Here is a 270,667-nt window from a genome sequence, read left to right as displayed (position 1 = left end):
CCTCCCAGCCATATGACAACCCTATGAAGTCTAGGGACCACTGTTATCCTCTGTGTACAGGTGAGTAAACTGAGGCACAGAGGCTTAGGTTGCTTGCTAGAGGCACACAAGCAGTGAATGGTGGAGCCAGGCTTTGAGCCAAGGTAGTCTGCAGCCAGAGCTTCGGCTCTCAACTACTGACTTTCCATTTTCCTCTGCTGGAGTGGACTGCTTCCACTGAGCCTGCTAGAGGTTGGACCTGTCCTGCCTTCCTACAGCCTCCTCAGTCTGGAGCTAGTGGGTTCCTGAAGTGGTGGGCTTCCGTGCTTCCTGCAGTGAGTGCAGCTGGGCAGTGGCACCCTAGGAGTAGTCATTTCTCTGCAGAGGGTCGGCCTGTATGGCCCAGGGCTCACCCAGCCAGCGAGGCCTCACATCAAGCCTCTTGGGCAGCCTTGGATGCTGGAATGCATCCCCTTCTAGGGAAATCCTTATAAGGGAAGTTGACATTGGCAGAGATTCAATGTTGCCCCATGGTAAGTAGGAATATAGAGGAGGTTCTGCCTTTTTCACTTCTTCCTCTCCCTCCTGCCTCCCCTCAGGTATGCAGGGAAAAATGATGACTGACATGGGATTTAGAAGAGAAACCAGGAACATTCAGGATGTTATAATGAGCTGATTAGAAGTGAGTTCTGACTTGTAACAGCTTATGTCCATAATAACCAGATGGCACAATGTGTCCAGAGTAGGCTGTGATCTTTTTCCTACCTTTGTCCTAGACTGTATTCTCTGGACGGGGGCCAGTGTCGCCTACACTGAGCCGGGCAGCTGGAGGTCAGGCCCATCAACCTAATTCTGCTATCACTGGGCAGCTTGTTTCGGTTTCTGAGCCTCTGCTTCCCCTGCTATGAAATGGAGTGGTTGTCCATAGGTTGCCCTTTCTTGGAGGACTGTGATGAATGTGAATAGATAGTGCCAGTGAAAGCGACAGGGAAGAGCAACGCTAAGAAACTAACAGAGACATAGCGTGCAAGTGAACAGTTTATCTACCCAGCATCCCTTGCAGCTTTAACAGAACTCCCTTCTCCTGTAGCAACACCCATTCCTGCGAGTATGCTGATCCAGTGTCTCCCACACGCCATGGGGGTAGACAGATGGCCATCTCTCTGGCCACAGACATTGGTTCCAGCATGGGCTCATGACCCCAAGGGCATTCCTGTGACTTTCAGCAAAGACTATGGAGGATGACTGTCTTTCCACTGGTTCCTAAGTTCCAGTGGCTATCTTGCCTGCCTCTCTTTTGAACTCCTAGATCCAGCCATTCCTGCAGGCCAGATCCACCTTGGTTTTTCAATTACATGAGCCAATAAATCTGCCTCTCCCTTTTCTGTGTGTTACTTTAAATTGGGTATTTGCGTTTTAACCCAAAGTGCCCTTATCATTGCAGCTATTATCTTTAAGGGCCCTGGACCCACGTTTGGAAGATGTGGAGAACCCAGAGGAAGTCTAGAGGAGAATAATAGACATGTCTACAGGGATAGAAAATAAAGAGACGATTATAGACTGGACACTCTCCAGAGAGCTGAGCAAGAGAAAACAGAGTTAAATTACAGTAAGGTCTTATTGTTACTGCTGTTGTTGAGACGATGAGAGTGAGGGCTGCTGATTGGTTACCTTATATGTTATTTTCTGGTCAAAACCAACACAAAGGCCATGCCATTCTGGCTGGATACCAGTTGTATGGACACGCTTTCTATAATAGCCATGGCTATTTTCTGATGATCCATAGGGTATTTAGAAACTGGCTTTTTGGCTGAAATAGGGTTAATTTCTCTTATTGATTCTCGTAGTTGCTGTCCACCCAGGTTACCACCAGAGAGCTGGCAGGAGCTCTTTCTTTAATCACAGTGTTAGTTTGAAAGAGACATCCTGGGAGCATTTAAGGTAAAGACAGCCTCCCATAGGTGCTCCCCATTGGCCTGAGAGCTGAGCTGGCCAGTTCACAGAGCCCATGTTTAACCAAGGATGAGTTTGGGAACTGGACTGTGTGTGTGGAAGCTTCTCTTTCTTCTGCTTTTCCTACTTCACACGTCCCGTTGAGTGAGATGAGAGCTCCTGTGAGGGTTGTCACCTCTCTCTGCCTGTCTGGGTTGTGAGATTCCTAAACAGGCTGATCTTGATGTTTTATAGACATCTCCATGGTCACCCCATCTCCACGGTCTTGCTCTGGGTGTTCACTCTGCCTCTCTCTGCTTTTCCTTACATCCAAGCCCTCTGCTTTCTATGTTCATGACAGCTCTCAAGTCCTGCCTTCTGTAGGGAACTTCCCAAGATCACTGCCCTTGTTGAGCTCCTCTCCTCCCCCTCTCAGTTCTCTTGATACGTCTGTCTACCCCCACCATCCACACTCAACTCTCTGCGTGCCCTGTGCAGTCCTTGGAGGGCAAGGGCCACCTCTTTGTCTCTTGCATGCTCTTTGACACCAGGACAGTGGAGGCCATGGTAAGCCTTTCACTGGGCATCCCGTGGCCACTTACACATGCCTCGATTCATGTATGTCACATGCATCCCTTCAATGCCCTTTTATTGCGGAGGGGAGTGGAGAGACAAGATGAATCAGACATGACGCCTGCCTTTAAGGAACTGGGGTATATTTCACAAGAGCAGCTGGCTTTGGGTAAGGAGAGAGCCTCCTGCCGGTGGGGGCAGAGGTGAGCCAGGAGGTCTGTGGTCTGGGAGGAGAGAAAAGGATTTAAACAACTCTTGGGGACCAGTGATGCCAGTCAGCAGCTCTACCTGGAAGCAAGATTTGTTGAGACCATCTCTCTCTCTCTTCGGGGCCAGTATTTCCCCAAATTTCATTTTTACCAAGGGACCTGCATTCACTGTCTTAGTGGTTGGTGCCACCCGCAGTCACCCAGGTACAAAAGCCAGGAGTCAGCCTTTGAAGTGAGGGTCTTGACCTTCATAGAAATGCCCCATAAACTATATCACCTTGTATGTCCTGTATCCTCTCCTCTCCCACTCTACCACCAGCATCCTGGTTCAGATCTGATCCCCTCATTGGCCTCCTTGCCTCCCAATATGTCCCACCAAACTGGCTCTTGTTCAGTTCACCTAAAGCCAACTTGCCTACGGTCATATGGCCCAAAACCCATTCTCCCAAAGCCCAGTTTACCTCAAGTTAAGTATTCTTGAATGTTTTCAGATCCATTTAACCTTCCTGTTATTTCTTGCCTTTTTTTTCTTTTCACTTTAAAGATTTTTAAAACCAATTCATGCAAGAGTATTTGACTTAATTTTGTATTTCTAATAAGTATTTATTAAACAGGCAGCTCTTTGAATGATTATTTTGTATTCCTATGGATGTCTTTTTCTAGATTACCTATTTTCATTAACTTTAAAGATAGCCAATATTTAGCCATTTTTTCTAAAGACACTTTCCTTAAAATATGGCTGTCCTAGCAAAAAAGAAAAAATTATTCAAGGCATTAATTATAATCAATTGCTATGCACTGTGTCATCTTTTTTTTTTTTAACATCTTTTTGGAGTATAACTGCCTTACAGCATTGTGTTAGTTTCTGCTGTATAACAAAGTGAATCAGCTATATGTATACATATATCCCCATATCCCCTCCCTCTTGTGTCTCCCTCCCACCCTCCTTATCCCACCCCTCTAGGTGGTCGCAAAGCACCGAGCTGATCTCGCTGTGCCATGCAGCTGCTTCCCACTAGCTATCTGTTTTACATTTGGTAGTGTATATATGCCAATGTTACTTTCTTACTTTGTCCCAGCTTACCCTTCCCCCTCCCCGTGTCCTCATGTCCATTCTCTATGTCTGTGTCTTTATTCCCGTACTGCCCCTAGGTTCATGAGAACCTGTTTTTGGTTTTGTTTTTTTTTAGATTCCATATGTATGTGTTAGCATACGGTGCTTGTTTTTTTCTTTCTGACTTACTTCACTCTGTATGACAGACTCTAGGTCCATCCACCTCACTACAAATAACTCAATTTCGTTTCTTTTTATGGCTGTGTAGTATTCCACTGTATATATGTGCCACATCTTCTTTATCCATTCATCTGTCGATGGACACTTAGGTTCCTTCCCTGTCCTGGCTATGGTAATAGTGCTGCAGTGGACATTGTGGTACATGGCTCTTTTTGAATTATGGTTTGCTCAGGGTATATTGTGCACTGGGTCATCTTGATCCCTTAACTAAGGGTATATCAATTTCAGATGAAAAATGGTGGGTATTAATGCTGAGTTTTGGTGTGGTGCGTACTATTTTATGAATTAGAGACCTTAGAAAAGGATGATTCTTACATGCAATATGACAGGTTTGCTACATCTCCCCACTGCCAATGACTGATGCACAGTGTATGCTCAACTCACAGGTCCTGAGTGAATGAGTGAGATTCTGAGATGAGAGTCTAGTACTGCCATTTGTAGCAAAGCAATTTATCTCATGATTGAACTGTGTTAACCATCAGGAAGGATGGTTGCCTCAAGTTTTAAACAGAGAAGCCAGTGGTATAAAATAGACTGTCACTGGCAAAGCTTTTGACCTAGGAAAATAGATTGGATTTGTCTAGGGTTCTAAGACAGACGTAACAAACAACTGGCCCCTACCATGGCCCATGCAAACTCCACAAGTTGGTCATTGTATCCTCTCAAGTTGAACTGGGATATGGCTCCAGAATCCTTCTTAACACAGCACACACGTCAACTGCTCCTGATTGAGCAGTGTTGGCATGTAATGCCTAAGTGCTGTTTTGGGCCTCAAAGTAGGATCCTTTCTTTACCTGGGAGAGTTTCAGAGCTCTCATAAATGAAGACAGGAAGACGATCAAGTTAGCTTTCTGATGGTGGGGAGGAGATCATCTTGGGCTCATTTGGGCAGATTAATTGAAAGGCGTTGAGATGTCATTCCCTAGCTTAGAGGACTTTATTCGACACTGTTTGGCTGTGTTTTCCTTTGGAGGGACTTTGGTCTTCTGGGGGTGTGGGGAGCAATAATGAATCTGAGCATGGGAACCAAAGGAGTTCCGGCCAAAAGCCTGATCTCCTCCCGCAGTGTTCAGCTTGGAAGCTGCAGTGTGGAGCTAGGAGGGATCCTGGAATGGGAGTCCAGAGACTGGTGGGTGCTGACCAGCTGGTCACTTAGCGCAAGCCTTCTCCTCCCTAATCCTCTGATTTCTTACCTGCAAATTAAGGAGACTGGGCTAAATGAGCGGTTCTCCATGGGGGTGCTACTACCTCCAGGCACTTTCTGGAAATGTGTGAGGACATTTTTGGTTATCATAATGACTAGGGATTGCTACTGGCACCGATCGGGTGGGGTCAGGGACGCTAGACATCTTCCTATGGACAGGGCAGCTTTACCCCGCGAAGAACTGTCCTGTGACCAGTGTGGTGTCCAGGATATTCATGTGGTAAAAATCCCGACTGAACTGAATCTACAGCCTAACTCTGTTTTACATATAAAGGCAAACCTTTTTTTTTTTTCATGGTATTAATACCTGTTGAATTTTACAGGAATGAAATTACCATGAGAGTTGAGGGGTGATTTGTTTCTTTAGGAATTATTGGTCACTCTTCTGGGAAAACACATAACCAATGACAATGCAGAGCCTGCATTTGAATGGCCAGTGTCCCTGCATCAGTCTGACTTTTAAAAATTATGCAAGTAGATTAATTTTATATATACATAGATTATAGTTTCTATGGATTTTGTTTCAGGATGGTCGGGGGCATTGCAAAATATTTGTTGTGAAAAGGGTGCATGAGGTCTGATTGGGCTAAAAAGCACTGGTCTAAAGATCTCCAAAGAGCCTTTTTAGCTCTGACATCCTCTGAGTGTGAGCAGAGAGGAGACTCACTTGGCGTGAGTAATGGAAAACATGCAGCAGTGGAAATGGATCAAGGCAAGGATTAATATCCCCAAATTGAGCAGAGTCTGCTGCTGACAGTGCCCACTGCCGCACAACCCTGGTACTGAGGTGAAGTCCTTGATTTTGGACTCTGTGTCCAAATGGGATTCAGGACCAGAATGTCCTAGTTACATACACAGCCGGCAGGAGGTCTGACTCCATGGGCAACTGTTGTACGTGGAAGCTTACCTCCCCTCCTTCTCTCTGTAATCCTTCCTCATGCCCCTTTCTCATGATGTAATTTTAGTAGAAGTAAACTTGAACAGCCCAAAATTATATAATTAATTACATTCAGCTTCAATTACAATCACTAATTGATCCAAGCCTGCTAGCACAACGCTTTCATTACTTGGCACACAATTATTGAGTGCCTACCTTGTGCTGGGAATAACGTAGGAAATGGTCAATTTTTCCTGAGGAGAGAGGTTAGAGGGGGGTTAGGATTGTCAAGACAGACCTGCTACGGACAAGGGTTAGTGGCCAAGGCTTTGCTGGGGACGTGGCAGGTGGGTACATCCCACTGGCCTTCTAGTTCAGTCGTGAATGTTCATAGGCTAAAAATCTCACAATGGCCATGCTGGGATCAGGCAGGCTGGTTTGGGCATCGGATGTCACACGTTGTGCTCTAGGTCTCTTTGGTTTTCTTTTGACTGTTGAATAGTAATTAGTTGCATCACCTCACTGGTCTCCCCACTCCTAACCGTTTCTCTGTAATCAAAGGCCTCGCTACTCAAACCTGAATCCGTATTCTTGTTAAATGCAAACTCTGGTTCAGCAGGTCTGGGTGGGGCCTGAGGTCCTGCATTTCCAACAAGCCCCCAGGTGATGCTGATGCTGCCAGTCCAGGGACCACACTTTGAGTCGCAAGGTGCCAGGATCACCAGATTACCCTCCTTTCAGGTGCTGACATTCCTTGAGGGAGAAGCCAAAGCAAAGTTATGACACCTAACTGCAGTCAGGGGTCTCCCAGAGCGGGACAATTACTCTCCAGTTGCACTGGGGTTACTTCCTCCTTGTCCGCTGTGTTTCTTTATGGGGCATGTGTTCTTACTTCTCCTGGTAGTGGCTGTATTAAGTAGCTCACTAGGTGAGTTCAGAGGTGGTAACAAAGGTGACACGTCCCAGAGGTTGTTAGGCATTTGTGAAGTGATTTATTCACCGAATACTTCCTGTCCACCTTGGAGGAGCTGGGTCCTATAGAAAAAGGAGAGACAGAGGTAAAAAGGAAGATATCCTTTGGGGTGGGAAAGGCCGGCAGGCAAACAAACACATGGTCTTAAAATGTGATCAGTACCCCGTGTGGAGCAAGCTGTGTGGCGCTCTGTTCCAGGGGACGCTAAGGACCAGCTGTGCCCTGGCGCCAGGGCGATGGTACGTCCCCTTTACCAGGGATGCGAGCAGCCCAGCCCACTTGGGAACCTGAGTCGGAGGGTCATCTGGGAACCAGCTGGTCAAATGGAAGGCCTCCACTCCCAGAGTTCTTTACCTCACCCTCCTTCCACTCGCCTCTGCATTTCTCCTTGTACTGCACCCCTCCTCCTCAGTTTCCAGTAACACCCCGTTACTGGGCAATCAAAAAGGGAAAGGGGTGTTGGCCACTGGCTGTTTCTCAAAGAGGAAGAGCTGTAATCATGTCTGTTGTCGTTGCAGCAGGTCTGATGATGTCTCATCAGCCTGAGAATCCCCGAGCTGTGGGACCGCCTTCTCCTCCTGCCTCAGCTCCCCAAACAATGCTCCACAGCCATGTTCTACCTCTCTCACAAAGGAAGCGGGGGTCAGGAAGGCCACTGGGTCTCTGCAATTCAGCCTGAAGCCCATTCATCCAGGAGGGAGAGGTTTCATTATAGTCAGTTCTCCCCCGTTTCTGAGTTCTGAGGGTTTCCATGGGACCAAAGCATCCGCAGGGGCCAACGTGCCCCTGATGCTGTCTGACCATGCGGGCACTCGCTGGGCTGGACCAGTCCTCGGCTACTGCTTACCTTTCCTGGACACATTTCCCTTGTGAGCCTCTAACACCACGTTTGCCCGAATGACCCTCATTCCTCTCTTCTCCACCCTCTCAGGGCAACTTCGTCGTGACTTCTGGGTACAGCAGTCACCAGACAGACCACTGTCCTGAGCCACACGGGGGCACAGGGAAGCGCTGAGACCGTAAGAGTAGAGACACTAGGTGACCACTCTCCAGTCCAGAGGCAGCTCTACCTAGGAAATGCTCACAGCTGTGCTCTGACCACACACCCCTCTGGACTCCTGAGACCTAAAATAGGAGCGAGGCAGAGGATGTAGGGCTCCTTCTCGGGGACCCAGTGATGCCTCAGCTCTCATCAAGTTCCTCTATCTCCCCTCTTACCACCTCTGGGGAAAAATTTTTTTTGTGGCTGGGGTCGGACTGGGGGAAGTGTTGGAGGGTGCAGGGGGAGGAGAGAATCTTGCTCTTTACTCCTAATGTTTTTCTCCCAAATCCTTTGCTTAAATTTTGAGCCTATTCCATCCCCTAAAGAAAAATCCAGATAGCTAGCTTTCTGAATCAAAAGCTAGTAAACGCCGCCCCCCCCCCCACTGCCATTTTGCAGTCTTATCTCTTCCCAGCCAATAAAAGGGAGAAGCCTGGTTGCTGCTTAATGGTGGGGATGGGGAAAGGGCAGTGAACAGGAAATGGGGAGGGGAGGATCCCAGCGCTGAAGAGGGCAAAAATCTTAATCTGTCACAATATACCGAGTCTTCCATTTGGTAAAGGATGTATAATGAGATATTTCTGATCTTTTAGTTCTCTTTTGGCTTGCGGGACCAGCCCGCTGCCAAAGGACGCCTCTCCCTTCCTTTGGCCCTGTTTCTACCCCAGAATACATGCCTGCAGGTTTCCCTGAGCTCACTGGAGCTCTGGTGGTGAAGCAGGAATGTGAAAGTTCACTCAGTGGGAATTTTCTTTTCTTTTCTTTTATTTATTTAAAAAAATTTATTTTTGGCTGTGTTGGGTCTTTGTTGCTGCACGTGGGCTTTCTTTAGTTGCGGTGAGCAGGGGCTACTCTTCGTTGCGGTGTGTGGGCTTCTCATCGCGGTGGCTTCTCTTATTGTGGAGCACGGGCTCTAGGCGTGCGAGCTTCAGTAGTTGCGGTGCGTGGGCTCAGTAGTTGTGGCTCGCGGGCTCTAGAGCGCAGGCTCAGTAGTTGTGGCGCACGGGCTTAGTTGTTCTGCGGCACGTGGGATCTTCCCAGACCAGGGTGCAAACCCATGTCCCCTGCATTGGCAGGTGGATTCTTAACCACTGAGCCACTAGGGAAGTTCTTTCTTTTTTGACTTACAGTGATTTTGAAGTTTAGGCATTCTCTGTCTTTCAGCCATGCTGAGGGTGTGGTTTTTGTGTAGCTTTAATTTTTCTTCTTGTTCTCTATTGTTTCTGGAGGAAATCTGGGGAGACAGACATGGGTAGCCACCACTGTCTCAGTAAAATGGAAGGGAGAGGCATCCTCTGGAAGGTGGGTGGCAAAGGGGGTAAGAAGCAAAAAGAACCATTTAAGATCCCACAAGATAGTAGGTGATCAACAAAAGTTTGTTTGCATGGAATTTGCCAGACAGAGCTGGGTTAGTTCTGGCTTTGCTTTCTACCAGCTGTGTGAGTCCTTGGACAAGTCATTTACCTTTCTATTCTTCCGTATCTTCCTCTATGATACAAAAATAATAAAGATACCAACTTCCTACCTCTTAGTGTTATGAGGATTGAATGGGAAGAGGCTTGGGGCATACTAGGCACTTAATAACATTAGCTATTATTATCATTACTACTACTACTACTATTATTATTATTCATTCACTATCTCAAAGAAACTCATCCGTGACAAGCATAAGCTCTGATAACAGTGGTTTAAGAAGACATGTTTCAACCTTAAACATTCTCCCTTTAATTCTCTTAGGAAGCAGCAGTAACAAGTTTCCAGTTTTGGTTTCTGATCCTGTTTAAGTTCCTAGTCCATTGCCTTGCATATAGTAAGTATGTACTCAGTAAATACTTGTTGAATGAATGATACTCCATATTTTCAACTATAACAAAAATAATGGGGCCATGTTTTTTTGTTTTTGTTTGTTTTTTATTTTATTTATTTATTATTTTTGGCTGCGTTGGGTCTTCGTTGCTGCGCGCAGGCTTTCTCTAGTTGCGGTGAGCAGGGCCTACTCTTCGTTGCGGTGCGCGCGCTTCTCATTGCAGTGGCTTCTTTTGTTGCGGAGCATGGGTTCTAGGCACACGGGCTTCAGTAGTTGTGGCACGCGGTCTCAGTAGTTGTGACTCACAGGCTCTAGAGCGCAGGCTCAGTAGTTGTGACACATGGGCTGCGGCATGTGGGATCTTCCCGGACCAGGGCCCGAACCCGTGTTCCCTGCATTAGCAGGCGGATTCTTAACCACTGTGCCACCAGGGAAGTCCCTGGGGCCATGTTTTAAATCATTTCTCTCTCTCTTCCTCTCTCTCTCTCTCACACACACACACACACACACACACACACACACACACTCAGGCACACCCCGTTTTAAAACAGAGTTCAACAAGGCTTTAAGCAGACATAGAATATATATTAGTTTTCTATTGCTGTGTAACAATATCACAGACTTAGTCACTTCCAACAGCACACATTTCTCTCAGTTTCTGTAGGTCAGGAGTCCCACATCTTAGCTGGGTCCTCTGCCCAGGGTCTCACAAGGTTGTGATCAAGGCTGAACACAGAGTCAGCCTGGTTGTGTTCTTTTCTGAGGCTTGAGACCCTCTTTCAAGTTCAATGAGGTTGTTGGCAGAATTCAGGTCCTTGTGGTTGTAGCATAGAGGCCCTCAGCTCTCAAAGGCTGCCCCTCTCCACAGGCAGTTCACAACATGGCTTTGCTTCTTCAAGGCCAGCAGGAGAGTGTGACTCTAACCTCAGGAAGGACCTAGTCCCTCTTTTAAGGGATCACCTGATTAAGCCAGGCCCACCCAGGATAAGCTCCATTTTGGTTATCTCCAACTCAAGGACGCTGCAAAGTCCTTCCACCTTTGCCAAGTAACATGACCAAATCACGGAGTGGCATCCCATCATATTCAGTCTCACCCACATTTAAAGGGAGGGGATTATACAAGATGTATAGGGTTGTGTGTGGGAGTTGAGGGGGTGGGAGTCTCGGGGGCCCTCTTAGAATTCCGACTATCACAGAACATCTCTTTCAGCTCAGTAGATATCATTACAAGTAGAAACTCCAAACTGGGTTTCTACGTTCGAGTTGACATAAACTCAAAGAAGGTGGGGTAGTTTCTGTATGCCAGGTGCTCTTCAGTACTTTAACATCCTTTATTCTAATTCTCACAACTACTGCATTTTACAGAGGGGGCTGGGATATGAACTGGTGTGTTTTGACTCTGGGGCCTGCTCTAACTCCTGTCCTACATTAAATTTAGAAAAATATGCAGTGACAAACAAATGCATGATAAGTGATTTAAAATGGTGATAGTGACGGCAAGTTATATGCATGTGCTGCACGTTCTCTCTCTCTCTTCTGCTCTCTGACATTAAAGGCTTGGTTACTCAAGGCCACAGTTATAGGATGTTTAAGTAAACAGTCCCCCCTTCTCCACTCTTTTTTTTCAAGACAAGAAAATGGAACAGAACATCAGGGAAGGAGGCTTCACGGCATCTCAGAGCAGCTGACTGGCCTGTGCAGAGACTGTGCGGCCACCTGGCCCGGCCCCCTCCCGCTGTCATGGCCGGGGGACCCTCTGTGCTGCTGTAACCACGAGCGGCTCCTCCCTGGGCGCCAGGACGTCCCTGCCCGGTGCGTGTCTGGAATAGGCACTTAGATCAACGCTGACTCTGGAGCCCGTCCCTGGGTCCTGCAGAAGGGGCCAGAAGGTCAGCCAGACGGGGCTTGTCTGTCTCCCTCCCCTTCCCATGCCACCGTCTCCCCACAAACCAAAGCTCAGCTTTTGGTCTCCCACAACCCCTCGTGACCCCACCCGAATTGGCTTTCCTGCCTTCTGCTTTGCGGAGTATAACTGTAGTGCTTGTACCTGCTCACCAGGGGTCGCAAAGTCCTGGCTCGCTTACCCCAGCTGGCTGGGTACCATTTCTGAGTCCAGGGGCCAAGGGAATTTACACACATACACCTGGTGTTTGTATATTTATCTAATAGGAATCTTTTTTTTTTTTTGCTTCTGTCAAGAAATAACTAGCTCTCCTATTGTTTTTTCTAGACACATGCAGCTGTGTCTTTTATGTATTTCTTCCGAGTATATAGAAGAAATAGGCAACACTTTTCCACTCAGAAAGTCATTCCACAGGGTTTGGATAGGGCTAAACACCCTCCACCCGCTCCCCGCTCCCATAAGCTCAGGCGTGGGAACAACTTAGGCATCGCCAATCAGATCATTTCATTATTCTGGCCACAGCCACTGGATAAGGGATGGTTTCATGGGTGGTGCTGGACCAATCAGAGTGTTCCCTGAGACTTTCCTATTCCTGATTTCTGGGAGGAGAGCTCTTCTTTCTGAGGCTAAGCTGGACTCTGGGTGCTGGCAGCTGTTCTTACCCTAGAAAAGCTCTAGAGAAAGTTTGTATGAGAAATGGAAATACAGGCAGAACCCTAGTGATATTGATTGAGCTCCTGGGTCCCCCTATGCCAGAAGCCTTCATACTGCTTCACTTTGGGGTTATATATACACACCAACCACACACACACCTTTTTTTTTTTTTTTTTTCTTTCTTAAGTTGGGATCATCTGGGATTCTGTCACATTTGACTGGAGAGTCCTTATACAAGAACCAACATTCCGGAAATTTCTACCATGTGCCAGGCACTGTGCTATGCATTTTAAATACATTATCTGTTTTAATCTTCTGTTTAAGGGCCTTGCATGGTAGGCACGATTACCTCAGTCTTACAAACTGGAAAAGGGAGTCTCAGAATAGGTAAGTAAATGTCTCATGAGCATACAGCAAGTGGCAGAGCAGAAATCTGTGCTTTCTGTCCTGAACTTCTACACTGCTTACCATCTTTGCTGTTCATTGGCATTTGGGCTCATATCACTTATAGCATTATTTCATTTCTCCATGGCCTTACATCTGACTAAACCATTTCGATTGTAAGATCTTGATGGCAGGGACTGTGATATGTTTGCTGGCTCCACTGTCATCACCACTACGCAGGCCCACAGCACCCAGCATCGGGTGAGGCATGTCATAAACCTTGAACAAACCCTTGCTGAACTCATGACGTGCCCATGGCACTTCACAAAAGGCTAGTCAGAGCCCGAATCGCGGGAGACAAGACACGGGGCAGAGTGTGCAGTCACGTCTGCTGAGCTAAACATGCTTTTTGCAATCAGTACAACCAGTTCTCCCCAGGAGCTGACCCTGATGAGTCTCCATCTTTCATTCATTCAATATCCATCCATTCCTACATTCGACAAACATTTTCTGAACATTTATCGTATACCAAACATGTTGTACATTTATCATATACCAGACATGTTGTACATTTGTCATGTACCAGACATGTTGTAAGACTCAGGATACTAAGTGAATAAGACATGGCTCCTGCCCTCAGAGATCTTATTTGTAACTGCCTTTTAATTACCCTGCAGCAAATTTTCCAAACCATTAGCAAGTTGCTGTTAGAATTGTTGACCAGCTCTCTGGATTGTTCATCACTGGGGCTCAAGCATTGTCCAGGAGGGGAACATCAGCCCCCATATTGGTCTTTGTCAACCAACTTAGCCCCACTTCCACCAACAAGGCTGCCACAATGTACAACTCCAGGGGGCACCATTCACATAAACTAATGACATTCTCAGAAGTTGAGCAATGCACAGCCTGTACAGCTATACACAGCAGCCTTGATAACGCAAACAGGACCCATTAATGATAGCCCTTCCCATTCACAGTCACATTTGTGAAGCACTTTACAGTTTACAAGGAATTTCACCTCCATTATGTCAGTTGAACCGAGAAATTCTGTTTTGGTTCCCATAATGCATTCTCTCTCCTCTGACCTTCACCCATGGGATTCTCTGTTTGTTCCATGAGCTCCGCATAGCCACGCCCTCTCAGATGGTGACAGTCCAACTGAACTGGTGACAATTACCAAGCACCAAGTCACATTACCGGCCCCAGGCTTTCTTCCACCCAACAGCACCTACCTGGAATTAGCAGTGGCCACAGCTTGGCAGAGGTGACTGTGCTGGTGATTACGAATGCATTTCTTATTTGTCTTTTCAGCCCTGAAATCCTGTCAGTGAGGAGAAGCGATAATAACGTGTTATTAAGCTCTTTCTGGGTAATGTAATTCAGGAGTCAGGAGGCATTTTGGTCATTTATGTCTTTGAAAAGCTTAGAATAATTTTCAGTGTCATTATCCCCCATTTTAAGCCAGGCTCTAATATATAAATATAGATCTGGCCACTCCTGTGGGTGTATGTAGATACACATGTACTCTTAGATGTGCACATATGATGTGTATATACACATGTACACAAAACACAGGATGTGGGCAGGTATGTGTAGAGTCAACAGAAACTTCCAGTTATTTATAGATCTATGTATATGCATAATAACTCCTCCTTTTGGATCATGGCTGCTATAAGGTTCTATCCAGGTTTTCAGGAATTAAATTTTATTCCTAGCTTCTGCCTTGACATGTTGCAGAGTTTCCATTTTTGCTCATCATTATAGTAATGAAAGGAAGAACTTCGTTTACAAATACACCTCCAAGTTGTGCAGTGCCAACATATAGGGACATTTCAGTTGCCCAGTCCTCTCCATCACACCGCCTTTCCAAGTTATGGTTCCCAGTAAGCTTCTTAGAGCTTTTGATTCCATCAGAAAATGTCTTTCTACTAACTGCCGATTATTTGCTGATTTTCCCCTAACACCTTGTACCTGGTGTTACAGGAAAGGTGCATCTATGGTATGTGCTAATCGTACTTGCTAATGGAGTTGGTGCTTGTTTATAGACTGGAATTTCCAAACTGGAAGGAATGTGAGATTGTATGAGTTGGCTCCCTCTTTGCACAATGAGGAAGGGGATGGTCAGAGCGGGCAGTAACTAGTCCCCGGTTCCTGAGAGTCAGTGGCAAAGCCAGGATGAGTACGCATGTCTCCTGGTCCTCCAGCCAAAGCTCTTTCTGGTAATGTGTTTCAGCCCTTATGGACCACTTAGCCCCACTCTAAGTGTGCTCTTCCTACATTTCTTGTTGAGCACAGTGATGGGGACTGTAGATGGGGTCCTCCACAGTCTCGGTGCAGTCCTAATAAGCTCTTATCAAGGCAGTCACAGTGCAGTGGGAAAAACACGAAGACTAAAAGCTCAGTTTCTAACTGCAGCTTTGCCAAATGGCCTTGGCCAAGTCTCAAATGCTCTGTGCTCATTTAGTTACCAGTAAATTGGAAATAGTAATAGTATTGAACCCTTACAGTTGTCGTAAATTAATACACATATAAAGTGTCTGACATATCTTATGTGTTGGCTCTTACTGTTGACCCTCACCTGCCTACAGCATTTTCATCTTGTCCTCACTAAACTCTTCATCTGCAGTTTAGACACTGAACTTCTTTCAATTGAAATATAGTTGACTAAACACTTAACTCTTAACAAGACTTGTGACCTAGTATTTCCCATCTACAGCTTTACCTCCTTTAAGATAGTTTCATCCACTCCCATTGCTCCCCAAATTTACGTCTTCTGGTCCCGTTTACATGAAAGTCCCACAGGTCTTATATTAGCTTCATTCATTGATTTAGTCATATAGATATTTACCGAGTGCCTGTTATGTGCCAATAACTTTCTAGGTGCTAGGGATTTAGCAATAAATAAAATAGCTTCAAATCCTTGTCTTCACGGAGCTTATAATCCTAGTGGGGGTGGTGGTGGACAGTATCTCAAGTCATGATACGTGCTGTGACAAGAGGGCAGGAAAAGGGGACAGGGAGTTCTGGAGAGAGGGCAGACGTTACTATTTAAATAAGAAACGCCTCCTTGATGAGATGGCGTTTGAACACCAAGGAGATAAGGGACCAGCAGCTTGGCTATCTAGGAGACTATTCCAGGCTGAGGGACCAGCAAGTACCAAAATCCCTGAGGCTGGAATGTGCTTGGTCTGTTTGAGGTACAGGAAGCCTGTACGGCTGGAGCAGAGTATATGAAAGGGTAGTAGTAGAGATAAGATTGGAGAAGTACTTCCATCTAAAAGAAAGCATAGTTACATAAAATAATGCAAATGAGAAGATAGCCACCCCCTCCCCCAAGAGGAAAGACCCAAAGTCTCATCAGTCATTGTGTCCATCTCTGACTGATGTTTTTCTCCCTTCTACTTCTCTCGTCATCTCATTTGATATTCTAAAGACTAATTTAGAAGATTAGCTGCCACTAACGCTCCTTGTGTAAAATAATAGGGGAAAGAAAGAGGAAGAAAAGACCTAACAAAACAAGGAAGAATATATGCATATTTACTACATTTTTGCAACCGACCTCTGTTGATTATTGTAACTTCCTTCTTCTGCCATCTATCCCTTGTTCCTTTTGTTCTCAGCCAGCATTCAGCTGTTCAGGGTTCTCTATCTGGTAGAATGACCCAAGCCTTCCTTCCTGAAGGCTGCGCTCTCTTGGTGGTTCTTCTCGTATTGCTGTAGTTTTCCATTAACTTTTACTAAAGGACATAGATATACAGAAAGCTATAGGAACCCAATGTTCAAAATTAGTACAATTAATTGTGGGACAACTAGACATCATTTGCCTGCAGATGTGATATATAAGTTCAATAGGAAATTCAAAGCATCCTTTTAAAGTATTTTGACTTTATGTGTTAAATCTGAATCAAACCAAGCTTTTAGATTACGACTATTTGCATTTGTCAAAACACATAGAACTGTAAAGTAAAAAAGATGATGTTTTACAGATATAAGTTATACCTCAATAAATATGGCTTTAAGAAACCCAAGCCTTGGACTTGAGAAGAAGCAAAGATGGCGGAGTGAGGTGCCAAGGCTATCTGGCCTTTGGGCCAAGGGGAGGGCCGGCCCCCTGGCGCTCAAGTGCTTCTGCTGGCCCGTACGAGGAAGAACATTTTCCTTGACTTGTAGGTGCTTTTATATTCATCTCGGAAAGAAAACAAAATTCTGAACTCAGGATTTGGCAAGTTTTGAATCAGAACTGTCTCGTCTTCAAGCAGAAAAGGTTATTCAAGCTCAGTTTGGAGTTGAGATATAACAAAAAATAAAAAATTACCCAGATAAAATGCAAAAGAAAGAAAATAAATTGTATTATCCTAACAAGCTATTTTATTTTCCTTTATCCTTTGAAAGATTACTGGATGAGGAATCAGGAAACGTGGATTTTAGTTCTAGTTACACCACGTGGGAATTAATTATATCAGACAAACCATAGTACCTATAGACAAATGTCTGTAGAAACTAATAAATGGCACAGAGCTGGGACTTCGCTGGTGGTGCAGTGGTTAAGAATCTGCCTGCAAATGCAGGGGACATGAGTTCGAGCCCTGGTCCGGGACGATCCCATATGCTGTGGAGCAACTAAGTCTGTGTGCCACAACTACTGAGCCTGAGCTCTAGAGCCTGCGAGCCACAACTACTGAGCCCGTGTGCCACAACTACTGAAGCCTGTGTGCCTAGAGTCCATGCTTCACAACAAAGAGAAGCCACCACAATGAGAAGCCCGTGTACCGCAACAAAAAGTAGCCCCTGCTCGCCACAGCTAGAGAAAGCCCGCGCGCAGCAGCGAAGACCCAGTGCAGACAATAAATAATTTTTTTTAAAAGTGTCTTTAAAAAAATAAATAGAGGGCCAGAGCAAAATGTAAAGAGATCCCAAAGTTATGCATAGCGTGTAATATATAACAAATATTTCATTGAATATTAGTCTGCTAATGGCCCAGGAATGAAGGTTTGCATCACAACAGGTAAAGAACTGTGATCATCTGAGTGCTTGCTGAAGGCAAAAGGAATACAGAATGGGTAGTGGAAGAGGGTAGTTATAAATACCAGCTATGACCATGTGACCAGTTACAGGAAAGTAATTGTCATGAATATCTCCTCCTTATTTTGTTATGCATATGTTTACGTGTATATGCGTGTTTATGTTTTCTTCCCTTTCTTTTCCCATATCATGTAACATAAGATGTACTGAGTTTTTATTATAGTATTTAAGTATTAATTTTACATCATAGTATTTAAGCTATGAGATATCAAGGAGAAAAGTATCACTTAAGGACTTTACCTCCTTTCCTGGAGGAGGGTTTAGTGCGTATTTAGTTGTATGCAAGATAGCTATGACACGTTAGGAAGATTTACAACCTTGTTATTGTCTTTATTTGGAGATTAAGTGTGGGTTTAGGAGATGCACGTGGATGCCAAGTTAACACGTAATGATTAAATTTATGTGTCAGCTTGAGTGAGCCAAAAAAAAAAGAAACCCAAGCCTTTAGATCTACCGCATTTCGTGGGAAATTCTAGGGATTAAGTGACAGCATAAGGAGATAGACATATTTAGAATTTGGGACATTCTATATGACAGCTGGCCTGACCTCTTCAAAGGGTCAACGTCATGAGGGGGAATTGTCACAGATGAGACAACACTTAAGAGCCATAATAAATTTATTGTGTGAAACTTAACTGGATCCTTGTTTCAAAGAAACAGGTATAAATTTTTTTTAGGACAGTTATAGAAATTTGAATATGAAGTGAGTTTTAGGTGGTATTAAGGAATTACTGCTATTTTTGTTACATATAATATTGGTATTGTTAATTGGAGAAGTATCCCTACTCTTTGGAGATACATGTTAAATATTTAGGAATTAAGTGTCATGATGTTTTTAATTTACTAAGAAATGATCCAGTTATGAGGCAGAAAAGGCAAAATATTAATAACGGTTAAAAGTAGGTGGATGGTATATGGGCGTTTATTGTATTCTTTTCTTTCCTGCGTGTATGAAATTAGAATTAAAATTACATTGAAACAGACAAACAAAAAACAAGAGAAGGCTGCTGCCGGATCCATATAGCTGCCCTACGCAGCCTGTGGACCCAAAGTGGTGATAGACCATAGGATCTAGAGCCTACTGGCCACAGCAAAAACTCATACCTGCTGAAACTGGCGCTTCAGCAACTGCCACTGGCAAAGGAAGAAGGGCTTCTGCCTCCCTTCCACGAATCATGGGTATGTGATTGACCAGATGAATCTAGAACCCTGCTGGCCAGGGGCATCCTACCACGCAGGTAATGGAGCTTAAGCCTCAGAGCCCCTCAGTTGCACAGGCATCTTCCAAGACCCCAGAAGGGCCTTAGCAATGTGTTCATGGGGTCATATGCTTTTGCAACCATCTTTGCAGAAGTAAGATATGTCAACTGAAAATAGTTAAGATTGCTATTTCGACTCTGATTTTCCTTGTGTCATGGTATTGGATGACCATGTGTTGTGTCGGATGGTATTGGAACGGCCATGGGAATTTTGGGGATCCAGCTAAGAGGAAGTTGAACTGTAGGTACATGTAGTTGGTGTTTGACTGTATCTGCTTCTGTGGTTTGCGGTCAATTCCAAGTTGTCCTGTTGTAGGAATGGCTTCCATGAAGACGCTTACTGCTCACTGTGCCATCTCCCTGGACTTTATGATATCAAGATGCAGGGCCAGAGGTCATATCATGATGTGAATGTGTCCTATGCCCATCATCAGAAGTATTTAGCAGTGGTGGAGGAGAAAAAAAGGCTGAAATGTACAAAGCCAGAAGCTAGTCTGTGTAATATTCTTCCACTTACCAGATGTATAAAATTGTAAGTGGAGAATTTGGTCCTCACTGGTGTCTAGTAAAATGGAAGATTTCTCCTATCAGGAACATGCTCAGTAACTTAGCTTACACGTTTACAAACACCAAGTAGTTTTTGATGGGCGTTATGAATCGTAGAGTTTATCAGAATTCCTATATTTGTAGGGCAGAACCTGCAGTAGTACTACAAATAGTATGTTTCATATGTTTTATGCGTATCAACAATAAAAATAAATTTTAATGAACCATGCTGAAAGAAAAATTCAATTATCTTTTTATTTATTTTCCATTAGATATTACAAAATCTTATCTTATGGAAAAGTGATCAAAGATCATGTAGCACAAAAAAAGTAGAAAAAAAAACCTGTTATAAAGGTATGTTGGGAAGGTGAATAATTATTTTTCCTGGGTGTAGTGATGTTTGTGTTATTTCAGCTTTTAAAAATTTATAATGCATTATGATTTTTTCCCTTATTCTAAATAATTATTTGTAATTTTGTGTTCTTTTACTTGAAGAAGGCCTGCACAATTGTATAAGCTTTAGACAGGAGATGTCAGAGAAAAAGATAGAATTCTAGTCTCTAGGACACTTAGAAGCCCATGGCAGCTCTGGATGGCCCATCTCCAGACTCTTTTTATTTAAGGGAGAAATAAATATCTTTCTTGTTTAAATGACTGTGTTTTTGGCTTTTCTGTTATGAGCAACCAAACAGAATCTTAACTGATATGCCCTTTGACTCAGCAGTTCCACTTCCAGGAATTTGTCCTGCAGATACACTGGCACATTTGCAAAATGTTGTATGGTCAAGGTCATTCATTGCAGCAAAATATGAGAAACAATCTTTATGCTCATCAATGGAGACTGGTTGAATAAATTATGTACATCCATGCAGTGAAATAGTAAGCACTGTATATTAGGAGGAAGCTTGTCATATTGACATGGAATTATCTCTAAGGTATATTGTTAAGAGAAAAAAGTAAGTGCAGAAGAGTGTGACTACCATGCTATTATTTGTGTTAAAGAAGAAAAATATGCCATTGGTTGCCTCTGGGGGCGACTGAATGGCTGAGGACAGAATGAGAGGGAGACTTTTTACTGTGTTCCTTCTGAATAATTGTGAACTTTTAATCTATTAAAAATAAAATTAAAATAAAAACTAGAAAACATTCTTATAATTAATACTTGTATAACAAAACATATTGTTTGCTAAAAAAAAAACTCTTTTCAGATAAAAAAATAAATAAAAATCCCCTACGTCACCCATAAATAGAGATGCCATATGCCTGGCTTGCCCAGACAGTCCCAATTTATGCCTCTTTCTCTGGAATAATTGTCAATATCACCTCACTTCACTCTCAGCGGTGTCCTGGTTTGGATGATAAATTGTCTGGTTAACCCACCCACAAATTACATCAGACCCTTTAAGAAGTCCAGCCCAGCCCGTGATGAAAGTGATCCCACCTCTTTGACTGATGACCAGATGAAGTAGTTGGCTTTAGTTTAGGGACCTTGAGTGAAGAAGAACGTGTTTTTAATGATAAATGAATGTCAGTGAGGTGGGCAATGATCACACCAAGAAAGGCAATAGGGAGTGGAACAAACCGAAGGTCTGATGGCTTCTCTTTATCATCTTGTGCTGATGCTGGGGCATTGCTTAGTGGGAGGAATGGTGGGTGAACCACTGTTTTATTTCTCTGATTATTTTCTCTCTCTTTTTGCTGTATGATTACATGAACAAATGTTACATGCACATATGTCATGACTCAACTCTGTAGAACTTACCATGTTGTATTTGCAATCTGCCTACACCTCCAGGATTATGAGCCTTGTGAGGGCAGTGACTGTGATTTCTCCCTGTGTCCTGGCACACAGTCAAACTCACCAAATGTTTGTTGAATGAATGACTGAACTCTGCAGAGACCTGCACTGACATCTGGTGCTCTCTTCCCCACAGCCTCTGGTTGTCATATCTTGAAGACTGTAATATTTATGAAGGCAGGAGCTAAATTTACTTGAATCAACACTGGAACCTCAGCGCAGAGTACTGGTACATAGTAAGTACTAATAAATGTCAGTTTAATGGATGAATGAATGATGCAGTTTTAAAAAAGTTTTATTGACGTATAGTTGATTTACAATGTTATGTTAATTTCTGCTATACAGCAAAGTGATTCAGTTATACATATATATATTCTTTTCCATGTTCTTTTCCATTATGGTTTATCACAGGATATTGAATATAGTTCCCTGTGCTATACGGTAGGACCTTGTTGTTTATCCATTCTATACATAATAGTCTGCATCTGCTGACCCCAAACTCCGAGTCCTCCCCTCCCCCACCCCCACCGCCTCCCCCTTGGCAACCACAAGTCTGTTCTCTTATATCTGTGAGTCTGTTTGTTTTGTAGATATGTTCATTTGTGTCATATTTTAGATTCCACATATAAGTGATATCATATGGTATTTGTCTCTCTTTTTTACTTACTTCACTTAGTCTGATAATCTCTAGGTCCATCCATGTTGCTGAAAATGGCTGAGTAATATTCCATTGTATATATTGTATATACCACATTTTCTTTTTCTGTTCATTTGTTGATGGACATCTATTGTAGGCTGTTTCCATGTCTTGGCTCTTGTAAATGGTGCTGCTATGAGCATAGGGGTGCATGTATCTTTTCAAATTTTGTTTTGTCCGGATATATGCCCAGGAGTGGGATTGCTGGTTCATATGGCAACTCTATTTTTAGTTTTTTGAGGAACCTCCATACTGTTTTCCACAGTGGCTGCACCAATTTACATTCCCACCAACAGAGTAGGAGGGTTCCCTTTTCTCCACACTCCCTCCGGCATTTGGCATTTGTAGACTTTTTTTTTTTTAATTGGAGTATAGTTGATTAACAATGCTGTGTTAGTTTCATGTGTACAGCAAAGTGATTCAGTTATACATATACATGTATCTATTCTTTTTCAAATTCTTTTCCCATTTAGGTTATCACAGGATATTGAGCAGAGTTCCCTGTGCTATACAGTGGGTCTTTGTTGGTTATCTATTTTAAATATAGTAGTGTGTGCATGTCAATCCCAAACTCCTAGTCTATCCCTACCCCCTACCCTTCCCCCCTGGTAACCATAAGTTCCTTCTCTAAGTCTATGAGTCTGTTTCTGTGTTGTAAATAAGTTCATTTGTATCAATTTTTTCAGATTCTGCATATAAGTGATATCATATGATATTTGTCTTTCTCTGTCTGACTTACTTCACTTAGTATGATAATCTCCAGGTCCATCCATGTTGCTGCAAATGGCATTATTTCATTCTTTTTAATGGCTGAGTAATATTCCATTGTATATATGTACCACATTTTCTTTATCCATTTGTCTGTCGATGGACATTTACGTTGCTTCCATGTCTTGGCTGTTGTAAACAGCACTGCAATGAACATTGGGGTGCATATATCCTTTCAAACCATGTTTTTCTCTGGACATATGCCCGGGAGTGGGATTGCTGAATCATATGGCAGCTCTATTTTTAGTTTCTTAACTAACATCCATACTCTTCTCCATAGTGTCTGTACCAATTTACATTCCCACCAACAGTGTAGGAGGGTTCCTTTTTCTGCACACTCCCTCCAGCATTTGTCATTTGTAGACATGTTTTTAATTGGAGTATAGTTGTTTAGCAATGCTGTGTTAGTTTCTTGTGTACAGCAAAGTGATTCAGTTATACATTTACATGTATCTATTCTTTTTCAGATTCTTTTCCCATTTAGGTTATTACAAGATACTGAGCAGAGTTTCCTGTGCTATACAGTAGGTCCTTGTTGGTTATCTATTTTAAATATAGTAGTATTTTGGATGATGGCCATTCTGACTGGTGTGAGGTGATATCTCATTGTAGTTTTGATTTACATTTCTCTAATAATTAGTGATGTTGAGAGCCTTTTCATGTGCCTCTTGGCCATCTGTATGTCTTCTTTGGAGAAATGTCTATTTAAGTCTTCTGCCCATCTTTCAGATTGTGTTGTTCATTTTTTTGTTATTGACTTGTATGAGCTGTTTGTATATTTTACAAATTAAGACCTTGTCAGTCACATCATTTGCAAATATTTTTCTCCCAGTCTGTAGGTTGTCTTTTAGTTTTGTTTATGGTTTCCTTTTGCTGTGCAAAAGCTTATAAGTTTGATTAGGTCCCATTTGTTTAATTTTGTTTTTATTTCTATTGCCTTGGGAGACTGAGCTAAGAAAACATTGGTACGATTTATGTCAGAGAATGTTTTGCTTACGTTCTTTTCTAGGAGTTTTATGGTATCATGTCTTATATTTCAGTCTTCAAGCCCAAATGATTCAGTTTTTGCCTCAGTCATCTGAGGACCAATCTCTTACCTGATCATTCTCATCACTGGCGTTATGGACTCAATATCTGTGTCCTCCTCAGATTCATATGTTGAAGCCTCTAGCTCACAATGGGGTGGTATTTGAAGATGGGACCTTTGGGGGATAATTAGAGTCATGATGGGAATGGTGGCCTTATAAGAAGAAGAAGCTTGCACACACTGAGGAAAGACCATATGAGGACGTAGAGGAAGTAAGCTCTCCCCAGGAAGCCAATCTGCTGGCACCTTGATCTTGGATTCCCCAAGCCTCTAGAACTGTGAGAGATAAAATTCTGTTGTTTAAGCCACACAGTCTATAGTATTTCGTATGACAACCAAGCAGACTAAGACAGGTGGTGCACCTGGCCCTGGAGTAGGGCAGGGGAGCTCTCTCACCCTGGTGGAGGAAGACTGCATGGAGAAGGCAGGGTTTGGAGACCTTCCTGAATGAACACAGGCCATGCGTTACAAGCTGAGACTTAAATGGTAAATAGGAGTGAGGCAAGAGAAGCAAGAATCTGGTGAGGAGGGACTTGGGGAGGAGTGGAGGATTTTTGACTTTGCTTTGCCGTGTACCCCAATGTCTGAAGCAGTAGGCACTCAACAAAGAGTTGCTGAAGGAAATAGTAGACTGAGGCACACAGCGAAGTCCCTGTGGCCTGGAGGAGCCTGGAAGGCTGGTTCTCTGCAGTGCTGTCTTTAGAAGCTCAAAGCAGCAAGAGCGGAAGCCCAGGTCAGTCAGGAGGCTCGCCCAGTTTGGATTCCCCCCAGAGCAGGTACTGAGACAAGGATTTAGGTGCTGCTAGTTTTTACTTGGGAAGCACAAGTGAGGGAATGGGGGGAACTGAGAAGAAGAGTTGGGGTAGTGAATGGAGGGGCTGAATCCCATTGGGGGCCTCTGAGGAATCTTGTGGAATATGCCTCCCGAGGAGTGGGGTTGGGTGGTCATCTGTGGTTCTTGCGGAGTGTCCCTGGGGGGCCGTCAGATCCCTAGCACTCCGGGCTGCCCTGCTCTGGGCCGAGCAAGCTGCTGTGCTGTGTCAGAAAGCCCTGGGAGAAAGCAGGGGAGCTGCTTGAGGAGGGAAGCTGCCGGCCTCTTGGCAACCCTCCACCACGGCTGCAGCTGTGTTCAGGGGATGCTAGATAGAGGGTCTGGGGTGGGCCTCACAGCGTCCGTTCCAGAGGAGATACAGGGCTCCAAACAAGAGAGAGTGGTGGCTTTAATTATGGTGGTGGCATTGGACGGGGAGAGAAATAGGCAGATTTGAGGTACTTTGGGGATATGGATGGTGAACAACAGTAGAAAGTCAAAGCTCTTTCTTTTTTCCTCTCTCTCTGTCCGTTTTCATTCCAGAGATGTGTACTGCTGTGCTCTGGCTCCCTGGGAAGTGGGCACTGAGGCTGAGTTTATTGAGCACGATGGTGAGGAGTGTCCTTGCACCAACACCTGTGGAAAGGAGGGAACAGACACGGGAGTGGGCAAAGGGGAACCACACAGCCGCAGTCAACCCCAAAGGGCGCTCTGGAGCTAGACCTGACCTACAGAGTTGTCCTAGGTCGGGCCTAGATGCTGGACCTCCATCAGTCCAGGGATGTGGGCCAACCTGGGAAGGGCAGCTCTCTTCAGCTGAGGCTATTGCTGTCATGGCGTCCGTCACAATTATTGTCTTTTGCAGGCCAGGTACCGTTGTAGGTGCTGAGTATGTAGCAGTGAATGGGGTCAGGTGAGGGAGAGACAACAAACAAATATATAACATTGGGCAGTGAGAAGTGCAAAGCAGAAAACCACACAGGGTTATAGCTGGATGATGGCTGGACAGGGTGGGTGAAGGTTGGGATGGAGGTGATGGAAACTTGAAGGTAAAATCAACCTGACTGTGACAGTTTAGGGGCTGGGCAGCCTCTCCCTGCACTGCACACCCCTGGAACCCACTCCGGAGCTGAGAGCTGCCCCATCTCTTGGCCACAATTCCCAGCCTCTTTGTAGGAGGTAGGGGCAGCCCCACTCCCATAAGAAATTTGCCATGGGACCCTCTGCTTTCTTGTTGGCCAGCAGCCTGGGGTTTTCGGAGTTGGGGAGTGGCATGAGGGGCGGTAGCTGGAGGTTGGCAAGTCTTCCCGCTGCCTCCAACCTGGGGAGGGGGGTGGATTGGCAGGACGGGTGGCTGGGCCCAAGTCATGGCCGAGACTCTGTGTGTGTGTGTGTGTCCGTGTGTCCGTCCTTTCCCACATGCGATCCTGCTGCCCGCTTCCTTGGCCCGCCTCACCTGGGCAGATGCCTGCGGGGGGCAGCACTGCTGGGGTCCCTGCTGGGGGCCAGGGTTGGGGGAGGCTCCCCCAGCCAGGCCCAGGCTCCGCCTGCTTCCCTCCCCCTCTCTCCCCAGGCCCTTGTGTTTGCAAAGGAAGGTCGAGCGTCCCAGGAGTCTGGATGCAGTCACGGATCATTACGGCCGGGAGAGCTGGTGCAGCCTCGGCCAGGACAAGGGCACGGCGGCTGGTAGACTGGCGGGCGAGGTCCCGTGGAGTGAGGCCGTCCTCGGATGCAGCAGCCCTGCCAGTGTCGCCACTCCCGCGGAAGCTGGGGCCCGGAGAGTGGTGCTGTGGACTGGTTCCGGCCAGTGGCGCATTTAGCATCAAAACAAACCCAATACTGAGTTAGTTGGCGACCAGTCCCTCTGTTTCTGACAGCTTGGGTCAGTTTCCTGGTGACTGACAGAAATGAAAACCTGAATTTAGTTTGTGGCTCTGCCAGTCTTTGCCTGAGTGTTCTCAGACAAGTTACTCAGTTACTGTGAGCCTCAGTGTTCTCATCTGTAAAATGGAGGGATTCAACACGATCTCTGAACGTTTTTTCTATCTCTAAAACACTGTCTGTTCTGTGGCCCTCTTCCTGTTCTGGTCCTGGAGGTCAGGAGAGATGTAGGAAGTTGGAGTTTTAAGGACTTCCTTGGCTTCTGTTCACCCAGTTGTGAGCATCTGACTGGAGAGACTCTATAAGGGACAGATTGCTGAGGAATAGGGAGGCCCTTCCCATTTGTGAAGAGCAGAGAAGAGTCATGGTGGGTGAGAGCCAACAGCAAGAGAAGGGGAGGTGGCAGAGAACATCCGAAGAGCTTCTGGCACGTGACTGTGGTGCTCATGGGGGACATCAGCTCCTTTGTGGTTTGCTCTCCATCCCTCCCTTGGGAAACTGTCATTCCCCAATACCTGTGTTTCAGGTGAGGCTATTAACTATGGAGCTCTGCCCGTCCCTGTCCAGCAGTGGGGATTATGAGTCATATTCAGGGGCCAGTGTGGATGGTGAAGGAGACAGTGGCACGCTCTTTTCTCTGGCTTTGCCAACTGTGTGGGTGAGGTCAGTCTGGAACTGTTTGGAACATCTTTGATGCCGCATGGAGAGAGCCTGACTGAAAATGGAGCACACTAAAGGGAAAGCAAAAATATTTTACATTTTTTTTAAATTTTATTTATTTATTTTTGGCTGCACTGGGTCTTCGTTGCCGAGCGCAGGCTTTCTCTAGTTGCAGCGAGCAGGGGCTACTCTTCATTGCGGTGCGCGGGCTTCTCATGCGGTGGCTTCTCTTGTTGTGGAGCACGGGCTCTAGGCACACGGGCTTCAGTAGTTGTGGCTCGTGCGTTCTAGAGCACAGCCTCAGTAGTTGTGGCACACGGGCTTAGTTGCTCCGCGTCCTGTGTGTTGGCAGGCAGACTCTTAACCACTGCACCACCAGGGAAACCTGGGAAAGCAAAAATAGAAACAGAAGGTCCTAGTGACATAATTTGAGCTCCTGGATATATCCATGCCTAAAGCCAGCCCCACCCTTGGATTTCCCCACTTATTTGTACCAATGAATTCCTCCTTTCAATTATTCCAGTTTGAGTTGGATTTCTACTGATTGTGGTTGACTGAGTTCTGTCAAATATAGTGTCTAATAAATATAATAGCACTTCAGGATGATATGCTAGATCGTTTCTAGTCAACGTGGTCCAAGGACCAGCAGCATGGGAGCTTGCTGGAAATGTAGAATCTCAGGTCTATCCAAGACCTATTGAATCAGAACCTTCATTTTAACGAGAGCCCAAGCTATCCATATATACATTGAAGTTTGAGAAGCAGTACACTAGACCAGTAGCTCTCAGCTCTAGAAGCACACTTAAAAGTCCCAACACCCAAGCCATACTCCAGACCAATTAAATCAACATCTCTGAGGGTGGACCCTGGCATCCTCATTTTTTTTAAACTCCCTGGGAGATAACAATGTACAACCAAGCTTGAGGACCACTGCTCTGGTGTGATTTGCTTAATGGTAGCTAAAACGTCAGATGCTTTGTGATTTAGAATACAGCCAAAGCCTACTTCTGTTGTGGGCACAGCAAAGAGACCTTGGTAGTGGTGGGGTCCCTTAGAAATGAAGTGGGAGCTGCCTTGCCCGGTAGAGGAGCCAGACTGGGCTGTATCCCACAAACAGAACTCACAGGCACCCCAAGAGGGATTTTACCAAATCCTGGAATACTTTCTTTTCTTACTACAGCAACATATCTTCTCCTCCTTTGAATTCATAATCCAGGACTACATAAATATCTCGTAAGCTTTAAAAATTCAAGTCCCTCTGACACAGGATCTTGACCATAAGCACAACCTGAATCCCAAACTGAACCCAAATATTATTTTTTTATTGAACCATGAACTACCTCCAAAATATGTTGTGAGTTTTTATTTTCCTTCTAAAAATCACTATTGTGGTGAATCAATTCACTCTGGAGCTAATCCAGATGCTTTCTAAAATCAGTCAACTAGAAGAAAATGGGGATATCGGAATATTCTCTGAATTGAACGCAAGCAAAATTCTTTGCATTGGAGAATTGGCTCTGACTGGTTGCTGTGGGAATTTGGCCTGTGGCCTCATGTTTCCAGTGGCTAGTCAGATGCAGCGTTCTCCTGCATTTCTATTTCTTTCTGAGTGAGGACCTTGCCAGGACCCGTGGGGCACCTGTGACCAATTATGTATGGTCCAGGTGGCATCGTTAGGGTGTTAGCAGGTGGCAGCGGTCCGTATGCATGGAAAAATGAATAAGATGGAGGTATATCCTCCTAGGGAGAGGGAGAAGAGAGATGGAAAGGGAGTTTCTGGGGCTGCTTTGTGTTTGTTCTTTATGGTTTTAACTGCTGGCAAAGAACCCTTTCCTGCCTGGAGCGCCGCTTGGGAGCAGGGAGAGGTGTGGGAGGGGATGGGGAGAGAGCTAGAAGCTGGCCTTTCTCTGCTCACCGTTGTCAGCAGCTCATTAGGGATTCTAATCAGGCAGAAATATTTTCCCATTACCTCATTACCAACTCTAACAAGGTCCCAGCTCCAGGTCGCGGCTGCTTTTCTCCTGCTGGGGTTAACGATGAGCAGCTTGTTGGAGCCTTCGGTAACTCATTTGTTATAACATGCGATTCACAGCAGCAAGAAGGCTCTGGGGTGGAGGAGGCAGAGCAGAGAGCAGGGGAAGAGGTGGAGGGAGAGCCCTCTTCGCAGAGGACAGGAAGGCAGAAACGCCCAGTGCTTCGGGGAAACCAAGCTCAGACCCTAATGGGCACCTTGAATCTTCTGGGAATCCGGGCCCAGCTCTGTGTGAGGTGCAGACCAGCTCCAACTGTGTGTGGAAACAGGTGACATCATGACCAGTTGTTGGCTGGGGATTAAAGGGCGAGCTTTTAATCCTGTAGCGACAGTCTGCAGGACCTCTGCTTCGTGTGCTTGTATGGCCCTAGACGCCAATCCTTGAACTTAGTGATTTGAAAAATATTTGCATGCCATCATTTACCAGGTCAAAACCTATCCACGGCTTCCTAATTCCCATCGTCTTACACCAAAACTTCTTTACTTGCCTCTCTAGGCTCTCCATAAAATACCTCTACTCAAACTAGTTGTGTTTCAAGTATTTCCCCCATACAAAATCCTCTATTCGAAACCCTTAAGGACTTGGTCTCTTCAGTATCCCATAAAGATTGTTAATTTTACCTTCTTCTTGATTGTTCTTCCTTCACATTCAAGTCCTATCCATTCACCAAAGCTTAACCAAAGCATTATATCTTCCATAAATCCTTTCATGATGATGCTACTTGATGCCTACAGCATGGCTTAAAATGGGGAGCTGCCAGATTTGGCCCATCTCTTTTTATAAATAAAGTTTCATTGGAACCCAGCCATGCTCACATGCTTTCTTAGCTGCTTTTGCACTACATCAGAAGAGTTAAGTGGTTGCAACAGAGACCATATGACTGGCAAAGCCTGAAATATTTACTGTTTGCCCCTTTGCAGAAAAAGTTTGTCTACCCCAGCTTAAACCATAAAGTTTATAACTTTAATTTATATTGTGCGTCCTTAAATTCTTTCAGAATGCCCTCCCAGCTTATTCTTTTTCTCCTCTTCTTCCTATCCACTCTGCACTCTTCCCATCTTCTTTTGCTCCGAACTTTCATCACATTTTATCTGTTTATTTCTTGTGATGCTTTTCTCTTTCTAAAAATTGTAACCGTCATTTATTTAAATGCCTGTTCTGTATAATCTCTAGTCTGTAAGCCCTTTGCGGGCAGAATCTCTTCAGATCCATCTCTGCAACCCCTCAACTATTAGCACAGGGTTAGTAAGTGGGGAAAGAACCTCGTTGGTTTCAGAGTCTGCCATGGCTCCTGAATGGCCTTTCTGGAATTGCCATGAGAGGTGTCAACAGTTTTCTGGCAGTTCTGTTCAGGGTTGTGACATCCTGAAGAGCTGTGTTCCTTGTAGAATAAAGCTATCTAACCCTGCCCTTGAATTACTGCTTCCTCAGTAGTGAGATCACCATTTCATGGAGGGTAGGGTGCCCTGCAACTTTGTGGATGAATTAGGGGATACTATTGATCCTGGTTCATTTCCATCTCTCCCTTCTTTTCTAACATGATCCCATTTTATAGAATTCCAGGTGTAGGCCCCTCAGTTCTATGGAGATGTCTGAGAAAAACAAAAGCTTCCTGTCTTTCCATCTTTATTATACAAAATCACAGTGAAATTGTGGGAGGCAGAATAATGGCCCCCAAAGATGTCTATGTCCTAATCCCTGGAAACTGTAACTACATTACTTTATAATGCAAACGGGAGTTTGAAGATATGATTAAGGGTAAGATTTTGAGATGGTGATATTATCTTGGATTATTGGATTGTCCAATTTAATAACCTGAGTCCTTAAAGGTAGAATAGTGAGGCAGGAGAGTAGGTCAGAGAGATGTGACATAAGAAGGACTCAATCCATTGTTGCTGACTTTGAAGATGGGGAAAGGGCCATGAGCTAAGGAATGAGGGCAACCTCTAGAAGCTGGAAAGATAAGGTACAGATTCTCCCCTAGAGCTTCCAGAAGGGAAGGCAGCCCTGACACCACATTGATTTTAGCTCACTGAGACCCATGTCCGACTTTGACCTCTAGAACAAGCAGATAATGTATTTATATTGTTGAAGACACTAAATTTGTGGTAATTTATTACAGGAGCAGTAGAAATTTTACCATTTTACAGAAAATATTTCACTGACTTAGGGAGGCTGTGTGGGGAGGTGGGAGCTAGCTGGTATTTGTCTATCCATTCCAGAAAAAAGAAGTGTTGTTCAGAGTCCTGGAGCTAGATCTGGCCTGGTTGTCTTGGAGATCATTACATTTACTCCTAAGATTAAGTTAAATTGGGGAAATGTGTATGGCCTTTTGCTGTCAGTATTTTTGGGGGAAGGCATGGACTGGCTTTGTGGAGTTTTTGTTGCATGTACATAGTGTATACAGACTTCAGGTTATTAGACCAGTTTGTAGAACTCTGGTCCTCAGAGAGTCAGGAACCCTGAAGTTCACGGCCTGGGGTGATTTCTCCTGGGCATTGCTTTGGTTACTAAAACAATTGGATGAACCATGTATCAATTATCTATTGACATAATAATGCTACATAAAAAAAATCCCCCACCAAAAAAACCCAAAAAAACAAAAAAAAATCCCCCAAACCGCACTGACTTGAAACAATAACCATTTATCATTGCTCACAGGCTTATGGCTCTGCTGATCTGGGCTGGGCTCAGCTGGGCTCAGCATCTGTGGTCAGGTTGGCTGGAGGCTGATTGGTTCAGAATGACCTCAGCTGGGGAGACTTGGCTCTTCTCCACATGCTCTCTCCCCTCCAGAAGGCTAGCTGATGGTGTTCTCATGACAGGGGAGGGAGAAAGGGGGGTTGTGGAGAGTGGGAGAGGGAGAGGGAGAAGGAGAGGGAGAGGGAGAGGGGAGTAGGTGAGGCCTCCAGAGGCCTAGTTTGGAGCTGATATGTTGCTGCCCACATTCTGTTGGTCAGAGGAACTTACAAGGAAGCCTAGATTTAAAGAACAGGGAAATAGTTTCAACTTCTTGATGAGAAGAACTACCAGGTCACATTGCAAGTGGTGTGGGAAGGATGGAGAATTAGGGCCATTTTTGCAGTCAGTCTGCCACAGACTCTCCAGGAAGGGAAAAATGCCCTTAGACCCAAACAGCTCCTGAGAGCTGGCTCCTTTCCTAGCGTGGGAGTCATCAGAGCCTCCGGATCCCACCCCCTTTTCACTACATGTCCTCTCTCAAAGAAAGCCACAATTCTCCCTATGAACTGCCAGCCATCAGCGGCCCTGTCTCTCGGCTCCAAGCCTGAGGGATGTCGTGGACGACCAGCCAGCTTGATGAATGCCGCCTCTGTAAACCCTCCCCTGGCCTCTGTCACAGCATCAGTGTGAAATGAACTTGCTAATACTCTGAGAGCCACAAACCTTTTCCTCTTCCCCAGCACGACGCATCAAATCGATCTGGCTGGGTGAGCCGCGACAAACCAAACCCCACAGAAAAAGGCATCAGCAAATTTAAAGCCTCGTTCAAGGTCTTGATTCACCATAAACTAAGTTGCCGGCAGCAGGTGTTGACACTTCTTCCACGGCGGTTGATACCGGGATTTATCGACTTGCCATAGATGTTGATATTGACCAAGACTGAGTTCCAAATGAAAAGTCCTATGGCAGTATATCTTTATTGCTCAGATAATCTGCAGACTTGCTAATCCTTCCTTGTCCCACTCAATAATGTTGCAGAAATTCTTTTGGAACGGAGAGACCATTACTTAAACACAACAAGATGCTCTTTCCCTACAAGACCTCCTGAAACAGGGATGGAGGTACCAGCAGTGTGTTGAGAACATAACCAGTGTTGGAAAATCTATTTGTGCCTGTGCCCGAAACCATAATGCCTTTAAGTTTTTAAAAACCCAGCTCTCTCCTCTTGGGAAACAGCCCAGAAAAAAACACAGTAGGATTTGACATGGAACCTGTTCATGAATAGTGTCCACTTCCCTTTCCCCACTGGTCCACTTCAGGGCCACAGGTGCGCCTACCTCCCACCCAGACTAGTGAACAGTATGATGTCACCCTTAGTGCTGGTCCCTGACAGTGAAATTAATGTGACAGTTGGTTCTTGCTAATTGTGGGGCCCACTAGGAACACAGAAAAAGAGGGACAATTTATTACCTGCTACTCTGTTTTCTCATTGAAATAACTACAGTCTGCAGCCCTCCTAAGGGAGGATATGTACGCATTAGAGTCACCTATGGTGACTTTTGAGTTATTTTGGATATCAGGGTCCCTAGGAAAATCAGCAGGGAGAAGATGAGCCAACTGAACAGGGCCAAGGAAGCAGCCCAGAGTGGCTGGGTCAGGGAGCAAGCCAGAGGGGCAGAATTTCCAACCCAGCTCCCTTACCCAGCTCTGTTCCCCTGGATGGTTTCTAAGGGCCTCTTCAAAGAGGAAGATGGAGGCCAGTGGGGAGAGGCCAAGGAAGACAGAGCCACAGGAAGATGGAGGTTTCACAGACATGCTCTCCCCTGCCATCAGGTAAGCAGGTGCAGGATGACCCAGATGCTGACCCACAGTGGGACTCTTGCTCTGTTCTCTCTTCTAAGACTTGCATAGTCATTAGCAGTGCAATCTCTACTAGCCCTCCTGGCTTGCGGCCTCAGGGAGGGAAGGAATTGATCACAACGTCAACTGCATTCCAAAGAGGTACTAACAGAGGTTGAGAGCACAGGCTTGGCCGCCAGACAGTTTGGGGTTTGCAATCTGGCTTCTGTACTTATCAGCTGGGTGACCTTGGGCAAGTCTCTTATCTTTTCTAAGCCACAGTTTTCTCATCTGTAAAAAGGAGGAAATAGTAACTGTACCATGGCAGGCAATGTTTATGGCCTCCTTTTCTTCCTTGCCAACAGAATATCAACTTTGTTCAGGTGTCACTTCCCATGATTTCTGGGGAGGTGGGCCTAGGTCCTGATCCTAGAGTGAACATGTGATCAGTTCTGGCCAATGAGTTGAAAAGGGAACATTTTGGGAGTAGTTCTGGCATTTTCCCTCCCTGATATGAGAAGGCAGACAAAGAGCATCTCTGTATTCTGTCTGCCACCTGCTTCCTTCTTGACGTGAAGTTGGTTGGTGGGAGGAACCCCCCCTGCTCATGCTGCCCCCTGCTTCCTACAGTGGAAATTTCTTGACTAATGCTATGGCTGTGGCAGCAATTTTATTCCCAAGAGACCAGGAGAATGTGGAGACACCTATTCAGGGTCCTCCATCATGGAGCAGCTAAGACAAAGCCTAACCACCCAAGTTTCATGTGAGAAAAATGAACCCTTGTTTGTTAATGTTGCTGTGAATTGATTATTCTGTTCCTTGCAACCAAAAGCATTCGTAAACAATATAAGTACCTATTTCATGGTTTGATGGGAGAATTAAATAAGATAGTCAGAGGGTCTTCTGGACAGAGGCCTGAAAGCTTCTCCAATTTCTCTGCAGAGTCTTGACAGTAGGTTTGTGATATTTCCTCCTTGAGAATAATGATGAAAGAGAGAGGCTGGGAAAAGGAGCAGAGAAGTGAGATAACTCCACTTTTCTCTTTCTGTTTTGGGGAGAAGGCAATTCAGACTTTAGATGATGATTCTCCAACCACTGTGCCTGTAATTCATTGCATGCTGGGTCAAGCGACTATTGAATACATCTTGCAGACAATGGCTGGATTTAAAATTTTTTGTGTACCTCAAACATTGGTAAATTTCATTCAATTTTCTCATTGCTTTACCTACTAAGTTTAGGATTGTGTAGGGCATCACTTCAGTTCAATAAGCAGTGGTTTCCATTGTTTTAGGTTTTTTATTTCTTTGCCATTAGGTCTGCAATCTGTACAGACTGAAGGGGACTAGACAGTTCTCGTTGCAAAGGAACCTTTTGGTAAGTGAAGAATCATTATTTAATGCTAAGAATCATCTTCCAATTAATTTATTTGCTAAAATTCTTGAGAACCCAATAGTTGGATGCTCAAATAGGGTAGCAATCTGCCCCAGGTTGGCTTCTGAACCCTGAAGCTCAACGTACTGTGGTAGCTCACAGCCTGAGAGAATCTTGCAAACTATTTGCAAGGATCAGGGGAGGGACTGCAAAACAATGTATTCTTAGCTTTGAGTTGGTATAGCTTGTCTGTCTCATAGGTTAGTATTTATTTTTAAAATTTTATTTAAAAATTATTATATAGTAAAATTAATGTTTTGTGTGTATACGATTCTATTAATTTTGACACATATATGGATTTATGTAACCACCACCATAATTAAAACAGTGGTCCCTCATGCTAGCTCTTTCTAGTCACATTGTTTTCTCACCTCCAACCTCTGCCACTGACTTGTCTGTTTGCCATCACTATAGTTTTGTGTTTTCGAGAATGTCATATAAAGGGAATCGTATAGTAGATCACCCTTTGAAACTGGCTTTTTCATTCAGCAGAATATCTTAGAGGTTCATTCAAGTTGTTGTGTGCATTAAAATCTGTTCATTTTTATTGCTGAGTGGTTGATATTCCACTATATGGTTGTTCCACAGTTTGTTTATCCATTCACCTTTTGAAGGATAGTTAGGTTGCCTCCAGTTTGGGACAATAATGAATAAAGCCACTATAAACATTTGTGTTCAGGTTTTTGTGTGAACTTGGGTTTTCATTTCTTAGGGTAAATAATTAGAAGTTGGATTGCTGGGTCATATGGTAAGTGTACGTTTAACTTTGTAAGAAGTTGCCAAGCTGCTTTCTGGAGTGGCCACACCATTTTGCATTCCTGTCAGCAAGGTGGGAGAGTTCTAGTTAGTCCATATTTTAATCAGTACTTGGCATTTTGGGTATTTAAAATTTTATTTTAGCCATTTAATGTGTGTAGCGGTATGTCACTATGATTTTAATTTGCATTTTCCTAACGGTTAATAATGTTGAACATTTTTTTGACATCCATATATCCTCTTTGATGAAGTGTTTATTTCAGTCCTTTGCCCATTTTTAAATTGTGCTACTTGTTTTCCTGTTGTTGAGTTTTGAGGATTCTTTATATATTCTGGATACAAGCCCTTTGTTGAACACGTGATTTGAAAATATTTTCTTCCAGTCTGTAGCTTGTCTTTTCACTCTCTTAACAGTGTCTTCTGCAGACCAAAGTCTCTAGTTTTGAAGAAATCTGAATTTCAGTTTTTTTCTTTTATGCGTTATACTTTGTGTCTTATCTAAGAATGTTTTGCCTAACTTTAGATCTCAAAGATTTTGCCCATGTCTTCCACAAGTTTTGTAGTTTTATATTTAGATATATGATCCAGTTGAGTTAATTTTTGTATATGGTGTGAAATTTAAGTTGAAGTTCAGTTTTTTTTATTTTAGCATATGGATGTCCAGTTGTTCCAGTACCATTTGCTGAAAAGACTGTCCTTTCCCCATTGAATGGCTTTTGCACTTTTGTAAAAAAAAAAAAAAAAAAATGAGTTGGTCATGTTTGTATGGGGCTATTTTTGGACTCTGTTCTGTTTCATTGATACGTGCATGTCTATTTCTTTGCTAATTCCATGTCTTGACTACTGTAGCTTTATAAAGAGTATTAAAATTCGGGTAGTGTGACTTCTCCAACCTTACTCTTCATTTTCCAAGATTGGTTTAGCTATTTGTCTTCATCAGTTTGGGCTGCTAAAACAGAATGACACAGAATGAGTGACTTAAACAACAAACATTTATTTTTCAGTTCTGGAGGTAGGAAGTTTGAGATCAGGGTGTCAACACGGCTGGTGAGAGCCCTCCTCTTAGTTCATAGCTGGCTGCCTTGCTGTATTCTTCACATGGAAGAAAGAGAGAGGAAGTAAACTCTCTCTTGCCTGTTCTTCTAAGGGCAGTAATTCCATTATGAGGGCTCCACTCTCATGACCTCCCCAAAGCTCCATCTGCAAATACCATCACACTGAGGATTAGGGTTTCAGCATATGAATTTTAGGGGTACACGAACATTCAGTCCGTAGCACTATTCTAGTTTCTTTGCTTTTCCATATAAATTTTAGAACTAGTTTGCCCAATTCTATAAAAAAAAATCCTGCTGGAACTTTGACTGAAATTGTATGAATCTATAGATTAGTCTGGGAAAAATAAATATCTTTACTATACTGAGTTTTCCAGTCTGTGAGCAGAGTATGTTTTGTCATTTATTTAGGCCAAATTTGAATTCTTTCATCAGCATTTTGTAGTTTTTTCAACTCACAGGTCCCATGCATATTTTGTTAGGTTTATACATAAGTATTTTATTTTTCTTGAATATGAAATATGAACATGGTATGTATTTTTACTAGTGTCTAAAACTATGATTGGGGCTTCCCTGGTGGCGCAGTGGTTAAGAATCTGCCTGCCAATGCAGGGGAAATGGGTTTGAGCCCTGGTTGGGAAAATCCCACATGCCGTGGAGCAACAAAGCCCATGCGCCACAACTACTGAGCCTGCGCTCTAGAGCCTGTGAGCCACAACTACTGACCTTGCTAGCCACAACTGCTGAAGCCCGCATGCCTACAGCCTGTGCTCCGCAACAAGAGAAGCCACCACAATGAGAAGCCCTCACACCACAATGAAGAATAGCCCCGCTCTTCACAAGTGGAGGAAGCCCGCGCACAGCAATGAAGACCCAATGCAGCCAAAAAAAACCAAACAAACTACGATTGATTTTTGTGTGTTGAACATTGAACTGGTGGCCTGTGACCTTGTTAAACTCACTTACCGTTTCTATGAATTTTGCTGTTGTTGTTATTGTTGATTTCTCAGGACTGTATATTTAGAAAACTATGTTTGTGAATAAAGACATTTTTATTTCTTCCTTTCCAATCTGTAGGTATTTTATTTCTTTTTCTTGCCTAGTTACATTAACTACAATTTCCAGTATGATGTTGATTGGACTGGTGAGAGTATGTCTTCTTCCTTTTTTTTTTTTTAACATCTTTATTGGAGTATAATTGCTTTACAATGTTGTATTAGTTTCTGCTGTATAAAAAAGTGAATCAGTTATATGTATACCTATATCCCCATATCCCCTTCCTCTTGCGCCTCCCTTCCACCCTCCCTATCCCACCTCTCTAGGTCATCGCAAAGCACCGAGCTGATCTCCCTGTGCTATGCAGCTGCTTCCCACTAGCAATCTATTTTACATTTGGTAGTGTATATATGTCCGTGCCACTCTCTCACTTCGTCCCAGCTTACCCTTCCCCCTCCCCATGTCCTCAAGTCCATTCTCTACATCTGAATCTTTACTCCTGTCCTGCCCCCAGGTTCTTCAGAACCATTTTTTTTTAGATTCCATATATATGTGTTAGCATATGGTATTTGTTTTTCTCTTTCTGACTTACTTCACTCTGTATGACAGACTCTAGGTCCATCCACCTCACTACAAATAACTAATTTCACTTTTTTTACGGCCGAGTAATATTCCATTGTATACATGTGCCACAACTTCTTTATCCATTCATCTGTTAATGGACACTTAGGTTGCTTCCATGTCCTGGCTATTGTAAATAATGCTGCAGTGAACATTGTGGTACATGTCTCTTTTTGAATTATGGTCTTCTCAGGTTATATGCCCAGTAGTGGGATTACTGGGTCATATGGTACTTCTATTTTTAGTTCTTTTAAGGAACCTCCATACTGTTCTCCATAGTGGCTGTATCAATTTACATTCGCACCAACAGTGCAACAAGGTTCCCTTTACTCCACACCCTCTCTAGCATTTATTGTTTGTAGAGATTTTGCTGATGGCTATTCTGACCCATGTGAGGTGATACCTCACTGTGGTTTTGATTTGCATTTCTCTAGTGATTAGTGATGTTGAGCATCCTTTCATGTGTTTGTTGGCAATCTGTATATCTTCTTTGGAGAAATGTCTATTTAGGTGTTCTGCCCACTTTTGGATTCGGTTTTTTTTTTTTTTTATATTGAGCTGCATGAGCTGCTTGTTTATTTTGGAGATTAAGCCTTTGTCAGTTGCTTCATTTGCAAATATTTTCTCCCATTCTGAGGGTTGTCTTTTAATCTTGTTTATGGCTTCCTTTGCTGTGCAAAAGCTTTGAAGTTTCATTTAGGTCCCATTTGTTTATTTTTGTTTTTATTTCCATTTCTCTAGGAGGTGCAAAAAGGATCTTGCTGTGATTTATGTCATAGAGTGTTCTGCCTATGTTTTCCTCTAAGAGTTTGATAGTTTCTGGCCTTAAATTTAGGTCTTTAATCCATTTTGAGCTTATTTTTGTGTATGGTGTTAGGGAGTGTTCTAATTTCATGCTTTTACATGTAGCTGTCCAGTTTTCCCAGCACCACTTATTGAAGAGGCTGTCTTTTCTCCATTGTATATTCTTGCCTCCTTTATCAAAAATAAGGTGACCATATGTGCATGGGTTCATCTCTGGGCTTTCTATCCTGTTCCTTTGATCTTTCTGTTTTTGTGCCAGTACCATACTGTCTTGATGACTGTAGCTTTGTAATATAGTCTGAAGCCAGGGAGCCTGATTATTCCAACTCCATTTTCTTTCTCAAGATTGCTTTGGGTGTTCAAGGTCTTTTGTGTTTCTATACAAATTGTAAAAATTTTTGTTCTAGTTCTGTGAAAAATGCCTTTGGTAGCTTGATAGGGATTGCATTGAATCTGTAGATTGCTTTGTGTAGTATAGTCATTTTCACAATGTTGATTCTTCCAATCCAAGAACATGGTATGTCTCTCCATCTGTTTGTATCATCTTTAATTTCTTTCATCAGTGTCTTATAGTTTTCTGCATAAAGGTCTTTTGTCTCCTTAGGTAGGTTTATTCCTAGGTATGTTATTCTTTTTGTTGCAATTGTAAATGGGATTGTTTCCTTAATTTTTCTTTCAGATTTTTTGTCGTTAGTATATAGGAATGCAAGAGATTTCTATGCATTAATTTTGTATCCTGCCACTTTACCAAATTCATTGATTAGCTCTAGTAGTTTTCTGGTAACATCTTTAGGATTCTCTATGTATAGTGTCATGTCATCTGCAAACAGTGACAGCTTTACTTCTTCTTTTCCCATTTGGATTCCTTTTATTTCTTTTTCTTCTCTGATTGCTGTGGCTAAAACTTCCAAAACTATGTTGAATAATAGCGGTGAGAGTGGGAAACCTTGTCTTTTTCCTGATCTTAGAGGAAATGGTTTCAGTTTTTCACCATTGAGAACAATGTTGGCTGTGGGTTTGTCATATATGGCCTTTATTATATTGAGGTAGGTTCTTTCTATGCCCACTTTCTGGAGAGTTTTTATCATAAATGGGTGTTTGAATTTTGTCAAAAGCTTTTTCTGCATCTATTGAGATGATCATATGATTTTTATCATTTGTTAATATGGTGTATCACATTGATTGATTTGCATATATTGAAGAATCCTTGCAATCCTGGGATAAACCCCACTTGATCATGGTGTATGATCCTTTAATGTGCTGTTGGATTCTGTTTGCTAGTATTTTGTTGAGGATTTTTGCATCTATGTTCACCAGTGATATTGGTCTGTAATTTTTTTTGTGACATCTCTGTCTGGTTTTGGTATCAGGGTGATGGTAGTTTCATAGACTGAGTTTGGGAGCATTCCTCCCTCTGCTATATTTTGTAAGAGTTTGAGAAGGATAGGGGTTAGCTCTTCTCTAAATGATAGAATTCGTCTGTGAAGCCATCTGGTCCTGGGCTTTTGTTTGTTGGAAGATTTTTAATTAGTTTCAGTTTCCATGCTTGTGATTGGTCGGCTTATATTTTCTATTTCTTCCTGGTTCAGTCTCAGAAGGCTGTGCTTTTCTAAGAATTTGTCCATTTCTTCCAGGTTGTCCATTTTATTGGCATAGAGTCGTTTGCAGTTGTCTCTTAGGATGCTTTGTATTTCTGCGATGTCTGTTGTAACTTCTTTTTCATTTCTAATTTTATTGATTTGAGTCCTCTCCCTCTTTTTCTCGATGAGTCTGGCTAATGGCTTATCAGTTTTGTTTATCTTCTCAAAGAACCAGCTTTCAGTTTTATTGATCTTTGTTATTGCTTTCTTAATTTCTTTTTCATTTATTTCTGATCTGATTTTTATGATTTCTTTCCTTCTGCTAGCTTTGGGGTTTTTTTTTCTTCTTTCTCTAATTGCTTTAGGTGTAAATTTAGGTTGTTTATTTGAGATGTTTCTTGTTTCTTGAAGTAGGATTGTATTGCTATAAACTTCCCTCTTAGAACTGCTTTTGCTGCATCCCATAGGTTTTGGGTCATTGTGTTTTCATTGTCATTTGTTTCTAGGTATTTTTTGATTTCCTCTGTTATTTCTTCAGTGATCTCTTGGTTATTAAGTAGTGTATTGTTAACCTCCGTGTGTTTGTATTTTTTCCAGGTTTTTTCCTGTAATTGATATCTAGTCTCATAGCATTGTGGTTGGAAATGATACTTGATACAATTTCAATTTTCTTAAATTTACTGAGGCTTGATTTGTGACCCAAGATATGATCTATCCTGGAGACTGTTCCATGAGCACTTGAGAAGAAAGTGTATTCTGTTGTTTTTGGGTAGAATGTCCTATAGATATCAATTAAGTCTATCTGGTCTACTGTGTCTTCTAAGCTTGTGTTTCTTTATTTATTTTCATTTTGGATGATCTCTCCATTAGTGAAAGGGGGGTGTTAAAGTCCCCTACTATTATTGTGTCACTGTCGATTTTCCATTTTATGGCTGTTAGCATTTGCCTTATGTATTGAGGTACTCCTATGTTGGGTGCATAAATAGTTTCAATTGTTATATCTTCTTCTTGTATTCATCCCTTGATCATTATGTAGTGTCTTTGTCTCTTATAAGAATCTTTTTTTAAAGTCTATTTTGTCTGATATGAGTATTGCTACTCCAGCTCTCTTTTGATTCCCATTTGCATGGAATATCTTTTTCCATACCCTCACTTTCAGTCTGTATGTGTACCTAGGTCTGAAGTGGGCCTTTTGTAGACAGCATATATATGGGACTTGTTTTTGTGTCCATTCAGCCAGTCTGTGTCTTTTGGTTGGAACATTTAATCCATTTACGTTTAAGGTAATTATTGATATTTATGCTCCTATTACCATTTCCTTAATGGTTTGGGGTTTGTTATTGTAGGTCTTTTCCTTCTCTTGTGTTTCTTGCCTAGAGAAGTTCTTTTAGCATTTGTTGTAAAGCTCGTTTGGTGGTGCTGAGTTCTCTTAACTTTTGCTTGTCTGTAAAAGTTTTAAATTCTCCATCAAATCTGACTGAGATCCTTGCTGGGTAGAGTAATCTTGGTTGTAGGTTTTTCCCTTTCATCACTTTCAATATGTCCTGCCACTCCCTTCTGGCTTGCAGAGTTTCTGCTGAATGATCAGCTGTTAACTTTATGGGTTTTCCCTTGTATGTTATTTGTTGCTTTTCCCTTGCTGCTTTTAATCATTTTTCTTTTAATTTAATTTTTGATAGCTTTATTAATATGTGTCAGTGTGTTTCTCCTTGGATTTATCCTGTATGGGACTCTGTGTGCTTCCTAGACTTGATTGACTATTTCCTTTCCCATGTTAGGGAAGTTTTCAACTATAATCTGTTCAAATATTTTCTCAGACCCTTTCTTATTCTCTTCTTCTTCTGGGACCCCTATAATTCGAATGTTGGTGCATTTAATGTTGTCCCAGAGGTCTCTGAGACTGTCCTCAATTCTTTTCATTCTTTTTTCTTTATTCTGCTCTGTGGCAGTTATTTCTACTATTTTACCTTCCAGGTCACTTATCCATTTTTCTGCCTCAGTTATTCTGCTATTGATTCCTTCTAGAGAATTTTTAATTTCATTTATTGTGTTGTTCATCATTGTTTGTTTGTTCTTTAGTTCTTCTAGGTCCTTGTTAAACGTTTCTTGTATTTTCTCTATTCTACTTCCAAGATTTTGGATCATTTTTACTATCATTACTCTGAATTCTTTTTCAGGTAGACTGCCTATTTCCTCTTCATTTGTTTGGTCTGGTGGATTTTCATCTTGCTCCTTCATCTGCTGCATATTTCTCTGTCTTCTCCTTTTGTTTAACTTACTTTGTTTAGGGTCTCCTTTTTGCAGGCTGCAGGTTCGTAGTTCCCATTGTTTTTGGTGTCTGCCCCCAGTGGGTGAGGTTGTTTCAGTGGCTTGTGTAGACTTCCTGGTGGAGGGGACTGGTGCCTGTGTTCTGGTGGGTGGGGCTGTATCTTTTCCTTCTGGTGGGCATGGCTGCGTCCAGTGGTGTGTTTTGGAGTGTCTTGAACTTAGTATGACTTTAGGCAGCCTCTCTGCTAATGGGTGGGGTTGTGCTCCTGTCTTGCTAGTTGTTTGGCATGGGGTGTCCAGCACTGGAGCTTGCTGGTCATTGGGTGGAGCTGGGTCTTAGTGTTGAGACGCAGATCTCTGGGAGAGCTCTTGCTGACTGATACTATCAGTGGGGCTGGGAGGTTTCTTGTGGGCCAATGTCCTGGACTCAGCCCTCCCACCTTGGAGGCTCAGGCCCGACATGCAGCCAGAGCACCAAGACCCTGACAGCCACACAGCTCAGAAGAAAAATAAGAAAGAAACAAACAAACAAACAAAAAAGAACAGCCAGAACCCTATGACAAAGGGTAAAAGCAAAGCTATACAGACAAAATCACACAAAGAAGCATACACATACACACTCACAAAAAGAGAAAAAAAATTATATAAAAAGAAAAAAGGAAGAGAGCAACCAAACCCTAAACAAAGCCACCAATGATAATAAGCACTAAATAGTAAACTAAGGTAAGCATAAAAGCATAAACAAGTTAGACACAGAAAGCAAGCCCCAAGTCTACAGTTGCTCCCAAAGTCCACCACCTCAATTTTGGGAACATTCATTGTCTATTCAGCTATTCTTCAGATGCAGGGTTTATCAAGTTGATTGTGGGGATTTAATCTGCTGCTCCTGAGGCTGCATGGAGAAATTCCCCTTCTCTTCTTTGTTTGCACAGCTCCTGGGGTTCAGCTTTGGTTTTGGCCCTGCCTCTGCCTGTAGGCCACCCTCAGGAGTCCGTTACCCACCCAGACAGGAGGGGGTTAAAGCAGCAGCTGATTCGGGCTCTCTTGCTCACTCACGCCAGGGGGAGGGAGGGTTACAGTAATCATAATTGGAATGTGGGGCGAGCCTGAGGTGGCAGAGGCTGGCTTGACATTGCAACAGCCTGAGGCACACCCTGTGTTTTCCTGGGAAAGTTGTCCCTGGATGACGGGACCCCGGCAGTGGCGGGCTGCACAGGCTCCCGGGAGGGGAGGTGTGGATAGTGACCTGTGCTTTCACACAGGCTTCTTGGTGGCTGCAGCAGCAGCCTTAGCATTTCATGCCCATCTCTGGTGTCCGCGCTGATAGCCGCAGTTCACGCCCGTCTCTGGAGCTCATTTAGGCGGTGCTCTGCCTTCTGTGGGCACACAGGGAAGGAATCCCCTCTCTTTGCACACCCAGTAACAATGGTCTCTTGCCTCTCTGGCAGGCCCAGACTTTTTCCCAGACTCCCTCCCGGCTAGCTGAGGCTCACGAGCCCCCTTCAGGCTGTGTTCACGGAGCCAACCCCAGTCCTCTCCTTGGGGTCTGACTTCCAAAGCCCAAGCCTCAGCTCCCAGGCCCCACCCATCCCAGTGGGTAAGCAGAGAAGCCTCTCAGGCTGGTGAGTGCTGGTCGGCACCAATCCTCTGTGTTGGAATCTCTCCACTTTGCCCTCCGCACCCCTGTTGCTGCGCTCTCCTTCGTGGCTCCAAAGCTCTGCCCCTGCCCACACCCCATCCCCACCAATGAAGGGGCTCCCTAGTATGTGGAAACTTTTCCTCCTTCACAGGTCCTTCCCAGAGGTGCAGATCCTGTCCCTATTCTTTTGTCTCTGTTTTTTCTTTTGCCCTACCCAGGTACGTGGGGAGTTCCTTGCCTTTTGGGAGGTCTGAGGTCTTCTGCCAGCGTTCCTTGCCTTTGGGAGGTCTGAGGTCTTCTGCCAGGTCTTCTGCCAGCGTTCTGTAGGAGTTGTTTCACATGGAGACGTATTTTTGATGTATTTGTTGGGAGGAGGGTGATCTCCACATCTCACTCCTCCACCATCTTGAAATTAGTTCTCCTTCTTCCTAACCTTAGGGGAAAATAATTCAATCTTTCACCATTAAGTATGATGCTAGCTGTAGGGTTTTTATAGATGTTTTTTGTTAGGTTGAGGAAGTTCCCTTGTATTCCTAGTTTGGTGGGATTTTAAAAAGTGATTATATGTTGCATTTTGTCCAATGTTTTCCTGTATCAACTGATATGAGGTTTTTCTTTTTAGATTGTTGATATAGTGGTTTGCATAGATTGATTTTCCAATATCAATCCATCCTTGAATTTCCAGAATAAACTTCACTTGTTTGTAGTATATTATTCTTTCTATGTTCTCCTGGACTTAATTTGCTAATATATTTTGAAGATTTTGCATCTATTTTCATTAGGGATATTGGTCTCCAGTTTTCTTTTCTTCTTTCTTCTCACTTCTTTCTTTCTTTTCTCTTTTTTTTGGGGGGGGTAGGGAGTACTGTCTTTGATTTTTGGCATTAGGGTAATGCTAAGTTCATAAATTGAGACAAAGTGTTCCCTCCTATTTTCTGGAAGAGATTGTCTAGAATTGTATTATTTCTTCTTTAAATAGTAGAATTTGCCAGTAAAATCCTGGGGATTATTTTGGGGGGAAGATTTTTAAACTATAATTTAATAGTTATAGCACTATTTGGGTTACCTATTTCATCTTGGGAGAGTTTGAGTAGTTTGTGGTTTTTGAAGAAGTGGTCATTTTATCTAAGTTGTCAAATTTACGTGTGTAGAATTGGTTATAGTATTCTCTTACTATCATTTTAATGTATGTGGGGTTTATAGTGATAGCTCCTCTTTCAATCCTGGTGTTGAAACTTTGTATTTCTTCTTCTTTTTCCTTCTAGAAAATTTTCAATTTTATTTATCTTTTCATAACTAGCTTTTGGTTGTACTGATTTCCTTTTTTTTTTCTGCTTTCAATTTCATTGATTTCTTCAATATTTATTATTTCTTTCCTTTTGCTTGCTCTCTGTTTACTTTGTTCTTCTCTTCTGCTTTCTTACAGTGGAAACTTGGATTATTGACTTGAAACCTTCATTGTGTTCTAACATAATCACTTAATGCTATAGATTTCTCTAGAATTATGGCCTTAGCTACATCTCACAAATTTTGATGTGTTGTGTTTTCATTTTTGTTTAGTTAAAAATATTTCCTAATTTCCCTTGAGACTCTTCTTTGGCCTGTGAATTATGTAGAAGTTTATTGTTTCATTTCCAAGCATTTGGAGATTTTTCTGTTATTTTTCTGTTACTGATCTAGTTTAATTCCATTATGGTCAGAGAACATTCTTTGCATGGTTTCAGTTCTTTAAAACTTGTTGGTTTAGTTTTTCACCCACTATTTGATCTATCTTTGTGAATGTTCCAAGAACATGTATTCTGCTATTCTTGAGTGGAGTGCAGTATTGAGAATGATGTGTATTCTTCTGTTGTTGGGTGAAGTGCTGTGTAAATGTCAATCAGATCCAGTTGTTTGATGATGTTGTTTAGTTCTTCTATATTCTTGCTGATTTTGTTTACTAGTTCTAATTATTAAGAGTGTCAAAGTCTCCAGCTATAATTATAGAGTTGCCTGCTTCTCCTTTCAGTTCTTATCAGTTTTTGCTTCATGTATTTTGAAGCTCTGTTGTTAGGTACACAGTTAGGATTGCTATTTCTTCTGGTGAATGACTCAGTAATTTTCTCATTTCTGAAATCTTTTTGGTCTGATATTAATATAGCCACTGTGACTTTATTTTTAGTGTTTGCATTGTATGCCTTCCCCCTCTTTTTATTTTTAATAAGTTTCTTGTAAACAGCACATAGTTGTGTCAGGGGTTTAAAAAAATGTATTCTGACAACATTTGTCTTTTAATTGGTGTGTTTAGATCATTTTTACTTAATGTAATTATTAATAAGTTTTGATTTAGGTCTACCATTTTATTATTTGCTTTCTGGATTGTACTCTCTTTTTGTCCCTCTGATTCCCCTTTCCATTTTATTTAGTATTTTTTTTGTAGTTTTATTTTGTATCTAGTTTACAGCAATTTGATTATGATGCATTTGGGCATGGGTTTCTTTGGGTTTATTCTTTTTTGGATTTGCTGAGCTTCTTCAATGTGTATGTTTATTTCTTTGTCTATTTAGACTATTTAAATCATTTTTAGTGTTTCACTCACGTTTCTTTATTTTTTGAGTCTATCTCTTTGTACATTTTTATTTAGTGGTTGCTATAGGGATTACAATATACATCTTAACTTTTCACAAACTACTTAGAGTCAATATTTTCCCACTTCAGGTGGAATGGAGAAATCTCACCACATCAATCTCTCTATTCTCCCATTTGAGGTTGTAATTATCTTACATAGTGTACCTGCACACATTGAAAAGTTCACCAGGTGATGTTACAATTCTGCTTTTAATCATCGAACACATTTTAAATAACTTAAGAGATGAGAGTAGTTTATTATACCTAACCAGATATTTACCCTTTCTGATGCTCTTCCTTCGTTCTGATGTTACAGATTTTCTTCTGGTATTATTTCCCTTCTGTCTGAAGAATTTCCTTTAACAATTCTTTTAGAGCAGGTCTGCTGGCATCTTAGTTTTTCTTCATCTGAGGAGATCTTTATTTTGTCTTAAATTCTGAAGGATATTTTTGACAAGTATGAAATCTTGGTTGATAGTGCTTTATTTTCAGCACCTTAAAAATGGTGTGCCACTTCCTCTGGTCTCCATGGTTTCTCATAACAAATCCATAGTCATCTGAATCACTGTTCTCCTATAGCTAATGTGTTGTTTTTCTCTGGTTGCTTTCATGACTTTTATTTTGTATTTAGTTTACAGCAATTTGATTATGGTGCATTTGGGCATGGGTTTCTTTGGGTTTATCCTTTTTTTGGATTTGCTGAGCTTCTTGAATTCGTATGTTTATTTCTTTTTCCAGATTTGGAGGGTTTTCAGCTATTATTTCTTCAAAAAATTTTCAGCAAGGTACTATTTTTTCTCTCTGGGACTCTATTTTTTTTTTTAAATAAATTTATTTACTTATTTATGGCTGCATTGGGTGTTGGTTGCTGCATGCAGGCTTTCTCTAGTAGTGGCCAGCAGGGGCTACTCTTTGTTGGGGTGCTGGCTTCTTATTGCAGTGGCTTCTGTTGTTGTGGAGCATGGACTCTAGGTGCACGGGCTTCAGTAGTTGTGGCACACAGGCTCGGTAGTTGTGGCTCGTGAGCTCTAGAGCTCAGGCTCAGTAGTTGTGGCCATGGGCTTAGTTGCACTGCAGCATGTGGGATATTCCCGGACCAGGGCTTGAACCCATGTCCCCTGCATTGACAGGCTGACTCTTAACCACTGTGCCAGGGAAACCCCTCTCTGGGACTCTATTAACACAAATATTAGACCTTCAATTAGTGTCCCACAGGTAAGGCTCTGTTCTTCTTTTTTTTTTCCCTCTCATTTTCTTTATCTTTGTTATTCATTTTGGATAATTTTATTCTCTACCAGTTGGTTGACTCTTTCCTATGTAATCTCTATTCTGCCATTGAACTCATACTGTATTCTTCAGTTCTAAACTTTCCTTTTGGTTCTTCTTGACGTTTTCCATTTCTTTGCTCAGAGTTTCTATATTTACATTAATTTCCAGAGTGTTAGGAATTATTTATTGGAGCATTTTAATAGTAGCTGCTTTAAATACTTTACCAGCTAATTCCAACTTTTGTGTTGTCTAGGTGTTGACACCTGTTGACTGTCTTTTCCCAAGTGAGCTGAAAATTTTCTGATTCTTCACATGTCAAGTAATTTTGAGTTGTACCCTGAATGTTTTTCATATTTTGTTATGAGATTCAGGGTCTTTTTAAAGGCTTATGGATAATGGTAATATTTTTATTTAAGTAGGCAGCTGATCTGGTCAGGTTTAGGCTGCAAGTTCGAATTCACTCTCTGTGGGCTGTTTCCATATCGATTTGGTTTCTAAATCCTTTATATATGCTACTTGAATCTCTCCCATGTGTGTGCCACCCAGTGGCTACTCTGGGACCTGGGGGGTGATCTGTATGTTAGTTCATGGTTCATAGTCTTTGGTTTGCTGTTTGGGATCAGGTCCGTGCAGGCACAGCTTGGAGGCAACCCCACAATCAGTTAGCTGGGGTCACTTCCCTAAGCTGCTTCCTCTCCCTGATCTCCCTATTATTTTCTGGGTCCTTGGGTTTTTCTGTTCTTCAGTCAGAAATCTAAGATTTTATTTATACAATTTTGCCACCCACTTTCACAAATGTGCCCATGTCAGGGTCCAAGGAGTAGAAAGACAAAGGGAAAAAAAGCAATGGAGGTTCACTCCATTCTTTTGGGACCATAGCTCCTCCAATCATAGAGGAAGTTTCCCCTCTTTCTGAGTTTTTGTTCCTGTGGGATTCATTGCTACCAGAGCATTGTTTGGGAGATAGAGTGTGAGAGAATTGAGGAAAAGAAGAAAAAAAATCTAGGAGATTTTTGCACTCTCTCTGAGCTTTAGGAGTTCCCCAAGCCAGAGCTAGAGGCTTCTCCTGGAACTTACTCTCTGTGCCCCAGTGCCCCTTCTGGGTTTTGGGCTGCATTGAGTTCAGACTGGTGGATACCAGATGGGAAAAATGGTAAACACACTATTTAATTTTGAGAGTTCTCAGATAGCTGCTCCATGCATTCTGCCCAAGATTTACAGCTGCCTTCAATGGGAGAAACAGGGTTAAGGGCACTTACTCCATCTTACCTGGAACTGGAACCCCAGTATTCTCTTTCAGATTTAATAATAATTACCATTTCTACACACCATGCTAAATACCTCACATCACTTGTTTTGCATTTTAATAATCTGGCTAACAGATGGCCTCCTTTTAAAGGAAAAATACTCTTTCATGGGCTCCTAGAGTTAATAAGCTATTTTTATCATTTTGCTCCATAAATATGTATTGACACACAACTAGGTCTCAGATTCTTATGCTTACGGTGTTTAAGCAACTATAAAACAAAATGAAATTTATAAATTAAATGCAAACAAAAGTACAACACAAAAATTTAAATCAACATCATTTATTTAACGTGACAGATGACGATGTTTGTTGAAACTAAATAGCTGTTCATACTGTAAATTGTAGTGGATGACTTTGGTGCAGGTTCTTTAGTCACATCACTGTTCCCTCGTGCTGAGTGATGACTCAGTTCTCCCACGAATTTCTCTATTTAACCAATGCACCACCCTGAAGCTTCCACATGTGCAATGTGATGTGACATCATTTGGCCCATCTTTAACTCAAAGCAGCATTTACGTATTAAGTGTCTCTGTGTCTGTCTGTCTCTCTCTGTGTCTCTCTCTCTTTCTTTACCAGCCTAAACTCGTTACAAAAGTTGTCACTGGTGCCAACACTTGTGCAAATGGCATCAAAAACTTGGACACTGAGCTTTCCCAGCAGGACTTAATTATGAGGTAGTCAACCAGATAATCTGGAATATGTTAATATTATAATTTTCTGCTTACTATCCAACTGAGAACTACAAAATATAGTTTTAGAAAACTCTCTAGACTCAGAAAGTGTATTTGTGGATCCCCATTTGAGAAGCATTGCAATATGACTTAATTTAATCCTTATCTCCACTTCACAATGAGGAAACTGAGGCTTAGAGAAAGAGGTTAAGTAACTTGGCCACAGTCTCATAGCTGATAAATGGCAGGGTCTGGGTACACCAAGAGCAGCTAAGTCTGTCTGTCTCCAGAGCCTCCACTCGTAACTGTGACTAAGTTAAAGCTACTGTTTCCTCCATAAAAGCTCGTGCCTTGATCTGTTTTTTCAAAGTGGGCAGAGGCTACCATCTATGAGACAGAGCAAACACCAAACTGCCTTACACCATCTCCCTTCACTCCTTGATCTAAGTCCTTTATGTTCCCCTAACTGGAAGAAAGACTTGTTTTATTATACCCTCAAGACAAGAAAGAATACAAGGAACATAGAAATGTATTCTTTTTATTACTTTGAATTCTTTTTATGTCCTTGTTCCTGCACAGAAATGCATTTTCCTATAGGTGTGATCAGGGCACATGTTGATGTCGCCTCTGAGGAGCCTCTCTGTCTTCTCAGACACAATTAATCACTCCCTTTCCTCTTCAACATATAGCTCTCTGCTCACAGGCCAGATGTATACACTGTGTACATTGTATTGTGCTTGTCTTTCCTCCCCCAAGCTTTGAGCACCCTGGGGACGCTTGAGCACCTTTGAGCACTTTGACTCATCTTCCTCATGTTTGTAGCGTTGGAAGAGCACCAACACAGTTTAATATGTGCTTGCTGAGTGGAATTATGTCATGAGCTCATATATTAATTGGCCATATGTTAAAAGAAAACTGATCTCGTGATTTTCTCCCTGAACGTTTTCCTCTCTTAGTTTTCTCCATCACAGAAGAGGACACTGCATCCATGCTACTTTAAGCTACCATCATCTCTTGCCTGAACAACACCCATTGCCTCTAACTGGTCTCCCCACATCCACTCCAATCCATGGGGATCTCTGACTACCAAGTTTCCCTCTGTCATTTCTCCTTCTCTGTGTGTGTCTGCTTCATTCTCCTCTTTCTTCAGTCTGGCTTTCCTTTCTTCTTCTCCTCACACCATGTATTACATTGCTGTGTAACAAATTACCCCAAAACTTAATGACCTAAAACATCCTTTATTATATCACAGTTTCAGGTCAGGCATCCTGGTGCATCTTAGCTGGGCCTTCTTCTTCTCATAGGATACAATCAAAGATGTCAGCCAGAGCTGCAGTCACCTCAAGGCTCAACTGGGAAAGGATATTTTTCTAAACTCAGCACATGGTTGTTGGCAGGATTCAGTTCCTGGCAGGACAGTTCCAGGTGTTGGACCACAGTTCCTTGCTAGCTCTTGGTGGGAAGCCATCCTTAGCTCCTGGCCATGTGTGCTGCACCATAGGGCAGCTCACAATCTGTGGCAGTTTGCTTCATCCGAGCAAGCAAGTGTGAAGAGCTAGAGTGAAAGGAAGCAAAACGGAAACCACAGCTTTTTATAACCTAATCTCAGAAGTGACATCACGTTTTCCATATTCTATTTGTTAGAAGCAAGTCACTAGTTCCAGCCCACAGTCAAGGGAGGGGGTGGTGCATTATATATGGGCATGACTACCAGGAGGTGTAGACCACTGGGAACCATTTTAGGAGTAGCTGACCGCAGACCAGATCACAGGCCGGGAAACACCACTGTCCCTCTGTTCTCACATTGATACATACGTCTGCAGCTTCGTGGAGTGATCCAGTTCTTTCTCATGGCCCCGGTTCTATATTTCTCACGGAAAGGTCTCTGATGGACTAGCTTAAGTCATGTGCTCACTCTTGGTTCAATCAACTGTGGCCAGGGTAGTTTAAGTTGAACGAAGTTGGCGATTGGGAGTCCACTACTGTCATGTGGACTGAGGGTGGGGGAGAAAAAAGGAGCCTGGTGGTTCAACTGTGGACAAACTACAAGTATCCACTGTAGATGTCCCGGCCTCTAGGGTCTGTAATCATTCTTCCCGCTTTTCCCAACTCTCTAGCTTAAATGGCATCTAAATAGGAGAAGACCTTGACTTATATTGGACTCTCGGGGACACAGTGTTACCAGCCCTCCCAGGTAGGTTCCCAACAAGGGTCCTTTTGCTTGGTGTCATTCAAGCTGATAGAATGAGACCAAGTTCAGTTTGGAAGCAAAGGAAAGCTTTATTCTTTCTGTGCTCTAGAGCACAAGCTCTCCCCCTTCCCTACAGACCATGAGCGGGGCTGCTGCATAGGGATTTCTGCAGCGGGGAGTGGGGCAGAGTTCTCGCCGGTGGGCACAGCTGTGCTGCCCGTGGCTCCAGATCACCGCGCCGGGCTCGGCGTCTCTGCACACGGCCTGCAGCCACCATCTTGAATTGCAGTGTCGTGTGCAGCGCTTCTGCACACGGCCCTCCTGAGCTGAGGTTTGAATTGCAGTGTCGTGTGCAGCGCTTCTGCACACGGCCCTCCTGAGCTGACGTGTTGGGGCAGGTGTTTCTCACGGGGAACTCTGGTCTGAAACGCCGGATTGGAGGTCTCTGCACGCCGCATCTTACAAGTAAGTGAAACTAGACTAAGCACCAAGGGGAAAAAAAGGTTAGACTTTATTTTATTACCCAGATTCTATTTTTATTTCCTGTGAATTGTTAACAGGCTTTGCCAGTGACAACAGATCATTCTGGAAGGTTCTCAGAGAAATCAAGACCACTGTCTTTAAGTTGCAATATAAGCTCCTGGCTTTGGAGAAGTTGGCATGTCCCCACTGGGCTGGGGTCTCTCGGGTCAGAGGAGTGAAGAAAGGAAGGCAGGACAGATTCAGAGAAGTGCATCTTTTTGAAATATCTTGGGTGGAATCCTTTCTCCTTTCTGGTGTGTTAGGCCCATAGGAATGTGTCTTGTCCCAGGAGCCTGATCCTTCACAAGCTAAGTGACAGCTGTATTGATTTTAAGATTCTTGAGCAAAGTCTGTATTAAGCTAGGGCACTTAGAATGCTTTGTCCCTGGCCCCGTTCTTCCCACACATAATGTTTCTACTCAGCTGTGGTGATCATATCCCAGATGGGAGTCCTTGAAAATGCCTTTCGGAGGGTCTCTGAACCTATCTCTTGGGCATAGGTAGATTGTGGGCTAGCAAACTGCAGACTTGCCCTGTCTCTCCTGTGCCAGTGTTGTGCTGTGTTGTCTCTTACCCCAGACACTGTGGCTGTGATGAGGCGCAGGGTGGGCTCTCTGCACTCAACAGCTGACCATCATATGGACAACCTCCTCAGGGTGGGTCTAGAGATAATTTGTTTCTTTTTTTTTTTTTAATGATGATAGTGGCTCTTTTTTTAAAAAAAATTAATTATTTTTGGCTGCATTGGGTCTTGGTTGCTGGGCACGGGCTTTTTCTAGTTGCAGTGAGCCGGGGCTACTCTTCGTTGCAGTGTGCGGGCTTCTCATTGCAGTGGCTTCTCTTGTTGCGGAGCACGGGCTCCAGTAGTTGCAGAACGCGTGCTCAGTAGTTGCGGCATGCAGGCCCTAGAGCGGGCAGGCTTCAGTAGTTGTGGCTCACGGACTCTAGAGCACAGGCTCAGTAGCTGTGGCGCACGGGCTTAGTAGCTCCACAGCATGTGGGATCTTCCCGGACCAGGGCGCGAACCCGTGTCCCCTGCATCGGCAGGCGGATTCTTAACCACTGTGCCACCAGGGAAGTCCCTATTTCTTTTATTTTTTAAAAATTGAGGTGAAATTCATATAACATACAATTAACCACTTTGAAGTGTACGATTCAGAGGCATTTTGTGCATTCACCATGTTCTTTCTCTGGTTTCAAAACTTTTTCGTACCCCTTAAGTAATCATTCCTCATTCCCCACCCCCACCTCCAGCCTCGAGAAACCACTAATCTTCTTTGTGTCTCTATGGATTTGCTTATTCTGGATATTTCATATAAAAGGAATCATACAGTGTCTGGCTTCTGTCACCTTTTTGGAGCACAGTTTTGAGGTTCATCCATGTTACAGCATGTAACGGTACTTCACTCCTTTTCATATCTGGTTTCTTTTAAAATGAAGTATCTGAACTCACATTTGACACATTGTAACATACCTCTCCCACATTTCTCCTCCTTTTCCTTTAACCTTTCTCTCTTCTTGAGGAGCTGGGGGGAGAGGTACACTTTTAATCTGGTGAGGAGCACAGAGAGATTTGATGGTTGATCTCAATCAAGATTTGTTTATAAAATATTGGACTGGATGATACAGCAAAATTACCATCAACACAGTGTTTCTGAAGTCCCTTCACTAGGGACCCTGGAGGAAAAAGTTCTCATTTGATCATGCAACAACGTTTCTTGAGCACTTACTGTGTGCTGCTAGAGCAAGGAGAGCATGTTGGCTGGATCACTGGGTGAGGTGAGACACTGGCCCCATCCTCATGGAACATGCATCTCAGAGGGATGACAGAGACATCCTCCAAGCATGACAATGCTGTGCAATAGATGCTTCTGTTAGATATTTGTTCAGGGTGTTGGGAAAGCACAGAGTCAGGGTGTTTAATTGGGAAAGGCTTTCAGAAGAGACTGATGTTTGAGCTAAATCCTGAAGCCTTGAAGGAATTTCCCAGAAGGAGCAGGCCAGGAAGGGAACAGCTTATGGAAGGTCCAGACGTTATAGTGAGCCCTGCAGGCTCACACATCATAAAAAACAAGAAAAATGCCAACCAGTCCTGACTTCTCTGTAGCGAGACCATATGACCTGTCCATTGGCTGGTGAGCTTGTTTCCACCAAACGGTCCATGGGATAGGAGTACGGGGTGTATATCCACATGACTGTGAAAACACAGGTTGCTGGTATATTCTACTAGAGGTAGTGGTGTGGCAGTTCAGAGCTGGATTTTGGAGCCAGGTGACCTGAATTTGAATCCTGATTCCATTGCTTATTAGCTGTGTAACCTTGAGCAAAATATGTTAAAATCGTGGTGCCTTGGTTTGGTCATCTATAAAATGGAAGGCATAATATTTTTAAGATTATTATGAGGATTACATGAGTTAATACAGTGTACGTATAGCATCTGAACAGTGCCTGGCACAGGTCAATCCTGTTGATAATGCAGGCTCTGGGCTCAGCTTTTATTGTTCCTCTGGACTGATCACAAAAACCATTCATTGGGGACAGGAGCCATAATGGCTACTACAAAAGGCACTGGGTGATTTATATGTCATATCTACCACTCCTGGTGAGGGAGCTAAAAAGAGAGAGACCTGACAGATGAGTAATCAGGCTGGGAGAAATCCTCTCCCAAGACCCACAGCTATTAAGGGACGGAGTCAGCATTTGGACCTGGGTTTGCCTGATTCCAGAGAACTGCTCTTAACCACTCCTCTATACTGCCTCTCTTGGCTGGAGATTCCAGAACACCAGTGGTGCACATGCCTTGGGGCTGGGGATTGTGTGTTGGAGGTCATTTCAATGCAAATTTGGGTCATTTAAGCATTTATCCCCTTCTGTTACAACTCCAGCAAAAACCTTCCCGTTTGAACACACTCCACTAATATGCTCCCTGCTCTCTGTGTGTATCAGATTAATTTCATGTTTGTCCCATAAACCAAAATGCAGCGGAGTTTCTTTCTTGGGACAAAATCTAGCTGAGCATAGGGGACATATTTTGATTCTGGAGAAGGAGGTGGGGCGTGCCAAGTAGATTCAAACACCCCCTTGGGTTCTAATTATAGTGTAAGTGGAAAACTGATCCTCAACCTGTGGTCCTGGAATTGGCCTAAGGAGGAGTGGCTTTAGAAGGAACGCCAGAGGTAGTGACCTAACTGAACGTGCACAGCTCTTCTGTGAGGGTTGTGGGAGCATCCTCTGGGGTGGGGATATCAGCACCTTTCAGGACCCTGGGGTTTTCCAGCTATTAGAGATCTGGGTCAGAGTCTGTGGGCTCCCAAGAGTTAACTCTGCAGGCCATGTGCAACAGAAGTGGCCTCTTTCTGTCTTCATCATGATGGAGAGGTAATTCTTCTTAAGAGCTGTTAGAGTGCCCGAGCCAGGAATTGGCTGGAGAGAGTGGCCATAATCACGTTTCCTGCTTCTGTCAGGACCTTGGATCCTTCAAAACACCAAAGCATCCTGCTGGAGGCCTCCGCAAGTGGGAGCTATCAGGAAAAGCCCAGAAACATGGCTATGCCCATCCTCCATTGGTCTACAGGGTATGGGCTGAGAAGGCAAAGTTCTATAGAAATTTGGAGATTGAATTCTGTCCATTTTGTCATTGCTGATTTTGGAATTAGAGGAGGCAGAGGAGTAGGGGATCCATGAAGGAAGTTTACTTATGCTTAGAGACTGTCCACCTTGATGGAGCATGGGCTGGGTGGGCAGTGGGTTCTTTGAGATGCTTGATGTGAGCAGTGAGGGATAAAATGCTTCTGGGCTCTCTGGGGACACAGATATTGTCTTGGGACTCTCTCTGAAGTTAGAAGGGAGAGGATAAAAGCGTCCTTTCCTCCCTCTATCTCTCCCTCCCTTCCTCCCTCCTTCACTCCTTCCCTTCCTTTCTCATTTTTCCTTCAAGAATTTATTGAGCTGTGTGCTAAGTTGGCTGATATTCCTGTGGAGAAAACACACCAAGGTGTTCTCAGTTTAGCAGTGGAGACAGCCAACAATTACAACATACAGTGATAATGAGGTCTGTGCAAGGAGCCAGGTGAGCAGAGGAGGGAGCAAACGACTGCTTAGAATGGGAGGTGGGGGACAAGGATGAGAGAATTCACTGAGGGCCCTGGAGGGGTTCATAAGGGAGCTAGCATTTAAGGTGAACACTGGAGGAGTCTGCCAAGTGGTGAAGTGGGGAAGGGCCCCCAAAAAGAGGAAACAATGCAAGAAAAGGCTTGGAGGCATTAAAGAAAATCAGATAGGTGTTCACGAAAATGGGGATATGTAGTGTTCCAATAAAATGTATGCATTTGCAACACAAAATAAATGCTGTTCTGTTGGAGACCATTGTTAGCAATACATTGGTGTTGGTTGTAGACATTTTGGCTATTTGTGAGTTTAAGGAAACCAAAATCAATATTAGTTAACGTCTGATAACATATGTGTTAATGAATTGTGAGTATATTTTATTAGATAACCAAGGGTTTTGGTGTATCTGGAACATAACGTGTCATGAGGGTGACAGGAAGAAGAAAGAAGTGAAGATACATAGGGCCAACTTAATGCTTAACTTGCTACATGTTTTAAGGTTTTCTCTTTTCTTCTTTTTACTTTTTATAATGGAAAAGTCTCACACATAGTAGTAGAGATGAGTATGAGGGAGTCTTACATATCCATAACCCAGCTTTAATAACCACCGACTTTTTCTATTGATTACTTCCCGATTCTTTTTAATTGCTGGAGTATCTGAAGCAAATCCAGTACCCATGGATACTTCAGTATAATTTCTTTAAAAGAGTATATAAGCTGGGATGAAGTGAGAGAGTGGCATGGACATATATACACTACCAAATGTAAAATAGATAGCTAGTGGGAAGCAGCCGCATAGCACAGGGAGATCAGCTCGGTGCTTTGCGATGACCTAGAGAGGTGGGATAGGGAGGGTAGGAGTGAGATGCAAGAGGGAGGGGATATGGGGATATATGTGTATGTATAGCTGATTTACTTTGTTATAAAGCAGAAACTAACACACCCTTGTAAAACAATTATACTCCAATAAAGATGTTAAAAAAAAAGAAAGAAATCTGCTTATTCATTGAAAAAATAAATAAATAAAGGAATATATAATCACAAAAGTATACCAGATAGTTTCTTTCAAAAATAAAACTACAATATAATTTTCATGCCCAACAAAATAAACAAAAATCCCTTACTGTCATTTAAAATCTGGTCCATTTTCAATTTTCGCTTGTTTTCTCAAAAATGTCTTTTTACAGTCGGTTTGTTTAAGTCAGAATCCAAACAGAGTCCACCTGCAGCATACGGATGATTTGTCTCTTAAGCCTTTCTCACTCTGTATTAGCTCTCTACCTATCCACCTCTTGATTAAAAAAACCTTTTTTAATTAAAAAACTGTTAGGAAACAGTTGTTTGTCCTGTGGGACCCCCAAAGCTTGGATTGGCCGATTGTACCTCGTGGTGCCTTTTAGCAAGCTCCCCTAACCCCAGCATTGCCTATGAACTGGTAGTTGAAGCTAGAGACTTGACCAGATCCAGGTTCTCTTTCTTTTGGAGGAAGACTTCGTGGGTAGTTTTGTGTGTTTCCCGTTGAGTCATTAGTTAGTGAGGTTAGTGAAGTAAACTTTGGTTACTGGGTTCAAGTGATGTCAGACTAATCCATTCATTATAGAGTTTGTATTCAGGCTTTAAAGCAGGAGTGGCAAAGCCAGATTTGTTTGACAAAGATCCCCCTGGTAACTATGTGAAGAATGACCTAATGAAGTGATCTTAGAGGTAGTTAAGACCAGTTGAGAGCAATTGCAGTGGTCTAGGTGAAACAGGAAGACTTTTGACTAAGAGGGTGGACAGGGGGGTCCACATTTGAGAGATACCAAACAGGAAGTGGGTGTCTACTGGGTGTGGATGTAATCGAGGAGAATACAGTCAATCAGTTAGCCTGTTGTCCTCTTTCCTCTAGATCCATCCTACCTTCGGAGACCTTGTCCATTTCCAAGGCTTTACTACCCTTATATGCAGTTGTAACTCTGGCCTTAAACTTTCATCCTGAACTTCACACTCATATCCAATTGCCTGCTGAACGTTTCCACTGGGAGCTTATACTTCCATGTCCAAAACTGTACTCTTGTCTTGTCCCCAGCAACCTGCTTCTCCCCAAGTTTTCCCTGTCTTAGTAATGACACTCCTACTTGTTCAGACAAAAACCCTAAGAGGCTCTTTGTTTCTTACCTGTCCTTACACACTATCATCAAGTTCTGTCAGCTTACCATCAAAACATACCTGAATCTGAACAATTCTCACCAGTTTTGGCGTAAGCCAAAATATAGTCATCTTTCAGCTCACCCTAAGTCTCACTCTATTTGTACACCCATGTTCATCACAGCATTTTTCACAATAGCCAAAAGGTATAAGAAATCCAAGTGTCCATTGATGGAGGAATGGATAAACAAAATGTATATTGTATACATACAATATAGTATTATTCAACTTTAAAAAGGAATGAAATTCTGACACATGCTGCAACATAGATGAACCCTGAAGACGTTATGCTAAGTGAAATAAGACAGTCACAAAAGGACAAATACTGTATGATCCCACTTCTGTGTGGAGTAGTTACATTTATAGAGATAAAAAGTAGAATGTTGGTTGACAGGGGCTGGGGGAGGGGAAAATGAGGAGTAAGTGTTTAATGGGTACAAAGTGTCAGTTTTGGAAGATGAATAAAATTCTGGAGCTGGATGATGTAATGGTTGCAGAACAATGTCACTGTTCTTAGCGCCACTGAACTGTACACTTAAAAATGGTTAAAACGGTATATTTTACGTTACGTATAGTCAGTCTCAACTTTTAAAAATGGCATGGAAAAAATTTCCTCAGGCATTTAAGATACATTTTAATATATTTTTTGAGCAAATCAACAATATAGCAAAAAAAAAAAATTCAGGCATAATAAACGATTGGCCTTTTTTTTTTGGTTTATTGTAAGGAAGTATATCTATTTTCAGACTATTATTCTGTATCTAGACTCTATTTTATATTCAGGATACATTATAGCTCTGTAGCTCCCATCTTACGTCTAAATTATTTTCCCTTCATATGATGACTGATGACAAAATGTGCTTCATGACTAATTAGTTATCTCATTTTGTATATTTTGAGCACAATCAAACTTAGATTAACTTTAAAATTATTTAATATTTAACAAGTACAATAAAACATGCACTATACATATAACATATGAATATTTATAATATAGGAATATATATGTAAGTTATATAAAAATATCCATTCTATTTAAAAATATAAATGTCAGATCATTTCGCTTTCTCATCAAAAAGACTTCAAAGACTTCCCTTCTTAGTCCTTCCCATGGCCCTCAAGTGCTATAGAACCCTACCTGGTCTGTCTTTCCAACCTCATCTTTTAGTACCTTTGTCTTAGCTCATTTTGTCCTTGGCCTTCTTGTCTGGACTCCAATTCCAAGTTTGGACGTGCCTCAGGGCCTTTGTATTTGGCATTCCCTCTGCCTGGAAAACTTTCTTTCCAGATATCTGCATGTCTCATGCCCTCGCTTCAATCTGATCTGGGCTCTAATGTCAGTTTTTCAGAGAGGCCTATCCTGACCATTCTAAAACAGACCCTCCCCTTCATCGCTCAGGATGCGCTGCCTCCTGTCCTGCTTAACTTTCTTGTTAGTACTAATTTCTGCATAAGGTTTCATCACATACTTACCCTTCATCTATCCTTGCCTTTCACCTATTTGTTCACTGTAGTATCCCCAGCTCCTGACACATTGATGATGCTCAATCAATGTTTGTTCAATGCATGAACTCTACAAATGTTCATTGAGTCCCTACTGTGTGCCAGACACCATGGATTTAGTTCTGTCATCTGTGTGGAAGATTATACTGTTGAGTGACACAAGGTTTTGAGATTGGGAGGACTGGGGACAGTTAGGTTACCTTAGGACTAACAGGTTGAAATGGAGAAAGGCAGCTGTAGCCCTAGTATGGAATTCAAGGCATCTGAGAGATTGGAATGCATAATAGAACATACAGAACTCTACCCTGGGACTCACTACCAGTCCATCCAATCTGGCATTCTGTCTCTGATGGGGACAAAGGGGACACTGAGGAAAGAATAGTCATGATGGTCCATAATATCAACAGTAAGGTCCATCCTAGACAGAGCCTTAGATGATGTGGCTTCAGGAATTATGAAGACATGTCCACTCCCAGAACCATAGCTCCCTGTTGGAAATTCCCTTAGAGGGATGCTGTCACTTGGCCACTAGAGAGAAGCTAAAAAAGCAGGCACTCCCATGAGAAGGCCCCTCCACTTCAAGCCTGTCCACAGATACGTGTAGATGACTCATATTGGAACTTTCCAGAAGACAGGTTTTGGGAGTTGAGTAGAGAGAGAATCTGAGGTCTGGGGCAAAGAGCAAGGGAAGTAGGAAGATGAATATATACTGAATGTTCCTAACTTCTCACTTCTAAGTCATTGTCCGCAAATTTCCTAGATAAAAACTGCTCTTACATTTGTCTAGTGCTTCATAGTTTATAGAATATTGCATTGAAAAGTCAGGTGCTCCTAAATTTGAATTCCACCTACCACTTATAACCTGTGTGACCTTTGGAAAATTTAGGTAACCTCTACAAATGTCCTAATTTGTAAAGTGCAGGTAATAATATATTTATCATGGGGTTAAATGAGATAAGGTATGTAAGGTACTTAGCCCATTGCAGCACATGCACATGCGCATTAAACATTAGTTTCCTTCCCTATTGCTTTTACTTTACTGCATTTGAGCCTTACATCATCTCTGGGAGGTAGGTTTGGCAAGAACTGTTATCATCCCATTTTACAAACGGAAAACTGAGACCAGGGAGATTTATTCTGACTTTCCTAAAGCCACAGAGCTTTCAAATAAGAGAGTTGGGATTTGGATTCATGTCTTGGTCCCCATATTGTCTCCACACACCATGTTGCCACTAACTCCTTTCTGGTCATGCTGTATTGATATTGTCACATGGTGCTGACACTGGGGAAAACAGGGTGTAAACATTTACCACATGGTCTGTTCCATAGGCCAGGAGGACACTGCTGCCTTTGCTTTTGTTATAATATACTTTTGCACACAGGTAGAAGCAAAATGTCTGAAAGCCAGAATAGATTTACATGTTATCAAAGATATTCTGATCAAATTATATAATCTCTAATTGCATCTTGCCTTTTAGACATAACCTTTGTTGCTCTATTTCAAGCCCGTCATAATGCCTTTCATTTCACTTTTTTTCCTCCATGATTAGACACAGACTTGGCTGGCTGGAGGATGCTGGGTGGCCAATCAAGGCTAATAATTCACCTTTGCCTCCATTGTCCAAAGTTTATGAGAATTTTACCTTCTTACTAGTATCAACTCGTTCCCCATTTCCTTTCCCAGTTATTAAAAAAAAATAATGGCAAATTCAAGACGACATTTAGATAGTTGCCAGCTAAACATGGCCATACAGACAAGGGTAGTGATCTTGCGGACCCTAATTGTTGAAGAGGCAGCATCCTTATGCTATAGCTCAACAGAGTCTGCTAATTTCCAAAGCCTAGAAGGGGTCATGGGTGACTGTTGTGTAAGGCACTGAAGACTGTGCTAATGTTGCCCTTCAGAAGGTATGACTTGGTTGTCAGCTGCCTCTATTGGTCCTAAACTTGTGTCTGACCAGGAGGTGGCGCCCTTTCCCTGCCCAGTTGGTGGCGCCCTTTCCCTGCCCAGTTGGTAGTAGTTGGTCATTACTGTGGGGAGGGAAAAACACAAGCTTTGTAGTTTGGACTGCCATTTCAGAGGCTCTGAGATGCAGTGGCCCGTTTCCCTCTTCTAAACGGACACCAATCCCTTGAAGCAGGATACCGTATGGGGCTTCTCTTCTGCAGCTGCCAGAGTCACCTCTCTGCCCAGGGTATGGCCCCCTTCTCTCTTCCCTTTAGAGGTGCCACTATCACCTCATTTCTTTGGGTTTTCTTCTCTTAGAATGAGCATTGGTTTCCCTGAGAATGATGAGAACAGAGGATTGTAAAGAGGGTAGAATGGAAATGGAAAAGAGGACAGGGCGGCTGAGGGGCTGCTTTTTGCAGTGGTTTCTTCTCTCTCTCCCTATTATGATGAGCCCTTCTACTCTTATTTTTGGAGTAACAAATTTGTCCTGCATTCTGCACCCAGAACCTAGTCCCCAGTCAGGCTTGTTACCTGGGCTGCTGTTTGCCCTAAGTCCTTTCTTTGGTTTTGGATGGATTGTGGGGAATCTAAGATCTGAACTGGGAAGGAAGAAGAAAGGGATCGGAGAAATGAAAATCAGAGAAGAAATCAGGGGGAAAGAGACGGTCAGACATCAGAGAGAAAAAAACCAGAGAGACAGTGACACATATACAAGGGTGGGGACATTGATTTGGAGGCAGAAAAATGGATTTGCATCCCAGCTTATCTACTTCAAGCTCTGTGAAGTTGGGAAAGTCACTTGACTGCTCTGAGCCTCAGTTTTCTCATCTGAAAATGGGAATAATTGCACTTCATCTGCACCACTGTGGTGAGGACTGTACAGAATGCACGGAGGAGGTCCATTTGTAAGTGATAAAGCTCTACTTAAAATGCATGATACCTGATGTCAACCAGACCTTGAGAGAGAGGATGTGGTCCTGGCCCACGCTGAACCAGGTGTGGGGCATAGGTATTCATAGGAGCCCAGGGAGGAAAACTTAGCCCCCTGCCCCCAAATTTTATTTTCTCAGAGGACTTCGTAAGAGGGGAAGATTGCTTGCTTCCAGCTCCTGGGCAGAGAAGCCTCCTTGCCCAGGATGGCACTGGTCTCTCTATGTGTGTATAAACACTTCAAGGTCACTCGTGCCCAGAATTACTACTCATAGCTAATACTGAGTTTACAATATGCCAGGTGCTTTTCTAAGTACACTACGTGGATTAACATTTAATCCCCATAACTGCCTTATGAAGTAGGTACTATAGTTAGCCTCATTTTCGATGGGGAAACTGAAGCACAGATTAAAGAAAATTGCAGAGTTGCACAGGAAGTTGCGGAGGGGATTAAAACTCAGGCCATCTGGTGCCAGGTCCGCATCCTAACCACTCTGCTACGCTGCCTCTCCAGTTAGGTTCCTGCCCCTCACGCTCTCATCTGTCAGTGAGCGCGAGATTGCCTCAGAGGAGAAGTTAGCTGGCATGTGCATGCCCTGTCATTCTAGGGGCACACTCTGGGGACTTGTCCCTGCACTCATGGTATTGGGGGGTTTCTTAGCTTGCAATGCCTCTCTGTGGGACCAAATGTGCTGTAATTCTTTTTCTTGCAGTGAGCTGTCAATTTCAGCACTTCAAGAGACAGATGGGGAAAAGAACATCACATGCCCTTTGTTCCTGATCAAAGGCCGCACCCAGACATTGTCTAGACACTGACAGCCCCCCTGCTTCCAGCCTTGTTTCTAGAGTTGTCTGAAAGGTTCTGGACTTCAGAGCTGGGTTTGGTTATGCAGTGGCTGGGAACAGACAGCAGGGTTTGCAGTGAAGTTGTCCCCACGAAATGAAGGGTCATCCATGATTTTAGTTACTTTCCTTAGGGCAGAAATCGTGGGCCCAGAGTGAAATCCAATGATAGCTTCATTTTGCCTTGTTGCGTATCAGGAAGTGATATGGACGTGACCAGGTGAGCAAGATTCCAAACAAAGGGGCATCAATTACAGGCTTTGCAGATATTCTCATTTTGCTGCTGTGCAGATGCACTTGAAACCCAGGGCCTGAAAATAAAGGTCAGGTCTATTGGTCTCATTTTTTTCCCCCAGAGAAGGGAAAATCTCCACAGGGGCCCTGCGACCAGAGATCTAAGTCTCCTTTTATAGGGTATTTTCCTGAGGGTTTCTTCTAACACATTCACTGCCCTAGTTTTTTTTATTTCATTGAGTAGTTTTAAAAAGAAGGTGCTGGGTTGCTCTGCTGTCTTTGTTCTATCGAGTTTGGGCACATCTGACTGTAACTTTACGTTCGCACAACAATCTGTTGTAATTTGCAGTTATGTCAAAGTTGCTTTCCCTCAGACCTTTGTGGACATCATCCTTCTGTCTTCTGGTATTGAGTGTTGCTGTGAGAAGTCTGAAACCAGTCTGATAGCTTCCTTCTTGCTTATTCTGTTTATTCTTTCTTATCTCTGAGGTCCAATAATTCAACTAGGATGCGTCTTCTTGATATCTATCATGACTTATTTATTTTCATTATTATTTTCTTTGATGTTCATTAACTTAAGCAGGCTATATCATGATGCCTATTATTCTGGAATAATTATTCTTGATCTGTATGATGTATCATTTTGAATTGCTGATTCTTCCTTCATTTCAATGAAATTTTCCTGAATTATATTTCAGAATATTTCTTGATTTCTATTTTTTAAAACTTAGGGGTACCAATTATTCTTACATTTGACAAGCTTTGTCCTCTACACCTGTAATTCCTTATCTAATTGCTTTAATCTATTTTCTCCTCATTCACTGTGATTACATCAGCTCTTCCCCCAAACCTGTTTATTCTGTATTTCAGCTGTGTCTATTTCATTTCATTCAGCTATTTCTAATTTATTGATTAGATTTGTAATAAATTTATCTTGGTTCACAATTTGGTTCCTTAGCTCTGTGAAATCCCTTGTAGTTTCATTTTATTGTTCTATCATCTCCTATTTATGGATTTTATATGTTTAAAGTTCTACAAAAGAAAACTCTCGTGGAGAACCTAGTTCTGTTCCTTGGATTACTTTTTTTTTTTCTTGACTGTTAGATTGGATCTATAATGTTTCTTTTTCCTGTTGTCTCTCTCCCTAGAAAGATGGTAAGCCCCAGGGATCCTGCCTGCCTCCACAGAGGCCCCATGGTGGGATGGAGGGGTTTCTATTCACTGGAATTTTCCCACGGCTTTTCCTAGATCTGCCTACTTACTCTCTCAGTTCACATCTCCTCAAATTGTACAGTATTGGTGAGAATTCTCAGGAATCTTTGGGCTCAATTACTTTCCTATGTTCTACTCTTGTCAAAAATGATGTAAACAGTCATTCTGATCACACCAGAATATTCTGTTTCTTTTCTTGGTTACCATTTGGAATTCTGTAGTATAAGGTTTTACTGCTTTTCTTCATTGGTTGCTGCTCATGACTTCTTGCTGGTTTGTTTCACTTTTTTTTGCTTTATTTCATTGAGTACTTAAAGAAAGAGATTCTGTGTGCTTGCTCTACTCAGATGGTTCTACCCGGAAGTCTGCACTATTTCTATAATCAGAAAAAATTCTAAAAAGACTATTAAAATAAAGCAAAGAGATCTCAGTTCTCTCTAGAGTTTTGACCAACTGTTCTAGAATGCTTTTGAGTGTATTAATATCTGCCTTATGAATAAGTTTAATATGACCACCGTTTTAAGCTTGACTGCTTGTTTGAACACAGATTGGGACAAAAATATAGAGAGCAAAGTTGTACCACATTTTCTCTCATTACTTGAGCTTCACCTTTACAGACAATTCTGAACTTGACCTCACAGAGGGCTTCAAACAATGTTTAGATTTGCTTATTTGATTTTGCTTTTCATTGTATTGATCCTAGCTAACATTTCTCTTCTCGTGGTGTAGAAACTTTGGAGATTTTCTTTCCAAGTTTGCTTTTTGTTTTGAATGTTGCTGCAAGAGAGAGGGTTACATGCAATCATCGCCCAGGGGTTTCTCACACAAGGAATATTGAAGTTTAGATTCATTTCGTATTGTGTTTCCACAGCAATAAAACCCACATGATGAACCTATATGATGAACCCATATGATGAACCTAAGTAAATCTTTTTTTTTAAATAAATTTACTTATTTTATTTATTTTTTGGTGCATTGGGTCTTTGTTGCTACACGCGGGCTTTCTCTAGTTGCGCTGAGCGGGGGCTACTCTTTGTTGCGGTGTGCGGGTTTCTCATTGCGGTGGCTTCTCTTGTTGCGGAGCACGGGCTCTAGGTGCGTGGGCTTCAGTAGTTGCAGCATGCGGGCTCAGTAGTTGTGGCTCACGGGCTTTAGAGTGCAGGCTCAGTAGTTGTGGTGCACGGGCTTAGTTGCTTCGCGGCACGTGGGATCTTCCCGGACCAGGGCTCAAACCCGTGTCCCCTGCATTGGCAGGTGGATTCTTAATCACTGCGCCACCAGGGGTAGCCCCATACCTAAGTAAATCTTACACTCTTAAGACTGACTGCTGGTTATGATTTACTGTCACTGTCAAGGTCATTAATGGCAACCTAAAGGACAATAGCATGCCTGTCACCACCTTGGATGATTTTTGGAATGTTCTGAATATTTGACTTTCAAGTTAATGTTTCAAACTTTTGGATTTTTGTCTATCTATCCAAGTTCTTAGTTTCAATTCAAATTTCATAATATTACACTTGGAAGAGATACATACAAAATTCCAGAATTCTTGGAACTTTGTATTATTAAGAAATTTGCCCCAACAGTATACGTGGGAGTTAGCTTTGGCTTACTCTGGTAAACAAAAGTAGCTGGTGTGGCTCAGATGGCTTATTTGATGGTAGGCAAGTCCAACATTTACAGATTTATAAATGCTGAGCAGACCAGTAGGCTCAAAAGCTCTTGGACAGGAGCTGCTGCTGCAGTCTATGGGCTGAGTTTCCTCTTCCTCAGGGAAACTTCAGTTTTGCTCTCAGGGCCTTTCTGCTGGTTGGATGAGGCCTAGCTACATTACCATGGATAATCTTTCCTTAAAGTCATCTGATTGTAGATGTTAACGACATCTACAGAATACCTTGAACATCGCACCGAGAGTTTGATTGGATACGTGGGTACTGTGGCCTAGCCATGCTGACACACAGAACTAACGATCACAACTAGGGAGAGGGGAGTGGAAAGGGAAACGGCAAAGTATATAGCAGAAGTGTTGGTTTGGCACATGACTCTCTCCAGAATTTAATAGGCTAAAAGCATGTTCCTACTCCTTGGCTCTGGCAGACGTGACCAACGATGAGAGTCACATTTATATAACTCAGCAAGTGAGTTCCTTGGAGAGGCTCCACCATGAACTGTCCATGTGAAGGTGCACTGTGGGCACCTCTGGACACCATATCCCCCTGTTGGAGATTCATAATGTGAATCACCATATTGAAAACCTTGAGAAATCCCATAGCAAAGACACTTGTTCATCTTTTTAGAAAATCTGGCTTTTCCTAAACTCATTTGACAATGAAACCTTTTCTTTCTTTTCCACATGTAGCATTCATCAACAGAGCATGTTTAGGGAAAGGCTGGCTTAATCTCCTCTCCCTAAAGTAGTAGCCCAGTCCACTCGGATACTGCTGAGGTTTCCCTGGTAACACAAAAAGAACAACTTTTTCAATCACTCGCTGCTAAACGTAAACATTTCCTTCTATCCTGGTGTTCACAAAAAGTACAAGATTGGCTGACACGGGAAGGTGGAGTTTTGCTGCTTCTGTTTTGTGCATAGGACAAAACCTTTTAAGAGATAAACAATTCAAAAGTTTTTTAACCAAATCTTTGAGCAAAATGGCCTCTAGGAAAGTGCTGCTTTGTACATCACTTGGTATACCACAAGGTACCCTCAGGGGTATCAAAAGCCCGTGGGAAAACTTGCTCTTGCACTCTTGTGAGTTGGTGCCCCTGGCAGCAGGGAGCAGTGATGCCAGTAATGTAATACAATTGATCTCATGCAACAACAAATTCCTCAACTAATTCTTGAGTATCTACTGGGGGCTGGGCCACAGTTATGTCTGTGTGTGTGTGTGTGTGTGTGTGTGTGTGTGTGTGTGTGTGTATGCACACAGAAATAAATAAAGAACTTAAGTTAATGGACTTTTGGGGTAGGATTTGATTTAGTAACAGAGACCCTTCAAATAATAGTGCCTTAAACAAGACTAGAGTTTATTTGCCAGGCTCTACCAGGCAGACCACAGCTGGACTGGGTTCCAAGGTGCAAGGGAGCTGGGTTCTGCAATTTCTAAGGCATTTCTCTCATCTTTTCATCCAGAATGGCTCAATACCCCATCCTCATTCCAGCTAGGAAGGAGGCAGAAATAGTGCTAAGAAGGGCATACGCTCTCCTTTTAAGGATGCAACTCAGAAGTTTCATACCTCATCTACTGTACACCCCATTGGTCACTTAGCCACATATAGCTTCAAGGAGGCAGAGGCTGAGAAACATAATCCTCATTCCAAGCAGCTATTAACCTGGAAATGCCATGGGTCTTATTATTCTGGAGAATGGGAGAATGGATTTTTGGGTACAAATAACATTTGCTTCCCCAGGGTTATATAAAGTATATAAAGACATTTATTAAGCCCTTGACTTTCCAAAGCAAGGGTGTACCATAGATCTTTTATTACAAGGATTGGACTGAGAGATTTGAATTCTAAGGGCTGAGAACCATAAGGTGGTTATCATTTATACCTATGAGTAGATAAGAACCATCCCAGAATATGAAACATTTAAGGCTGACATTCTTATTTCCAAAATCTCCTAGAGTACTTTTATTTTTAATAGCAACTTAACTTTGCATTATAATTACTTCTGAGTGTAGATGTGTCTGCCTCCCCAATTATACTGTGCTCCTATAGGGCGGGGACTCTGTTCTGTGTCTGACTCATGGTAGGTACTTAGTAAACATTGTCTGAATCCATTGTGGGGAGTTGACACCCACTCCCATTCCCACTTCTGCCTCCATGCTTACCTGAACTCTGACCTTCTCTTGAGAATTAACTGGAAGTGCTGAGGGTAAATTCAGGTAGTATCTGAGGGCTTGGATTCATGGCATCAACTCTATTCTTGGGATCCCTCGTTGTTGGTTGCTTGCTTAACTGCATCTAACTTGATATGGGGAGTATCTGCTCCAGCTTCTGGATAGCATCTGTTCTGGCTATCCATTGCCATGTAACAAACTACCCCAAAACCTAGTGGCATAAAATAATTGCTCACAGACTCTGTCAGGAATTTGAACAGGGCACAGTAAAGATGGTTTGTTTCTGTTCCACAGCGTTGGGAGACTCAGAAGCTGGGGGTGACTCAACATCTGGGTTTAGAATTATCTGAGGGTTTCCTCACTCTCATGTCTAACAGTTGATGCTGGCTGTTGGCTGGGACCTTTGCTGGGGCTGTTGCCAGAACACCTACACATGGTTTCTCCATGTAGCTTGGGCTTCCTCACAGCATGGTGGCTGGGTTCCAACGGTGAGCTTCCCAAATGAGAACGCCAGGTAGAAGTTGTATTGCCTTAGTTCTACCTCAACTTGGAAAGTCATGCAGCATCACTTTCACCATATCTTGTTCTCTGTGGCAATCACAAAGTCCCTTCCTGTATCAAGAGGAGAAAAAATAGATTCTAGTTCTTGATAGGGTGTTGTTGTTGGTGATGGCAAGGTTCTGGGATTGGAAATATAGTTGCAGCCATTCCAGAAAGTGCACTCTGCCTATTGTGCTCATCCAGAGGACTGAGGAGTGAGGATTCCTGGATTCACTGAGGACTTCTGGTAGGGTAATGCTATCAGCCACATTCCCCTCATTTCACAGGAGCCCAAGAAGAGTCAGGAGCTTTGGCAAGATCCCTGGCATCATTCCCCTTATATCCTGACAAGCAGCATGGGGCGGTGAAAATCTCCCTTGACCGTGAGTTAAAAGGCCTGTGATCTGATTGTCATGTGATTTGAATAGGCGACTTGATCCATTTAAGTCACAGTTTACCCTACCTGACAGGTGAGAAGTTGTTCAGAAGTAGATCAGTTTTTTTAATCCTTTATAGTAGGAAATTCTTTTCTTCTTAAATTTGTATTATTTTCAAACAAAAGTTCAGGTGAAACCCAATATATGAACTGGATAAATGTCATTGAAAGGGGTGTGTTATACATGCCCACTTGCCCCCTTCCCCGTGGGGATTCTCCATGGAATCTCAGTGCTCCTCGGAGCACATTTGGAAAATCCTTGAGCTATGATTCTGGTCACGACGTGTGGGGTTTTTTCCCACACCAATTAATTCTTCAAAACCAGCTGGGTGTCTTACAATTTAACTCAGTTCTGACACTATCTACCTGGAGGTAGCATCAGACTCCGCAGGTTAAGGGCTCAGCCCCACAAGATTGCCCTGTACTTCAGATGCCGGTTGCAAGCCTGGGTTGTTACTTGTGCTTCTTCTGTCCAACTGGCTATGAATCAGAGGTTCTCATGAGCCCCTCCTTGCATTCAATTAATTTGCTAGAGCTGCTCACAGAACTCAGGAAACTAGTTTACTCACTAGATTACCAGTTTATTACAAAGAATATTAAAGAATACGAATCAACGTCCAGCTGAAGAGATACATAAGATGAGGTCCTGAACAAAGGACCTTCTGTCCTCAGGAGGATTGGGGTCCAGCTCAGTGGTGCATGGAAGGGTTCTGGCACTCCAACTTGGAAACACTCTGAACCCCATCCTTTTGGGTTTTTAGTACAGGTTTCATTACATAGGCATGATTGATTAAATCACTGGCCATCGACAACTGACAACCTCCAGCCCCTTTCCCTGCCCTAGAATCCAGTGGGTGGGACTGAAAGTTCCAACCCTCTCTTCACACGGCTGTTCTCCTGGCAGCCAGCCCCCACCCTTAGGTGCTTTCCAGAAGTCACCTCACATTAACGTATACTCAGGTGTGGTTGAAAGGGGCTTGTCATGAACACGGAGACACCTTTACAGCTCTTATCACTTAGGACATTCCAAGGGTTTTAGGAGCTCTGTGCCAGAAACAGAATAAAGACCAGATATATACATATATATTTATTTAGTATAAATCACAATATCACAGCCAGGATATTTCCCTAAGAGTCTCCAGGGTGTGATTGGGGTGAGAGAGAAAAACTCAGCACCCAGCTCCCAGATCTCTCTCCTGAGTACTTTCTGCTTCCTTCCTGCTTCCTACATGAGCCCTCACTCCCACCTCTCAGCCATCTGACGCTGAAAGACCAGGCAGGTGTTCTGGATGAGCCAAAATCCCACAAATACCTGGAAGAGCAGTATTTACGGAGCAGGGATCTCTACTGGTATTGTTGGAATTTGGGGCTCTTCCAGCTTCCTGTCACTTGTGCCAGACCAGCCTTGTCTGGAGAGAAACTGGGGACTCTGTGGAAAGGCCTGAGAGCTATGGAGACGGTGGTCTCGCAGTCCCACCTTCCGGGCCTGGGGGTGACTCTGGCATCAAGTGCCCGCCCCTGGAATCTGAGGGAGAAGTGGGGCAGTCCTATCCAAACCACATGGGTTCTCAATGGGGAGGAGTGGTCCCTCAAAGGACAATAGAAGAACCCGGCAGAGATGCTGCACCGGTGGAAACAGCAGATGCCTCTGACTGGCTCAGAGCACCCAGGTGAGGGCCCGGTCCCTGGAAATGCCCCAAATCCCCCTACTTCGATGCTCGGCCCGTCCTCAATTCCCAACCCTTGTCCACAGCTCCATGAGCCTCCTCACCTGAGCTAGGTGCTCGTAGCGTCCTTTCCTTTCTCTGATGCGCTTATCCGCTTTGCCCACCACTCTCCCTCCGTCTCCACTCCTCCCCCTCTTCTCAGCCCACTCCCACCCCCACTTTTTCCCTCCCACATTCTCTGCTCCCTATCTTTGTCTCTTTATCCCGTTCTTTCTTTCTTTCTTTCTTTTTTTTCCCTTTAAATCAATCCACAGAGTGATTAGATTTGCAAATGAGCCGGCAGGAAACTGGGAACAAAGGCAACCAGAGCCGAAGAGAGAGCAGGTATAATTACTGTAATTAACTCAAGCAGCAGGGACACATCCCCTCTTCAGCAGTGGCTGCTGAGAGGTGCTGCGAGGCGCCACAGGGGAGGCTGAGGGGAGCTGCACGCACCCAGGAAACTCAGGCCACTCCCCCTTCCTAGGGCTGGGGTGCCTCGAGGGGCCCCTGGTTGGGAAGCTCCTCCTGGAGAAGGTGCCTGCATGAGGATCCACCTAATCTCCTGTCCTGGGCTCAGCGGGAGCAGGGAGGAGGAATCTGGGCCCGGAGGACACGATATGCTCTCCTGTCCGCAGAGTGGGGCCGGAGAACAAAACCATCTCTTTCCTCTCTTACCTGGACACTTAGCTCTTTACTGCTTTATGACATCCTGAGAGCCTGCTCTGGTTTCTCTGGAATGCAAACATTTCTAGAGACCTTGGAGGAGGAACATGTCATGAAACTGTCATATCTGCATCCGTAAGCATCCCCCAAATACACTTCCAGATGCTTGGGGCCTTCCAATGCACCTTTGCAACCTGACCTTTCAGAGTTGCCCCTCACATCTTCGTCCTCTAGACAAACCTGACCTTGCGATACACCCTGAATATGCCCTGCATTCTTCTCTTTCTCTGCTTTCACCTGTGAGACAATCCCTTTCCTCCCATGCTGCACTTGCCTAAATGTCAGTTGGTAGAATGTCATCCAGCTTTTGAGATACACTTGAAACTAAAGTCATTTCTGTGAAGTCTATACCGACCTCACCCTCTACGGAAGCCCATAGCCCTTGTGTCTTTTATGGACCTTACCTTACTACTATACCTCCTCTCCTATCATCTGGGGAAGGCAGACAGACCCTAACTTTGGATTCCTGGAGTTCATCACCTTTGGGGGGTTGTGTCAATCAGACCCTTTTCACCTGCCAGTGACAGAAATCCCAATGCAAACTGGCATAAACAACAAAGGGAATTTATTAGTTGTAGTAACTGAAGAGTCCAGGGATGTTTGCAGTCAGCCGTGGCTGGATCCTAAACCTTATCATCAGATCGCTCTGTCTCCTGTCCCCTTTCCTCAGTGTGGGTTCATGCCCAGGCAGACCTCTACACAACGTGGCCCCCAGCATCTCCAAGCTAATATCATTCCTGCAGGCAGCTGTCTCAGGGAGAGTTTCTCCCTCCCAAAGTTCCAGCACACACATAAGATTATGTGTGAGATCAGCGGGCTGGACTGGGTTCAGAGCCAATCATTGTGTTCGGAGAAATGAAGCCCAGTGATTGAACAGACTGGCATCAAGTGCCCGCCCCTGGAATCTGAGGGCGGATTGGGGCCACCCCTATCCAAACCACATGGGTTCTCAATGGGGAGGAAAATTCAAAGGACAATAGAAGAACAGAGCAGAGATGTTGCACAGGTGGGAACAGCAGATGCCTATCACTGGCTCAGAGCATACAGGTGAGGGCCCAATTCCTGGAAATGCCCCATATCCTTTCATTTTTATACTCGGCCTGTCCTTCGATACCCAGCCCATGTCCACCAGCTCTCTGATGCCTCCTCACCTGCTCTAGGTGCCCAGAGTCTGTATCACTTAACCAGGCACACACCTATATGCTGCTTTCTTATGACTGTTATGTTTTCATTTGTTATAACCTCATCTGAGCAACAAGATTACAGACCCACTGGGAGCAGGGATGTGACCATCCTTGTATGCCCCTCCTCCCACCCTGGTACAGCCCTGGGCACCTGGACAGCAGCACTATGGTGAACCAAGCACAGAATGCCTGCGATGTCCAGGTCTGAGAAATGGCTGGGTCACGCACCAGCTGAGTGACCTTGTGAAGTCCCCTGACCTCTCTAAGCCTCAGTTTCCGCATCTAGAAATTTGGGCTATGAAAACACCTATTTCACAGAACTGTGAAAAATAAAGGAGATAATATGTGTGGAAGTGCCTCCCATCTTTTCTCAGCTAAGCTCGGCCTGTCTTCCTCCAGTTACCTGATTGGGTATTTAATTACAACTGAAGTAAGAAACTGGCATTCACCTTCCTTATTTCTGTGACACTGAGCTCTCCAGCCTTCCCTCTGTTTTCCTAGTCATTTGTTTTTATTTTCTTGGCCAGCTGCTTTTAGTTTTTTGTCTACCTTTTAAACAATGTACGTGTTCATGGTCAATAACACAGGCTTGGGTCCTAGGTTGCCCCTTTTGGGGTTGCAGTTATACCACTTACTAGACTGTAACCTCAGGCAAGTTATTTTACCTCTCAGAGACCCAGTTCCTCATCTGTAAAATGAGAAATCTCAGTACTATCTACCTCATGGTGCTGGATTGAGTGAGTTAATTTGTGTAAAGCACTTGTAACAGGACTTGCTGGGGAGTAAGTGCTATAAAATTGTTAACTAATATTCCTATTTTTCTTTTTTTAAATTTTTTTTCGGTACGCGGGCATCTCACTGCTGTGGCCTCTCCCGTTGCGGAGCACACTCTCCGGACGCGCAGGCTCAGTGGCCACGGCCCACGGGCCCAGCCGCTCTGCGGCATGTGGGATCTTCCTGGACCAGGGCACGAACCCGTGTCCCCTGCATCGGCAGGCGGACTCTCAACCACTGTGCCCCCAGGGAAGCCCTAATATTCCTATTTTAATGTTCCAAACTGAAATACAGTATCCTTCAGCATCAAATCCAGTCAATTCTTTCTCCTTAACACTTTTCAAATTCTTTTTTTTTTAATTCATTCTTTCACTCTCTCCATCCCTGCTCCTAATTTCTTAACTTAGTCTCTCATCATGTCAAGCATGGATTACTCCCACATCCTTTTAATTGGTCTTCCTTACCTGTCTTTCCTTCTAGTCTGTTTTCCACACAAAAATCTGATCATACGTCTCCCCTGTTTTAAGTCTTTGAATAGCATCCCACAATGATCAGGATACAAAGTCCAAGCTCTAGGGCATGACATACAAAGTGCTTCATGATTTTTTTCTTGCTTATTTCTTTAGCCTCACCTATCTCCACTGACCCCTCATGTCTGAACCCATCTGCCTTCCTTTACCTCTTTGTTTAGAATGTGCTTACTTCCTCTTTTCTCGTGGCCACTTCTTTGGCATCCACTGAGCCTCAGTTTAGGCATCACTCCTCACAAAGTCTTTCTGGATGGCTAGCCCCCTCCTCCCAGGATGGTCTAGATGTCTCACCTACAGAACCCTGGGAATATCTCTGTCCTAGCAGTTGTCACTTTGTGTAAGTGTCTGTCTCCTCCACTAGACCATAAACTTGTTAAAGGCAGGGATCTCACGTTCGAACGCCTAGCTCTTGGCACAATTTCTGGCACCTAATCTGGGCTCAGAGCTTGTTGAATGAATTGAATAATGATGATTGCTACTGAATTTGTCAGGCCTCTTCTGGTTGCAAGTGACAGAAACTGCCATTAAGCATCACTCATCCCTGTTCTCAAATGGTACCATCAAGACCATATCTCTTTCCAATTCTTGGCTTCATTTTCTTCTGTCTTGGTTTCATTCTCAAGCTGGTGCCCTGAAAATGACCACCAGCAGCTTCAGTCTGTTCACTTTGCAGCCCTGAAAACTCCTGAAAAAAAATGGCGTCTCTTTCCCAACGTTTTTAGCAAAAGTCTGGACACTACTCTCGTTAGACCAATTTAATTTAGTTGCTGTCCAGGGGCATGAAATGTGGTGATCGGTCAGAAACAACAGCAATTTATTTCTTATAGTTCTGGAGGCTGGGAAGTTCAAGATCAAGGTACTGGTAGATTCTGTATCTACCTGCTTCCTAGATGGTCATTTTTGCTATAACCACACTTGGCAGAAGGGATGATGAAACTCTCCAGGGTCTCTTATCTAAGGTACTCATCTCACTCCTGAGGCCTCCACCCTCATGACCTAATCACCCCCAAAGGCCCTGAGACCATAATAACATGCCCATCTCCGGAACTGGAGGGTAGTCATGGTCACCTGAAACAAATGGATGAGTGGGGCAGGGGTGTTTCCCCCAAAGGAAAAATGGGGTGCTTTTGCCAGAAACATGGGTTAGAGGGAAGCAAAACCAACATTTGTACAGGAATGCCAGATACTGCTAGCTCTTATATAAACATTTCAATTAATCTTCACAACGATCCAAAGAAATCCATTCCACCCATGAGAAACCCGAGGCTTGAAGTGTTTCAGTGACTTGCCTGAGTCAGCTTACAAGAGATGGAGCCAGATTCTCAGACAGTCTGACTCCAAAGCCTTCCTTCTTTAAAAAATAAAGTTTAAAAAAAGGAATATACACACACAGTAAAAGTTCCAAACACTGCAAAAAGGTGTACAGTGAACAGGTAGTTATACTTCAAGCCCTGACCCTGATCCCCAAGTTCCCCTTTTCTGCCCCTCAATCGTTCACCCAGGAGGCTTCACTTCTATGCTTTATTATGCAGATCCAGAATAGTCTTTTGTCTAGGTCTAGTTTGTTCCCACTTCCGAGGATTTTACCCCATGCCCAGCTTATTATGAGGTCTTTCCCTTTGGGCTGGCAGGCACGTGAACTAGTTCCAGCCCCGCGTACAGTCGGGAAATTGTTGGGCTGGCTTGCTTTGCGGTGGTTCTTTCCCAGCCTCTGTAGCTTCTCACACATGCACGACCGGTACTCAGGCAATGACTAGAGGGAATCCTCTGCAAGTCCCAGGAGCTCTCTCTTCTCCGACCCTCTGCCCTGTCAGTCTAGCTGCTTTGGCCACCCTGAATGCAAGCTCTGCCCCCTTAACTCAGGGAGAGCACTGGGTTCCACCTGGAAAGGACCTCCTAGTAGTAAGCTGGGCAGTTATACGGCCACTTTCTTCCTTTTCCTTCCGTCAGCCATCAGCGACCCTTCCAGCACTGTCTGCTGCACTGTGTCTTAAACCATTGTTTCCTCGTCTTTTTTTTTTAAAGCTGTTTAAGGAAGGAGGGTAAATCTGGTTCCTGTTACTGCATCAAGGCTAGAAGTAATGCTACTTTGGCCAGTATTTATGAATCCTTCCAGAGTTATAAAGTGCATAAACAAGCATATATATCCTCTCCTCTTTATACACACGGCAGGTTTGGCTGCACAGTTTTGCACCTTACTTTAGTCGCTTATTATCATACAGATTGTTCCGTATAGATAGACCTCACTCTTTTAAAGGCAGAGCCTGCACTCCTAACCCCTACTCTAGTCTGCCTCAGTGAATGATAGCTGAGTTATTATTGGCTGTAATTGATGCTTGGTAAATAGTTGACGTGTTGAACAAATTATGTTGAAACTGCACCCAGGTGGCTGGACTCTCATGTTCTGATGACTGGAGAAAATAGGATACACCATATTCAGTTTGGGGTCCTTTGTATTCCCGACTACTCTGTCCTCTCCTTTCACTTCTCTGAAGAGTTTCTTCTTGCTTTCTGGTCTATGGGAAGCTGAGAAATAATAGTATTTAAACCTCAGCTCTTGTCTCATCTCCCATTTGAAAAGAATCCAATTTACATGACAAAACCACATCCACTGCATAAAAAGAGGCACACGTGTACCCTTTCAGGGCAGCACTGTAAGGTGATATAGAAGTGTGCCTGGACAGTGCTTAGCTTCTAGAAGCTCAGCAAATACTTTTTGGATGAACTTGGGGTTCACTTGTGTCTTGTGCAATTATTATCTAGGCCCTTCCCCCCAAAAAAGTTCTGGTTGTCTAGTATCTATTTAGGACCTGTTAAGTGATAGTGTCAAAGATGAGTATATATGAGATAATTCATTGACTCATTACTTATAAATGGAAATTGGAAATACCCTAAATATTCATAGCAACAGAATTTTGTTGTTAAATCTGTGAAACAAGGCTGTTAAATAATGGTGAAAGATTAGTATATAGCATTAGTATTCTCTTAGTCTATTTGGGCTGTAACAAAAGTACCACAGACTGGGTGGCTGGTAAACAAAATTTCTTTCTCACAGTTCTAGGGGCTGGGAAGGCCAAGATCAAAGCTCTGGAAGATTCGGTGTCTGGTGAGAATCTGCTTCCTGGTTCAGAGATGGCCATCTTCTTACTGCATTCTCACGTGCCAGCTGGGCCAGGAACCTCTCTGGGGCCTCTTTTATAAGGGTACTAACCCCATTCATGAGGTCTCCACCCTCATGACCCATCCCCTCCCAAAGGCCCTGAGGCAGGAGATAGACGGGCCCCAGGCTGAGCAGCTGGAGTTTGTCTCCTGTGCAAAAATACTCCAAAATGAAGATAATAGCAGGTGCCCTGCCCAGGTAAGAGATAAAGACGCCACCTATTTCTCATTCTTGAGGTCAAGGAGACCTTCCCGACTACACGTGCACAGAAAGACTCCTTGGGAGTCAAAAAGGGAGGGGGCGCTGCCCCATAGTAGGTGATGTCAACCTACACATGGGCTTGTCCGCTAGAATCCATCTTGGCTAAGAGATGCGTGCGCACACAGGGGAGGACCCTGGGAGAAACCAAACACAGACTCAGAGCCAGGCAAAGCCAGATGACTGGCAGAGGATACCTGGAAGAAATGCCCCATATAAGTGATTCAAACTACCACGAGGGCTCGACTCTCTCTCTGAGACTGCCATTTGAGTCTATTCACACGTACCCTTTTTCCTCCTGATAAACACTTTACTTGTTTCACTACTTTCCATCTCTTGTGGACATTCATTTCTACAAAGCCAGCGGGCCAGGCCCTTGTCACTGGCCACTGGCCTAGTGGTTAGGATTCAGCGCTCTCACTGCCGCGGCCTGACTTCAATCTCTGGCCAGGGAACTGATATCCTGCTTCAAGCCGCTGAAGGCCAAGACCACCTGAGATCAGCCCCACCTCCTAATAGCATCACACTGGGGCATAGGATTTAATATATGAATGGGAGGGGGCACAAACATTCAGTTTATAGCAAGTATATAGCTCTTAAAAATGTGTGCTAGTGTGTGTGTGATACAGGTTAACATGGCCCTCAAATGCAAGTCAACCACTTCATCTGGGCTTTAGCTGACTTTCTTTTACCACAACTTTGGAAGCTCACACTCAGCCCGAGGTGCAAGTTTACTGTTTAACATCGCTTCTAGTTCTCCCAGCAGGCCGACAAAGTAGCTTTATTTGCCTCATCTCTACAGAGCTAGTCAAGGCCATACAGGTAATGTGTGGAGGAACTAGGATTTGAGTTCAGGTCCTTCTGACCCTACAGCCTGAGCTCCAGCTCCCCATGGGGGTTAAAGCATTGTTCCCAGAGAGTGCTCTGCAGAAATCGGCTCTGACTGATGGTTACAAGCAAAAAGGGCTCCCTATTCTCAGGGATGTTTGCATTTGTTCTTGAGGTATACGCATTTCTGTTGTGATTTAAAGTGGGAGGCAGCTCACATAGTATAGGCACACCTCATTTTACTGGTATTTATTTGCAGATAACGCTTTTTTTTTTTTAACAAATTGAAGCTTTGTGGCAACCTTGCATCAAGCAAGTCTATTGATGCCATTTTTCCAATAGCATTTGCTCACTTTATGTCTCTGTGCCACATGTTGGTAATTCTCACAATATTTCAAACTTCATTATTGTTATGTTTGTTATGGTGATCTGTGACTAGTGATATTTGGTGTTACTATCGCGAAAAGATGTCAACTTGCTGAAGGCTCAGATCATATTTAGCATTTTTTAGTAAGAGAGTATTCTTTAATTATGTACATTTTTTTTACACATAATGCTATTGCACACTTCATAGACTACAGTAGTAGTGTGTAAGCATAATTTTATATGCACTGGGAAATCAAAAATTTTGGTGTGTCTCACTTTATTGTGATATTAGCTGTATTATGGTGTTCTGGACCCAAACCTGCAATATCTCCAAGGTGTGCCTGTATCTTCTAGCATCTGCCTGTGGTTGAGAGAGGAGTTTTTAACAGATGGTGGCTGGGTTGACACCTTGGTATATAAGGTAGCCATTTCTACAAACTGCCTGGGTCGTAGAAACTGGAATATCAGGGTGACGAGGGCTCCAGAAAGAATGACTTAGGCCCACCTCTTCATTTTACAAATGAGGAAATTGAGGCCAAGGGAGACTACCTTGTCCAAGGACACCACTTGTTTGGCTGAGAGAGAACTAGAACTTCCTGATCCCTAGTCCAGTTCTCTTTACTCCTTCTGTGAATAAGGAGTATTTTCTAACTTTTTCTAACTTTTTCTAACTTTTCTAACTTGCCTGGCAATCAACGAATGGTTTCACATATAGTTTCCCTCTGTTTCCATTTCTCTGTATTTTAGCTTGTGTTCTTACTCCTTCTGTCTCAGGCCTCCTCCTGATTGTACTGATATTTAGTTCACAGTGAGATGACAGGTTGATCCATGGAAAAGAGGGCTAGAGAGTTGAGCAGAAGGGCCATAGGAGGTAGGATTACAGCCTTGCATCAGCTCTGATAGGGATAGTTGCACATCAATACACCCCGGATTTGTGACTGAAAAGCTATGTGTACAGGTAAGATTTTACAGGTGAGTCATATTAGGGATGCCTCCTATTTAAAGACTACCATGGCCACCCCTTTGCCTTATCCATTCCATCTCTAGAGATTTAACTTACAAAGATATATGCAAAAGGATGTTTTGAAAAACATTGTATACAGTAGCAAGAGATTATAAACAACCTGAATATCTACTGATGGGGGGATGGTTATAAAAACTGGTACATCCATACAGTGGAGTATATTTGAGATGCAATGTGGTAGATCGTATGGGCTAATATGGTGCAACCTACAAAATATATTGTTAAAAAAATAAGGTGTGTATATGGCTTGGTTTGTGTTCCCTTAAAAGAGAGCCTCGGACAAGGACGTGGGTGCAAGTAGTTTATTTAGGAAGAGATCCCAGGAAAAAGAAATCAGGGAGTGAAGAGAGGGAGACAGAAAATGCAAATAAAGTACGTACTGAGTTGTTGCTATAGCCAAGAGAAGCCCGAATAAGCCCAGACCTTTGAAAAACACACAGAATGTCTGTCTCCCAGAATTGTCTGTCTTGTTGGTAAGAAGGAAGGCTGGGATATTTATTAACGAAGCCCATCCTTCACTGGTTAAGGTTGTTCCATGGTGTTAACTGCCTCCTACTTCTGGCTGCATTTCCCTGTGGACTGAGCAGGCTCCTGTGGCTTTGAAGAAAGTGCTGGTGTTCAAGGTGGGAATCTGTCACAGCAGAAATCAGAGGTGGTATGAGAAAATGAGACGCCAGGCGCCAGAAGCACCTGCTATAATACAAAAGATGTCTACTTGCCTGTAAACAAAGTATATGTGTGTGTCTGTGCATGTGTAGCTACGTAAATATCTATATACAAATACCAACATAGAGGTGTATTCACATATACACGTGGACAATTTTGACTAATGCATAAAATCACTGGGAATAGTGGTTACCTTTGGGTAGGGAGATGGGGGTGTTTAGAGGTCTGGATATTTGGTGTGGGAGAGGACTAAGTTTTCAATGTCTAGCTTTTTGTACTAGTTGCTGTTTTCAACCACATGAATGTATTTATTTATTTGTGTATTTATTTTTGGCTGTGTTGGGTCTTCATTGCTATGTGCAGGCTTTCTCTAGTTGCGGCGAGTGAGGGCTACTCTTTGTTGCGGTGCGTGGTCTTCTCATTGTGGTGGCTTCTCTTGTTGTGGAGCACGGGTTCTAGGTGCGCAGGCTTCAGTAATTGTGGCGTGCGGGCTCAGTATTTGTGGCTCACGGGCTCTAGAGTGCAAGCTCAGTAGTTGTGGCTCACAGGATTAGCTGCTCCACGGCATATGGGATCTACCCGGACCAGGCTCGAACCCGTGTCCCCTGCATTGGCAGGTGGATTCTTAACCACTGTGCCACCGGGGAAGTCCCATGAATGTATTTTTTGAACAATGTTTTAATTAATTTTGTTGAGGTATAACTTACATATAATAAAACACACCTATTTTAAGTGTACAGTTTAATGAGTTTCAATGAACGTATACAGCCATTTAACCACCACCATAAACAAGATATAGCACATTTCTGTTGAGTTCCCAATTGGCCTTTTGCAGTCAGTCCTCTACTCTCACTCTAGGTAACCACGGATCTATTCTGGATCACCTTAAATTAAATTTGTCTTTTCTAGGGTTTCTATAAATGAAATCATACACTATACACTTTTTTGTGTCTAGCTTATTTATGTCAATAGTTTGTTCCTTGTTACTGGTGAGTAGTATTCTATTATAACACAATTTGTTTACCATTCACTTTCTTTTTTTTTTCCAACGTTTTATTTTATTTATTGTTTATTTAGTTAGTTATTTTTGAGGTACACGGGCCTCTCACTGTTGTGGCCTCTCCCGTTGCGAAGCACAGGCTCCGGACGTGCAGGCTCAGCGGCCATGGCTCACAGGCCTAGCCGCTCCACGGCATGTGGAATCTTCCCAGACTGGGGCACGAACCCATGTCCCCTGCATTGGCAGGCAGACTCTCAACCACTGCGCCACCAGGGAAGCCCGAATTTTTTTTTTTTTTTAACATCTTTATTGGAGTATAATTGCTTTACAATGGTGTGTTAGTTTCTGCTTTATAACAAAGTGAATCAGCCATACATATACATATATCCCCATATCTCCTCCCTCTTGCGTCTCCCTCCCACTCTCCCTATCCTACCCCTCCAGGTGGTCACAAAGCACTGAACTGTTGTCCCTGTGCTATGTGGCTGCTTCCCACTAGCCATCTGTTTTACATTTGGTAGTATATAGAAGTCAACACTAGTCTCTTACTTCGTCCCAGCTTACCCTTCCCCCTTCCTGTGTCCTCAAGTCCATTCTCTACATCTGCCTCTTTATTCATGTCCTGCCCCTAGGTTCTTTATAACCATTTTTTTTTAGATTCCATATATATGTTAGCATACAGTATTTGTTTTTCTCTTTCTGACCTCACTCTGCATGACAGACTCTAAATCAATCCACCTTGCTACAAATAACTCAATTACGTTTCTCTTTATGGCTGAGTAATATTCCATTGTATATATGTGCCACATCTTATTTATCAATTCATCTGTTGATGGACACTTAGGTTGCTTTCATGTCCTGGCTATTGTAAATAGAGCTGCAGTGAACATTGTGGTACATGACTCTTTTTGAATTATGGTTTTCTCAGGGTATATGCCCAGTAGTGGGATTGCTGGGTCATATGGTAGTTCTATTTGTAGTTTTTTAAGGACCCTCCATACTGTTCTCCACAGTGGCTGTATCAATTTACATTCCCACCAACAGTGCAAGAGGGTTCCCTTTTCTCCACAGCCTCTCCAGCATTTATTGTTTCTAGATTTTTTGATGATGGCCATTCTGACTGGTGTGAGATGATATCTCATTGTAGTTTTGATTTGCATTTCTCTAATGATTAGTGATGATGAGCATTCTTTCATGTGTTTGTTGGCAGTCTGCATATCTTCTTTGGAGAAATGTCTATTTAGGTCTCCTGGCCATTTTTGGATTGGGTTGTTTGTTTTTTTGTTATTGAGCTGCATGAGCTGCTTATAAATTTTGGAGATTAATCCTTTGTCAGTTGCTTCATTTGCAAATATTTTCTCCCATTCTGAGGATTGTCTTTTGGTCTCGTTTATGGTTTCCTTTGCTGTGCAAAAGCTTTGAAGTTTCATTAGGTCCCATTTGTTTATTTTTGTTTTTATTTCCATTTCCCTAGGAGGTGGGTCAAAAAGGATCTTGCTGTGATTTATGTCATAGAGTGTTCTGCCTATGTTTTCCTCTAAGAGTTTGATAGTTTCTGGCCTTACATTTAGGTCTTTAATCCATTTTGAGCTTATTTTTCTGTATGGTGTTAGGGAGTGATCTAATCTCATACTTTTACATGAACCTGTCCAGTTTTCCCAGCATCACTTATTGAAGTGGCTGTCCTTTCTCCACTGTACATTCCTGCCTCCTTTATCAAAGATAAGGTGACCATATGTGCGTGGGTTTGTCTCTGGGCTTTCTATCCTGTTCCATTGATCTTTCTGGTTTTGTGCCAGTACCATACTGTCTTGATTACTGTAACTTTGTAGTATAGTCTGAAGTCAGGGAGCCTGATTCCTCCAGCTCCATTTTTCGTTCTCAAGATTGCTTTGGCTATTCAGGGTGTTTTGTGTTTCCATACAAATTGTGAAATTTTTTGTTCTAGTTCTGTAAAAAATACCATTGGTAGTTTGATAGGGATTGCATTGAATCTGCAGATTGCTTTGGGTAGTAGAGTCATTTTCACAATGTTGATTCTTCCAATCCAAGAACATGGTATATATCTCCATCTATTTGTATCATCTTTAATTTCTTTCATCAGTGTCTTATAATTTTCTGCATACAGGTCTTTTGTCTCCTTAGGTACATTTATTTCCTAGATATTTTATTCCTTTTGTTACAGTGGTAAATGGGAGCGTTTTCTTGATTTCACTTTCAGATTTTTCATCATTAGTGTATAGGAATGCCAGAGATTTCTGTGCATTAATTTTGTATCCTGCTACTTTACCAAATTCATTGATTAGCTCTAGTAGTTTTCTGGTAGCATCCTTAGGATTCTCTATGTATAGTATCATGTCATCTGCAAACAGTGACAGCTGTACTTCTTCTTTTCCAATTTGGATTCCTTTTATTTCCTTTTCTTCTCTGATTGCTGTGCCTAAAACTTCCAAAACTATGTTGAATAAGAGTGGTGAGAGTGGGCAACCTTGTCTTGTTCCTGATCTTAGTGGAAATGCTTTCAGTTTTTCACCATTGAGGACAATGTTGTCTGTGGGTTTGTAATATATGGCCTTTATTATGTTGAGGAAAGTTCCCTCTATACCTACTTTCTGCAAGGTTTTTATCATAAATGGGTGTTGAATTTTGTTGAAAGCTTTCTCTGCATCTATTGAGATGATCATATGGTTTTTCTCCTTCCATTTGTTAATATGGTGTATCACATTGATTGATTTGCGTATATTGAAGAATCCTTGCATTCCTGGAATAAACCCCACTTGATCATGATGTATGATCCGTTTAATGTGCTATTGGATTCTGTTTGCTGGTATTTTGTTGAGGATTTTTGCATCTATTTTCATCAGTGATATTGGCCTGTAGTTTTCTTTCTTTGTGACATCCTTGTGTGGTTTTGGTATCAAGGTGATAGTGGCCTTGTAGAATGAGTTTGGGAGTGTTCCTCCCTCTGCTATATGTTGGAAGAGTTTGAGAAGGATAAGTGCTAGCTCTTCTCTAAATGTTTAATAGAATTCACCTGTGAAGCCACCTGGTCCTGGGCTTTTGTTTGTTGGACGATTTTTAATCACAGTTTCAATTTCAGTGCTTGTGATTGGTCTGTTCATATTTTCTATTTCTTCCTGATTCAGTCTTGGCAGGTTGTGCATTTCTAAGAATTTGTCCATTTCTTCCAGGTTGTTCATTTTATTGGCATAGACTTGCCTTTAGTAATCTCTCATGATCTTTTGTATTTCTGCAGTGTCAGTTGTTACTTCTCCTTTTTCATTTCTAATTCTATTGATTTGAGTCTTCTCCCTTTGTTTCTTGATGAGTCTGGCTAATGGTTTATCAATTTTGTTTATTGTCTCAAAGAACCAGCTTTTAGTTTTATTGATCTTTGCTATCGTTTCCTTCATTTCTTTTTCATTTATTTCTGACCTGATTTTTAGATTTCTTTCCTTCTGCTAACTTTGGGGTTTTTTTTTTGTTCTTCTTTCTCTAATTGCTTTAGGGGCAAGGTAAGGTTGTTTATTTGAGATGTTTCCTGTTTCTTAAGGTAGGATTGTATTGCTATAAACTTCCCTCTTAGAACTGCTTTTGCTGCATCCCATAGGTTTTGGGTCGTCGTGTCTCCATTGTCATTTGTTTCTAGGTATTTTTTTATTTCCTCTTTGATTTCTTCAGTGATCACTTCGTTATTAAGTAGTGTATTGTTTAGCCTCCATGTGTTTGTATTTTTTACAGATCTTTTCCTGTAATTGATATCTAGTCTCATAGCGTTGTGGTCGGAAGAGATACTTGATACAATTTCAGTTTTCTTAAATTTACCAAGGCTTGATTTGTGACCCAAGGTATGATCTATCCTGTAAAATGTTCCATGAACACTTGAGAAAAATGTGTATTCTGTTGTTTTTGAATGGCATGTCCTATAAATATCAATTAAGTCCACCTTGTTTAATGTATCATTTAAAGCTTGTGTTTCCTTATTTATTTTCATTTTGGATGATCTGTCCATTGGTGAAAGTGGGGTGTTAAAGTCCCCTACTATGAATGTGTTACTGTCGATTTTCCCTTTTATGGCTGTTAGTATTTGCCTTATGTATTGAGGTGCTCCTATGTTGGGTGCATAAATATTTACAATTGTTATATCCTCTTCTTGGATCGATCCCTTGATCATTATGTAGTGTCCTTCTTTTTCTCTTCTAATAGTCTTTATTTTAAAGTCTACTTTGTCTGATATGAGAATTGGTACTTCAGCTTTCTTTTGGTTTCCATTGCATGAAATATCTTTTTCCATCCCCTTACTTTCAGTCTGTATGTGTGTCTAGGTCTGAAGTTGGTCTCTTGTAGACAACAAATATATGGGTCTTGTTTTTGTATCCATTCAGCCAATCTGTGTCTTTTGGTGGGAGCATTTAGTCCATTTACATTTAAGGTAATTATTGATATGTATGTTCCTATTCCCATTTTCTTAATTGTTATGGGTTCGTTATTGTAGGTCTTTTCCTTCTCTGGTGTTTCTTGCCTAGAGAAGTTCCTTTAGCAGTTGTTGTAAAGCTGGTTTGGTGGTGCTGAGCTCTCTCAGCTTTTGCTTGTCTGTAAAGGTTTGAATTTCTCCATCAAATCTGAATGAGATCCTTGCTGGGTAGAGTAATCCTGGTTGCAGGTTTTTCTCCTTCATCGCTTTAAATATGTCCTGCCAGTCCCTTCTGGCTTGCAGAGTTTCTGCTGAAAGATCAGCTGTTAATCTTACAGGGATTCCCTTGAGTGTTATTTGTTGTTTTTCCCTTGCTGCTTTTAATATGTTTTCTTTGTATTTAATTTTTGACAGTTTGATTAATATGTGTCTTGGCGTGTTTCTCCTTGGATTTATCCTGTATGGGACTCTGTGTGCTTCCTGGACTTGATTAACTATTTCCTTTCCTATATCAGGGAAGTTTTCAACTATAATCTCTTCAAATATTTTCTCAGTCCCTTTCTTTTTCTCTTTTTCTGGAGCCCCTATAATTCGAATGTTGGTGCGTTTAATGTTGTCCCAGAGGTCTCTGAGACTGTCCTCAGTTCTTTTCATTCTTTTTTCTTTATTCTGCTCTGCAGTAGTTATTTCCACTATTTTATCTTCCAGGTCACTTATCTGTTCTTCTGCCTCAGTTATTCTGCTATTGATCCCATCTAGAGTATTTTTAATTTCATTTATTGTGTTGTTCATCCTTGTTTGTTTCATCTTTAGTTCTTCTAGGTCCTTGTTAAATGTTTCTTGCATTTTCTCTATTCTATTTCCAAGATTTTGGATCATCTTTACTATCATTATTCTGAATTCTTTTTCAGATAGACTGGCTACTTCCTGTTCATTTGTTAGGTCTGGTGGGTTTTTATCTTGCTCCTTCATCTGCTGTGCATTTTTCTGTCTTCTCATTTTGCTTATCTTACTGTGTTTGGGGTCTCCTTTTTGCAGGCTGCAGGTTCGTAGTTCCCATTGTTTTTGGTGTCTGTCCCCAGTGGCTAAGGTTGGTTCAGTGGGTTGTGTAGGCTTCCTGGTGGAGGGGACTAGTGCCTGTGTTCTGGTGGATGAGGCTGGATCTTGTTTTTCTGGTGGGCAGGTCCACCTCTGGTGGTGTGTTTTGGGATGTCTGTGGACTTATTATGATTTTAGGCAGCCTCTGTGCTAATGGGTGGGGTTGTGTTCCTGTCTTGCTAGTTGTTTGGCATAGGGTGTCCAGCACTGTAGCTTGCTGGTCGTTGAGTGAAGCTGGGTGCTGGTGTTGAGATGGAGATCTCTGGGAGATTTTTGCCGTTTGATATTATGTGGAGCTGGGAGGTCTCTTGTGGACCAGTGTCCTGAAGTTAGCTCTCCCACCTCAGAGGCACAGCACTGACTCCTGATTGCAGCACCAAGAGCCTTTCATCCACACGGCTCAGAATAAAAGGGAGAACAAGTAGAAAGAAAGAATTAGTAGAAGTAGAAAGAAAGAAAGAAAGGAGGGAGGGAGGGAGGGAGGAAGGAAGAAAGGAAGGAGGGAAGGAAGGAGAAAAAGAAAGAAAGAAGATAAAGTAAAATAAAATATAGTAAGATAAAATATAATAAAGTTATTAAAATAAAAAAATAATTATTAAGAGAAAAAAAAGAAAAAAAAAAACGGACGGATAGAACCCTAGTACCAATGGTGGAAGCAAAGCTATACAGACAAAGTCTCACACAGAAACATACACATACACATTCACAAAAAGAGGAAAAGGGGAAAAAATCATAAATTTTGCTCTCAAAGTCCACCTCCTCAATTTGGGATGATTCGTTGTTTAAAGGAGGGAAGGAGGGAAAGAAAGAAAGAAAGAAATAAGGTGAAATAAGATAAAATAAAATAAAATCAAGTTATTAAAATAAAAAATAATTATTAAGAAAAAAAATTAAAAACAAAAAACGGACGGATAGAACCCTAGGACAAATGGTGGAAGCAAAGCTATACAGACAAAATCTCACACAGAAGCATGCACATACACACTCACAAAAAGAGGAAAAGGGAAAAAAAATCATAAATCTTGCTCTCAAAGTTCACCTCCTCAATTTGGGGTGATTCGCTGTCTATTCATGTATTCCACAGATGTAGGGTACATCAAGTTGATTGTGGAGCTTTAATCCGCTGCTCCTGAGGCTGCTGGGAGAGATTTCCCTTTCTCTTCTTTGTTCTCACAGCTCACAAGGGCTCAGCTTTGAATTTGGCCCCGCCTCTGCGTGTAGGTCGCCGGAGGGCGCCTGTTCTTCGTTCAGACAGGACGGGGTTAAAGGAGCCGCTGATTCGGGGCCTCTGGCTCACTCAGGCCGGGGGTGGGGAGGGAGGGGCACGGAGTGCGGGGCGGGCCTGTGGCGGCAGAGGCCGGCGTGACGTTGCACCAGCCTGAGGCGCGCCGTGCGTTCTTCCAGGGGAGTTGTCCCTGGATCCCGGGAACCTGGCAGTGGCGGGCTGCACAGGCTCCCCGGAAGGGAGGTGTGGAGAGTGACCTGTGCTCGCACACAGGCTTCTTGGTGGCGGCAGCAGCAGCCTTAGCGTCTCATGCCCGTCTCTGGGGTCCGCGCTGTTAGCCGCGGCTCGCGCCCGTCTCTGGAGCTCCTTTAGGCAGCGCTGTTAATCCCCTCCTCGCGCACCAGGAAACAAAGAGGGAAGAAAAAGTCTCTTGCCTCTTCGGCAGGTCCAGACTTTTCCCCGGACTCCCTCCCGTCTAGCCGTGGCGCACTAAACCCCTGCAGACTGTGTTCACGCCGCCAACCCCAGTCCTCTCCCGGCGCTCCGACCGAAGCCCGAGCCTCAACTCCAGGCCTCGCCCGCCCCATCAGGTGAGCAGACAAGCCTCTCGGCCTGGTGAGTGCCGGTCGGCCCTGACTGTCTGTGCGGGAATCTCCCCGCTTTGCCCCCCGCACCCCTGTTGCTGTGCTCTCCTCCGCGGCTCCGAAGCTTTCCCCCTCCACCACCCGCAGTCTCCGCCCGCGAAGGGGCTTCTAGCGTGTGCAGACCTTTCCTCCTTCACAGCTCCCTCCCACTGGTGCGGGTCCCGTCCCTGTTCTTTTGTCTCTGTTTTTTCTTTTTTCTTTTGCCCTACCCAGGTACGTGGGGGGTTTCTTGCGTTTTGGGAGGTCTGAGGTCTTCTGCCAGCGTTCAGTAGGTGTTCTGTAGGAGTTGTTACATGTGTAAATGTATTTCTGGTGTATCTGTGGGGAGGAAGGTGATCTCCGCGTCTTACTCTTCCGCCATCTTCCTGGAACTGATGATCAATTTTTTTAATTGAAGTATAGTTGCTCTACAATATTATATAAGTTACAGTTGTGTAATATAGTGATTCACAATTTTTACAGGTTATGCTGCATTTAGAGTTATTATAAAATATTGGCTGTGTTCCCCGTGTCTTGCAATATCACCTTCTAGCTTTTTTTTTTTTTTTTTTTTTTGCACGGTACGCCGGCCTCTCACTGTTGTGGCCTCTCCCGTTGCAGAGCACAGGCTCCAGATGCGCAGGTTCAGCGGCCATGGCTCACGGGCCTAGCCGCTCTGCGGCATGTGGGATCTTCCCGGACCTGGGCACGAACCCGTGTCCCCTGCATCGGCAGGCGGACTCTCAACCATTGAGCCACCAGGGAAGACCCATTGTAGCTTATTTTATATCTAATAGTTTGTACCTCTTACTCCCCTACCTCTATATTGCCCCCCCACCTGCCTTCTCCCTACTGGTAACCACTAGGTTGTTCTCTATATCTGTGAGTGGTCTGTGAACAAACCACTAGTTTGTTCTCTATATTCTCACAGATATAGAGAATACAAATACAAATGGTATTTGTCTTTTTCTGTCTGACTTATTTCACTTAGCATAATGTCCTCCAAGTCCATCTATGTTGCTGTAAATGGCAAAATTTTGTTCTTTTTTGTGGCTGAGTAGTATTCCATTGCGTGTATGTGTGTGTGTGTGTGTGTGTGTGTGTGTGTGTGTGTATCTTGCATCTTCTTTATCCATTCACCTGTTGATGGACACTTAGGTTGCTTCCATATCTTGGCCATTGTAAATAATGCTGCTATGAACATTGGGGTGCATGTATCCTTTTAAATTAGTGTTTTTGGTGGTTTTTTATTTTTGGATATATATCCAGGAGTGGAATTGCTGGGTCATATAGTAGTTCTATTTTTAGTTTCTTAAGAAACCTCCGTATTGTTTTCCCCAGTGGCTGCACCAATTTACATTCCTACCAACAATGTACAACGGTTCCCTTTTCTCCACATCCTCACCAACATTTGTTATTTGTGTTCCTTTTTTTAAAATATTTACTTATTTATTTGGCTGTGCCGGGATCTTCGTTGCTGCATGTGGGATCCTTGTTGTGGCACGTGGGATCTTTAGTTGCAGCATACAGGGTCTTTAGTTGCAGCATGCAAACTCTCAGTTGTGGCATGTGGGGTCTAGTTCCCTGACCAGGGATCAAACCTGGGCCCCCTGCATTGGGAGCACGGAGTCTTAGCCACTGGACCACCAGGAAAGTCCCTGTTTGTGTTCCTTTTGATGATAGCAGTCTGACAGGTGTGAGGTAATATCTCATGTGGTTCTGATTTGCATTTCCATGATGATTAGTGATGCTGAGCATCTCTTCTCGGCCATCTGCATTTCCTCTTTGGAAAAAAATGTCTATTCAGTTTTTTTGCCCATTTTTTAATTGGATTTTTTTTATGATGTTGAGTTGTATGAGCTGTTTGTATATATTGGATATTAATCCCGTATTGGTCATATCATTTGTAAATATTTTTTCCCATTTAGTAGGTAGTTTTTTTGTTTTGTCAATGGTTTTCAAAAGCTTTTAAGTTTAATTAGGTCCCATTTGTTTATTTTTGCTTTTATTTCCTTTACTTTAGGAGATGGATCCAAAAAATATTGCTGCCATTTATGTCAGAGTATTCTGCCTATATTTTCCGCTAGGAGTTTTATAGTATCTGGTCTTACATTTAGGTCTTTAATCCATTCTGAGTTTATTTTTGTATATGATGTTAGAGAATTTTGTAATTTCATTCTCGTACATGTAAGTGTCCAGTTTTCCCAGCACCACTTATTGAAGAGACTGTGTTTTCTTCATTATATATTCTTTAATGATCAATTTTAAGTTAACTTTTGTTTATATTGTAAGACAATGTTCAAAGTTTATTTTCTTTCTGGGATATTCAATTGTTGTAGCAACATTTGTTGAAAATCCTTTCCCCTTGTATTACTTTGGCATTTTTGTCAAAAATTAATTGACCGTATGAGTGGGTCTATATCTGGACATTTTATTCTGTTCCACTGATCTATATGTCTCTCCTATGTTAATAGCACACTGTCTGTATTATTATAGCTTTATTGTAGATCCTAAAATAGTGTAGGTCTTACACTATTTGGGGATGTAGTATAGGAGGTAGTCTAAGTCCTCCATCTTTGTTCTTCTTTTTCAAAGTTGTTTTGGCTCTTTTAAATCCTTAACATTTACATACAGATTTTATTATCGGCTCATCAGTTTCTATTAAGAAAAACCTGTGGCATTGTGATTGAGATTACATTGAATCCCAATACATTGGGAAATATTAATATCTTAATATTGTGTCTGACAATCCATAAACATTGTATATATCTTCCTTTATTTAGGTCTTTTAAATTTTTTTCAGTGATTATTTTATCATTTTCAGTGTGGAGGTTTAGCATGTATTTTGTTAAATTTATCCACAAGTGTTTTATATCTTTTGATGCTGTCACAAAAGTTATTTGTGGTAGCCAGCCTCCAGGTTGGCCCTCAATGCTCCTTCCCTCCTGGTATTCATGCCCTTGTACAGTCCCCCCTGCAATGCACACACATTGTACCAGGTCTGTGTGACCAATAGGATATGGCAAAGTGATGGAATGCCACTTCTGAGAGTAGGCAGTAAAAGGCATCATGGCTTCTTCCTTGTTCTCTGTTGGATTGCTTGCTCTGGAAAACATGAGAACAGCTCTACTGGAAGGTCAAATGTGGTGAAGAACAGATACCCTCATAAACGAGGAACGGAGGCCTCCACTAACAAGACGTGAATGAGTGATCTTGAAAGTGCATCCTCCAGACCCAGTCGAGCCTTCAGATGACAGCAGCCCTGGCTGATATCTTGACTGCAACCTCCTGAGAGATGCTGAGCCAGACCACCTGGTGAAGCTTTTCCCAGATTCCAGACTTGTAGAAACTGTGTGAGATTCTAGATGTTTGTTGTTTCAAGCTGCTAACTTGGTAATTCATTATGTAGCAGTTGAGAACTAATACAGTATTTTAAAAAATTAATGGTATCTATTTTATTTCAATTTCTAACTCTTTGTTTCTACCATTTAGAAATTCTTCTTCTTTTTTTTTTTCCCGGTAAGTGGGCCTCTCACTGTTGTGGCCTCTCCCGTTGCGGAGCACAGGCTCCGGATGCGCAGACTCAACGGCCATGACTCACGGGCCTAGCTGCTCTGCAGCATGTGGGATCTTCCCAGACCGGGGCACAAACCCGTGTCCCCTGCATCGGCAGGCGGACTCTCAACCACTGTGCCACCAGGGAAGTCCCTTCTTTTTATTTTAAATATACATAGACCTTGTACCTTTGTCCTTGCTAAAATCAGCTCTTTTGCAGTTAGGATTTTCTACGTAAGCAATCACGTTATCTGTGACAAAGACAGTTTTGCTTCTTTTCAAAGCTGGATGCTTTTTGTTTATTCTACTGCCTTATTAACCTGGTAGGACTTTTAGTATAATGTTAAAAAAATGGTGAGAGCAGATATTCTTGCCTTGTTCTTGATCTTAAGGGGAAAGCCATTCAGTCAGTGTGATGTTAGTTGTAGGTTTTTCCAAGATGCCCTTTATCAGGCTGAAGAAGTTTTCTTCTGTTCTTAATTTACTAAAAGGTTTAAATTTTGGGGCTTCCGTGGTGGTGCAGTGGTTGAGAGTCTGCCTGCCGATGCAGGGGACATGGGTTCATGCCCCGGTCGGGGAAGATCCCACATGCCGTGGAGCAGCTAGGCCCGTGAGCCATGGCCGCTGAGCCTGCACGTCCGAAGCCTGTTGCTCTGCAATGGGAGAGGCCACAACAGTGAGGGGCCCACATACCGAAAAAAAAAAAAAAAAGGTTTAAATTTTTTTCTCATTTTTTTGTCATCAATACTAGATTTATAGTTTTATTATAGTAAAAAATAGTTGTTACAGTGAGATCTACACACATATACAGAATTACATTTAAATTCATATAGAACAGTATTTACATTTTAAGTTGAACCTGAAATTAGAAGATGAAGTATGGCTTAAACTTTACAACAAAGAAAAGGAAAATACATGGGATAAAAATAGAGTTAACAGTAAAAATAGAACAATCTGTTCTTGATACATGTGGAAACTTTTTGTCAGAATGCTACATCTTCTTAATATGATTGTCTAAACCATTAAAATATGGGTAGCTCAGTTTTATTTTGTCAGCAGTTTCTTTGACAGGATTATAAACTAATGTTTTTGAAAGCAAATCCAAGCCATTTTCAACCAAGCTTTTGACATGGGATGCTAGCTTCCTGGTTTTCACTTGGAAAATGTATTCTTATAGTCCTGTAAAGATGCCACTTCTGGCCATGCTTCATTACTGGGGGGGCCCAAAGTTCTGAATATTTTAAAGAGTTGATCAACTTCTGAATTCCCATAGAAAAGTGGCTTCTTTGTTGTTAATTCTGCAAATATGGTGTCTATATGCCAAATGTCAACTGGAGTCGAGTAGTGAGCTGACCCCAGCAGTACTTCTGGAGATCTCTACCGGAGTGTTACTAACTCATGTATGTATACTCTAATAGGTATTCCAGAAGCTCTGGCAAAGCCAAAGTCAACTAGTTTAATTGTTCCTTTGTTATCAATAGATTTTGAGGTTTTAAATCCCTGTGAAGAGATCTTCTAGGCTGACAAAACACAATCCCTTGTAGGGTTTATTACAAATAACTCTTAACAAGTGAAGAATCCATGAACAGACCTGGAGGGATAGAATCCAAGTACTTTTGAGATCCAAGGAATTCAAAGATGAGATGTAACCTGGATTCTTGCGTAACCACATTTGGAGATTGACTATGTTTGGATGACAGAGTTCTAAAAGAGAAATTTCCTGAGTTAAGGCACTAGGAACACTTCCTCTTTACTTTCTAGTCTGATTTTTTCATGGCTACCACTTGACCTGTAGTTTTGTGTCTACCCTTACACATAATTCCATAGATACTTCTCCAACTTTCTCTATTTTGGAATAATCATCCACAATTACTAAATAGGAATGGTAGATCCTGGATTATCATTCTGTGATGGTAGAGGATGTGGTTGGAGGTGTCAGAGGGGTGGTGGAGGCAGTGATGCAGCCATCATATCTGTGTCGCTCTTCCTCAACTTCCAAGAGCCCTGAGAGCTTTTATTCTCAATAATTTTCTAATAATCTTTCTGAGTCTATTGAGATAATTGTTTTCTTCTTTTTTGTTCTGTTAGTATGTTGAATTACATTGATTGATATTTGAATGTTAAACCAGCCTTGCATTCCTGAGATAAAACCCACTGGATCATCATGTATGAATTGTTTTTGAAAACATTTGATGAATACTTTTCTATTATTTGAGGCACATTTGCATTTCATCTGAGAGAAGCCAGGAGACTCTGCTCCCATTGGCTGCTTTTGGGAGCACAGTGTTTCCTTGGTGCTTGAAACTTGGATAAGTGGGTTTTTGTACCCCTTTGAGATCCTTGGGGGAAGTGTCCAGACTGAGACATGTGGGAATCTTGGTAGAGTGTTGATAATTTCTTGCCCCCCCAAATCAATATATTTGTTCAATCAAAATGTTTGTTCAGGGCTTCCCTGGTGGCGCAGTGGTTGAGGGTCCACCTGCCGATGCAGGGGACACGGGTTCGTGCCCCGGTCTGGGAAGATCCCACATGCCGCGGAGCGGCTGGGCCTGTGAGCCATGGCCGCTGAGCCTGCGTGTCCGGAGCCTATGCTCCGCAACGGGAGAGGCCACAACAGTGAGAGGCCCGCGTACCGCAAAAAAAAAAAAAAAAGTTTGTTTAGCTTTAATTTGGAGGAGGAGTTGAAAACTGGGAAAGTGAAAAAAGAATGGAGAAGGAGGACTGCTGGTAGAAACCTCAAAATAGGGAGAATATTAAGATATTAGCTACCTTAAGTGACAAATATTCACTATTGAAATCATGGCCCTTAGAGGTCTTAGCTACAACTTCAGGATCATTTTGCAGTATTCCTTTAACCACACATTCTACTTTCCTGAGAAGAGTTTCGATCTTGCATTTTTCCTCTATCTATCTCCTTAATTTCCAGCGACACACCGGCATCCAGTGATGTTTGAACGTATCTTTCCTTGTGTAGTAGTGCTCCATGCAGCTGCCCGGCAGACCCACTCCTTAGTTTGACTCTGGCCTGTTTCCTCTTAATGCTTTGATCAGTATTTGTCGAGAGCTCAGTGTCCCCTTCTTCGAGACTCCAGGGAGATGGGTATGAAATATTATAATAATTTATTTTCACTCAAGGGCATTAAGACCAGGAGAAACCTCTCTTGGCCTGCCTCGGGGCCTGGGGTTAGTGTCCGTGTGTTAGGAGTAGGGAGACTGAGACATGGGATTATGAAAAGGAAACTTTCAGTGGATGAAATGATAGGAAAGAGTCTGGGTGGCTCCATCGAGTCCCAGATAGCTGCCAGCTTCTCAAGGTTAACACACTGAGAAGGCTTAGGCCCTCTTGGCTTTCTCCTGTGTTCAGGCCGCTAGGGATCTATGAGTCTGTGAAAATAGCTGCTGTGCAGAGTAGAGCATTGCAGGCTCTCTTTCTCTATTCTCTGTCTCATTTTTCATTCTCTCCTCGATCCCCCTGTAACCTAGACTGGGACAATCAGATGACAAAAGAGATCTACTTTAAAACGAGTGCACTCAGGTATTTATAGTAAGGAAATGGGCTGAATGAGCCAGCTGCTAAAAATAGATGGTATGACTTAATCCATGCAGGAAGATTGTGGCCCGATGCATTTAGGGATAAAATAAATCATTTCAGATCTAATATTTAGAAAACTTATCCCAGATTGGAATGGTTGGCCTCTTGTGAGAAATGCTATAGATTTTTCTAAACTGGTAGCAGGGGTCGGGATGGGCTTTGCAGGGAAAAGGCTTGACATCAGCCTAGACATCAGAAGATCTTCTCAAGTCTGTTTTGGTTTTCCTCCAGAGAAATTGGTCTAAGTCCTCTAAGCTCTGTACAAAACAAATGTCAGTAAACCTTGCTGAGTCCATAAGGTGGGTTTGGGGCTCTGACTTATGTTTGGGGGATACTAACTCTGTCAACTGTAGATACTCATTCAATTTTCCCACATGGGTAAGTTCTTTTAATAAATAAACACATGCATAGCATTTATTGAACACTTCCTGAGTGACATGCACCATGCTAGGCCCTTCTCATTCTATTTTATTTAGACCTCACCCTAACCTTGGCATATGCTCTCCTTTTTGCTGATACACAAACTGAGGCTCAGCTAGGATTTTCCAAAGCCATGTTGGTTGAGAATAGCAGATTGAGATCTGAACTCATATCTAGCATGGGGGATAGATATGGAGTCTTGCAGTATTTTTGCAATCCTCTTGGCATTTTATTCTGGGCTGTGCACTTACAGGCCCTCAATCAGTGTTTATAATGAAGGCTTTCTTGATTCTCATTATCTCTTCCTCCTTTGAGTTCAATAGCCTACTTGTACTGTTCAACTTCGCATCCACTTTATGTTATCTTATATCATCCATTGTATCATTTAGGAATGTGTTAATTTGCAAGGAAAAATACCTCAACCGATGTGGTGTTTTAAAGAAAAATGGTTGCAAGTTCTTTTTACGCCTCTAATTGAGAGCTGGCATCTGTGTCTCGTCTCCTTGAATCTGGTGACTGCTTCGACCAGCTGAGTACTGTAGAAATGACACTGATTCCTGCATGAGCCTGGATCATACAAATCCACGCAGCTTCCTTCTAGGTCTCTTGGAATGCTTGCTCTCAGAACCCAGCCATTGTGCTGTGAAAAGCCTAAGCCATGTGGAGAGGCCACATGTGTTGGCACTTGGTCAACAGTCCCATCTGAGCCCAGTCTTTTATCATTCTAGCCTGGGTACCAGACACAGGAGTGAAGAAGTTTTCATGGAAATGGATTCTCCAGGGCCAGGTATTCTAGTTCCTGGGTGTTTGAGTCACTCACCCGGTTGAGTCTTCTCAACAGAGGCTCCGGATATCATGCAGTAAAGACAGACCATTCCAGATGGACCCTGTCTGAATTCCTGACCTGCAAAATCTGTGAGCTTAATAAAATGACTTATTTTAATGGCACTTTTAGAGTAGCTTGTGACACAGTACAAGTAACTGGGATATCCAGCTAGCACTGGTTTACAGCAATTGAAATATGTGTATACATGTATTTAATGTAGTAGAAGATCTAGAGGTAAGCCCTTGTTGGCATGAGTTCACTGCTCAGCTATGCCATCAGGGACCCAGGATCTTTCCATGTGTCCATATTGCCATCCTTAGTGTGTTGCCTTTGTTCTCATGCTTGTTGCCTCATAGTTTGGGCATAAATGCTGTAGCTCCAGGCATTGCATCCGCATTCAAGTTAGGAAGAAGAAAGGACAGGCAGAGCTAGTCTCATCTATATGGTTTTATTAGGAAAGCAAAAGCTTTCCCAGAAGCCCTCAGGTCTTTGCTTATGTTTCACCAGCTAGAATTTTGTCACGTGTTCACCCCTCAGGGGAAGGGAGGCTGAAAAAATGAGTATTTACCTGGCATATTGCTGTCCTAGTCTGGATTTGCTTAGCAAGGATACCGGAGTGCGTGAGCACCACGTGGGCAAGACCAGTGTCTGCCACATACCTCAGTTGCTTTGCATCACTTTTTTCTGGTTGGTTCAACTAGGTGGTGAGTTTTTGAAAACAGAGACAGCGATGGTTCCTCCTCTGGAATGCTTCTTAGCATGCCATATAGCGCTGAGAATGTCACTTCTGTTTTATATATTCACCTACTGAAGAAAGAGAAGAACAGTAAGGGGGAGATTTTCTAGAGCAGAGGTATTCGCATGTTTTCCTTGCATATCCCCTGAAAAAAATTTGAGAGGCAGTGTACCCCCTTGTACATTTTTAACTTGGTATCTACGGTTACTATAACTTTACATAAAAATTACAAAGAATGTAATTTTGGGCAAATAATAAATACTGAAATTTAAAAATTTTTAAATAAACCTTTACATTGCCCTTTTTAAAGTTTCCAGTCTAAATATCATAATGATTTGATACTACTGTCTTCTGTTTAAAAATATACAAAAGAGCTTTTCTTTAGTAGTCAGAAAATTTTACATCATTGCTTTTTCTCCTTGAACTCACATTTTCATTCCACTTTCCCCACAGAATTTTATCCTCATGTAATATATTTTTATGCTTGAAAGTTTTTTATCGATTTCGGTATCACGCTTCTCTGCAACAAAAACATACATATAGATTGAAACAGCATTTTAAAACATTTCATGTGCCTAAAAGGCTTTAAGTATTAAAACATTCCTTCTGGACTGAATTATCATTAAAATTGTTATACTATGTAATTGAGAAAAACAACATAGATATATTATAATTTTGATATGGAATTATTAAACACAGAAGTGAAACTCATTGGAAATGCATCTGCTGTGAGATGGATGGCATTTTAAAAACTCGTATCATGTATCTGTGGGTGAATATTACTTATTGCTTGATTGAGACAGTTCGACATCAGTTGCAAGCCAAGTTTTTGTTTATTAAGACAAGTGCTGACGGATGTTAACTAGACTTATTGTCATCATTTTGCAATCTGTACTAGGATTGAATCATTACATTGTACACCTGAAACTAGCGTAACATATTTCAATTAAAATAAAAGGTTAAAGTGCTGAAAACGTTCACATAAGTTAAGTGGAAATGTAAGGAAAATTGTTACATTTGAATTATTTGAACTGCTTCCAAGTCATATATTAAAAATCACATAGTGGTCTATCATCAAAAATTTGTTTTAATGATCTATCAGCTGACAGCGCAAATTAGGTCCCCATTTGATTATGTGGAAAACGCCTGACTCGGAAAAGAAATTGTAACCAGTCATTTGAGTTGCTCATTTGCAAATGGATTTTCCCCTCTCATTAGAGACATTCACAACCTCAATATTTCTATTTATTCCCTGTTTGGAGCCCTGGAAGTTTGTCCTCCAGGACACATAGTAAGATTTGGGATGTGTGAGCACTATGTCTTGCTTTTGGTAAGTGGGAGGAGGGCTACTGTGAAAGAGAAGATAGGGAAGATGTGGAAGGAGAACTTGCCTGGTGCCCCAGCTGCAGGCAGATCAATTTTAGGGGAGTCTGTAGGAAAAATGAAGATTTGGAAATTCATCTTTATCAGTCTATCCATGTCCCAAACCAAGTCCTCTTATACCCCCAACAGCATGTGTACCCCAACTTGAAGGCTGCTGTTCCAAAAGCTGTTAGAACTCATAGAGACGTTATCACTCTTGGAGAGGATGAATTTGCTTGAGTTCCCCTTTAGGCATACTGGCTCGCACTTAATGAGCTGCTCTGTGCAGTGCCTTATAGGTACCATCTTACCAAGTCCTGAAAACAATCTTAAGAGGGAGGAATCATTATCTCTATTTTGCAGATGAGAATGCAGTGGTTAAGGGAAGTAGCAGGCATCAGGCACCAAAACTGGGGTTCAAACCCAGGTCGATGGGTTTACAGAGCCTGAGCTATTTAGCCACTGTGTAAATTGTGCCTGGCTCTGGTTACAGGGAGCATAGCTCTTCACGGGAGCTGTTGCCTGGACTGCTGTTGCTTTTATCTTTGTTTCCTTCTTGGCAAATTTCTCTAAACCCAGATGGCTGGGCCCTACCTCTAGAATTTCTGATTCAGTAGGTCTGGGGGAGGCCGAGAATCTGCATTTCTAACAAGTTCCTAGGTCTGGGAGCCCACTTCTCTAAAGCACGTCCAGCTTCATGGGAGAGATTCCCGTTTCTAATGTATTTAGGGACTGATGCTTTTTCCCTTAAGTTTCTTTTAGGGCTGAGGTTTTCATTTGCCTTGAAGTGAGTATATGTAAAATGCACATTGCATATATATTTCAATGCCTGAAACAACTTTGGAAAAACTTGTGCTGCAGGAATTTTTGCTGGAGATTTTTTTGGTGGTTTTGCACACGAAGGTCCTCTCTGTCTCTGCCAAGTTGTTCACTCTGTCTGTCTGGATGGAATGTCCCTTCCTTCATTCTTCACCTGTTGGTTCAGTCCTCAAGACTCATCTCAAAATAATATCTTCTCTCTGAAATTTGCTGGTTAACTTAAGTACCTCTTGCCTGAACTCCTCTAGCCCGGCATAGAATGCTGTAGGCACAATATTGCTTACACATTCTCTCTTGCATTGGTTGATAAATTTGATACTAGCAAAGTGCCCAATAAATAATAATAGGTAGCAAACATTTAATAAGCACTTACTAAATACCAGGCATTTGCTTACATTTCCTATTTCATTAAATTCTTACAACAATATTATGAGGTAGATACAGTTATTATCCCTATCGCATAGTTGAGGAAACTGAGGCACAGAAAGGTAACTTAGACAAGGGCATACAGCTATTCAGGGGCATTTCCTTTGTTGAAGTCTCTGTGGCCTAGACTGACCCTTGGGCTTGCAGCCCGAAATACTGATCTGTCAGCTCATGAAGCTCATTGACATGAATGCACATAATCTGTGTCGAGAGAATGCCAGGCCATTGATTTGTGTGGCTAGAAATGCCCAGGGGAAAGGGTACTCTGGGCAGTGTATTCTGTCTCTTATGGCAGACTTCTCGGGAAGCCTAAGTATAAGCCTCCATTTGACTTGCTAGCACAGCAGTTCAGACCAGGGGAGTTAGTGACACAGGTGCAACCTGTAGTGGCCTCGGGTTAATACAATTCATTGCTGCAACAAAGATACTGTTGGGAGCAATAGGGCAAGTCCTTGGGTACTATTGCTTGGTGGATAAGAGAAGAGATTCTGCAGCTAGACTGAACGGTTCAAATTCCAGCTCGGCCACTTACTAGCTATGAGGAGTTGAGCAAGTTACTCATCTGAACAAGATGTTGATAATCATGGAAACTATCTCATAGGCTTGTTTCGAGGGCTAATACATGTGCATATATAAGGAACTTAGAGGTGTGCCGAATATATAACAAGAGCTGTACTATTGTGACTATTAGTGTTGTATTCTCAGTGCCCTGTGGAGGCCTGGCACATAATAGCAGTGCTCTGCGTGAATGAATAAATGAATGACTAGTTTGACTAAAACTTTGTTAGACTCTACCAATATTTACTTGAAAGCAGTCACTGTCAAAAAAAAACTAACAGTAAAGAGATACATTTTAAATTGAGACCAGTACACGTGTAAACACACACACTTCATGAAAACAATACTTACTATTATTACATGTGATGCAGTCATATTTTCTATTCTATGTTATTTCATTTTTTAAAAAATGCTGGTAACTCACTAGTTGATTTTACCACCTATAAAGGAGTCAGGACAATTTGATAAACTACCGCCTTAAGAGATTTCCCCTTTAATGAACACATTCCATGTATAGATATGTTAATATCACCAGGCAGGCTTTGCATATCTTTGCTCAATCTTTAGAAGACAGACTCATTACCCTCATTCCTCACATTTTCAAGTTCTTGGACCCTGTATATAGGTCAATAGAGATCATCTCCTCTATTCTGTGGCTGGCCTTGAGGTCTGTGGGTCTTTCCAGGGCCCGTGGATGGAACTCTTCCATGAAGCCCCAATTTCCTCAGGGCTGGGTGGACCAGAGCTGTGACCTAAAATTAACTACATCAAAGGCCTTGAGCCTCTTTGGCAAAGTTCAAACTTGGCTAAGGAAATGCTGTCTTTACAGACTCTAGTCTCAGTTTTAACACTTTCGCCGAAGGTTGACCAGCACCAGCTGTGGAGATGGTCTTGGTCTTTCCCGGCTTCTTGGCTCACCAGATGTAAGTTGCTACCACCCTACCTCCCAAAATGGGCTGTTGGCTCCTGGGCCCCCTTCCACACTGGGGAAGCCTTATGCTTGTACTTAGCCCAGATTCCTCAGGTTTTTTTTTTTTTTTTTTTAAATAAATTTATTTATTTATATATTTTTGGCTGAGTTGGGTCTTTGTTCCTGCGCGCGGGCTTTCTCTAGTTGCGGCCAGCGGGGGCTACTCTTCATTGTGGTGAGCGGGCTTCTCATTGCGGTGGCGGGCGGGCTTCAGTAGTTGTGGCTCACGGGCTCTAGAGCACAGGCTCAGTAGTTGTGGTGCACGGGCTTTGTTGCTCCGCAGCATGTGGGATCTTCCCGGACCAGGGCTGGAAGCCGTGTCCCCTGCATTGGCAGACAGATTCTTAACCACTTCGCCACCAGGGAAGCCCTCCTCAGTTTTTTGGTGGCTGGCAAGGGTGAGTAGGAAAGTGTGCTGCTGGAGAATTATGTTCGATGGGGTGGGGTGGGCCGCAGGGTGCTGGAAGGAGAGGCTGGGTGGAGCGTGTCCTGATGTGGGTTTAGAACTGTATAGACTCTAAACCGAGGTGCCCTTTTGAAATGCACTGGCCTGACCTCCTTTTGCTGCCCTGGATTGTGCTCCCCCGTCTTTGGTCACTCTTCTTGTGTGAATGGTCAGGACAGAATCCTTGGGAAACTTTCCTAGCCATCAGCTTGGTTCTTTTCAAGGCTTGTGTATAAATGCCACATGTAATACTAGTTCAAGTCAAAGGAGAGGAAAGAAAAAGACTGTATGGTCAGGGGAGCTCGATGTGTCAGTAATGATACTAACAACCACTGCTACTATTTACTGAGCATTTCTGAGTGATGATACAGTGGGTTCTGCCTCCTGATTCAAACTGGCAACTGCGTCTCTGCTCTGTTATCTTGTGGTCGAGGGGACCTCTATTCATCTTTGTTGTTTAAACATTTTAAACTCTCTTCCATTGTTTCTTCGAAATGCTAAAGCTAGCCTTCTTAAACCATGCCCATTTAGGGCTCTTGTTTTCTTCTGGCTTAGGAGGGTGTAAACCTCCACCTGTCTTCCCACGCTCCTGTCCCTCTGTTCTTCATTACTTTTCAAGAATGTTAGCGCCTTAGTATATTCCCACCCAAAGACTCAGTAATGCAGACTTTTAAGATTTAGTGATTTTGTATGTATTACACATTTTCCAAGTATTCCCTAGCCTGTTTGTTGTTGATAATTATTTTTGCAAAGTCTTCATTACTTCCTAATAGTTTAAATGTGTTTCTTGGCCCCCTCCCTCTTTCCTTTCCTGTACTTTCACTATTCAAGCAGTGGGTTGTGGATTTTTGGATTTTATGGAGCAATAGTTAAAAAAAAAGTAGGGTAACTTACGTAGGGTTGCCATCTTTTAATGTTTTTCAAATAAAAACAAATACCATTTACTTTTTTTTTTTTTTTTTTTTCGGTACGCGGGCCTCTCACAGTTGTGGCCTCTCCCGTTGCAGAGCACAGGCTCTGGACGCACAGGCTCAGCGGCCATGGCTCACGGGCCCAGCTGCTCCGCGGCCTGTGGGATCCTCCCGGACCGGGGCACGAACCCATGTCCCCTGCCTCAGCAGGCGGACTCTCAACCACTGCGCCACCAGGGAAGCCCCCACCATTTACTTTTAATTAATATAACCTTATTTATTTTAAAATAGTTTTAGAATTACAGAAACATTGTGAAAACAGTACAGAGAATTCCCATAGACGTCACACCCAGTTTCTCCTATTATTAACATCTTACATTCGTGTGGCACATTTATCTCAGTTAATGAACTAATATTGGTACATGATTATTGAATGAAGTCCATATTTTATTCACGTTTTCTTAGTCGTCCCCTAATGCCCTTTTCCGTTTCAGGGGCCCATCCTGGACACCACAGTCCATGTAGACTCCTCTTGGCTGTGACAGTTTCTCAGACTTTCCTTGTTTTTGGTGACTTTGACACTTTTGGCGAATACTGGTCAGATATTCTGTAAAAGGCCCCTTAATTGGCATTTGCCTGATGATTTTCTCATGATTAGGCTGCGGTTGTATGTGTTTGGAGGAAGACCACAGAAGCCAAGTGTCATTCTCATCACATATCAAGGGTGCCTACGGTCAACATGACATCACTGCTGTTGCTGACCTTGATCACCTGGCTGAGGTGGGGTCTGTCAGGTTTCTCCACTGTCAAGCTATTTATTTATTTACTTAAGGAATGATTATATTTATTCTTTAAACACTCTTTCAAAAAACCTTAAGGATGCCTCACTTTACAATGGCTGGACACTGTCAAATTATTCTTTTATTGCCCTTTCCATACCGTTCTTTTTGGAAGGAAGTCAGTATGTGCAGCCCATGCTTAAGGAGTGGGGATTTGTGTTGCTTCTTTTTGAGGATGGAGTATCTACATAAATTATTTGGAATTCTTCTGTATGGGAGATTTCTCTTCTCCCCCATATATGTCTTCAATCATTTATTTATACAAGTGTGGGATAGAATCCAGTGCTACTTTATTTATTTTGTTGCTCAGACTATTCCAGCTTTGAGCACTGCTGGGGGGCGGGGGTTGTCTTCCAGTTGGCTTCCATCATTGTGGTCACCTGGGCTCTTCAGTGACACGAGCTATCAATTTCTTTTTACTCTAAGTCTTTTTAGTCTTTTTATACTTTTTAAGTCAGTTTAAGTGAAGGTTTCTGTCACTTGTAACCATAAGATACTTTTTTTTTCCCACTCAGAACCTAGATATGTTTATTTTATTTTATTTATTTATTTATTTATTGGAGTCTAGTTGCTTTACACTGCTGTGTCAGTTTCTGCTGTACAGCAAAGTGAATCAGCCATGCGTATACATGTATGCCCTCTTTTTTGGATTTCCTTCCCATTTAGGTCCCCACAGAGCACCGAGTAGAGTTCCCTGTGCTCTACAGTAGGTTCTCATTAGTTATCTATAACAAATACCATTTACTTTTACCATCACTTCATAAAAGAAGTTGCCCAGTGGAGTCCTAGAAGCATGGCAGTTGCCTTTGTGGAGATGAGTTCTCAGAGAAGCTCTCCTTCCTTACTGATTCAAGTTCAGTGTAATCTCTTGGGCACCCACTGTGTGCTCAGCTCTGTGGTGGACATAAAAGAAGGATTGGAGTTTTGCCTTTACCTTCAGGGATCCCACAGAGGAGACGAGACAAGCAGCTATGTAGGACTGTAACTCTGGGTCTGCCTTCTCCATGAGACTGTACTCTACTTAAAGGTAAAGATCATACCCTTATGTCTCCTACGTCCCACTGCACCAGCACAGGTCTGACACTTCATACGTGCTATATCAATGTTTGCTCACTCATAATGAATTACAGGACAGTACAAGATCAAATATGTGTAGACCTTCGATTGAAGTCAATCATGTACCACTACTGTATCATGGGCGGCAGAATAGAGCAGGAAGGGGTAGGTCACAGCTGACTCAAGTTGGCAGGAAGACTTCATAGCAGGAGATGGTGAGATTGAGATGGGCCCTCAGGAATGATTAGAAGTCAGACAACCTGGCAGTAAGCAGTGGGGCTCTGTTGGAAAGCAGCTTGAGGCCCAGGGAGTAATATTCAGAAGAGGTTATGTCTTTGTTTTGCAGGGTAATCGCTTATTTGGATTTTACGGTAGCATGTGTTGGTGATGGATACCAAAGAACCTTTAGGGCAGTGGTTCAAAACTGGGAGTGATTTTGCCCCCTAGGAGACATTTGGCGACATTTGGCAACATCTGGAGACATTTTTTTTCTTAAAACTGGGGGAAGGGTGCTACTGGCATGTAGTTCTGGCATATGGTAGAGGCTAGGGATGCTACTAAATACCTTACAATGCACAGGGCAGTCCTCTTCCCCCACCAAAGACTTGGCTGGCCCCAAATGTCAGTAGCACTATAAGTTAGAAACTCTGGGGAATTCCCTGGCGGTCCCATGGTTAGGACTCTGAGCTCTCACTGCCGAGCGCCCGGGGTTCCATCCTTGGTCAGGGAACTAAGATATCACAAGCTGTGCAGCACAGACAAAAAAAAAAAAAAGAAAAAGGAAAAAAGAAACTCTGATGTAGGGGGATTAATATGAAAAAGGAAATAGATATGATGCTATCAATAGCATTTCATGATCATGAGAAGTGCCTGGAAGCCAAAGCTACTATTACAGGGTAGCATTTACTTCTCTCCTTCTCTCCAAGGAACTTCCTTTTCTCTCCCTTTATGGGTCTCTCTCCTGACTTGTGTTGCTGGTGTCTTTCTCTTCTCTCATTACCTCCCCTTTGGTTTCATATCTTCAGAGCTTCTACTGCCCTCCTGCAAGTCAAGAACCTCAGAGCTACCTGGGGAACTCTGGAAGGCTGTCTGGGCAATGAATAGAATTTGGAGATGAATGCAGTGGTCTTGGCCCAACATATGTCTTTGCTTTCATGTCATCTAGGCTAAAAGTCATTCTATTAAGCCTCATGGGTTATGTATTTATTCAAAGGGACTTTTTTGGCTTTGTCACATTTCTAATCTGTCAAGATTTTCCCCGCCCCAGGGGTGTGATAGCTGCATTTGTTTACCTTAGGGATGACAGCAGGATATAGAGGTGAGTTTTCCAAAGTATAGTCCCTGTAACATTAATTCTCTATATTAATAAGTATTCTCTGAAAAAAAAGAGTTAAGAAAAAAATATTTCAGTGGTCACTCTACAGGGTTAAACAGATATTTTAGTGTAAGACTTCTTAGAGTCTTTATTATTCATATGGGCGTTTTGAGTTTCCAAGGGAAGGCAGTGGCATTCTATAGTCTCAAACCTAATTGACCATGGGACACATTTTGTACAACATGTATCAACAACTTAGTTTGGGAAAGTATGGACTTTGGAGCTTTGTACCCAGAATTCACGTCTCTGCCTCCATCACTAACTCATTTCTTGGGATAAGTGCTTGACTTTTTGAAGCCTCAGCTTCCTCATCTGGAAAATATAGTTATATGTAGGCAAATAATCCTTCCTCACAAGGTATTGGGTGTTACCTCCCAATCTCATGCTTTCATGATTGTCACATGTTTCTACATTTTGTTGTTGACATGAATGTCTTTCGTACTAAACTGAAATCATTGAGCGCCTAGATGGTATCTTATGATCTTTATATTCTCAGTTCTTCCCTCAATTCCTGGCCTATCATGGCCTCGGTAAATGCTAAATGAATCATGGGTAATGTATGTAATAGGCACAGTGCACCTTGTGCAGTCCAGTGAATGCTAGTTCTCACCTGGCTCCTTCCCTTAGCCCTCCTCAGTGTGTAACAGCTTCTTGGAAGAGATAGGAAGGAAGGGGATTGGAGCCGTATGGTGATGGTAACTTCGATATTTTGGTTGGCTAAAGGCTTCAGGAGGTTTCATGCTTTATCTGTATGACAGTTAGCTAGTGTATATCAGAGGCTTGCTTAAGGAAGGTGTGCTCATCTATTTATAATTTTGTGCCACAGTAACATTGGTTAGTTCTCATCTGGAGCATTCTGCTCAATTTGGGACATCAACTCTCGGGAGGGGGGGATATTGGTTTCTTTAACATCCTTAGCCACGACTGCTTCTGGAAAGGATTGTGGAGAGGGCAAGGGAAACATTCACAAGCTGATGAGGGTCTTCCTGGGAGGGTTCTGGTGCAGATGGACATCTCAGATTATGATGGATGGTGAAGGAAATGACAATGTGTACAGGGATACATGTTAATCTTCTTCGTAAGAGCAGCACACTATAAAGAAAAGGGCTTTGGACTTGTATGAGCCAACCTGGATTTCAGTGTGTGTGTGACTGGGTGGGGGGTTTCCTGCCTCCTGGGCCTGAGTTTGTCTTAAAAATGAAGGTCTGGGGCTTCCCTGGTGGCGCAGTGGTTGAGAGTCCGCCTGCCGACGCAGGGGACACGGGTTCGTGCCCCGGTCCGGGAAGATCCCACATGCCGCGGAGCGGCTGGGCCCGTGAGTCATGGCCTCTGAGCCTGCGCGTCCGGAGCCTGTGCTCCGCAATGGGAGAGGCCACAACAGTGAGAGGCCCGCGTACCGCAAAAAAAAAAAGAAGGTCTGGGGGACTTTCCTGGCGGTCCAGTGGTTAAGACTCAGAGCTTCCACTGCAGGGGGTGTGAGTTCATCCCTGGTTGGGGAACTAAGATGCCACATGCCATGTGGTGTGGCCAAAAATTAAAAAAAAAAAAAAAGAAGAAGATTTGGGGTTGGAAGATGTTTGCAGGTCTCTTTTTGTTTGATAAAGCGTAACTCTGAGACATTTGAGGGCTGTGTTGGACAAGAGAGTCTAGACTGCAGACTTTTTCTGTGGGTTTCAGAGGGCAGAACTCAGACCAGTAGGGTGGGAAGAGAAGAGGCCAGCTGGCTGCTCAATAAGAAAAAGTCATTTCAGAGGGAGGGAGAATGTGGATGAATCCTATTGCCAGAAGTGCTACCAGAGTCACCTGCCTGGGCTCTTCTAGAGATGACCCTTAAGACCCCTGCTGTCAATGAAGAAAAGTTTTATTTTAGAGTAATTTTAGATGTATGGAAAATTGTGAAGATAATGCAGAGAATTCCCACATACCCTCCATCCAGTTTCCCCTAGTATTAACATTTTATATTAGTAGGGCACATTTATTATAATTGATGAACCAACATTGATACATCATTATTAACTGAAGTCCACACTTTATTCAGATTTCCTGAGTTTTTACCTTATGTTCTTTTTCTGTTCCAGGATCCCACCCAGAATATCACATTACATTTAGGCTCCTCTTGGCTGTGATAATTTCTCAGACTTTCCTTGCTTTTGATGACCCTGACAGTTTTGAGGTGCACTGGTCAGGCATTTGGTAGACTGTCTCTCAGTTGGGGTTTCTCATGACGTGTTTCTCATGATTAGACTGGGGTCGTGTGTTTTGGGGAGGAAGACCATAGAGGTGAAGTGCCCTTCTCATCACATTGTATCAATGTGACTTTTCACTGACGATGCTGACCTTGACCACCTGGCTAAGACAGCATTAGTCAGGTTTCTCCAGTATGAAGTTGTTATTATTGTTTTTGCCCCTGTTATATCATACTCTTTAGAAGGAAGTCTCAATGTACAGCCCACACTTATGGGGTGGGGAGTCGGGCTCCCCTTCCTTGGGAGGAGTCTTTAGTTTTAAAAGAAAAAAATGTATTTGGACTCTTGTTTGTCTCCCAAGGCTCTTGCAGAGCCCCAGGTGCAGTGAGTGAGCCCATTCTCATTTTTTCCTCAACATCAGACAGCTAATCAAGGCGTGAGGATTTACTTAAACTAACAAATGATTATCCTTCCCTGTAGAAGAGTTACCAGAATGCTGAATTTGCTAATTACTCTTCTCTCTGCTTCTTCCAAGCAGTGATCTTGAGAGAGATGAGACCAATCTATCTTAAGTGAGGGCTGCAACTCAGGAAACTGGGAGGCTGAGGAACAGGGAGGGGTGCCCACTTACCAAAAATGAAGTGGGGGGAGGTGGATGCAGAACTGAAGTGACCTAAAGGGAAATGATGTGGTTAAGAGGGAATTAACCACACTGGGCCTAATTGAAATTTCTCGGTCTGTCCTATCCATCAGCATTTCTTCTGGATTTCTGCTTGTATTGATACCTCTGCTAATGGGGGTTGAGCAGAAATGTTTATCTTGGGACAGGGGCTGCTTGGAGTCTCTCTGGCCTTCTGTTCCCAACTTGCTGCCATTTCCTCCACATCAGGCCTTTGCTGCTCACATCCAAAGCTGAACGTTTGTGTTCAATTCTGCCGTTAACTGTCTGTGTGATCTTTGAGGTCCCATTTCCTCATCTGTAAAATGATGCATTAGTTTGAACCAGAAAGGGTAAGATAGGCATTAGTGATGCTTGATCCCTTTTCATACTTTTGGTAGATATTGCTAACTGATCGCACCATTCTCTCCTGCTGAGACAGATGGGGCCTCAGAATCTTTCTCAACACAGTGCTGTAGGTATTAACTATTTTAAAAAAAATTTATTTATTTGGCTGCATTGGGTCTTAGCTGTTGCCCAAGGGATCTTCATTGTGGCAGGCGTGCTTCTCTCTAGTTGTGGCGTGCTGGCTCTAGAGCGTGGGCTCAGTAGTTGCAGCGCACAGGGTTTCTAGTTGGGGCGTGCAGGCTCTAGAATGCACAGGCTTAGTTGCCCTGCAGCATGTGGAATCTTAGTTCTCTGACCAGGGAATCGAACCTGCATCCCCTGCATTGGAAGGCGGAATCTTAACCACTGGACCACCAGGAAAGTCCCAAGTAGGTATTAACTATTGATACATATCAGTTGGGGTGGGCAACAAGTAAATGATTTGCCATCCCTGGACTAGAGGCTTTTTTAGGGTCTTAACGATATTAAGATTCAGGTTTATACAATTCATTCATTATTCAGTCAACAAATATTTCTGAGTGTCCACATGTGCTAGGCATTGTGCTAGAGGCTGGGTATATGTTAGTGAATAAAATAGACATTGTCCCTGCCTTTGTGGGGCATAAAGATTGTAAGTTCTTTGTTAAATGTCATGTGTTGTATCTCAGTAGCTCTTAGTATAGTTGAGGGCAATCAAAATCAGCTGATGGTGGGAGGGGTAGGAAGTAGATTTCATTAAGCACCTTGGGCAAGGTTCAAATATATTATCTCATTTAATCCTCACAGCCACCTTATAAGTTAGGAAGCAACAGTCACAGTTTACAAATGAGAAAAGCAAGGCATACAGAAGAAGTTGCCCAAGAGCCAGGAGTGGTAAGTGGTAGAGCAGAGACTGAACCTTTGTCAGTCTGATGCCAAGGGCAGTGGTTTTTATACCACATCTCACTCATCCAAACTTTCTGTTCTTTCATAAAGAGAGAACATCTTCAGTAAGGAAGGAGGGCAGATTAGAGTCCACGCCACGGAGAAGGGGAGAGGATGGGCCCGTGTAGATACTGACCTGTGGCTGCTGGCGGCCCTGGCTGGGGCTGCTGTGTGTGGCTGGTGCAGCCAGTCAGCCCAGTGGAGCAGGGGTCTGGCTAGAATGGTGATGTGAATGAGGGCAGCCGAGAGAACGCGCCTCCTCCTGCCCCTGGATCATTATCATATCACGTCAGCCTGATTTCCTCCTAGGCCTACCTCGGACTTGCAATGTAACCAGTCCTCTTCCAGTTTCTACCAGCTGCTTAAAGCTCTAAGATTTCTCCCTATGCTCCTGTGCTCCCTCAAGTTGGGTTGCACCCTGGAAAGATGTGTTGAAGGAAGAGGAGGAAGGAGGCAAATACTGGGCATAGTGGGTTGAACTTGCCCTCCTGCATGTGGCTCTACTCCAGGCCTAGACCTCTGTCAGGTCCTGGACAGCCAGCCTGGCCTTGCTCTGTTCTCACATTTAATACAAAGCTCTCCACCAGACTTTGGCAGGTCAGCTCCTGAATGCCCGGAGTTTCATTCATGGAGACTGATGATGTTCAGAGTTCAGAGGCCCATTAGTCCTCCTTGAATAGTAGGTCCAATATGGGAGAAATAAAGGACTTTCCTGGAAAAGGAATAGGGAAGAACATCTCTGAGGCTTCACTTAGGTTACTTCCAGAGACTAGGAAGACCCCTTTTCTCTTAGGCAAGCACTCCCTTTCTTCTTCTCCTAAATAACAATTTAATGGGCTATGAGAATCTCTCCTTCCTTATAAGTGAACTAAACATCACAGTTGGTCCCTGTTGTTTTCATTCCAGTTTCCCTGAGAGCAAAGCCTGAAGCCAGGACTTGGATGCAGGTAGTTTATTTGGGAGGGGTGGTGGACACTGGGTGCACCATCAGATCTTCCTTTAGGAATGAAGGGATGATTGCTTATCTGCTGCGAGTGCTGTGGCTGGGAGCTCTCCGCTGTCAGCCCTCCCAGGGTGGCCTGTTACAGACAGCCCCCCAGTTCAAGGTCACACCCACTTCCGGGTGTGCTTACATCCAATGACTGATGGAAGTCAGGGTAGAAAGCTCTTGTCGCCTCCCCCCCAACTCAGGATAACCTGGAGGTGTCATCTCAGCTTCAGAACTCCTCTGAGGGTCAGTGGAGGCTCACCTGGTGCTTCGTTCCTTCCCCTCCACAGGTGTTGTTGATTCCTAGAACCCTCCATAATGAACCTGACCTGTGACTGTAGCTGCCAAATGTAGTCTGGGAAAGTGGATACTAGGATGGGGTTTGGGAGCTGGATCACCATTGCCTGGCTGGCAGCGAGGACCATGTTACTCACGGTAGGTGGGGTAGTACAAACTATAATTTGTGGTGATCTGGGATGTATACCAGTGGAAAAGAATGGATTAGCTGGTGCAGTGTATCAGCATTTGAGAAATATGGGATAAAGAGTAGCCATGAGGACAGTGAAATTGGGTAGATGTTGCTAAGCTCAAATAATGCTTTGAAAGAAGACATTGCAGAGTTGAGAGCGATCGGTCGCAACTATAAGGCTAAGTGTGAAGGCCAGAGGACTTCCTTCTGGCATGTAAAGAGGTTCTCATCACCAGCAGAAGGAGAGCAGGGAAATCTGAGGCCCAGGCTCAGGACTTAATCATTAGAAAGAAGAGATGACTTCAAAGAAAGTTAAATTAGCAACATAAGCAAGTGCTTAGGTCGAGTCTAACCAAGGTCGGGGCCCTGGTTAGGAAAGAATGGGATCGTAACACATGGAATGGGGACTTCTGGTTGATGTAGCTGAAAATGTTGAATCATCAGATTCTTCCATACTCTCTGAGCCTGCAGGAATGACCTTTTCCTCCCTATTAAGGGTTGGTGTTCCCCTTTCCTTGAAGACAATGCAAAGATCTCTGCAAGACAGCGTGTGCCTCCCCAAGCATGCTGCACCTCCCCTCCTGGCCACTGGGCCACAAATTAGGGTACAGTCATGACACCTGGCTAGGGACAAACTGATAAGCTCTCTCCTTGGAGAGCTGCAGAACCCAAGCAACATATTCCAGCAGGAGCCAAGAGAGTATGCTTGGGGCTGGTTTTTGAGATGCTTGATCAAGGTGGGATGGAATGTAGAGTTGGTTGAGGGAGAGTTTTTCAATTTGGGAGGGAGTCCTCTGCCGGGGGCACACTGCTGCAATAGGTCCTAGAAGCTTGGGAAAAGTGTTGGCCCACACTAAAAGATGCCCAGATTTCTCTGGGGCTTGGTAGGAGGAGGGGACAAAAGGTTGAGAGAAATGAGCATGGTAGAGTGGATATACTATTAAAGCCAGAAAACCCACAAAGGATGATGTTCCATTGGAAGACCCTGAGGATTTATAGAAGCAGTAAGGAATTTGTGGGTAAGAGGAACGCCCTCATCAGTGAGGTGGCTCTCCTCCAGAGACCGAGGGCCGGTGGCAGGAGATAGATGCCTGTACAGAATAGTGCTCCATGAGAGCAATGGGGAAGGTAGGAGCCTGAGGCAATAGAACCCTGCAGAAGCTAGGTGGATAAATTTGTTGTAGTGAGCAGAAAGGTCATGGGCAGTCAGAGGGGTCCTCAGCTGTGGAGTTAAGGGATGGCTAATTGAACATGGCATCTCTAGGGGCAGCCGAAGAGGATGGCACTCAATCTGCATAAAGGCCCAGCAGGATGGTCACCCATGGCTATTTACTCATGTAACTGTTCGCGGGGCGCGGGAAAGGAGAGAATGACCTAAACTCGTGAAGGACGGTTGACACAGGGTCAGAATTGACACTGCTACTTGGAGACCTGAAGTGTCATTTTGGACGCTGGCTGGCTGGAACATGAACTCTTCCCAGACCTTTGGGGATTACTTTGCCTACTCCTTTTCAGAGGATCTTTCCGCATGTCTCGGGTAGTTCCCTCTCACAAATGTGCACGTTGTTGCTCAGCGAATTACTCGAGAAGAGCTTTGTGCAGTATCTCCTCTCTGGTACTCTGCCCCACAAATTATAGCGACCATGGGGTCCTCGAGCTTTGATTTCTGGCTCCCGAACTCAGAGAGACCGCCAGGCTCTGTTTGTACACCCCCTGCTTTTGTCGTAGTCAGAAACTATCTTTACGTAAGCGGGTGTAATAGGAGGGCTCATCTGATCACAGTCCTGTGTTGCCTGTTATCTAATCTCTGAGAACTTATGTCCCTTTCTTTTGTGGTTTTTCCAAGTTGTTTAAGGTGTGAGAGTAAATCTAGGCCCTGTTATTCCTTCTTGATCAGGAGTAAAATCCTCTGATTTTGTTCCTTTGTTTGTTTAAATGTACCACTCAACCCTAATGACACAAAGGACTGTAAATGACAAGTAAAGTGCACGCTTGGTAGTTGTGGTGAATGATTCCTTGGACAATAAAGCAGTCAGAGTTCTATAGCTTAGCTACTAACTTGACCAAGACTTGCCAGGATTTTGCAGCTGAAATTGATGCTTTTTCTGCCTAGTGGAAGTACAGCTCCCTTTTGCTAACGGACCTTACTGGAGGCTGGTTGGTGTCTCCGTAATTGATGTGAGTATCCCATTGGTAGGCTTGAGTACCCACTACCCGCCTCCAACAGGGAGCAGCTGTTATGTGCTGACATCAGAGTGTTTCAAGGTTAGGGCTGTTTGGCCTGGGTAGTGGCTACCAAGGATGTCTGATGGAAGCAGGAGCAAGGGAGTGTATAAAATTGGGGAAGCCACAGAGGTGAGTGTGGGATGTATAAGGGGAAGCAAAATTCAGTGGCCGGGGAGCCAAGTGAGCACACAAGGGAAGGAAGGGGCCAAAGTGGAGGTGGGAAGAAGGGACTGAGGCCCCATGACTGTTGCCTTGCCCAGGCCTGGAACACCAGAGGTTCTTTCTAAATGTGAGGGTGAGTAAGCCCAGTTAAAGATGGAGAGTCAGGGGGGAGCTGGAAGGATGGACTGAGGAGCTAGGTTTATTGAGGACATCCTTTATTCCTTTCCTTCTAAGTCTGACCCCTCCCAGAGAGCATCAGAGTTTGGTTCAGAAGCTCATGAGCAGCTTGGCCTTCTGCAGGAGGGCCAGGAAGGATGTAATACCAGTGTCTAGTGCAGCTCTTCCAGAAGTGATTTCCTTAGATCACAGTTCTGTGAGGGGCTTTTCCTCCCTTGTCAAATAAGTTTGGGAAACACTGCATCTATATCTCTATCTTGAAGAGCCATTAGCACGTTAAAAGTTCTTAGAAACCCTGCAATGAAGAAAGCTTTTAATTTTATCTACCTTTTCCTCAGTTTGCCCTGCCACAGGAAATGGGAAGCCCCACTGCGGTAACCAGCTGGGGAGCGGTGGAGGGCACAGACATTCAGTAGATAACAGGAATGGTGAGTAGGGGATTGTGGGTCATTCTTTATGTCGTGCTCACTACTGGTTCAGCCATTCTGGTCTTCGTGTTTCTGGAGTCCATCTAGCTGTTCTAGCTAGGTAGGTTCTAGCTAGGTTCCATCTAGCTAAGTAGTGCCTCTGCGTGAGCAGCTTAGCTTGTTCCTTGTCCTAGAGCCCCTCACGCCCCATCCTCCCGTTCACCCACATCCCCACCTGGTTCTTCAATGACTGCATCATTCTTGCCTCCACTCTCCCCTCACGGGCTCACAGAGGCTTTCCTGACCACCCTGCTTAAAGCTGGCCTCTGCAGTCATTTTATTTATAGGGCTTTTCCTCTTCTGAAATTAATTCATTTACTTGTCCTTCTGCTAGAATGAGATTTCCAGGAGAGCTGGGATCTTTTCTCCTCTACCGTGGCATGCCCATAGCTGTCAGCTGCTTCATACAAGTTAATAGCTAATGGTTCTCAGGGCTGATTGAGCCCTCCCTTGGGACAGGCACTGCTCTTGGAGCTTTCCCTGTGTTTTTGTGTTTTTAAGACTTGTTGACTAAATTAATGAGGGGAGCCCTCTCCTCACCCCCCATACAACGCTGGCCCGCAGCTGGTCCTACCTTGACCATTCTGGTCGGCACTAGCCCTCTTCCTCCATCACACCATCTACTGCTTGGGAACCGCATTTCATGTGCAGATCATAATTTACCTGTTGAGTCCCTTCTTTTTTAAAAAATTTTATTGGAGTATAGTTGATTTACAATGTCATATTAGTTTCAGGTGTTGATTCCCTTCTTACCAATGGTTAAAATTAATTGGGTGTTTTTCTTTTTTTTTTAATAACAACTTTACAACTTGCTTTGTAATGATTATTGTAGCTTTGCTGCAAAAAAAGAAGTTTCTGAACTGTGCTGCAGTATTGCTGAAAAGCCCTCCTCTGGGCTGGTAATACCTAAATAGAGGCTTCTTGGAGCAGGAACTCTCACTCACTCACCTCCATTACCAGGTGTTCACTGAGCATGTAACATGGGCTAGGCAATGGGCAAGTGCTGAGGACAGTGTTGAACAGACAGGCACCACCCTGGACCCCCCCCTCCCCCCCCCCCCCCGCCCCGTGCTTACATCCTAGAGGAGTTTTGTGGTGGTTCTGCACATCTCATGGTGTTAACCCATGACCGGACATTCATTTATTCATTCATTCAATCACCTGTTCACTCATTCACCAGTATTTGTACCAACCAGGTTCTAGGCACTGTGCTTGGTATAGGCATACAACAGTGAATATCAACAGATACATAACTCACCGGACAGGGTATAGGGGAAGGGACAGGTAGCTATAAGGCCTATCAAGCCGTATGAGGGCTTTGCTGTAGTTTGGGGCACCTGGGAGGGCTTCCTCGATCTGAAAGAGGAGGAGGTGTTCACTGGACACTGTGGCCTGCTTTTGCTGACACTGGGAACAGAAGTGCCCTGAGGTAGGAGGCAGCTGTGTTGTTCTGGAAACCCAGAGAAGAGCAGTGAGCTGGGAGCCAGGGAGAAGGGGCATCTTGTGGGTCCCTGTGGACAGATAGGAACTCTAACCGTGGCTTTTATTTAAACAAAGACTCTTTTTCAGTGTAACTCAGTCCTAGGCCTGCACCAAGTTGTTCCCCTTCCTAGGGAGAGTGAGGCTGGAGACAGACATGCCCTTTGAAAGAGGCCTCCAGAGAGGCCCTGTGCTGGGTGTCTGCAAGGAGCAGAGGGTTGGTGTGAGGGTTGACACCGAGCGCTGCAGGCTTGTAGAATAAATACCACCAGGAACAGGTTGTTATCCACTGCCTCCTCTGAATCCCTTCCCGCTTGCAGTGAGGCGACTGTTTGTACAAGTCAAACATTGATTCGGCAGCTGGTGGGAAAGTGTTCTGGGCTGGAGGGGGAGGGGCTGATCGCAGGGAGTGGGGAGGAAGGGGGGAGGGGAAACTGACGGGGGAGAGAGTTGGGGGAGGCCCGCACTCAGGGGTTAATTCCTCCTGCCTGTGTCTCTGTCCCTCTTTGCTGGCAGGCTGTATTTATAGACGGGATAATTGCAGAGGCTTTGAAAGCAGGGCACTGGAAGAGAGGGGCTGGTGGGTGCTGGTGGAGAGGCCTGGGCCCCACCTGCTTCTGGAAGCTGCCCCTCCCCCGTCCTCGGTTCCTTCTTCTCAGGCCTCCTTGGGAGACCTTGATCAGACAAAGGGGCGGGTGCTGACTAGCAGCGTCCTCGCAAGGTGTCAAGTGCCTCACTTTTAATCCCCCAAACTGCCCTAGGTGGTGAATACAGTTATTTCCCTAGCAGCGTCCTCGCAAGGTGTCAAGTGCCTCACTTTTAATCCCCCAAACTGCCCTAGGTGGTGAATACAGTTATTTCCCTAGCAGCGTCCTCGCAAGGTGTCAAGTGCCTCACTTTTAATCCCCCAAACTGCCCTAGGTGGTGAATACAGTTATTTCCCTAGCTCTTTGGTGAGACCTTTCCTGACCACCTTAGCTAAAGGCGCGCCTACGCCCGAACCCACCGGCCACTCTCTAGAACCTCACCATGTTTTTACTTCTTTCATAGCACCGATCATAGTTGGACAGTTGTCTTATTTTTTACGTGTTTTTAGTGTCTGCTTTGTCTATCTTGTTTGCTGAATGCCTGGCCTAGAATAGGTGCTCGAGAAATATTTGTTGAACAAATGAATGCTTATTTAATAGAATAGGAAACTGAGGCTCAGAGTGGTGAAGTAGTTCTCGGGGTCACATGGGGTAGAAAGTAGCTGAGCTGAAATTAGTGTCCAGGTCTGATTGACATCAAGGCTTAAGGTCCTACCAGTGGACCGGGAGTCTCAAACACAGAGCCCAGGCCTCTAAGGTGAGTGGGTGAGTGAACAGGGCTCTGTGTGTGTGTGTGTGTGTGTGTGTGTGTGTGTGTGTGTGTGTGTGTGTGTCTCAAACACAGAGCCCAGGCCTCTAAGGTGAGTGAGTGAGTGAACAGGGCTGTGTGTGTGTGCGTGTGTGTGTGTGTGTGTGTGTGTGTGTTCGAGGAGAGGTCTCTGTGCTGCCTCTGGCGCATGGAGCTCCCTCCTGACCCTGGCTGAAGGGGCAGATGCTGTTCAGCTGTGGCTAATTGTTGCTAAATCTTCCGATTTTTAGGACAAGCCAGAAATCTGGATTTTTATGTGAAATGTCCTGGATTTTAAATGCTGGCAACAAATCCACATTTAAAAAACACACCACACAGAGCACAGCCAAACCCATCACAGCTGCAGGCTGGATGGGGCCATGGTTTGCAACCTCTGTTCTCAACTCGCCTGCCTTGTATTGAAAAGCAACACAAATAAGGCTCATCCCTTCCACGGACACTGCACATTGGGTATCTCATAGCCTTTCTTTACCTAGTGTTTCATTTAACATTCACAATGTTTCAGGAGGGAGGTAGGGGAGATTGCTGTACCCGTTTTAGGGATTAGCAAACAGAGACTCAGAAGGACTCTTATGAAGCCACAGGGAAGTGGCAGTGAGCTCTCACTCTTGGGCCCTTTGCCTTCTAGCCCAGTGTTGTCTGTCCTGCCCAGGACCACCTCTCGCCATGGGTTTCATTTCTCCTTCTCTACTTGAGATATAGGAGAGAGGTTCTGTGTGATGATTCCCATGTTGTGCCACCCACGGGTTTGGGGTACCCCCAGCAGGGTTTATTCTTGCCAGCTCTGTGGAGAGCGGCCTGTGCTGGTTCTTGTTTGGAGATGCAGTTATCAAAATACTGTCACGCTGAGTAATGATATAGCTCCATCAACACACTTTGTGATTAGGTCTAAACAGTCGTCAGTCAGCCCAACAGGAGAAGGGAAGCCCTTGGCTAGCCTGCAAACTCTGGTACACTGCAGTGCCTCCCTTATTCAGCCCTGGGCCACCCCAAGAGTGAAAGGGCAGCAGTCGACTGTTGAATGCATGAATGAATTCCCAAGTGCCCATGGGATGAGGGGAAGAAGACCTTTAATTATATACTGTCATAACCGTAGCTAGCATTTATTGTGCACCTACACATTCCAGATACTGCTTTAAGCCTTTTCCATGTCTGTTGGGGTAATCTGTAAATCTAGAACAGTGACTGGCCCTCTGTAAGTATTTGGAACACGTTACCCATGAATGTTTCATGTGATCCTCACAGCAACCCTGGGAGGGAGGCATTATCATCCCAATTTGTAGATAAGGAAGCCAAGTCACGGGGAGGTCAAGCAGCTTGTCCAGGAAACCCAACCAGCAGTGGTGGGCTCAGGGCTTGAACCCCCAACTGTCAGACCCCAGAGCTCAGGCTCTCACCCACTTGGGAATCGCAGAGGGAGGTTGCCTAGAGAGACCAGAGGAGACAAGAGAAGTGAGGAAGAGCATTCAAAGAGTCAAGAAAGGAAGGGTGTGTGTGGGAACCAGGCTGATAAAGGGCAGCGAGTGGGAGGCCTCAGGCAGAGAAAGGGCAAGAGTGAATTGAATTGGAACCTGGTTCTAGGTGCCCCCCTCCCTGCTGCCATGTTTCCCACGTGAACATGATAGAAGCTGACAGATCTGGGATTAATCTAAAGGCTTCGGTTCCCTGAGTATCAGATGAAAATTTGCCTCAAGCCTGGCCAGAGCGTGATTTGTAAGGGGGCTTAACCTCGGCCGCCAGCCAGGCTTCGTACCCTCCACGCTTCTCCATGGAGGCTGGAAGGGCCAGGGGCCATCTGCTGAGCCAAGTCAGAAGTGTTTAAAAACAGGCAAGAAACAAGAGAACTGATCAGCTTTTCTCAGTGAACTTAATGCTCTCTGAAGGAAGTGTGTAATTACATGAACTTACATGTGTGGGGAGAGGCCCATAGCTGTCCGTCTGTGTTTCTCTCTCACCGTGTACTACCCGTGGGTGGTCTGCAACCTTTTACAGTACATGTCTCCACAGCTCATGCATTTGGGTGAGGAAGGTGAAGAGGTACAGGTGCTTCAAGCTTTCTTTTTGCCCACGGCCCATAGTAAGAGAAACCTTTGATATCATCACACAGTACACAAATACAAAACAGTGGCACCAGTCTCTGTGGTCCCATCGCGGCCAGGCCTGGGAGCCAGGGCTGCTGGTGGGTGTGGTGAGGTCCACATCAAAGCTCAGCCCTCGCCTTCAGGGAGGCTGAGCCGGTGTGGTCATGTCAGGAGGTGAGTTGAAGATAGTGGTGGTTAGAGCCTTTTCCTTGAGCAAGCCAGGCCAGGTAAATCTGGGAAGGTGCTTGAAGTGGGATCAGGGTAGGTGAACTCCAGTTCTCCTTCTCTGTTTGACAGTCTATGGTGACTGAGTGTTGGCCAATGAGCTGCAACAATAAGACCTGTTGGGGGCTTCTGGAAAAGATGTTTCCTTCCTGGTAAGTAAGAAGTATAAAAGGAAAAAGCCATTTTGCTGCTCTCTCTTTTTTAAAACTTTATTTTCTATACATTTTTAAAGATTACTGTCCATTTATAGTTATTTCAAAATATTGGCTCTATTCCCCATGTTATGCAATATACCCTTGTAGTTTGTTTTATAGCTAACGGTTTGTACCTCTTAATCCCTTATCCCTATATTGCCCTTCCCCCTTTTCCTCTCCCCACTGGTTACCACTAGTTTGTTCTCTATATCTGTGAGTCTGCTTCTTTTTTGTAATATTCACAAGTTTGTTGTGTTTTTAAGAGTCCACGTATAAGTGATACCATACAGTATATGTCTTTCTCTGACTTATTTCACTTAGCATAATGCCCTCCAAGTCCATCCATGTTGCTGCAAATGGCAAAATTTCATTCTTTTTTATGGCTGAGTAGTATTCCATTGTGTGTGTGTGTATAATGTGTATTACATATAATGTGTATTTTATATATAATGTGTATTTTATATACATATATATATGTATATAATCACATCTTCTTTATCCATTCATCTGTTGATGGACACTTAGGTTGCTTCCATATTTTGGGAGCTGTAAATAATGCTACGATGAACATTGGGGTGTATGTATCTTTTCAAATCAGTGTTCTGTTTTTTTTAAAAATATATACCCAGGAGTGGAATTGCTGGGTCATATGGTAGCTCTATTTTCAGTTTTTTGAGAAACCTCCATAATGTTTTCCATAGTGACTGCACCAATTTACCTTCCCACCAACAATGTACAAGGGTTCCCTTTTTTCCTCATCCTTGCTAACATTTGTTATTTGTGTTCTTTTTGATGATAGCCATTCTGACAGGTGTGAGGTGATACCTCATTTTGGTTTTGATTGCATTTCCCTGATGATTAGCGATGTTGAGCATCTTTTCATGTGCCTGTTGGCCATCTGCATTTCCTCTTTGGAAAAATGTCTATTCAGTTCTTCTGCCCATTTTTTAATTGGGCTGTTTCTTTTTTTGATGTTGAGTTGTGTGAGCTGTTTATTTATGCTGCTGCTCTCTTTTTTGAATAGTGTTTTGGATACTGTTGTGTGATTATATGATGGTTGGAATATTGCAGCCATGGTGATGGTTGGAATATTGCAGCCATGATGTGACTGTGAGGGGAATGTAATATAAGGAGGATGGCAGAGGATTGATGGAGCTAGGCCAAGCTGGGGTACTTACCCTGGGACCACCTACCTCTACTTGTCTAGTAAGTAATAACTGTCTCTATAGTTGAAGCCACTGTTGGTCATATTTCTGCTCCTTGCAACTGAAATAATCCTAACTGATTTAGAAACATAAACTTGGAGGCTGTATTCTGGGCTTTAGGAGGTCCAGACTTTTTGAACTGAGTCCTAGAAACAACGTTGGATGATTCAGACCAATGGGTTGGCTTGCACCTTACTTTTTTGTGTGTGAGTGAAGTTAGTGTGGCACCTCATAGCATCGGCTCAGGATGCCTATTCCTTGTGTGTTTTGCTCTATTTGATTTCCTTGCTACTTTTCTCTTTTATAAGAAGAAAAAAAATGACTTTGAATTAACGGGGGAGTTTCAGTTTCATTTTCAATCAAAAAAATGTCCTGGCCAAGTACATTGGAATAGTCACACATAAGGAGCTAAGTACCCAAGGGTGATGGTGAGAAGAGAATGGGGAAGAGGACCTCTAAATAGCTAACATTAATTGCACACCTATATATATGAGACATAAAAAGTTGAATTCTGGGGGCTTCCCTGGTGGCGCAGTGGTTGAGAGTCCGCCTGCTGGTGCAGGGGACATGGGTTCGTGCCCCGGTCCGGGAAGATCCCACATGCCGCGGGGCGGCTGGCCCCTGAGCCGTGACTGCTGAGCCTGCGCGTCGGGAGCCTGTGCTCTGCAACGGGAGAGGCCACAACAGTGAGAGGCCCAAGTACCGCAAAAAAAAAAAAAAAAAAAAAATTTGAATTCTGGGACTCTTAAGTTTTATTTCATTGATCTATATATTTATCCTTAGGCCAGTGCCACCCTGTGTTGATTATAGTAGCTTCGAAGTAACTTTTGAAATTGGGAAGTGTAAGTCCTGCAAATTTGTTCTTTTTCAAGATTATTTTGACTATTCTGGATCTCTTGAATTTCCATATGAGTTTTAGGATCAGCATGTCAATTTCTGCACAAAGGCAGTAGGGATTTTGATATATTGAATCTGTACGTACATTTGGGGTGTACTGCCATCTTAACAATATTAAGTCTTCTGATCAATGAACAGGGGATGGCTTTCTATTTTTTAAGTCTTAATTGATACAGCAATGTTTTGTAGTTTTCAGAGTACAAGCTTACACTTCTTAAGTTTATTCCTAAGTATTTAATTCTCTTTGCTATTGTAAATGGAGTTGTTTCTTAATTTCATTTTTAGATTGTTCATTGCAAGTGTATAGAAATACAATTGATTTTTTTTTTTTTTTTTTCGTGGTACGCGGGCCTCTCACTGTTGTGGCCTCTCCCGTTGCGGAGCACAGGCTCCGGACGCGCAGGCTCAGCGGCCATGGCTCACGGGTGCAGCTGCTCCGCGGCATGTGGGATCCTCCCGGACCGGGGCACAAACCCGTGTCCCATGCATCGGCAGGTGGACTCTCAACCACTGCGCCACCAGGGAAGCCCTACAATTGATTTTTGTATATTGATTTTGTATCCTGCAGTCTTGCTGAACTCATTTCTTCTGGGTAATTCTTCATGGGATAAGTATTTTTTTCTCTCTGTAATTCGACTTGTTGCTGATCTCCAAGCTTGGCTCCATAAGTGTTTTTAACATTTTTAATATAAGTAGACAGAACATTTGAAAAGCATGTACCTGGTGAGGCTAGACATTTCACCCCCACCCCCAACCTTTTTTTTTTTTTTTTTTTTTTTTTTGCGGTACGTGGGCCTCTCGCTTTTGTGGCCTCTCCCGTTGCAGAGCACAGGCTCTGGACGCGCAGGCTCAGCGGCCATGGCTCACGGGCCTAACCGCTCCGCGGCATGTGGAATCTTCCCGGACCGGGGCACGAACCAGTGTCCCCTGTATCGGCAGGTGGACTCTCAACCACTGTGCCACCAGGGACGCCCTCCCACCTTCCCTTTTTTTAAAGTAGTTTCACTTTTGCTTTGAGTCTGAGATATGGAGCAAGATGGGGAATCATTTCAGGTATCTGGGGAAGAAAGGAAAAGGAGATCCATTTACTTAGGGAATTAGAAGAGCCGGTTTGAACAGAAACAGGAGTAAAGGAGAGAGAGCAAGAAAGGGGAAATACCCAGCACCATGAAGTAAGTTCCCTGAGGGAGTGTAAACAAAAGCCCAAGGAGGTGAGAGAAGGAGAGTAAGGGGGAGAACATGAAGGAGGTGTTCAGAAAAAGGCACGTAGGGTATCTGTCACTGAGCCTGGTTGCCTGGGTGAGGGGGTGCCAGTGACGTGCCCAGGAAAGGCTCTTTAGTGTTGGTGTGGCTGGGAGTAAACAACACTGTTGCCACCCAGTTCTCAATATTTGCATCAACTACTATTGCATGTCTGCTATGCGTTTGGCACTTTCATTCATGACTCCTTAAAATGACTCTGGATGGTAGATGATGTTATCTCCATTTTACAGGCAAGGGAATTGAGCCTCAGGGAAGTTCAGGAACTTTCCCAGTTAGTGAAGGACCAAGTCAAAAGCCGAGAACTAGGTATTTGTTGGCAATCTGTATATCTTCTTTGGAGAAATGTCTATTTAGGTCTTCTGCCCATTTTTGGATTGAGCTGTTTGTTTTTTTGTTATTGAGCTGCATGAGCTGCTTGTAAATTTTGGAGATAAATCCTTTGTCAGTTGCTTCATTTGCAAATATTTTCTCCCATTCTGAGGGTTGTCTTTTGGTCTTGTTTATGGTTTCCTTTGCTGTGCAAAAGCTTTGAAATTTCATTAGGTCCCATTTGTTTATTTTTATTTCCATTTCTCTAGGAGGTGGGTCAAAAAGGATCTTGCTGTGATTTATGTCATAGAGTGTTCTGCCTATGTTTTCCTCTAAGAGTTTGATAGTGTCTGGCCTTACATTTAGATCTTTAATCCATTTTGAATTTATTTTTGTGTATGGTGTTAGGGAGTGTTCTAATTTCATACTTTTACATGTAACTATCCAGTTTTCCCAGCACCACTTATTGAAGAGGCTGTCTTTTCTCCACTGTATATTCTTGCTTCCTTTATCAAAGATAAGGTGACCATATGTGTGTGGGTTTATCTCTGGGCTTTCTATCCTGTTCTATTGATCTATCTTTCTGTTTTTGTGCCAGTACCATACTGTCTTGATTGCTGTAGCTTTGTAGTATAGTCTGAAGTCAGGGAGCCTGATTCCTCCAGTTCCATTTTTCGTTCTCAAGATTGCTTTGGCTATTCGGAGTCTTTTGTGTTTCCATACAAATTGTGAAAATTTTTGTTCTAGTTCTGTGAAAAATGCCAGTGGTAGTTTGATAGGGATTACATTGAATCTGTAGATTGCTTTGGGTAGTATAGTCATTTTCACAATGTTGATTCTTCCAATCCAAGAACATGGTAGATCTCTCCATCTATTTGTTTCATCTTTAATTTCTTTCATCAGTGTCTTATAGTTTTCTGCATACAGGTCTTTCATCTCCTTAGGTAGGTTTATTCCTAGATATTTTATTCTTTTTGTTGCAGTGGTAAATGCGAGTGTTTTCTTAATTTCACTTTCAGATTTTTCATCATTAGTGTATAAGAATGCCAGAGATTTCTGTGCATTAATTTTGTATCCTGCTACTTTACCAAATTCATTAATTAGCTCTAGTAGTTTTCTGGTTGTGTCTTTAGGATTCTTTATGTACAGTATGATGTCATCTGCAAACAGTGACAGCTTTACTTCTTCTTTTCCGATTTGGATTCCTTTTATTTCTTTTTCTTCTCTGATTGCTGTGGCTAGAACTTCCAAAACTATGTTGAATAAAAGTGGTGAGAGTGGGCAACCTTGTCTTTTTCCTGATCTTAGTGGAAATGCTTTCAGTTTTTCACCACTGAGGATGATGTTGGCTGTGGATTTGTCATATATGGCCTTTATTATGTTGAGGAAAGTTCCCTCTATGCCTACTTTCTGCAGGGTTTTTATCATAAATGGGTGTTGAATTTTATCAAAACAAACACATGAAAGAATGCTCAGGATCATTAATCATTAGAGAAATGCAAATCAAAACTACAGTGAGATATCATCTCACACCAGTCAGAATGGCCATCATCAAAAAATCTAGAAACAATAAATGCTGGAGAGGCTGTGGAGAAAAGGAACACTCTTGCACTGTTGGTAGGAATGTAAATTGATACAGCCACTATGGAGAACAGTATGGAGGTTCCTTAAAAAACTACAAATAGAACTACCATACAACCCAGCAATCCCACTACTGGGCATATACCCTGAGAAAACCATAATTCAAAAAGAGTCATGTACCAAAATGTTCATTGCAGCTCTATTTACAATAGCCAGGACATGGAAGCAACCTAAGTGCCCATCAACAGATGAATGGATAAAGATGTGGCACATACATACAATGGAATATTACTCAGCCATAAAAAGAAATGAAATTGAGTTATTTGTAGTGAGGTGGTTAGACCTAGAGTCTGTCATACAGAGTGAAGTAAGTCAGAAAGAGAAAAACAAATACCATATGCTAACACATATATATGGAATTCAAGAAAAAAAATGTCATGAAGAACCTAGGGGTAAGATGGGAATAAAAACACAGACCTACTAGAGCATGGACTTGAGGATATGGGGAGGGGTGAGGGCAAGCTGTGACAAAGTGAGAGAGTGGCATGGACATATATATACTACCAAATGTAAAATAGATAGCTAGTGGGAAGCAGCCGCATAGCATAGGGAGATCAGCTAGGTGGTTTGTGACCCCCTAGAAGGGTAGGATAGGGAGGGTGGGAGGGAGGGAGACGCAAGAGGGAAGAGATATGGGAACATATGTATATGTGTAAGTGATTCACTTTGTTATAAAGCAGAAACTAACGCACCATTGTAAAGCAATTATACTCCAATAAATATGTTAAAAAAAAAAAAAAAAAAAAAGCCGAGAGCTAGCTTCTTTGACTTCCATGTCTGCCTTCTTCCTGCCGAGCTGCATAGCTTCCTGAGCCCTGGGTTGGGGAGGTGTGCTCTGCAGGCCTGCTCTGTTCTCCCTCCTGCAGCTGGTGCCTCCCAAGTCTCCTCTGAAAATTCTCTTAGGGCAGGGTGTGTTGTGTGCATGGGGCTCCTAGATCTGCCTTGTATCACCTTTTTGCAAAGTATCTTCAACTCAGCTCTAGCCCTGATAGCCAGCGTTTTCTGCCTTATTCAGCATTTTCCTTGGTACAGCTGGGAGAACTGGGAATGGGTAAGGTGAAACACATACTCTCCCTTGCCCTGAAAGTTCTACAACCAATTCTTTAAGTAGTTTGGGAGATGAGCATTCTCCTTTGTGTTTGGGCAAACTGACCTGTTGGATTCAGTTTTGTGAATATAGGAGAAGCCCTTGGTCATCTTGCCAAGACCTGGGCTTAGCTAGTAATACTTGGCCACCTAGAAACGCAACTGGGACATAGTTGGGTCTCAGAAATATTTTTTGAATGAATGGATTCTAGTCCTTGCCCAGTACCAGTGTTATTGGGGGCTGAAATCTGTTAGTGATTTTCAAAATGGGAGGCAGTCCAGTTTAGAATATGTGGTAGGTTTTTTTGCTTTTTTTTTTTTAAAATTTATTTACTTCTTTATTTGGCTGCGCTGCGTCTTAGTTGCGGCATGCGGGATCTTCTGTGCTATGTGCAAGATCTTCATTGCTGCAGGTGGGAATTTTTTGTTTTTGTTTTTTTTAGTTGCAGCATGCGGATCTTTTAGCTGTGGCATGCGGGATCTAGTTCCCTGATCAGGGATCGAACCCGGACCCGCTGCCTTGGGAGCACAGAGTCTTAACCACTGGACCACCAGGGAAGTCCCAGAATATGTGGTAGGACTCGCTGTTATAATAGATCTCACCTTCCTAAACTCATCTATGTGTTGAGTGAACAAATATTTATTGCTTTCTGAAGAGGTGACCGGGACAGACCAGCCAGTGAGTCTGGTACTCATGGAATTCAGAATTTAGAGGGGAAAACAGACATAAAGCAAGCATTTCGTTGCAAGTACCTATATCCTGGGCACTGCTGTCTGTCTTCTGTTACCATGTAGCTTTTCTTGACTAAACAACACTGTCATCTTTCCTGCTTCTTTATCCTCTCCTCAGCTTTCTATGTTACTTCCCCACATCTGGCTACACTCTCCAGCCTCTTTCCCCAGCGCTGGGTGTGAGTTTACCCTTCTTCCTGCAACAGAGTCTTCCTATTCCTCTTTCTGAGAAGCTCCAGGCAAGCATTCCACACACTGCTCTTGTTAATCTCCTGTGAGTCACTCCACCCATAAATTCTGGGGGAACTTCCCTTGGTCAGGATGGACTCTGCAGAGCACTTTTACCACCTGAAGGACAGTTCCGGGAAGAGATGCCATAGAAAAGTATCATTTTAGGCTTAATTTTTCCTGGGTGAATTGCCTGTGCCGAGTTCCTACCCTTGGAGGGAAACGTTTTTAATGCTCATTTCCCTAACTGTCCCCTTCACTGAATGTATCTTTAAGGACATTCGGTGGGTCAGATAGAGGGCCAGGGGCTGGAGATGTCTGTGGTGATCAGTCCCCACCCCCGTTCTTGTCCTTTTGGGACAAGGAAGTACCTATCAAATGGTAGTTAATAAGGTATGGAGTCATAGAATCTCAACGTTAGGAGGGACCTTATCATTTATTGCAATACTTTTCAAACTTCTTTGATCATGACTAACAATAAAAAATTTTACACGTTTTTTTACATGACACAGTATGCATGCATATACATTATTTGTACATATGCACATACGTATTAAATAAACAAATGTATAACAAATGTTTCACAAAGCCAAATTTACCCATAATATGCCTATGTTTTCTATTTTATTTCATTTAAAAATGCTGATCCTGCAACTCACTAAATTGATTTTTGTGACTTAGTATCTCAATATGAAATTTCAAACTGCAGTTTGGAAAGTACTAATCTAACAGTAACCTGGAGCTTACACTCTGTCCTGTTGTCAAGTAGTTGTCTAGTCTTTGCTGGGATTTCTCTGGTGGTCGGGAACTCAGTGTCTACCTAGGAAGTCAAATCTATCTTTGGACAGTTTTGTCTTTTAAAAAGTTTCCTTATAATGACCTTAAATCTGGTCTTCCACAAATGACTCATTCTTATTCCATGTAAGATCCCCTCAGAATAGCAATTGTGCCATCTTCCATTCCTCAGTCTTGTGTAATGTTGTAACTCTGGATCAGTAGTGTGCTTGAGCCAGTGTGCACCAGCTTGTGAGAGCCAATTTCCCCAATTTAGGAGTTTTGTGAATCAATTATTAAAAGTCATTATTAAAAATTAAATTCTATGACTTACAAATTAAAACCAAAGGTAATAAGTACTCAATACTCATCACTTTATTTTACTACATTTGACTATTTTCTACGCTCTTGAAGTTACGTCTGTTGAACTTGTATGGTAGAAATACCATACGATGGGGCCCTACTGCCCATCTCTTCCCAGCTCTGTGCTCAATGGCATCACATTAGTAGCTCGAAATTGGCCATGGTGGGGGTATTTACACCATGAAAATCAGCAAATACAACCGGGCTCCACCCCCAGGAAAGCCAGCTGTTAAGTACTTACCAGCACACCACTGCTCTGCAGTTGCACCACTTGGGTTTAATCTCAACTGCAGCACTTGGCTAGCTGTGTGACTTGGGCAAGTCACTTACCATCTCTGTGGTTCAGTGCCTTTGCACAATGCCCATCTTTCTACAGTTGCTTTGAGGATTAAATGAATTAACCCATATGAAGTGCTTAGAACAATGCCTGGCACATGGCGTCTTTGTAGGTGTTAGCTGTCGTCTAGGCTAACTGTTACTAAATTATTCCATTCTCCCTGGAAAGGTATGGTTTTCAGGAGTCGCTCAGCCTGGTCACGCTCTCTTGTCTTGCCTTCATCTTCAGCATATGGGTTTGTCTTCTCTTCCCAGCCGGATCACAGGGCCCCTGAGAATAGGGGTGGTTGGCTTTTTCTTTGCAACCTCTAGGTTCTGGCACTGAGCTGGGTGCAGCCTGGATGCTCAATCTCACTGACAAATGGGAACCTCGAGGGGGCCCTTGCTGTTCCAATGTGGTGCTCTTCTCCTGGTGGAGGGCTCTGGGCTTGGCTGGATGGTTTGAGGATGAATAAGTATTTGGGTTGAGGCAGTCCTGAGCTGGCGAGCAGTCTCAGACAGCCCAGCTGCCACCAGGCGGTTGGCCTATAAACTGCTAGGCCTTACCCTCCCTGCAACTCGATAAAGCTGGAGCATAAACAGCATCTTGTGTCAGTGATGAAGCATCTGGCTTCTCCCTCAGCTCCGGACAAGGCTTCATGGAGCTTATTTAGGTCCTGATTATTTCTTGCATACAGCTGCTGTGCTATTTGAAGAAGTCGAGAGACTCTCCTGCCTCAAAACAGCTCCACTGGTGTCTGTATTTTACCATTAGGGATTTATTTTTTGAGGGTACACAGTGCTTTCTCTGTAAGGTTTTATTTTACAATGGTGGTACCTTGGGAGAGTGGCATCTTATTAAGCCTCTAAAATCTTAGTGTGAATGTACTTGTCAGCTACCTTGCCCCCTGCTCCACTGCCATGTCTTATCAAAGTGGGCAGCAATTCCAAAGAAATGCTGGAGGCGGCACTGTGTGGTGTCGATTCCCAAAGCTGGCTGCACTTTCAGAATCACCAGGAGATGCTTTTGCTTAATTAGAAAAATTTTAATTTAATAACTATTGACCCCCCAAAGTAAATGTCACTCAGACAATCTCAGTATTTAGATATATGTTTCTGTATATTAATAAGAAACAAAAATTTCCCCCGCAACTTATCCACTTCCAACCTGGGGAGTCTTTAAAAAGCAATGATTTCCTGGGTCCCTCCCTAAGCCTACAGAAATGGAATTTTCTGGAATGGGGGCCAGGAGTCCTTATTTTAAAATATTCTTGGGACTTCCGTGGTGGCGCAGTGGTTAAGAATCCTCCTGCCAATGCAGGGGACACGGGTTTGAGCTCTGGTCCAGGAAGATCCCACATGCCATGGAGCAACTAAGCCCGTGCGCCACAACTACTGAGCCCACGTGCCACAACTGCTGAAGCCCGCACACCTAGAGCCCGTGCTCTGCAACAAGAGAAGCCACTGCAATGAGAAGCCCACGCACCGCAACGAAGAGTCGCACCCGCGCGCGGCAACGAAGACCCAACACAGCCAAAAATAAAAATAAATAAAATAAAATAAATAAAAATTTTTAAAAGTCTGCCCTGTTTAAAGAAAAAAAAATCTCTCCCAGTGATTCCTATTGTGCAGACAGGCGTGGGAACTAGTGGAGTAGTGGATTGATGTTTCTTAGTGATAGGTACCATATATATTTTTTTTTTTTTACATTAGAAACTAAAGATTTTTTTTTTTAACATCTTTATTGGAGTATAATTGCTTTACAATGGTATGTTAGTTTCAGCTTCACAACAAAATGAATCAGTTATATATATACATATGTTCCCATATCTCTTCCCGCTTGCGTCTCCCTCCCTCCCACCCTCCCTATCCCACCCCTCCAGGCGGTCACAAAGCACCGAGCTGATCTCCCTGTGCTATGCGGCTGCTTCCCACTAGCTATCTACCTTACGTTTGGTAGTGTATATATGTCCATGCCTCTTTATCGCTTTGTCACCGTTTACCCTTCCCCCTCCCCATAGCCTCAAGTCCATTCTCTAGTAAGTCTGTGTCTTTATTCCTGTTTCACCCCTAGGTTTTTCATGACATTTTTTTTTCTTAGATTCCATATATATGTGTTAGCATACGGTATTTGTCTCTCTCTTTCTGACTTACTTCACTCTGTATGACAGACTCTAGGTACCATATTTGATCCGTTTCTGTGTTCCCGCGTCTCCTCACCCAGGGCTTGGTGCATAGCAGCGCAAAGTCGGTGCTTAATAAGTGATATTTAAACTAAAATGGAAGAGGCTAGGTGTTGGGCAGACCTGGATTTGAGTTCAAGCTCTGCTGCCTCCTGTGTACCCTGAGTGGGTGACTGCCTCCTTATCTGGGAAATCAGGACAATAATATGCACAAAAATAGGGTCAAGGGCCAGTGGGATTGCCCCACCCCTTGTCATGCCTCCCTTCCTGGAGCCGTCAGGGGAAAGGAGGCAGTCAATTAGAAGACAAGGTAAATTTCAATTACTCAGGGGGCAACTATAAGCCTCCTTGGGGCACCGGCCTTACCCTGCTGCCACAGGTCTTATGGCACTGCCTGTGGGCTGCAGAAAGAAAAAGCTAGTGATGTTGGCTGGGCTGGAATTGATTCCGTCTCTGCCTGCCTGTGGCTGGATTGATCCGATTCCTGCTTGATATCTGCAATTAGGAGACCAACTGAAGCTAATTTCCAGCTCGACCTGCCCAAGCTCCTGAGGATTGTCGGGGTGGTGTCCTTAGAGGAAGGCAGGAGTCTAGAGGGAGCTTGCAGAGAAGGGGGAGTGCACTCCTCTGGGGGTGGGATTTTGTGTGTGTGTGTGTATGTCCCCTCCATCTTCACACGTAGGGAAGGAGCTATGACCGCCTTACCCACCGTCTTACTGTGACTTTTTGACACCTGCGTCTCCCAATCCTTTTCCATTCTAGTTTCAATAATCATCATACGAGTGCATTTTTGAAAATGTTTTCTTGAACTGGGGACTTTGGAGTACTTAGGGGGAGGGACAGCAGAGGCATCAGCAAGTATCCGTAGCTGCGCTCTGTGGCCTCTTTTGGAGGAAGGGAGTGGGCTTGTGTCACTTCAGGGATTTGGTTTCTGGCTGAGGTCTCTGGTGGAACCCTGGAGCCAATTCTTGGAGTGGGGAGAGGTAAAAAATTGGCTGCTCCGGATTTGGTTATCTGGGGGCTCAGCTGTTCTAGGAATTGAGGCTCCATAAGTTTGTTTCTTTTTCTGTAAAACAGGATAACAATATCTATTTTACAAAGGGGTAGGGACTCGATGAGAAAACCCAGGAAAAGAACCTGGCATGGTCCTTGGAACATAGTAGCTGCTCAATAATTGGTAACTGTTGTGGCTATTGTAATTCTTCTTAGTTTCTCCTCTAAGACCCCCTCCCCATTTAAATATATCTGAAGTCATGTCGTGTCTTGCAGTCTTGTACACTCTATAGTGTTTTGCTCCTCTCCTCCACCAAGAGCTATGGTTAAATCAGTGATGACTTTTATAACTAAGAGTTTCTCAGACCTGAAAAAATGTGCTATCAGAGTTCTGTTTCCCAACCCTCAGCTGGGACTGCAACGATATGCAGATTTGTTTGGCCAATAACCCCCTTTTTTTTTTTTTTTTTTGGGCGGTACGCGGGCCTCTCTCTGTTGTGGCCTCTCCCGTCGCAGAGCAGAGGCTCCGGACGCGCAGGCTCAGCGGCCACGGCTCATGGGCCCAGCCGCTCCGCGGCATGTGGGATCCTCCCAGACCGGGGCACGAACCCGTGTCCCCTGCATCGGCAGGCGGACTCTCAACCACTGCGCCACCAGGGAAGCCCAATAACCCCTTTTTAAAAAGGTAATTGAGCAGGAGTTAAAGGTGTATTAGCAGCTAAGTGAACAAAATTAAGGTGGCATTGAAGAAAGGGGAAAGTTTGCAGAAAAGTAGATAACTGTGTAAAGCTTCACATGGAAAAAAATATTTAGGGACTTCTCTGACCTGGGCATCCCCAGAACCTGATCACCTGCCTGCCTCTAGAAGAACCCCTCTCCTCCTGTGGGGTTATCTGCCTTAGGGGGCCTAGTAGAGTCTTCAGGATGAGGCGTTTGCTCATTTGTGACAGGGTATCTTGGCTCCCCACACACAGACCAGTCTACAGATGCACTCAATTAAAATTAAAAAATCAATTTAGAGCCTAATTCCTAAGACATTAGGAAATAGCAAAATGTGGTGTAATTCTGGCCCCTCCATTCATAACTGCCACATAAAGAATTTGAAGATGTCCTAAGCCTTTCTCGTTTTGTATGCCTGTGTGCACGTGTGTGTGCTGTGCAATTAGGGGACCTGATGTTCCTGAGAGAACCTCCTATTGGAATCGTTCCAGAGAATTTACACCTTTCTGCAGGCACCAGCAGCCAAAGGAAACTTCCAAGCCCTCTGTGGGTTCCAGGTGCTGGGCCGTGAGCAAAATCCTTCTGGGGTGCTGCCTTTCATTCCCACATTTTTGGCAGGGTAGGAAGTGGACAGTGCTTTCACTAGAGTGAAACTGTGTAGGCTGATGATAAAACTATTACTGATTCTACCACCACTGCCTTAGGTAGGAGCTGACCCTTGTTGAAGGCTTGCTATGTGGAAGGTACTATGCTAAACATGTAACTTGCAATTCCTAATTTGATTCTCACAATGTTCCTATTAGAGAAATTCTATGAACACCATTTTGCAGATGAGGAAATATAATCCCAGAAGACTTGCTTTATGATTCCCAAGTCAGCCTGCCTCCACACTCCTGAGTTTTAAGTTCTCTGCCGAGGTCACTGCCTTCTGGTAGCCCTGGATAAGGGTGCTGAGCATGTGGGTAGATGTGCTAGGAGGGGTTTTGGGGGTCCTGAGCTGTGTGTGCTCCATCTGAGCCCTGCTCTGTCCTGGGTGGCCCCTGCCTAGATCTCCCTTAGGGTTGCTCATCACATGACTCCAGGAAGCATCATCCACATCTTGGTCGATGGCAAAAGGTGACAAACTTGTAAAAGGCCCGAGACTATTTCTGGCTTTGCAGGCATTACAGTCTCTGTTGCAAATACCCACCTCTGCTGCTGTAGTGTGAAATCTGCCACTCATAAATGAATGGACGTGGCTGTGTTCCAGTAACAAAAGCAGGTGGCACATTGCAGATCGCTGACCTCAGGTCTGTGGCAGTCAAAGGGGTGACATTCACAGACATCCAGGTGGAGGGTGCCCCCCGGAGGGGTGCAATGAGTGAACTCTGCTTTTTGATGACTGACGAGTACTTCTGAGGGGGAGAGAATCGTCATCTGTGTTGAACGAAGCCCATGTGTGTGTGCGTGTGTGGGTTTGGGGGTAGGGGTGGGGTAGGAGTATGTACATGTGTACTTGTATAAATGAATCACATTCCTTATTAAAACCATCCTAGTTTCATAATCCTTATTTAAACAAAAGCAAAAATGCCAGCATTGTCAGGAGAGCCTTGCAGGTAGGGAAGGATGGTGTGACTCAAGGGCTCCCTGAGTTTCAGTTGTCTTTGGTGGGGGCAGGGTTCCCTATGGTCACTGAAACAGTGATTCCAGGGATGTGCTATTCCCCCCTTTAAAGGTCAGGCCCCAGCGCAGGCAAACATCTTCCTAAGTCCTTTTTAATGGAGCCAGAAGATGCAGAGATTCGAGATTTTTCAGAGCGTTCAGAGGAAACCAAAGGGATAAATGCATATGACACAAAAATACATCCAGTTTACCACATACAGATTTCTGACCCTACCCCAGCCAGCTTGTCTCCGTGGGTCTCAGAGTCTCTCCTATTTTATACTCTCTTCTGGTACCTTCTAATTAAGTCTTGCTTCAGGCCCAAGGATACCCCCATCCCTAGGTAATCAGTGGCACGTGGGGTTTGTCATTACCAGTGACCTACCTGGAGGACCTCATTCTCAACATACAAAGGAGGGCCCACAGCCATGACATGCCAATTAGCTTTTTATTATTATTATTATTATTTTTGGCTGCGTTGGGTCTTCGTTGCTGCGCGCAGGCTTTCTCTAGTTGCTTTGAGCGGGGGCTACTCTTCGTCGCGGTGTGCGGGCTTCTCATTGTGGTGGCTTCTCTTGTTGTGGAGCACGGGCTCTAGGTGTGCGGGCTCAGTAGTTGTGGTTCGCGGGCTCTAGAGCGCAGGCTCAGTAGTTGTGGCGCACGGGCTTAGTTGCTCCGCGACATGTGGGATCTTCCCGGTCCAGGGCTCGAAGCTGTGTCCCCTGCGTTGGCAGGCGGATTCTTAACCACTGCGCCGCTAGGGAAGTCCCGCCAATTAGCTTTAAATGAATAAAAAAACATATAAGTGGTAGAAGGAAAATAAGGTACATTTAGAAAGAAAGAAAATAAAAATCAGGTGTAGTCCTTCCATTCAGGGAAGACCACCGCACATTCTGTTACGTCGTTCTCCATGCCCTTTTGGTAACACACTCGGTGTCTTTCTTGAACCACAAGTATAAATCCACACAACAGTAATGACAGTGCAGTAATAGAAGGGTCATTCCGTCACAGCAGAATAAGCACTGAGAGATGTTTGATGAGGGGGAAGGGAGGGGAGAGAAACAACAGCACCATGCAAGGTGCTGGGCGGGCAGCTGTGCCTCTCTTGCCTTCTGGGTGCTCAGAATGGGAACAGTGGCAGGGAGGGAGCAGGGTGGGTGTGCACAGCTGTCTGAGATGTCCTTGCCCTCTCTTGCCTTGGAAGGCAGGTGGCAACTGTTCTGCAAATGGAGATGGGATAGGGGTGGGAGCTGGTGCCTCCTCCTCATTCTCTCCAGCTGCCCATCCATCCTGGTCAATGATGCTTGTCCATCACTGCTGAGATCCAAGTCTAGCCATGTCCGAGGGGAACGTCTGTTCCCATGGTTGCAGGGCCCTGCAGTCCTGAAGCTAGAGTGAATGCAGAAGCCAAACTTGGGGTCACTGGTAGTGTGTGTGCTGTGGGTGTGGAGAGGGGGTGCAGAATGGAGTGCAGGGTGTCTGGTGTCATTGGGGGCGCTGCCTGTTACTCTCTGGGCAGTTGGCACAACCAACCCACTGGTCATTGGGGCTCTGAGTCCCCTGGGGCAGCGTCTGGCAGAAGGATGTAGGCGGTGGTTCTTTGGGAGCTCAGTAGGCTGTGGGAAGAAAGCGGAGCACAGAATGTGCTTGTCTCCTGGTCTCTGTGCCACTCAGCATCAGCAGTGTAATAGAGGATGGGTTTCTCCTGTTACCATATTATGAGGGCTTTATGGACACTGTTCCTTATAGCCTCAGAGACCAGGTGTTCACAGCAGGACCTGCTTCCATCTTTTCATTAGTTCTGCCACCAGTTCTGCACAGATAGCACAGGGGTTAAGAACCTGTGCTCTGGAGTTTAACAAAAGTGGGTTCAAATACAAGCTCCTGTGTGTGCTGGCTATGTGACCTTGAGCAAGAGATAAAATTTCTCGGTGCCTGTTTCCATCCCTGAGAATGAGGATAACAATGCCTGTTTTCGGAGGTCAGGGAAGGATTAGTTCAATTAATCACCCAGCTACAGCACTGTAGCTGCCAGTAGGGTAAGTGTTGGTTGCTTCCCTTCTCTCTTGGTTTTGTTCACATCTATAGACTCTGTGACTGCACTCTTCGAGGTACCCAGGGCATCTGCCGTTCAGGAAAGGATCAAGGTCAGTGCCTTTAAGCTCCCCGTTTGATCCTGTGATGGCCATCTGGTCACTACCACTCACTGTTAACCCCGGCGGCCTATTTCCCAGGCCTTACGGGTATGAGAGGGCTAGCAGGTCACATGGATGGCCATGACCCATTTCCCTTCCTGCTTCTGGAATTTACCTGCTTACCCAGGACCTCAGCCCTGCAAAGTTGCTCCAACCCTGACACATGTGGGAGTGCCTGGGGGCAGGGGTCTTGAACTATCATGTCAGAGCTGGTCTGCAGCCTCAGGGCTCTGCAGCTGTTGCTCTGGCTCCCCTGAGTCCGCAGGCTCTTTCCCCCGCCAGGGTCCCCAACTGTTTGCCAGTGGAGACCACACCCTTCCCAAGATCTCTCTGCAGGGCCGTCCATCCTTTCTCTGAAGCTTTTGAGATGCCAAGGCTGTCCCTGATTCTGCACTGAAGAATGCCTTGGTGGGGGTAGGGTGAGGACAGAGAATGTCTTTGAATGTACTCTTGGGGTCACACTGAGCTGGGAGGTAGTGTCCTAAAGCCATTCTGCGTCTGCTGTGATCTCAGCCCTTCTCTTGAGATGTCTCTCTTCACTTTTTATTTCCAGCATCCACCACCGCTGGACTTGAGACCTGGTCCCGTTGAGGACTGGCTGGGACTAGGTCTGAGAGCCTGTCTAGATTCATCCCTCCTTCCTGACCCTGGGCTTCTATGGATTACAAGATCTTCCAGAAAGATCCTCAGACCTCACAAAGAGGCTGTGGCAGGCCTGCCCCTCTGGGCTCCATGCCAAGCCCAGATGCTCAGGCTCAGGGAGGGAGGCCTCATGCCCACATGATCGTTCACCATTTGCTTGGAGACTATCATGGATCATCTGGTCTTTTCTTTTCCAACTAAATAATCCTGTTTCCCAGAACTGTCCACTTATACACTTTGTTATACTCTTCTGAGCCTTTCAAGTTCAGCTGGATTTTCTTGTTGTAGGGGCTTAGCTATGGTCCTGGGGACAGTCTGAGCAATGCTGAATAGCATGGGTGGTTGCAGCGTTTCCTGTATGCCATGTGCTTTGTATTAGGTGATCTGTATGGGGATATGCCCTGGTCGGGGGGCTTCTCTGGAGTCATGGGGTGTTCCCGCTGGTCAGCAGAACTCTCGCCATCCCTCCTCCCTGCCAGCCCAGGTGGCTTTTCCTTCCCAGCTAGTTGTAATGCAGGTTCGCCCTGGAGATCTCCCTCATTCCTCTGAAGGCCAGTGGTCAAGGTGTGGTCTGAGGACACCTCTAGGGTCACCTTGGGGTTCTTGTTAAAATGCGGAGTCCTGAGCCCTTCCCAAACACACCATCATTGTATCCATTCAGTGCTTCAGGCACGGTACATGGTGGAAAAGCTTATAAGCTCTTCAGCGGCCTTTGTAAACATTTGAACCCTGAGGAGGAAAAAATACTGACCATAATATATAAAAAGAAAATTGAAAAATCAAAATTAATAAATGTTTAATTAAATGTCTAGAAAATGTAGCTATGTCAACTCATCAACCACAGGTCAATCCACTCTCTCATAGTTACATATCATTTACATTTATAGTGGGAAGAAAATGGCTTTTAATATGTCCCTTATGAGGCGGGCTGGAGCCGCCATGGTAACAGTACCTGGGACCTCCTACAGTCTTATGATGGCTCTGTCCAGACTCTTTGAAATCTGAATCTCTGGGGTGGGACTGGGAATCTGCATGTTGGTCAGGTTTGCCAGGTGATTCCCAAGAATGTTGGTCTCCTGGCCTTCCTGCTGATTGAGAGGATGGTTATTGAGGGACCAGAGCTGTATCCTGGAGGGTGGCAGTTCCCAAACCTAGGTGATCATGAAAACCTCCAAGGAAATAAAACTAAAAAACACAGTGACCTGGGCCCACTCCAGGCCTGTTCGATAGGCTCATCTGGGGTGGAGCCTGGGAATCTACATTTTAAAAAGTTCTGGTGGGGGGTGCCTCATGATTAGCCAGATTTGGGAACCACCGGAATTAAGGAAAGGGACCAGACCAGTGCATCTCAAACTTTGATGTGCACAGAGATCGGCTGGGGGATCCCGTTAAGCCTTGGATTTTGAATCAGCCACTCTTGGTTGACGTCCCAGATTCTGCATTTCTAACGAGCTTAGCAGTGCTTCCCCTGCCTGTTCACAAACCACATGAGGGTTTGAGCATCGAGGACCTGGACCCTGGCCTGCAATCCTGGTTTAGCTACTTAACAGATAGGAAAGCTTGAACATTTTAGTAACATGGAAAGCCCTGGAAAAGAGATTGCAATCAGCTGACCCTGAGGGCCCCCAGGGTGGTGAGGTGTGGATGGTTCATTTCCCTCTTCTTGGCTCACCTCTGGATTAGCGTGATCTCCCCAAGGCCAAGGCCACCCTGTGGATTTCCCAGATTTTCCAGAATACAGCCAGGGACTGGTTTGCTCAGCCAGCAGAATCTGATTTGTGGCTGTTATTTTTCTCGTGGCTTTTTATTCCCCAGAGAAACACTTATGATATGATTAATACTGTTCTTCAGAGAGTGGTCCTCTTGGAAATTCTATGAGCTCTCTAGTGTCCTTTACCAAAGCTCTCTTCTTAAATTAATCAGAGTGGCTTCTGTTGTTTGCAATTAAGAACCCTGACTAATATGTGTGTGGAGGTGCCAGAGATCAAAGCCATAGAAAATGTTAGAAATGGCTGCTCTACCCACCACCTGGGCTCAGTCAGGCAGCTGGGAATTTCAAGTTCTTCTTTGTCCTCCCAATGCCTCTACAATTTATTTCTTCATATATTGTGTGTGTGTGTGTGTGTGTGTGTGTGTGTGTGTGTGTTGTTTTGATAATTTAATTGCAAGCCTCTTGAGGACAGGATTGGGTGTTCATTTATATCTTCATTCATTTATTCAGTCAGTCAGTACACATTTATTGAATGTCAACCATGTGCCTGCCAGGTACTAGCTGTCTTAACCTGGGTTTCCCAGAAAGCAGAACTTGAGACAAATAGCGTATGTAGGAGTCCTTTATTGAAGGGTGATCCCAGGGGGCAGGAGTGAGCAACAGGAAAGGCAAAACAAGGAAGGAGGGAGAGCCCCAACAAGGGTGTACTACTGGGGTGGCCACGACTATGGGTGTTTGGGTGACAGACACCATGGGACATCTGAGAGGCCATATGAAACATATCCCAGGGCCACCTGTCCAGGGTGGGGAAGGAAGCAGCATCTACCCATTCACTTCTATACCCCATGTGTATTAGTTTTCTTGGGCTGCCATGACAAATACCACAAAAACAGAAATTTATTCTCTCACAGTTTTGAAGCTGAAAGTCTGAAATCAAGTTGTTGGCAAGGGCAATTCTCCATCTGAAGGCTCTAGGGAAGCATCTTTTCTTGTTTCTTCTTAGCTTCCAGCGGTTGCTGGCATCCTTAGCTTTCCTGGGTTTGTAGCTGCATCATTCTAACTTCTGCTTCTATTTCACATGGCCTTCTTCCGTCTCTCTGTGTCTGTGTATCTCCAGATCCTTCTTTCCGTATAAGGAAACTAGCCATTGAATATGGGAACCACTCTATTTAAGTATGTCCTTAACCTAACTTGATTACATCTGCAAAGACCCTATTTCAAATCAGATCACATTTATAGGTACTGGGGTGAAAGGGAAAAATTTGTTTCTCCCTGGACGCACAGTACTACTCTCAGTACTTCACTTCTGACACCAAGTGTGTGGGTGTTTTTTCTCACACCAAGCAATTCTACAAAGCTAGCTGGGTGTCCTATAATTTAACTCAACTCTCATACTATCTACCTGGAGATAGCATTGGATCCCACATAAGAGTTCAGTCCCACAAGCCTGCTCCCTCTTCAGATGCCAATCACAAGTCCAGGTTGTCACCTGTACTTCTGATTGGCCAGCTATAAATTGGAGGTTCCTACAACTCCTTCCTTGGGCTCAGTAATGAGCTAGAATGGCTCAAAGAACTCAGGAAAACAGATTACTTACTAGATTACCAGTTTACTATAAAAGGATACTACTCAGGAACAGCCAGATGGAAGAGATGCAGAAGGCAAGGTATGGGGAAGGGGATGCAGTGTTTCCATGCCCTCTCCAGGCACGCCACCCTCCAGGAAGCTCCAGGAGTTCACCAGTACTTTTGGGATTTTTATGGAGGCTTCATTATTTAGGCATGATTGATTAAATCATTGGCCATCAGTGATTAACTCAACCGTTAGCCCCTCTCCCTCCCTGGAGGTCTGGGGGTGAGTGGGTGGGGTTGAAAGTTCCAACCCTGTAATCACACAGTTGGTTCCCCTGACAACCAGCCCCCATCCTGAGGCTATCCAGGAGACCCCAACCACCAGTCATCTCATTAGCATATAAGAAGACACTTAGGACTTCGAAGGTTCCAAGGGTTTTAGGAGCTGTGTGCCAGGAAACCAGGGCATATGTATTTCTTAGGTCACAGGGGTTAGGACCTCAATATAGCTTTTTGTGGTATGCAGTTAAACCCACAACACCCTGCCTAGAGGTTCTCCCCAACGTGCTAACTCCACTGTAGTTCCAGGTTGCATTTACATGGGGGCCAAGGCTTGACATGAGCAGAGGAGCCTTAGGATGGGAGGTGAGAAGTCTTAGACATGGGCCTAAGGTGAATGGACTGTCAGGCTGTACCTGTAGGAGCCTATCAGCGGCCACTGAGCTGTTGGCTGCAATAGGGGCTAGAATAAGAAGAAAGGCCAAAAGAATTTAAAATGCTGCATACGAGGTGTCCTTACTGACAATGAATATGCTGGGAGCTGACATTCAGCCCTTACTGTATGCCAGACCCTGTGCCAAATACATCAGAGGAATTTTCTGATTTAAATTTCACAACAACACCATGAAGCAGGTGCCATTATCCCCATCTTACTGATGAAGAATCTGAAGTTCAAGAAATGTTTCTTACTTAGAGTTAAACCTTCCCTGCTCTAGAATGTAAGCTTCATAGGAACAGAGACTTTGCTCAGTGCTGTAGCCTCAGCACCTAGAAAAAGTTCTGGTATACAGTTGGTGCTCCATAAACGTTTGCTTACTGTTTAAATGATGGAGCTGGGATTTGAATCCAGGTAGTCTGATGCCCAGGCCCATGCCTTTAACCTGACTTAGAGAATTCGTGATGATTAAAACAGAGAGATGCCCTTCCTTTCATGAGCTACTACCCCATTCAGGAGACGAGCCTAAATAAGTAATTCTAAATATTCAGTCCTAGGTTGGCCCTTGCTCAGGTGACAGGCATGCAGTAGGTACTGCGTACACATTTGATGGGTTGCTGCTGGGCTCACATGCCACAGGATTTGCACTTTCTGCCCAGTCTGGCCCATCTTCAGCAATTGCACTTTGGTCTCTTCTGCAAAGGCCAGGCTTTGCCTGCCAGATGCATTTCATGACACTAGTAAACATTCACACCTACCTGGAGCATTTAGACAGAAAATGGAGCCTAAAAGCTCCATGCAGTAATGTGCTTCCCCTCCTGCAAGCTGGGGGAACATTAACTGAAACGCATATGCTACGGAAACTGGCTGCATCGTTATTGGAACTGATGCACACTCACTCCGACCAATCTATTTTTATTTGAAGCACTTAACGTTGCATGAAACCGAGCATGATAACTACAGTCAATAGAGATGTATTTGTTTTTATTTAAACTCATGAATGTGCTAACGCCAATAAAGATTCTTTTCCCTCTGAAATGTGAGACATGTATGGAGGAGATGGAAATTTACACATCCATCAAGACACGAAGGCCCATTTTCTCAGAAACCATTTTTTGAATTGCCAGTGATTTATGGTGGCAGACTGAAGACCGAGTTGGTGAGGCTGGGAGAAGGAGAGGGAAAAAACCCATCAATGTAGTTAATTTATTTCGCTCCATTTAAAGAGCAGAGGACTTAAGACTGGAGAGTGGAGGGCAGAGATAGGGTACAGGAGTGAGAGTTGGATTCTAGGAATAAGAAAGCAGTTGGATCCTCATTGTCCTATTTTTGTCCAAATATACTTTGGGAATTTGGTGATCAGATGGGATGGTGAGAATAGCCTGGCTCTAGAAGACCTAGATTTGCTACTATCTAGTCATGTCACTGTGACATGGGTCTTGGGCTGCCTCATCCGTAAATGGGACATTAATGTCGGCCTAGCTTGATGCTTAAGAGCACAGATTCTCCAGAGCCAGACTTTCGGACTTAAATCCTGGCTCTGGCTCTCCTACTTATAACTGTGTGACCCGGGCAAGTTACTTTACCTCTCTAGGCTCTGGTTTCCTCCTTGATCTGTGAGAAGATGCTAATACTACAGACTTGTGATATTGTGATTTATAACAAGAAGTATGTATTTGATCTTTGTCGCATTTCTGACAGAGAACTCCTAAAACCCTCGGAAATTCCTGTGTGACAAGAGCTAGGAAGGTGGCTTTTATTATGTTAATGGAATGACTTTTGGAAAGCCCCTAGGTAACCTAAGGATGGGGGAGACCCAGCCAGGAGACCCAGCCACGTGATTGGAGGTGTGAATTTTCAATCTTACTTCCTGACCTCTGGGAGGGGAGAGGGGCTAGAGGTCGAGTTAATCATCGATGGCCAATGATTTAATTAACCATGCCTATGTAATGAAGCCTCCGTAAAAACTCTGAAGTATGGAGTTTGGAGAGTTTCTGGGTTGGTGAACACGTGGAGGTGCTGGGAGCATGGCGTGCCTGGAGACGCATGGGAGCTCTGTGCCCTTTCCCCGTACCTTGTCCTAAGCATCTCTTCTGTCTGACTGTTCCTGAGTTGTATCCTTTCATAATAAACTGATAACCTAATGAGTAAAATGTTTCTCTGAGTTCTGTGAGCCACTCTAGAAAGTTAATCAAAATGAAGGAGGAGGCAGTGGGAACTTCCAATCCATAACAGGTTGGTCAGAAACGCAGGTGACACCTGGGCTTGCAACTGGTGTCTGAAATTGGGGGAGGAGGGAGCAGTTTAGTAGGATGGAGCATTTAACCTGTGGGACCTGACACTACCTCCTGGTAGATAGCCCCTACAGGAAGGTGTGCCTTCTGAGAGCTCCCTTGCAGGTTGGTCTCAGAAGCAATTCAGGGTTAAGTGGAGAAAGGGGCAACACAAGCAGAAGGTACAGAGCATCCTCAGGTGGCCCGGGTCCCAGCTGCAGTTCACACTCCAGGTCTGCACCTTCCTTGGCTTCAGCTCGTGGCTCTGCGCATCAGCAGATAGTCTCGGCCTGGGGCTTTCTCTTCCTCTAACTTTGACCTCTCCTTTCTCTCTTCCACCACCTCCTCTGAAACCTTCTTTCACCTTCTTCCCCTGGCTGGTCACTGTGGGAAGACAACTTGACTGTATTGGCTGCTGGAATCCAAGGTTCAGCCGGAGTGGGTTCTGAATGGACAGCTGGGTAAGTAGCTTTGGAAGACTGAACAGCATTTGCTCCCCCTGGGTTCCTGAGGCTGCCCTAGCCTGTGCCTCTGACTGCTGAACCAGGTGTTGGTTTTAGCAAGCTGGGATGGAAGGGGGGGGGGCTTGGGAGGGGACTGGTGATAGTGAGAGCCCCTCACCTGTATAAAGGATCAAGAAATAGGGCTTCCCTGGTGGCGCAGTGGTTGAGAGTCCGCCGCCGATGCAGGGGACGCGGGTTTATGCCCCGGTCCAGGAAGATCCCACATGCCGCGGAGCGGCTGGGCCCGTGAGCCATGGCCACTGAGCCTGCGTGTCCGGAGCCCGTGCTCCACAACGGGAGAGGCCACAACAGTGAGAGGCCCGTGTACCGCAAAAAAAATAAAAAGAAAAATAAAAGAAAAGCTGTCACTAGGCTGTATACAGAAAGGTTTCCATGAGTGATAGACATAATATTATAGGAAATGATAGATAAGAGCCATGGCCACATCCTAGAGGGCTTTGAAAAGGAGTCAGGGACTAAAAATGGGCCATGAGGGGTAGGGGGATATATTATCTTTTGGTTGTGAGGGAAAAAAAGTTCAAGCTAAAAGAAACAAACAAACAAAAAGATGTTTTAGCCAAAACCTCCACACGTAGACACAGCTTGAGGCCGATCTTGGTTCTCAAGTGATGTCATCAGGAATCTTTCTCTCCATCTCTCGGTCCTGCTTTCTCTGTGTTGGCTTCTTTCCCCACACGTGTTGGCAACATGGCTTCTAGAAGCTCCAGGCTTGCAGGCATCTGCCAGCAGTGAGGCGGTGGGCAGGCTGCTAGTGTGAGAGTAGAGGTTTCATGCAGGGGTTACATTTGGAAGATTCAAGATAAAATTTAAAAAATAGATTGGATCCAGGTTCTGGGTGTTTTTGAATGCAAAGCTAAAGGTTTCGGCTTTATTGAAGGTTTTGAGTAGAAAAGTAACATGGTTAAGCTGAGTTGGCATCTTGAGAATCTAGTCTGGGTGTAGTGAAGTTGGACTAGAGAAGGAAGAGTTCGGGACCTGAGAGATTAGAAGGGTGTTTGAGAAGTCTAGGGGTCAGTGGAGGGCCTGGAGTGAGCTTAGAGGGTCGTCCTACTCACCGTGTTGCTCATAGTGGCACAGTCACCTAGATGTAGGGTCCAAGGCCCAGCCAGGGGCTCAGTGAATGTCACAGCATGAGTTGTTGCGTGAGTGGGTGGATGGATGTGGGTGGAGCGACGTCTGGGTGAATATCCCAAGTCCTAGACCAGGCCATGCAAATGGATGGAAGTTGCGTGGGGAGAATGTACAAATGTGAGGAGCCCCAGTAAGGATATGCATGCATAAAGGTTCACCTGGGGTGAGCAGATCCCAGCAAGACAGAGGAATGTCTGTTGCCTTCAGCCTGCCCTTGGCAGCACTGAGAATTCCACAAGAGATGTTAGGAACCAGTACTTCCCTCCTCTGACCTCCTGGGCATCTGGCACCAGGTAATTGTTTCAACTAGAAAATTAAAGCCTGTCTTCCCCTTTCAGGGAAAATCAGAAGCACAGTGTTTTTATAATTTGTTGTGTCAGGAAAGGTTGGCACCAAAGAATCTTTTCCTGTCCACCACAGGACATTCTGTCATTCTTCTTAATCTTATCTCATGTAGAGTGGCAGGGGGAAATTGGGCTTTCATAAATTTAAAACGAAGTTATTGAAGATCTACCATATGTTAAATCTTTTGGTAGGTACTGGGACTAAAAGATGAATACAAATAAATTTTATCATTTGTGATTCTTTTGATTGCAACGAACAGAAACCAACCCTGGCGAATGTAAGCCAAATGGGCAATTAATTTGAAGGATATTGGGATGGTGGCAGAATCTGTAGAAGACACTAGCCAGGCCTCAGGGAGAGCAGGAACGAGGCCTGCCTAGAGTCCCCAGTTGCTACCTTACCAGAAGTCTGAGGAATAGCAAAGATCTCCAACCTCAAAACTCCTGAAGTCTCAAATTCCTATGCGAGAGAATCTGATTGTCTCAGGCTTGGATCAGGTGTCTTTCCTGGAACTGATAAGCTGTGACAGGAGCTTCAGACTCACATAGCAAAGACACAGCTACCTTTGGGAAATGGACCAGAGAAAAGGAGATAAACTACTGTTGTGAGTCAAGCAGCTACCCCGATATGTCCTTACTACAAAAACCTGTTTCAAAGGCCACTAGAATAATCCCACGCATTCTTGGTTCGAGGTGGATGGGAAAGGCTGATCCAGTATCCATCTTGATTCCCTAATTTTCACACTTGTGTAATGGGTTGTCCCATCCCTTGGCAGGAAATAATTTTCTCCAGACACTTAGAGATGCTCATCCCATCTTTGAGCCAAACAAGGTAAACAGACCTATTTCATTGATTTCCAGGCCACTTATAAGGCTGGAAAACCCACAGAGTGCTTTGATGCCAAAGGGGCTACCTGGATGTTGCCCGAATTTCCTTAATAGCTCACCTTCAGGACATCTGCAGTAGCATCAGCAGTAGGTAAATCAGTGAAGGCTTCTTCTCCATCATTCCCTCTTATTTATAATCAGTTAAATTTGTGGTCATCTTTTTTTTTTTTCCTTCTGGATGGTTTTGTGATTGGTATTTCTGTTGTAAGTGGGTCAGAGCCTAAATAGGTCATGTAGGCTCTCTGAATGTGGTAATCCTGAAATGAACAGGGCAGGGGAGAGGGAGGGAGGAGTGCTTAACTGGTATGTGAAGGGAGAGGGAAGGTCAGCTTGGGGTCCTACTCATAGGGTCCCACCACGTGTATGGAAACCTCTGGTAATAGGGGCTAGGTAGGGATCCCTAGGTGAATTGAGGGAGAAATGGCTTTTTGGGCTTTGGACAGAGTGGAAGATGGTGTGTATGAGAGCACCTCTGCTTCCCTCTGACCTGATCTGTGAGGGTGATAAGAACTGGCTGGCATTCTGGATCTTTCAGCAGCTGGAAATTTATGGGAGAGGGTGAAAGGAGGAGGGGGAAAATGAATTGTTTCCCCCTAAATTCATGTTGAAGTCCTAACCCTCAATACCTCAGAATATGACTGTATTTGGAGTTAGGATTTTTACAGAGGGAATTTAATTAAAATTAGGTCATATGAGTGGGCCACAAGCCAATATGACTGGTGTCCTTATTAGGACACAGACATCCCAAGGGAAGACCACATGAAGACACAGGGAGAAGATGGTCATCTGCAAGTCAAGGAGAGAGGCTAGAAGAAACCAACTCTACTAACACCTTGATCTTAGACATCCAGCCTCCAGAATTGTGAGGAAATAAATGTTTAAGTCACCATGTCTATGGTACTTTGATTCCAGACTGATATAGGGGCCTTCTGGGAGGTGATAGGGTTGCATTCCTCTCTGCCTCCTCTCCCTTGAACAGGCTTGGCTTTTTGGATTCTCTGAGTTTTTTGGGGCGGTGTCTGCTCTTGAAACTTATGGGCTCAGGACCTCTGGGACAGATTCTGTCTTTATCCTCAGTCCCCTTTCTCCATGGCTTAAGGAACTTTCCTATTTGCCAATGAGACAGCTGAGAGAGACTGTGCAGAGCTGACCTTGAGCCTGACCCTGGGACTTGTCTTCATTTTCTTTCTCTGCATTCCTAGCATACTTTCACACTGAATGGCCGTTTCAGTGCAACTATGAGAGGGAGGGCAGAGGTCACATCGTTCTTGTAGATAGAGCCATAAATAAAGGCCCCTTGATGATGACCCCAGAGAGCTTGATCTGTCTCAGCATCTGTTCCTCCTCCCCGTCCTCCTGCCCCGCCCTGCTGCCCGGGCTCTGCCCCGCCCCAGCGGAGCCAGGTAGGCATTTACTAAATGAAGAGTTTATGCAGTTCATTGCATTTATTAATTTGTAATTTCACTGAGCTACATGTAGTGAAAGTTTTAATAGGACAATCAATTCCATTAGTGTTATTTTCTGCTTGAACATTTACAAAAATTATTTAAAAATTGAAATGATTCTATTGGGTCTTGGCCACTGGTCTCTCTTTCCCCTGCCCCACTTTGTGTCCCAGAGGTTAGTACAGCTGATGCTATAGCTTCAAGTTACAAAGTGTTTTTCAGAACAGAGGGCTGTATAACTATTTTATTGGTACATTTGCTCTTGAGTCCCTGGGAAGCCATGAGGACAGAGAGTTTCTGCAGCTCTCTTTGACTAGAGAGCTCACCCTTAGAGGCTGTGAGGGCCAGTTCTCAGTACTAGCTGTGAGCTCTTTGACCATTTGACTTGTACAGGAGAGGTGGAGAGCTAAAGTTGGTTTTGTCTGCTCTCTCTCAAGTCTTGTTGGTATAGAAAGCTTCCAAGTTTAGGATTAGGAAGAGATTTCTGAGAGAGAAAGGATTTCCTCAACTTAGCTGATCAGAATTCCTGGTTCTGCTGCCTAAATCCACAGACTATTCAGCCAACCTTACAGATCTTCTGTTTGCAGAGCAAGGATTAGGTCCCATGGGAGACAGCGCTTTTCGAGTTTCTGTGGAGCCAGGATTCTTTTCTTGGAAATATGCCTCCTTGAGACCTCACTCCAGAACGGAGGCCCTGCTGTTGGGGGTGCCTCCAGATCTTGGATCTGAGGGGAGAATACCCTGGCAGCCTCTCCGTTGCTTACTTGGAAAGGAGGGAGGAGGAGAGGTACTTAAGAAGGAAGATTTATGCCTAAGTGATAACAGGTCCCAAGGAAAAGTCCCTTCCTGGATAGAAACAGAATTATTGTCACAAGGATGGCCTATGGCTGGCATTTTAGTGGCTGAAAACTTACAGATCATGTTGGGAACAGGAGAGAATATTAACTCCCAGCAGTCTGCTGTATCGTCTCTGTGACAAGCATCCGCATGGATATGCCCGGCAGACAGGGTTTCTTGTTGCTGGGTTTATAGCTGCTCCCTGGATCCTCTTCAGATATTTGGTGAAGGCTGGTCTTGGTGGGGGATGCCAGCCTATGAATTTTGGGGCTGCTTCTGGGGATATTCTGGGTGCAAAGGAGTAGAGGCTATGGGAGGGCTAAGGTATTGGGTTTCTTCCCCTGGAGGACAAGTGGTTAAATTATCCAAGGCTCTTTGTGTTGAGGACCTTTAACGTGAGTGTTTAGAAGTTGAAGGTTTCCCTGACACCTGTCAGTAGGTGACCTCAGAAACCTTGGCGCTCTCCCTTCAATGGATCTGTGCTTAGGGCCATCCCGGGGTTAACTGTCTCCTGACCTTGAAGGTACATCCCACTAGGGTAAGCAGATTGAGCAATATGGCAACAGGACTTTACAGGGACTTTGATAGCTGGTGTGGTGTACCTATAAAGTATGTAGTATTTCCCAAACCTACTTGAGATTGACCATAATTTTTTTTTTCTTAACAGCATCATAAGGGGTTTATATTCTGCAAACCACATTCTGGAGACATAAATCTTGTCCACTTGCAAGACTGATGAATTAGTAGTAGAGCCATGGTTTCCTAACCCATGGGCTTTCTACTTTGTCCTTGCTGCTCAAAGTGTGATCCGTGGACCAGCAGCATGGACATCACCTGGGAGCTCCTTACAGATGCAGAATCTCGGGCCCACTGTAGACCTACCGAATCAGAATCTGTGTGTTAAGAAGATCCAGGTGACGGGTGTGCAGCCTGAGAACTGAGATGCCCTGCCCTGCTCCTTGCTGCTGTCTCTCCTTCAGAGCCTTCCTAGGCAGTGACAGCAATTGTGCTAAGTTTGGATTTGGATAGGGAAGATTTCTGGGCCTCTTGGTCCTATTGGGATGTCCTGTTTTTCGCTTCCAGGTGGCAGTAGTAACCTACAGCAGGGCGCTCTATAAAACAATTCAGAGGTAACAGAGAGAAAATATAGTGAGACCATGGGGAAAATATAAAGAGATTTTTTTTTATTAAACCCGGAAGAAAAAGGTGCTTGGGTGGGTAAGCATGGACAAAATTAGAAGGAATTTAAGCAGATTTATGCCGAGGGCTGTGATGTGTTAGGGGTGGTGGTGGGATGATGCTCTAAGCCCTGCCAACCCCATCCTGTTTGATGGGAGGTTGGGAGAGGAGCTCAAAAGACATCTTTTTTCAGCTGAATGTGAGAAGTCCCTGCCAGATCAGATGTTCAACTTTAAAACAAATGGAGGAAAAACGATCAAATGCAGTCAACTAGAAAAATCCACTTTTCCTATTTCATAAAAAGCAAGAGCCCATGTGATAATCCCTCCCTTGGCACATGTTAGAGATTTCTTTATTGTTTCTGTGCTTGCAGCCAATTCTGCCACACCCAGCGGGGGTCTGGGCAACAGTGACTTCATTTGCACCGGGTCAGCATGCCAGTTCCAAGCCAGTGGCTCTAGAGCTGAATTCTAGTAGTTTTCCAGGGAGAAGGAAAACTCCTTAGAGTTTTCCTTCATGCCTGCTTATGAATGAGAGGAAGTGAAGAGGGAGAAGGGGGAAGAAGAGAGGATGCTACGCCCCCTCTCTCCCCAAGCACAGAGGAATGCACTTCCCAGCGTGGACAGCGGAGGGGGGCTGAGTCTGTCCCCCTCCTGAGCCAGGACTGAGAGCTCTTTCAGTGCCAGGATCATGACTTTCCTGCTACATACCAAAGATAAACACAGTGCCTGGTATTTACCCTAGAGTTGCTCGATAAATATTTGTTGAATGAACTTTGACAAAATGAAAAACATTGAGGTAATAGAAAGCTCATGAAATATGCAGTCAGGAGATCTGGGCTCTAAGACTAAATGCTGTGTGACCCTGGACAAGCTCTTCATCTCTCTGAACCTTAGTATATGAAGTGATGATTGTGGTGCTTACCTCCCTGAGGTGTGGGGAGGATTAAGTGAGATCTGTGAACAGTGCGTAATTAATGTGAAGGATTTAAATGTGAAGGGATTCATTTTCCCCTGTACATCGTAATCCCTACAACTACCCCAGTTCATACTTACCATAAGGAAATGAAACAAAATGAAGAATAAAATGTCTTCACATTGTATTCAAGGGGGCTGAGACTTGAGAGCTTTGTAGGAATTGAGCTTAGAGCTCAGAGTTGGGTGTGAATAACCTTGGAGTTGACCTCGACTCCTCTTGCCCTCACCCTTCACATCCAGTCCTTTGGCCGATGGTGATTTAGCCACTCAATACCTCCGCTGCCACCCCACCCTGACCTGGGTCCCCATTGTATTTCACCTGGATTTCAACTGAATTTCTGGCTGGTCTCCCTGCTTCCTCCATTACACCACTCAAGTCTATTCTCAGCTTAACATCCAGAACGATGCTGGTCAGACAGACATAAGCTTCTTCCTGTCACCCCTCTGCTCAGAAGCCTTCAGTGGTTCCCATGTGACTCATATAAAAGCTGAAGTTCCCTAATGGGGTCAGACCTCCCCACTCCTTGACCTCTCTGACCTCACCTCTTTTCTCCTTGAGCATTAGGACCCAGAAATGCTGGCCTCTGTGCTCTTTGACTATGCCAGGCATGTTTATGCCTCAGGGCTTTTGCACTTGTTGTTCTCACTGCTTGAAAACCTTTTCCCCCATTGTTCCCTTACCTTCTCTGTATCTCAGCTCATTTTCACCTTTATGTGAGGCCTTCTCTGACTTTCTATGGAAAGTCACACCCTGTTCCCATCTCCCACCTGATACTCCCTAAGTCATACTTTATTTCTCTCCATGGAACCCATGGCCCTATAGCATACTTTATATTTTACCTATCTGTTTGTCTCCTCTCCTAGATGTTAAGGCCTGGGAGTGTTTTGTTCATTACTGTATCATCAGCTCTCAGCACACTGCCTGGCACTATGGTATAAATATTTGTTGAGTGAATGAATTTCATATAACCTTGTTATATAATCTTATATAATCTTATTATAAGGCTTGGGTCAGAGGTATCGAGCACGGAGGGCTCAGGCTTATTTTGGGGCCACTACAGATTGTATCCTGAATTAGACAGCTCCTTTAAGATGTCATAAAGTAGGAATTGGTATTGTGTTTGCTCAGCTTGTCTCAAGGACCCCTGAGTGAGGAATATGTCATTGGGCAGAATTTATTACATTGCCCTAGCAACTGCTTCCTGAGTTTCTATTTTCTGAAAACTTGCTAATTTGCCTTATTTTCCCCTTACTCTCAATTATGACAGTCTCCTCCTTTCACCCTCCCTTTCCCTTTTCTTCCTCCGCATCTCCATTTATCGTCTTCTGAGCACTTCCCAGCTGTCCCTCCACCCCATCCACTACCCAGCCTCTTGGACTGGGAACTGGAACAGGTGCCTGTTTTACCTGGTTTTAAAACTACTGACCCTGCAAGCTCCTAGTTTGCGCTCTTCCAGCCCCAGTGGCAGTGTGCATGATGGGCTTCACCCTAAGTCTGGGGAACCCACATATTGATTCCCTAGAAGTCTTTGCTTGAGATTGTGTTGGTCCTTGTGGGAAAAGCACAGAACAGATCTGATGGATATTAGCACTCAGTGGGGACCCTGACTCTTGTCCCGAGGGTCTCTTGACAGCTTATAGGTATGGACATGCACCTGCTATCCGTGGCTTCGGGTTTGAGTTCTTACTTTGCTTACTAGCTCTGTGTCTTGAGTTCAGACTTTGCTTACTAGCTCTGTATCTTAAGCAAGTTACTTTACTTCTTTGAGCTGCTCTAAGCCTCAGTCTGCCTCCTTATTGAAAATTAGGGCAATAGAACCTACCTCACAGGGTTGCTATGAGGACTGAGGGAGATCATGTAGCTTTGGCACTTGGTGTAGAGCCTCACATGCAGGAAGTGCTCACTGAATTGTTCTCTCATTATTGCCATTATTATGTTGTTGTCACTGATAAAGTCAACTCCCTGGCTGACCTTCCCTACCAGGCAGTGTGTGTTTGTTTGTATGTGTGTGTGTGTGTGTGTGTGTGTGTGTGTGTGTGTGTGTGTGTGTGTGTGTGTGTGTATAGGTAGACATGTGTGGGGGAATTTACAAGTTGTCATTGTAAACTCATCAAGAAATAAATAGGAGATTTATAGCTTCAGGGCAATTAATTCTGCAGCTTTGCCCAGCATTAGCTCAGTTCTGGGAACAAATACGCCCCTATAATGGATTATAATCCTTAGGTATTCGGAATATAAAACAGCCCCTTGGGTTCCCTGTTGTGTTATGAGCAAACAATAACAGTTTAAAATGCAACCCACAGGCAACGCTCCGGATGGGGTCAGCTCTCTTGCTATTGGCCTGTGATGTCCTTCAAAGAAAGTTAGTGAAACAGATATTCTTAACCTCCCTATAGTGTCGCAGGAAGAGAAGATGGAATCTAAATGCTGCGTTGACCTTGACAACGGTGGCAGTAAAAGGTTTTCAAGTTAGATGGAAATATTCACTCTTTTCCCTCACCTGGCTAACTCCCATTTAACCAGCAAATCCAGGTCCAATGGCCTGATCCTCCCGGGCAGAAGAAATCACTCTCTCCTCTGTCCTCTGTAGCACTAGGCTCATGCCTCTCTCACTGTATGCATCACTTTATGTTATTATCCTGTTTCCCTATCTCCACCCCACTGTGCAAGGGAGGGAGATACTTGAGGACAGGGATGATATTTAGGCAACTTTGCATCTCCAGGGCCAATACAGGGCCTGGCACCATGATGGTGGGAGGAGGTGAAACATGCTGGTTGAATTCCTACCAGGTTCTTGGACACTTGGCACTTGGTAAGTTACTTTATCCCCCTCAGAGTCCTGCTGGGGGGCTGTCTCTTCTACACAGGAGCAAACTGAGGCTCAGAGATTTTGCACAACCTGCTAGTTACTTTACTAATGAGTGGTAGAACCAGAATTTGAACTCAGTTCTGTGTGTCTCCAAAGCCTGAGCTCGCTTGCTTGCTTTCACTGTTTTTTTTTTTTTTCCCCTTCCAGTGGAGTGTAATGGTCAAGGGCATAGACTTGGGCCAGACTGCTTGGCTTCGAATCTTAACCTCCTCATTATCAGCTGCATGGCTTTGGGCATGTTACTTAGCTTCTGTCTCAGTTTCCCATTTATAAAGTTGAATAACAATCCTTCCCTCTAGGATTGTGGTGTGAATTAAATGAGATAATATACATAAAGACCTTAGAACAGTATCTGGTAGTATGTAAACACTTGCTATTACTATTAAAATTTTCCTTCCTTCCCTCCCAAGTCATACTGCATGTGCTCTTCATAGCTGCCCATCCTATTCTTCCCATACCCTGCTGGCTCTGGTGTTGAATGGATGGATTAGGATGTGTCTGGCAAACACCTGGGCTCTCTTCCCAGGTGGATCTAGCAGGTAGCTTTGGGTACACACTTGTGTGATTTTTTTCACCTGGCACCTTGTCTCTCCTGGCTTCAGAGGGCTATTGAAAATCATTACTTAACCTCCAGGAGGCCATGGCTGAATATGAGAACATGCTTGACATATAGCCATAATGTGGCTCTCTAAAACATACCCCCTGAATTGAAGTTACCCCTCAAATTGACACCTCCCCCTTGTAGTATAATAAGAGACAGTATAACAGAGTGGGCCCAGCAAGGACACTGGAATTAGACTGCCTGAGTCTGAATCTCAACTCTGCCATTTGGTAGCTCTGTGACCTTAGGCAAGTTACTTAATCTCTCTGAACCTTGGTTTTTTAATCTGTAAAATGGAGATAATAATATGGCTTATAGGGTACTGTTGTGGGGATTAGATGAATTAATGCCTATAAAATACTGAATCAGTGCATGGCATATTGTAAGTGCTCACTGGGCATTGGTTGTTGTTATTATTGTTGTTGTTATTACTGGAGCTGAACCTGGTAAACTTACTGTATGAACAAGCAGAGATGAAACTATCTAGGGGTCAGGGCTCCCTGCAAATGAGTGAGAGAGGGGTGGAATGAAGAATATTCAATTCCTTCTCCTACCTTCACTGGTCTGATAAGTCGCTCCTTTTGAAGAGAGGAGCAGGGAGGTGGGGGCAGAGAGAGAGACGTGGTGGGCATTGCTCTGCTGTATGGAAATGTGATACCGGGCCTGGCTTTCCCTGCACTTACCCTAGACCTGGTGCTCTGCTCAGTCACAACGGAGAATGCGGCAGGGCTGCTCCTGCTCTCAGAGTTTATGTGAAATGCAAAGTTGCTCTTGTTTCAAGTTACTCTTTTTTTTTTTAAATTGAGGCATAATTGACATTTTAGTTTCAGGTGTACAACATAATGATTCAATATTTGTCTATGTGTCAAAATGATCACCTCAATCGGTCTAGTTAACAACCATCACCATACAGAGTTACAAAATTTTTTTGCAAGTTATTCTTGCACAAAGTATAAAGTTACTCTGACTTTTAAATGACTTAAGACTAATGAGTGTCATGACCCAGGCAGAAGACCTGAGCTATGGAAAATCTGGTTTATTGTCACATGCTTATCCAGGGTGGCTTGTGTTTCATTATTTACCCAGGTCTGTCTGTGAGGATGGGGAGGCCCAGGGGCCGTGGAGGGGCCTACAACAGATGCCAATTTCATAAGCCTCAAGTGCAAGCAGAGGCAGGACTGCGGGGCGGCCTGGCTCCTTCTTCCCAGCCTCATATGAATCACCAGGGAGGGAGAGAAGGACTATGATTTACTATATCCATGTCAACTGGGAACGTATTTCCACGTCACAGATGAGGAAACTGAGTTTCCAGGTGGGGGTTAAGCACCTGAGATCCAGAAATCTTATTCAAGGTCACTCAACTAGTGAGCACTAGCTGGATTAAACCTGGATCTGTCTGATGCCAAAGCCACACTCTTTCCACAATGTCCCCTTCTGCTTTCCTACACTGAGATGCTCCCCAGTGCCCCTGTGCTATAGACAGGAATGAGAGTTATTACAGGTAACTCTCCATTATAGCAATCAGTTAAGCAAAACTGATTTTGTTGTTCTTACTGGCCCAAATGGAAACATATTTGGGCAGAATCAAGCTGATTTTACCATGAGAAAAGTAATAATAATGACTCTAAAATGCATCGTGCTTTATGTGAGGAGGATATCGGCATCCTGCTCTCCACTGTGTTCCATGGCTGGTTGTGACAGAGGTGGTTTGCAGGATCTAGTGTCCAAGGGACCAGCTAAGTTTCAGGGAGCTGCTTGTGTTGGCAGAAAAGATGTGTAGCTAGCATGAGAATCTAGGTTGCCACCTGACTTTATGTCCTGGAATGATGGCTCTCACCCACGTAGAATGGTACACAGAAGCAAGCATGCTTAGAGTGGCCCTGGCAGGCTACTAGCCTAGATTCAGTTCATTTACAATGATTTGGAACATATTTGTAAAGTATCAACCATGTGCAAGCCACTCTTCTCAGGGCTGTGTTGTGAGTTGCATGGTCTGGATTCCCCAGTCTCCTGCGTGTGTTTGGCAGAAAGACCAGTGTGAGCCAAGATTGGCTTAAGGAAGAGGGGTGCAAACAGAATTTAATTGTCAAGATTCCAAGGTTTAGAAAGTTGGCTCTCAAACTTTGATGTCAGAAAACATTATCTGGGACATTTGTTAAAAATGCAGGTGTCTTCCTCAATACATAAGGCAAATAGTAACAGCCATAAAAGGGGAAATCGAGAGTAACACATTCATAGTAGGGGACTTTAACACCCCACTTTCACCAATGGACAGATCATCCAAAATGAAAATAAATAAGGAAACACAAGCTTTAAATGATACATTAAACAAGATGGACTTAATTGATATTTATAGGACATTCCATCCAAAAACAACAGAATACACATTTTTCTCAAGTGCTCATGGAACATTCTCCAGGATAGATTATACCTTGGGTCACAAATCAAGCCTTGGTAGATTTAAGGAAATTGAAATTTTATCAAGTATCTTTTCTGACCACAACACTATGAGACTAGATATCAATTACAGGAAAAGATCTGTAAAAAATACAAACACATGGAGGCTAAATAATACAATACTTAATAACGAAGTGATCACTGAAATAATCAAAGAAGAAATAAAAAAAATACCTAGAAACAAAAGACAATGGATACACGACGACCCAAAACCTATGGGATGCAGCAAAAGCAGTTCTAAGAGGGAAGTTTATAGCAATGCAGTCCTACCTTAAGAAACAGGAAACATCTCGAATAAACAACCTAACCTTGCACCTAAAGCAATTAGAGAAAGAAGAACAAAAAAACCCCGAAGTTAGCAGAAGGAAAGAAATCTTAAAAAATCAGATCAGAAATAAATGAAAAAGAAATGAAGGAAACGATAGCAAAGATCACTAAAACTAAAAGCTGGTTCTTTGAGAAGATAAACAAAATTGATAAACCATTAGCCAGACTCATCAAGAAAAAAAGGGAGAAGACTCAAATCAACAGAATTAGAAATGAAAAGGGAGAAGTAACAACTGACACTGCAGAAATACAAAAGATCATGAGAGATTACTACAAGCAAGTCTATGCCAATAAAATGGACAACCTGGAAGAAATGGACAAGTTCTTAGAAATGCACAACCTGCCAAGACTGAATCAGGAAGAAAGAGAAAATATGAACAGACCAATCACAAGCACTGAAATTGAAACTGTGATTAAAAATCTTCCAACAAACGAAAGCCCAGGACCAGATGGCTCCACAGGTGAATTCTATCAAACATTCAGAGAAGAGCTAACACCTATCCTTCTCAAACTCTTCCAAAATATAGAAGAGGGAGGAACACTCCCAAACTCATTCCACGAGGCCACCATCACCTTGATACCAAAACCAGACAAGGATGTCACAAAGAAAGAAAACTACAGACCAATATCACTGATGAACATAGATACAAAAATCCTCAACAAAATAGTAGCAAACAGAATCCAACAGCACATTAAAAGGATCATACACCATGATCAAGTGGGGTTTATTCCAGGAATGCAAGGATTCTTCAATATACGCAAATGAATCAACATGATACACCATATTAACAAATTGAAGGAGAAAAACCGTATGATCATCTCAATAGATGCAGAGAAAGCTTTTGACAAAATTCAACACCCATTTATGATAAAAACTCTGCAGAAAGTAGGCATAGAGAGAACTTTCCTTGACATAATAAAGGCCATATATGACAAACCCACAGCCAACATCGTCCTCAATGGTGAAAACTGAAAGCATTTCCACTAAGATCAGGAACAAGACAAGGTTGCCCACTCTCTCCACTTTTATTCAACATAGTTTTGGAAGTTTTAGCCACAGCAGTCAGAGAAGAAAAGGAAATAAAAGGAATCCAAATCGGAAAAGAAGAAGTAAAGCTGTCACTGTTTGCAGATGACATGATACTCTACATAGAGAATCCTAAAGATGCTGCCAGAAAACTACTAGAGCTAATCAATGAATTTGGTAAAGTAGCAGGATACAAAATTAACGCACAGAAATCTCTGGCATTCCTATACACTAATGATGAAAAATCTGAAAGTGAGTGACACAAAAACAGAAAGATAGATCAATGGAACAGGATATAAAGCCCAGAGATAAACCCACACATGTATGGTCACCTTATCTTTGATAAAGGAGGCAGGAATATATGGTGGAGAAAGGACAGCCACTTCAATAACTGATACTGGGAAAACTGGACAGGTACATGTAATAGTACAAGATTAGATCACTCCCTAACACCATACACAAAAATAAGCTCAAAATGGATTAAAGACCTACATGTAAGGCCAGAAACTATCAAACTCTTAGAGGAAAACATAGGCAGAACACTCTATGACATAAATCACAGCAAGATCCTTTTTGACCCACCTCCTAGGGAAATGGAAATAAAAACAAAAATAAACAAATGGGACCTAATGAAACTTCAAAGCTTTTGCACAGCAAAGGAAACCATAAACAAGACCAAAAGACAACCCTCAGAATGGGAGAAAATATTTGCAAATGAAGCAACTGACAAAGGATTTATCTCCAAAATTTACAAGCAGCTCATGCAGCTCAATAACAAAAAAACAAACAACCCAATCCAAAAATGGGCAGAAGACCTAAATAGACATTTCTCCAAAGAAGATATGCAGACTGCCAACAAACACATGAAAGAATGCTCAACATCATTAATTATTAGAGAAATGCAAATCAAAACTACAATGAGATATCATCTCACACCAGTCAGAATGGCCTTCATCAAAAAATCTACAAACAATAAATGCTGGAGAGGGTGTGGAGAAAAGGGAACACTGTTGCACTGCTGGTGGGAATGTGAATTGGTACAGCCAGTATGGAGAACGGTATGGTGGTTCCTTAAAAAACTACAAATAGAACTACCGTACGACCCAGCAATCCCACTACTGGGCATATACCCTGAGAAAACCATAATTCAAAAAGAGTCATGTACCAAAATGTTCATTGCGGCTCTATTTACAATAGCCTGGAGATGGAAACAACCTAAGTGTCCATCATTGGATGAATGGATAAAGAAGATGTAGCACATATATACAATGGAATATTACTCAGCCATAAAAAGAAACAAAACTGAGCTATTTGTAATGAGGTGGATGGACCTAGAGTCTGTCATACAGAGTGAAATAAGTCAGAAAGACAAATACTGTATGCTAACACATATATATGGAATTTAAGAAAAAGAAATGTCATGAAGAACCTAGGGGTAAGACAGGAATAAAGACACAGACCTACTACAGAATGGACTTGAGGATATGGGGAGGGGGAAGGGGAAGCTGTGACAAAGCGAGAGAGTGGCATGGACATATATACACTACCAAATGTAAAATAGATAGTGGGAAGCAGCCGTATAGCACAGGGAGATCAGCTCGGTGCTTTGTGACCACCTAGATGGGTGGGATAGGGAGGGTGGGAGGGAGGGAGATGCAAGAGGGAAGAGATATGGGAACATATGTATATGTATAACTGATACACTTTGTTATAAAGCAAAAACTAACACTCCCTTGTAAAGCACTTATACTCCAATAAAGATGTAAAAATAAATAAATGAAAAAAATTCAGGTGTCTAGATGCCTAGACATCTGGGGGTGAGACTAGCCTGGGGATCTGCATGTAACAAGCATATCTGGTGATTCTGATGTGGATGGTTCATGGACCAATTTGAGAACCTGTGGCTCAATCTGTGATGATGGAAGCATCAGAACATTAGGGGGCTGAACTTCTTAGGTGGGACAGGGATATTCTAGCAAGGTTCATTCTTGGTATTGGGAGCAGTCAGCGCTAATGGTCACAGGACAACAGGATGGTCAGTTGTCACTGGACTTCAGGACCGGGCTTCAGTCCCAATGGGTGAACTAGAGTAGAAAGGAAGAGCCAGGGCAGAAAGCAAGGCAAGCTGACTGGTCACATGGTGGAGTTAGATTAGGAGGTTTCCACCTAAAAAGTTCATGGGGTCTCTAGGGGCCAAATTCAACTCTGGCATGTTGAACATGAGCGTGAGATCAGTGGACACCAATGGAGAAGACCTCACCATGCAGCTCATGGCAAGATGCCGAAAGAACAGGGTTTGGGGTAAATTGTGTGGAAGGTCCCAGTTGGAAGAGGGTACTATGTCTGACTTAAATCCATCAGTGGCTTTGCCTCACACTTAGAATGGTCTGAGTTACCTGGCCCCTGCCGGCATCCACAATCCCCCTTGAGCCTTTGTTTCTCTCACTCATTTTGTTCTAGCCAAACTTTGAAGAACATGGCTGTTTAGAGATGCCAAGGTCTTTCCTCCTAAGGGGCTTCCCAAGTCTGTTCCTTTGCCTGGAGACCTCTTTCCACCCCTTTTCCCATAAGATATGTTTTATGAAAAAGCTGATGGCCTTGAGTTCCCTCTACCTCTTCTCATTCCCAGCCCCTTCAAAAGTAACCAAAGGCACAATGACATGGGTCCTCCAGCCCTTGCAAGGATGTGTCCCAGGGGATTCTTGTGGCTTTCACTTCTGTTCCTGGGCATAGAATTTGGGGGTGGTGATGGAGAAGGAGGGCATTGAGTCCACTTAAAACTGGCACAGTCTTGGGAAGGGTGGGGAAGTAGAGGCCAACTGAGCTCTCCCTAAGGAATCAGAGGTGTCTCAAGGGTTGGTCAGATTCAGGTGCCATTTGGCCTCACTTACACGGTGGCCAGTAAGTCTAGGAATAGTCTGCCCTTAAGAGGCAGGGGCAGAGAATGAAGAATGGTTGGTGATTAAAAGAGGCTAATCAGAGCATCTTTGTATCCCCTAGTACCCACTAGCACACACACCTCTATCTCCTTACATCTATACTCATACAAATACCCATTTGTGCGTGTGTGTGTGTGTAAGTATGTGTATATACATGTGAGCATATATAACATACAGATGGTTGGGACAGCATAGGAAACATGCTCAGGAACTTTGGGGATGTCTCAGGTTGTGTTCCCAGCAGGTCTGGGAGAATCAACAGGCAGGGCTGCCAAGCATCCTTGCTAATTGGCTCTAGGTATTTATCCAATGGCTGCACCATCCATTGACTCAGTCACATCTGTGATGGACAGGTAGTCCATTTTCACATAAAAGGTCTTCTTATCCTTGCAGAAGGGACAGGTAAATGAGGACTCAAAGTGTGTGACATCTTCATTTTGGGGGGTGGCTGCTGCTTTGTCTTTCTATACATTAATCTCTCAGGAGGGTGCACCTATCTCAGCTTTCCTCACCACTCCTCTCATCTCCTTGGAGCCTTCATGATTTTGTCTCGACAAGCCAACTCATTCTTCAGCTCTCAGCTCCAATTTCACTGCTCCAGAGATGGATGCCCTGACCTCCCACTCCCCTTATTTCAAAGAACCCTACTGGCTATATCACATTTGTGGATATTACTGTAGTTATATTATTTATATACTTATTTATCTCTCTTCCCCACTAGGCTGTAAATGCCATAAAGGAATGATTGTGTCTGTCTTGTTCACTCATTGCCTCTTTAACACCTTGGGAGAGGCACTGTGCTTATCAGTAATTCCTTGTTGAATGAGGGAAGAATGAAGGAATGAAGAGCTGGTTCTTAGAGAATCAGTAGGGCTTTGGTGGAAGACAGTCAGGAAGTCATAAACGACAAGGGCAACAACAGGAGGGAACTGATGCATGACATCTTTGGGATACTTTGGGTGAACCTGTTGGTTAGAGCACAGGGCTCATTTGGGGGCAGGGTGGGAGACCTAGTTAAGAAGGTAGACTGGGGCCAGCACACAGGGTTTGAATTCTGAGCTTAGGTTGGACTTTATTCCTTAGGCAATGGGGAGCCCCTAGAGGTTTTTGAGCAGGGGAGTGATAAAAATAGTGAGAAGACTGGTGGTACTTGGGGTGAATGAAGAGGAAGAAGCCAGAGGTAGGAAAAGCAGGAGGAGGGTGTTGCAGCAGCAGCCCAGGCAGGAGGCAATTGCGTCCTGAACCAGAGCAGTGACAGTGGGAGTAGAGAGGGAGAAGCAGATGTGAGAGACATTGGGAAGGAAGAAATGACAGACTTTGGTGGCTGATTAGATGTGGGGGCGAGGGAGTTTCTCAGCCATTCAAAGGAAAAATGCCACCTCCCTTCTCCTGCTAACTTCAGCTCAATGGCAGGAGTGTATCAGTGACAAAGAGCTGGCATGATCTGAGTCTGGAAGCATCTGTAGAAAGTAATGAAGTACATGCAGCTGAATGTGAATGGGAAAAAAAATTGTGTCATCAAGTGGTCCTATTGCAAAATGTGGAAGGAAACGAGCATTTATTTGAAAAAAAAAAAAATCTGCTGCGAGTACAGTGCCCCATCCCTTCCAGTGGATGAGTTGCTCCCACCCATCTGGCTGTGGTTTTAGCTGCGTGTACTTGAAAAGAGGATTAAAATAATGGCAAGAAGCAGCCACAGGAGACTTTCTTCGAGCTCTTTTGGTCATTAGGTCAGTCTGAACTTCAGCCATGTCTGAGATGGGACATACTTTTCTGCTAAAGTATATAGGCTTTCAGGGAGATTAAAAAAATGGATCCGTTAGAGCTACAGTTGGCCAATTCCACAGCAGGGTCCCACTAACTGTATGAAACTCCAACTTACTTGGCCATTTTGGGCCTCAGTCTCCTTACTTGTAAACATAAGGGTCTGGAAAAGATAGAAACTCCATTGTTTTTTTGTGGGCTAACCTGAGATTCTGTGACCCAATCGCATGTGTTGAGGGGAGGGATTCAATCAGTGGGGAGGGATTTTGTGCATTTTTAATTTAGGTGCCAGGTGTCTGGAGTCAAAACATTGGGGGCACATCTTTTTACCCACTGAACTCCAGTATTAAACAATGTTCTCTTCCCACCCACCCATTACATATCTATTAAACAGAACCACTCACTGACAGATTGCCTTCTTTGTAGGCCGAGGATTTTTTATCTTCATTTTCCACTGGGGGATATGTAGGGTTTATGTAATTTTGATGTAAATTTACATTCATTGGAGTCATTGCTGTTTCTCTGGTGGGCAGTAGAGCATAATGGTTAAGAAGCCAAGGAGACAGGTAAGTTAGTAAGTGTGAAGCCAGGATTTGAACCCAGGAAGCATAGCTCTGAGGCCACACTACCTTATGCTAGTGCCTTTGTATTAGTTTGCTCAGTTTGTCATAACAAAATATCACAGATGGGGTGGCTTTAAAAGCATAAATTTATTTCTCTCAGTTCGGGAGGCTGGAAGTCCAAGATCAAGGTGTTGGCAGCTTTGGTTTCTCCTTGGCTTGCAGATGGCCGTTTTCTCACTGTGTCTTCACATGGTCTTTCCTTTGTGTGTGAGCATCCCTGGTTCTCTCTCTTCTTATAAGGACACTAGTTTTACTGGGTTAGGGCCCCACCCTTGTGACCTCATTTGACCGTAATTAAAGGCCCTATTTTCAAATGCAACACATTGGGGGTTAGGGCTTCAACATGTGAATTTTGCAGAGCACAATTTAGCCCAGAACAGCCTTCCTCATGAGTTTGTTGAAAGGATGAAATGAGCTTGCATATGAAAAGTACATACTTAGAACAACAGTGCCCAGGATACAGTTAATTCTCAGAGCTATTGTAATTTTTTAAAATTAATTAATTAATTTTATTTTTGGCTGTGTTGGGTCTTTGTTGCTGCATGCGGGCTTTCTATAGTTGTAGCGAGCGGGGGCTACTCTTTGTTGCAGTGCGCAGGCTTCTCATTGTGGTGGCTTCTGTTGTTGTGGAGCAAGGGTTCTAGGCGTGCAGGCTTCATTAATTGTAGCACACTGCAGGCTTCAGTAGTTGTGGCTCACGGGCTCTAGAGCGCAGGCTCAATAGCTGTGGCGCACGGGCTTAGTTGCTCCGCGGCATGTGGGATCTTCCCAGACCAGGGCTTGAACCCATGTCCCCTGCATCGGCAGGCGGATTCTTAACCACTGCACCACCAGGGAAGTCCCTATTGTTATTTTTTGATGTGGATATAAGGAAGGGACTAAAACTATTACAAGGTGCTAAGGGGTCCCAAGGAGAATTTTTCCTCTTCTCTCATGTCCACTGCCACCCTTACCACCTAAGCCACCAGTATCTCTTGCCCAGAGTCCTGCAACAGCCTCCTGACTGTTCTCCCAGGTTCCACACTTGTCCCCTGTCGTCTGTTAGCCACACAGGCATGATCTTTTAAAATAAATCAGATAATTCCACTCATTTACTTAAAATCCCCAGGCTCTTCATTAAACCTTAATTAATGTCCTAATTCCTAAGCCTGACTTCCAATCCAGGCACAATCCAGCACCTTCTCTGCTACCTCACCTCCTTCCTTCCTTGCTATGGTCCAGCCACACTGGTCCTCTTTCCATTTCTTCCTTGGGGCCTTTGCACTTGCTTGTCGTTAATTCCCAAATCCTCTTTCCTCAAATATCTGCTGGGCTCTCTGCCTTCTCTCATCCTGGTTTAGGCTCAAAATGCACCTCCCTGCCACTCTACCTAACGCATCTCCCTCTCCCACAGATACTCTCTACCCCATTACCCTGTTTTATTTTCTTTAAAGTGCTTATCACTGTCTAAATGACCTCATCTTCTTTATTTATATATTTACTTATTATCTTTCTTTCTCGTTACACTCTATAAATGAAGGGATGTGTTATCTTTGGTTCACTATTGTAACTCCAATGGATAAGCTCAAAGTGCATCATTTTTTTTTTTTTTTTTTTGTGGTACGCGGGCCTCTGACTGTTGTGGCCTCTCCCGTTGCGGAGCACAGGCTCCGGACGCGCAGGCTCAGCGGCCATGGCTCACGGGCCCAGCCGCTCCGCGGCATGTGGGATCTTCCCGGACCGGGGCACGAACCCATGTCCCCTGCATCGGCAGGCAGACTCCCAACCACTGTGCCACCAGGGAAGCCCAAAGCGCATCATTTGAATGAATGGATGAATAAGTGAATGATCTTGAATATGCAGATTCAAGTAGGAGGGGACTATCCAGGATAAACATCCACAAAGTAAGAATGGAGAGCTCAGTGGCAAAGTGGAGGAAGGGTTTTTTTGGTCATATACGTCTTCTTCAGAATGTCTATTTTGGGGGCAGGTGCAAGCATGCATATCTTGATCTCCATGGTGCAAAGGGAACTATATGACATAAATAAAATTTCCAAAAGATTCAGACTACTCTTGGCCTTTACTGGATTTAATCCCAGGACCCCAAAGCATTACGGCTACTGAAAAAGTATCCTGGCATCAGCTACAGAACCTGGCTCCTGCCTTATCAGCCTTTGCCATCTTGTTTCATCCCTTGGCCCTGATGGATTTTGTCTGTATGCCTAGCCCTGCCCAGGCCCAGGAGCCATGCTGTCCAGACCAGGGAGTAGTTTCCAAAGTACAATACCCATTCTCCCTCGGGTGATATTCTAAATATTTAACTAGTGTAGCAATGGCACTGACGATTCAGCCGTAAACAACCAGTATAGCTGAATTAATGTGCATTGGCCAAATGTCAGCTCTGACTTTCCCGTCAATCCCCTCCCCAGAGAATGGGGTATAGCGTTTACTCTATTGCAGATGATGAAGTGGCTGTACCTACATGCCCATTAACCTTTCCCTTTCCACATGCAGTAGCCCAGTCTTTCCTGTGGGATGCTTCACTTTTCCCATTGCAGCTGAAGCCCCTTTTTGTATCCTGGAACCTGATAGCCTGCCAAGTACCCCATTCATTGGACAAGTGTTTATTGAACAACTTTTATGTGTCAGACACTGTGCTGGATGCTGGGGATAGAGCAGTAAACAAAAAGATGCAAATTACCTCCTTTATGGAACTTAGAAGATTCAAGAATATTCCAGTATTTCTGCCTAGTTCTTTATAAAATACAATATTGAATTACAAAGTTATTGAAGTGTCAGGGATGGGAGTAAATAAGGAGAAACCACACTTGAGATGAAAGGGGAGCATCTCCTGCTTAGTTCTTGCCAATCTCAACTTCTGCCCCAGGAGGTGGGACCTTTTCTCCTGTACCTCTCACCTTGCCTGGGTCCTGTCCCAGGGTTACTTACCTGGAACCACATCAAATCACTTGTCTGACTGCACGTATTGCTGTGGCCTAGAGGCACTTCCCCTGTTGTGCTGGACACTGTAGATACTGATGCTGCCTGAAGTCACATTGTGCTTTCCCAGGCCTTTTGGGCAATGGTTTATGATTTTCATCTCCTAAGTCCTGCCTTCCTTTTTACCTTTTCTGATCTTCTCTCAGCAGAACACTGAGTCTCAACGTGACCCTCAGTGGAGTTGCTGCACATTTTGACAGATGTAGAGTCTCAGAAGCCTCCTGCTTTTATTTCTCCCACATAAGACATCCTATGACACCAGTACGATGGTGTGTGCCTGATCTTTTAAATGTAGACGCGAACCAGCTACTTCTAGTGGAATTATGTCGGATCCCTTTCTACGAGGCCTGCTCTGCTAGTTCTTTTCTGCTAACTTATTTGCTTTGGGTACTTTTGTCTCCTGAATCATGACTGGTTCTGGCATGCACCCTCATTTGACTCAATATCCCCATCCCAACAGTCAGCAAAGTGCTTTAGTTAGGACATTTTAGGTTTCAAAGAATGGAAAACTCAACCTAAGTTGGCTAAAACGGAAAGGGGGAATCTATTTGCCTTGTAACTAAATGGTTTGGGTAAGGCCTGAATTAGGACTCAAGTGAAGTGACCAGAACGTGGCTTCTCTGCCCATTTCTTGGCTCTTACTCCTTGACATTGGTCCTGTTATCAAGCAGGCTGTCCCTTGTTTCTGAAGATGATTGTGAACATCTCCCTGGCAGTGTCCTCATTCATATCCATGAGAAAGAGAAACTTTGCTTCTTTGGTGGTTTTAACCACAAGTTGAGTCTTACTGGCCCTTGATTGGCCTGATTTTGATCATGTGCTATTTTGGTCAGTTGAGACTGCTATAAGAAAGTACTAGATTGGGTAGCTTATAAGCCACAGAAGTTTATTTATCAGAGTTCTGGGGGCCGGAGGTCTGAAATCAGGCATGATCAGGTTTTGGTGAGCGCTCCCTACCAGGTTGTATCCTCACATGGCAGAAAGAGCTAGCTAGATCTCTGCTCTCTTCTTATAAAAAAGGCTAATCCTGTTCATGAGGACTCCACTCTCATGACCCAATTAACTCCCACAGGCCCTACCTCCAAATACTATTACATTGGGATGAGATTTCAACATATGAATTTTGGAGGGGCACATTCATTCCATGATATGTGCCTTTTCCTCAACCAATCACTGTGGCCGGGATAGAGGGGCAACACAGGATGGCTGAGGCCAGTCAGGACCCAGCTCCTCTTGCTGGGAGTGGGGTCAGTTTCAGCCAAATTGCTCGGCTGGAAGATTCAGGGTGATGTTAGGAGAGGCAAAATGGGAACAGGTGTCCCCTATAGCAAGCAACTTGACCTTTGCCTCAAAATTCTGCCTTTGCCTCCAGAATTGTTATGGCATTCAATATAATTTCTCGGATAGAAGTTGTGTGCATGTTTTTATTTCCCATCTTGCAAGTCCTTCTAGTCACCCCTCCTCCACTCCCCTTTTCCTTCTTGGGAGTATGGCCTTAGAGATGTTGTGCGATAGCAGGTCATTGGAATAGCTTAGATATTGTAAATGCAAAAGATACTCCTTCTGCAATAGTAAGGTGGTAATAATCATGGTAGAAACTATACAGGTTAATAGTGATAGGTACGTTGAAAGTAAGCAAAACAGTCCAAGTTTGTCTTGGAGATATTCTTAATGATTTTCCTTGGATTGATATCTGTGACAGTTGTCACAATTTATATCCTTTAACTTCTAGTTTTACCCCTATAGACGATTTCTTAGAATTATTGGACTTGAAACTTGGTAATGATCTAATCCAAGACTCTCATTTTTCTTGTTAGAAAACAGACCCAAATAGGTTATGGGACCTGCCCAAAGTCACAGAAATATCCATAGTTTGGGGTCCTAGTTCTTAGTCTACTGCTCTCATTGTCCTTGTGGACAGAGAGGCGGTGGGGAGTGCCCACCAAGCAGCAGTAGATGCCCCGACTAAGTGTTCTGAGCCCCCCAGGCTAGGTATGCCCTGGCATTCTCACTGCAGTTGCTAAGGCTCCCATTATAGATTTAGAGCTATTCTGTCTCCTTTAAAAGAAAATATATAGTTTTATTATTAAAACTGATGAAGTTAAACACCGTATTTTTCTAGCAGATTATAAAAGAAATGCAAGCCAAAAGTACAATTACACATTTTCTTGCTATTCATTAATTTATGGCTAAATGAATTCTAGCCATATTTCCAAATTTTCACTAAAATTTTTGGTTTCTGCATTACCCTTAGATATCCTTTCTGAGATCTATAAGATTCTTTGGGACTTTAAGACTTTGGGACTTTCTTCGACTGTTGGCATTCATTCATTCATTCAACAAATATTTGGTTAGGTTTAAACTAGGCAGTCATTCATATAAGTACTTCTGTTATTCGTTTGCCAAAAAATTCCTGGGGACTTGGATTTTCTTTTTCTTTGAACCCCCAGTCTTCTGTTTTATGTGATCATGGCTATCACAGTAATGATAACATACATATGCAACAGGCTTCCTAGTAAGTGTTATCATGATACACATTTTACAGATGGGAAAACAGAAATCCAGGGAGGTTATACCACTTACCCAAGGTCACACATCTGGTGAGTGGTGCAGGTGGAGTTTGAACTCAGGCAGTCTGGCTCCAAGGTCCATGATCTAAATGTCTAGAGATAGAGAAGGCTCTGTACAGAGACAATATGGACTGCATATACAATGCGCTGCCTTTTGAAAGATTTTTCTCTAATAAGAAGAGGGCAATTTTCTACTTTCTTTTAAAGGAGAATGAGACCAACACTGCTATTTCCAGCTTACTGTGGGGAGATTGCTAAAATAACTTAATAAACTGTTGTTTCCAACTTTTGGGTATAGAAGCCCATGAGCTTTTCTTCTCTTTCTTTCTTTCTCTTTCTTTCTTTCTTTCTTTTCTTTCTTTCTTTCTTTTTCTTCTTTCTTTTTCTTCCTTTCTTCCTCCCTTCCTCCCTCCCTCTCTCCCTCTCTCCCTCTCTCCCTCTCTCTCTCTCTCTCTTTCTTTCTTTCTTTCTTTCTTTCTTTCTCTCTTTCTTTCTTTCTTTCCTTTCTTGCTTTCTTGCTTTCTCTTTCATGCTTGTTTCCCTTGTAAGGACTATGTTAACAGTTTTTGAATACATCTCCGTCCAGATACAGAGTCCAGCTTATTCTCTCACAGAGTTGCTTTTATCTGGCCATCTGAGAAATACTTCTCTCTCTAGTTCATTCTAATCATTTACTCTTCAGGGCAGACCACATGGAATCACAGAAAGAGCACTGTACTGAGAACTGAAGCACCAGCTTTGTGACCCAAGGCACATCTCCTCTCTTGTCTGCTCTTTGGTTTTCTTATTTGTTTAAAAAAGGATTGCAATTAGATGATCTCTACACGTCCATTCAACTCCAAATGCCCTAAGTCTTGGTTAGGGTATCAAAAAAATATACTGGATCTTTAAAAAAATCTCTTTGGTGGAGGATGGAAATCCTGATTACAGTGAATTAAATAAAAGATTTCTTCACACAAGGGCAGCTCACAGGTGGGGCGGGGTATCCATAGCCAGCATAGATGCTCATGGGTATCACTGAATACCGTGCTTTATCATTCACAGTATGTGACTTTCTTTCTCACAATTGAAAGATGGTTTCTGTATCTCCAGGAGTTGTGATCATGCTCCTGACAGAAAGAAAGAAGGAGGAGGAAAGAAGAGGAGGAAGTACTGGTATCAGGAAGACAGGTGCTTTCCCCAGAAGTCCCCATGGACTTCTGCATATGCCTCATTGGCCAGAACTGGATCACATAACTATTAGCTATGAAGAAGTCTGGGAAGGTTAATGTTTTCAACTGAGTATGTTGTCGCCCTGAACAAAATTGAGGTTTTGAGGTAAGGAGGAAGTAGAGAGTAGAATGGGGGAACGACTTGCAGTTCTGTCATGTGTCATGTCTAATTCTTTGTTTCTTCTAAACTTAAAAACAGATGAATAAACAAACAAATCCTTCTTTCATTCCCTGTTTTCTTCCTTTCTGTCTGGGTACTAGATAGAGTTCCTCCTTGATTGACTTTTATTGGTATAAAAATAATGACATCATTATTATTATACTTTTATTGACTTCTATTATTATAAAAATAATGACATCATTATTAATAATATGTAATTATTCATAACATTATTAACCACTAATTTATACACAAAGACTTGAGCAATTAGACTAAGGAGTTCCTGACTTCGGTTGTCAAGGATGAGGGAAAGACATGATTTACCCAGTGGGAGGAAGAATCTGGAGAGCAAACATGGGCTGGACCAGAAGTTCTGATGGACAGAGCAGGGTTTGGATTCTATTTGCAGTTCAGTGTGTGACTTGGGAGATATAACTTCATCTGTGGGTCACAGGTTAGCCTACCTTGTTATATAAAAGTAAATGAGATGATGGACTAACACCATTTGCATTCCTTGGAAAAGAGCTATTTAAAAGAGTCAATGTGGGCTTCCCTGGTGGCGCAGTGGTTGAGAGTCCGCCTGCTGATGCAGGGGACATGGGTTCGTGCCCTGGTCTGGGAAGATCCCACATGCCGCGGAGCGGCTGGGCCCGTGAGCCATGGCCGCTGAGCCTGCGCGTCCAGAGCCTGTGCTCCGCAACGGGAGAGGCCACAACAGGGAGAGGCCCGCGTACCGCAAAACAAACAAACAAAAAACAAAATAAAAGAGTCAGTGCAAGATAAAAATGTATATTAATTAACATAGACCTTACTGGGGACCACTAATTTGGAATTTGTCATAACTCAGGCAGAAGCTAGATTTCAGAGGGACTCTTTCATCTTCTTCAGAGAATAAGCTATTTGCAGGCACTGTAAAAGCACTTTAATTTGCAGAAAGTAAAAGCAATAATGAATAAAATTTTTCTTGACTATTCAGGATTTTTACTTGGCAATAATACATTGTTACCTGAGGTCTAGTTATATTTGTTCTTAAAAGTGAAAGAGATAGTATTTCTTTAAAAATATTTCATAATTCAGACTTTTTAATGAAATCAGGTGGCCCTCTTTATTTACATATTTCAGTGAGTCCTTGCTACATTATTATCCCGATAGGAAAACCCATCCTGATGCTGTCTCAGGATCCACTTCTGGGTCAACTGGAAGAATGATGACCTTCTTCAGGGCAGTGGCCTTTGTTTCCTTCCCACTTAGGAAACTTCTTGGCTTGGTGTATGAAGTTAGTCCTCAGTAGACTAAAGAGTTGCTGAATTACTCACCTTAGCTGCCTATGTTATGAGATGACATATGTAATCAGCCCATCATTAAGCATAACATGTATTGAAGTGTTCAAAAAATGGTAGCTATAATTGTTAGAAGGCAGATAGTAGGGTGATTAAGGGCACAAGACTTAAAGAGTCTGACAGTCTAAGACTGGAATTCCAATGCTAACACTTACCAGCTAGGCAACTCGCTTCTCTCCATTTCTCATGTCTGTGATGGCGATAACAATACCTACCCCATGGGGCTGCTGTGAGGATTAAATTAGATACTGTAGGTCAGGTGTCTGACTGACTCAGGGTCTGGCACATACTAAATCCTCAGTAAATGATAGCTATCATCATTTTAGTTTTTGTTGCCAATGTGGATGTGTGTCTAACCCAGACCTCAAAAGAGTCAAATTTGTCTGCACAGTCCAAATCCAACACAGGATATGGTCCTCAGTGTTCCCATATCTGACTTCAGAATGCTTGGAGTGAAGAAGCTTAACGCCGAATCCCCCTTCACTGTAGAGGATGTTGGCTAACACTGTCCTAAGTTCATTTGGGAAAAGCATTATTTGCCCTGCATGGAAGACAGAGAGAAAGGAGCTTTAGCTGTTAACTTTCTAACACCAGGTGGCTCAGTTGTCTTGAGAAACCATGACATACATTTTGCAAAAGGCTGTGACAGAGCCTTCTGCTTATTCCTGGCCTCTGTATCCCTTCTAGATTTTGTGTCCCATCTCCTTATTGTAAAGGACACCCATTAACTTATAGGAAGATAAAGTCCTCTTCTGATTACTAACACGGTTTTGAGCAAAGAGACTGTGAGTCTGCGCATGTTGCTGAGGGTGAACGCACTTTAGTACCAGCCTGGGAAAGAGTTACAGATCTGCTGTTGATTGCCCACATTTTCCTTTCCATGTTAGGCAGTCAGCTAGGTGAGCGCCACTCCCAATATGATTGGTGTTTAACATTGGTATCTCACTTTGTGTTTATAAAAAGCTTCAAAAATCAATTCCTCATTAACCTGATTGAAAGAGAAGTTATGCCTCATCTGCCGTGTTCTGAAAAGGACATAGATCACTGCAGGTGCTCAATAAATATTAAGCATTTAATCCTCACCATTCCTCCCACCCAAAAAGGTCACTAGAACTCATTTTCTTAGGGATGAGAGTCTTCACTTCTAGACCAGTGTTACTTTCTGTAAATCTCAAGCTTTCCGAGATATGAGGACTCTCATATAGATGATGTAAAACATGCCTAGCGGTCACCTGGTTCACAAGGTAGTGAGGTTCATGCTCTCTGCATGATCCCTAATAATTTCTGGAAAGAAGGCTGAGCGATTGAGTTACTTGGAGTCATGTGGCGTGCATTACTTGTACTGGAGCAGCATCTCACCTGGAAGGAAGAAGCTTATATTAAGGTGGACAGGATCATAGAAAGTTAGAGGCTGTCCATCATAGTGCTGCCATTCTTTTAAGACTATTCACACACACACGATGGCACAGACATGTCCTATCTTGTCTTCCAGAATGAATAACATTATTATTATTTAATTAATTAATTTATTTTTGGCTGCGTTAGGTCTTCGTTGCGGTGTGCGGGTTTCTCATTATGGTGGCTTCTCGTTGAGGAGCATGGGCTCTAGACGCGCGGGCTTCAGTAGTTGTGGCACATGTGCTCAGTAGTTGTGGTTCGCGGGCTCTAGAGTGCAGGCTCAGCAGTTGTGGCGCACGGGCTTAGTTGCTCAGCGGCATGTGGGATCTTCCTGGACCAGGGCTCGAACCCGTGTCCCCTGCATTAGCAGGTGGATTCTTAACCACTGCACCACCAGGGAAGCCCTGAATAGCATTTTGAACTTTGGAATATTGTCCTACATAAGGAACCATGATGTTCATTTTATTTCTTTGAAGTTTCCATAATGGGATCTCTCAGTTTGGAACCTCTCAGAAAATTTAACTGCAGAATAAACATGTGCTTGCGCAGGAGTCTTAGAGGGTGCTGCTCAATCATGATTTCTGGCCCCCAATCCTCATTTCTCAGGAGGAGGTTAAGACGGTGACTGAGCTGGTGATAAGACCCAATCTGGAGGGGGAAGATACATCTGGATAAGATGACTGCTTGAGGCTTAATTTCTCCAGGGAAATGCAAAAAGCTGTGCTGCTAAGGCATTTTCAGGCTGCCTCTGTGGTGCAGCCTAAGCAACATGTAATACAGAACAAGTGCTGTTTGGTTACAGAAAAAACACTGATAAATGTCTGGCCGTTAAGGTCAGACCATGGAGAAGGAAACAGCACACAGCTCTGAAGCAACTGGCTTAGAATTTAGCATCAGACAGGGACACTCTCTTACATTCTGGGGAATGTAGTTTGGATAAAGCTTGAATTCAGCCAATGATATGTTACAGTAAAATATTACAGTTTATTTTAAGTCACTTTTTTTCTTCGCCTGCTAACTGGGTCTACCCACCTGTTTGAAAAGAGTCAGAAGAGGCTATAAATTCTTCACTGTTGGAGCCCAAGAATATTCTAGATTTTGATAATGACATCATTTCACACTGTAATGTTTTGCATGAGAGGTTTTTGGAGGACTATCTGAATGATAATTAAACCACACAACATCCATGTGAGCTTAGAATTTCTTTTTTTTAAAGCAGTTGGAAGAAGAAAGGGATAGGTAAGACTGATTAGACTAGTCAGTGGTTCTGGATGTGTAGAGATGACTTAGCACCATGACAACTAGACATCTCTCTCTAAACATCACAGCATAACTCCTTTTGATATCCACTTGCCATGGACTGAATGTTTGTGTCCCCCCCACCCAATTCATATGTTGAAGTCCTAACCCCCAGTGTGATGGTGATAGTAGGTAGGGACTTTGGGTGGTGATTAATGAGGATAGAGCCCATATGAATAGGATTAGTGCCCTCATAAAAAAGACGTTAGAGCTTTTTCTCTCTTTTTCTCTCTCTCTCAGCCATGTGAGGACACAATGAGAAGACAGCCACCTGCAAACCAGGAAGCGGGCTCTCATCAGACACTGGATCCCAGCACCTTCATCTTGGACTTCCCAGCCTCCAGAACTGTGAGAAAGAAACATTTGTTGTGTAAGCACCCAGGTTATTGTATTCTGTTATAGCAGCCTGAACAGAGGAAGACACTGCTCATCCTTCTGCAATGCTTTCTGATCAGCATTTTTCTCTACTCTCTCACATGGGACTGTCATATATTTCTAGATAAGGCTGGAGAGTATTTTTTGCCAAGGGACTCATATCTAGAGCCCTTCTTCCACCCACATTGGACAGGCATGGGTGGAAGACCTGTCCAGGGCCAGGTCTTCTGGAGCTTAGTAATTGACCCTCTGGCCGTCATTATGCAGTCACGCCTTTGCTCACACCACAACACCTACCTTAAGTGCTATCATTTCTCTCTTCTTCTACTGAAATATTTTACATTCATAAAGCTTTAGTCTCACATCTCCTTTTCTTTGTGAAGCCATGCCCATGGCCTATGTCACCCATACTATACATTTGTCAATCATCACATCCCATGTTATGACCCTTCATGTGTGTTTTATATTCCCTAATTATAAGACAGGGTGATAAACACAGACTTCATAGCTATATAGGAAGGACTGGATTATTTTCTGTGCAAGTGATGATTGTAAACTGTTAAACTCTTAAAATCTATACAAAGTAAAGTATAAAATTTTTTGAAGTATTCAGTTTTTAACGAGTAGGGCATCTCCCCAGCGATGATCAGAAATTACCAAAGGCAGAAATTCTCTTTTATATTTGATCTCCTCCAGGGTCTAGTACTGTGTCTCAGAAGAACACAGGCTCAAAAACTGTTGGTTGGTTAGTTGACTGTTTTCCATATTTAAAGTTCTGCCATCTGCTGAACTATTACCAGGCATATCCCAGGATGCTTTCCTGGTTTTTAGATAGACATGGAGCCCAGTGAAGTGTGGATGAATTCTTTCTAAAAGGTTAGATGTTGATTGACTGATTAGCTCCTTGGCAAAGAAAGTATTTCTCCCTTACATCATTATAGATGCACAGTTGTACCTCTTAGGAGTCTGTTTTTGAGAGGTATGGAACAGTTTAAAGTTGTTTCACAGTAGGAAGGCTTTTATCACCATAGAAGACATTTAGTGGCTTCAAGGCCCCCTCAGATTATCTTGATGCCCAGGCCAGCTGGAAATGGAGTGCTCATAGATTACGCTATGATACTCATCACCTGTGTGAAGCCCAAGCAGCCCAGAGTGGGATACCTTCCTCTTCATTACCAGGAGTTAGTAACATGGGGAGAGGGGGAAATTCTGTAGGAGAATTTCGTAACTCTCTGCATTTGTCTCTCTCTTTTTTTTTTTAAAAGTCAGGTTATTGAGGTATAGTTTACATACAGCAACACTGCACATCCCCTTTTGAGGCTTACCTTATCAGCTAAAGTATAAGAGATATGGTGAGGCTAGGTGGTTCCTATGTTCCCTTCTTCCTAGTGAATTCTCTCTGCCCATATAGTTTTCCATGGAATCTCAGGCTTTTGTGAAATTTTTATAGATGAAAAATAATTGACAGATATGTCAATCACTCATTTTCTGACTCCACCGCTGATCTGAGCTGTTTTTAGGCCACATCAGACAGGACAGAGGCACCCCTAAGTTCAGATTTGCCAAAAACGTGTAGGGCATTCTGCAACTCTGGGTAACAGTCCCTTTCTTTCCTCTGTTCCCTTTTTTCTCGGGAGTATTTAAGACTATTTTTTGTTGTTATTGAGTATTCTTGGTGATTCCACATCGGAGAGATTGGAGGAGATGATGTAATGAGTTGAGCAAATGCGAGGTAACAAGAGAGGGAAATTTTGGTTCCTTTAAGAAAATGTGATGTGCTGGAAATTTGAAGAACTCATCTCAGGAATCGAAGTGCTCCAATTTCTTTATTGCAAGAACCTTACCTCTTTTTTGCCAGCGTGGTCAAATCAGACCTTACCTCACTGAATTTTCTCTGCCATCCCATTTGGTGGTCAGCATCAATGGTAACATCATAAAGCATTTTGGACCTGGGACCAACTGGTCCCTAAGAAGATGCAGAAGTTCCCATTTGCTTACAGTACCTGAAACACCTGGGACCACCCTGTCCTTACAGCCGCTGTTACTGTTATTGTTGCTTCTTGCCAATACCCTTGGATATCTTGTGCTACAAAACACAAGAAATTACATTTCGGTTGGGGTCATGCCTTTTCTTCTTCTTTAGAAAGGTTTCTTGAGTGTGGTGCAGGGGTTTTCAAAGGAAATCACTGGGGCCTCGCTCTGGACCATGACCCTATGTAGCAGAATGACATTTGGCACAATGCAGGCCTGTTATGGGCCCTGTCCATGGGGGTTAGTGACTGCACATATTGCAAAGTCTGCATTACAATGCTTAGTTGCCAGTGGCACAGAGGGAATGACATACAGTGTGGCCTTAAGTTAATGGAGAGTGATTTAAAACAACAACAACAACAAACATAATAGAAGTTGTACATCTAAATAAGGGTTGTGCCCTTCAAAAGTTGTAGCATGGAAGGCAATGCATTAATCCATCAGCGCTTTCCTGAGCCAAGCATTGTTGTAACTTCTGATTTGAAGTTGCCTTCAGGGTCTGTGGCACATTAAAAATATATTTATGAAATATTTATTGTGCTTTTATCCTGATTACAAAAGTTATATAGATTTGTTGCAGAAAGTTTAGAAAGTACAGGAAAACACAATTAAAAAATAAATCATCCATAATCTTAGCCTCCTGAGAAGACCCTTGTCAAAACTAATGTATATCTTCTTGGTAATTGTTTATGCATCTGCACACATGGTTGTAAACACACACACTGACATGTGCATGTTTATTCACTGAATTGAGGCAATAACCTTTAGACTGTCATTTAGGCTGCTTAAAAATATGTTGTGGCACATTGCTTTGAACATTCTCAGTGGTCCAAATATTTTTCTTTTTTTTTTTTTTGCAAATATTTTTCTTAAAGGGGGTGGATTTTATTTTTGGAAACAGCCAGGCGTTATTTAGAGCCAAGCCTAGGTATCTCCATTATCAAACTGGCTAATATGGTTTGGGAAAACCAACAAACTCATGTGACTATAAAGTAATAAATTTGGTTTCCTTGGATGGATCACTCTGACTTAATGTTACATCCAGAAGCAGAGTTCTGCAGATGTGTTAAGCCATGGCAAATCGTTGGGTTAAGTGTATAGATTTCAAAGGTGAATGATTTGAAGGAGAGGGGCACACTCTTGCAGACATAAAACTTCCGGTTTTATATATAAGGAACACGAACCACTTACAAAGCAGGGAATTTTCTCCCATAATCTTGGAGCTTATGGTGGGCATGTAGCATCCTCACTTTTTTGAAAGCCATGTTTTGCAGGATCCTGAACCTGTCTTAGCCTGGCCAGGATGTCTGAGAGTTAAGACTGCTTTTTACTTCATGGATGTTAGCTGGGGTCAGCTCTCCTCTACTTTATGTAAATGTCTGGTTTTCCCTTGCCCTGAGGCAGCCAAAAAGAGGGGCTGAGGGTGATGTCAGTTTTCATAATATTACCAGTTAAATACATTAGCATTTATCCATTCTGAAATAATGAATAGTTTCCAATAGATTAAAAAATATGCATTAATAATTCAATGCAATTGTGAAAGGAGACAGAGTCCATCAATAATTAGGACCTTGGAGTTTGCTTTTCCATCACCATTCACCACCGTGATCTATTCTACTGATGATGGTTTCCTTGCTGGCCTCCCGGACAATTATCGAGATCCTAGCAGGCCAGATAGGGCTTTATTAATGCAAACACATTAATGGCATCCTCTCATGTATCATGACTGGTGATTTAGCACCAGAAATTAATATCTTGGTCCCCAACCTTGCCAATCTCTATTTTGTCTCCAACGGATGTAGATAATAACTTGGAAAAAATGGGAGTCGGGAGCTGGCTGGGTTCTGGAATCCTTCTAGCCTAAGAAGGTAAATTACCCCTTCCTAATTGAGCAATCAGATTCTCAATAGACTCCTTCAACCAGTTCTCCAGTTCTAAAACTCCCTGGGCTCCTTCATGGGGCTGATACTTTGGGGGATGCAGATTCAACTAACATTTATTGAGCCCCTATTATGTGGCGGATAGGGTAAAGGATGTTTTATCAGTATTCTTACTTTGTTTCCACATCAGTCCGTTTCTGCACATGAGTATGTACTGAGGTTCAGAGACAGTGAGTAATTGGCCCAAGGTCACACCATGGATTAATGGGGAGGTGAGAGTTAAATCTAAATATTGGGATCATAAGGTTGTATGCATTTGTTACTTATTTATTATCTGTCTCCTCCCGTTAAAATGTAAGTTCTGCAAAGGCAGGAACTTTGTCTTGGTCACACTGTATTTCCAGCACCTACAACCATGCCTTGCGTATAGTAGGTGTTCAACAATGGTTTTGTATTGTGTAGTGGAGGGAGACCACCTGCATTAAAATCCTGGCTTAGCACTCTAGCTGTGTGACCCTGGGCAAGTGACTCAACGTCTCTGTGCCTGTGTCCTCACCTGTAAAATGGCGATAATGAAGTGCCCACTTCATTGGCAGTTGTTAGGATTATGGTGTTTAGAACTTGGTTCGTGTAAAGTGCTTAATAAATGTTAACTGTTCTTATTATCTGTTGAAGAAATAAAATGTTTGAGTGCCTATTATATGCTAGACTTGGGATAGAACAGTAAACAATATGTTCTTTGTCGCAGTCCTCATGGAACTTACAGCCTAGTGAAGGACAGGGTGGAACAGCGAGATAAGTGCTGTGAGAAGGGAAGTGTAGGATGCTGGGGGCGCCAGTGAGAGAGGGTCAGTGACATCTATACTGAAACCTGAAGGATGAATAAGCATCCAGCTGGAGGAGGGTCAGGGAGGAAAAAGGACCCAGGTGGAAGGAGAAGAGCATGTGCAAAGGCCCCAGAGGTGAAAGCAGTATGGTGTGCCTATCTGTTCGAATGCTTTCAGTAGCAAGTAAAACCCAAAGAGAAGTGTTTTTTTTTTTTTTTGCTGCACGGGCCTCTCACTGTTGTGGCCTCTCCCATTGCGGAGCACAGGCTCCGGAAGCACAGCCTCAGCGGCCATGGCTCACGGGCCCAGCTGCTCCGCGGCATGTGGGATCTTCCCGGACCGGGGCACGAACCCGCGTCCCCTGCATCGGCAGGCGGACTCTCAACCACTGCGCCACCAGGGAAGCCCAGAGAAGTGGTTTTAAAAATAAGAAAAATATTATGTCATTTCCAAGAATAAGAAGTCTAGATGTAAGCGTTCCAGGGTTGGTTAATTCTGTGGCGCAAATATGTCTCCAAATCCTTTCTCTCATTCCACTCTACCATCCTTTGTGTCTTGGCTTATCCCGTTGGGTTGGCTTCTCCTCATGGTCTCCAGGTGATCCCAAGATGGTGTCACATGCAGACAGCCACATGCTTATTTTCGAGAGAGAGGAAGCTTCGCAGAAGTGCAAGTTTTCCCCATGGGTTTTACTGGTCAGAATGGCATCACATGCCATTACTAGCAAGGGGAGTGGAATTACCTTGTTGGCTTGAACTGATCAAGGTTCATTCCCTAGGCCCGGGGCCAGCCTTCCATAAAGCTGTGGTTGCCTGATACTGAAACAAAATTGGGCTTTTCCTTAAGAAAGAAGGTGTAATGTGGGGTGCGAATGCTACTGAACAAGCAACTAACAGGAGCCCTGTAGTCCCCTTTGTGCTCTGAGCTGCACTGCTCATGTATCACATAGGGGTAGCACCTTGAATCAAGGGAGACTCTGCTGACCTGGAAGAATATCTTATCCCCCAGTGAGGGCGTAAGAACACTCAGATGGTTATGACTGAGGGAAGGAAGACAGTCTCTGCATTTCCCTTTGGACTGTGGAAGATTAACAGGGCTTTTATTTGAGAGGATACATCCTTGCATTTTAGCAGACTTTTGTATACTTGCATTTTCCCTCTATTATCCAACCAATTTCTCTTACTAACTTGATGACATGGGTAGTTGAGGGTAACTATGTGTATGGGGAGGAGGGTAGGGGATAGGGTGGGTAGAAGAGAAATGTAATGGAATCATGAGATCTTGTAGGATTGCTGCTCCCTTGATGTAGAAATCTCTGCCACTCAGATGCTACTATTAGAAGTTTAATCTTCTATCCCTTTGTTCTCTAAGTTCCTAGAAAGAAAATCTCCTTCATGTCCCATGATGCTCATCCTTCCTCTAGACATCTGTAGTCCCACCTGCAAGTACAGTTCACAGGTCCATTAAATCACTGGATCCACTGTCTAAACCCGAGAGTCGACACGTGCTCCATTCGGTCTCCAAGGCCGGCTGAGTCCACTGTGGAAGGCATTCGACAGCCTTACCATCTGCTTATTTTAACTTACTTGGTCTAGATCTTCCCTGGTTTCAGGCTTGGAGCCCCACATGCCTCTTCAAATCCGCATTTCTGACCCTCAGCTCGTTTTGACCAGGCCACGATGACTCTATGGTTTCTCCTCTGTTCTGCTACCTCCCCACTCTCAGGCCAGGGGAGTTCGTGTGCCTCCACTTCTCATTTAATCCCCTCTATTTAATGGAAGAGGATGGTGAGGGTACAGTGTGCATTTCCCTCTGTTTCTGCTTTATCAGCCACGGTCCTGAATTGTGTTTCTTGCCTTCCCTGTCCTCAGAGCTCCCTGAAGATTTCACTTTGAGCCATGCCTGGCCCATGGAGCAGAGCTATTGTGGCTGGCCCACCCTGGTTTTCTGGTTTCACTCCATCCTCCACCTTTCTGTCTTGTCCCCTCAGTGACCAGTGATGTGCATTTCAGAGGAAGTGGGCCAGGGTGACAAGTACGGTCTGGTCCACAGAACAGAGCCAAGCTCCCCCACACAGGCCCTATGACCTGGGCCTGCTGCCTTGACTCACCCGACCCCAGAGATGAGATGAGGTGCATCCTCTTACCCCACGCTCTTTCCTGGAAACATCTGGCTTGTGGCATATTGGTGTGGCATGGCAGTGTCACCTGCTAGGCCAGAGAGGAAAGAGCCCTCCTGTCACAGGCCAGCTTTGTGCCTTGTTTACAGCATATTTTAATCTCACTTTCACTTTTTTCTTTTTTCCTCCATTTCTGAAATTTAAATATTTGATGTCAGTTCAGTTATTTTTATGACAATCCTCTTTCCCTTCCAGAAACAGAAAGTAAAAGAGATGCAAAACCCATTGGGGCATCTGTCTCCCACTTTTAAATTTGTCCCTTCTCCTCTTGCGTGACACTAGAAGTAGTAACGGCAGGGTATTCTGTCCTAATACCTGTGCCAACCCCTCACCATTATTTTCTCCCCCACCTGGGGTTCTCTGGTGCTCCCAGCTACCCCTCTGTGGTCCTGCTGAGCTGCAACTGGGGACAAGATTTCAGGGAGGATCCTGAGTCCTTTGAACTGGATGGATGAAAGCCCAGTCCTGTAGCATGAATTTTCTTTTCTGTCCGTTAATTCATTGTAGGCAACCCCATCTGATTACACAGTTTCCCTTAAATGAGAACTACCTCTAAATACCCTCTTCAAGACCTAGGTTCTAAGGGAGGGAGACTGGATTAGAGGCCAGGATCTGGGTGTTCTGTCCCTGGTTTTCTCTCCTGATTCAATAAGCTCTCTGTGCCTCATCTGGTCTACAGAGGGAAGGCTGTCTCTGACCCCCCTTCCAGGGAGATTAGAGATTGTAAGGAAAGAACTCCATGCTGTCTAGTGGAAGGGAAGATGATGACTTTCAGTTATATCATTTTGATTGCTATTGCTCTCTGGGAGCACATCTCCTCTTCCTCTTTGCTCTTGTTTATTTATTTATTTATATTTTTGGCTGCGTTGGGTCTTCGTTGCTGTGCTCAGGCTTTCTCTAGTTGCAGCGAGCGGGACTACCCCTCGTTGTGGTGCACAGGCTCTAGAGCGTGGCCTTCAGTAGTCGTGCATGGCCTTAGCTGCTCCACAGCATGTGGGATCTTCCCGGACCAGGGGCTCGAACCCGTGTCCCCTGCAATGGCAGACGGATTCTTAACCACTGCACCACCAGGGAAGTCCCTTTGCTCTTGTTTAGTAGAAGGTCACCTGTTTTCTTTTTCATTCGTCCACTTCTACTGTACTGCCTGTGTCTCCTGGGCCTATGTAAAAAAAAAAGCCAGAGTGTCCAAGCCCTGGCTGCCCCCCAGTCCCCAGCTGGGCCGAGCCAAGAGGAAGGTGTTGTATCTGCCGGTGGTGGGCCTTACTTGCTTTCCTATGGCTCAGTGGCCAGAGAAGCTGAGGCCCTTTCCCCGGACCACACCCTGCAGAAGGGCATACAGGCATACCTTGGAATTATCGTGGGTTAGATTCTAGACCACTGAAATAAAGCAAATATCGAAAAAAACGTGAATTTTTCAGTCTCCCAGTGCATATAAAAGTTATGTTTACACTATATTGTAGTCTATGAAGTGTGCAATGACCTTATGTCTAAAAAACAATGTACATGCCTGAGTTAAAAAACACTTCATTGCAGAAATGCTAACCATCATCTGAACCTTCAACGAGTTGTAATATTTTTGCAATAGTAGCATCAAAGATCACTGGCCACAGATCATCGTAACAAACATAATAATAATGAGAAAGTTTGAAATACTGTGAGAATTACCAAAATGTGACACAGAATGAGACATGAAGTGAGCAAAGACTGTTGGAAAAATGGCGCCGATAGACTTGCTCCACACAGGGTTGCCTCAAACCTTCAATTTGTGAAGAACATAATATCTGTGAAGCACAATAAAACGTAGCATGTATCTTATGTTGAGATGTATGTTCTGGTTTTAATGACATTTAATACAACCTGCCTTACCTTGTTTCATCCCCACCATAACCCTGTGAAACAGGAATAATAAGGAAGGACATTTAGTTTTCTTTTATAGAAAACATAATTGAGGTTCTGAGGGGTTAAATGATGTGCTCGGGTTAATGCCTCTCCTTAGCGGCTGAATCTGGCGACGTGCAGGACTTTCCACTCCAGTCCGGGCCTTTGTACACTGCATCCCACTGGCTCACGGGCCTGGAATCTCAAGAGTGGTCTCTCTGCTGCTTCCCCTTGTGCCTGGCGTGGCTTGGCCTTCCTACGTCCTTGTCTCCTGAGGCTCACCCAAGTTCCATGTCTCCTATCATATCAAGCCCTGAACTGCAGGCTGGGCAGGTGGTCTAGTGAGTGGACTACCAGGTGTTTGTGCAGGGGAGCAAGGCATGGGTTGTAGGGTGTGTGGGTGGGAGGAGGCTGAGGAACACATGTTCCATATTAATCTTTATTTCAATGTAGTTGTTTGAGTTCATGCTTTATTGCGGTGCTTTAAAATAATGTGTTTCTAATGGTGCCCCCGGGGGTAGCACTTGCACTTTTGAGATCCTATTGCTGGAGTGGCTCATGAGACCAACCACAATAATAGAAAGCGAGGCACCCCCTGGTGCGCCATCTGAATTCATAATCGCAATTTCTATGATGCCCCAAGGCCAGCTCTGTTTGTACTTGAGAACATGTTAGAGCTCGGCACTGAGGAGGGCTCCTCCCTTCCTGCCCCGGTTTGATCAGAGCCCCTCTGTAAGGAAAGGTGCTCCTTCAGCCTCCTGTATCTGGCTGTCATCACCGGTCTCCAAGGAAAGGACCAGCCCTCCCCCCACTTTGGTTTTGGTGTGGGCAGAGAGGGTGATGGAGGGGGCGTGGTCTCCTGTCAGTCATGTACCCCCTTCCTTCTCCTGCCTCTCCACCCTGTGTGCAAAGCAGAAAGGCCCTCTGGGGTCTCCTGTGCCTTCACCGTCAAAGCGGTGAAATATGAAATGACAACATAATGAAATGACCTTGGTCTCATTAAGATTCCAAATGGCCGTCTTTTTTTTTTTTTTTTTTCCCGTTTCGGCCAAAGACCCACACCATGGCGCAGATGGCAGAAGTGGGTCAGTGCTGCATGGGGTGAGGGGAGCGGCAGGAGAAGCCCGGACGAGGGGCCATCATGGTTCAGGCTGGGACAGCAGGCCCAGGGGCAGACCAGGGGACTTAGGAAGAGCTGAATCAGCCCTCCAAATTCCTGCAGACAAGATCACAGGCTTTGGCTGCCGAGGCTGGAAACACACCCGCACAGCAAGCTCCCCTCGACCCAGGAGAATGATGGGGTGGGGTGGTTGGATGAAGACAGGGGCCCCACTTTCTCCTAAGCGCTTAGTGATGCCCTGCAGGCGCTTGATGTGAGAGATGAGCGACAGCGCCCCCTCCCTTCAGCCAGTGGAAGTACAGCCTGAATTACAGGGTGCACGAGCAGTATTTGCACTCTGGTCATGCATCCTCTGTGGGGCTGTGTAGATCATATAGCCTTATGACAGAAGCCCACGGAGGGTCAGTGCTATTCATTCATCATCAGATGTTACTGACCCCCTACTGCCTGCCAGGTGCTGTGAGAAGCACTGGAGGGTCGAAGACAGAGAGGTAACATTGTCCCTGCCCTCAAAGACCATGGAATCCTCTGTGTCTGTCCTGTGATCACAACCTCATCTCCTTGCTTGCTTTTCTAGTGCAGAGAGCGTCTTTTAGGTCAATTTGTCTGTGAGCCGTTCTCATTCATGGAGGAGTCTTCGGTCACTGGACATTTACTCAGAGGCAAAGTCTAGCCCAGTGGTTCTCCCCTCTGGCTGCATGTTAGAATCACCTGGGCTGCTTTTTAAACATATTGATAACGGGGCCCAGGGATAGGGTTGACGTTTAGTGTGTACATGCAGGTATGACGTCCTGCCAGTAACCATCTGACTGGCTGGGCTCATGCCCTACTGGTCAGTAGATATTTTGATCATTATTCCTACCCTACCCCAGACTAATAAAATAAAAATTTCTGGTGATGGAAGCTTGGTCATAGATAGGTTTTTGAAAAGCTTCCCAGGTGGTACTAATGTGCAGCTAGGGGTGGTTTTGGCAAGACGCATATGTGGTAGGTACACCTTTAAGGCCTGAATGGCACCAAAGCCCCAGGAGTCAATGCTGGGGACAGTTGAACTCCAGCTCTAATACTCCACCTGGGGTCCCTGGCTGTAAGGTGATGTCATCACCAAAGGGGGTCGCACAAAGTGGAGCTCCCACTTAGCACACGGTGAATGAAGGAAAAGCTTTCAGCTTTAGACTCTGAGAGGCTTTAGAAGAAGAAAAAGGCCCTATCCAGTCCCCTCTTTTTACATATGATGAAACAGTTTCAGGTGCCTTCATGATTTCGGAGGGTGGACATTTGACACCTGGCCCAGGGTCCTGAGGCAGCCTCTTTGAGAATTATTTTTGCAGCTTGGGAATAAGAGACAAAGAAGCTGCAAGGATGAGCTTTTTAGCAAGTGCCTCAAGACAGGGACATTATCAGGCCAGAAGAAACTCTTAAATCTTTATAGTTTGGCTAAGGGTGTGAATTATTATATATATATAAAAAAATTTCCCCCAACAAAATAGTTTTGCTGATGTGGGCTGCCTTTGCTGAGGCCAAGGAAAACCTGTTTCCAGTGGTGTGGCAGCTATGAGAAGCCACTAAATGTCTGTAACTGCAGGTTGTTGGCCTCTCTGTCTGGCACCCCAGGCTCTCCAGCTGGCATGGCTGGCTCCGTGGTGCCAATTCTCTCGTGAATTCTTGACATCTTGACCTCATGACCCTCTCTTATCTCAGGTAGGCCTCTGTGTACCTACCTGCTCTCTCTCCTGTATTTCTTTGGTAGAGGACCTGACCTGTCTTGAGATGCCTGCTCTTGGAACCTGTCTCCCAGAACCAAGGATTCGGAAGACCTGGGCCTCCTACCTTTTCTTCCACTCCCCCAGTGGCCCTCTGCTGCCCCCACCTGCCACAAGTCCACACTAACCATAGAATCCTTGAGGGCAGCTCCGCAGGGCTCAGGAACAAATTGTTTCTCTTACGTGCCAGGCATTGTCCTGGACATCGTCACTTATGCTGCCTGGTTCAGTCATCAGAGTCCTGGGTTAAGTATGTTGCAGATGGGGAAAGTGAGGCTCAAGATAGGTATGTCCCAGAACTCAAAGAAGTAGAGATAAGTTCAAACTCAGAGTTATACTTCTTGCATTACATGTTGGCTGCTTCTTTAACTCCTTTGGTTCTGGCAGAAATAGTGGCTACTGGGGGAAAACATGAGAGATGATCATGGAGCAGTGGAAATTAACCACTAAGTTTTTAGAAAGTGAGACAAAATGATCATTCAGGATGCAGGACTGTTGCATCTATTAGAGCATGGTGTTACTTTTCCCTTCTCTTCTCATCTCAAGTGCCCTGCATGTTCCTCAGCTTGTCAGGGGCAGGAAAGGTAGTATTCTTGGACGAACCCAGAAGACAGAGCCCACTTACAGCTCAAGACTCAGGGAGCGGATAAATGAAAATCAAAGGACACAGAGTTCAGTGGGCTGAGCAAGATGGAAAGGTCATAATCCACCCATCAAGATTCAGCCAAGAAATCTGAAAGGAATTGAGCAAGATATGGGGGTGGTACCTGAAGAAGCCAGTCATGGGAGGTACATGGAGTGGGGAAACTGGAAAACAAAGCTCAGCACCGGCATCTTCCAGAGGACACCAGGGATGAGGTAACTCCACATGAGACTCGGCAACCTCCACTCTCTCCTCCCATGGTCAGACTCAATTCTAAGAGTGCCAGATGTGGATGATGCAGGTCCTGGGAACTGACAATTGCTCCTAGGTAGAAAGTTTATGAGAGAGGCAGTGGAGGCATTTCTCTGGCATCAAATTTATCAACAGTCTTCCCAGGAGGATTTGAGGAGTGCCCTGTTCCTAATGGGAGTATACTCCTACCTTTGTATAATGACACACAGAGTGAGGCTGAGTGTAAACGACACATGCTGCTGTGTCTAGTCATGTTCACATCCACACTCACACATACAGCCACTCCGGGCTGATGCATTGGCACTTGGCACAGAGGTGCTTTGAAGGATCCAGGACCTGGGGTTCAGCGCATAGTAGAGAACTGGTAGGAAGGAGTATGAATTTTGGGGGGAAAGCTAGGACTTGTAAAGTCAGAGAGACCATAACTCTTAAAAGTCCAGAAGTTAAGTTCAGAGAAGTCTGCTAGGGTAGGAAATATCAAGTAAGCACCTTGGGGTCAAAAGTAGTGTCCAGAATCTGACCATCAGTTGGAGAGATGTCACCAGTGGCACAAGGAAGAGTGGCACAAGTAAGAGCGCTCTGATCTTAAGGCAAAGGCTCCATCCTGTTTATTGTTGGGGATTGTGGATGCAGCCCTAGCCAGGCACACTAGAGACTTACGGTCAATTCTTCTTCCTCCGTCTCCTGATTGCTAAGCTGGTGGAAGAAAATCAGCACCTGGAAGGATTCGACCATTTCCAAGTTATTGTACAAACGTCCAGCAAAAGGTGACTGAGGAAGGTATTCTGGTTTTTGCTTTATATTGTTACATTAAAAAAAATCTTTCATTTACTTAAAAATGTATTGTGATATACCCATGATCAAGAAGCTCCAGTGTGCCGCCATGAATACAAAAATTTATAAACAAACCCTGCTGCTCTCAAGGAGTTTACAATCTAGAGGGGGAGAGAAACATGCAAGCAAATAGCTCTAATGTGAGTTAAAAATAGCCTGTTGTGAGGACAGAGGTGAAGGAGTGAATAATAATTATGGGGGAGAGTTAGGGGTTAGTGTTGTGGAGGAGGTGGCCTTTGATCTGGGCCTTGAAGCGTGAATATGATTTTAACTGAATGGGGAGATGGAGAGGAGGAAGTAGGAGGGAGTTTTGGGAGGAGGGAACAGCATGAATAAAAACATGCAGGTGTAAAATTATGTAGCAAGTCTGAAGAAAGGCAATTAATACAGTGAGGCTGGAATTTAGGGGGCTGCTGAGGAGACGAGACTGGAAAGACTTAGTACATCCAATTAAGGAGGATCCAGGTAATTATATAATCCTCTCACTTTAACTGGCTAGTGGGTAAGGGACCTGGCGGGTCCAGGTCTAGATATAATACATTATTTAAAGCGCACACGGTTGCTTCAGCGCATTTTGCCTTCCCTCTACCCCTTGCAGCCATGCAATCCTATTCTTTGTGAGAGTCTGTATACCTTTTTCGTGCTTGTAAGCTCACACCGTATCTCCTTACCTACATACCCTCAGGCCTTCCTAACAACTGCATTCTCCCACCTGACCTCCAGTGTGTATACCTCCTCACACCAGGGGAGTGGAGCATGCAGGGGGCCAGGTGACCATTAAGCAAACATCATTGCGCTTGGTCGGAGGAAGCAGAAATGCATTGCAAATCAGGTGTAAAGTGGTGCGTTCTGCAAGTTGGCTAGAATAATTTCAGACCCCAGGCCTCCTGCTGAAGTGAAAAACGACATTTATAGGAGGGAAGCTTAGAATTAATCCTCCAAAATGATAGTAAAGTGAATTCTTTCCTGGCTCTGCTGTGACTGTTCTTCCTCCTATTTCTGTCTCTCCTTATTATTGTCATGAGTTCTGCTCTCCAAAGTGGATAAAGTCACCATTCAGATAAGATCAGTTTCGTCTGGTGCAGCCACGTTGATCTGATCACAGTTTGGACTGCAGGTTTTGAATTCACCTTGGGCATTTAACTTTGGGGGGTGGGGGAAAGGGAAATAAAAATGCCGATCTGGCACAAAGTAGCTGCAATCATTAGTTTGCTGTCTTCGGGCCCGCTCTGAGTCATACCGCAGGATAGCAGATTCTCTGGCTATTTCTTGGACTTTGGGACACTTTTTACCCCAGTCACCTTTTACCCCATTCCAATATTTGAATCGCAGTGGAGGCGGTTTCACTCGGGGTCATCAGTCTGCATTTCCTGGTGGAGTTCTCAGTGATTGTGAAAGATGGCAAGTCCCGCACACCTGCTGAGCAGCATGGGAGCTCTCCGTGGTCCTGAGAAAACTGAGGCTGCTCTGCCGAACGGGAAGCTGTTGGGAGCTCTCCATGATTCTGCAGGCAATACACTTCTGTAGGGAATTTGAGGGGAAATTGTCCACAAACTACTCTAATAATGATTGCCCCACAGGAGAGTTGAGATAAAACCAGAGTAGCAAGCTGTTGAGGACTTGCTGAATGAATGTCCACCCTAAAAACTAACGACCACTTTCACATTTGCTCTTATTCTGTGATGCCAACTGATTGTTTTAGAATGCCTCCTTTATTTAGTTTTCCTCCTAGTGGTGAGGGAAAGAAAGCAGATGCTTATATTAATTATGGGGTGTATATTACTGTCCACCTGAAGCACAAACATAATGAAAGAGCCACAATTCATTTATTCCACAAATATTTTGGGTGCACTTTTGATTTGCTAGACAATATGCTAGATGCTAAGCCTTGGACAAGCTTATAGCTCACACAGGAATTAGATGAGCTGTGACTCTGGGAAGGCTGCCCTTTTCCCCTAACAAGTACTGTTATCTGGTGACTGACCACTCTGGACTTCAGTTAATGGTTATAGCCAAGAAGAGACCTGGGGAAAAGTCATGGGGATACTGGGGCTCCATTTGTGACTCCCGTGAACCACTGTGTGACTTGAGTGGGTTCTAAAGGAATCAGAGGCCTCTACAACTCTATATGAACTAAATCCCCATCTCTGACTTTGTAAAGAGAAAAAGTCTCTTTAGGCTTGAATCAGCTTCCTGCTGGGATCAGGATCCCTCAGTGTGCACAGGGCTCTCTGCACTGATTGCCCTGAGGAGTGTGCTGTGAGAATGCCTGATGCTGATGTGTGCACGGGTGCTCATAAAAGGATGCACCTGGCAATATGAAGGTAATACTTACACAGCACATACTATACTCTGTGATTTGTTATGAGTGCTTTACGAATATTAAATGATTTAATTATCATAACAACCTTTTGAGGTAGGTACCATTATTATAACTATTTTATAAATCAGCAAAATGAAGCACAGAGAGGTTACATAGCTTGCCAAAGATCACACAGCTGGTAGATTGCAGAGCCAGGATTCGATACCAGGCAGTCTGCTTCTAGAGTCGATTCTCTTAACCACTGTGCTATAAAAACCTGAAGCTTACAAATTCCTGGGAAGTGGTTACATGTTCCCTGAGGTAAGAAACATATTTGGATGGCTTGATTCTCCCCTGCTCTCATGTCCTTTCTATAACAAACGTCTCTCACCTCATTTTATAGACTGACTTCTAAGAGTGATGCACCTTAATGCTATTTCTGAAATTTTACTTATCTTTTAGCTGGAATTTTACCAAGTAATATTTGTCCTATCATCCTGAAAGAAAGTATTCATTCATGATGGGATACTTCTTATTAGTCAAGATTTAAGTCCAAAAAACCTTTTGTTTCCAGAAAAGCCTTTTAGACCATGCAGTCTAAAACTGTTCTTCTTTCCCCTAGCTACTTTTATAAAATTCTATGATTTTGTTTTCTTCATAGTAGTTATCACTCTTTGAAAGTATCTCATGTGTTCATGTGCTCTATTATTTTCTATTCCTTATCCCTACTAGAATATAAGGTACATGAGGACAGAAGATTTGTTTGTCTTGTTTACTACTGTGTTCTGTCTACTTGGAATATGATATGGTTAGTAAATGAATCTAGGCCCAAGAATAATTTGGTAGACTCTTGGAGGAAAATCCAGAGAGAGGGAAAGAGTTAATAAAGTCCCCTGGACTAGAGAGATTTGCAAGTTTAAAAAGAAGTTTAAAAAGGGAAAAAAGTCAACGTACAGCTTAAAAAAGAGACCTAGTGGAAGAGACCATTTCCAATCAGCAAGGGTCCCCAGCTCTTGGGAGCCAAAGCAAAGAGGTTTAGGTAGCTGTATTTGTAAGCCTGGTATGTCTCACCTTCCAGCAGAGCTGTTCTGCATGTCAATTCACCCTAGAGATTGACGTGGCGTGTGATTTAGGAGGGTGAGGAAGTTAGCTTGAACCATGGGCATGTCATCATTTTTCCTTGACTTTTCCAGGAAGTAAAAGGGGCATCTTGTCTTTTTTCCCCCATGGTGTCTAGAGATCTTGCCCATCCTCAGCAACATGGTCTACATGTGCTTCAGGCCTAAGCAATAAAACTAAGAGGGGGTGGAGACCATCAGCTTTTGAAGTGACTCACACTTGTTACAGGAATTAGAAGACAAACTGGAGATAAGGTGATGGGGCGTGGAAGAGCAAAACGGAGGGTTAATCTTCGAAAACTAAAAATGTGAGGCTGTTGATATATTTGGGTGCTTCAGAGGTGATTCATCCATGTTTGGTTGATTTTCTAGACTTTTAATTTTCTTTCCAGTGTTTGGCATTGATAGTGCCAACTTATTACCAGAGGCTGCAAAGAAGAGAGAAGACTTGAACCAGTTAATTCAGAGTTTAGAAGCAGATGCCTCAGAGCATTTGGTGGGGGAAGAGGATGATTCCCTGTTCCCCATAGTTACATGCCAGATTTTCACACTTTGAGATTTTCTTAGTCAACAATGGCCTAAAATCTGTTTTCACCTCCAGTGTGAATAGGGCATTAATCACTGAAATCTGTTTCTCACAGTTACGCTTCACATAGGGCTCCAGTTTGCTTCCAGAGCGACCTTTGGTATAAAACTTTTGTTTGCTGATGCCTGTATTTGCCACACGTCCAATGGGCGGTGAAGAATGGGAAGGGTGGGAAGGGTTTCTCAAGGAATTGTAGACAGGGAAAGGGAACGTCAGAGAACAGGAGAACTACTGATTAGAAAGGAGAGAAAGAAAGTAGGGAACTGAAACTAATCTCCATTTAAATGAGGGATCCGGCGTTGGACCCTTTTGGTGGATACCTTTGTGGGTGCAGAGAGGAAGAGGGAAGTGCACAGGTATGGAAGCCAGAATGCCATAGATCTGAATTGCTTCCCCGAACCTCTTGCCCCAGCCTTATAGCTCTTCCAAGTATTAAACGAGATAATATATGTGAAATGTCCAGCACAGAATAGATGTTAAACAAGTGGAAATCATTATGGGCTTCATAAGTGCCCAAACTTTAAAAAAAAATTCATTTATCACGTATTTATTGAGAACTTTTAAATGCTATGTATGGTTGCATATATGTGATCACTGCCCTCCTGTCTAGGGAGTAAAGGAGCAGTAGTCATCTTTAGGAATATTTCTTAGTGACCTAGTACTATCGCTTTGCATTTACCTAACCCCTAGTGTGTACCCAGCCCTTAACTGCTTTGTAGGAAGGGAGTATACTAGTAGGAAGAGGGGCAAGTGGGCTTATGTGATGATGTTAAAGAATATGCGAGGCAAGGTTGGCATAGAAGAACAGCAGAAAGAAAGAACCTCATTTATTTATTCAGCAGACATATATAGCCTAGCAGCAAAATCTTAGCCCAAGCAATGGGCTCTGATAGAATTTCTAGGTTAGTGGGGGCTTGGCATGAGAGAGAGTGAGGAAATAGGAGATTGTATGCATGCAAGCTCAAGAAGTTGTGGGCTGAGGAGGTGAAAGAATGAGTGGATGAAGACTGTGGAAAGGGAAGAAAAAAGGGAAATCACAAGTTACAAGGAGAGTGGCCCAAGCAGTGGGTTAGGGAACCAAGCAAAGTGCTGGGGGTGGCTGAGTGGTATCAGGAAAGCAGATGGTGATCCTTGAGAAGGAGGGTGCAGATGGCATTGATGGTGAGGAGGCAGCGTGGGGTGAAGAAGAGTCCCAGCTTGGCCACCCCAGGAGGGGAGAGGCTGGAACACAATTCCCCACGCTGGGTGAGCTCTGTGAGTCATCTGGCCCCCAGTGTGGCATCTGAAAGGGGTACCAGGAGGAAGGATGCAGGAGGCTGTGTGATTCTTTATGATGGGCCTTGGAGGTTAAACATGAACCTCAAACACCCAGGAGCTCCTTGTGAGGAAAGAAAGTTCTCCTTCTAAGGAAAGAACACAAGCACCCTATTATATTCAAATCCAGTCTCCCAGGTTAAGTTTCTACTGTCTGTTTGATCTCGGGCAAGGAATGTGATTGCTCTTGGACATGGCCTTCTCATCTGTAAAATAAAAAGGTTGGGTTAGGTAATACTTAAAATACTTTTAAGCTCCAAATTCTATGATTCTGAGAAATATTTGAAGGTCTAGACTGCAGAGGACAGAGCAGACTTATTAGTCTGTTACTGCTAGAGTTGCGTGTGAAGGGTAACTGTTAGAAACAATGATCAAATCCCTATGCACACTGGTGCTGAAGATAAATTTTAAGCAATTGTTGCTCAAGAAGGAGGATTCCGGCTTAATGTAATAACGTTTTTAAATATTGGAGTCATCCAGCGATGAGTTGGGTTGCTCTGTGTGGTAGTGAGCTCCCTGCTGCAGGAAGTGATCAATATCAGGTTGAATGATGATGTTTTGGGGGCTACTATAAAAGGAACTCCTCCCCCTGCACCCACCTTTACAAAACATCATGAAACATTCTGCTTTCCGGCAGACTGGTTGAGCGTGTGATTGAATGGTTGAGCACGTGACTGGTTGGTGAATCCCAGCTAGTATTTCTCAGAACATGATGTCATTCATATTAACAGGTCTCCTGTGTGGAAAAAAGGGTTTTGTGGTAAAGTAACTTTGGAGAACATTATATTAAACAATGTTAAGCAAGTTTCTCTTCTGCGAGACTTCTCAGAGACTTAAATATATTCATGTGATTATGGATTTTCTGATCATATCTGACAATAGAGTCTTTCAGAGTATCTGATAGGGATAGTGACCTACTGAACCTACTTGGAGAAACGTTGCTTTAAGCTGTTGTTTTATGTTCTAGGTCCTTTGCCGCTAGAAAGAAAGCATCAGAAATTCTCTGCTGTCCTTAGCTAGTCTGATGATGAAGCCTAATTTGGGACTTAAAGCCCTCGGGGAGGGGATGGACCTGTGGATGATACTGTTAGCCTGACTCAGCTGGTGACCTTAGATGAGTCCTTCCTTGTACCTCAGTTTCCTCATAAGTAAATGGGGAGAAATATGTTGAATCCAATCCTTTTTAGGGTTGAGGTGTCATGACAGAGTTCAAGGTAACACCCATGACATTGGAGTTTGAGTTTGAATCACCTGGGCATCTTGTTGAAGTGCAGATTCTGATTCAGCAGGTCTGCTGGGCTTGGAGTGGGGGTAGGAGCTGAGAGTCTGCGTTGCTGACCCGCTCAGAGACAATGCTGGTGCAGCTGTGGTCACGCTGAGCGTCGTGAAGGTCCAGGAAGCCACATAGTCTGGCCCATATCAGGAGTATCTCCTCGTAGGGAGCAGCTCAAGCGTTCTGGTGTCACCACATTTCCTGGAGATCTGGTCTGTGTTTTCAAAAGGTATTATTCCCATGGAGAAATAAGCCAGGCACCTCTCTTATGTCCCTGTGGAGGGTTTGCCTTGGGCCCCTCTGAAGGGAATCCCTCTTCCTCGTCAGCTTCCCCACCCCCTACTGCCTACAGCTCCACAGTCGGTTAAGCTATTTTTTGAGTTTGAGTTAAAACCATTTCAGACATATTTTTAACTGCGGCCTGTTTGAAAAGCTGTTAGCATTTGGCAATCATTCCATCTTCAGCTTGAATCCTGAGGAGGGTGTTTCTTTCTTTCTTTTCTTTTTTTTTCCTCCACAACCGGGCAAAAGTATATCATTTAAGAATAGTCCTGGTGCGTGGGTCCGAGAGAATGGCTGCTGCTGGGGATGGGAATGGAGATGGGGCGCGCTTCAGTCTCCACAAGATCATCACTGTTGGTGCCGCCTTTCCTGCCTGCACCCGGGCTGAGCTGGCTTTACAGTGTGAAGGGGCAGGGATGATATGAGGGCCGTCCAGCAGAGGGAGAGGGAGAGACGATGGGAAGCAGGGGCTGGGGAGGGACACAGGGCAAATGGCACCAGAACTGGGGCTGCTTGAACCTCCAGGAATGATAGCAGAATGGATACCTTTCCTGCCCGTGATCCTGAGATTTTCTAGAACCAGCACATCACCATTGCCATTGTTAGGAAGCTTTTATTAAGGGCCTCCTGGGAAGTAGTGCCCATGGGAAGTTGTTTCATTTTTTATTTAAGTAACACACATAGCCTCTACACTGTGAATACCACTGTTTGAATACTTTAAAAATATTAGCTCACTTAATCCTCCTAACAACTCTATTGAGGTAGGAACTATTGTGATCCCCATTACATAGAAGGGGAAACTGAGGTGCAGAATGGTCAAGCAACTCGCCCAAGGTTCTGTGACCTGTGGGCTGTAGAGCTGGATTCCAGCCTGTGCGGTCTGGAGCTGGAGTTCACGCCCTTTGCCACTACACTATGCGGAGATGCAAGTCCTGCCCTCTTGGCACTCGATCTGAAAGTGGCCTGTGCCAGCTGTCCGCTCTTACCTAGCTGGTGGGAGGAATGAAGTTTAAAACAGACAAGAACTTCTGTCATAAATGGAGCAAATGATGATTTTTTTTAAAGCAACCATCAAGCGTTAATAGGTAACTCCCTGCCACTCAAACATTCAAACCCATTAAACACTCCAAATATATCTGGACCGTATTAAAATGTGATCCCCAAGCAGGAAATTCTAGAATTGCTCTGAAAATTATCAGCGTGGGAGGAAATAGTTTCCTTCTAGCATTTTTCTTGTAAAGTTTCTGGTGAGATATTCTTGCATCATCAGTCTAGTCAAGTTGCTTGCTCCTGGGTGCTCAGGGGAAGAAGGATGCAGCGCAGGGATGCCATTGCACGTCCTAGCCAGGATCTCCCCGAGGCTGGAATCGGCAGTCCTGTCCCAAAGGCTGGCTCCTCTCAGCTGACAATGGCTGCTGAATTCAGGGAGGTGGCTGAGAGGCTTCTACTGCTGCAAGCGCCCGAGAATATTTTATTTCCATGGAGGAAGCAGGGAAAGAAAATGAGGGTAGAGGGTTCCCCACTGGAGTTGGAAGTTAAAGACTTTTTGCCTTCCTGGGAGCTAGCCTTTCCTGCAGCCTCTTTGGGGGTGGGTGGGTAGGGGGTGCTGATACCCTGGTGGAAGGGATGCCTGGAGTTAGAAACATTCCCTGGGAACTAACCCCCTCAAGGCCTGAGTGCTTAGGCTCGCCTTTGGGCTTATGTCCTCACACGCCTGTAGATCCCACATCCACGTGTTCTTCCATCCTGTGACGAACAGTTCTCTGGATTAAGTGCCGCTTGCGGAATTTGGGGAGTGTTGCTCTTGACTCCCCCTGACTCACTGCTGGCCGTGTCCTCTTGCTGGACTGCAGGTTTAACTCTTTCTGTGTAAGTTCTCTCCTTGGAGATACCAGGCCCCTCTGTATTACTGTCTACACTGCACAGTGCATGTCTAATAATACTAATTAATAAGCAGTCACTTATTAATACCACTGGAAACACCGTCACGTGGGTGACGGAATGTCAAACTCCAGGAGGCAGCAATGCAGCCCAGCTCTTGTGGGAGGAGAGGAGAGAAGAGGGTAAGGGATATTCGAAAGTGGCGTGGGATGAACCGCTTTGAGCCAATAGCATTTGAGGCTGAATTCGCAATCTGCTCAGGAGCAAGGCAAGCGGGGATCTGAGACCTTGACTCAACTGCAGTGCTGGCTGGGGATTAGCAGAACTGTCTAATGCGCAATTTTTGGGACTTGGTCTTGGCTTGACAAGCCTTTGATATTCCTAGGGTGTGTTAGGGTAGAGCAGTGGGAACTCAGAAAGAGAGGACAGTACGTATACCTATTTAATGGATGAAGAAACTGAGGCCATTGACCACTATCACTGTTTCCCAAAGATTATTGAGAGAATCAGTAAGTAAAAGAAAGAACCTGTGTAATGAAGGCAGAAGACTCCCAAAGCAACCTGAAATTCACATACCAAGAATCATTAGGGCAACAGAAGGGTATATGTTAAGTCTTTTATCTATAACCCTGATTTTATAGGCATAGTCTTATTTATAAATATGCAACTGCATATATTTCGATAAATAACATAAAGCCAACTTGCTGTGAAGATTAAACAAGATAACGCATGCCAAGTGCTTACCTTAGTACCAGGCAGGTGAAAATAATGCTAACGATCAGGGCTGATAGCTGGTATGTCCTGTTAGGATCAAACCATTTGCTTACGGCCAGCCTCCAGTCTGATTGGCTGCTGCCATGCCACTTCAGATATTAAATAGTTTAAATCTCACTCTGATAATGATAACTGATACTCCATTGTGGACCTTCCAAGTGCCATTTACTATTACAGGTGCTTTTGATATAATTGTCACAGGAAATGTTTGAGGATGGTATCATTATCATTCCCACTTCACAGATGAGAAAGCTGAGAGTTGAAATGTTAATAACTTGGCCAAGGTCTCATGGCCAGCAAATGGTGCAGCTGGGATTTGAACTTAGATGTGCTCTTTGCAGAGCCTTGGGATCTTAACTAGGATGCTACCAAGTGGAGGCCCAGACTGGTGGTGGTGTTTATTATTATTACTGTCATTCTCATCATTATATCAACTTGACTTTTTTCCCCAGAATGTCATGGACAACTTATTCTTTTGATTGGTAATAAAATTGTTCCTTGTTCCATTCTGAAAGCACTGGTCTGGCACATTTGAGAAAAATTGGGAGAGTCCCTGTCCCATTTTGTTTTCCTCCTGACCTGAGTGAAGGCAGCAGCCTCAGAGTCAAGTGAAGAAGGTAGGTCCACCAGGGAACCTTTAACCTAATGGCCTCTGACTGTGGTCCTCGCCGCTCAGGACAGAGGTGAGAGCAGTGAAAGGCCAGGGTCTCTGAAGCCTTCAGTTGCTTCCATTGAGTCTTTCTGTAAAAAAATCAGTACCATTGCTGGTGTGGCACCATCATTGGGGCGGACACCTGATGTTGCTTTATGCTTATGGTTGCATTACATGTCTTATTGTCTTTATTGTTGCCCATCTCTGCTCTTTTGTACGTATCCAGCCTCATAAATCCAGGACTATCTGAGGGAATGCTGGATCACTGAGAATGAGCGGAGTGGTAGTTAGCTAAAATGCTGTAGAGGAATGGGATAAAATGAGCCCAAAGATTTCAGAATAAAAGGCAGACTAAAAGGATACCCCAGAGTAATTGAAAGGTAAATAACACTTGAGAAGCCCAAGAAACTACTAAATGGAATAAAGTGATAATGACAAGTATACTCAAAGTATACAAGGTAAAGTAGGTAAAAAGCAAAAGGACTAAAAACAAGGAAATGATAGTACCTAAGATGTCAGAGTAAGCTAAAATATTAAAAATTAAATGATGAAATAAAGGAATGCTAACTATAGGGGCAGTCCAAAGTTAATAACCCCATGCAGGGGCAGAGGCAGACCCTTGGGCCAAGGTAGTGGACATTTGTTAAAACATTTCAGTGGGGCAGGTGTTCTGCATGTATTTTATCGTTTAATTCTCGAAACAATCCTATGAAGTAAGTATAGGCATTATCTCCGTTTTGTAGGTGAAGACACTGAGACTTGGAGAGGGAAAAAAATTATTCACATCACACGAAATTTAGGTGGTCAAGTTGGGATTGGAATCCAGGTACGTGTTTTAACCCTAGGTCGTCCTGTAGACATGCAGTGGACTTCTTGAGGGAATGTCCTTCCACAGCTGCTGTTTGCTGGAGGAGTCCCATGGGAGGTGACATCTGCAGGGCAGTGAGTCCTCAGACTCTCCCTTTGGGCTTATACCCTCATATTCCCCGGGGGGCCCCTTAGGTCTCTTCCTGCTGTTCCCAAAGGTGAGTCTATAGCTGCCCTGGCTAGTTCCAGTGTCCTGCTGGATCATGGTGATCCTTTACATTGTTCTTCCCACAGGAGCTCTAGACAGCTTGACCAATCCCATGCACTGTGTCCTCTGAAATTCCCTTCCACATTCTGAAAACAAATAAGGTACATGGACTTCAAGGAAGGCCAGGTAAGGAAGATATAGATCAGGAGACACGGCATTTCAGGTCTAGCGTAAACTGGTGAAAGGTGAGGTGTCATACATGAAATTAATCGATTATGTGCTGGGCACCATTGAGGTATTGAAAACTGGGGACCCAAAGAAATATAAGGAAGTGAGATTATTATCTGAAAGGTAAAACAGACGGAAATGTAGACTGGTAATGCTGGAATTGCGTGTGTCCATTTAAGCCCAGCCCAAATGCTGCTTTAGTCTACCAAGCTTGCCTTTATACCCCCAAATCTCAAAACAAAATGTTATCATCTGCTTCCTGACAATCCCATAGAGCTTCCTTTACGTTGCTTTCATGACTATTACTTTTCCCTTGCTTTATAGGAACACATCTCTGTCTTCCACCAAAGCATAGAAGACTCCTTGGGGCAGGAAAGTTGACCTACTTGTTTGGTTTTCTGTGAGAATAAGGCTGAGTACACATGCCCTCAAGTTTGCTAGGATGTCCGGTAAAGGGCAGAAATATAAGGACTACTACGCTCCCTGAAAAGGAGGCAATATAACGTGAGGCTGAGCAGGCAGGCTCTGGAGTTGGATACACATGAGTTCAACTTCATTTTGGTTATTTCCTGCTGTGTGACCTTAGGGGACCCTCCATAAAGCTTTGATTTCCTCAACTGTAAAATGGACCTCAGTGGTCAACAGGCAGCAAGCTCACTGGACTGAATGACCTGACCCATGTGCTGGCACGTGGTGAGTGTTCAACAGCTGTTAGCGGCTTTTCCTGCCGTTGGCGCTGGCCGGAGGAAGGACCATGTGCCATGCAGCCCTTAGAAAGGGGAGGCAGGAGAAGAAAGGGGCAGGGCTGGTTAGCCCACTGTGAGGCACCAGGGCCTGATGATGAACAGAACCTTGTGTTTGGTGCCACTGACAGCCATCCCTTGTTTAGGCTTGACTGGGGAAATGTTTTCACAAACGTGGACTACTTTGGCAAAACTGGTGATGGACTTTGAAGGGTTTGGGTGTGCAGTGGCAATGCCCTGAGCTCAGGGTGCGAGCCACAGAAGGGAACCATCCGCCTGATCCAACACAGAGCCTGATTCCTGCCTCTGTCTCTTTTAGCTCTCAGCCCCCAAAGATAGGGTGGGCTGTGCCTCTGTCTGCCTTCCCTGCCAGGAGCCCTTGGAGGGGAAGCCCCATTTGTCACCTTCATGTGTGTCCCCAGTCCCCTGCACTATGTCTTGTCTTAAGCAGGCATTCAGAGGGCTTGCAGAGGAATGGCTTTGTGTCCTAGTTACAGCCTCCACCAGATGCACAGGGCTTGCCCTAATTTTGTAAGGAGGAGTGACTGCTCAGGGAAACTGAGGCACACTGGTAGGTCAGGGTCCTCTCTACTCCCTCATTCTGCAGTGAGACACATGCATCTTCCCCAGTGAGGAAGTGGCTTAGTCTACTGAAGCTGTAAATGAGGATTTTGTCTTTAATTCCTGCTCCAGATCCAGCGAAGACCCTTCCTAGGCTGGGATGAAGGGAGAAATGAGCTCCTGACACTGCCTCTTAGTCGCAGGGGCCTGCACAGTGCCCCTCCCAGTTGATATCTTCTCAGCTGTTTGAAAAACAGTCAGGGAGGAGGTGAAGCCCTGAGCCAGGCAGCCTGGCTGTCTCTTTAAATGCCGGGGTCTGTGTGGGAGAGGGAGGGGCCGGCTCTGGAGTGCGTGAAATTCCTGGGCTCCTCCGGCAGTCTCAGGCTTAGAGCGCAGCCCTACACATCTCCTCTCGCATGCAACTCACTGAGAGCCAGAGGGAGTGTGTCCTCCCCTCTCGAAGCCGCCAGCATCTCGAGCCACCAAGGACCTGCTTTTCGCACCTCCAACACCTCCTCCCTTCTTCCCCGCCACTCCCTCCCAGAGAGAAAGAAAAAGAAAAGGAGACCGAAAGATTCCGGGATCTGAACCTCCCCAAAGAGGAAACATACCCAGCAAACTCAGTTGATTAAACATCAAACAAACAAACAGACCCCAAATCTTCTGCTCAACTGGAAAGGTAAGATGTGGGGGGAAAGGAAGGCAGGCGGCATGTGAAACAACTCGGGCTTCTTGTTGGTTCTGGGAAGAGGTCGCTCCTGAGAGGGTAGAAGTTTTCAGCTGGGAGCGACCAACCTAGATTTTTTTTTTTTTGAAGGCTGGATCGGAGAGCCTTGGCTGACCATGGGAATGGCTTTCCAACTGCCTTTCTTTTCCTTCAGTTTCTCCTGGAAGTTGGGTCCTTTTGCTCCAGATGTTGAAAAAGTCAGAGAATGTTTTAGATTTTTAATCTTTTTTAAAGTCTTTCTCTTATTTGCTTGGATTGTTAGTCTGCAGTGACGTGTACCTGTCACTTCATTTTGGGCAGATACTTTTTTTGCATTTTGTGATCACTTTTCCCCTCATTTTTTTTTTTTTTTTTTTTTTTTCTGGGGAAGGGGCTAGTTCAAATGAGAAAGAGAAGAAGGGAAGCTCTGAGGATCACAAGAAGAGAAAATTGAACTGAGATAGGGATTTCCCTAGCTGTTGAGGAATTGAAGGGTGTGTATGTGTGTGTGTGTGTGAGTGTGTTTTTTTTCTTTTTTTGGAAGATGTGTGAGGAGGTGGATCTTGAGTCTGAAGATTCAGGCTGGAGTCCTGCTATCTTGCTGTGGAGGTGGGCATACTCAGAGAAGGTGAAAAGGGAGTGTGTGGCGTGTGTGCGAGCACTCCTGTTTGGATCCGCTAGAAGGGAATCTTCCTTCTCTGCCTTCCATTTGTTTATATTAATGATTTAGTAGCAGGCTTGCCTGAAAACTTCCCCTCTGTGTAAGCACTGTGGGTTTTGTAAGCTCTCAGTGACCTTAAAGGCTGGTTCGATGTATTTTTTTCTAGGCATTGTGTTGTACCCAGAGTTTCAGCTCTTTCCCTCTCTCTTTTTTTAACCACAAAACTTAACTGCTTTAGAAACATCATCTTGATGACAAGGGAAAAATATCTGTCGCCCCCCCATCCCTTCCTAGGCCAGTGACGTCATACCAACCTATGGGCTCGGCTGCTTTGCAGGTGACTTACCCTGTGATTACTTGTTAAAAGAAATAAATTTCTCCCTTCTTCCATTAAATGCATCCTTCTTTGGATTTGGATGTAGAAATATCATCATGCTGTGAGAAAATTTTATTTTTGATAACCATTATTGGGGTTTAGGTAAAGTAGGATTTCTCTTCCCTGATCATTATTAAAAATGTTTTGTTTGAATACAAAGGTCAGAGATCATCCAGAGCTAGGCTAGGATGGAGCTAGACAGAGTCGGACAAGATAGGAGAGCTGGGAAAAGGGGAGCTGTCATTTCCCCGCTTCCTCCGGTCATTCCCGCTTGGGGAGATAGTTTTCTTTTACCTCCACGATCCACCCCAACATTCTTAATTCCTCCTCTGCTCTGGGTCCTGTGGACGGCCCTGGAGGGAGAGAGATGCTCCTTGTCACACCTGGAGGACCGTGTAGTTTCGGGGGGTCAGATGACCGTTTGCCTTTGTGATGAAGGTTCCAATGGAAATTTGAACTCCCAGTGCGCCGGGTGACTTAGTACCTGGGATAGTCTATCTGGGGGCACCTGGAGGTTATGTTTGGGGAGCCCGAAGAACTAGCCTTTATGAATTTGCCATTCTGGGTAGAGCCTCCCATCATCATTCAAGGGCTTGCTTCTGCATCGCCTTTCAAGTTAAAATGGTCCCGCTGGTTATGATGGGCAAGTTTACCTAAGGGCTACTGGGTACGTGGCTGAAGGATGGAGGGAAGAGAGAGACACAGCAAGGCTGGTATTTTTTTTTTTTTTAACCTTCTGGCTTAATCTGCCTCAGTCATATTGGGGCGAACGATATTTCAGACGGGTGCTGGTTGTGCAGAGACATTCCTATTGTTTGAATTTTTTTTTTTTTTTTTTTTTTGGTTGGGGAGTGGAGAGTAAGGGCTCTTGGCCCATTTTCTGCAGCCTGGGGTTCATCTGGCGAGCCAGTCTTCCTTCTGGAAGAGGGGAAAAAGGCTGGACGCTGGAAGTTCGCTATTAAAGTGAGCAACAGGGCTGGGTTAATTTTTTAAAAACAATCGGACTGTGCGAATGGTCTTTTCTGGAGCTTTCCGGTCCTTTCTAGTGAAATAATAATTTTAAAAAATTGCTTCTTAAGATGCGGGGGCCAGAAATCAAAGGGATTCTAGATTTTGAGAGACAACTGCATCTTTGCTGCTCTGGTAGCTCCCTATTATTAATTATTAGGGGTCTGATGGAGGTCTGGCCTCCTTTTTTGTTGATTTTAATGCTGCGTTTCTACTGAACGTGTTGATGATTTGCTGCTTATATAAGGGAAAGGATGTATCGAGGTGGTTTGATGCTTGGGGTTTTGAGATCGGCTACTGAGATTGGGTGGCGGTTGATGTATTTGTCGATGTGCATGGTAGGAAGGTGTTTTCTTTTGGGTGGTGGGGGGTAAGGGGATGGTTGGAAAATGGTAGATGAGATGCTACAGCAAATGGGGACATGAGGAGAGACGGAGGTGAGGTCGGAAGTCACCGGCTTGCAGAATTTCTGTCCTGCATCCCCCTTTCTCTCGTTCCTTGGGAAAAAAAAAATCCATTATCTCTAAAAACACATTATTCTTCAATTGGCCTTTTAGAGAAAGAAGGAGAAGGAGGGGAGGGGTTAATTTGGTGAGGGGGCTTGGTTGTAATTAGCCCACTGCTGCAAAACTGAGATACAGAAATCCATCGGCACCAGCTTTGGGGGCACAGAGAGGCAGCAGAGAGATGGGGGACGACGGGTTGTCAGTCTTGGATGCACAGTGGAGCGGTGGGGTTGGCGTTTGGGTATTGTGTGTGTTTGTGTCTCTGTGTGTGTGCAGTTTTTTCCGCCCTACCACCAATTTCCCCCTCTATCCTCCCCTAATTCTGCTGTTCTCTTGCTTCCATTGGCACACACACCGCTCTCCCCTACCCCCATATACCCCCTCCCCCTTTCCTTTAGTCCTTTCTGCCTGGATGAGAAAATTCTGATTCTGATGGCTCTGCGGCTCTTTTTTTTTTTTTTTTTTCCAACACAACAGTGGTGCGATGGCCTTTCCTGCATGCCACACGGATGCAGCCTTCTGATAGGAGGGCTAAGTCGGCACATCTACACACGCACGCACTTTGCACACGCTCTTGCACACACACTCTCTCACACAGACACAGGCGATCAAGGGCTTGATTTCGTTTGGTTTCGTTCCCCTTTACGGCTGTCCCCACCCCTACCTCCACCATGGCTCCTCTCCACCCGTCTTCATACGGGAAATGCAGTAACGATACCCACGTCTTCTCCCCACACCGCTCTCTTCTTTCTCCTCGCCATTATTCTTTACCAAAAGCTGTGGTGTGTCGCAGTTCATGGGATTAGCATGTTGGAGTCTTTGGGGGAGGGGACCTCATAAGAAGGGGGTTGGAATGGGGGTAGATGACATTAATGATTTTTTTTTTTTTTTTGGCCAAATAAGCACCCGGTGATAATGATCCAATTTAACCACCCGTGTAATATATGTTTGCGGCGCATCAGAGGAAGGTTACACGGGGAAAGCAGAGTCTGGACTGGGTTACCTCTGGGGAGATGTGATGCCTGGACAATAGAGAGACAGATGCCCCCTCTCCACACACACATATGTATGCTCTCACACACACCAACACCCAGCTCTGCTCAGTGGGCTGTGTCAAGCCAGAGGGCACTGCAGAATCTCCCAGAGTTGTCGTGGCTCGTGGGGAGTCTGGAGTGATGTCTTTGTCCTACCCAGCCCTCGCTCTCCAGCTGATGTCTGGTCTTAAAATTCTTGGTGGCCTTTGTGTTGCCTTTTGGGTGAGGGCTGGAGGGGTGTTTGTGTTTTGTCAAACGCCGGTGTGCTCCCAGTCGGACAACACGGATTGTCCACATGGTGCGTGCGGTTCAGGCAGGGGGTGCCTGCCTGTTCGTGCTGCGTGAGTGTGCTTGGTGGGCACGGACGCGCGCACGGCTCTGGGGAGGTGTGGGGGCGACAGGGAAGGGAGGCTCCCCTTCCCTCTCTTGTGGGGGAGGAAGGCAAAGAGCGGCGGTGTTTGGTGGGGGTGAGAAGGCGACGGAGTTTTCAGGGTAGCTGAGAAGACGGTGGGGGGAGAAGGCGCCTGTCTCCGGCGGCAAGCCTCGTGGGAGAGCCGCGCTCGCCAGAGCAGGCCCGTGGGTGGCTGTGCTCATGGAGGACGAGCGGGCGGCTGCGGACGGAAAGGGGAGAAGGGATGAGGTGGGCCAGACTGAGGGCTTCCCTGGCCACCTCGGGAGCCCTGGGCAGAGTGGGGGAGGACGGCCCTGCTCGCCCCGGCCTCAGCCACCCGCGTGGGAGGGTGGCCCGGCCTTGTGGGAGGCTCTGCAGCCCCTGAGGAGCTGCGCTCGCCCTCGGCCAGGATAGCGGCTGAGCCCCTGTGCCCTCCTGGGCTCCAGCCGTCGTAACTATCGGACGCCATTTTCCCTTCTCCTTTGGTTAAAGGTGTGTCCCTCTTTATGAGCAATTACATGTGAAATTGGAAAACATTTTTCCTAAGAGAAAAAAAAATCCTTGGGGCAAAATGCTGGTTGTTGTACGTAGCTTATGTCCCTCTCCCTTCCTGGGGCTGACCTTGAGGGATCAGGGAGAAAGGGTTACGTCATTGCCAGAGAAAGGGGACAAATGGGGGGTAGGATGCCCCAGGGGCGAATCATTGTGCCAAACGCCGAGAGGAGAAGGCTCTTGGGATCCCCCTGCTGTGTTCTCCTTATGTGACCCTCGTGTGTGGATGGGAGACTTGGAAAAGTAGAAACGTCCCTTCCAAAGCTCGCCCCCTAGAAATGTGCAGGCCTTGGTTCCTGCTGCCACCAGGCCCTGCTTCCCTCAAGCACGTACCTGCTGGGGGAGGAACCACCAGCCTCTCCGCAGCTCTGACCCTTGAGGGCCAGCCCTGGCTGCTCTGCAGATGATGAGGCGTGACTGGGCCAGCCACAGGTGGCAGTACTGGGCTCGAGCAGGGCTCTGCAGGTCTGTGCTCAAGTGAGGCCTCTGCTGAGTGGCCTTCTAAAATAGCGCCCCTCACCCTGACCCCCCGCTACCTTCAGCCCACGTCTCTGCCTTTCATTCCAATCAGCTGCTCACTACCTAACACTGCATTACATACCGAAGTGTTAAGGTAATCTTGTCTGTCTCTCCCTCTGGAATTCAGGTTCCGTGAGGTCAGGGTCTTTGCCTGTTTTTGTTCATTGCAGTGTTCTCAGTGCCTAGGACATTTGCTGGCATGTAGTAGGTGCTCAACAAATATCTGTTGATTGGAAGAAAGAACCATATGGATTTGGTGTTGGATTTGGTGTCGGCTCTAACCTTGGAGCCTGTCTTCTGCGAACGCTGAACTTTGCCTCTGCCTGTCCCTGCCTGCAAGTCCAGATCTGCTAGAGGAATTGCAAAGTGCGACTTCCGAGTTCAATAGAAAGGTCTCCTCCATGCCTGGCTCAGACTGACTCTGCCTCCTTCATGGTCCCACTAATACTAGTTAATCATCATCATCAAGTAGTAGTAATGGTAGTGACATAGCTACCGTTTCTGAGGTACTTAATATATACCAAGTTCTGTACCAAGTTTCTTTCTTTTTTTTTCTTTTACATTCAGTATCTCTTTTAATTTTCCAGACAACTCAGTGTAGTATACAGCTGGCCCTCTGTATCCGTGGGTTCTGCATCCTCAGATATGGAGGGCCAACTGTGCCACATCATTTTATATAAGAAACTTGAGCACCCGAAGATTTTTGAATCTGCGAGGGATCCCAGAACCAATACCCCATGGCTACCGAGGGATGACTCTGCTATTATTCCCTGCCTTTGACAGAAGAGGAGACTGAGACTTAGATAAAATAAGATAGTAAGATGGCAGATCAGGGGTTTGAGCTCAGATCTTTTTTATTCCAGAGCCCAAGTCCGTGACCCTTATGTTACCCCGTTAGAGGTAAAAGGGAGATGAGCCATTATCTCATTCAGTGCTCTCAAATACAGATGAGAAAACTGAGGCGAAGAGAGATTAAATGGCTGGTCCAAAGTCCTATGCCAAGTTTGATGCAGAGACAAAGCTGGAATCCAGGTTTTCTGGCTATCCGGGCAGTGTTCTTTCTATACCATCTTGCTGCCTGTGGGACGTGGGCCCTCTCTCAAATGGGATTGTACTGGAGGCTGCCTGAGGTGCCCTCTTAGCTTTCCTTCTTCCTTGGTCGGTGGGGGAGTGGGGTCTTGGTGAGGTGGGAGGGAGTAGATGTGCCTTTAATGAGGGCAGACTCTTCCTGCCGAGCTGGAAGGAGACTGGGGGCTATTCTCTAGGGTCATCAGAATCACTGGGTGCCGGTCAAGGTCATCCCCTGAGTGTGCTGGAGGAAGAGACCCCAGTGGAGTGCTCCAGGTTCTTAGTCCCATGTAGCCCTGCCCATCATGGTTACTCTCAGATACAGCAGTGGCTCCATTCAGAGGTCCAAGCAGCTGGTGTCTGGATCCTGATGACCTGGGAGCTTGTGTGCTTCTCCCAGACTGGCTTAGCCCTTGCTTCTCAAGAAAGCAAGGCGTGGAGCCAGACACTAGCCTCAGTGTGTTTCATTTCCGTTTCCAGAGGCTGGCTGGAGAGCTTGAATTCATGGACTATGTGGAAGGGTCCTTACTAGTCCCTCTGCTCCAGCTCTAGGGTTGGCCTTGACCTCGACTCAGGGAGGGGATAGACATCCTAGCGTGCATGCGTGCGTGCATGTGTGCATGTGTGGGTGTATGTTATGCTGGGGCCAGGAAGGTAGGGGAAGTGGGGGACCAGAGTAAAGTGGGTTCTGAGAAGCAGGGAAGCCTTACCTTCTTCCAGGACCTTGAGACAGCGTGAGAAGCCTTTTCTGTGTGACTTTGAGGTGGGGTGACCAGATGCCCTGGTTTGTAGAGACAGGCCCATTTAGGCCTTTGTCCTAGTGTAATTATTAGCTCTCAGAAATGTCCTGGTTTGGATGATAAAACATATGGTCATCCTTCTTTGAGGTGATATTACCCACTTTCTGTTCATGGGACAGAGAGAGGAAAGGCGTGTCAGATAGGGAAAACAAATTTTAGGCCAAGAAGATGGTTAGGAGAAGAGACTTCCCCCAGAGATGCTTCCATTTGTCCCCTATTTCTAAAGGATTAAGACCTTAATCTGACTACTCCTGCTACCAACATGACGACTACTAACCTAACTACCTTACTACAACTACCAACATGACGACTACTAACCTAACTACCTTACTACAACTACTTCTTCTAGCCAACATTTGAGTCCTGTGTGTCAGATACTATGCTAAGCACTTGACACGCATTGTCCCACTTAACCTTCCTACCACCCTACGAGGTGGGTACTGTTAACATCTCAGTATGACAGATAAAGAAACTGAGCCCTACAGAAGTTGAATAACATGTGCAAGGTCACGCAGGTAGGAAGTGACGAGGTCATGTTCAAACCCAGTGGCCTGGCTCCAACGCTCTGATAGCCACACTGTGTCGCAGCACCTCCGTGGGCCTGTCCTCTGGTCCCCACGTCTGGGAACTTGACTCTGAGAGCCGACCCGCTTGCTGGGCTGGCTGCTCACAACCCTGGGACCTGCGGAAGATGCTGCTGCCAGTCAGTGGCCCGTCAGGCTTAGGGAGAGGAAGCCGCTGGCCCAGCAGTGGCGCTGCTGCTGGTCTTTCTGATGGTACTTTAGAGACTCTGGTTCCCATGGTGACTCAGTTACCTTCTTGCGGCTTCAGGCACCTTGTCGGGGGAGGGAGCTTAGGTTGTTTGGGATGGTGGTGGGTGGGCAGAAGGCAGAGAACCTGCAACCCGCCTCTGCTTTGCTCTGTGGCCCTGATCCCTGATGGGCCCACACTCCCCTTGGCTGTTGCAACAGGGGGTGGCCCTCAGTGGAGATTCTGGTGAATGGACAGCCACCTAACACCTGCTCTTAGCAGAGCGTGGTGTTCTGGTGTATTTCCTGTAATGGGCAGTGTCCTCATTTGTCTGATGAGGAAACCGTTGGTCAGAAGGGTTAGCTAACTTGTCTAGGATCACACAGTGAGAAGTAGCAGACTTTGGACCCAAGCTTGGGTCTGACTCCAGAATTCATGCTGTTTCTGAGTCCTTGCACTGCCCGCTATGCTGAACCCTGGAGAAGAGGGGGTGGGAGCCAGAGGAGGAGACTCCCCAGGAGGAGGTCTTCAGATCAGCTCCTGAGTGTGAGGGCTGCGGAGGGCGTCTGGGGCTCATCATCTTGCTGAGCCACCCCTGGGCCTCCTTCCCTCCTCCAGCCAGGGGAAGACAGCTGCTGACCTCTCACTGGATGAGTGCTCATTCTGGTCTGGAGGGAATGGGGAGATGGGCCCACCCACGCCTTGCAGGTACCTCTCTCCCCCATGGAGCAGCGATAGATGCACTGACACCTAATCCCTCTTCCTTCCCCCTGTGTCTATGTCATAGGGTCAGGGGTGAGAAGGGGTGGGTGATCTCCCCGCCTAGAGACTGGAGGGAGGATACACAGTGGGGGAAGCTGGGATTCCCCTGCTGGAGGACTCCAGGGAGAAAGGGGAATTTTTTCTTGCTTGAGAAGCAGAGAACATGAGAAGAGCATTTTTCTCACTGAGGGGATGGTCTGTGGCCCCCAAGCTGAGCTGCATTAGCTTCATTGCAGTCCCATTGAAGACTGTGTTTATTTTTTCAATAATGTGTTAATTAAACATCGATTTCCAGGTAGAAGAAAGGGAATTGGATTGCCAGAGCTAATGGGGTGTGAGGAGGGTGGGGAGCTGGTGAGAGGGGCCCAAGCTGGAGTCAGCGCTCTTCAGCGTCACCCCGGGACGGGTGGAGGGGAGGCAAGGCTGCCTCCTCCCCTGGCTCGAAATTTGGAATTTTCAGCTCCCCATGAGCCTTCAGGAGGTGTCTTTTCTACCCTTTGGCTGCCAGAGCAGATGGAGATGGCTCTTTGCTGAACCTCAATTCAAGGGGAGAGAAACAGTCATTCTTCACCTTCTCCAGCATCTTTGGTTTTTTTGTTTGTTTGTTTGTTTGTTTTTTGAGTGACCCTGTGCCAGGCCTTTTGCTTGGCACCCTACATAGGTTAGCTCATTGGTTTTTAAAATAAACACAGGGGTAGTACTTCTTCTATACCCCCACTTTGGAGATGAGGAAACTGAGGCTCAGAGAAGTAGCAAACTCAAGAGCAAAGAGCTGGGCAAGCTTGGCAAGAAAAGGGGGCCCTAGAAGAGTAAAAAGTATCTGAGGTCAGCAGAATAGCTGCCAAGGGTCCACGCCCCTCTAAAGGCAAAAAAGAAAAGGATGAAGCAACAGAGAATGATTTGTTATTTTATCACTGGCTGAGATGGATTGAGCTTTTGCTACGTGCCAACACCTGTGTTAAGTGCTTTGCATATACAGTTGTGAGGATGCAGTGAGTAAGTGTTAAGTAATGTTATTCCCATTTTAAAGATGAGGAAAGTGGGGCTTGAAGAGGTTAACTAACCTGCTGAGGTTGCAGAGTTGGTAAACGGCGGAGCTGGAATAAAACTTTGGTGAACAGGACTTTGGGACCTCTTTACAGTCATGTTCTGTTGTCTCATCCACACTGAGGACACGGATGCCTGCTCAGCAAGTCACCTATAACTTCTGGGAGGTAAAAACTTGGGGCCTTTAGGGTGGATTCTCCGACTAGATCCTGAGCCCCAGAAATCCCAGAGTCTTGCAATGTGAACCTCACTGTCCCTTCCTTTCTCAGCCCATGACAGCTCAGGCCGAGCCTCTGGTTGGGTGAAGGCTGTTCTGGCTGCCTGTGGTGTCTGGAGCCTGCATTAGTGAGCTGGGTGGGAAGGGCAAGTTAGAGTAGTAGTTCTTAGACTTTGCTGCATATTAGAATCACCATGTTAAAAATCCCAAACCTGTGCTACAACTCATCCCAATCAAATCAATCTTTAGGGGTAAGACACCAGGATCAGTATATTTAAAGCTTCCCAGGTGATCCATCAGACTTATAAACTGGTGGTTCAGAATAGCCTCTGCTGCAAAGCAGGTGTTCGCAGGCTAGGCTAGTTTCTGTTTCCAGAGTTAGAAGTGCAGAATTAATTGGTTACACAGACCCAGTATCCAGTGGGGCAATGCTTATATCGGTCAATTTTCTTCTCATTAGAATAGTAGCTTTCAGACTTTGGTATGCATCAAGACATCTGGGGAACTTTTACAAAATGCATATCCTTAGGCCCCACTGCAGATCTGATTCAGAAGTTCTAGGATGGCCCAGGAATCTGCATTAAAAGCAAGCACTTTCTGTGACTGGGTGAGGTCATGATATCCAGGGCCAGCCCCAGAACCCCCTTTGTTTCATGCACATACATGTGAAGTCTTCTCTCTTTGGAGGGGTGAAAAGGTGAGGACAGAGACTGCTGTGGTCACCTGTTGATCCATGAGGTTTGGTCGTCTTTGCTCAGGGCTGACTGTCCATTGCTAACACGAGAAGGCCTGCCCCCCTATCCTGGATCCCTGCTACTCACCACAGAGCCTTGTTTCATGTCCTGTGTGCAGGCAGCCCTGAGGGAGGAGAAGATGATCCCAATCTGGAAACCTGGCAGCCTTCCTTCTCAGGTTTTAAAAAAATCAGAGTAAATCTCTGCACAACTTGAGTGTTCGGGAGTCTGTCAGCGGCAACCATCCCGAGTCTTCCCCCGGGATCGGTGAACAGCTTCTCTGGGGCTCATTTTAAACTTTTCTTCCAAAGCTGTCAAAAAATAGAGAATAGTCAGAGACTCTCAGAGCTGGAAGGGACCTTGGTGATCTTCCATGCCAGCGTTAATATTCTGTTCATTTATTCATCCAACATATATTTATTAAACACCTACTATATCCAGGCACTGTACCAGGTGCTGGGAATACACAGGCCACAATCAAGACAGATACTTGGTTTATCCCTCATGGAATTTAAACTTGGGTGGAGGGGCAGATATTATATAACACAAAGAAATACGTAATTATAAATTATGGCGAATGCTCTGAGAATTATGGACACCTAATTTAGAACGATGGGATCAAGGGGGAAGGTGATAGCTGAAGTTCTCACTATATGTAGACCCTGCTGTAAGGGTTTCATATGTATCACTAGACTTAATCCTCACAGTGAGTCTTGGAGGGAGGGAGGTACGTTATTATTGTTCCCTTGTTACAGATGAGGAAACTGAGCCGCGGAGAGGTGGCCAGGCTGGACCTAACACTGAGGTCTGTCTGACTCTCCTACCCTCTCTAACATCCCATCTCAGAGTGGGGAGGTGGGTTGGAAAAACCGATGTTTGTGCAGAGAGAGAGCTGAGGGATGAGGTGGGGGTGAAGCAAAACCAGAGAAGTTAAGAAAATGCTGCCAATCCTGGCCACGTATGGAGCGCTTAGATGCTAAGCGCTGTGCAAAATGCGTTATTAAAATTATCTCACTGAATTCTGCAACAGCTAGGAAGAGTGGAATCCTTATTCCCTTTTTTGCAGGCAAGGAAACTGAGGCTTTGAGAGGTAAAGTTCCCAGACGGTGGACACTCTGAATCTTGCCCTGTCTGGGCTTCTTGCATCTCACCTGTTGGGTTTGCTAATCATGAACAGTGGGTGACAAGGGGGATTACTTCAGAGCCCTCAGGCCTGCTTGTCCTGGCTGGGGAGAACCCAGAGGAAGGAGGAACAAAGGACTTCTTTGGGGCATGGCTGCCCCTCTGTGCTGTGAGCCATCTCCATTTTCCTTTCATCTGGCAAGAGCCCCCAGGCCAGCCTTCTTCTAGGTCTGATGGCCCAGGACCTCTGACTTGTTGCTAATTAGTTAGATGCTTGTCACCTGCAGTTCCGTCCTTCCTTTTCTGTCTGGTGCCTCCCCGAATACCCTCCCTGCGTGTTCACCTGAGGTCGCCTCTGCCCTCGAGGCCTGTGGTCCCACTGGCCCACCTTGAGCTGATCTGCACTGGGCCGATGTGAGTTGAGGTGGGAAGAAGGACAGGGACTCAGGTCACAAAATTGGTCTAGAGCCACGAGAGAGAGGCAAGAATATGTGAGAAGCGGAAGGAGATGTGTTAATGGGTCATTGATAAAATACTAACTTCTTGAAAAGCTTGCCAGGACACGGGAGTTCATTTCTTCAGCATCCTTTCCCTGACCTGCAGGTGAGTGAATGTGCCCATGTAGACAAGTGCCCCACGAGACGGCGGCTTCTCCGTGCCCTGCCTGGAATCGCCTCCAGGGTTGACGGGATGGTCTGGCAAAGCGGGGGGAGCACCCTAAGGGAGCAGAGTAGCTTTTTGCCTGCTTTTCTCCTGGCCCTGGAGTAATGGGGATTGCCTCAATATTGGGCTCTGCTTCTGATGAGGATAACACTTGAAGGCAATCGCTTGACTCCCCAGATGCCTGGAATCAAGACACAAAAGGGAAGGCGGGGAAGCTTTCCGAGAAGGGGTGAGATGTGTGGGAGGGAGGAAGGGTGGCTTGTGTGTGGGTTGCGCGTTTGGATGACAGTCACTCTTTCTTTTTTTGTATATGTGTGGTTCTTTTTTTCTTTTCTTTTCTTCTTCTTTTTTTTTTTTTACAACAATTAACTCCTTATAAAAATGACTTAATGATTTTCTTATTGCAAAATATTACTTGTTCATTACAGAACATTTAGAAAATACTGGAAAAAAAAAACTCACCTGTAAGTCCCCAACTCCAAAAATAACCAATGGGGAAATTTCGATTTCTATTTTCCAGCTTAATATCTAAGCATCCACAATCCAGGGTGTGCTATTCTGTTTCTAAAGACATTCCTTCACTCATTTAACAAGTACTAATTGAGTGCCTGCTCTGTGCCATGCACTGAAATCACATTTTGGAGGCTGTCACACTAGCTCGATTTTCACTTAAAGATACATCATGAGCACTTTTCCACAACAGCCACTCGTGCTGTTGAGCTTCCAGATTTAGATTTTGGGTGTAACGAGGCAGTTGGCAAATCTTGGCATCTGAAGTCTCATGTCTTAAGAAGGAAGGAAAGATTGCTGAGCCTCTCTCCTCAGCACATAAGGCAGGTGCTGTGTTAGTCTCCTTGGGGGGAAATGTGTTCCTTTACCTTGGAAATAAGGAAGGGACAGGTTTGGAGGGTGGGAAAAACTCTAACCCTTTATTAGTGTTAGAGTCTGGGATTTCTCCAAATGAGGGGTTTGGAAAGGAGAGATTCCATTCTCCTGTATAGAATCCCAGCATTTTAGATAGTGGGTGGCATGTTAGAGCATGGCTAGCTCGCCTTCTTCAATGTATAGATGAGGGCCATCAGCAGTCAGATGATCTGCCCGAGCACAAACACATGGTTGACGGCACAGCGGGGACTGGAGCCTGGGGAGCGGTGCTAGGGAGAGTTGCACGGCGGTTGGAGATGGATTTGGTAGAAGTGGTTCAGAGAGACCCCTTGCTGGGCAGATGGAGGGACTCCACTGGCCTTGCTTGAGTTTGGTTACTGTGTTTAAAAGAGGTTTGCAATACAGGTTTGATTTGCTGATCTCCTACCCCATTCCTTATCTACAGTATACTCCATGCCACCATCTCTCAAATGCACATCTGTGGTTCCACAGAGGCCTGGGGCGGGGTGGGGGTGGGATGGAGAGAGGAATGCCCTCTGGAAAGTCAGTACTGCTCATAGACCCATCTGGTCCAGTGCAGGCTTCCATGAACTCAACTCAGCAAATCGCTCCTGGACCCTTCCTTTGCCTGGGGCATTGTGTTTAGTGCTAGGGATACAGAGGAAAGTGATAGTTGACATTCTCTAGTAAAGGACATTATGAATGTATACATCGTAGCGGGAGGCCTGGATCCAGGATAGAAGGGGGTTTCCATGGAGGGGATGCTTATTTTTTGCCAGAGAAGGGAGTGTGACGAAGGCTTCACTGAGGTGGTGGAATTCATAAACAGTGACATCAGCGGATGGGGAAGAAGGACCAAGGATGATAGGCCAAGGAAATGGCATGAGGAAAAGAAAGAAAATGAGGAATTCCCTCCGATAAACAGGAGATTGACCTTTATAGCAATGGGTGGAGGACTGAGTGAGCGTGGGGCTGGAAGGTATGTTTAGGCAAGTTTTTGAATAACCTGAAATGGTAGGTGTTTCAGTTAGCATGATCCCTAGCAGGGGGACTCCCAACTCAATCAGGCTTAACCATGGAGGGAATTTTGGGGGGTAGGTTCACATAACTAAAATTTTAGAGAATGGATCTCAGCTTTGGTTCGGTCTAAGGCTGTCCAATATTATCAGAGGCTCAGGCTGGTTCGCCCGTGGTAGTAAAATGCTCTGCAGCTCTAGACCTCAGGTCAGCAGCCTGACCCGTAAGAGCTAGAGAAAACTTCTCCCTTAGCCATTGAAGAAAAATCTTGGGCTTCACTTGGGTTGGACCAGCTTAGGTCACATGCCCCTCTCTGAACCAATTGCAATTTGATTCCCTCCCCTGGAGCTGGGGGTGGAGCCAACACACCCCAACTACATGGCTGCTTTGCCATGGGTGGGGTCTGGTGTGGGTGCTGGGAGATGCAAATCGTAGGCAAAGGCATTTAGACTTTAGTCTGTTTGTCCCCGGGAACATGGGATGAATTAGAGCAGTGGTGGCTTATTCACATGTGGTGTAGGAGCAGAACTCTGGAGGCAGGATGGAGAAGTCACTGGATTTGGCAGAATCGGAGGCAAGGAGGGCACTACCTGGCTGACACTGGCTCTACTGGCCACTGAGCCAAGTCCAGACTATGGTCCATGTGGGTGCATCTGATTCATCCTGGCACAGGGCAGGAAGGAGGAAAGGCGGAACAAGGGAGTAACTACAAAGGACCAAGCCAGTCTTCATCTGTCAACATTGTTCTCCTGCAGATTTTGTCATTTTTCAGAGAGAAAAGGCTAAGAATCTTTTAGGGAAGCCTGAGGGTTGGTGCTTCTTGCAAAATACTTCAGAAGGGCCTGTGGTTTCCTAGGTAGAGCCTGAGGTGCAAGAACCTGAGTTTATACTTTGTGGATCTGAGTTTTTTATTCCTTTTGCAGCATGGACATGCATGGCTCCTCCAGCATCAGCTTTGACTGATAGGTGCCTTCGCAGCATCACCATTTCCTTAGGGACCTGATGACTTCAGAGCTGCTGTGCTGGTTTCCGTTTATGTTTAGTTGGACCTTGATGGACTGTTTGTGCTCTGAACTGTGCTTGGAGAATTAATTGCTTTATGCCGCAAAGTCAATAGGATGCTTTTTGTTTCTGTTCCTTGAAATGGAGATAGAAGCCTTTTTACTAGGAGATCCCTTGTGAACTGGCAAAAGGGGGTTCTTCTGACTTGGTGATTTTCCTCCTGTGTGTGAATCTGTATAGGTAGCTGAAAATTGAGCTAGCGTAGAGGGGATAAAAGGAGCAGGCTGGCAGTGAGAACATGATGCTCTCGGGTTTCAGGACGGTCATATTGCTCTGAGTTGGCTTTTGGGGGAGCCCTAGACTTGGGGCAAAAGAGCTGTGTTTGAATGTTAGCTTTGTCATTCATAGCCACATGGCCTTGGACACTTGGCTTTGAAGTTTCAGAGGACAGCTGTGGAGGACCTACTGTATCGCAGGGCTGCCTTGAACGTGTGATTGCTTCTTATTTTGAAGTGGCCCTGAAGTAGCAGTGAGAATGGAGCCCTAGGTTCTGAGGAGCTTCTCTGTGCAATGCACTGTGCCTAAACTGTTCGCATGCTCTCCAGCTCCTCATGACGGCCCATGAGACAGGTAGCGGCGTCTTCATTTCAAAGATGAGATAAATGGAATCTCAGAGAGGTTAAGTAATTCACCCAAGGCTTCTCAGCAAGTGAATGAGATGTAAAGCCAGTGGTTTCTGACTTCAAAGCCTGTAGTGCTCTGAGTATCAAGGTATGACAAGGGAAGCATCATGAGCTTTGGTTTAGGGTAACTCCCTGCTTGTTATTTACTAGCTAAGTAGATACTTCACCTCCTGAGCCACTTGGATTTACAGCTCTATTGTGACTCCTACCTCAGGGCTACTTCAAAATGAGAAAATTCACAGGTCCAAGGCAGCCCTGGAACATAGTAGGTCCTGCATAGCTGTTCTCTGAAACTTCAAAGCCAAGCGTCCAAGGCCATATGAGTATTAACAATGAAGCTAATATTCAAGTGTCGTTATCTATAAATCAGAGGTAATAACATCATATTTGTAGTTGGGATGGCTTAGAATCAAGTGACTTGTCCGAGGTCATCTAGTTGGTAAGGTGACTCGGCCGAGATTAGAACCCTTTGTGGTCTAATCCACATGCCACTCCCCTTTCTATACTACTTTGTGGTTCTGCCTGGTATATAAGAGCCATTACCACAGTAATACTGGTGGTGATAATCGTTATTTTCTGTTGGTCAGATTCTGCTAATAGAAAGCTTCTGCTTCCGGTGACAGATAGGACAGGCAAGGAGGTTTTCTTTTCATCTTTCCCTTTCCCTCCAAATACATCTCTCAGGGTTTTCTTGGGAGTAGGATTTGAAGAAATGAGACTAGGGCCAAGTGGAAAGGTGAGCTGTTAGGATGTAAGGTTTTGGGGGGCGGATGTGGCATAGGTCAAGGCAGGAGGTGAGAGAGATCATCAGATAGCTCGGTGGAACATGCTGGAATCTTTTATGTGTGCTACAGAGGAAGAGAAGTCCCTAGGAGGTGGTGTTGGGGAGCTTGGGCTCACCGTGTGTTCTTGGACTTTTCTAAAGTATGTATTCAGTAAACTAGCATGTAGAGAGCACGTGTGTGTCATATGATTGTGTTCCTCACACCCCGTAAGGTTGATATGATCACCCTCGTTTAGGGAAGGAGGGATTAAATTGCTCATGACTCCCTAGCCAGTGAGCCTCAGAACCAGGATGCAAAACAGGACTACAGGATGCAAGGCTTTTCCACTATAGAATATCTGTATTTAGAAAAACTTGCCCTTTCGACATGTTTCACAGACTCCTAAAAGATTCCATTTTACCTTCCACCCTCTGATGGCTGAGGAAACAGAGGCTTAGTGGCCAAATGATTTGACCAAAGTCCCACAGTGGGAGGAGCCATCTGAGGTCAAGGTCATGAGATCTCCAGGTAATGGTTACTTCAAAATGTATAGCAGATACCTGGGGTGCCTGCCCACGCAGGGAACTGACGAGAAGTGAGGGGGCATTAGGGCTACAGTGCTGTAGGCTTGTGTTTAGAGCCTGATTTCGGGTCCCTTGGAGGATTTGGGACAAATCAGGAAACCGAGGCAGAAGCCCATGCATAAGAGCTAGACGTTACTTTGGGCCCTTGGATGCTGAGGCAACAAGAGCAATTGAAGATCTCGTAAGGAGGTCGGGCTCAGCTTACTGAATGGGGAAGGTACAGGCTGCCATGTTCCTGGATTCACTGGCCATGTGGTTATTATAATCTGGATTTCTTAAGGCCTGATGCATGGGTTCTCAATCAGACTGACCCAGATGTGAATGTGAGTGAATCTGTTCTATGAGTACAAACTTTGGGCAAGTGACTTCCCCTCTCTGAGTCTCAGATTTGTCATTTACAAAACAGGAATAAAGTCACACCCACCCCACAGGTCAATTGGGAATATTAAGTGAGGAATTATAAGTAGACTGCCTAGTTTAGGGCTCTCAGAATTAATTATATGTCTGGCCTGGACCTTGCACTTGAACTCAAACTTGTACATCCACCTGCTTGATCATCAGCTCTACCTGTTTGTTTAATACTAATTCAAATCAAATTTTACACGCTTTAACATCTTTTGATTATACGTTCTGCTCCCACCTACTCTTCCCAGATGGGGAACTCCATCCTCTTAGTTGCTCACCGGGACACACTTAGAATTGTTTTTGACTCGTTTCTTGCTCTCACATCCCACGTTCAATCTATCAACCAAGCCGGTAGCCTCTCATTTAAAAGCTAAATCCAGAATATATCCAGACTTCTTAGCCCTGTGGTCCAAGCCACCGCTACCACCTCTCACCTGCACTATTGCAATGAACTCCCTACTGGACTCCTGCTTCCACTCTTTTTTTCTTAACATCTTTATTGGAGTATAAATGCTTTACAATGGTGTGTTAGTTTCTGCTTTATAACAAAGTGAATCAGCTATACATATACATATGTTCCCATATCTCTTGCATCTCCCTCCCTTCCACCCTCCCTATCCCACCCCTCTAGGTGGTCACAAAGCATGGAGCTGATCTCCCTGTGCTATGTGGCTGCTTCCTACTAGCCATCTGTTTTACATTTGGTAGTGTATATATGTCCATGCCACTCTCTCCCTTTGTCCCAGCTTCCCCTTCCCCCTCCCTGTGTCCTCAAGTCCATTCTCTACGTCTGTGTCTTTATTCCTGTCCTGCCCCTAGGTTCTTCAGAACATTTTTTTTTTCTTAGATTCCATATATATGTGTTAGCATACAGTATTTGTTTTCCTCTTTCTGACTTACTTCACTCTGTATGACAGACTCTGGGTCCATCCACCTCACTACAAATAACTCAATTTCATTTCTTTTTATGGCTGAGTAATATTCCATTGTATATATGTGCCACATCTTCTTTATCCATTCATCTGTTGATGGACACTTAGGTTGCTGCTTCCACTCTTGACTCTATACTTTTTTTTTTTCTTCACACAGCAAGCTGGAATGAGCCTTTAAAGTGAAAGTCTGATTATGTCATTGCATTCAAAAGGCTCCTATAGCTTCCGATACCACCCCGAGTGAGCCCCAGAGTCCTGAGTCTGACTGGCAAGCCCTACCAGATCTAGTCTCAGCAACTTTCTACCTTCCTCTCCTTCCACTTTCCTTCTCACTCGTGCTGTTCCAGTCACACGAGTCTCCTTGCTGCTCCTTGGACTCGACAAGTCCAGTACAACCTCCAAGCCTTTGTCCTGGCTGTTTCCTCAGCTGCTTCCCTTCCCCAGGCCTCTGCAGAAGTGAACCTCATTGGACAAACCTTCCCCCTGACCCTTTCCAGAACAGCACTTCCCTCCCCAGCACTCTTATCCCTCTTATGTTACTTAATTTTCATAGCACCTACCACCATGTGACAGGTTACATATGTGTTTGTTTTGCTCATTGTCTGTCTGCCCCAGTAGGACATCCTCACCCCAAGGGCTGGCTGGGACTTTGTTTTGTTCACAAACAGCACCTTGCATGGGGATGAATGAGTACCGTCCTTCCTGCTTCCACAGTTCAGGTCCCTTGTTACGTCAGGCCACTTCTTGCCTAGTCCTTGAGGGTCAAATGAGAATGATTCATCATCCTTAGTTCTCTATCATGAACTACCTTTGGAGACAAGGCCTAGAACTTCTTGAAGTAACTTTATATTTTTTCTCATTTTAAAAAGGAATACATGTGCCATGTACATTGTGGGGGGAAAAAAAGAGAATCAAAACAAAATTCTGTAGACAGAGAAATGCATGAAGAAGAAATTGAAGATCACCTGGAATCCCTCCTCCCAGAAGGAACCACTGTCACTGTCGAGAGGCGCACCCCTCAGGCTTTCCTCCGAACCACAGGTTTTCTTTCTTGGGGAGAGGGATGAATTGGGAGGAGTAGTCTACAAATGAAGGATATTATTAAGGAAATGTGTAACGAAATGACAGTGACACTAACAGTGTTGTCTGGTGGAAAGTGGTGTGACTAGGAATTGGAAGAATTTGGCCTCCATCAGTGACTCTCTTTCATATATTGACACATCAGTTTGTTTCTAATCAGATAAAAGTCTCTACACAGGGAAGAGGAAGAGACACCGCAGGAAAGGTAAAAGAGAAATTCATTTCCCTTTATTTTGCTTATATTTCAAAGCATCTACTTGCATGGAGCTTTCTTTAAGGCCATGAGAACTGTGTGTTTCAGTGCAATCAGAGTCATAATTGGCGGGATTCGTGGAGCTGGGTCGGGGGCATGGGAGCTGACAGCAGTGGAGGGACCACTTACGTGGTGTCAGGAGCTCTACGGTAGTTAACTCACTTAGTCCTCACGGCAGTCTTGTGTGGTAGGCATTGTGAGTCACGTTATGTGCTCTTGTTATGGGTGAGAGCACAGAGACTTGGAGAGGCTGGGTGACTTCTCCAGGTACACCCCTCGGGAGTGATACATGATCCAAACCCAGGCTGTTGGACTCCAGAGCCTGTGTTGGTAACCAGAGTGAAACATGCTCCCAGGGCAGTCAGAACGGACAGGCAGGAGGGCCAGCATGGATATGCACTTGATGAAACTGAGGGAGGAGGCTGGGGCTTTCTGGGGATCTGCCGGCCCCCAGAGTTGCTCTGCCATGTGGCCAGATGGGCTGCGAGAGCCCGGCTCTGTGTCTTTGGCTGGGAGGTTGGCTCCCAGGCAGGTGCAGTGCCGGTGTGCTGGTGTGAGAAGGTTGGAGGAGGTGCCACCAGGTGAAATAAGGACAGTCTTGAAATGGGCGTGGCAGGGGAGCCGCACGGCCACCCACATCGCTCTCCAGCTCAGGGCTTTTGTGGCAAGTGGCTCCCTACAGATGAATGTGGGACTCCAGAAACTTGGAGTAAACAGGGATCTTAAATCGTCCCTTCTCCTCTTCGAGCTGTGAGCAAACTTTGAGTATCTGGCCCTGATGATAGGGACTGCGGGTAGGGGTCGGAGGGCTGCTTTTTGTGTTCATGAAGACCACGCCAGTGCCAGTGAACCGAGGTGCAGATTCTTAAAATTCCTGTGGGGACGGGGCCATGAGGCCCCAGCATTGGATCCGAGTTGTAGCCGTGCTCTCTTCTGCCGCCGGAGTGTTGTGTGTGTTTGCGTGTGTGTGTGCGCGCGCGTGCGTGCGCACAGGCTGTGTGTTGTTTGGATATTGTTACACCGCCCAAGGGTAGGAGATGGCTCCTGGGAATTAATGCTGCTCAGATGTTAAACTGATACTTACGCTCAGATCTTATCCACAGAGTGAGGAGATGCCTGTGGTTTCATTGTCACTCCTGAGCCTTGAGACCGGAGCGAGAAGGAAGGCGAGAGGGATTCTTCACTCAGGTGGTGGTGCAGGGTTTGGTGTGGCTGCTTATTTAAGCTTTCGCTGGGTTGGAAATGTTGAACTCAGTGTTGCCCTGCAAAATACCCTGTTTCTCAGGGAAAAAGAAGTCCTCTTGGATTCCATTCATTCAGCAGGAGCACCTGCTGGGTCCAGACACTGTGCCGGGTGCTGGAGATGGAGTGGGGTCAGCGGTGTGGGTGACAGCTGGCAGAGCTGAGGCATGTTTTGGTGGTACCATTGACTGGAGTTGATGATGAATTGGATATGGGGATGAGGGAGAGATCCCTGTGGAGAACAACTCCCAGGGTGTCGATGTGAGTCGCCATCAGAAGCTTGGCACCAGAACTCCTCTCCCAGGGAGGGTGGCATGGCTCCAGATTGCTAGGGCAGATTTCAAGTATTTCAAAAAGGGGAGGGGTAGGAGAGGCCCCGAGAGGTGTTAGCCACTGAGCCTGAACATGTGCATTTTTCTCTTCCTTACAAGAAGTGGGCACTCAGCAGTACTTCCCAGTTCCTCCTCAGTGTGCCCAGTGCCTTCTGCCTTCCTGATCCCCCACCTCTATATGGAATAAGAATATGAGGAGGGGAAATGGACTGACTGAACATTTACCAGGCTAAGGGAAACTTCGGAAAGCCTGTTCAGCTTAGGACCCAGGCAGGTCCCAAATAGTTTCAAGTCCAATTCTGATAAAGTAGATACCATTATCACAGATGACTCAGCTGATAATCTTTCAAACAGTTATGAAATAGTGGAATATTAGTGCTAAAATGAAACTTTGGAACTTGTCTAATTTAACCCCCTATTCTAGGGATACACAGACTGAGGCTCAGAGAGGTTAAGGATAGCGTAAAGTCACACAGTAGCTTGGTATGGCTGGACATTGGGACACAATATCGCTTAAGTCATTGTAAAGCTGGCGAGAGGAGGCCCGAAAAACACCAAATGAAGCATTCTGAGAGTCAGCACAGTGTTATTTAGGAGTTTCAGGCTACCCCAGGAGTCTGCTGGAGTGGAGGGTAAGGACTCCTGTCCTGTAAAAGAACTGGCTCTCTCTTTTACTAAGAAACTTGGTGTCAAGTGGAAATGGGACTAAAGGGGTCAAAGATACAGCTGAACTGGTTTGAAGACAGAGTTCAAGGTCATCTGTCAGCCCATGCCCTTGGGAAGTCCTCTCCCCAGGTACTGTGGCCATTGATGTGTGGTGGCTTGAGGGCCACCTTCTTTGTCTCTCTCCCTGCCTCCCCCACCTGTTCTGCTAGACTTGGTATCATAGTGCCTGTTTTCTGTAGCTGGCTCTCAGGCTAATTCTAGCCCCCTGCCTTTGGAATATGCCCCATAGGAATGGAGAGGAGACTCAGCCTATGCTCTAGTCCAGTGGAGATGATGCAAGCTGGGTTTGGGGCAGAGGCGTGATGCCCATGTCAGTCCATTTCCTCCACGTGGTAAGGGTTTTCTGGGTGAAATGCACTGAGTGCAATGGTTGGAAACCACAGATTATCCCCATTGTGGCCTTGCTTTGACCTTTTGATAGGCAATGTGGTATTGAGTATAGAGAACTGCAGAGCTGTTCTCTGACACTTGAAATGGAGGTTCACATCTGACACTTCTCACATCTTGTCCCGCAGAGGTGGGAGAGGGTCAGGGCTGTGAGTTCCGGCTGGTATCTAGGCTCAGCCCATTGGGAGAGAGCCCACTGGGGAGACAGCCCTGACAGCCACCGGTGTGAGCCTCTTGACCTCTGATGTGTTGCTTCTCTGACCTCTGGGGCAGCTGTGGCTCAGTCGCTCAGAATGTAGATGCCTAGAATGTGTGGACAAGGTGAAGTCATTGCCACCTTTGCCCCCTCGTGGTCAGGGCCTGGCCTGGGCAGGAGGAGGGAGGACAGACATCTACCATGTTGGCCTGGGACCTTGGGCAGAGTAGGGGAGCCACCCCAGCTGGTGGGCTAAGAGGAGGATAGCGTGAGATGTGCCAGAATGAGCAGAGGGGCTCCAGAGATGGATGGCAAGGGGAGGGGACAATAGTCACAGAGCAGGGCAGAATGCTGCAGTGTCCTGGGGTGACCATCTTGGGCCCCATCCTGGTCAATGCCTGACTGGGCCTGAATTTCAGCCCCCAGCCCTCTCGGGGGCCCAGACTGCGATCTGCGCCCTGGCTGATGCTGCCCCCGTGGCACTGGTTTGAGCGCCATTTGTCTTTGCGTCTGATCTGCAATGTGTGCAGATGCACTTATGGCTCAACTGATGACCTGTCTTCTGGAGCACTCAGGGGATCCTGGGAGGCTCAGTCGCTCTGACGTTTCAGAGGTGTTAAGAAGTTCTTGGTGGAGATTTGCGTGGGGAGGTTAATTATGGCTGCTCCCCCTCCCGTCTTTTTATCCCCCATCTGGTAACCTTGGCTCAATTTAAGTAAGTACTCAAGCTGAGATAATGTTTAAGGGCTGTAGTTCTTAAAAAATAAGTTCACAGGAAAAGCAGGGAAAATGAACATGAAGAGGCTACTATGAACCAGGCACTGTGCTTGGCACTTTCATATGCATTATCCACTTGTATCTTCATAGTGATCCTGGAGGGTGTTCATTGGTTCATTCATTCATTCATTCAGTGTTTGTTGAGCACGTAATACGTGCAAGGTAGCATTCTAGGCTCTGGCGATACAGCAGAGCATAGCACAGACCAGGTTTTCTGCTCTCATAGAGCTCAGGTTCTAGTGAGAAGGGTAATAGACAATCAACACATAAAAATTAGACAATTTCAGACAGAAGCAACTGTCAGGAAGGAAATAAAATCAGATAAAGGGCAGGTGGGTGACTTGGAAGGGCTGCAGGGAATGCCGTTTGTGAAGATGACATCTAAGCTAAGACCTGAATTATGAAAGAGCCGTGGAAATGCTGGGGAGGGGCCTTCCCACAGGGAGCAGCAAGTACAGGTGTCCCGGATGGGTGGGAACTCGGCCAGTGTGAGGAGAGACAGATTTGTTTCCTCCATTCTCCAGACAAGGATACTGAAGCTTAGAACCCAGCTTGTCCACTATCAGCCAGCTAACTGGAGAAGATTTTGTCAGTTCAAACCCATGATCTTTCCACTGTAAGCTGCTGCCGTCAGTAAATGCCTAGCTGTGTTCATTTGTAACAAAGGCCTTTTCACTCATCGTCTTAGTCCATACCCGTAAACTATCGTTAGCCCTATTTTACAGATGAGCAAACTGAGACTCAAGTCTCAGTCAAGTACCTTATCCAACGTCCCAGCTGAAAATCCGAGAAGGTGGGACTCCAACTTGGGTCTGTATGACTGGCAGCTGTACTTAGTCACCACAACATGGGATGGTAGATTTGATACCTGTGGGCCAGGGGAGATTTCTTCCACTTTAGAGATGAGACGACTGCACACCAGGAAGTCTGATGCTTCCTCTGTGTCACCAGCCAGAAAGTATAGGGGTGGGGGCTGATACTCAGCTCTCCCACCCACTGGGTGGGCTCCTTCTTCTCTAAATACTGCGTTTGTCTATGTCGGGTGGCCATGAGGGGCTGCTTGGCAGTGTCACCACCACTCGGGGCCTACTTGCCACTGTTTGCCGTAGAGGATTGATTCCCAGTCTTAGGTGTGGGCTCCGTGAGAGGTAAATCATCTGAAAATAGCTGAGCACCTGTTACGGGTTAGGAATTCTGCTAAGCACTGTGACAGAACATGAGGTGAGCTGTTTGGTTCATCCCGGTGATGGAAAATAATCGCCCGAGGGTGCCAGAAACGCTTGACTCCAGCCCCTTCTTGTGGTGTTGGGGAGAAAAGACCAGTTAGACACTGTCCTTGCCCCAAAGACTCTCACAGTCTAGTTGGGTGGAAAGAACAATAAACACAACCATAATATGTTGTAGTAGGACCCACTTATCTATTTATTAGGTGATTGTTGAGTTTCTACACTGGCCAAGTACTGTGGCAGGTCTGGGGGTACAGTGGTAAAAAGGGCCGACAAGTCCTCTCCTTCATGGAGCTTACATTTGCAGGGAGGGAAAGTGAGCAAAGAGGTACTGAAAATCCAAGTACAAACTGGGATAAAGCTATGAAGGAGGGCTTGAGGGAGCTGTTTGACCCTAATGGGAGGTTCGTCAAGTGCATTGGAGAAGGCTTCCCTATGGAAGAAATGCTTTGAATTGATGGGTGAGTTAGTTACAAGGTTCTGATGGAGGCAGCCATAGGTTATCAGAGGGACACCAAGGAGGTCACCTAGCCTGACTTCAGAGTAATGGTCAGGTGGTGACACCCCCCTGGGCTTGAAGGAGTCTGACTAGGAGATTCAGGACCGGAGGGTATGTCATGGGCAGTGGGAGGTGCGTATCCTACACACACACATTTTGGCATCACTCTGCGTGATCTCCTTAGGAGACCTTTCTGCTCCACCCACAGGAAGCTGAAGAAGTGTGGCAGTTTGCTTAGGTCTTGAATGTCTGTTCTCTGGCTCTTTCCTTTGAACTTCTCCCGCGGCTCTGTGAATGCTAATGCCAGGATATCAATTATCCAATAGGCTTCGGCCCTTGCCCAGCCGGTCTGTTCGCTCAGCGGCCCCCATGCATAATCGATACGGGAGGCTGCCACTGCTTTTAGCTGGGGTGCTGGAGACCTTCCACTTTCACGGAGCTCAGCCGTGCACTGGCTTTCTCCTCCATGCCGTGCCCCTCCTCCGCTCTTCCTCTGGCTTCCACCTAACTCTGTAAGGCTGCACTGCAGGATTTTGCAGGTGGGCCACAGTTCCTGTAACTGTACCGAACCCTCATATACAGCAGCTGGGGAGATGCTTGGTTGTACCTCAGCTCAAGCACTGCTAGGCTGCTGGCATGCGGGCCTTTCACTTGGCTTTTCCTCTTGCCGTTCTTGGTCCTTCCAAGGGCTTCTGACCACTTCTGAAGTGTCCAAGTCTTGGCAGACAGGCTGGCAAGAGAGAGTGTGAGTTCCCTTATATCCTTCCTGGCTGGGTATTTACTAGGTGGGGCAGTCTTACCTCCCCCTCTCTTGGTGAGAAGAGCTGGGTTGGCCCTGACATGTCCCTTCTTGGGGTATCCATGACCCAACATTTATCCCTCTGAGACATTGCTGTGGTCATTTCCTTCCCATTGCTTCCTCCCCTCCTGCCCAGATCAGGGAGGAGAGGGGATGACTTCTAAAATACCTCCAAACGGTGGGAGATGTTGTTGTCTCCTCTGACACCGTCCCCCTCCATCCCATCCTATTGTCCCTCCCACAATGTCAACGGAGTGCTGACTGTATAGTTAGAGAAACATGACCCACCTTATAGCTTTTCCAACCTAGAGCAAGGGACATTTGACAGTGTTTCCAGTTGAGGAAAGAATATGACTCAGATTCATCTCTGCCCTTTGTAAAACCCTGGACCCAGGTCCACCCTTCACACTTGTTCTTTGGCTGCTGTTCTGCTGGTCACAAATCTAAGGTTTTGGTACAGCTCTGGGCTGGGAAGTGCTCTGCTGGGCTGGATTCTGCCTGGAACATGAGTTTGATTTTCTTCTTTTGTTCCCCTCCCAGCTTAGCTACACCTTGTTCTGAGAGAAGCTGCCCTTCCCATCACCCCTGCTGAGTGGACAGCAGCCCTGCTTTGTATCCTGTGACCTTGCTCACCCTACCCCATCGCCATGGCTTTCTGTGCCAGAGGGGAGCCCCCATGGCTGCCCAGCCACATCCTGGCCTGCAAGCTAGAGCTTAAAAAAGATGAGTCAGGCTGACGGCTCTGCTCCCTCAGGAGTTTGGAATTGGGAAACTGAGCTGGTAGTGGGGGTTTCTGAGCTAAAACATCATGATTTAGTCCTAACTGACCTTAGGAGATGGTGACCAGCAGAGAGTGAAGATGGAGCACGATGCCGAAAGCAGAGCAGTAGCGCCCTGAAGGAAAGGAAAAGGGAAAAGAGGGTGTAGCTCCTCCTGTGCTGACGGCTTTGTGGTCCCAGCCTGCCCTGCTCCTCATATCTTCCCAACAAACCCTTATCCTAACCATACTTGGAGGGAGACTTTGTTTCTTACAAATCTAAGGTTTATTAAAACGTCCAAGTCCTCTGAGTTGTCCAGCACTTAGGTGAGGGCAACAGAACAGACTTTTGTCAAATGGTTGGCTGGGAGTAGAGTTTAGAGTTGTGTCTCATTTCAGGTAGCGTCTAGCAAAATTTAGATGCCAGCTCATTTCCTGTAGTTTGGGGAAAATTCCTGGAAGATTCTTTTTTTTTAAATTTATTTTTAATTTATTTATTTTTGGCTGTGTTGGGTCTTCATTGCTGTGCGTGGGCTTTCTCTAGTTGTGGCGAGCGGGGGCTACTCTTCGTTGTGGTGCGCGGGCTTCTCATTGCAGTGGCTTATCTTGTTGTGGAGCATGGGCTCTAGGCATATGGGCTTCAGTAGTTGTGGCACATGGGCTCAGTAGTTGTGGCTCGTGGGTTTTAGAGTGCAGACTCAGTAGTTGTGGCGCACGGGCTTAGTTGCTCCGTGGCATGTGGGATCTTCCCGGACTGGGGCTCGAACCCGTGTCCCCTGCATTGGCAGACGGATTCTTAACCACTGCACCACCAGGGAAGCCCCTGGAAGATTCTTTAACTTGGATTATAGCTGGCAGATTGCTGTCAGGGCCAGGTGATGGGCGTGTGTTGGTCAAATGGTGACTGAGGAAGAAAACCTCTGGCTGATCCCCGGTTGCAGGATGGGGTTCCTGGCTCCAGGGAAAGTTCTAGTGATGCCCAGCAATGGGAGAAACATTGAAGTCCGCAGAAGTATTTTGTTGGAGCCTGCATTGTGGCTTAAAATGGACGTTGATGAGAGGCCAAGATGAACTATCCAGAAAACTGCCAAAGAGGCCTCATGTGAGAGGAGCAAGTGTGCCACCGGCCAGATCCCGGCCAGACCTGCTGGAGGTTGGATGAGCGATTGGGTGCCCGGGGGACCCACAGAGGTGTCCAGCCAGTTTGTCTACTGGGGCCTGGTTGAATCTGAGGTCACACTCCCAAAGGCCTTTGAAATGTGGCAGTTGAAGCCAGGTGTCATGCCTTCTGGTTTTCCTTAATCGTAAACAATAATAAGAGCAGCTAACATTTATTGTGCCAGGTGCTCTGTTAACTATTTCACAGGCTTTTGAAAAAAGATTCCTGTGAACAGAGCTATAAGGTAGTTATCATTATTTCCCTGTTTGACGGATGAGAAACTAGGGTGTAGAAAACGGAACTGACTTCCCTAAGGCCATATGACTAGCCCGAGGTGAGCGGACCATGGATCCTGGTGTCTGACCACGCGGCCATGCTCTTAAGCCTACTCTGGAACTTTATTGGTTAATATACACCCCGAACCTCAGCTGGGCTCCCATTTTCTTTCTTTGGCTATGTCCCACTGAGCACCCCAGTGTCCCAGGAGGTTTGCCAAACCCCAGAGGCTGGAAGACACCTGTTGATGTGAGCAGCTGCCTCGCCCTTTCTGAAGCAGGGCCAACCCAACCTGCTCTGAGCCAGGGAGGGACTGAACACATTACGTAGGAGTAGCTGTCCCCCCAGAATGATGTCATAGACTTTTGTACCTGTAGCTTCTGGTACCAGCTGCTTCTGGAAATGAAGCAAAGCCCTGCAAGGTGGAGATGGATGGAGGAGACCTAGGGTGTGTGCTGACTTGAAGATTCCCCCCTTTGGATTGTGATAACTCCTGGGGTTCAACAGTTCCGGGCAAAGCTGGTGTAATGGGGGCATTTCAGGAATGGTTTGCTGTCAGGACAGTGGCTGGAAACCCCTCGCTGGTTCATCTGCTCTGTCTAGATTGGGGGAACTTGTATAGCACAGCGGCAGGCGATCTTGGGAAGGAGGCCAGCCTGAATCTTCAGCCATCTGTTAATGGAGCAATAGACTATGTTGTAGCACGAGCGCGTCACCATAATTGGGCAAAACCATCAGATAAAGTGGCAGAGGAGACTGCGAAAGTGTATATTAGCTGTGGACGTGTAGCTTGGGAGATGGAGTGGGGACTTTGGAAATGGAAATGTCCATCTTAGCGACGCTCAAGTACATGGTTCTCAAAGTGGGTCCCAGTGTCATCTGGGAACGTATGTGAACTACACATTCTCGGGTCCTGCCCTAGACTTCCTGAGTCTGAAACTCAGGTAAGGGGCGCAGCAAGCTGCATTCCAAAACACTTTCCAGGTGATTCTGATACATGCTAATGATTGAGAACCACAGCAGTCAGTAAACTAGCGCAATTAAACTGTAGTATCCTGGACACAGCCTACAGCTCTCAGGCGGAGAAAACCTTGAATTTATATTTATAAAGTGCTGGATTTATATTGTCTAATGAAAAATATACTTAATAAATCCTCTTTGGATTTAATCGGATTAACAACAGTGGTTCCAGTGATTCAGGCAAAGTTCCCCATGGTCCACCCACCCTTGTCACACAAGATCCTTCACTGGACTTGAGTGGAGGAGATCTGTGGTTGACAATGGGTGTTTCCTTAAGGTGACTTGGTGTAGTTGAAGGAGAACCTGCACTGGGGTTCTGGCATTAGTCTCAGGGGCTGTGGCATGGCTCTTCCTGCCTCCTGGGCTCAGGCTCTTCATCTGTGAAGTGAGGATAGATTTGGAACTCTCTAAGGTCCCTTGTGGTGACAGTCCATGGTTCTTAGAGATGTCCCAAGAAAAGGCCATGGTTACGTCATGCTGGCAGCAGAAGTGTTGATGCTGTCATATTTTAAGCCTTAATATTGGAAGTGACAGCCTGCTGACCATCTGGAAGAATCTCCCAGGGCACCAAAGGCCCTGGACCCTGATTTGAGAACTGCATTTTAGGACAGGTGCCTCATTAATAGGAATGACTTCCCGAGAATGTAGCCAAATAGCCCCCCTGACTTTGTACCGGGCTAAATTCTTTACACTGTAGCCTTTTGAGCAGAGAGGTCAATCTGCTCAGAAGGGTCCGTCCCCAGCCCCAGGTCTCTCTCCATCTGACCCCCGATGGCTTCTGCTGTGACTTGAACAGATGTGCGTGCCGAGCTCTGGAGCTCAAGCTCTTCTTTGCGAGGAAGGTGGTGGGAACACTCGGCCTGCAAGCGTCTGTCCTTGCTTGGCTGAAGACACCATTCAGGCGTGGGGGTGGGGGTGGAGGAGCGAGAAGCTGGGGGTGGGAGCAAGGGGGAGCCTGCCTTGAGGACGGCTTGTTCTCCCGTTGCTTTCACGGGACTTTGGCGTCAGAGGGAGAGAACACGTACAAATCTGCTGCAATTGACCTTTTAAGCCAAACCCACTTGTATGTTTGCTACATGAAGGGGCTGCCGCAGAAGGTGGAGGAGAAAGGAGAAATATCACCGCTTCGGGAGGGGAGCTCATGGGCTGGTGAGAGATGGAGCAGCGGGCAGAGCCAGAACGGCCATGACATGGTTAGACACTCCGACATGCCGCCTTCCATCTTCTTAGAGGCTGCACATCTGAAATGTGGCTCCAGGGCTGCAAGAAGAAAGTGCGATTGAGCACGCACCATTGAAACTTCTCTCTGAGCGAGGTCACCAGGGCAGAAGTGGGTTACAGGGACCAAGACCATTTAATCTAAGGTCCATTTCAGGCTAGGTCCCCGACCTAGGGGAAGGATGGGTAGCTGATTCAGATACAGCTCTGAATGGCAGCCGTGGGGGTGGGAGAAACACCCATAGCAACACCCTTTTATCCCTCCTGGACTTTTTTCTCCACCATTAACATGGCAGGTGTGTTGCTGCCCTGGGTGAGCCTCATCACAGCTTCTAGGATCTGGGAGCAGAGTACCATCCTGGGTAAAGCAGGAGGGGAAACAAAAGGCTGTGTGATTCGAGACTAGCATGACTCCATTTCCCTGCCTGAAAATGCAGGGAACACCTGTTCTTGTCTACAGCCAGAAAGGATTTGACAGAATTTTTAAAATAAAAAGTGAAATGAGGGAAATTTAAATCAGCCTCTGTGAAAGGACTTTGCGGATTCCCTGTCATTTAAAGATGTTGCAGCATTATGGTTTCTGTTTCTGGGAATGTCAAGAGTAAAATGATGTGACATTTGTCAAGTGCTTGGGCTAATCGTAGCCAGAACGTTCCACTGGAGGACTCCTCTGGGAGGTCACCTGTCAGGGCTGGAAGGTTGGAGGACAAAGGGAGCAGTGAGGGGGGGAGGTTCAACTAGGTAACCTTAAAGTCCCTCCCAACTCTTAGCTCTAGGATTCTTGGGAAAAATAAATGACGGTGATGGACCTTCTTGTTCAATATGTGTTGATCAAGTGGGCCTTATATCAAGCCCAGTCCCCCTGCTAACACCCAGAGAGGGAAGTCTTGGTTGCTAAGGGTGGGGAACATGTCCCTCTCAGCCGATAAGAATCCCTGGCTTTTTCCAGGGACAAAGGCAAGTGAAGGAAATGGAACCAATTTCCAAGTACCATGTGTATTATTCAATTTAATCATCACAATAATCCATTGGATAGATAGGATTACTCTTCACCATGTTCCAGAAGAGGTGCAGAAACATCAAAACACTTGCTTATTGTTGCACAGACAGCGAGTGGAGACATCCAGTATACAGCCCTGGTCTGGGCCATGACTGCCAAACTCTACCTGTCTGGCTGGGTTGAGGGCTTGTCTCTTTGAAGATATACATGAAGAAGATATGAGCATGCAAAGCTTCATAACTGAGTCCCTGGTGCCTTTCTCTTTACACATGATAATGTTTCCTCTTATGTCTGTGTCCCAAGAGAGAGGGTGCTCTGAGCAGTGCTAAAATGGCTTCCGGAGTGCAGCTTGCCCTGGGGCCCTGGGGTTGTGAGTTACTGGGCAGGTGTGGGGCGCCAACCAGGTGCACTGTGGAAGGCTCTTTTTGTGAGGGAGACCCCTCCTCTTTGCTTCAGCCTTTCCCTGCATGAAATGAGGCTTCCTGGGGCCTGGGGAGTATTAATTACTCATTGTTGGTGTCTTGGAGCTGGATAAAGTGTTCTCCCAGTGTTACTGTTTCAGGGTTAGACATCGGCAACTTGTAGCATGGTGTTTGGCTCCAGCTCCCAAGTCTGATTGTTTCTTTGATCCCAGTTTTTCTCAGTGACTTGGCTCAGTTTCAGAACTGGCTGGACAATGTCTCCGGCTCACTTTCTAGTTGTTGTTTTTCTTCTTTTCCCTCTTGAGTATGGCCAAAGGTGGAGGTTGAGAAAGGAGACGTGGTGAACTGAGCTGACCGCCTCGGAGTTTGGAAACCCGAGTTAATTTTGTTTTATTTTCTTCACTGATTTGATAATTTTTAAGTTACCACCTTAACACACAGTATTTATGTATGTAAATAGTACATAATTAATACTGAAAACTTGAAAAACTCAGAAAAGCACGAAGGCCAAAGCCAAAATCACTATTTTCCTACCATGTACCACGATTTACATTTTGGTGTAGAGTCTCCCAGGTATGTGTGTATGTGTGTGTGTGTGAGTGAAATACACTTATTTTTAATTTTTTACAGAAATGAAACACTGTATGTGGTCTTTTTTCCTGCCTTTAGTGTTATAATATGAGTGTATTACTGTGTCAAAAATATTCTTAAACATTTTATTTAAAAGGTTGTAAGGATATAAAATATTCTATTATATAGATGTCACAATTTACTTTATCTCCTAGTGTTGGATATTTAGACCCTACATTTTCTTTTTTCTTTTTTCTTTTTTAAAAATTAATTAATTTATTTATTTTTGGCTGTGTTGGGTCTTCCTTGCTGTGTGCGGGCTTTCTCTAGTTGCGGTGAGCGGGGGCTACTCTTCATTGCAGTGCGCAGGCTTCTCATTACGGTGGCTTCTCTTGTTGCGAAGCACGGGCTCTAGGCGCACAGGCTTCAGTAGTTGTGGCACGTGGGCTCAGTAGTTGTGGCTCACGGGCTCTAGAGTGCAGGCTCAGTAGTTGTGGAGCACGGGCTTAGTTGCTCCATGGCATGTGGGATCTTCCCAGGCCAGGGCTCGAACCCATCCATGTCCCCTGCATTGGCAGGCAGATTCTTAACAACTGCGCCACCAGGGAAGCCCAGACCCTACATTTTCTATGATTAGAAATACTACTATTTATCCCTCTAAAGGTTAGGCCATATTACATTTCTACCTGTAGTATATAAGAACAAACATTTTCCAATACCATTATGATATATTTTGCTAATCTTAGCCTCTTTGATAGGACCAAAAAAAAAAAAAAGCTATTTCATTGTTTCAACCTTAAGCAGTTCTTAAGAAAGAATGTGAGTATGTGTAGATGGGTTTGTTGGAACTATAAGGGAAAAAAAAGATGTCAGCCATCTCAGTTTGATTTTCTGTATTTGTCTCCTTTGATTTTGCTTTTACCAATGTAACACAAACACACTAGATCTCTACCCTAAGGAAAGAGGCATATATAAATATCTTTTAAAGGGTATCTGTCACAGTTTTATTTATAAGAGCAAAAGTTGAAAAAGCCTAGGTGTTTAAAATGAGAAATTAGTTAAATTAATAATGATAATGGAATACTATGCAATCATTAAAATAATTTAATGGCATAGGGAAGAATCAGGCTGTAAAATAATATGTACATTATGATCTCAATTAAATAATGTGTGCATAAGAGAAAGGCTATAAAGGTGAATGTTAGTCATTTCTGTATGTTATAATTACACTTTTTCCCCTATGTTTTCCAAAGCTTTTAACAGATGCATGTAATACTATTGAAATCATACACAAAACAGATGTTAGCAAGTAAACTCTAAAATGTTATACATGGAAATAAAGAGCTCTGAGTAACTGGATGCTGGGTCATTTAGATTCCCTCCCAAACTTTGTGGCTTATTGAGTCTTTTTACGTTCTTTGAGGGTCATGGGGCTCTTTGGAGTTTGCAGGACCGTTTTATAGCAGGGGCTTCTAATGAGGCTAGAGCCAAAGTAGGGAGACCCAGAATAGCTTCCATCTGCTCTTCTGCCCTTTGTGTGGACTTGGGAGCACAAGGTGGCGGAGGGGGGAAAGAACCTATCTATGATGCCCACTGCCCTGGACCACAGGTTGTGTAGGACATGTCATCCAAGGCATCAGTGGCTCTCAGGACCGCTGGGGTTGGTGTTTGGAAACTGAAAGGCAAGGAATGCCAGAAGATTGATATCTACATGTCATCTGGAGGGACTGATTTGTTTGTGTTTTTCTGATAATGACACGTATACTGGGGACTGAATGCTATGCTAGTCCCCTTACTCACTGATAAAGAAGTGGAGACCTAGAGGGATTCAGTCACTGGCCCAAGGCAGTGTTTTTTTTTCCCCCATCACAGTGTTCCACTGGGATGCTGCAGTATACCATGTGTTGGGTATGTCTGATTGGCTGAGATGATTCACAGCATACTTGGATGGCTCTTAAGTACTTGAGGTTGCTTGGTTAGAGTTTGGATGAAAGAGGATATCTTAACTCTCTGAGTAGTAGGATTGGGCATGGGGGGAGGTCAGTGTCGGTCTTTCCTCATTATAAAATGGTAATTATTAAATGATATTCAAAGGAAGAGGAAATATTGAACTTTGTAATAAGGGGAGATATACTAGGAGAGCTGGCAGAGAGATGAGTCAATGATAAAATGGATTTATTTTCCCCAGACTCAAGTTTCCATGTGGAGATGCCCTTATTTTTTGAGTTTCAGGCACTCAGTGTCATGGGTTTTTCTCCTATTATGTCTTTCATCCTGGATGTTTGAGGAGAACTCTGAGAACTGGAGATTTCACTCAGCTCTATGACTTAAAGCCCCATATGCTCTGTTACCTTGGTTGTCTTTGGCTATCAGTGCCCTGAGTATGAAGACGCTCAGTTCACTTTGGGCATCACTCTTTAATCTGAGGTTCTGTCCAGAGCAGGGAGTGGTTAGGGTGGGAGAGGACTGGAATTCCTGGCCAGGGAGGAGCTCTTAAAACAAGTAAAGAGTATAGTAGAAGAAAAGGTAATTGAGGGAATGAGCAGAGCATGACAGCTGCCTTCAAATATGTGTGGAGCTGTCATAAGGAGCAAAGAGTAAACTTGGTCTGTGTGACTCCTGAGAGCAGAGCTGTGATTGATGAAGTCTGAGATGTTCTGGGGAGACCCATTTCAGCTCAGTATAAGGAAGACCCTTCTAGAAAGTAGAGCCTCCCAGCAGTGGTCAGTGGAGCAATGGAAGGGTTCAGCAGAGCCTCCAAACGTTGGTCAGAGGAGATTCCTGCACTGGGTGGGAGGTTGTTCTACATGACCACTAAGAGTCATTCCATTCACACAAGCTTAGCTTGGGGTGAACCATGGAGTCTGCCTGGAAAAATTGAGGTGGAAGATCTAAAAAGTGACTCTGCCTAGGCCGAAAGGGTAAAGAAGAGTATTCAGGGAGAGGGAACAGCCTGTGCAAAGGGGGAGGGACAACGCAGAGACATTGATTGCTGGGGGAGAGGCAAGTGATAAGAGTGGTGACAACGACGAGGCAGACAGGCAGATGATGAAGGCCCTGTCCTGCCAGGTCAGAGTTTGGATTTCAGACTGGAAACAACAGGGAGTCATTGAAGAGCTGTGAGGAAAGGGGTTGTGTGATCTGCCTCAACTGTTGGAAAGACCCCTCTGGTTCCAGTATGGAGAGTGGGTTGGAGGGGACCAAGACTGGCTATGGGGAAACCAGAGTCTATTTCAGTAATTCCAGCAAGAGGTGATGGTGGAATTAACCCACTGTAGTGGCAGTGAGGCTAGAGAGAGGCGGGCAGGTGGGAGGGAAGCATTCGTATTGAGGAGCTGGGAGGTTGGGGGTGCATTCACTGAGACAGAGAAACTAGGGTAGACAGCAGATTTGGGGGCTGGTGGGACGCTGATGAGTCCAGTTTGGTACATGTTGTGTTTAAAAGGCCTGTGGGACACAGAAGTGCAGACACCTTTTGTTTCCATTTGTAAACTGCCCCAAAGAGGTTCACTTTTTGCCTCCTGACACCATGGAGGGGTTTCTTTATAGACAGTGGGACTTTTCTTCCAAAACACTTTCATGACTACTTCTCGGGGATCCCCCCACCATTAGTGTCCCATGAAATGGTGTCTGCGTGTTCTTAGAATATAGTCACTCAGGTGGTTTTTACTCTCTGGTTAGAGGGGCAAGGCCGGGCGAGGTTGCTTCCATTCCCTGATGGTAGCCTCTTTGGTTGGTTGGCCTGCACTCCCTCCATGGAGCCACCTTCCTGAATGTTCCCAGTTTGGTTAAATAGACCCCATTCGGGGGGCACCTTATGGGCCTGCTGCTGACCTGTTCCATAGATTCATAACTGGCAAAGACAGTGCCTCAAAAGGATGTAAAGAGGTTTCTCCAAGGTCAGACAATGAGTTGGTCTCCTGGCTTCTTTTCCTACTTCACCACATTGAACTTTAAAGAAATCTTACTGAGCTATAAACACCCCTTCTTTTTGATTCATTTCTTCTATGTAACCCTTAAATGTCTGGATTCTCTAGAGCCCTGCCACTCACCCTCTTCCATTGTACTCTACTTCCTCTTTCTGTGTGGTCCTATCTACTCCTATGGTTTTCACTGCTATCCAAGGGTGGATGACTCCCCAGTTGGTACTCGCAGCCTTGAACCCCCTCCTACACCTTAGATCACCAGTCCTGGTCCTCTCCTCCCACGGGTACATCAAAATCAGCAGCTTATAGACAAAAGGTGTTGGCTTCAGACCTACATAGGTGACTGCCTACTGGTTCTTGCAATTGAGAATCAATAGTAAGTTGAGACTTAAACTTTACACACCCAAGTCTGCTTTTCATCTTTTCCTGCATATCTTGAGTGGGCAGCAACCCTGTCTACCCAGGAATGTGAGCTGGAGAGGTGGGAGCCACCTACAATATCCCTTTCTCTCCACCTCATTAGCCATTGAACCCTTTCGTTCTACCTTTTCAACATCTGTGGACTCCGTCTGCTCCTCTGTGTCTTTCTTGCCAACAGACCATCACCAGCTTCCAACTAGAACACTTGGTACATTCTCAGGTGGTCTCCCTACTATCCATTCTTTTCTTCCTCCATCTTCTCTTCCTCTCCCACATACTGTTGGAAGGATGTAAGGGAAATATAATACAAACCTGATCAACCCATTCCTTGCATCAAATACCGCCTCCCCTGTAAAATCTCTTTAGTATACCATAGATAGTGGCTAAGAGCCTGGACTCTGGAGTCAGGCTGCCTGGGTTTGAATTCCATTGACTAGCTGAGTTACCTTGGGTAGATTACATAACGTTTCTGTTTCTCAATTCCCTCACCTATAAAATGGGGGGTAATAATAATATACCTGCTTCGCAGTGTTGTTATAAGAATTAAATGAGTTAATATTTATGAAGTGCTTAAAACAGTGCTTAGCACATAGTAAACCCTGCATAAGAGTTTGTTAAATAAAATAAATATATAACTCCTTAGCTTGGCATGGAGGCCTCTCCAAATTGGGTCCCTGTTGGCCTCTCCAAGCTCAGGTTCTTAACCCTCCTGTCCTTGGCACTGTGCCTCCAGCAGTGCTCAACAATTTGCCACTTTTCGTACCATTATGCTTTTCCTCGTGTTTCCTTTTATCCCGGGATTATTCTTCTTCCCTCTTCTTTCCAATGTCTCCTCCCCCGTATGAACCTTCAAATAAATTATTCATCTTTTAAAATTCAGAGTAAATGCTTCCCATCTGAAGCCATCCCCATAGTACTGGACAGAGATAACATATCTTCCCCTGAGCTACTTTCATTGTGGGGTATATTTCATTATAGTGGTTAGTCCAGAGGCTCTGGGGCAGAACAGACATTGTTCCAATTCTGATTCAACCACTTATCAGCTGTCTGACCTTGGGCAAGTTACTTAACCTCTCTGAGCCTCATCTGTAACATGGGAGTAATAAGTTACCTACCTCATGGGGCTATTGTAAGAATTACATGGTACTATGCATACTAAGGGCTGGGTCCAACTCCCAGCACATGGTAAGCTGACATCAAGTACTTTACTATGATGATGTGTTTCCATTAATACAGGCATCACATACTACTTAATTTATAGTTTACATACGTGTCTCCATGAAGGTTGGGGCCCTGTATACTCAGCTTTATAATCCCAGCATCTCCTTTAGTAGGTGATCACGTACTGGTGGTTATCTGAACCCCTGGACCGTCTTGCTTGGGATGAAGTCAGTGTCCTGGCCTCCATACAGTTGGTTTTGCTTTCTTGGGGGATCCTGTCTGAAGGAGATAAATCCACACCTGAGAGGTGGCAAGATGTTCTGAACTGAGCAGGTGGTGTGAAGTAAGGTGTGAAGGCTTGCCTGGGAGGTATGTATGTGGGGGGGTGGGGTCATAAGCAGAGGGAGGGAGAGGGGGACCTGAAGACCTTAGTGGGCAGGACTGTGCCGGCTGGGGGAAGAAGAAGAGGGAGACAAGGCAAGGGGAGTCTGGAGAGCGTGAGGTAAATGAGGTAGCAGCCTGGATACATGTGTTCTTGGGAGGCAGCTTTGGGGTAGAAGACTGTGGAGAAAGACTGAGGGAGAACACAGAGGCCCGATGGGCTGGCTTTCATGGTAGGCATGATTATCTCACCTACTTTCCTATCTCTGCTCACATGCCTTGCTGGGAAGGGGACCTTGCCTGAGCCCCTTGTCTTAAATTGCAACCCTCCCTCCAGCACTCCCAATTCCTCCTTCTCTGCTTAATTTTCTTCCAGAGTACTTATCACCATAGGGCACACTATTTGTTATACTTACGTATTTGCTTATTATCTGTCTCTCCCCAATAGAACTTATGATCCACAAAGGAAAGTTTTTTATTCTGTTCACTGATATGTCACCAGCACCTGTAACATTTCCTGACACCTAGTAAGTGCTTAATATTATTTGTGCAATGAATGAATCCCACCACACATGGATAACTACCCTTCATATTTTTGTATTCAGTCATTCAGTACGTAAGTTAAAAAAATTTTTGTTAGCGTTTTAAGTTACATACAATAAACTGAATCCATTTGAAGTGTACAGTTCAATGAGTATTGGCAGATATATTCACCTGTGTAACTGACACCACAATCAAGATATAGAACGTTCCCATCACCCCAAAAAGTTTTCTTGTACCTCTTTGTGGTCAATCCCTGGCCCCAGGCAATCACTGATGTAGCTTCTGTCATTATTTACTGGCTTTGCTTTTTCTATAATTTCGTATAAATAGACTCATACTCATGTCTTGTTTTGCTCAGGGTAAAGTTTTTAAGATTTATCTGTGTTGCATGTAGCAGTGGTTCATTTGATTTTATTGCTGATTGGTGGGGAATAGTTTCTTATTTTGCTCTGTGGTTTCTGTGACGATGAGTGAGCGTGGACTCTGGATCCAGGCTGACTGTTTGGAATTCTGGCTCTTCCACTTACCAGCTGTGTGGCTTTGGGCAAGTTTATCTTCCCTGTGCTTCAGGCCTCTCATCTGTTAAATGGGGTAATAATCATACCTACCTCATAGGATTGCTGGGAGAAGAATTAAATGAGGTAAACTAAACTCATAAAGTGGTTAGAATGGTGCCTGGCACAAGCGTGTATTCAGTAATTGTTAGCTGTTATTGCTTCCATTTTGCAAATGAAGGAAAAAGGCCTGAGGCACAGAAAAGTAAGGTAGTTTGACCAGTGTTATTTGGAATGCAGGAAGGATCAGAACTGAGTCTGTCTGATTTAACCTCTTTCTACCACCTCCCCCATTCTGGTCCTTCCCCTTCAAGCCAGAATCCTGTGTGGTGCACATACAAGAAGGAGAAGAGCTAGCGCTCAGCTCTGGGATGTCTGGCTTCCCTACCTCAATGTTCCCTTAAGCTACCCCAGTCTATTTCACCATCCCTGCCCCTGTGAGTAGAGTTTCACCCCCTGATCTGACCTGCAGAGGGGGTGGGATTGGGCCTTCTCGCCCTTTGCTTCTCTCCCGGGCCCTCTTAGGCAGCTGAGCTGTGCATCAGGGACACCTCTTACAATCATACAGCATCAGCCCTGCAAGAAGCTAATTTGATAAATCCCACTCCAAAGCTCATTGAACCTGTCTATAATGGTGCTTAATTAAAGTGCAGAAACTTTGAAGAGGTAGCAAGTTACTGCTTAATCCAATACCAGAGTGCCACGATTCTACCATCTGCCTCCTCTTTGCAGTAATTGCTTCCTGACATTTGTTTATTTTAATTAGGAGAGCGGTCTTGACCAAGAGGGAGAGCAGGCAGGGTCAGAACTATTGGAGAGAAGAAAGTGGAAAAGTGGGGCAGTGATGTGATGGTCATGGGCTGAAGGGAAGGCACTGTTGTCTTTATGGTGTAAGTGATTCCACCTTCCCACAGGACGGAACTGTGAAACTTTCTCCCTGTGGTGAAAGCCTAAGGCTGACTCTGGGATCATATGTTCACGTTTTCGGTGTGTCCTTTAGGGAGTATGGGAGCTGAGCTTCTTGATTAGAGAATGGAGGCTCCCACATTGTTAGAAAGGAGATTATAGATTGGGCTGGTCAGACCCCAGGGAGTAGTCCTAGAAGAACTCAGTTACTCTGACCCAGTGGAGATCTAGTACCAACAGGGTCTCAGAGCTGAGGGAAAGCAAAGCTCATTCATATGTATTAGTGCTTTGGTTTCTCAGTCATGGTTTATAGTCTGCCTGGTTATCTTTGATTGTGTGTTGGTCATTGTACATGAAATCCATTTATAACTCTAAAGAGCTGAGATGAAAACGATGCTTTCCTCTAGAGAGAAATTTTGCTTTTTTCTGGCAGGAATCTGAAGGTACTCTAAATCTAGGACTCCCCTTCCCCCCAGCCCTACCTTCCAAATCAAATTAAAAGCTTAAGGTGCCCTCAACAACAGGCAAATTCAAACCTTTTCTACAGATCCTTTTCAGGGCTAGTCAGTTTCTTGTTCCTTCTCACTCAAGGGTCACAGCTTATTGTGAGAAAGGTCACCTTCTGGTCCCCCCATCTTATGCAGGTTCTGGGCATTGATTTCTATCTCTCTAACACTGCCAGGCTTTCAAAACAAAGTTCATATTTGCTAAACTCAGAAAATACCTTCATGGCAAAAGTGATGTCCATACTTCTCTGGGAGAATCTACTCTGATTCCCTTCAGTGTTAAACTAGTATTTCCTTACTATGTAATCTTCATTCTGATGATTTAAAAAAGATATATTGCATATTTTATCCAGATTTTTAGTTGTTTTCAATGATAATAGCCTGCAATTACCAGAAAGTCCTCAATAGTGGTTTTTAAATTACATATATTTCTACTTAGGGCAGCAGAACCTTGTTTTTTTTTTTTTTTTTTCCAAATGAAATCTTAAATAGGATCTCAATATCAAAAACGAAAGTAAACAACAACAAAAAGATAAAAGTGGAGCAGTTCTGGATAAAGTGGGGCTAGAGGCCCCCAAGATCAGCCAACCAGGCCTCCCCTTTTTTAGATCCACATAGATTATTTGTAAGTACCTGAGTATCATAGGTATGGTTTGAAAAGTTCTTCTGTAAGGAACCTGACTGCTTGAGAAACCATAGCTTTGGCAAAGCTCATCTAGTGCTTTCCCTGAAGGCAAATGATTCTTGACGTTTTAGGAGGGCTGGAAGCCTGGATATTGGGCAAGATGCTGTAAGAAATTACAGGGTATGCTATCTGAGTCCCAGAAAACCCCTGTGAAAGCAAGACCAGGACAGAGGATCTTTTCACTTCTCTGAGGATTACTCATCTGAGGTGGGGGGAGGAGAAGGAAAACAGGGTGAGGATGGTAGGTGTGTCAGTTTTGGTCCTCCAAGAGGCTGACATCAAGACAGGATTAGATATGCAAGAATATTATTGGGGGAAATGCTTGTGAAGGATAAAGGGGGAGGGGACAGGTGTAGGCATGCAGAGTGTTCAGACCTTGTTGCAGATCTGACACCTGTGTAAGGAGCAAGGAAGGAAGGACTGGGGAGGAAGAGCCTCGCTGCAGCACAGCTCTGAGAAAACCTCAGTCAGGCTGATGGGAAGTTTCCAAACAAAAGCTGCCTATTAGAGGAATTCTGCCTTGCACAGGAATGGCCACCACCAGTGCTCCCATGAGCTTGGTCACTGACTGGGAGCAGCCCTGGGGAAGTGTGAGCTCAGTATGAGGGCCACGATGGATCCAAAGGGGTGGCCACTGGGGCTGTCTATCTGCTCTGCTCCCTGTAGCAAGTCCTCCTGCAGGAGATCTGAGTGGTGCCCCTCCATGGCCACCCCTATAGAGGAGGGCCATCCAGAGAGCAATGAGGTATTTGCTGAAACAAGGGAATGAAGGAAAGTAAGGCATATTTTCCTGACCAGGGGGACAGCCATAGTGGGATTCTGTGCAGCTTGTATGAGGGTGTTATCTGAGCTTGTTGGGAGCAGGCCTGCAGTAACAGATCCCTCTTCCTTACCTGAAGCTACCCTGATGTGACTGGTCATGTCATCCTTGCACTGTAGCTTCCTAAACCCTCCCAATGGTTTTCAGCTGCACTTAGGATAAAGACCACTCCCTTGATCCTGGGCTTTCTGGCCTGGCCCCAGGCCCCGCCTACCCCTGCATCCTTATTACACACCACACCCCCCGTCCCTGTCCCTGTTCCAGCCCCGCTGACCTTGCAGTCCCTTGTCCTTGCCTTGCTCATTTCCACCACAGGGCCTTTGTCCATGATTTCCCTCTGCCCAGGATGCTCTTTCCTTCCTCTTCTCTCTTCTTTCTATCTTGGTTCAGGCTCACTTCCTCAGGGAGGGTGCAAGTCCCCTATAGTGGCTCCCACATACCATGTTCCTTCTCTGGGTGGCATTTGTCACAGGCACAGTTTTGCATCTTTTCTGGCTGACTGTTTATTCAATCCCTGGCTCTCCCACTAGACTAGAATAGAAGCTCTACAAGGGCAGGGCCGCCTCTGTCTTTGCTGATCATTGTACCTCTGTGCCTGGCACACTGCAGATGCTCAATCACACGTTTTGTTCTAGTGACTAATTCACAGAGGAGGAGGTGAAAAGAATACTAGGATGTCCAGTAAGTGAAAGTAAAATAGGCACAGCAACAAAATAAAAGGCAGGCAAGACAGACTCCTCCAGAGCTGGAAGTGACTTCTAAGGTCCTTGTTTGCTCAACCTCCTTGTCTCACTTCGGAACAGACCGAGCCTGGCTGGTGGGACAGCTTCTACACGTTCACACGGCTGGTGGGTTCAGGGGCTGGGGCTCACACCTTAGTCTCTCAAGTCCGAGTCCCCTGCTCACTTTGCTAAGGGAGGCTGTGTGTGGGCACTTGGCATACGATTTGAAGATGGATGCCCGGCTTCCGTATAGGCTCGATGCACTCTCACCTTTGACCTGACCTTGACTAAGTCATTAAGCTGTTTGGCTTAAAGTGGGGATGATAAGGTGTATTTTAAATAAGTGGAAACGTGAAGATTAAATGAGATAATATGGGAAAGACTGCTTTTTGTAAACTCTGTAGTGTTTTACAGGTGCTATTCCTGTATCATGTTTTAGTTCTCTTTGGTAAAAGAAAACTAAAGTCTCCAGTGATGGGGGCGGGTGAGGATACCATCCAGGCCCTGTCACCGACCATGTTCCCTGAGCCCACTCCAACCCCCTCTTCTTCAAAGGAGCTGAAAAAGTTAAATTTTTGGAGCATCAGCTCTATGAATAGTAGAGTAAGTTTGAGGGATGATTTGGGTCAGTTGCTTAGCCTCCCTGGGCCTGGGTCCCTTCATCAGTGACAGGAGGGACTGTGGAACTGACGTCTAAAGGTTCCTTTCAATAGGAAGCCCCATAGACCCTCATGAATAGGAAGGGCTCAAAGAGGGAAGGAGGAAGCTATTACTGGACAGACTCCCAACCACAGGGCACAGAGCAAGAGTGGACTGTCATGGCCTCTAGCTTGAGAGATTTGCTGAATCCCAGAAAGAACTTTCTGGCATTGAGGGTAGTTAAATGCTGGAAATGGAGAAGGCAACCAGGCTTGTGGGAATTGCTTTCTGGAGGTCTTTGCAAAGAAAAGAAAAACCCAATTATAGTCCTGTTGGAACGGGGGAAATAGACTGGGAAGCGTTTAAAGTGATACCCACCCTACGGATAACTGACACTGCAAGAGATGCTGTGAAGTTTCGGGGTTGAGATGCCCTTTCCACACACTCTTTCCTGTTGTGCACACCTGTTTCTCGCTGCTATGTTTGTGCTCTAGGGTTTATGTACCTGGTGAAAGCTCTACCGGGCCTTGCACCGCTGTCCTGCACTCTGAATTTGTGGCCCTTCCTCTCCGTTTACCTTGCTCCTCCTCAGGTACAAACTTCCAAGAACTGGCGCTGGTGTCAGCAGCCACTCCAGATCAGAAAAGCTCAGCACGGTGACTGGTAACCACTCTGGGTTTAAGGATAATGTGGGGAATTTTCGGCCAAGATGACCAACTAAAGAGAAAACAGAGGAGCAAGTGTGATTAAAAATTTTTAGGGAACATGAAGTAAAACCTTTAACCGGTTTTATTTTTGATTCTGTTTTCAGCATGTATCTGTTTCCCTTCCTCATTTTTAACCCTCTTGAGACTGGATAGAGATTTCCCAAGCAAGTGTAAAAGTAATTATAGTCAAAGACAGATTTTTTTTTCCCTACAGGGATCAAGTTAATTGTCTTTTCTGGGGCTAATTGTCTTTTTTTTTTGGTCTAGATGTGAAATGACTGCTTGGGGCTAATAACAGTGTGAATTTGTGTTTTTCATGTACATGATCTCATTGTGTCTTCCTGGTGTCCCTGTGCCCGGTAGTTGTTTTTGTTCCTGTTTCGCAGATGTGCACACTGAGGCCCAGCTTGGCAAAGTCCACGGAACTAGTGGCAGCTCCGGTATCAGCTCTGCCCCTTTCCCACCTTGTCCCACCACCTCCCACAGCCCTGACTGGAGGTGGCAGAGCCATAGGGTCCCTTGAACTCTAGCCAACCAGGCCCTGAAACTTCTGAGTGGGTGGCAAAGGCAAACCTGCTGGAGACAGCGTTTTCTCTGGGTGGTGGGAGAATGAAGACCCTGCCAGGAATGCAGTGAGTTTGAAAAGGTGAATAGCCTTCCTTTTATGGATTAGTTTCCTACGGCTTCTCTAACAAAGTATCACAAACTGGGTGGCATAAGACAAGAGAAATTTATTCTCTCATAGTTCTTGAGGCTAGAAGACCAACATCAAGGTGTTGGCAGGGCCGTGCTCTTTCTGCAGACTCTAGGGAAGAGTCTTCCTTGCCTCTTCTTAGCTTCTGGTGGCTACTGTCAGTTCTTGGTGTTCCTTGACTTGTAGCTGCATCACTTCAGCCTTTGCTCCCATCATCCCATGGCCATCTTCCTGTATATCTCAGTGTCCAAATCTCTCTCTCCCTCTAAGGATACCAGTCATTGGATTTAGGGCCCACTCTACTCCGATATAACCTCATTTTGACTTGGTGACATCTGCAAAGACCCTATTTCCAAAGAAGGGCACACACTCATAGGTACCTGGGTTAGGATTTCAGCTTATCTTTTTGAGGGACACGATTTAACCCACAACACCGTATTTTAGCCCGCCCTTCCTGCTTGTTTGATTTTTAAAATGCCATTCTTTTTTATGAAATTATGGTTTTATCGTAGATGGTAGCTTTTTACTTTATAAATTTATAATATTCAGAAAAGTAACCCCCTCATATTCTTATCACTCAAGTGAACAACAAAAGGCACGTATTTGACTCAAGCACTTTTTTAAGAATAAAAATATTACGGGCATAGATTTTTTAAATTATTTTTAACCATCTTCTCCTCAGTTACATTGTCCTCTCCTTTCTCTTGGGGAAGTGGTTCTCAACCAGGGCAATTTTGGGCCTGCTCCTATCTAGTCGGTAGGGGCCAGGGATGTTGCTAAACATCCTACAATGTATAGGACAGCCCTCACCACACGTAACACACAACAAAGGATTATCTGGTTCAAGATGTTAATAGTCTGTAGATTGAGAAGTTCTGTTTTAGAGAGAAGCACTACCGTGATATTGATAGGTATCCTTCTAGAAATGTTTTTCATACTTTTGCATACATTTACAAGCCTGAATAAACAATACATGGTATTGTTTTGTTGTGCATAAGTATTCCTCTAATTTATATAAACAGTATCATAACATATTCTGCATCTTGCTTTGTTTTTCCCTTCAACATTTTTTAGATCTAGCCATATCGATATAAATACATATATAATACACATATGTGTTTGTGTGTGTTTAATTTTTTAAACTGATCTATAGTTTGTTGTTTTAAAAAATGTCTTTAGGGGCTTCCCTGGTGGCGCAGTGGTTGAGAGTCCACCTGCCGATGCAGGGGACACGGGTTCGTGCCCCGGTCCGGGAAGATCCCACATGCCGCAGAGCGGCTGGGCCCGTGAGCCATGGCCGCTGAGCCTGCATGTCCGGAGCCTGTGCTCTGCAACGGGAGAGGCCACAACAGTGAGGGGCCCGCGTACCGCAAAAAAAAAAAAAAAAAAAAAAGTCTTTACATGATGAAATAAAATATTGATAACTCTATGTTCCATATTAGGCTAGCTCTCTTTTTTGGGGAGGATCAGGTTTTATTCCTCCACAATATCTGTAAGTCTGAAAACCCAAGACTAGATTCCCCCAGTCCTGGTTGGAAAGCAGGCCCATTATCTGGGATGTTAATTCTCTCCAAGAACTTAATCTTCCTAGAATATAACAATAATCAAAGGTCACAGGAGCCCTTGACCAGCTGGTGGGAAAATGAAATTGTGTCACAGCTCTAGTTTAAGGTTGGTAGGACCAGAAAACCCAGGATTAAAGTGAGGTCCACTCAAATTTTGGTTTCCAGAGGAAATTGAATAGGGTGACAAATTTGGAAGAGGGAGGCCACTTTTGAGGAGCTCCATCAGCTATACATAGACTATCATGCAGCCAAAGTCCAAGTTATTAATCTCAAAGGCTAATCACTAAAGGACTCAATGGAAAGCACCCCGATTTGAGTAAGAAGGCTTGTGTTTGATCTTAGCTAATTCCTAGCTATGTGACCTTGAGCAAGTTACTTAGCCTTGTAATCTCAATTTTCCCGATCCCTAAAATTGAAGTAATGACATATCAGTGGGTTTCTGTAGGAATAAAATGAGAACAGTGCTTGGTATCTGGTAAGATTTCAAAAATGTTAGTTGATCCTGGAGTCTGATTCTACGGAGATTGGACTCTTTCCTTTTGGCAACAACAGAGGCTTTGGAATTTCTTTAGAAGCATGGGAGTGCTATGTTTAAATGTGAGTTTTAGAAAGTTAATTCTGGCTTGGAAGCAGTGTATAAGGAGAGTTGGGAGTAGGAAGAAGCTGGAAATACAAAGGTCAGTTATTAGGATTATGAGATAATCCAAATGAGAGAGATGTGCCTGAACTGAGTGAGTGGGGTGGGTGGGGAGGAAGGGAAGGAGGAGAGAGGGATACGGAAAGATGACAGGAGAGAGAGAAGGAAATGAGGGAGATTTGAGAGACGGCATCAGAACATGTGAAGGCTGATGGGATGTGGAGTTGTGAGATGAGGCTAATGGGATAACGCCCTGGTTGCTAGCTGGGTTTAGTGAATGGATGATGATATTAAGAAAGATAAAAAATCAGGAGAAACTGTTAAGGGAGGATGAGAAGGAGGGAAATAATGAATTTGGTTTTAGTTATGTCTGAGTTGCCTGCGTGACATCCTGGATCAGAAGTGGGTAGTTTATGAGACCTTGGGACACTGACATCCAGAGGAGGAGGGGAGAAGAGCAGCAACTGCACTGAGAGTGACTTTCAAAGGTGAAGTGGCTTTGAAAGAGTGGTTTTCAGAGAAGGAAGTGGAGGATAGAGGCAGGAGATTCATAAAAGGGGGTCCAACAGGCTCAAAAGCAGCCAGAAGTCCTCAGAGGGTGGGAGTGGAGAAGAAGCTCTGGTCCGGGTATTCCCAGAGCCACTGGTAACCTTGGGAAGAGCTTTGTGAGTCGGGGACACATGGGAGACAGAAGCCAGAATGCAGAGGATTAGGACAGAATGGGAGGAATGGAGATTTTGAGTTTTAATGGAGAAAAGAATTACAGAGATTATCTCAAAGGTGGGGGAAGAGGGAAGATTTTTTGTTTCATTTTCAGATTACTAGAATGCTGCTGAGCAGTGGGTAGGTGGGAAGGGAGTGGAGAGGGTACAGAAGAGAGGGAAGTATTGATAGAAGAAGCTCCTGGGAGGTGGGATGGCTGGGAGAAAGCACTGACGAGGAGGCAGTCTTGACAGGACCAGATTTCATCGAGACGGGAAGGAGCAAAGTGTAGCTGAAGGGGAGGGGATTACAGGCCTTCATGACTAAAGGCCTCCATTTTTCTCAGTAACACAGGAGCCCCTGTAGCACCTGCTTAGTGAAGAAGGTGGAAAGGGTTTAGAAGAGCTGCAGAAGGGAGCAGATTGGGAAAAAGTTTAAGGCTTGCTGAGTCACTGAGGGTGACAGGGACAGAATTGTAGTTGAACTCAATGACACGGATGGGCTGTTGGTTTCTGGTACTGATCAGTTGCTCAAGGGCAAGGGAAGTGTGTGCTTAGATTTCCTCAAGTGGGAGGACTGTTGGTGTGGATGTGTTGGGAGTCCAAGGGGTGAGGGAATGACTGGCCATGAACTTCTAGGTAAGATGTTAAGCGAAGGCGGTGGGGAAGGGGCGATATACTGTGAGAGTGAAGAGATCGGGGTGCTGTGGCTCTACAAGTTTAAAGAAGAGGATTAGGACAGGATGCGAGATAGAAATAAGATTTTTCTGAGATAGGTGTTTGGTGGAGAAGTAGTTCCGGATGAGGTCAAAGTCCAGGTGGGTATGAAGGGGGTAAGGATGAAGGTGAAAGTTATGGAGCAGAAGAGAACAAGGGCTATGAACCTAGGGCACTGTGCACATGGGAATTGTACACAGTGGTAGGAGTCAGGGTGCAGGAGGGAACTGTTGGTCAGTTAAATGTCTCAGCAAATGTGACAGAGTAATCTTGGGATGATGTATTGGTCAGTTTTTGTATGTATGTATGTATTGGTCAGTTTTTACTGCATAACAAATAACTATAAAAATCTTGCTGGCATTTAACATATAGCACACACTGATTTAGCTCCACACCTGGAGATAGTAGATTTGGGCCAGACTCATCTGGCTAATTCTGTTGATTTTGCATCTGCAGGTTGTATGGGATCTGGTTGATCTGGGTTGGTCATGGTTGAGGGGGCTGGCTGAAATGGCTCTGGTCATTCACCTCTTGAGACTGGCAGGCTAGCTCAGGCTGCTCTTCTCATCATGATGGCAGAGGTGTAAAAGAACAAGCAGTTTTCAAACCTTTGGTCGTGTCATGCCTGCTAACATTTCTTTGGCTAAAGTCAAGGGGTGGGGAAGTACACTCTACCCATGGAGGTAGTTGGGTTGGTAAGTGAATATTTTTAAACAATAACCTAATTGACCACAGGTAGTAGATAAGCGCTATGAGGATAGAGAGAGGATGGGGTTGCAGATGGCATAGGACCCTTGAACGACAATGGAGGAACAAGGGTGGGAAGAAAGGACATTGTCTACTCAGCTCCCACCCCGAGATAGAAGTGGCCCCAACTAAGAGTGTTTGGCAGAGAAATCATTCGATTAGAGAAGATACAGTCTTTTGTGTTGTGAGAAGTCAAGTATGAACAACAAGAATTCCAGAGGCCACAGAGGGAAGAGTTCAAAAGAGGCACAGCTGGCTACCCAGGGTCGGAGAGCAACTGCCTGAGTGGGGAAGTCCAAGCCTCAGGAATAAAATGGGCAGAACACACACACACACACACGCACAGCTGCTAGAGGAGCTTGGGCTGACCCAAGCTAAACTCTCTGGGAGCCTTATTATTTGGGGAAGGTGTTGTAGAGACCAGCCCCCACGTTGCCTTGAGTGGGGCTCTGTGTGCTGGCTCTTTCTGACTAACTGAGAAGGGCAGATGCTTCCTGGGGAGGACATGTTTCCATGGAGAGGCAGTCACAGCTCCATATATACTTGGGATTTCACAATTACTTTTACTCTGACAGTGTGTTGGGAAATTTTCTTTTTTTCTTTTTCTTTTTCCTTTTTTTTTTTTTTTTTTTTGTACTACAAATAAGGAAGCAAGAGGGTGAGTGTGGGAAGGAAACTATTTTAATGGTGATACAGTAATAGAAATAACAGCCATCCTTGGAAAGAGAGACTCTAGGAGAAAGATGGAGGGGGCTGGAGCACCTCAAACCTATACTTTATCTTTGCAGAGCCTGTCACTACTTTTCAAGCGTTCTTGATCTTCCCTCCCTGATGAGGCTGTAAGCTCACTGAGGGTAAAGGCTGGGCCTGTCTTATTCATAGCTCTTTTCCCAGGGCTAGCAGCACACACAGAACATAATAGGTGCTCAATAAATATTTTTGAGTGGATGAATGAGAGAATGATAAAATATCTAAGGCTTGCGTACTGATCTCCACTCAAAAGAACTCCAAATTTTCTTTTGTCCACATCAGTCAACAAATATTCAGGGACCTCTTGAAAATCAAGCAGGTGACCAGGCTCTGGGCATTCATAGAGAGTAAGGCATGGTCCTTGCCAGATGGTCGCTTATCTTCACTTGCAGCTTAGGGAACAGTAACTAACAATGAAGAGCTATGAAGAAATGTTTCAAGCCTCAGTTTGCCCATCTTCAAAAGAGGAAGCTCAACCAGATTCATTCACATTTCTTTCCTACAAGGCTCCTTGGAGCCTTTAATATTCTACTGTTCATTGCAAATCTCTAAAAAGGGGGAAACAGTTTGATGTCTGTCTAAGTCAGCTCAGGCTGCTATAATAAATATACTGTAGAGTGGGTGGCTTCAACAGCAAACATTTATTTCTCACAGTTCTGGAGGCTGGGAAGTCTCGGATCAAGGTACAGGCAGATCTGGTTTCTGGGAAGGAACCACTTCCTGATTTGCAGATGGCTGTCTTCTTGTATCCTCACATGACAGAGAGCAGAGAGATGGGGGGAAGCAAGCTCTCTCGTGTCTCTCCTTATAAGGGCCGTAATCCCATTTGTGAGGGCTCCACCTTTATGTCCAATCACCTCCTAAAGGCCCTACCTCCTAATACCATCACATTGGGTATCAGGCTTTTATATATGAATGTTTGTCAATGAAAATTGACAAACATTCTGTCAATAGCAATGTTTCTGAAACGTATTTGACCATGAAGACTTTTCTTTCTTTTTCTTTTTGTTTTTAGAGCATCTCATAGGATTGGTTTTCTAAGGAGCACACTTTAGGGAATGTGGGTTTAGGCTAATTCTGGTGGACTAATCCTTGTAGAATTTCTTCTGCAGGCCATCCCTATCCCACCTTCATAGGCACACTTGCACCAGACTTAATGTGTTCTTTTTTTCTTTTTCTGTGCTCAGGATGGGGTTGGCTTCCTTTTAGAGCACCCAGTGGGTTCAGACATGTGGTCATCCTTTGTCCTGATGATGTTGGAGGTGGGTATTCAGGTTTCAGAATTGGGTCGTACCTGCTAAGCTTCTATTTTGGCCCACTATTCCTAGAGCAGCCCTGGCTCACCCCTGAGCACCCTGCACCCCAGGGAGGATTTGAGGCATCAAATAACTATCTATCTGGAGGCTTGAGGACAAAAGCACTTGGTTGTGTAGGCATGTGACCAGAGGTTGAGAGGTCTGGACATGTCAAGATAGAGTCAGGAATTCTGAAAATCAGGCAGTTCCAAGGGAAAGCACGGAGTCTAGAACAGGGACTATTAGCTACTTTCTCCCTCTTTTGGATTATCTACATGGATAGGATGTGGTCTCGGGTATTGGATCAACCTGGCTGTTCAGGTATGTGGGGTATGGCCATGGATGGTTAAGAACTAGGTATAGGGATCAAGTTCAGGATCTTTCCCTATCTTCTGGATAAGAGCAATGACCTCTTAATTGGTTTCTCTGTGTCCTCATGTATTCCTTTTAAAACTAGTTCCCACACCATCTAAAATGCAGACTTTATCCCATCGTTCCCTCTGTTTAAAGTCTCTCGGTGGGTCCCCAAGGTCTCTTGAGCTTGGCATCCAAGCCCTTTGGAACTCTGCCTCCAGCACGGCTCTCGAGCTTTACATTTTTCCCCACTCTTACCTCCCACCCACCCCACCTTCCAGCCAAATAGAACTTCTGATTACTTCCTGAGTATCCCATGATCTTTAACTTTTCCCTGCCTTCATTCATGCCTTTCCCTCTGCTGGCATACCACCCCCATGGCTTGGTCTAGCAAAAACCCTCATGCTTTGAAGTGCAGCTCAAAAGTCTTCTTCTCCCTCTTGGCTAGTCATTGGCTCCATCTTTTGTGCTCATGTAACAGTTGTACATTTTTATTAAAGTACCATCACCTCCCATTATGACTGTTGCTTGCACGTTTATCTCCCCTCACTCCCTAAGTGGCTGGGATCTTTGGGAGTCAGGGCCTTATGTGGTGCCTGGTAAGTAGCAGGTATTTATTGGGGGTTTGTTGAATGAATGAATAAGTGTGAGTTGAATGAAGTGAAGATTGTGACTTCTTAGCTCCCTCTTGTCACCATCTCTTAGGCACTCACCTTTCTGTTTATAAAAAGACTTCCTTAGTTTAGAATAACAAAAGCCCATTCTGGCTTAGAGAGATGGAGTTATAGGATATTTTACAGAAGAGGTGGAATTTTGTTACCTTTCAAACATAGCACATTTTTTAAAGCTAAGATATAAATGGGTACTAATAAGTAAATTGGGAAAATTAATGCAAAATTACAGGTAGTCCTGATTATATAATAATGTATCATAAACAAAAGACCTTAAATATTACAGAATTATTCAATGAGCCCTAAAGTTGAAGTCATGTTGATAGACTAGTTAATTTTTTGAGCCATGAGTTTGAAAGTGACACTGATTTTTTATTTTAGAAACTTCAAGATATTTTTACTATTAAGTTAAACCTAGAACTTTGTAGAGAAAGATGTCATGGGAACTTTCTACCTTTTGAGGATAATGAAAACTGTGTTTGAATGATTGCACATTTTGGATTGGTAACCTAGATGAAAAGTTTGTCATTAGGTAATAACTCACTATCTGTTATAAGACAGTCTGGCATAGGTGAGTCCATTGAGTGCCATCCAATGTGTTTAATTACTGCAGGGTAAGCCCAGAGGTTTCACTTCAAATGTTATGGTGTGATTGATGTATGGGTAGTATATGCTTTGACCCTTGGTTTGAGAGGGAGTCTGAGGCTCCATCTGGCTTAATAGAAAGTTTCTATGATTGATTATGAAGTGTACAGCGGACATGTGAAGGGAGGATTCATGTATTCACCTTCCTTATCTAACAGATCCCAGAAGTAATGATCTAATGCTAATCAGTGTGACATAATGATAGAAACATAGGACTTACTGTTCAAGGGCCTGAATTTAAGATTCAGTTACATCACTTACTGGTTCTGTGAACCTGAACAAACCACGTTCTCTCTCTGAGCTTCACTTTCTTCATATGTAAAAGAGAGTTGAAAAAATTGACATCTTGTCACTATGAAGGTAAGATGAGAGTGTTTTGTAAACTCTGAGGTACTCTACACACATTAGTGCATACTACTTTTAATGAACCTTATGAGGTCATTGCTATAGGGACTTAGTACCTATTTGTTTGCTCCATGCGTGTTATGTATGGCGGTTTCCATGTGTATTGCTGGTTGTACATTCTCTGCTCCCAGCGTACAGAAGCTGCCCTGATCCACTGACTTTACACACCACCGAGCTTCTGCTCTCACAAGGCTCCCACCTTTTGCTTCTCTGTGGTGATGTCCTTCAGAAAAGTCAGTGACACTGAAGCTGTTGAGGCTGGACCATATCATGGGGTTCATAGGCTTGGAGGTTCCATGTTAAGGGCTCACAGTAAATCTGGAGCTAAGAACTTGGGCGTTGTTTCCTTAGCTGCCTCAGGATTGGGGCTCTCTGCGATGACTCACTTCCCTTTTACATGTCTCATCCTCTAGGAGGTGAGCTTAGGCATGGTCTCATGGCAGAGGAGCAAGGGTGAGCCACAAGAAAATGTAAAATTACTTTCCAAGCCTCTGCTCATGTCATGTTTGCTAACATCCCATTCCGCCAAAGCAAGTCACATGTCTGAGCTTGGTGTCAAGGGTTGGGTGCAGTAATGTTAGATGGTAAAGTGCCTAGAGATAGAGAGAGGTGAAGAATTTTGGTCATGAACACCAGAATTATTATGTGCATAAGGCCAGCAGAGAAATAGCAATGATGGTGATGGTAACAGCTAACAGTTATCGAATGCTTGCTGCGGGCCAGTTTCTGCTAGGACCTTTATGTGCACACCCCCACTGCCCCTGAATCCTCACAGCAAACCTTTAGATACTAGTATTACCTCTCCTGTTTTACAGATGAGAACCCTGAGGTTCGGAGGAATTAAGTACCTGCCAAAGTTTACATAGCTCCTAAGTGGTGAGCTGGGATCAGAATCTGGTTCTGTCTGACTTCAGAGTCTAGCTCTTAACCAAACCTCAGAATACCAGGGCAGAGGGCAGGGACACTGCTTGAAATTTACTGGGGAGAAACTCAGGACAAATAATAGGCAGACCCATTTCATGCAGAGGGTGGTAAACTCAAGGAATGTGTCCCTCTCATGAGTATTCACGGATGCTAGCAACTGTAAGAGATGCAAAGGTTGTAAGACTCAGTCCCAAGCTAGTACGAATGAAAAGGCAAATCTGTTCAAGAGAGATTTGTGTAAATGACAGTCTCTTTGTAGCTTTTGGAGGGGAAAGTAGGAGATCTGAGCGATAGCCCTTTCTATGTTGAGGCTGGTATGGTACAGTGGTTTTGAAACTGCCCTTTAGGACTCTAGAGGTTTTGATGATACAATCTTGAGAACCACTCTGGAAGTCAAGGTGGGGGAAAGGGAGCTTTCACCTCCCACTTCTACAGAGCAACTCTGCTTTTCACTGTCATATTTTGGGTTTTGATGCATTACTTCTTCTTTTGGAAGAAATAAGTGTCTCAGTGACCTAAGAAAGGAAAGCCACTGGTCTCATGGAAAGATCCCTGGACAAAGGGTCCAGATCCCTGGGGTCTAGTGTCACTTTGGCACTGCCCAGTTGTGAGATCTTGGACACTAGCTTGACCATCCCCAGGGTCCTTCCTCCCTCCCCCGCCTAGAATGAAGGGTTTGAATCAGGTGATCTTCACTGTCTTCTCCAGCTCTGACGTTCTTCATCTTTGGGGGTGCGGGGCGGCAGCAGTACCTATTATATTGTCGGGAATGAGATACTAGACCTGGTCTGCCAGTGGTCTGACCCAGAAGTCTCTCCCTTGAATTCTTCTAACTTCCATTTGCTTCCTCACCTTAGTTGAGTCAGCAAACATTTATCTCAGCAAACATTTATCTATGACTCACTGTGTGCCAGGCACCATACCCACATTCCTGCAAAGCTTGTAAGCTGCTAATAACTTGCCCTGATCTGGGAGAGTCCCAAGAGTGCCCCCTAGCCGTGTCTTTTCCTTGCCACTGTCTTCCTCTCTTCTCTTTCTCCCTCACATGTTTATGCCTCTCCGCAGGACAGACTATGAGGGTTGGCAACAATTCATAATCTGTGGGAATTGGCAGTGGGGACAGTGACCAGTGGGATCTGGGGGTGTTGCAACAGATGTGGTCATTGGGTCATTGTGCCCTGCCCAGGCCTCCTTAGCCACTGACAGGGATGCTCATCTGACAAAAACACTTTTCTGATTTAGATCCCTTTCCTCTGGCCACCTCCCTCTCTCAGGCGATGACTTCCTGGGAAGGGTCGGCGCTGAGGTCTGGTTGTTTCTTGGCAGTACCTGCATCTCCTTTTCAATTCCTAGGCAACAGATAGGATGGGAAGATAAGGAGGCACACAGTTTCCCCACAAAGATGGAAGGTGAGAAGACTGGAGAGTGCTAACTTGTACCCCAAAGCTATTTTAGAAAGAGGAGATGCTGGAGTGGAGATCTGGAGGAGAGGGAGTGGAACGTGAGAAGGTTTGGGGAAGGGCAGTCCAGGCAGTGGGAACAGCCCACGCAAAGGCTCTGAGGTTAAACTGTACTCGGTGAATTCTGCAAACTCCAAAGAGGCAGCATGTCTGAGGCCCAGTAAGTAAGGAGATGAGAAGTAGTAGATGAGATTGGAGAGGTGGCCTGGGGGCCAGACCATGTAGGGTCTTGTAGGCCACAGGGAGGATGTTGGATTTCATTCTGAGTATGTAGAGAAATTATTGGAGGATTTTGAATAAAGAAATAATGACGTCCACTTTACAAGGTCACTCTGACTACTGTGTAGAAGATATCCCATAAGGGGCAAGGATGGAAGCAGGGAGACCTGTTAGGAGGCTGGTACATGGTCTGGGGAGAGGGAATCATTGGTATAGTTAAATTGATCAGAGTGTAGCCAGAGCACTCCCCTTTGAGATCTTGGCTCTCTGGGCCAGGACTGGAATGTCCTGACACAGAGTCAGGGAACCCTGGGCAGCCTGAGTGTGGAGAAGAGGAGATGGCAGGGCCGCGGCATGGATTTTGGAGCCAGACCTGGTTTTGCCCCTTATTAGCTGTGTGACTCTGGGAAAATTATTTGATCTCTTGGGGGGTCTCAGTTTACTCATCTATAAAATAGGAATAATAATAGTGACTACTTCTTAGAGTGTAAGATACTTGGTGTATGCCTTGCACAGAGTGAGTGTGATAGGAGTGCTTGCTGTGGGTGCCGCTTCTCTTTTGTAAGATGTGTGTGCTGGGAGAACAGTGCGGCTTTCCAAAGTCACGGGAGGACCAAGCTGCCATTGCCTTGGTCCTGAACACACTGATCAGCTCTGCCTCCTTCTTAGAGGCTGTCCTTAGCCTGCCCCAGACCCCCAGGCTCAGTCCACACTCCCGCTGTAATCCTTCCTAGAGATGGCATTCCCCGTCCCTGCCCGCACGTGCTCCTCTACCCTCAGCCATCGCATCACACTGCAGGAAGCGTAGCCTGCACCTCACGCCTCCAAGGTGCACCCCACAGATGGGCTGTGTCAGGCCCTGCGTTTGCCCCGTAATGAAGCTGGGGACTCACGGGTCTGGGTCTGTGCACCTCAAGTCTGTGCAGAGCCCCGGTGAGTCCTTTCTGCTTTACCCCCGTCAGCTCTGGCACCGCTTGCTTGTTAATGGAGAATTTGTCAAGTAATGGGAGTAGTTAGCACAGTGGGGGCCTTACTGTGCCCTGGAAAGAGAACAGAGAGAGCCATCCCAGCAGCCCCAGACATGACTGCTGGGCAGGCTTGTTTCCTCTTGTCTGCATCTCTCTCTGCATCTCTTGCATGTTTGATTTTTTTCTCTTTGTGTAGAGAGAGTTGGCTAGGAGAAAAGACCGTAAATTGCACTCTTTCTGGGCTGGTGCTGCGCAAGCTGGATAAGATTGTCTTCCTGAACTGAATAATTTCCCTCTCCCCCTACCTCAGTTAGGTGGAAGATCAGCTGAGCACCTAGTTGATTTTTCCCTCCCTTTCTCTTCACCGTTTCCTCCCCGCATCCAGCCCTCCCCTCTCCCCTTCTCCCTATCCCCTCATGTAAAGAACTCACTGACTCTCAATGGAATCCTTTTTAATGGTCCCAAGAGGCGAGGATCTTGAAGGGTGATTATCTTCACTATAAATTATTAACTCTCCCAGCAGCCAGATGGCTTCCCAGCCCATGGCTTGGAACTCTGGACTGGGAGGCCCGCTGTCTGGGAGAGGAGGGGACGGGGGAGGGAGGAGGATGAATGAGGGAATGACCACAGCCTCTTGAGTTCCTAGCTGCACCTAGGATGCTGGAAAGCCTGTCGGCACCTTGCAAGGCCTGAGTTCTGTCGTCTGTGGGGGAGCATTTGTCGTGGTTGCGTTTTGCACACTAGAAAACTCAGGACACCCATAGGATGGAGTAAAAGTGATAGGAGGGGCAGAGACTAATGCCATGAGGTGCTTTTAGTATGAACCTTAAAGGACTGTCAGGCATGACAATAAGAAGGCATGATTATCACCTTACGTTGTGTAGTCTTTTACCTCCTTAGGTGTTCACGGCATCCTGGAAGATGGATTCATTGTTTTCCCTAATTTACAAGAGAAGAAATGAAAATTGGATAGATCATAGAGTTTCCCATAAGGTCACCTGACCCATAGTTAGTGGAAAGACAGAGCCTCGTTCTGACTCTGGTCTAGCGGTCTTTTCCCCACAGCAGACTTTTCCTCAGTTGCCTATGCCTCGTATCCTTCAAGTTTCCATTAAGTTCCCCCTCCACTGAGAATTCTTCCCTGACCACACTGGGCCAGAGTCATCTTTTGTTCTTCTGGACTCTATTGCACTTCATGCAAAGACCTATTTAGTACTGGACATGCAACGCCAAAGAGTTTCCAGTCTCTTCCGGGATATCTCCAGTGACGGGGTAGCCCACTTCATCTGAAGGTGGTCTGTGTGTAAGATAAAGACACTAATACTCTTTCTAGAACTTCCATTCACTAGACAGAAACTCTGTCCTTGAGAGAGCCTGCGGGATCTCCCTTCCAATTTAAGACTGCCTCAGGCCCCTGAAGATACTGCTCTTGCTACTGTCGAGTTGCCTCTGTATGTCCAAACACCCCTGTACCTCCAAAGGTTCCTCACACGAAGACTCAGATGTGACTCTTACCATTGTCTGTGTCATTGGGATGAAGTTTAAAAGATGTCCATCTGTCCATGTTACTCTCCCGAGCAGGCCAGTTGAGGCACCAACGTCAGCCATGCTGCTAGGAGGAAATACAAGCATCAAGGGCAAGTAGCGGCAGCGGCAGCAGCGGTAGCTAGCATTCACTCGGTACTTACCTGTGCCGAGCACTGCTGTCTAAGGGCTTTACCCTTATTAAGTGCCCTTCCATGGTAACTCACTATTAACTCCATTTTACAGATGAGGCAGCTGAGGCTCAGAGAAGATAAGTGACTTGCTCCAGGTTACACAGGTAGCTAGTGGTACATCTGGGATTTGCACTCAGGAGATCTGGCTCCAGAGCCCATGGGTTTAACCTCCCTGAAATGGGCACTTACTCTAATGCCTGTGTTCTGTTTGGACTTTAGAGACTGACATGGAGGAGGAAGGGTAAGCTGGGATGAAGTGAGAGAGTGGCATGGACATATATACACCACCAAATGTAAAATAGATAGCTAGTGGGAAGCAGCCGCATAGCACAGGGAGATCAGCTCCGTGCTTTGTGACCACCTAGAGGGGTGGGATAGGGAGGGTGGGAGGGAGACGCAAGAGGGAGGAGATATGGAGATATATGTATATGTATAGCTGATTCAGTTTGTTATAAAGCAGAAACTGACACACCATTGTACAGCAATTATACTCCAATAAAGATGTTAAAAAAAAAAAAAAGAAGGACTTCCCTGGTGGCACAGTGGTTGAGGGTCCACCTGCCGATGCAGGGGACACGGGTTCGTGCCCCAGTCCGGGAAGATCCCACATGCTGCAGAGTGGCTGGGCCCGTGAGCCATGGCCACTGAGCCTGCGCGTCCGGAGCCTGTGCTCCGCAACGGGAGAGGCCACAACAGTGAGAGGCCCGCGTACTGCGAAAAAAAAAAGAAAGAATATGTGCTCTTCTGTGAGATGCATCCATGTGGCTCTCTGAAGACCAATCATTCTCAGTGCTGTATGGCATTTTGCATGAATAGATGACAATTTTCTATTCCATTCTACCGCAGATGGACATTGGGTTATTTTCTAGGTTTTGGCTGTTATGACTAATGTTGTTATGAAGATTTTTGTGCATGTCTTGGGTTGGACATAGGTAAGCATTTCTGCTGGTGTATACCTAGGAGGGGAATTATGGAGTCATGGGACAAAAATATTCAGCTTTAGTAGCTATTGCCATGCAGTTTTCCAAAAGTAGTTGTACCTCTCTGTGCATTTTAAAAGTTAATAAAGTCCAAAACTACCCTATGATATAGGTATTATCATTCTCTCTCTCTCTCTCTCTCTCTCTCAGATGAATCAAAGACTCAGAGAGTTGCCCAAGGCTAAATAGCTATAGTAATGACAGTCTGGGTTTAAATACAGCCCTGCCTGACGCCAAAGCCCATGTTCTGCATCCCTGCCCTGAACTACTTTCATATTTCAGAGGGAATTCATGCCTTCACGCTCCCACACCCCCACCCCCACCACCCCTGCCTGCAGTAGAGCCTTTGCTGTTGAGTTAAGATAGAGAGTACTGAGTGTGAGGGGCTGCCCTAGTGGTGTAGTGTCAAGAGGGGCATAGTTTAGTTGACAGAGTGAATCTCTGAGGCTGTTGTGCAAGGATGAGCCTGCATCCCCCTCCAAAGCACCTGGGGATAGAGCATGCCCAGGGACATGGGCAAGAGGGGTATAGAGCATTGGTGGTAGGGGTGAGACATCTGACATGTCTCTCAAGTCACAGGGAGTCCTGCCAGGTATGAGTGGCCATATGAAATGAAAGCTTCTGTTGATGTGTCAATGACAGTATTTTTTTTTTTTTTTGGCTGTACGCAGGCCTCTCACTGTTGTGGCCTCTCCCATTGCGGAGCGCAGGCTCCGGACGCGCAGGCTCAGCGGCCATGGCTCATGGGCCCAGCCGCTCCACGGCATGTGGGATCTTCCCGGACTGGGGCACGAACCCGGGTCCCCTGCATTGGCAGGCGGACTCTCAACCACTGCGCCACCAGGGAAGCCCAATGACAGTATTTTTTTAAGGTTTAGTATTAGGAGTGTATCAGTCAGGACTCTTGGTCACAACCCAACTAGAACTTACTTAAGCAAGGAGAAAAAAGAAAGTTTTGGTTCATGTAATGAAAGTCCCAGGATCCATTGGGCTTCAGGTCTGGCTACATTTAGGTGCTAAAACATCGCTAGAAATCCATCTCTGTCCATCTCTTGGCTCTACTTCTTTGTTGTCTTCATTATTAGACAAGATTATCTGGAATAGTAACAGTGGTATCTCTTATCAATTCTGGATTTCACTATAGTTGTTTGACAATGAGGTAAAAAAAGAGGGCCCTTCTCCCAATAATTCCAGAAAAAGTTCCAGAGTGAACTCCGGTTTGACTCAGTTTGGTTGACAGACCCATCTTTAAACTAATCACTATGGCAGGAGATTAGAATGTCCTAATTGGCTAAATTGGCTCACAAGATCTGGGGTTGGGATGAAGCCCACCTAAATGACCTGGACTCAGATTGGTGGTGAAAATCATTTTACCTTCAAAGGGGGGCAAGGGGTATGGTGAAAGGGAGGCCAGTAGAACCAACAGAGAGCCATTATAGGGACTTTCTGGTCCTGATGAGGGACATAAGAAGGATGCTGATGAGAAGTTCCAGAGCAGGGGGTCCCCAAACCCTGGGCCACAGACCAGTCCGTGGCCTATTAGGAACCAGGCCACACAGCAGGAGGTGAGCAGCGGGCCAGCAAGCGAAGCTTCATCTGTATTTACAGCCGCTCCCCTTCGCTCGCATTACCGCCTGAGCTCCGCCTCCTGTCAGATCGGGGGCAGCATTAGATTCTCATAGGAGCGGGAGCCCTACTGTGAACTGCGCATGCGAGGGATTTAGGTTGCGTGCTCCTTGTGAAAATCTAACGCTTGATGATCTGAGGTGGAGCTGAGGCGGTGACGCTAGTGCTGGGGAGCAGCTGCAACTACAGATGATTGTTAGCAGAGAGGTCTGACTGCACAGAGACCATAATAAATCAGTCACTTGCAGACTCATATCAAAACCCTATCAGTGGGTGGCAAGTGACAACGAGCTCAGGGCTTCCACTGATTCTGCATTACGGTGAGTTGTATAATTATTTCATTACATATTACAATGTAATAATAATAGAAATAAAGTGCACAATAAATGTAATGCGCTTGAATCATCCCAAAGCCATCCCCCCTGCCCCGGTCTGTGGAAAAATTGTCTTCCATGAAACCAGTCCCTGGTGCCAAAAGGTTAGGGACCGCTGTTCTAGAGGAAGAACTGGCAAGCCCAGTCTGAGGCACTGAGGACAGTAATCATCGTTCCCAATGACCGTGGTTCTAGACACAGGCCCCTCTTTCCTCTGAGTCTGTCAAGGGAACAGAGGAGCTGTAGGGGGGGAGGTGGAAAGGCACATGGCAGCCAGATCTCCTGAGCTGTGCCGATGGCAAATAGCCCATGTGTCGGAGTTGTGTGAGGGCCCCGCTGCCTCCTAAGGAGCTGGATCGTGAGACGTTTGCAAAGATGTGAACCCCCCATAAGGAGTATGCCATTTAATAATTATGTAAATTAGCTGGCAATTAGATAATGTCACTCACTTTCCCTCTCCTGCTGGATTCTCACACAGTAGACAAGCATTTTGTTTGAGCTTCTGCACCAGTCTGGGCCCTCCATGTGGGCCCTGGAGCAAACCACCTGCATGTGCGGCTGCCTGCGTCCTCCTGTGGCTCAGGAGAGGGTAGCAGTTGGCCTACCCGGTAGAGAGCACTCCCTGGCTCCCATTTTCCCATTTCTTGAGCCTCGCACAGCCCTGCCAGAGGGTTAGAGAAGGCCAAAGGGTAAATGCCTGGGGCAGCTGGCTCGAGGCCTGTGATATTAAATGTAAGGTCGTCTCTAGCTTTTGGCTGGGCCACTGTGGCAATTTTCTAGAGGCCACGGAAATGTCCACAGTCCAAGAAAGAAATGGAAGGGCTTTAGGAGAGAATGTGGGCAGACCATAGGGTGTCAAGTGTAGATTAACCCAATTCTGATGTTACCAGTCCTGAAATCAGATTCTACCTGGCGCCTGTGGGAGAGAAAGCTTGGTTTTCCTTGGTTAGCCTTTTTGACTCCCCAAGATGCAGGCAGGGGAACGTCAGTATCTCCAGTGCTGGTCCGGGCTGGAGGGGAGGACTGCCAATCTGATGGAGGAGGCTCAGCAGGCGGGATAGAGTGGTCACCCCTAAGCAGGCTGGGTAAATTCCCATGATCCTCCTCACAGCAAGTGGTCCTGGGCAGCTTAGTTCTTAACTCGTGGGTTACCCCAGATCACCAGACATGTGCTGCTTTGTCCTGAGGAGTCATCTGAGGTGGGCATCCAGGGAAGTGTGGAGGCGCAGGATTGCCGTCATTGTACAAAGCGGGGTGGTGTGGAGGCCGCCGCGTGGGACAGAAGTCAGATGATCCTCAGCACTGCTCTTCAGCTTCTGTTTTTACTGTTCATTCTTCCTGTACATGTTTCCTGAGCTCCCACTCCATGCCAAGGCCCTGTGGCAGCACCATGGTGAAGCAGTCCGTGCCCCCAGGTTGCGTCCCACGGAGCTTCCAGTGCCTGGACTCTTTATCGCTCTGTTTTATGTCTCTAAAGTACACTTTCCCCCACTACTTTGTGATGCCCCTGAAGGCGAGAACCGTGTCTTACTCTGCTTAGATCCAGGAGTGGCTGGAAAAGATCGGAGCTCAATAAGTAGTTAGATTGAATTGAGCAAGTCATTTAATTTCTGCAGACACATAAGAGACTTGCAGGGGCCCAGAGGTGAGCTGACATCTAGACCAGTCTGAAAGCTTCTGGAGCTATCTATCCACTTAGAGGGATTCCCATCTCCCTGCTCATCCAGATCACTGAGCCCTCCATCTGAATGTCCTTGCCTCCCACTGAGGGTCCCACTGGCTTTAGCCATCTGATCCTGGGCCTTGCTTGAGCTGCACGCCTTGGTCTAAACGGGCAGGACAGGGAGTGGAGAGGGAGGTGCAGCAGCCAGGGTGGCGTCACTGAGAAAACACTTGCCCAGGCCTCTGGGGCTCACACGCCGTGGGCTCCATCACATACCACATGATTTTTACCTTCCCAGCTCATTAACATTTCCTGGCTTGGGAAACTCCTCTGGAGAGGCTTCGTGCTCATGCCTGCCTTGCTCCCCGCTCTTCTAGATCAGATGCACGATAGGGGGAGGGGGCAGGGGAGCTGCTGTCCTCTGAGCACATTCCCTGAAAGTGGCCCCTTTTCAAAAATTTGATGAAAAAAATACGTAGACATGGCAGATGTTAGACCAGAAGAAGCCCTCTTTGGGGACAAGCATCTCCTCTCTCCCCTGGGATGTTGCCTTTTGCTTTGGTTGGCATAACTCACCTCGTACAATGATCACGTTCTTAGAGACTAGGTCATCACTCATTCTCTAGCTGCCTGATACCCACCTCGCCTCTGGCTTCATGTCTTCCACTCACTCCACTCCAATAGTACGAGCCTCCTTGCTGTTCTTCAAACATACCAGCCTGCTCCAGGCTTAAGGCCTTTGCACTATTACTTCTGGAACATTCTCCCCAGATATTTATGTGGCTAATTCTCTCACCCTCTCTGAAGACTTTCCTTAAATCTCATCTTCTCAGACTCTGATTTGTGATGTTTGCCTATTTCTGTGGTGTAAATATTCCTAGCATAGTTGATTTCATGCTACCAAAGTGTCATCAACCAGCTCAAAAATTTCTGAAATTTTAATAGTTGGTTCTCACATTCCGCACGAGTTGGCACCTCCACACTGCTGTGCCCATGTTCTAGTAAGCATCCCTTGCACCCCTGGAGGTGCCCATGCCACACTTTGGGAAACACTGCATGGACAAGACAGAGGCTTTCCTCATGATGGATTTAATCAGCCTCTTTTTGGTTGGGCTTGCTTATTCAGGGGAAACAGGTGTTTGTTCCTGCTTAAGGAACAGTGTTTGCCTCTCCAAAGCAGGGGTAATAACTAGCTTTGCTAATGTGCTCATTATAAAAATAGTGGACAGTGGTCTGACAGAGACCATGGTGAATTATCAAACATGCCTATTAATAGGCAGCAACTTGCATAGCTCTTGGAAATTGCACTCATTGCTTTCATGTGAACACAGAAGTCTCCACTCCGCTATGTGACCAGATCACCCCCTTGACTGGGTGCTGGTGCATTTCCAAGCAGTATAAAACACGCGTAATATGCGCTAGGTCTGTGACATTCCTTAACTGTTCATTTGTTGTCCATTCTGCAGTTTTTTTAATTAAAAAAATGTGTCTTAATATGCTATCCCCACTTCACAGACATGTGCACACTCGCACGTACAGACACTTCTTCTCGTCCCTTCCTACCTAGAAATAAGGAAGGAAAGAAGGTAGTGTTTATTGTTCACCTACTATGTATGTAGCCTCATGCTAGAATCTTCCAATACAAGATCTCATTGAATCTTCTCTCCAACCTTGGAAAAAGTCTTTTATTTTCTCTACTTTATAAATGAGAAAATAGAAACTCAAATAGATTAAGACATTTTCTCAAAGTTCCACATACAAGAGCTAGGATTCACTCAGCCTCTTTTTTTTTAAAGCTCAAAGCATGTATTTTTTTCAATAAGACCTTTCCCCCAACATTTAGTTAAGAGATGAGTGTTTTTTGCTCTTTACTCACCTTCTGATTTATTTTCACTGATTCCTATAAATATTTCTCTCAAAAATTTAAAGGTGAGGGTCTGTCTTAGGGTGCCTACACCAAACACTGGATTGTCAAACTGAAAAAGAAAAATCTAAAAAACAAGAATGTCATTTTCATGTTCATGTCTTTTAATAGGTAAACGAGTTAAAATTGTATGTGTGTATTTGAGTGTATAAAATGTTAGCACTTATGTTAAAAATAAATTTTGTCTAAGTGACCCTGTGATATGAATATTGTGAAGGTGTACTGATATGGCTTTGGGGGTTTTATACTATTTTTGCACACGGACAAACTGAGTGCATCATTAGGAACTGAGCTTGGGGTCCTGGTGTGGCTCTGGAAGACCCCGGGCCCTCCCTTCTGTTTGGAGCACCAAGCACTGTGGGGATCATTAGACTAGCCTGGCTCGCAGTCAGCACTCCATCAATATCTGTGAAATGGGATGCAGTCTTTTCCTGACACGTGGCCCTAATCTTTGTTTCCTTCTCCCCCACCCTCCCCTTCATCCTGCAGGTCTTTTCTCTGGAGTCCTGGGAGGCAGGTCATGGGCAGGACTGCCTCTGGCCTGCACCATGAAGTCTGAGCCTGCTTCCACTCTGCCCCCGGCCCTGCTCTGCCTGAACACTCAGCTTCCAGCTGCTCCCTTCCCCGCAGCCCCCTGCTGCTAGGAGGCAGACCTTCAGGACTGTTCCTTGTCCTGTTTCTACCTTTCACCTGACTCACCTCACTGCTCGCTT

General features: G+C 44.7%; 1 pseudogene; it reads right to left on the bottom strand.

The window, feature by feature from the left end:
• Positions 1-95,600: 95,600 nt before the first annotated feature.
• LOC132417676 (cyclin-dependent kinase 1-like) lies at positions 95,601-268,649 on the bottom strand (annotated as a pseudogene).
• Between the last annotated feature and the right edge of the window lie 2,018 nt (positions 268,650-270,667).

This window comes from Delphinus delphis, chromosome 2 (assembly GCF_949987515.2).
Source record: "Delphinus delphis chromosome 2, mDelDel1.2, whole genome shotgun sequence".
NCBI lineage: Eukaryota > Metazoa > Chordata > Mammalia > Artiodactyla > Delphinidae > Delphinus > Delphinus delphis.
This window is presented reverse-complemented; position numbering and strand designations above follow the sequence as displayed.